At 40.0% G+C, this 270,711-nt stretch overlaps 5 protein-coding genes, 1 long non-coding RNA gene and 1 other non-coding gene across 17 annotated transcripts in view; 2 read left to right on the forward strand and 5 right to left on the reverse strand.

Moving 5' to 3' along the window:
• Positions 1-18,361: 18,361 nt before the first annotated feature.
• On the reverse strand, positions 18,362-32,875 carry LOC121958063 (uncharacterized). Its single transcript, XM_088090591.1, has 2 exons — positions 32,842-32,875; positions 18,362-32,409 (listed from the first exon to the last, which is right to left on the reverse strand). The coding sequence occupies exon 2, from the start codon at positions 32,403-32,405 to the stop codon at positions 30,615-30,617; it is 1,791 nt and encodes a 596-aa protein (XP_087946717.1). The 5' UTR covers positions 32,406-32,409; positions 32,842-32,875; the 3' UTR covers positions 18,362-30,614.
• A 1,086-nt stretch (positions 32,876-33,961) lies between these two features.
• Positions 33,962-174,168, forward strand: LOC148186667 (uncharacterized). 6 transcript variants are annotated; one of them, XR_015779509.1, is made up of 8 exons: positions 33,962-34,236; positions 35,763-35,885; positions 39,766-39,844; positions 47,633-47,782; positions 81,995-82,080; positions 119,135-119,205; positions 148,578-148,680; positions 168,653-174,168. It is a non-coding gene; the product is annotated as an uncharacterized LOC148186667 (long non-coding RNA). The 6 variants fall into 6 exon arrangements; XR_015779510.1 differs by lacking the exon at positions 81,995-82,080 and adding an exon at positions 36,851-36,960 and having other exon boundaries at positions 47,636-47,782; positions 168,653-174,167; XR_015779506.1 differs by lacking the exon at positions 81,995-82,080 and adding an exon at positions 36,851-36,960 and having other exon boundaries at positions 168,653-174,165.
• On the reverse strand, positions 45,869-45,974 carry LOC121958335 (U6 spliceosomal RNA). Its single transcript, XR_006106822.2, has one exon. It is a non-coding gene; the product is annotated as a U6 spliceosomal RNA (small nuclear RNA).
• On the reverse strand, positions 121,146-184,736 carry sdc2 (syndecan 2). Its single transcript, XM_042506687.2, has 5 exons — positions 184,301-184,736; positions 132,189-132,303; positions 131,238-131,410; positions 128,022-128,151; positions 121,146-123,547 (listed from the first exon to the last, which is right to left on the reverse strand). The coding sequence occupies exons 1-5, from the start codon at positions 184,358-184,360 to the stop codon at positions 123,384-123,386; spliced, it is 642 nt and encodes a 213-aa protein (XP_042362621.1). The 5' UTR covers positions 184,361-184,736; the 3' UTR covers positions 121,146-123,383.
• A 4,734-nt stretch (positions 184,737-189,470) lies between these two features.
• On the reverse strand, positions 189,471-200,166 carry ppp1r36 (protein phosphatase 1 regulatory subunit 36). Its single transcript, XM_088090746.1, is given in 11 exon segments — positions 189,471-190,152; positions 191,936-192,136; positions 194,148-194,401; positions 195,021-195,063; positions 196,024-196,164; positions 196,406-196,504; positions 196,607-196,676; positions 197,286-197,467; positions 198,254-198,337; positions 199,541-199,605; positions 199,858-200,166. Coding segments are annotated over 11 exon segments (1,446 nt in total). The 5' UTR covers positions 199,888-200,166; the 3' UTR covers positions 189,471-189,875.
• An 884-nt stretch (positions 200,167-201,050) lies between these two features.
• Positions 201,051-205,087, reverse strand: LOC121958039 (putative thiopurine S-methyltransferase). 4 transcript variants are annotated; one of them, XM_042506890.2, is made up of 9 exons: positions 204,960-205,087; positions 203,852-203,974; positions 203,530-203,622; positions 203,282-203,414; positions 202,791-202,843; positions 202,626-202,700; positions 202,374-202,459; positions 201,600-201,644; positions 201,051-201,417 (listed from the first exon to the last, which is right to left on the reverse strand). In XM_042506890.2, the coding sequence occupies exons 1-9, from the start codon at positions 205,046-205,048 to the stop codon at positions 201,299-201,301; spliced, it is 816 nt and encodes a 271-aa protein (XP_042362824.2). In that variant the 5' UTR covers positions 205,049-205,087; the 3' UTR covers positions 201,051-201,298. The 4 variants fall into 4 exon arrangements, with proteins under 4 accessions (XP_042362824.2, XP_042362825.2, XP_042362822.2 ...); XM_042506891.2 differs by having other exon boundaries at positions 203,852-203,977; positions 204,960-205,059; XM_042506888.2 differs by having other exon boundaries at positions 203,852-203,977; positions 204,871-204,988.
• Positions 203,921-270,711, forward strand: part of ext1c (exostoses (multiple) 1c) — a 109,580-nt gene continuing 42,789 nt past the window's right edge. Inside the window, exons 1-2 of one of the 3 annotated variants that reach the window (XM_088090565.1) lie at positions 203,921-204,060; positions 221,334-222,732. In XM_088090565.1, coding sequence (XP_087946691.1) covers positions 221,786-222,732 — 947 coding nt within the window. In that variant the 5' untranslated portion in view covers positions 203,921-204,060; positions 221,334-221,785. Of the gene's footprint in view, positions 204,061-207,636; positions 207,878-208,382; positions 208,990-221,333; positions 222,733-270,711 lie in introns of those variants that run through there. The other 2 variants (XM_088090563.1, XM_088090564.1) reach the window with 2 other exon arrangements.

The following is a 270,711-nucleotide window of genomic DNA, read 5'->3' on the forward strand; positions in this document are numbered from 1 at the left end:
TGTGTGTATGAAGAGAAAATAGGTCCTTTGTCTCAGTGTGCTGGGCATTATGGGGAGTCACGGCACTGTTGAAGGATTTATGCTTCAACATCCTTTCCATTCTAATGCCCAGATGCATGCATTTACACAAGCCTTACATCATATTTTAAGTGTTTGTATGTGTGTTTGAACTTGTATTTGTGTGTACGAATTATAATTGTAGACGTAGCATCTCCGCTGGGCAGGAAATATCTACCTACTGTTCACCACTTTATGTTGTTTATTAGAGGAAGTGGCTGCATTATTGAGGGATTTGCTGTCTCTTCACAAACATCCTACCTACTTACACTGCAGCCTGTGGGTATTAGGGTGGCTTGTTTTGGCTCTGTACCTCCAGCTCATTGGATATGAAAAGGGGAAAATGACTTTGAGGTTTAAATGCTGACTCTTTGCTCTAATTTTAGGTTGTTTACATCCATGTCTGATTAACTTTAAAGCTATTTTTATACATCTCTCCTAAGGACAAAATGTGCAATGAGTCCTACATGGTTCATCCAATATACACCTTCAAATGGTCTTCAATCTTAAACCTGTAGTCATAAAAATGTTAATTATAATTGCTGTAAGACAGCACTTCAATTTCAAAGTTCTTTTTATGTTTGAAATCCAGTGTGTTAAGAGCCAAAACAATAAAAACATATCTGTGTAAGACAACTCAGAAGTGCTCTGCCAAACCAACCAGCGTGAACAACAGGCTTTCACACTGTGTTAATATTGTGTTCTATGATAGATTTCCAATTTTAATCTTATTGTAAAATGAACTCTATTTACCTTTCTCTTAACAAATAAGCTATTGAAATTTTTAAAAATTAACTGATTTTCTGAGATGATTAAAAATGGTCTTTTTTTTTAAAAAAAATACGGTCTTTTTTAAATTACAGAACATGATGTTTCAAGGTTCAGATCACTCTGTTTTGAGCTGGTAATCCAAGGTCAACACTAAAAGACTATTAAATCCAGTGTCTGTGTGTATCTAAAGAGAGCGTGTTTGGCCGACGACAGAGTGGAGACTCAGGATTAGGCTGTGGCTGTTAAGTCCAATTATGATTTATTTTCTAGGTTATAGCAGTCCAAATGCACTCTCTCTCTCTCTCTCTCTCTCTCTCTCACACACACACACACACACACACACACACACACACACACACACACACACACACACACACACACACACACACACACACACACACACACACACACACACCAGTACCCATTTCCCCTCTACGTCCCAGCAGAATTGAAGGAAACTGCTTTTCACTTCACCCCTGAGACAGAGGTTGGTCTCTGGTTTGTTTACGTCCTGTAGTCATGTGAGGCTGCACCACAGAGAGGTGGAGGTGATGTTTGGGCTGCCTACGTTCTGTCTAACCTTGCATAAGAGGGGGCGCTAAGGTCGCACAAGGTCCCAAAATATCCCATGGTGGATTGTCGGACACAAACCAGATAGGTACATGTGAGGACAGAGGGTTTTTTGTGTCAGTATACATTTGTGTTAGGAGAGAAAAAGAGAATTTTTTGTCAATTCTAACTCTTAACCACTAGATGGCACTACAGTATACAATATAAAACATGACATATATCCTGAGCCATATACATATAACAACATATGAACATTTTTAGGACATATGAACTCAGATGTTTGCAACATATGTGAGGTCTGCTGTTTAATTGTGGTGTCACATAATAAATAATCTCTATCAGACGAATTTGCATTAACTTTTGGGAGGAGAACAAATATGCATGGCATTAAAATGCAGAATAATAGCAAAAAGCATCTGCATATGAAAAGCTTTTTGTGCGTTTGATGTTCCCAAGGGCGGTAGGTGAGTGGGTGAAAAGACTGTGGTGCTGCATGTGAGTTGCATTTTATTTACCTTTTTCTGTGGCACAACGGGTGAGAGGATAAATCTATACCCAGCCTCCAGCGATGTGACTGTGAATGAAAACAGGCTATTTTACTATTTTGGAGGAGAGGGAACACAATAGTCTAACGTTACACCCTTGTAACTCTGCTGTATAGAGGCCTCGGCCCCCTCTATTATGGGTTTTATAAATGCCAAACCTGAAACGTGATATCTGAATAGGTGAGTGAAAGTTGATGTGAACTTGCTTCGGTGTACACACACCCTTTGGGCCTAATATTTCAGGGTGAGACATAAAGCATTCGCAGCAGGCTTGTAAGGTGACAGTAGTGAATTTGATACATGTTTTCTGCACTGTTGCTTGAGCTTTGAGAAATGGCAGAGCAACTATTAAAAACAACACCATTTTATGTGTCTGTATAGTGAGTTCATCTACAAGACAGGAACAGACCGAGAGCGTAGATAAAGATTTAAGTCTATTGGTCTTAATCTTGAGTAGTTTTGGCAGAAAGCAGAAACTATAGAAGCAGCAAAGTAAAAAAAAGTTTTCAAACTGGCTGGCAAACTGCTGACATTATAGAACAGCTGTAATACCCTTATTTTACGCCTTGCGGGCTGATTATTTTACTTCAAAAAGTCATCGCCATAAAACCCACTACCTGCAGAAACTGCACCTTTGGATAATCATCAGGGAATACAAGAAAATCGAGTACAATCAAAAATGTACTCTTTAAGTTATGGCTTTTCTCAGCAGCTAGCTTGAGCTGTAGTTGTTTAACAGGCTGTTAATCTGTGTCAAAAGGAGCATTAGGCTAATGCTGCATGTGATGTTGGAGTTTCTCAGTTGGGAAGGCGTTCCTCCGACTTTGCTGTCTTCATGTGCTTTGAGGTCATTAAGTGGGAACAATGTGGAAGCTACAAAGAAGATGGCCTGCATTTTAATGCTAAGAGCAGAAGGTGATAGCTGTTTCCAGTTTTTTTATTTTAATATATTATTTTATTTTATATATTATATTTTTATATTTAATCTAGGTCACTCTACATAGACAGTGGTTAACATTGATATTATATGATATACTATATACAAGTAGGTACAAGTAGTATAGAAGTAGGTAAGTAGGTATACAAGTGTATACAATACATTTTACATGTCATCAAAAATTGCTATTTAATACTTGAATTATTAAAAAAGTTTCTAACCATTGACTTAACATTGACTTTTGCCCGTCAAGTTTATGCATTTATGACGTCAAGGCAGCAACTCGTGTTTTAAAATAACAATATCACAGTCTTAGTATACTCGCCTGACATGCTTTATAGTTAAAAGTTTGCTTGCTTGCTACAGATAATAGATGCATATACTAAAATGTGCAACTACTAAAAGTAAATGACAGCTACTAGGAACAAACTAACGAAATATGGAAATTTTATCCCGATTTCCCACTCGTAATTTCAACTTTGTAGGGCTGTCCATGTGTCTGTAACTCGTATATACAATATTTCTGAGGAGCAGTGAAGGCAGCATAAATGCAACAGTGCTTGTTTTGTAGCTCTGTTAATAAACTATATAGTAAGGTCTATTGCAATAATAGAAAAAAAGCTGTTTTTACAGATTGACCTGTCAGTCCAAAACTATGATATAACTTGAGTAGTGGGAGTAGATAAGTACAGACTCTTTCTCAACATTAAACTTTATCAAATCCGTCTGATAACTTTGGAATAGGGAGGAGAGAGACTGTGTGTAAACATGTGTTGAGCACATTCCCAACATTCAGACCCCCTCTCCACCCACTTCTCCACCCCTCTACTCTACCCCCAAATTTTTGTTTTGGACGTGGGATCCTGTGATGCTCTGCCAGTGGCACCCGGGCCGTCGAGCTCTGCTCAAATATTTGAGCTCAGACGCAGCCAAGTTGACTTAGCTTGGAGCACGGCGTTCCCAGAGCTTTGATAGGATGCCTGTGCCGAGCGTGGGGCTTTCGGGGCAGGCTGCACTGAGCGCCTCTTGTGCCTCGCTCCATCTTGTGTCTGGTGGGTTTCAAAACAGACAGGCTGGACTGAAGGGCAGACAGCCACATGAGAGAGGGCTGAGGTTTCCCCGCCATCAGAGACAGACGCTGGCACAGGATCGCTGCTGTCCTGAGCTGTTGACTGGCAGAGATCAAAGTCCTCTGATGGACAGGTTTAGTGGGGAGCAGAGAAAGTGGGTTTCTTCAAGGTAAATAAGGAATAATTTAGCCTTCATTTTCAAAAGCTGCGGTGCTAATTTATATCCCGACAGAGTGGTTTAGTCTTTTACAGCTTTTTCCCATCATATGTCGAGTACCTCTACAAGCAAAAGACACAAGGATGCTTCTTTACACTCTTTCTTTACCTCAAAGTTAACCTTATGCAGTCTGCCCTGTGGTGTGGTTTCAGCTTTGCTAAACTGAGTCAATACAAATGAGATAATCTCGAAGATCAGATGTAAATTCAGTGCTGCACATTTAGGGATGTAGTGCTATTTGTTTAAAGGTATGCCGTGCAGATTAGGCGAGTTTCCATTAACCTTCAAATTGCACACACTGAACTTTAATAGCACAAAATGTACACAAAGAGTTGCTACAAGAGGTGTCATTGCATCGCATAACTCTTAAAAAGTTGAGCGGATCAAGTTTTGAATTCACAATTGCACTGTGTAATTATGGACTATCACCTCCCAGAAATCCCCCATATGTGGCCACTCACTTCTGTATGAGTCAAAACATTGTTTCTTAGAAAAATGCTTCATAGAGTATCTTTAAGTACAGCAGTGCAGCTATAATGAGCATGCATGCATACAAGCACACGGCAAAGCTTATTTCAAAGAATATGTAACTTCTGTTTTTATGGTGTTTACATACATTAGTCAAATGTAACTATGAAATTAAAGGATGTTTTGCTGCCTTTTGTTCTTAACTAGATAAACACTGGATAGCTGTGACTGAGAAAAATGTGTGTAGGATTTAGGGGCATCTATTGACAGAAATTGAATGTGTTTTCAATTTCTTACAGTTAGGCATTTATATTTACATACAGAGCAGGTCCTCCTTCATGGAGTCTGGCACGTTCTACAGTAGCCCAGAATGGACCAATCAAACACTGGCTCTAGATTGGGCTATTTTGAGTCATCCCCTGTAGTTTTTTTACACGTACATGGGAAAAGTTTCGGTTCCACAACCTCACTGTGCTGCTCAAAGGCTACAGTCAATCAACAAACCTTAAATGACAATATAAAAGTGTAAATGAATTCCAACTACGTTATTTGAACTCTGAATAGAGTGTTGCAGCAAATTATAGGCCAACACGGACATTAACTTTGCTCTGGTTCCCTTGTCAAAAGATTTTTTCCATCTGATTTTGGATTATTGCGGAAAATACACAAAGTTTATGCTACTTACATGTTTAGTTTAGCAAAATAATCTTCACAAACTGTTCACTGTTTATGGTTTTGAAAAGCTAAAATTAGACAATAAATAAACAATGCTATGGTCGTATGATTTTGATGATTGTCTGTACATTTAGCTATGTTAGCAACTGTCTTTTTTAAGACACGCAAAGTCAAACAAAACCTGGAAGTCTCTTAGGCTTGTGTTAACCACAGACCTTATTCTAGGCATCTAACCAAAAACCCATCATAAAAAAAAACAAAAACATTGAAAATGAGACCAGGGAAGTGCAAAAATGCAAACTTATTTCCAAAAAAGTGATTGAGCATTGTTCCAGTGTGCTCTAGCAGCACTACACCCCTGTGCAAATTGTATAGTTTTTTGTGTCTTCCACATTTTTTGGCATTCTTCATGTTTTATGCAGAAACCGAGACAGATATGAAAGGGGAGAGAGGGGAGGACCTGCAGCAAAGGGCCAGTTGCAGGCCTCTGATTCAGGACTGGGCCTCATTGGTACGCGCTCTCAGCAACCACAGCGCCTCTCGTATGGTAGCTTAAACGACTCAGCGCATTTCTCTAAACAACTATTAGTTGATGAGTTCAAACCAGTTCAGCAGACTGACAATGCTCTTAAATTGAAGCTCAGCAGGGGATTTGAAGCAGTTTTTCAATATGTAACACTATACCTAGTAAAAGCTGTGCCTCGGGCAAGTCTGCTGCTTTTGGTTCCTTGTTGCAACCTTGTCAATTACTTTCCTTGTCAGAAGATTGTTGCGGCACATTTTTGAGTTTGTTCCGGTCCCTGAAAGTGGATTTTTTTGTTGTTTGCCTCTTATACAGTACATCAAAGGTTTCAGCTTCATTGTGGCATGTTATGATGCATGCTGAGGTGACAGGACCCCCTTCCTGCTTTAACACTTGGGTGAATAATTTCCATTTTAAGATGAGAGACAAATCAGGGTTTATTAAATGAATATTTGAGGGTGAATATTATCTCCCACTTGGCTTTTTAGATAGCAGCAAGATGAAAGGTGAAAATCAGACATTTGACAGAGTGACAGAGTGGATCTGAAAGCCTATAATGAAATGACAAAGAATAGCAATGATAATAGACTGAATACACGATGGCAAAATCTGTGGAACAATAACAAGACAGAGAGGCTAAGCAGGCATAGCGGAGAGAATGAAATTCCATGAATACCTATAAAAGGGTTTGATTTTCTCAGAAAACCAAATCCATCTTGCTCTGAGCGTAGGTTAAATAGGAGATGTTTGCAGTCCAAGGAAATTCCCATGGTAGACTAGAACCCTGTTGTTTCCATGAGAAAGAGGAAACCGGGCCTACGCAGATACAGCGGAGCGCTGCAGCCCACAGGCCTGTGTGACCTGGAGGTCGTCCAACCGGGACGAGTTCTGACAATAAGATCTGCTGAACGATCAGCACACATATGACTACCCATGGAGCAAAGGGAATGCTTCCCTTCTCTTCTTTCCTCTTTTATTTCAATTATCTCGGAGCAAAGTGTCTGAAAAAGGCAGTCACATGTGCCCTCGCTCATTTTCCTAACAGCATGGAGACACACAGACCTTTTCACCATTTTACTTTTTCCTTACATCACCTATTTTTCCAGTAACGGCTGTTTAACCTGTCATGTCCGATTTAAAACAAAGGTGGTGAAGTTTCCACTTGTCCATCTCCAAATCAATTTTGCCCTCAGGGTGAACTCCCATGTCCTCCTCCTGTAACATTTTCCTGTTTCATGCAGAAACCTTCATCCTAATCATGTCATCATGTGTGATACGTATCTCCATTTTTCCTCACACAACTCCTTTTATCTTTCTGTCTTTCCTAAAGGCAACATTAATCCAGAGTAATCAATGATAACTATTTCAATGCAGTGACGTCTCTCTCTTTGATGAGCATCCAAAAACCTTAATGTCCATTTGAATCATTATTTAAATAAGCAAGTGGAAAGACTGCATGATTTAAAGGGACAGTTCACATCAAAATCCAAAACACATATTTTCCCTCTTACCTGTGGAGCTATCTTTTAATCTAGATCATTTTGGTGTGAGTTGACGAGTGCTGGAGATATTGACCATAGAGATGTCTGCCTTCTTTCCAAAATAATGGAACTAGATGGCACTCGGCTTGTGGTACTCAAAGCGCCAAAAAAACAACAGCAAAGTCTCTTTCCAGTAGACCCCTGTTACTTAAGATAATCCACAGACCTTGTTGTGAACAGTTTCACGTAGGAACTAATTTCTTTTTACCAAACTACAACTGCCAACTGTATCACTGCGCAGAACAAAGCATGCATCTACTCATGATACTAATACCTCTGGCAATGCAAAATGTAAATAGCATTTAGGTTAAAACAAACAAAAAAATAGTATCATGGGTAAGAGGAAATGTATGTATTTTTAATTTGGGGTGAACTCTTCCTTTCATCTCCAGTTATCACTGTATTACTATGTATATTTCCTCTGTTTAGCCATATGTAAAATGTAATTTCACATCACATCTTCTATAATGATACTAAAGTTAACACAGACTTTCTGTCGCCTCAAATCTTCTATGTTATCATTCATTTTATTAATGTCAGTAGAGGCGAACACTCAGCACAGCTCTTGTCATTGACCTAGATCTATGTTGATTTTGTCAGATGGAGTCATGATCTTGATAAAATGATTTTGTTAGCCAGGCTTATCAAACGTTGGCTGTGATGTGCAGAGTTGTTGTTTGCCGATTGAAAAGAGGGCGAGAGGGTGAGGTGTAGCTTTTTTAATGTTGTTCAGGTGTTTAAGGTCTTTATAAAACCATCTGGAAACACTAGTGTGGACAGACTTTAACATTTACGTTACAAAATATGATGTAGTGTGAACGCAGTCTCAGTAATGCCTTAGCTCATTTATACTCCCTCCATGTACAAAAATAGATATGTGCGTTCCAAATGTAAAAGTCACTGCTCTCGTACTTCCCTGTGTATTTTATGTTTGGCATGGATACATCTAATAAGTGGCAATAGAGATGAGAGTCAAAAATTTCACACAACAATAAACATGGGGACTGTGAAGGAGATCATAATATTGTACTTTTAAACAGAGGCAGCATTATAGATGGCAGACGGCTGTTTGGCTATTATAAACGTGTTAATGGAGAATTATTTTCACTAGTTTTTACAAATTATTAAACATTACCAATGTGTTTTGTTCTGTCATTATTAAATTTTTTTGTCGTCTCCTATGATTGTATCTCCCTTGAACTAAGCAACTGCTCAGTTTTGTCCGTATCTGCAAGCTTTTCAGAAACATGCACAAATATGAACGTTTAGTATAAATTAGCCCCTATGTCGCAGTGACCAGTGAGGTGGCCATGGTCCCCTGATAAATAACACTATAAAGATAGGCTAAATTTTAGTAAAGGAACAACCGGCATGGCCTTTTTCAAAAGGAGTCCACTGATTTTTCACTTCAAGATATCTGAAAATGGTTTTTACGGGTACCAATGAGTTTCCCCTAAACTTGAGAAGGGTTGTTTCCTGTAAATATTTTATTTTTTTATAGCCCCTGTACTACCTCAAATTAAGTATTTGCCTTTTTAGGGACAACCAGTCTAAAAGTGGTCTCTATCTGCTTGTGTTACTGTGGGTGTGTCTGTTTGCATGTGTGTGTCTACTGCTCTTTCTCCATCTGTTTAGACCAAACTGACAAATACTTTGAAGCATTCAAGAAAGCATTGAAAATTCATAGTTGATCATTTATCATGATCAGATCATCTTTATTATATCTAATATATCCTTTATGTTGTTCATTAGAGACCATCAACATGTTTTTTTGCCAGGACGTAAAAAATTGCACGTAAAAAAATGACCAGATGCTGAAAATATTGCAACAGATTGCAGGCTAGCTACATCGCTCAGGGTTGTGGCGCCTCCAGTGTGAAATGCCAAGCTGCTTAACATGGGCGCCCACAGGATGCTGGAAGCACTTTGTGGCACTTCTGCAGCCATTGCTAACCGGCGTTACACATATAGATATATATAACACATATAAACAGAATTATTGTGGAAGTTAAAATGTTAACTGTATTGCAATAGTTTTCAACTAGCGAGTTCTGGCTTTTGGTTTTGGTGTGCTAAGTCAAGATTTTCAGAGGCCTCATTTGGCCACCCCTATGAAAAATGTCTAGGGGCATCACTGCTGCCCAATACTGATCTTCTATTGCTTCTAATAACATTAGCAGATATTTATGAGACAATCTAACAGCAAACATGAGTTATGGCATTTGTAAAAATCACCTCCAGTACGCATCTTCCTGTTACAGGTCACACTTTAGGGCATTTTGACCGACTTATTACATCCGTTTAGGCAATTTCCCTCCAGCCATATTACAGTGGATGGACTGCTTCCACAGAATGTAAGCACTCGATATGTTAAAGCCAGCTGCCGACAGGCTCAGCGCAGGGATTAATTCCTCGCTTTAAAGTTTGACTGACATTAACAAACTTTCATTAATTGTCCTTTATTGCAATTAAATTTTCATAAAACCTCACAACTTAACGTTTGATTTCTCACCTTCCTATAACACAGCCCACATGCACACCCACACACGCACAGACACACGTTCCGCTGCACGCACACACACACACACACACACACACACACACACACACACACACACTTTGTCCAGTTCCATGTCAGTTAATGTGTAATTAGAGGGAGCTTAATTTGCATTTTTAATTAAGCAGTGCATAATGGGGATACAAGGCCCAGATATTGGTGTGGTATTTAATGGTGTGGAGGCAATCAGACTGATGACTGTTAATTACAGATACACAGTCTGATTGCTTTCTGCTATCTAATGAATTTTCGGCCAGGATAAATGGCTTTGATCTAATGGACGTGCCCCAATGATCCCACCGGACCACCAGCTCTAATAGAAGCTGAAAGTCAAGTTTACTCTGCTCTATTAGCTAAAATCATTTGTAGATATTTAACAGATACACCGTTTGTTTGCATGCTTATAAAATAACACCATTTATTATGCCAGGGTTAAAGTTTACTCAAGCTGTTGATTACGTCTGTGTATATTTTATGAAGCACCCACAGGGGGTCATATATAGAGACTAAATATTTAATATGAATTGCAAAACTGAGTGCACAGATTGAAAAAAATGTGCATGGATTTCTAAACCATGCCTTCAGCTTATTTTTGTAAAAATATTTTTTTATTTATTTGGAGGAACATTCCTTCAAAGTGGGTTCACTGAAACAATAAAAGCCTCAACAAAGTTGGTTGTATAGCACGTCACCGGACCATGTTTAAAGGCAACTGCAATGATATCTGTTCTGGATGTCCTCAGTCACAGGGAAGTGAGAAGCCAAAAGGATGAGTAAAGTGGGTGTGATTCAGGCCAGGTGCCAGAATGAAGTGACTGAGGGGGCTGTGAAAAATTGTCAGGCTGCATTTCTTTTTTTTCACAAAAAAACCCCAACAAAAATAGCGTCAGAGATGCTAAATATCAACAACAAACGGCTACTTTTTCAAAATCATAGACTACATTTATCAATCAGAGCACTCTGTTAGGAATGCAAAGCAGAGAGCTCAATACTTTTTAAACATATGAATCGTAAATGTCAAAATCAGAGGCAAGCCTGTAGAAACAGCTTGCAGCTTTCTCTCTCGCGCTGACTGTTCCTTCATGTCCTTGTAGTTTCCCTTCTGTCTGTGGATTGTTGCAAACGGGGAAAATGGAATTAGGGTTGAAAGTTGAAAAAGCAAGCAGGCTAAGAAACTGAAACTATGTGACATGTCATGAATCTCCTCAGCTTCATTTCAGGACTATGGACAGAGCTGTGCACCTACAGCTAAGTAATAGTGACATATATCTTGGTCAATAATTTAGTAGTTTTGCTATTTTTCTGTTTCTGACAGTGTTCAATGCCTCCTCATACAATGTTTCGTATAATTTCTTTACAAAAGGTTATGCACACGGTTTGTGCAATATCATAATAATTAGTGCCATGATATCTTTGGAATAAGCACACATTTGTGACGTAACATTATGAGGAAACTTAATAAGCCAATATTACGTTATAAATAATAATAAAAAATATTATGTAAAAATTCATGATTTGGGTTTAGGCAATTAAAGTTATGTAGGTTAGGTTTAGGAAAAGGGGGCAACATATCTTAAAGCAACTAAAAGTTTGCTTGGTTTCAGACAGGTCACAAACATTGGTCTTCTGGGTAGCAGTTCTGTTAACCCATTAACCACCACCCCCATCCTCCTTAGGAGGACTTTCACTCTTTATACTACTTCCTTCTTAACTCACATCAATGCATTGGTCACATAATCAAAGCCTTCCTGACTGCATGTATGAGTGGTGCATTACTTTTTTAGGTAATAGTAAATACAAACAGTGTGTGAGACCAGCCTGGTTTGTTTGACCCATCCACCTACCGGACCTCATTTCCTTCATGGACTTTGTTCCTCCTTGAGCTAAATGACCTGAACTTCTTTGCTCATGTCATATGACGGCATGGCTTATAACTCACAATTCTGTGTACTATGTAAGAATTACAGTGCATTACTTTTTCTAGGTATAAGAACAAAGAGTCGGTGAGAGCAGCTTGTATGCAACAAAGTGGTTTGTTTTGAAAGCACAAAACCAAAGTAATGGCTGCATCATTTCCTTTCAATCTAAAAATGTCTGTTGTATTTGGTGTGGACAGTGTTCTGACTAACGCCAAACTTCAAATTACCTACGTTCAGCTGCAGAAATCCCAACCGTCATCCTGAAATTTCTCATAACCACTGTGGACTGCTGCTCCCGAGAAACACTTCGTCTACTCCGAGCTTTTGTGGGTGAAGATGACACTGAAAGCAGAACAAGGGCATCATTTTTTTTAAAGGTACATCTGCAGGTCTGTTCTGAGTCAGGACAGATTTTCTCCACTAAAAGCTCAGCCTTTTCTCTCTTTTTCCAGGGAACCATGATGTGTCTATGACAATACAGGAGATGATGACATATGGCAAGATGACCTTAAAAGCACACACAGTAAACAAGTAGATGTTTTTGTACAGACAGTGATGAGGCCAGGATGATCTGACATGCAGCACACTGTGTGAATGTCACGTGTGGCCCATTTCATACACACACTTTCACTCGTATAGTGAGCTGCAAGGTAACATTACCATCCAAAGAGAAGTTTGAGTGAATCTAAAATAGTGCATTCAGCTGAGTCGATACCGCTCTTTGGCCCTTTTCATCAGTTTCTCCTTTACACACATACACACACACACAAATGCACATGAATACGCAGTACACACACACACACACACACACACACACACACACACACACACAAACACACACAAACACGCACACACGCACACACACACACACACACACACACACACACACACACACACACACACACACACACACACACACACACACACAGAGAAGTAGGACTTCCAACAAGCATATCCCTCTGCTCTTGTTAAAAATGCATGAGTGCTGGCATCCCATTTGGATAGTGGAAAGAGAGTGGCGATGCAGCGGAGGGTGGGATGGGGTAAAGTGACATCGTAGAAAAAATGTCGGTCTCCAACGTCTCCTTAAGTAGCTATGAGGGGGATAAAATGAAATTAGGATCAGGCAGCAAAGAAAGCCTTAGTGGCTTATTTAAAAGGGGAGGAAAGAAAAAGAGACGCAATTATCATTAACGAGGGCGACAGGTGGAGAACGCCCCCAATCAGCTATTGCATGGTGACTATGCGTCGTTAGGGAGTGCTAAAGAAAGACAGCCAATCAGGATGGAAAGGAGAATTCTGGGACAGAGGAGGATCAAGGAATTATAAATTAAAGCTGGTGGAGATTTCATGCTGAGCGGCTGTTATTCATATAAAAATGAACCCCAAAAGAAAATCTGTTTAATGTTCAGTGATGTGAGGATTTCACTGACTCTGCAGCCCTTTAGTTTACTCAGTTGTTGTGCGACAATAAAAGCATAGTGTCATTTAACCCCTTTGCTTTTGTGGAGGAATTGATCTTACTTCAATAACAGACTAAACTCTGTGAAAAACTTCTCAAGTGACTTATTTCAGAAGTACTGAACGCCAAAAAAGTTCCTGAAACTGGAGGCTGTTCTTATGAACTCTTTATAGGTATATATCAATCAGAATTCATATATAACCAAGGTAATCGGGAGTGCTACATTCACATGATCAATGCTCTGATGGGAGTAAAGAAGCAAGTGGTATAAAGAGCGAGACAGGCTGAGTTGGACGATGGAAACACAGGACTTTCCCCCTGAAGACTGGTGTTTGTGTCCAGGGTGAAACCAAATCAACTTTGTGTTATTTTATGCTACAACTTCACCAATTTTCTTTTCTTAAACCTAACCAATGTAGCTTTGCTTTCTTAAACCCAAAATTTGTAACTTCATGATAAGTAAGTAAAGTGACAACGCTTTTTGTGGGGCACTAATTCCCTTGATATCATACAAATAATTTTATCATCATTTTTGCAACTCTCAGCGCAAAAATGGCCACCTAGTTCAACTGTGCAAGGATCTTATTATGACTCAGACTCATGTTTATTGTAAGATAGCACCCTGTAGTAGCTGTAGTAGTTATTATAGGAGCAGAAATGGCATGACCTAAGATTAGGTAAAAATAATATTAGGCGACTAAATTTGCCTAATGTTGTACAAAAATCAAAGCACCTAAAGAGTGGTTGGGAGGTGTGGTGTATGGATCAAACAACACAGGACTGTCACTCAGGAGAACAGTGTTTGTGTCCTGAAGACATGAACTTTTAAAAAAAAAATTACAATACAGGCTAATATACAAGTATGTGTAGCATTCTACGCTAGTGACGTGTGTGATGTGTCTTGATATAGGCTATGTCTACATTACAAAATTACTTATTTAATGCCAAACCATAATGTTTTTCCAAAACCTAACCAGGTAGTTTTGCTACCTAAACCTTATCAAGTAGTTTTGTTACCTAAACCTAACTAGGTAGTTTTGAGCTGAACTGCAACAGTTTCATTGCATTAAAGATTTGTTCAGACTGTGACTGTAAGAAAGATAAAATATGTCTTTCTGGGGCCATTTTGGAAGTCAGTCAAGAGAGTGATGAAGGATACATTGTAACATCACATGACAATCTGACAAGACAGTTTTCATGCTGGATAAGGTTCAGTGGTGCTAAATATTGTATTTACAGAATAATACTGTTTAAATGTTACATTTTGCTACATATTATGGAGTCCTTATTTCCTTGAAACTCTAAAAGGTGGAGGTAGTGAGTGCACAGTTAGCATGACACATAGCTTCAGAATAGCCACTTTTATTGGAAATACACCAGGTTCAATTAACTCTGTATCTATTCTAATGTATCTATTAGCTAGTGCCTTCAGGTCCGTTTATGTGTTAAAGTATGTCCAATTCGATGTTTCCAGTAACTTGAGTGATGTATTTTGCTGTCATACAAGAAATAAATCCCTGATGTTTGATTCCTTTTTTTGCAAAAAAAAAAATAACTCTACTGCAGAAATGGATTGTGGGGGCTGTATCATCTGTCAATCAGAGTTACCACTGTCACTGCATGTCATGATGGGGAGCTCAAACAGACAGTCTGAAAAAATGTCTATTTCTGAAAACAGCTGTTGGAGAACTGGTGTGATGTTTTATATGTGGGCCACTGCACTATTATTACCTTGATATGTTTTTTACCATTATAATAAACATTTGCAGCTGAAAATAATCTCCAATAAATACACAATGTGTACCTGATAAATAATGACTTGAATAAAAGTACTAGATTAACTAAATATACTTTATTACTGACCACCACTGCTTGTTGCTCATTGCTACAAACAGAGTGTTTGAAACCACTGAGAGATGTATTTGTGTTCAGACTTGTATTTTTAGTTAACTTTTTCTTTAGAAGCTGCCTCTGACGGGAAGGTTATGCGTTGATATTGCCATCTTGATCTGTTCGCAGTTATTCTCTCTTATTCTATTCTGTCTTTGAATGAAAGTCAAATAACATCAGAGTTGTTAAAGTGCAGAGCCATGAGGGCGTTGGATTTGTCATAGTGTATGCGCCAGCTGGGTCCTCCTGAGATTTGATACTTCACATTAACTTTCTGTGTAGCTGCACCCACTGACAGTCTGTCTGCAGACCTGAGCAGCGGCAGGTCTCTGTTTGAAAGCCCTCACTTCACTGGAAAGAAGTATTGGCTGGGGCCCACGTCTCCTGACATGTGGCCGACTGGCTGGCTGGCTCAGGGATGGACCTACAGCTTGTAAAAGACATAACTCGGCCTACGCCTTAGTTTGCACAGCCTCCAAGCACGTTTCTTTCTTCTGGGTTGCCAAGGTAACCCCAGGGCTGGAGAAAAAACATCCCACTTACTGTCTACACAGCTGAGAGAAAAACTGACAGTGAGAGAAAAAGCAGGCCAGTCTGAGTTTTCTATGATTTAGGTACAGTAAGTGTGATTATCACGGTTGTATGTGGCACTATATGTTTCCAGTCCGGCCCTGCGATGGTTTTTATTGTCTCGTTTCCAGCGCTATTAAACATGTTCTCGTAAACTGACATAGTTTATACTCTTGACGGCGCACCTGTAGGGCAACGTGTGAATGTGTCCTTTATTAACATGAAAAGCCACACACGCTGAAAGAGGCTAACATGACGTACCGCAGAACAAACTGCAAGACCGTGGGATTTTGAGGAAGTTTGTCACTGAAATAACATCCTTTCTTGGCAGAGGGAGTCTTTCTATATGAAACAGACGAAAACAGACTCTTTGTAGAATTTAAAATGTTACACAGACTTTAATTCTGTTTCTGTTTTGTCTACGTTTTGTTTATCCATTTTATTTCTATGGTTCAGTCAGAGTGTTAACATGGTTCATTGGTCACAGGGGCACCGTCCTTAGCAGTGGTGGAGAAAGTATACACTTTTTTTAAGTAATAACACATTGTAAATATACTTATTGCAAGTCCTGCTTGGTAAATGTTCCTCAAGTATAAGTAAAATATGAATACAATTAAAGGTAAAGTAAAAGTAAAAATACTAGTACATGCATACATATGGCCCCAGTGAGTATTATACTATCATAAAAATAGATTATTTTTACTCATTCAATAATAACAATAATTTGTTTTATAAAAGTAATGAGCAAAGTCTGTCTCAATTACCCAGAGCCAAAAGTGACACCGTCACAATGCTTGCTTTGTCCAAACCTTAACATTATTTAAAAATATATTCAAATCATGGACACGAAAAGAAAAGAAGCTGGAACGATTATATATTTTAAGTTGTTACCTGAAAAATGAATGAAAATGGAAAACGATTATCAAAATAGTTGCCAGATATTTTTTTGTCAATTGACCAATTTATTGATCTGATATTTTCAGCTCTACAGATGTAACAAAGCATCAAATTCTATAATATCATCATATGTTTTTTTCAAAATCTAAATTGTTCATTCAAGTTGTGTAATTTAAGTCATTAAACGTGTCAAAAAATTGTGGTGGAGTTAATGGCAAATGTTTTCCTCTAAACTGTAGTGGAGAAGAAGTAGAAGAGAATATTTAAATAGAGTACAGCATTGTAGCGAAAAAAAAAAAAAAAATTCCCAAAAAAACATTTTCCCCCTAGACCACCAGTTATGAATCTTATGAATTTTTGATCCGTCGAAGTTTAGTATTTTCAACTTTCCTGGAGCTGATTAAAATATCTATGTCATCATCGCAACATAAAGACAAGCGAGGGCGAGGCAAACGGGAGAAACACTGGTGCGCATATTTAGTGGGCGGTATACCACGGAAGTAAACCGTGATTTATGGTTTTGGCAGATGCTCCAGCAGCGTGTGCATGTAATTGAAACTCAGGAAGGCTAAATTCTAGAGCAAGATCCTGGTTAACTGGTTAAGTGGAGAAATAGAAAGCATATTGACAGGAAACATCACCAACTGGTATGGTTCGGGCACGGCCCAGGACAGCGGATGATTAAAACTGCCTAGAACATCACTGGTTCCCATCTACAGAAAATCAGTAACACTGGTGAAGAAAGGGTGTCTGCACAGAGCCCAAAGGATGCTGAAAAACAGCGTCCACCCCAGCCAGTCTGTTCACCCTGCTGCCATCTGGGAAAAGATATCCGCTGCCGTACCACCACACTACGCAGCAGCTTCATCGCCAGGATGTCAGACTACTAAACTCCTCCTTCCACTTCAAAAGGTACAGTAGGATTTAAGGGCAAACTTTTTGTAAAAATCTACCTTCTACCTTGTCTCTGATCTGCGCTAGGCTCATATGATGATTACTACTGATAATGTCATGGTCATGTTCAAAAACATCACACCCAGCCTCTGGTCAACACTGTTAGCTGTCAGTACTATTTCTGTTGTTAGCGCTGTTTGTGCTGTTAGCACTATTAGCTGCTAGCCGCTGGCTTAGTCACCTCCATGTTGAGAGCCGTGTGAAGGGGATTGCAGCTCAGACTCTTAATCATAGATATGCTTTGAGTGTCACATACAGCTCCTTTAGATCTAATATTTATATATCGACATGCCAAAAAACCCAAGACGGATTAAGAGGGTGCTGACAATGTGAACGTTTTCTATGAATTCCGAATGAGAAAGTGGCTCACATGATCATTCGTCCCTCATATCTCACCACATAGATTTCCTGAAATTCATATTATCACCAGCATGTCACAGGAGGTGCAGAATCAATGGAAATTGGATTCCTTCTGGAAAGTTACAGTATTGTGAGCAGAGAGAAATCAGATAAGCTTTATTTCCAGGGAGAATGAAATGTGGATGAAGGGGCTGTCACCAGAAAAGGTGTCATTATGCCACCACAGCTCTGCTGCTGTTGTAACAGAACACAGTATGTATGCATTTCACACATATATTCCATCAACAAGATGTGCTGTGGTACTGCAGAAGGAAACAACATTTCAGTCTTAAACTTTGCTTTCCTATTCAACTGCAAATGAATCAAAATTACCTCACATTTGAATTCACAGGTTGCCGTTTATTTGACAGCTACAAGTGAACCATAAACACGTTTCTCACTTCAACAAAACGTTGCATTGTTTTGAAATAAAGCAATATTTTCAGACAAATTTAGTGATGCATTTCAGGATGACACAATAATCCAGATATCCTTTTGTTTCAGCTATCTTTTCAAGCCGTTAAACTGTGATGAGCCATTTATTGCAGAGGTGATTTAAGGTTTCATGGTGCATAAAATATATTTTTATTGTGACAGTGTTTACATTTGCCACATTATTTAAACTTAAACTGCTCTCTCCAAGTTGATTCTGTCTTATTTTCTCTCAATGTAACATCCAGTTATCTAAATAAAGAGAAAATGATTTTTATACTGGTTGGAGACCCATTGACTGTTTCGTCAGTTTTTGCTACACCGCTCAGACTGTCTATTCTAACACCGTTTACGATGACACTGGTGCTAAATTTCCCACTTGAAATTCTTGGGATACAAAGAAACCTTGTTTTCAGATAATTTGACAGACGCATCTTCTATTACTAACGGTCCACCATGTTTTTTTTTTTTCTGGCTATGAAAGTTGCTCAGTGACGCATTAATTAAAAAAAAGTTCCAATTGCTGCGTATACAATAACCCAGATGACAGGCTCTGTTTCACCACTGTGTGGCCCATAAAGCAGGCCAGGTAGACATTACGCTGGCCAAACTGGCTACTTTCGCTTTGGTGCTCCGCTAACTCAGAAGTGGATAAAATGATCCAATCATGCAGCTCTTCTAGACTTTTCAAATATCAGACTGAATGGATCAAATCCTGATAGTGAAACCAGTCATTTTGTGTGAGGGGGTTCTAATGCTAAATAAATTTCTCCACAGATGTACAGACATCTCTTTCACGTTGTAAATGTTAGGTTTAGGGACACAGTGGGACACAATATCGTTTACGATACAAAAGATATGTGGTAAAATGCATCACAGACCACCTCGGCAAGTGGTTTGAGTGATCAGACAGGTGATCTTGGTCGTCGTTTAGACTTGTATTTAGCGATGTCTACTTGTGACTGGATCATCTGAGACTTGTTAGTCCCAGGTATAAATAGACCCTTAGAGTTAATCCTCACAGTGGTATAAAACAGTGGACAATTTTTTTTCAATATTCAACCTGGTTACAAACACCACAGAGGCTGTTGCTGTGTCAGATATGAGTAGAGATTAAGTCGTCAATGATAACTCCAAGAATCACTGAGTTTATACAAAATGCGGTCCTTTTAGTAAAGAGTGATCACATAGATCAAGCTATTAAAAAAGATAAATCCTAAATGTCAGTTCCACTTATTATCATTTTGGAAGTACACACTTGTTCAGCCTTACCCATACTGAGTCATAACAATATTGGAACATGGCACCAGAAACACTCCACATCTCCAAGTTTGTCTACTCAGTTGCACATACTTATTAGACCTGCCTGCCTGGTTAGACAGACGAGTCATTTGGTGGGATTACTTTCTTCCAGATTGGACTCAGAGAAAAGAAAATATTGTGGAGACTCATGCAGATAACAGACTGAAAATGCCACAGACTCCAGTTTTGCCCAGAGACAATCAACTCAAGTCCTCATATTAACCCTCTGGACTCTTATCCTGTGTAATTTATACTGAATCCAAATTAAAACACTTTTGTTTTTCCCTCCAGTTTTCACAGGTTTAAGATCTAAGACTTTTTATGCACTCACTGTATATGTCTCTCAAATTTTGGTCATAGGTTTGCTAAAACCCATGTTAATGAGCACCTCTCCTTTTCTAAAATAATCCATCTACCTGACAGATGTGGCATATCAGGATGCTGATTAAACAGCAAAATTAAATTACTACTCAGGTGTACATTATCATGGTCACAATAAAAGGCCACTCTAAAATGTGCACTTTGATCACACAACACGTCGCCACAGACAAAACACATTTTGAAGAAGCGTGCCATTGTCATGCCAACTGCAGGAATGTCCACCAGAGATGTCGCCTGTGAATTGAATGTTAATTTCGAGACCCTAAGCCATCTCAAATGTCGTTTTCATTAATTTTGAAGTACATTCAACCAGCCTCACAACCACAGACCATGTGTAACCACAGCAGCCCAGGACCTCCACATCCAGTCTTAGCTTGCAAGATCATGTGAGAGCAGCCACCCGAGAGCTGATGCAACAATTGGTTTGCACAACCGAAGAATTTCTGCGCAGACCATCAGAAACCATCCCAGGCAAGCACATCTGCATGCCAGCATTTACACCAACCTTTTTGGGGTTTTCTCTTTATTAGACACTAAAACATTTAGAGTAAAAGGGGAAGAGAGGGGAGATAACACGCAGCACAGGGCTACATGTCTGATGCTAATGAAAGGCGTCTGAATACAGCACAGTTTCAAGGTGATTCTTGCAGGTTCTAAACTTATGGCCAAAAACATGTGTTATGAGCTCACAGTGACATTGACCTTTGACCACCAGATTCTATCAGTTAATTCTTGAGTCCAAGTGTATGCTTTTGCCAAAATCAAAGAAACTCCCTCAAGGTCATCTTTAGATATAGTGTTCACGAAAATGAGATGGATGCAAGGTCACAATGACCTTGACCTTTAAGTTCTGATCAGCTAATCACTGAGTCCAAGTGAATGTTTGTGTCAGCTTTGAATAAATTCCCTCAAGGTGTTGGACTATTGCTTTCACAAGAATGAGACAACTGTAAGGTCACTGTGACCTTGACCTTTGATCATCAAACCAATCAGTTCAGCCTTCAGTCCAAGTGGACGTTTGTGCTAAATTTACAGAAATCCCTCACGTTGTTCTTGAGTTGTTCACAAGAAGGAGACAGACAAGGTCACAGTGACCTTGAACTTTGACCTATGACCACCAAAATTTAGTTCATTCTTGAGTCCAAGTGGACGTTTGTGCTAAATTTGAAGAAATTCCCTCAAGGTGGGTCAATAATGGTCCGGACATACGGACATACAGACAACACAAAAACATAAACATAAACATCTTGGACCCATCCCCCTATCCCAAAAGGAAGTCGGCCATTTTGAATTTTGTGCCCATTTTTGGTGATTTCGGGCCTTGTACTTTTGCTATCTTGTCCTACAGGATTCCATTCGATCGATTTCAATTAAATCTTGAGTGACAATTATGATTGGATTTACATGATATTTACATGGTTTGGTCTACAAATGATGTACACCAAGGTGATGTGGAATTTATATCCCCTCCACTGCCACCTAGTGGCCACTGGAAGTACTACACCATGTGAAATATCTCACTCAAGGGTCCAAACTCTCTGCATGCATCATCTGACTTTCACAGAGATAAGCGACTGCGTCAGTCAGAGTCCCGCAAGGAACCAAGACATGCATTGGGGTGCGAGGGCCTTTTCATTGCTGTTTGCAGCTTTAATTAGCTTTGTTTTTACATCATTTTTCCTATGTAAACTACAAAGTAAAGCTAAAAGCTTTTGTACTTTCCTTGGCAATATATTTCGTACTATTTCCACCCATGATCAGCAATCTCAAGAAAATCACTTGCTCATCACTTTGTCTGAGCTTTATGATCCATCTGATGACTAGAGCCCCTGACCTCAATTACTGCTTTACATCAGCAGCGCGAAACAAAAGAGTTGGGAGAAAGTTTAACATTTTCTCTCTTTTCTTCTTAGACAAAAGATCAATAATAAGTAGTAAAACGTTCAGAATTGTAGAGTGGTGTTCTTCCTGCCGGAGGGCCTTAAAGTGACTGAGCCTTCATTCATATTTATCACACCCCTCGGTGTAGTGATTTAGGATCATGCACCAACTCCCCGAGCCCCTTTCAGTCATTACATTCCTAACCACAAAACTGAGGCTAAATCATAATGTCATACTCTGTCTTTCATAGGTTACAGGGACTGGCTGCACTGTGCTCACCCAACCTTCAGGGTCTAATGAGACTGAACCGTATAACACCCTGTCAGCAGAGGAGGGAGGGTACGTCAACATGTGGTTACACAACTGTAATAACACACTGTCCACCTTTTATAAACACTGTTGCACACCTGTGAGCCGCAGTCTGGCTGAGTCAGCTTTTTATTTGCTTGCATAGCCTCACTTTTTGTAGCCTTCATGTATTTTACGCTGTGCCCAACAGACAGCACATTCATTTGATAAAAAAAATGTATTGCAGCATTGCAGTGGTGATCCTTTACCCTTAAGATTATTTTCCATCTCTTCACAGACAGTATATTGTTATACAGTCAGACGCTGGCAAATGTCTAAATGCTGGAAAATAATGTAATTACCATAAAAAATACAGACATGCTGGACTCAATTTCCTTAACTTCAGTTGGGGTGCTTAATAATCTGAATAAAGCACTTCCATGTTATATCTCGCTGCAAGGAGTGCTGTGAAAGATGTGTCTTTGTTATTACAAAAAGATAAAACCCTGTGGATGATTTATGTGTGTATTCTTCCTTTGCACTGACTCACCGCAGCCATTATTGTAGAAAAAGGTAGAAAAATCAGTGGATTATGTCTAGTGGATCTCACAGGTAGCCTGTTATTACATACAAGGTGATAGTAACTAGGCACAGTCGGTCTGTCAAGCTTAGGATTTCTTGATATAACAAGGCAAGGATTTGGAGGGAGTTTTAGCCTTTACACAAGAAGTTGAGAAACTGACATTAGGTTTATCTTTTACTGTAATACGTTACAGAAATATTACTTTTTAGCAGTAACAAAGACATAGAATGCGTTAAGGTTTTTATGTCTTGTCATGTATAATAGGCTGCATTGTAGACGGGTACATCTGGATGATGCTCTACTGTGCATTAACACATTCAGTGTATCTTCATTCGTTTACCTACAACATCTGCAGGTTGCAGTAAAAGCCATCACAGCTAGAAAAAAGAATACTTTGCAAGACAGCTGTTACTTACAGTTTCAGGTCAATGTTTTCCACACATTCATATATTTCTGGCGACCACCAAGATCAAAACATCTGTCGCCACAAACTGATTTTATATTTCTAGAGACAGATCGTGAGGGTAAAATATCTGCAATAGGGGCATTGCCATCTTGCTTCAACTGCCTCTGCAACAGCTCCTCCTCTCATCCATCCATGTGATTAGCTCTAACCGGATCGACTAATGAGCCAATATATATAAACCCAATATATACTGTGTATGGCCAATCACATCTTGCACCGGCTCCCACCTACACACCCCATCCAACCGATCGTGAGCACACACAGCTGTCAATAATAACATCAAACCTCCTATTTATATCATCAAATAACTGACAACCAAGCTTATAAGAAAAATAAAAACTTGATCAGCATGAAAAAAATTCATAAAAATGACAGAAACCATCTTGTCACGTCATCCATCTTAACATACAGTCTATGATCTGCCCGTTAGCTCACTGTCAACACATCAGCACTCGACATTCCATCTCTAAATGATCAGAGGCTTGAGGGGTTAATGAAAAACATTTGAGAATTGGAGAATTTGAGAAAAAAAAGGGGGACTTCCCAAACATGTGAAACAGATGCTTCTCATTCTCTTTATCTCCTTTCTCCCATCTCTCTCTAAAACTTCCAATGAACTCCACCACGTCTCTACAACGGAGGCACGTAAAATCATTTTGACAAGACAGATGACGCTGTATACCACCTGGCACGGCTCGGGAAACTATATGTCAGCTTAAATGAACATTATATCCTCAAAAAGAAACAAATAAAGCATGTTCGTAATCTATTTTGATTTTTTTTCCCCCCTCTGTTTGGAACAGAGGAAAGAATCTGGCTCATTCAATTGGCCTCAATAATGAGCTGGAAGAAAATCAATACACCCTCACTTATTCAGTGCGTGTGTTTGGGCTATAATTAGCTTATAAAACGTACTAACTTCTGTAGTGGTTTATGTGGCTCAGAACACACAATCTGCGTCTTAGAAACAATAAAATACCCATATTAAAAAAACAGTTTAAAGCTGAAACAGATAAATATTTCTGCAGAATATTCATTATTTTGCCAAGCAGTTTATCTCTCTCTTTTCTTTGCCCACCAAAAGGGCCTCGGTGGTTGTAATTGTACATCTGGTAGCAGTTAAAGCTGCGTACTTGGCACCACCAAGCTTTCTGCCGCTTGAGGAGAGCAGCAACATGTTCCAAGAGCAGCTCAGGCCCAGCTCAGTTCTCTCACTTCATCTCCTGGATAGAAACAAAAGAGACGTTTGATTCAAAGGAGCCCGACCTTTGGTCTCTATGGGAGGGAGGCGAAATGCGGAAGTCACTGGCTTTTCCTCATATCTTTACTTTGATTTCTCTCCTGAATCGTCAGATGTTGTTGAGCGAGCGCAAGAGATTGAGAATGAGGATAAAAGGGCCACGGGAGAAGGCAGGGAGGTGGAGTGGAAGCATGAGATAGACAAGACAAGGAATGAAAACACCCCCGTAAATGACTGATGACAATAGCGAAGCAGATTCAAGGCCTGCCTTCAACGCAGATCTCTCCCACACCTTTAATGATGATGACGTGTCACATGGCCCTTTTCTCCCTCTTGGTTAAATTGGCATTTCCAATGTGACTATCACTTTCTCTCCAGGTGGAAATAAAAGAAATGAATGTTATTTTTGGTCTCCCCATGGTAGGAAAGCACAGAGAGTGTTACTGCCTCCCTCTGTCTTGAACAGGCTTTGTTTCATGTTCTCCACCAGTCTCTTACCATTTTTTACAACCTTTTCTGATAAGAACGCCTTGCTATTGCCCCAAAACAAAATGACTTTGGAAAGATGAAATAGATAGACCTCCTATGTAGTGCAAATAGTATCATCCCCAACAGAGCCATTACTATTTGGGTTATTTCATGCCATTTTTTATCCCAGATGAGTCCCCCGGCTTTCAGCTAAAGCCAATGTTTGCTGGAATAAAATGAGGTTGTGTGTGATGCCAGCTCCTACCAAGTGCTCTGTCCTCGTGAGGCAACAACACGCAAACCAAATCACACACCAGCTCATAGCAACAAACCAATTCCACACAACAACACATTTTTACTTCTCTCTTGACTCCAGATGTTGATGCAAGTGGTTGAAACAAATAAAAAAAGGTGATAAACCTACAGCTGACTCAGTTCTGGAAGAGGGTTTCACAAGCATGTTGTTTTTAAAATGATGTAATCATGAATATAATCATAATATAATAGAAATGTCAATAGAAATGTTTAAGTACCATAATTATTTTCTTCTGTCTGTTGCCTAACACCACACATGTCACGTAAATACAGTACATTTACTCAAGTACTTTAATACTAAATTATAGGTACTAGGTAGTCTGTTTTCATTTTGTGCTACTGTATGCATCTATTCCACTACATTTCAGAGGAAAAGATGATGTTAGTGGATAGTTTTCATAGCTTAACTCAATCTTTTTGGCTTGTGACCCCCTTGCAAATATCTACTTGGCCCTGTGTCATGGTTTAAACGTCTATGAGTTGTCAGTTCCACCAGAGAGGGGTTCGCCCTCTAAACTATCTTAAATTGCTTCTTTACATAAGTGCTTGAGACAGGTTAAAGCAGTGGCAGATCTTGCATAAGGAAAAAATGATTCAAAGATCCAATACTAGTGGGCGGCTTGTAGCAGAGGTACCACCTCTAGTCTTGGCTATACAGTTTACTTTAATGTATATATCATCACAGTTAGAACATACTAGAGCATTAAAGTCTATGTAAGTAAGTGGTAGGAAAAAAAGGGCAAAAGCCATCAGGAAAGCACTAACAAAACAAAAAATAAAGAAAAATAAGACAATGGAAGCTAAATAATGTACTGCTATAGAATGGGGCAGCAACAGAATGTAATTTAGCCACCAAAAAACATTAATGCTGGTTGAAGTACACACTATATTTAGAATATTTTCAGCACTTTACCTTGCTGTCAGACAGCCCTTTCTGACAGGAGACTGAACTGAAAGTGAAACTTTGATGTTTTCCTAAAAGCCAGACTCAATGGACAAAACAGTACTTTTACCTCATTGAACATTGAAATTGCTGGTCTACTCCTGCGCTGATCATTTAGTTTGTGTTATTGTGTGATTCTGGTGTTTTAAAGGGTTAGTTTGGATTCATCAAAGTCAAACAATGATAATGTAACCCACTAATACACTGACTATGTATAAGTACCTCTTACAACCCCACTTAAAAAAAAAAAAAAAGTAAAGTAAAAGATCTGAGTACTTCTTCTAGCCGACCTGATGTTTGCTGTACAAAGTTTATAGTGGCTGTTTCTCCAGGAAAAAAAAATGCTGTGATCAACTAATCATGATTCAGTTGGGTTGGAATGTAATTATAAAAGCATTATGAGGTGCTGAGAGCAGCAAGAACACGGCATGCAAGGGAGAACAGCGCAGGCTCTCCTTGCCACCAGGTTACTTTACATATCTGCAACCCAAGCAGCTCAACCCTCCCACCACCCCTGCGGCTCCTGACTGTGGTAATGGCCAGGAGCAGTCACAGTCTCCTTGGCACAGCCCATCTGTTGTTTTTGTTTTTCAGACGGGGGTGGGAGGGGAGAGGGTTTGATGGGTGGGCTGGTGTTGGCCTGGGTGAGGAATGAGAAAATGATGGGAGGCTCTAGCCACAAATTGTTGCCGGTCTGTTATTACAGTAGGCTGAAAGTTAGCAACGGTTACACGGCCAAACAGTCTGACACAATGGTCATCTCTAAATAAAGTCCCGGCCCTCTGACGCAGTTGGTCGGCCTCTTTGGACCCGATGAGGAGGATGAGGAGGAGGTGATTTGTAGCTTGGTTGTACCCACCACAGTACCGAAAGGGATCTACTACAAATTAAAATTTCTATCAAGGCCATTTTTTATGATTTCAGAATCAGAAACATTGTATTAGATACTATAACTGGGTGGTAGGGTGGCTCAGTGGGCAGCACTGGCTCCCCACAACAGGATGGTTCTGGTTTCAGATCTCCACCCTCGTTCTCTCTGTGAGGAGTTTGTGTGTCCCACATGTTTGTGTGGATTTCCTCTGGTTTCCTTAACTGCCAAAAGGTATGCATGTTGGGTAATACTCCTGCCACTGCCCTTGACTATGCTAACTGACATTTTGACTCATGAAGTCTTGAAGAATGGCTCTTCCTGAACAGTTAGGATAGATCGAATCATTTAGGAGTAGTTAACAGGTTAAAGGAATACTTCTAGCCAGGACCAGAGCTTGACTAACCCAGAGCACCACGAATGACGGTCTTTAGGGAAGGAGGGACTGTCTGTGGCACCTTTTTCTATACTCAACAAAAATGTCACATAGATTATGACGCAAGTGTACCCAGATACAGAACAACATAACTAATCTGAAAGCTGAGTAGCTGGGAATTGAAGAGGGAGTACAATCGTACTTGTGCAAAGTAAGAATTAATCGTACCCAATGTAAAAACGCCTTTTACAGGTTAGTTTGGATTCACCAAAGTCACACCATAACACAACAAACTACAGATGGAGGCAGCTGTAAACCAGCAGCTCCCATGTTAAGTGAGGTAAAATCACTGTTTTTTGTAAATGGGGTCTGGCGCTGAAGAGAGCAAAGATATGTTTCACTTTCAGTTCCGTTCCCTGTTGAAAAGTAATGATAAAAGCAGTTGAAAATGAGTCTTGCATGACATTGCATCAATTGTGTGAGTTTGACAACTGTTTTTTTTAAATATCTTTGTTGTTAAATGTAGACCCCTATGACTTCAAATAAGAACTTTCTCTGTTTTTAAAAAAAAAAAAATTCAATTCTCCCTTCACCATGGAAATATGCACAAAAAAAACCAATGTTTTCTTCACAAATTCAATGTAACACAGGGCGAATGACTGATGTACAAACAGTCATTTGGGGGTTGAAGTATTCCTTTAATTGCCCAAATCTGTCATACACTTTACAGGCTGCCCTATAAGCTTCATGGAGAGTGAAAGTGTGCAGAGTTGTTGACGGATTCTCATACTGTACTTTTCCTCTCAGTTTTATATTCAGGCCCTTCAGCTAGTGTAAAATATAACTTTCTCCTCTCCATGATCCTCAGACAAACTGGCTTTTGTTTGCAGTGTAAGCGACGCAGCAGTTGCTTGCTTTCTCTGTCTGATACACACAGTTGCTGCTAAAGCCAGCCATTGTTCCAGGCCAAGATAATAGTATCAGTCCTTGACGGGGGGAGTTACAGTCAGATTGGCACCAGCTGTTAAAGCAACCATACTTTGTGGACATGATTAGATTACAAAATTACACGCGATCTCCTCTGACAGTGATTATTGGACCATGATATGTAGCTAACCTAGCACTGTGCTTCACAACCCAGAACTACGAACAAATTGTATACTGTCGCTCTGCAGCTGAACAAAAGGGAGACTTTCACAAAATTGATTCTACGTCTTATAGTGATAAAACATTTGTTTAACCAAAACTAAGCCCTCTGTTTTCATTTCTTTTAGGGTCATTCTGACTGATAATCATAATAATTATGTAGTACTGTAATACCATGTGTCCGCAATACTGTTTGAGACAGTTATTGCACTGTGACAATTAAATAACATAGGGTAAACTATTCCTGACACAACTTTTCTTTGTGAACACATACACAGATGCAGCTTGAAAAATGGGTAGATGAGAAAGGAATCTGTGATCAGTCTTGTCAAACAGGAAATTTAATTTGTCAAAGATTTTGGTTTATATCTACATACGTCCTAAACTCGTGATAGTATTGTGCTTGGGGCTACTTAGAAAATGTTAACATAATAACTGCCACACAAGGTGTATTAATCCACAGCAGAAAATAATTCACAACAATTCACCTTCTACTGTTTGTGTACATTTTGCTAAAATCTACCAAGCAAAGCTGTTTTAAGAAATTACTTACAGTTTAAAAAAACAACAACTATATATTTGTGGCCTGTTTTTAAATATTTATGTCTTCAGCTGGAACTGAACAGAGTACCACAGGATAAGGAAAACAAAAAGTATTGAAGGACGGACACACATCGTTGATTTTCATCTTATATACTTTATATAAAACATCAGACTTGTCATTTAAAGGGTCTCTATGTGAAATTCAGAGCACATGAATTGACTGTCAAACTCAGAACCTTCAAATATGTCAATTACAAACTACTGCTGTGTTGTTTGGATTAATTAATACTGCGCAACATTGTTACAAACCAACAGAAACACCTCTTGAGCTGCCAACACTTGTCATGTATAATCTAGGTCTGCAACAAATGATGAAAAATGGATGAAATCACGACCTGAGTGAAAAAACACCACAACAGTAATTACATGCAATCTGCCTGGTATGACTAAATCACACAAAGGGCGACTTTAAAACCAACCAACGCACAGCCATCTGTCATGAACAGCACACATCATGAGAATGGCCCTCTCTTCATCTGCAAAAGGATATATACCATCACTCTAATTATTGCCCACACATCTGTTGTTGCTGCCTACGAAATCTCCATGTAGCGGAGACAATGGGCAGCAGGAGGGGGAAGAGAGGGAAGGAAAATGTACGTAGGTAGTGAGAGATTTACTGAGTTATGTAGTGGAGAACAACAGAGTGCCTGAGATTTACAGCGGGTCTGCTGCCTTTGAGGCGGAGACACCTTCAGAGCCGTCCTGGATCGTTCCTATTAAGATTAATAATGCTAGTATTTACAAGGCCCTGATCACCCCTCAGAACCCCAGAGGACGCCCTGGTGCCAAACCACCAGCAGACCACAGCACAGAGGCTGACGGAAAGAGCAGTGAATCAGTGTGTGTGAGAAAACACACTCAGTGATTTGCCACAGAAGTTCTTTGTACTGCTGTGGACTTAAACTTTCTTACAAGCTGAAACTATATTTTATGTATCATTTAATCTTTGATGAAAAGTGTCATGGTTGGAGTTTTTCCATTTTATTCACTTTTTTAACCTATTTAACTGCTCATATTTGGTTTTTATTACAATCCCAGGACTGATAAATGTGATTTTTTTTCCCTTAAAGGGAAACTGTGGTATTTTTTTTAACCTGGACTCTAATTTTTTGTGTCTACGTGACAAAAGGAGATGGCTTTTTTTAAAAAAAAAAAAAAAAAAAAAGGTCTTGAGAGAGACTGCTGCCGTATTTTGTTGACTTGTAAGGCTATTTTTGTTATATTTCCTTTACAAGAAATCAGAATCACAGTCTATGTGGTCTGCTCTACTTGGCCTCAAATATCTCATTTTGTGTTGCTATTGAGTCTCAGATTGAAATGACACTTTCTTCTCTTCCTCACTCTCCAGTGGAGCGTACTCACAATCACTCGGCTCTATGAGGTGGAGATTCGTCTGCACTGCCACCAGTTTTTGCGCCCTCTCAGTCGAGAGAGCACCTAGCACCTTTGTATCACAAAAGCGTGACCATATTTGATCGCAGGCACCTGTTGTCGGTGGTATTTGGAGTATAGCAGAGGCCACAGCGGACAGCGGCTCAGAGGAGCACAGCCCTTTCCACCAGGTGGATGCGGACACGTGCTGGCATGAGCTCCATATCCCGGCACCCTTCCATAATCCCTGCTTGGCTGAGAATCTTGCAAAGCTGCCAAGCACTTTACCCGCATCAAGATTTAGATGGTGCGACAGGTTGGAAATCACATAGTAAGCGCTGTTTATCTGCTCCCCGGAGAGTGTCTGCTGTCCGACATGCTTTGGATCCAGCATGTACGCCGCTGCATGGATGGGCTTGATGGAGAACTCCTGACATCTGTCTAATGACGCCATGATGGCTTTCTGTTCGCCACTGTGCAGCACAGACTCTGACAGCGATGCTCCGATGTGGTTTTTTAACTGACTGAACATGTCGACAACACCAGAGAGCACCGCATCTTTTCTTTTCATATAATCAATGTAATTCCCAATCAGGTGGAGGAGGTTGCGACTGCTGCTTAGATCTTTCCAAAATGCTTCATCCTGTATCATTTCCCTGATGGATGCTTCCATGTTAAGTGTGTGCGAAACGGCCATTTCTTGTAGCGAGTTCTGCCCCTCCAAGAGGCTGTTGAACATATTAACCACACAAGTCCAGTCAGAGTTAGAAGGCAGCGTCAGTGTTGTCCCATTATCTGTGTTGTTTATCATTGTCTTCTGCCTGCATCCAAAAGTCTCTGCTAATATTTTTTGCTCTCTGACAGACCTCGCCACCTGCTCAGCTCTCCTGCACACAGTTTTCATAGATGGCGTTGCAAGCGTGTCATTAAAAAGCTGCTGGACACCACACGACGTGCACCCGATAGCTGATATATGTGGGAAGGCTTTTTCTACTTGAGCCCAAGCTGCCATCATTTCCGGGGCGTCATCAGTGACAACAGCAAAGACCTTTTGTGGTCCCACTTTGCTTATAACATCTTTCAGCTCCTCAGCAATAAAAGTGCTTGTGTGTGTCTGCTGCTTTATCGTTGTACATTTGTAGAACAGTGGTACGGGAGTTGCGACAGAATAAATGATAGTGCCAGTTTCTTTTACGTTAGACCAGCCACTGCAGATGATGGTGACACATTCTGCTTTCCCTATGGCCTCATGAACCTGGCTTTGCACTCTGTCATACTCATAGTCCAAGAGATGAGAGGACAGAGCCTCTCTGGTGGGCGGACAGTAAGCGGGCCGGAGCACGCTGAAAAATTTTTTCCAATAAATATTGTCTGCGAGAGTCAAGGGTGACGAAGTGGCGTACACGGCTCTCGCTAGGCACTCGTCGGCAACTGCCTGGCTGCGCTGATCCACTGAATCAATGAGGAACTGTCCCCCTGGAGAGGCGGACGGTAAAAACGAGAAGGAGGGAACAGGAATGGAGGCAGAGGAGCTCCCATCAGGGCCCGGTGACTGCTGCGAAACTATGGAGTACTTTTTGCATTTGTCCAGATGCATCTGCATCTTGGTAGCATTCTTTGTGTACGACTTTGAACAGTAGTTGCACATGAATGTTTCCCTACCATCTTTAACAGCTGAGGTGTAGTGCTTCCAAACTCCGGACTGCAAGCGAGGCATTGTCCTGCATGGGTAAAATAAAGAAAAACAAAATTTTAGCCATGCATCAAATTGGTGTCTTAAAATGTCAGAGTAACCTGAACTTGCGGTGTTTTTAACCCCACTGATGCTAATATGGTCTGCTAAGTAGGTATTTATGACTATTTTCAGTGCAGATTTTGTTCTTGATTCATTGATTAGTTGTTCAGTCTTTAAAATGTCAGAAAAAAGTGACAAAATACAATCACTACTTTCAAGAGCCCAATGTAGTACAAATTTCTCCAAACCTTTACTGAAGAATCTATAAATATTCAGTTTACTTTCAAGTAAAAAAGGCATGAAAGAAAGCTGAAAATCTGCACAAAGGGAAGGTGGAAACAGAGGATGTTTTTGGCAAATGCTGCACTAAAAAATGACAAAATCTATTAAATTAAAACAACTGAGGCCACTGTCTCACCAGAGGTAGCAACTTGATACACCTGATAGCAATGGATTGACTGACAAACATCACTGGTGACAGGTCAAAAAGTTAGGATTCAATCCTGTAGCGACACACACAAAAAAAAATGTTTTGCTTGCATCTTTTAAAAATATCAAATTAAAATTAAAAAACAATTTGATATATTGGGGTGAACAAAACTTATGCCTGCTGGACTTTGACATTAGTAACAGGCATCACAACACTATTCTTTATCTTTGTGAGTCATGTTAAAACTATATGAGCTTTTCACTCTGCGATAACTATCTTTCTTTTAAATTCACAGATAAGCAAATGTGCATGGTATGATAATCATCAGTTCTCATACCATATAAACCAATTCATGGTATACCACAGCAACTTTAATTAAGAGTAATTTTTTTCCCATTTTATCTTTAAAATCACTTTATTTAGCAGGTCTAAACCTGCCCTATATGAAAACTGCCCCAAGTTCACCTTTATGATTCAATGCTATATAAATAAAATTGACTTGACTTAAATAATCTTAAAGACAGTGACTTTCAGAGTTTTAAATTATAACCTTTTGAATTATTAACCTTTTGATATATAATTATATCTGTGTGACTTCTTATCACAGGTTGCAACAGTTTACAGGTGGGGGCAAGTGCAAAGAGTTATTTTCCATCATTTGGTTTTATTTAAATGCATTTCAAATATTACAAAAAGTAAAACTGAATACAGAGAAAAAATAAATATAAGTTTTTACTAAAAAGAGGCAACAATGTACTCCCTTGCGACAATCAGAGTGAAAAGTAAACTATTTCTTTCTAAGTTTAATATTTCAGCGCAGATGTTTAATATTCAATTTCACATGCGTGTAATGACATTTTAAGGTGACTATTGAAAAATTTTATCAACTGTCACAGAAGATTACAGACATAGCAAATTAGCGACAAGCCATTAATTAATTTACCTCTTTGTTTGAATATAGGTTCACATGAAGAGTCCCCTCTGGCTCAGTCTTAATGTGACTGAAGTTACAGCAACATTAGCCGTTTCCGCTAACCCGATAACCGGCTACAAACGCTAGCAAAGCGGCTCAAAATTAACGAATAAAGTACGAACAATACCGTTTGTAAACTTAAACTGGACCGCCGACCGTCGGCACATTGAAAGTCTATCGTGTTACGGTCTTATTAACGGAACAGTTTTGGCAATTGTGTCATAAATTAGCGAGAAAACTGGGCTTTGCGCCGTTGTTTTGAGAGTTTCGTTAACGTTACTTCCCGGAAACTTGAAGTAAGGGAGCCCGCATGGATCAATACACACAGGTTCGACTGTGGAAGCGGCAAGGAAGGCGGGGAGAAAGAGGCAGGTGACTCCTCAGCTGGAGCAAACCACGGAAGATAACAGGTGAAAAATGAGTGAATATAGCATGAAAAGCATGATATGTTGATAGTAATAGATAAAATAAGATCTGCGGAGGTGAAAAATGGCCAAAAATTACTCATAGCTTTTGTGGAGAGTAACTTTAGGCTTTATTTCTTTGGCCTCCTTCTCCTTGTTTTCACCCTCACCATGGCACCATAACCCCGGATTTCTTGGCCCAGGTTTAGTATGTTTGTATCTTTGTCTTTAAATGTCTACAACTAAGACACGTTTTGAAAGAAAAGCCGTCAACGTAATTAATTCTTACGGATTGGCTGCATGGCTTTGTCATTAAATGCTAACATAGTTGGTCAAAATGGGCATTTTCACATAAGAAGTCTTAACATGTCAGACTATAAACCACAGGTGTAGTTTATTACGCTAATTGCAGCTTGTGTTTTATTTTCGGGTCCAGGGCCTTTTACATGTTAGCTAGTTAACATTAAGGCTATTAGTTAACCTGGCGTTTTCATGCTTAAACAATTTAAAATGTCTGCGGTGAAAATTTCAATACATTTTCAATAAATTCAATAAATTACAGCTTAATTAATAACTTAACAGCTTAATTAACTTAATTAATAAATTACAGCAATAAATTACAGTGTGTCAAAATTTAGGGCACCTGAAACTTAATAATCCTATAGTGCCCACAGCTAGCTATAGCTGCCAGCTAGCTCTACAAGCTAACAGCAGTTCAAAGTTAAATTGACCTTTTTAGCAGCAGACATTTTGACATGTAGGAAAGCACAGGTGAATTTATTAAAATTAAATATAATTGAATCCCATATTACTTACTAGTATTTTTTAAAAAAAATATTATTTGTTTTATTTTATTTTATTTGTATCTCATTTTAATTCCATCTATTAACTTTTTTAAAATTATTTCTAATCTAATTAATTGGTGTTTTTCAGTTGATTTGTAATCTGTTATTATTACTATCGTTATATTTACTATTGTTATTGTCAGTGTTCATTTTATTTTCTTTGTCTGTGGGAGTGTGTGACTGTATGAGGAAATATATATTCTAAATATATATTTGTATATCTATCTATCTATTAATTTCGCTTGAGCTTTTCCCACTATGCCAAGTCACAATGTCTGCCGTGGAAAAGGTCTATCAGGAGGTCACTCTGTAAACTGTGAGGGATATTTACAGTAAATAGTTTAGGTAACACTTTTACAAAGGCTGTGGGTAACAGATGTTTGTGTTGTTGATTAATATCCTAAATATTTTCTTGATTAATAGTTTTTGCCCATTAATGGGATAGTTCAGATCCTTTGAAGTCTTTTGAAGCTACTTAAAAAAAACAATGTAAGCTTAAGTGTGTACTATATAGTGAATATTTTCCCTGCTTTACCTTGACGCAGACAGCTTGTTTCATACTTTTATTTTTCTTGTAAATAGGTTTGACAGAAACAAAACCTAGAAGCCAAAACATGTGTTTTGCAGTCATGAAGTGTGTACTTTGTTGCACTTTTTTATCTGTTGTGTTGTCTTTCCATCCCTTAGGTACACCTTGAGGAGAGAGGATTGAGTTGGCTTTAGGAGGAGCTCTGAGCGAGAAAACATCGGTGTGTCTTACGCAGAAGTCTTCAATCAAGTGGCATGACTTAAAGCTTCCAGAGGTTCTTGGTGAGATTTTTCAAAAAAAATGTATGATGTATATTGCAGCAGCTCCATATGATTCTTTATTCACACAGTTTATTCTCACATTGCTTACTTTGTACACAATTACACGGTGAGATGCAACATAATGCGTCATCGCCTTGTGTGTGATAAATCTAACACTGTAGAATACATAGAATCATTTTAATTGCGCAACTTGTTGTGGAATCACAAAAAGCAAACATGTTTTTGTTTGTATTTTACAATACCATTGACATACATACATTTTACCCAGATATCACAGCTATGATGTATTATGATGCAGATAACAATGATGCAAACAGATGATCTATTCATGAATTAAAGAGATGTAAAAGGAATATCAAATGACGATTAAAATCATTAACAGTAACAATACAACTAAGAATTGGTTATGTTGAACACAAAAATAAATAAAGCCTCTTGTATATGTAAGGCTTTTATAGTCTTATAAAAGATGTTCCTGTCTATCTGTTTATGAAAGATACAGTAAAGTTTTTAGATTGTTCTTAAGTAAGGGGTTCTGTGGATATTCGTAGAGGGATATAATGGCAGTAAAGGCATATCTAATATTGAGCATATTTACTGTAAAATCACCTGAAAATAAGAATTGTTGTGTTTTCCTTACTGCAGAATGAGCTGTTAGTATCTACATAGGGAGCAGGTCCTCGTCTATGAAGATAACCATGTTACACCGCCTTATTTCTACTGAAGCCCAAAACAGACAAACTAAACACTGGCTTTAGGTAGAACCACTCCCGTTTTTGCATTAGCCAACATAGTTCATAACCTCTCTGGAATGAGAATGTTGAAACACAGATTTTTTAAATGTGAAACTGATTTATTCAATGTTATTTGAGGAAACAGATCATTCTGTTTCTACATGAATTAACGAACAGTCAAGTTAATCACACATTCACTCCCCCCGGTGCTCTGCTTCTCCATCTCCCCAGACAGAGTTCCCACAGTGCGCTCTGCTGCTCTGTGAGTGAGGTATTCTGCATTATCAAACAGCACATAACAGCACGCTGTATTTACGAGTGCTTCAGTTTTTGCACCCAGAGTGAGTATTTCCGAACGCAACCTAAGTTATCACAGAAAAAAAGCACACATTAGCAGGTGCTGCACTAGTGGCTCGTCTGTAATGTGCCAAACAGGACTGGAGGAACACTGATTTGTGTTGTCAAATTGCTTTATTTAGTTATTTTGCTGGTTTAAATCAGCGTGTCAGTTTGTTTTGGAGAGGAAGAGACCTTTGTGGATAATTCAGCACCTGGTAAAAACCACCACTGAAAAAATTCTAATCGGGAAAAGAGTCAGCTGGTTGAATTCTTCAATCCTCCCCTGTAGATGCCACTGAATCACCGGGATATTTGAGACTGACGCTATCCAAGAAAAGATTTTTAATTTGGCAGCTTCGGCCTCTCTGTCCTTGTGTCTCCTCCTCACGTCCTCTGCTTCCATTTGCCATGGGTAGGAAGCAAGTGAGGGAAGTGAGGAGACACGTTACACGGTGAAATACAGTCAGAGTCTAAATTCTTGTCCCTATATGTCATCATCCTATTCGCTTACCTCTGTTGTAGGTCTGTGCTGGTTTTGGTGTTAATAGCCCACACTGATTTGCTCTAACACTAAATGACAGTGATTATCTCTCTCTCGGGGTCACATTTCAGCGCCATGTGTCTGTCATTAAAGACATTTCTGGAGTTTATACAGTGTCCAGGTTTTCGTGGAGCGGCGATTGCAGCCAAAGCAAACTAAGTCTATCTAATTTTGGGGCAATCTGAGCTGGTAATGTCAGGTTGTATCATGGCACTCTTTAGAGGGAGAATATTCACGTTGACACGCTGCAAGGAGACGGAGACAGAAACAGGACCCGGCGCTGTTATTTTCTTGTCTCTCAGCGTCAGATTAAGTCGCCCGGCCCTTTTTGAGAGCATAAGTATTCGAGCCAGAGAATTAGGAATCCAGACCACAGGGACACCAGTAGAGAGGAAACAGGGTGATGTCATGACATGGCAGTGATGGAGGATGATGTTGGTTTTCTGGTTAGTTGGCGGGTTTGGCTGCTCTGGATCCTTTTCTGGTCTCATGGGAAATGTTTCGCAATTTATTCAAAGGTTATACTTTTTTCATACTTGATAGGAAATTCCATCAGGGACAGAAGGAACAACACAATTAAGATGTCTTGGGGTAACAGAATTTGATTTAAAGCACAGAAAAGCACATTTTAAAGTGTGATAAATGTTTTTTTTTTTCCCCTCATTTCGTTCCAGATTTAGTTGTCCCTCGAGCAAAAGCTTCCTCTCTAATCCCATTTAATGTGGAAGTGTAACAGGATGACATACCGAAAGCACTTCCATGCCGGCATCTTGATTTAACTGTCACTCTTGCACACAAGCAATTTTTGTGTGAGAATACAGTAATACAATCCGCCAAAGCTGTAATGATGACACATAAGCCTTGTCTATCTGTAGGTTGTTGTGGAAAATTTGGCTTGTAGATTAAAGTTATCGTTTAAGATCCAAAAGACGCTTTCATGTGTTCTCTGTGAAATGCCCTCTCTTTATGTTGTTCTGTCAGAGTCAGGCTTAATCTGTCAGCTCGAGCTTTGGACCCAAACACTTTGTGACATAAAAGCCTTTCAATTACCATGTAAAATGCACTTCTTTAAACATGAAACAGCGCCACACACTCTTGACTTAGGAAGGCATTAGGCCACTCAATATAGACAAATTAAATGGCATCATTTTATTCCACTTTAATGGCCGATCTCTGCTTCTTGGAGCTTAAAGCTAAAATTACATCATGGGGACTCTGTTAGCAATTACTTGATTTATATCAGAGCTCTGCTACTTTTAAACAGGCTGAAAATAGCTTTAGTGAAGTCTTTGAGAGCGTTTTATGGGAAAACATCACTTATTGTATGTGTAGGCTGTATGTTCTGCTCTCAGAGAATGTCATTTGTTGTCGTGAGAGTTTAGTTTTTAAAACCAGTTTCATTTGTTCTCTTTGTCTGTAGTTGACATTTATTAAAGTGAGAAGTGTTTCCATATTGTCTTAAAGCTTGCCTTCAAAGAGAGCCTTTTTTTAAATACAGACCTTATTTACATTTATGTGTGCTCTTATTGTTTGTTTTTATTTTCATGCACTTTTTGCAACTCAATCACCATAAAATATGTTGACATGTCTGCACAACACAAGTATTGCATTTGTGTGTTATTATGCAGCAATGCTGTGGTTAATATATTGTTAGGTTTAGGTTTAAAGAACACTTGGTTATGGTTTGGAAAGATCACGTTATGGCTTAAATAACCGGTTTTAGGAGCACAATGCCAGCTGGAAAAAAAAATACTATTCCCCAGAAAAAAAACCTCCTGCTTTTCTTGCCACTTTACCAGCAGAAAACACAGCGATGTCTCAGTAAAAAAACAGTTGTTTCTCATAGCACTACTGTCAGGAAAAGCAACAATGTCTTTGTAAAAAGTAACTGAGTCAGTCGCTTTTTGTGCCTCTTTCCTGGCAGGAAACAGTGATCTGTAGTGACCCTATACCTGCTGGAAACACAGTGTCAGAAAAAGCAGCAATGTCACAGTAAAGGACAACTGCTTTTTGTGCCACTATCCCAGCAGAAAACGCAGTAATTTCTCTGAAAAAAAACCCAACTGCTTTTGATGGCACTATCCCCAGGAAAAGCAGTGATGTCTAAGTAAGGACAACTGCTTAAACAACTGCTTTTGAGGCACAGTTGTTGCTGGAAAAACAGTGACATGTAGCTGCAAAACACCAATGTTTGGTCCCTTAAAGATGTTGAAATACAATAATGACTGGCTAAATTACAGCAGATTTTGTTGCTTGTCTCAAACAGAGGTCTGTGGCTTGGCAAACGTCTCATCTAGGTGACTCATCCATCAACCATCCCCTCCACCTTCTGATGACAAAATCAGGTAATATACTATTTTACTTTAGAAATGTGCAAATCTAATGTATTTGTGGTTTGCAGAAACGTACAATACCAACATTTTCTTCTGGTCACTGGGCTGGCTTTTTGTTAGGCCACACCGAGAGCTCTCCTCCTCCTTTTTTTGTTTGTTTGTTCTCTTAGCAGAAGAGAAATGTCTATATATTAATTTGATATTTCCTTATGAGTATGCTCGAGTCTTTCGTTAAAAAAGCATTTCAGGCATAATTTGATTAGCTGCATTCACAAGTGACTTTTGATTTAATCTCTCAAACACCACTAGATTCCAGTTCAATTAAGAAGCCAAACATTGCTGTCATCACTCTCCAGCAGCTGTGCAAAGGCAGGACAGATGCATCCCACAGCCTCTCCCAGTAAGCTGTTGGGATCCGTCCATGTCAATTATAATCCACCACAACAGTTGGCTGAGTGTGATTCATTATAGTTTAATACAGGATTAAGCTAATTAGCGATCATCAGCCCATTCTTGAGTAAATATCACGGTCGCTGCGTTCCTCCATTCTTCAATCATTGATCTCTACCCCAGCATGCTCTACCCTTACCCCCCAGCAGAGGCCACTGTGGTAAAGCACCTTCACGAGACCTTTGACATCAATAAACTTCTCCCTCTCTCAGACTCCCAATGACCTCAGCGTGATGGCAGTTGGCTTAAACATCGAGCACTCAAAATGGTAGAAATGCCTAATAATGCAACACCATGGCTCTATAGTTAGTGGTGATTTTGTTGGAGCTCATAGTTTTTTTAAAACTGTCAAATGTTGGTTCAAGTTCATGGTCACATTTTAGGCTGCAGTGCTGGTATGAAAATATGCCCTGGGGATATGTTTGATTAGCATATGTCATCATGATTTTTTAAACCTTTCTTTGCTCCCACATGAGACAGATTTGCATATGCGACTGTAGCGACTACTGAGAATCACAATTATACAGACAGTCAAATTTAGTATTTAGCTGCATTTGTTCTTCTGAACAGAGAATCACTTTTCTTAGAAGTGGATTTTAAAGGGAAGATAAATTGCTTTTACACCAGTGGGGGGAAAGTCTCAAAACTCATAACGACACATGCAAATAAAAGGAAGTAGCTCTTAAAGCAGGGTCTTCAGTAGGGGGTCTGCAACTCTGGAGGGGTCCACAGAGTTATTGCAGCAGGGCGGCTAAATTATGGTTTGATCATTTTTTAAAAGTTTTTGTTGTTGTTTTGAAATTAAAATATGTCTGAAAATTCTCATTAACATGGATCCAACAAATATTATCAAAGATAAATTGGCCTTTTTGTAAAAGAAAACCCAAAATAAAACATTACTTTTTTTGTCATCTTTTTAATCATTCTGTGTCCGCTCTCTAAAATCTAACGTTTTCACGGGTCCATGAATGCTGTGCAGCAGTCGGAGCTCCCCATGAGTTCTTTTTTCCTCTGCAGCAGTTTGTGACTTGCGGAGTGCATAATTGATCTGTCAATCAATCACAGCTGATCAGATCACATCAGTGGATGAGAGGGGCTGTTTGCAGAACTTTGTAAATGAAGGCAAACTTTTAAACCTATGAACGTGCCTGGTGTTCTGGTGAGCCAACTTTGCCCCAACCACAGTTTATATATTCCAGTAGCACTCCTAAAGAACAGTCCAGCTCCAGAAATCTGTTTGCAGAGTGGATGTTATCATTGTTGCAGCCAGCCACCAATAAATAAATGTGTGGGAAACCCTGTGTTGTGCTCTGTAAAATAAAAAGGTTTTTTGTATAGGTCAATTTATCTTATAATATGCTGGATTCATGTTAATGTGTATCTTCAGAGTCATTTTACTTTTTGAAAATGAAAAAATAAAATAACAATATTATAGGGGTCACGGACCCCCTGTTGAGGACTCAGGTAATGGGGGGTCTTTGCTACTTCCCTCTTTCCCTCCTTGGCCTGGAAAACAGTGAAGACTGCTGTCTTAAAGCATATTCGAGCACGGGTCACAAGGACGCCCTTCACTAAACTGATATGAGTGCAGGACAGTTATCAGTAATTTATTGCGTAATTTCATTTGCTTATTTTGAATATGAACTTTTGTTTTATAATCAGAATAACAGGGTCACTACTTGCTAAAGTCAAATTCATTGTGCTCATAACTGCAACACAAGTCCTTGTGTTGTGTGATAAAGCCGAACATCTTCTATCACTGCTGGTTAAATGTTGCAGACGGCAGCGTTTGCCTGCACTTACCATAATAATGTCTGTTGTCCTCCCTCTGTCCTCGCAGTATACTTCACTTCCCTGTGTGAAGACACTCCAGTGAGGAAAAACAATAATGACGGTCTGCCTGTAAACAGTAATTTGCACAGGTACAGTGCAGCTATAGACACAAGATGGATGTATTGACCAACAGCGGGTGAGAGGCAGTGTGTCTTATCTCCCCTCTGAACACAACTAATGTCCCGTAAGGAAGCAGGTGTGTGAGGAGAGGCGGATCAGGAGTGAAAAGGATAGGTAAAGCTTAATGGCTCAGAAATGGTGCCTGAGAAATCAATCTCCCTCCCAGCCTCTCTCCTCTTATTGTTTCCAATCCATATGTTTGTTTCCCGCATGGAAACGACAAGCTCGGGCGCCTCAGTGAGTCACAGCCATCGCTCCACTCAACCAATAAACACCCTGGAAAATATCACAACCATTTGTCTTTGAAATTATCCCGCATCCAAATGGAGTTTTACGCCTGTTTTGTTTTGTGGTTTTTATGTGAGGCGAGGAGAAAGCGCAACAGACTTGGAGGCTAAATCTCATAACAACCTGCAGATTCACTGAAATGGAGCGACATTAATGATTAAAGCAAGTTCACAGGCAGCCAGTCTTTGTAGATAAAACCATTGTTTACTGCAGCAGGCAGAGGCAAAACATTTTTCCGGGTCCAGGGCTGAAAAAGAAAAGAGCTTGGTCTCGAGTGTCTGAAGTTTGCTCGACCACTCTTAACCGCATTTTGTTTGTTGGTAATGGTCTTGAAGCTGCAGCCTGCTTTGTTACACACACTGAAGTCCGGCGGGACACAATTTGTCTAATGAAGAACAACATTTGAATAACAAAGGAGCTTTAACAACAAAAAATGTGAAATAATTTACAGGAAAAATTAATGAAATTGTACATAATGCTCTTTTAGTGTAGTTTAAATGTTTACAATCGCAATGTACAGCACGTATGAGATGTGAAGTGTCTGGATGCAGACTTAGTTTACACACAAACAAAATTGTTTCATCCTTGGATGCTTTAATCTTTCTGAGATGTTTTAATAATGTGTGTAATATGGAAGTTGTAAGCAAGGAGTATCTAATCAAAGTCTCTGTGTCAGAGAGGATTTTTAAAGGCACCATCATGATGATGAAATTGGTGTGAAATCAAAAAAAGCACTTTGCATTTCAGTAACAAATCCCCCGCAGACAGACGTATTTGTTCTGTCGATGTTTTTTTGTCAAAGATCCTTGTAAATCCTGTTTTCTCTCTGCTGCTTCTTCTTTCCCAGATAACATGACCCAAGCTCAACTCTCTAAGTATGAAGCATGGGGTTGGCTTTGGAGCCTGACAATTATGTGTAGTCAAAGAGACTTACAGTCTGACACAAACTTTGCTGATAACTCCCCTAAAAAGCATCATAACCACATCTACAATCTGGTCCACACAACACAGAGGTAATAAATAAACGACAAATGTTCACAGTCGCTCGTCGTCTTTGGCTGCAGGAATAAAGAAACAAAAACACTAAAGGAAAATCAATGACCGCAACAGACACATTCTTGAAGTGTCAGGGGTTAAAAGGAGCCCTTTGGGTTGAGTGCACATGCTTCCAATTAGGTCTCAAATAGGCAGGAGGAAACAGTTGATTTAGGAATATTACTGAAGAATGACTTTAATTAGCCGAGAGACTGAGGGGCCCTGAATGCGGGCACCACTGTCAGCGACAAACAAGGCCAGACAGCATTAATCAGCAGCACCAACTGGGGCTTACTGGGGCTGAACTCACTGGAAACAAGACGACTACGGATGACATTTGTTTATCATCGCCCCTCCTGATGAATCCTGTATCGGTTGACAACAAGTTGAAAGCAGGATGATAAAAGTGAAGCAGATGGAAGAGGCAGGATTGTATGAGAGGCACAAAGATTCAGCCCCGCTTGTTGCCTTTTTTACTCCGCAGCGGAAACCACGCCATTGTCATTTCCAACTGGCACAGCTGGATTGTGACTATTGTGACTTTCAAGCCATCAATGGGCTCATTTGAAAGGCAAATGCTGGTGAATTGGATGTCAATATATCGCTCTACGCAAAGCCTCCTCTTGTTAGATTGCGAAGGCTGTGACTCACTGGCTCTGAATATTTCAGCATGCAGTGTTATCGTGTTGATAACGTGGGGTAAATTAGGCTTGGCTTTTTGATTTTGTCATCCAAAACTGAAGTTATTGTCTTATTAGAATGAGACAGTTTGTTGTGTGTTTGAAAAGCAGAAGTACTTGAAAGTGTTTAGAGTTATGTAATATAAAATAGGGTTAGTAAATGTTATGATACTTATGTAATCTGTCTTAAGAGCCAATGTTTTAACTACACTCACTTTGAATAAACGACCATCAGTATTGGGAGGTAAGATGTTAAATAGTCACGTAATTAAATTGCGAAATAAATGTAATTGTTACATTTTCTGTAAAAAGTAAAAAAAAATCATTATTCCAATCATCATTTGAATAACAGACAATTGATTGGCAGCCAGTTGTTATTATGAATCATTTTTATTTATTTATTTATTTATTTTTTTTAGTACATTTACTTGGCAGTGTTTTAAGGTGAGGGCCATGTAATAAAAAATAAAGTCAATTAAATCTTATGAAACTTATGTTGTCTTCAGAACCAATATTTTAACTTAAATACTTTGAGTAACCATCAGTGTTTGGGTCAACTCATTAAATAGTTATGTAATGAAACTGCAAAATAAATGTAACTGCACTGTAAATAGTTTGAAAAAAAAAAATAAGTCCATTAATCAGTTAGTTAATTAACAGAAAGTTAGTTGGCAACCATTTTTGATAACTTATGAATCATTTTTATGAAGCAAAAATGCCAAAAAAAAAACCCTGAGAATTTGCCGCTTTTTCTGGTCTTATAATTCATATAATTATGCTTAGTTTTTAGCAGTGAACTATAGTTTGGACTAACATGACATTTAATGGTGCCACTTACAGCGCAACAGTGTGACTGGTACATTTTAAGTGTTGCTCACACAATCATTGTCGTCACAGGCTTGTGTCTGTCTGCTAAAAAGCACCTCGACTGAAAGTTTCACTGTTTTTTTGTATCCCTGCAATGCACATAAAGCCAGTATAATGTCAGCTAAATACGCTAAAAAACACAGCTCCAAAGCTGCAAACAAAAACAAATGATTGGTTGTCGCTTTACTGCTTCATAATTGTAGTTATTGTAGCCAGGTGAAGGCTTTGTCATGCCAGGCGTGCCTCTGCACCTCGTCAGCCAGGAACTGTAGCATGTGGTCTAAAAAATTCAGTTTTATTTTTCTCTCTGTTGTATTTTTTCTGCATACTGTTTTGTTTGCAAAAAGGCAAAATTTATACTTGGATAAATGCAGTCAGTTGCAAAAAAAGGCCAATAGCATGCAGCTGCAAAACTCTATAAAATATGTTTTGTGAATCACACCTTGAGAAGGGACAGATAGAGAGTGATGCACAAATCGAAGGTGCTATCAAAATCCACTCTTCATGAATTCTCCCATCAATGAATTAATCTGGGAAATAATCAGTAGTTTAAGCCATACTAAATGTAGTCAGAAATTGCAGTCCTACATATAATGAAATATTTTTTAAAATTGCTTCAACCCAACTACTTGTAATAGGGTCGTTTAACAGCTTGGTATTAGTACATTTACTTATTTAGGCCTACACTCATGTAAATGATCTTCTTTCAACATTTCTGCATTACACTCAGATCTCCTTGAGTCAAAATTCAAACCTGTCAGTCACATATAAAAAGCACTTCTCTGATCCCAGTCTCTTCCTCCTGCAGGTGTAATGCTAATCATCACTTTATCAATTCAGTTTTTTAATATGTATTGCGGCAGCAGCTCCCCGGAGAAGTGCTTTGCTTTCAAACAAGCCATCTGAAACTAACTTTCCATGCATTTATATTCAGGCGCTGACTTAACCAGGTAGAGATCTACCTGAGATGACTCTGAGTAATTATGTAGTAATTACCCAGCCAGTGGAAGAGGCAATGTATTAAAACCATTATGGGGCTTTGACAGATTCTCTTAATTGATTGATGCACAACAACTAGCTGGTGATTACCACGCTGTGTGCTCACATGAATCATTTCGCGTGAAAATAAAAAATGCTTTCAGCCACACATCACACTCAGAGAGAGCGGGGACTGTGTGGCATGAACATTCCCATGTATGGGAGGCTATTTATGAATCCATAAATGCTAAAATATTATCATTATGATTGTGTTTGTATGTGTGTGCATCTGGGTGTATGTATTCACACAGGTGTCTCTCTGTCAATATGCTGGTCCATTATGTATAATAATCACAAAGGTTCCTGTCAGAACATTTTGTCTCTTCACTTGACTTCACACTGTGACTATTTTATAAAACCCTGCAATTTACTTTGCATTCCTGAAATAGCTTTTGTCTCAGAAGAATGATTGAAGAACAAGTGAGCTAAGAGATGATTACAGAGACGCACCAAGCATAATTAGAAATGATAATTATGTATATAAAACAGGTACGAAGAAATGGATATGGGTTTAGAAAGTTCCCTCTTGCTGATGCTGAGTGTGTCATTTCATTTGTGGAGGAAGAAATTATGATACAAAACAAAACACTTTTTTTTTTTTCGAATGAAAGTCTGACAAAAGTTCATGAACCTGTTTTGAGCCTCTGATGGTGGTGTTGTCTTAGCTCAGTGGTCAGGAACCTTTACAGCTGATGATTAAAGTGTCAGGTCATACTGTGACGTGCTGTTGTTAAAGGACTAGTTCTACATTTTAGAAAACATATTTGTGTGCTTTTTGCCGAGAGTTAGATGGAAATATTTGTATCTTTATCTTTACTTCCCTGTCTGTTTGCTAAATATGAAGACATGCAAGAGAGCTTGGCATAAAGACTCAAAATGGATAGAAACAGCTAGCTTAGCTCTGTTTAAAAAGAAACAAAATCTAGCATCAGATCAACCTTTGTTTCATCCGTACAAAAACAGCATCTGCATTTAGCCCCTCTAAAACACAAAACCTTCCTACTTTTGTTTAATCCATATAAAAATGGCAAGTTAGGGTATGCAGCCAAACCTTTCCCTCATCAATATAGTCAAGCTACTGAATTCAGTGAGATAACTTGTTAGCTAATTCGTCTCTATGCTAATGTCCTGTGGCACAATATGCATACAGTCTGACTGATGATGACTATGATGTAAAAGTTCAAAATGTTTAATATGCTTGAGGCAAGTTCTTAACTTAAAAAAACCCCAAAACAAAACGTTTGAATTGACCTCTGGTTGACAGGCATATGCACACAGAGCTATGTGACAACCAGGTGTAAACGCCAACATAACAAATTCATTGTGATGTGTTTGTAGATAGCTATATGATAAAGCAAAAATCTAATAAATCATTTTAACCGAAATCTGGAAACCCATGAGGATACAGTTAGATACAGTGCCATACAGTAAGAAGCCATATCCTCTCCATTCATGTGCACTTTGTCCTACATATTTGTATATTTCTCAGAAGAAGCGGCTCCTTGGCGCTCAACTGCTTCCAGATGTGGAATGCCAGAGATAATCTGTCGTTTTGGATCTCAATGAGAGCGGGGTGTCTTGCAGAAGCTGGAGGTCCAGATCCGGCTCCCAGATTGTAGACATCCTACACGTACGCAAGGTCAGAAGCAGCAATGCACACACATACACACTCACGCAAGCACATGCACTGATGCCTCAAGCCCCCAAACCCAGGAAAAGAAGTCAAAACTATCAGCTAACTTTAACTCAATTATGGTTTACCAAAAGAAGAACTATGGAGCAATAAGAAAATTACATTATCAAGTGAAATACAAGAGCAGGGAGACATTATGTTGGCTTTAGAAGTGGTTCTTGTTATATATGGGTATGCAACATATCCCTGCTTATATCTATAGATATATTCTGTAGAAAACAAATGAGAGACAAGCCCCAATTTCTGACATAAAATGCGCTTTCCAATTCAATTCCGTAGTGGTTTCATGTTGTTGTCACATACTAACTCACACACACCAAATACAACTTGGCGTTTGTTCCTATCAAGACAAATTACTTCCTCATGTTTTTTTTTTATGGCGAAAAAGTCATACACTCTACAAACACTGTCAAGATGGTAAATAAGTATTCCTTTTTTTCCTCTGTGCTTTTTTATACTTTGATTACTATTTATTCATTCCAGTTTATAGCTTTTGAAGTGGTGTTTCGTTGATGGTTAACAGATGCTCAGGGAGAGACAGAACAGATAGGGAGCTCTGAAAGCTCTGAGAACTGGATGCCATTTAAAAAAAAAAAAAAAAGCGAGAACACTGACTGTTTAAATGTGCATCATCAACAACGCACACATTAGAAACATGTCTCTGTGAGCGATGTGTTTGCCAGCTCTGGTTGCCAACAAAGCAAACATCTACAATGCATTGCAGCGCAGAAGAAGGATTTCTAGATGTTTAATAAGTGCTATTGACGTTGGTTTTGTTTTGATTTTGAGGGGAAATATTCAGTATAGCGTTTCATTACAGCTCCAGGACCTCGAGCTGGCAGGCCTCCCATAGCCAACATAAACACATAGTCCTGCAAGCTGGGTGCCAGGGATCACAGCAACCCGAAATGTATGTGGCAACAGAACAGAGCAGAGACCGGGCACTCGGGCAACTCGTCATCCAATCAGAGTAAAGGTTTCCAGACTGGAAAAAGTGTCTGAAACAATTATCATAGTTTGGAGGGAAAAGCAATTTAGCGGCAAGAATTTAAGAAAAAAAAAAAGCTCCTTCACAAACATAAGCAAGCAGAGAATTAATGTCGTTACTGTACATGTGGGTATTTTTTTCTGGCCGCAAAAACAAAAGATTGGCTTTGTCTGAGAGCCGGTTCATGTTCAAATTTTCCCTGGCACCAGAGCAGTCATTACAATGTTTGGCAGCACCTCACTTTTATGGATGGATTGTAGAGCAAGATCCACATCTATAGAGGGAAATACCAGAATGAGCTGAGCTGGAAACATCCTAAAGTCTGTTAAAAAGACCAAGGCCTGAAAAATACATCTACGGCCTTGGCCAACCTTTTGCCATTTACGTGCGAGGCTGCACAGGACATTGAAGTATGTTTTTGAAAGGTTCTCTTCTGGTATAGGAGGCAACGTGTCAATAAGACACCAGATTGCAAATCATAAAGCATAACAAGCTCACATTTCTCAAAACAGTCTGCTCCTGCTTGAGGGAAAATGGAAGCGTTTTGAGACGGAGAGGGGGCAGAGGGGGGAGAAAAATATTCTGTTGGATGTTGGATTCCAGAGCTCGTGGCTCATTGTTGTCTCTGCAGAAAGCATAGCAAGATTTGGGGCCCCGTTGCAAAGTCACCTCAAAAAGTTGAAAAAAGCCAAATGCCAAATACTCAATAGGAAACTAAGCAGGACTATAGCAGATGTCGTGTGACTTACGGTAAAACTTGCTCCATGTACTTGGAGTACAGTTTACAGAGTAGTTTTTATGTGGCAAATAGCAATGGACTGTTTGCTAAATCATTTTAGTTACTGTTACTGCATCTGCAAAGCCTGCTGATCTCACATGACACATGCAGTTTTTAATAACAGTGGCAGATTTAATGTTAATTATTTAATCAGCTGGTCTGTGATTTTAGACAGAGGCAGGGCGGGCGGCTGTGGATCAGGAGGTAGATCAGATCGGTGGTTTAATCCTCGGCACCTCCAGTCATGTTAAAGTGTCCTTGGGCAAAATACTGAACTCCCATTTTGCTTGAATGAGTGTGAATAACTGAATAGCAGGTGGCGCCTTGTATGACAGCTTTGGCCATTAGTGTTTGAATGTGTGTGTGTATATGAATACATATGACATGTAGTGTAAAACCACTTTGAGTGGTTGGAAGACTAGAAAGGTGCTATACAAAATGTAAACCCATTTCCCAAAAGCAACTTCTCATTTCGAGACACTGTCATTGGCTGATTTTATCAGCTGTAAATGGCGAGCTATTTAAGCTAAAGTTTTGGGTTTTTTTTTAAAAAATTGCTATCTCTGGCTGACATTTTGAGGGCCTGTGTCCACACAGTGTTTTTCGTTGGCAGAGGAGCGGTGGCAGGGTGATGGGGAGTGCTTCATCCCAGCACTTTAAAGCACTACGTGTGGGTTTCATTAACATTGACAACAATGTCTTGATATTTACCTTAGCTAGGTAGCTACCGTAATGCAATTATAACAGAGGGTTGATTAGACAATAAATACAAAGCATACAAAGCGTATTTTGATAAAAGCACAACACTCAGTATCCAGCCGATCTGCTCGCACAAATTGGCTCTTCTGTTTGCGTTGCGATAGTTTGTGACTGACATATCAAACAGTCTGAGAACACAAAACACAAAAAAAAGCTGAAGTGTCCTGTGAAAAAACAGGTGTTTTTTTTTCTCTTGGTGGCCACATTCGCTTTCTCCTCATTGGAAAAGTTGAAAAAAGTCACTTGTGCTCAGCAAGAAATGCTATGTGTGCACCCACCCTATGTTTTAAGCTGTATCATTTTAAAAACCAGTACCCTGTGAAAGTTGTCTTCAAGGTATACAGTGCAGGATTTTCCTGAAAAATAGTTAAGCACAACTTAAGCTGGTGAGCAACAACAGAAACTGTCAATTCCTGCACTGTACACTTTTACACTCCATATACTTGTGCTAAAAGACTGAAGCGTGATGAGGAAAATGGAGAGAAAAAGAGATGTCTTTTTGTTCCTGATCTTCAGCTTTCCTGCCTCCTCCCCTAAAACAGCTATCTTCAGTCATCCCTGTACTCTCATTTTTCTCTTTCCTCGCTCTTGCCTTGCTTCTTTGTTGCTCCCTCAACATGTTTTTTATGCCTTCTTATCGTGTCTAGTCTGATCTCACCTGATCACTCGCCCTCTTCTCTCCTCCCTTGCCTCCTTCCCCTCCTTGCACAGAGATGTGAGGAGCGCTGCCCCGGGTTCTGGCCTTGGAACAAGCGGTTGCCTTGTGAGGCTCTGTTTGCTTTGCGAGGTGTTTTCTCACATAGCAGCGTTTCGCGGCGTTGCCTGGCAGATCACACCTCTGTGTGTGTTTGGGAATACTTGGTATGAAACACTGCAAGCTTGTGAATTCATCCATAGTTTGTGCACGTTCTTAAATGCGTAGACGTAAGCATGCATCTGTGCGTGTTTTGCTGCTCCATGTGCAGCATATGTGTGCGAGCATTTGTTTACAGTACTGAGTTGTGTATGTTTGGAATGAGAGTTACCCCCCGGCGGCGCGAGCCTTAAGCCTTGCTCACCGGGTAACTAATGAACCGAGGCATGCCTGCCTTCCTGTTTTCTTAATCAACAAACATTTAAGGGAAATCAGCAGGTCTTTACAAGGCTTTATTAGAAAGTCTGAGAGGAAAAACACCATCTACCTCAAGTGCTCTCAAATGAATACCGGGAGAAAGTGCTTGGGGAAAATGTGCTGCCAGAGTGATCATATCTCATGCTCTCAAAATTGGCTTTGTGCTAAATCAAGAAAGATTTAAAATTGTTCTTTGCAAGTCCAATGAGTTAAGCTGTAAATGATAAATATATATTTCAAAAAGAGCTACAGTGAATAGATAGGCTGATACTTTTGGAACTGATGGAATAGTTGATAAAGCTGTAAATTAAAATTTGAATACAGAAGTATTAGTGATTTTCCATTGCTTTCTCACTAGTCTCATGTAGCCAGACCCATCTCTGCAGTGCTGTGTCAGCGCTATAGAGACTCCTGGAAGCACACTTTATCATGCAGCTGTAGGGGGAAAAATGCTGTGGCTTGTTTGTAATTGTTGAAAGCAATCACAATCGTCATTACCCAGGATGCAGCAAGGCAGCCCTTGCAAGATAGTGTCAGCGGGGAACTTGTTTTGGTGGAACATTTGCATGTGTGTAGGCTAGCCCTATCATTAAAATGGCTTATTCTCTACCAAAGAAAATGCCCCCCAAAAAGGTAAAGGACAATTGTTGACTATGTAATTCAGTTTTTACTGATAGAGAAGACAAACATAATTTTAGAATTGGTGCCCTTGAGGTGAAGCCTGGCTATAACTTTAGCTCTGGTGGAGCTCACGGGACTGTTGAAACCACAGATGATTTGCTGGCTGTATGTGGTTCCAGAAGAACATTATTATGACGATATCACAGAAGTTAATGTGAAATGAAATGGATTGGTACATTGTAGAATTTGCAAGTTCATTGTAGATATTTACAATTCACCTAAATAACAAAGCTGCCACTTTCAGCATGTGTGTCGTTATCTCAGAGGTTATTGTTGTTTTCTGTAGCCATTGGCAAGCTCACAGCCATAGTCCACGGTCTACATCTGGTGAGTCAGACTACTTTCTTACAGTCATCACAGTAGGAATTACATCAATTCAGAAAGGTTTGGAGCTGCTGGTTATTATTCTGAGGTACAGTGTGACGCATACTGTTGATGTTGCTATGACCATTAATAGTGTGAAGTAGCAAAAATGTGAGGCTTCTGGTGTTAAAGCACATTTTTTTCAGTTATGTGCCTTTCATTGTGTATAATACACTCACATTAAGGACAAAGAGCTGCGGGTCGAAGACAGGCTTCGGTTTGTTACTGAGCAGCTTCACATAAGCAGCTGGAGGCTGAATGCCTTGCTCAGCAGCGTCTCAGAAGACATTACTAGGCTCAGGTATTTTTCTTATTTTTGTCATACATTCTGAGTTTTGTTTTGTACCTCTTGAAGCATTAGAAATCCACAAAAAGTGAGTCACTCCAAGATTGTGCAGGCTTTTGTAGGGATTGTTTTGGCCTAAAATGTAAAATTTCTGGGGCGCTTGCTGGCTCAGTGGATAGAGCGATGCCCCATATACAGAGGTTTTATCCTTTGGTTTGATTCCGGCCTTGGCCCTTTGCTGCATGTCGCCCCCTCTCGCTCCCCCTTTCACATTCAAGCTGTCCTGTCCATTAAAGGCAATAAAAAGCCCCCAAAAATAATCTTTAAAATGCCAAATTTCTAAGAAAAAATTGGATGCAACCCGCAACATTTTCAGGCATTGTCTTGTAACAAATTTGTGGGAGCATCTGAAAATTGCATAAATAGTTGTTTTTTTTCTTCATATAATTAAAAAAAAAAAAAAAAAAAGCTGGTTTAAGTGAGCATAAAACCTTACTGTTCAGAGTTTATACTGCACCAACGTTACCACTAACAATGCATATTTAATCCAGCTCACCTCGAGTCTTTCACCACTTGCAATAGATGTGATTGCAACAGCCTCTGTCATGGTGATTTGACAGCCTTCTTACAGGTGTTTTGTATGAGGAAAGTGTTTGTCAAGCAATGACTTTTGTTTGTATTCCACCAAAATGTTGCTCATCGTGCAAAACAGTTCGCCCTAACTTTTGTGCAGAGCATCAAGATCTTTAGCAGTCATTTTTGTTGGTAAATGTGAAATGTTCATGTCAAACATGTCTGCATCTTTACAACCACAAGTAAGTGAGTTAGTTGACATTGTGTAGGGGACTGCTATGACGCTACACTGTGAATCAAATTCGCCAAAAAAATGCTGTGATCGGACAGAATTTTCAATGTCATGCAGAATTCACCGGTATACGTTGAATTTGAAATAATCGTTGAGATCACAACATCCTGGAGGGGCATTACTGATTATATTATTACATGATGGACTCATTGGTTTGCTGCAGTGTGTTAGGATTAATAAACTCAAAACTTCAAATCAAAACTTTTTATTCTCAGTCAGTTCAGACACAGGTCATATTTCTTACAGCAAATTATATGACATATTTTGTCCCTGAGCATTTTTTCATTACATGTTTGCTCAGATCCAGCTGCAATATTGATTTTGCCCTTTGTGCCAACCACTGTCTGTGGTGAAGGTCATGCTGCTTATTGATTTTGCATCAAAATGTTGCCACGGGGTATCGGCCAGTGACTCAGATGAAGACATTTATAAACTCTGCTCATTTAAAATTCACTGTTGTGCTGTAAACCTCTAAAATCACCTTTGATGCGGAATCACACAAAGTTTTAATTTCAGGATCATACAAATGTGTGGAACTAGTGTGTTTGCATTCGTGTGTATGTGTGTGTCTGCACTGAGACAGCAGCCATATGAGGCTGTAAAGACACAGCAAAGTTTCGGCCCTCCACAGACATTTTTCATCAGTCTGGGCGAAACGTACCAGAGACCCTGAGTGAGACAGTCCTCGTCAACAAACATATATACTGTATATGTCTCAGCGAGGGAAAAGAATAACACATGACATCACTCCCAAGTCATGACACACAGCCAGGGAGGTCCATCGGACTAAATAGCATTCCTGTATTATGTGTGTGTATCACACCTGCCCTCGACAGCCTGGGCCTCTCCTGAGATGTCTGCCGTGATGCATTCAGATATTTTAGCATTCCCAGACTCAACTCGATCTCAGGACATTTAGCACAAATGACCTGAGGGATGGGATTTCCCCAAGATAATCTCTGAGGCGGTGGTGGAAGGCAGTGGATAAGCATTTGCTGATCTCCACTAACATCAGAAATACCTCAAGTGTCAAAACAATCCACGCTAACAAGGCTGAAATCTCACTTTCTGAAACAGGCACTGTGTCTTTAAATTTAATTATTTTTATGTTAATCTTTTATAATTTTTGCTTCTGAAGAGTTCAAATCACGGTCAATAACCCCTGCATCCAAACCAGTCAGACAATCCCCAAACAGCCGCTCTGATGTTATCACTGTAGCCAGAAAAAAGAAAAAAAGATGAGAACACAGACAAACTCTGATGCAACTTGAATGCAGTGTAGCACCACCATGACCTCTCTCTCCTCTTCCATACCAACAGAGAATGACTGGTTAGAACCAGACAAAGAGGAATTTCAACACTGCGGCCAAAAATCAGAGACCAGAGCAGAGATCACATTGCATGTAGATGTAGTTTTTGAGCTTACACTGATACCAGCCTCACGCTGACTGCAAGGTTTCACACGATTGGCTAACAAGTGCTTATGCAACAGGGAGGACAGAAAACATTGACTGCTCTTGGAAATTTAAGAGACTCCTGCTCAAAGTCTGAGTGCTCTGAGCGCTGTTATTTGTACTGCTTACAGGAAAAAAAGAAGTTTACATGATACTTTAACCTTGTGATTTGTTGAAATTGACTTAACTTTCTCAATCAGAAGTGGTACATTAAAAAAAATATGTCAACATCAATTCCATATACAGACATTATCTGTTGTATTTAAACTTGTTTTACAGCTTCTGATACAATGTTAATTAGTTCAAGTTTTCAAAGGTCGACTCCATCTGCTTTCTTTTCCAGATTTTTAAACGGAAACGCCCACTCAGCCATTAGCAAACAGCAGCGACACAGGTCAGAGGTCTGAAGATAATTATACTAATAATTGAAAGGTTAAGTTTACATTTTTGGAGTGGGGTGTTATGAGGTACTTACGCATTGTCAGTGTAATATTTTCACCACCTTACCTTGCCATCAGACAGCCCTTTCCAACAGGGTTATGACGCTATCGTATCGCCCTTATCAAAGCCACCAGAGTCCTTTGACAAAAACAGGAAACTTGCCTCGCAGAACATAGGATTTTCCTTGATTGTTTACTTTGCTAGTGTTATTGCAGCTTTCAGTTCTTAAATTACTTTGCGTCCACAGCAGTACTTTGCTTAGCTTAAGTGCTAGTTGAGGGTTAAGATCAGTAATACTCAATTTTAGGCAAGAGAGCCAAATCAAGGTCACAACAGGGTGCTGGGTGGCCCGCGGACCATCTGTAAATTACAATAGGATTTTTTTTAATGTTACTGTTAATGTAAATAAGGTGTCAGAGGGCACAAAAAGCATCAAAATGTATCAAAATAGAGCTTTAAAGAAAAAAGATGAATTCCATGGATCCGAGGGAGGTCCAGGCTAAGCCCTGAAAGTCCTCAAATCCTAGAAATTGACCCCTGACTTTGTGTCACTTTGCAAAAGTGGTCCTCACGCAAGGCAAATTCAATTTCACTGGGTTAGAGGGATATAGCTCATTTGGAAGATTGACAACGCATAATTCTCAAATAAAGGCTTTGCTCAGTCACAAAGGGGCATATTAGGTGGACTAGGGGTTTATATGTAGCAGCGTCATCATGCAGGTTAGGTCCTGTGGGATACGTTTTTACAAAGGGCTTGGGTAAACAAGCATGTTAACTAAAAAACCAAGAAATTAAGTCTGTACAATAATAAATTCATTCATAATCATGTTGTGGTGACAGCACTGCCTGGATTATGTTGAGAGATGTGTCTTTGAATGAATGAAACACTACGTTTCTGCACCGTGTGAGCCGATTCCTAGGAGGGTGGTTGGGATGGATGGTGGACATATTAAGTGCAGGACTGTGACACCAGAATCACAGTTTAAAACATCCAGACATGGTTAGGTTTTAGACAACAACAGCACTTTGGTCAAGGTTGGGGAAAAATCATTTCACTTAAATGTAAATAAAAACGTTAATAATAAAAAAAAATAATGCTGCAGTCACTACGAGTGGATCATGCAGTGCGAGATTATCTGTTTTTAGAGAAAACAACTGAAACACAGTGAACATTTTTCTTATTTTTTCAATTCAACATTTTTTTGAACTTTCAAAAACATAAATAGGCAATGTAATTGGCAGCACGTTTTCCTCATATGCTTATTTGCTGTTTCAAATGAGTTACATATGTAATTTCTAAGAGACATGGCACACTACTAGGAAGCTAAAAAGTGTTATAAAACCCTCAAAAAAAGAGAGAAAATAAAAATGACGGACATGCCCTTTAAGTTACAAGCGGAGAGGAGACATAGGCGTCTTGACAGCAACATCCCCGGCAGCCATCTAATTCTGGCTCTGCACCGATCAACACCTAGACGTGACAACCTACAGGTTCATAACAGCACAAGTTCCCATTTTAGAAACTCTTGCCCACTCATTTTCCTTTGCTCTTTTTCCCACACCCTGCACCTCTGTTTTCTGTCTCACACTCTTTCTGTCTGTCCGCTTTCCCCCTCAAGCCTCCCTCTCTCTTTCTTGAACACACATATATACACAGGACTTTTCCTGTACTCAACTCCCCTTCCCAGCAGAGTGATGCAGCTTTGCTTTTATGAGATACCAGAGTTGGGCTTGCGGCAGGATGACTGACTGGCTTGTAGAGAGGACAGAGGAACCATTTTGTGCCCCGCCGCCTCGCTGAATCCCTTTTAAAATATTCATTCATAAACTCCTGGAGCCTTTTACTCCACATCAAACACTAGACCCATAGGAAAAGCACTGAGCTGATGCATCCAGAGAGGAAAACAAAAATACAGGGTAAACAGGACCACGGGTGAAGACCAAAATTAATCTAAATATTTATGCGCTAAATATACTCTGATATATTCATTGTGTTTTTAGGGAAATGATTTGGACCAAAAGTGAGTCAACAGGATTTGAATTTGGGAAAATGTGCAAAAGCTGTGAAAAGTGCTTACTCATTTTGCAGAGCAGCTGTGTTTATCTCTGTGAACATGTCCAAAACAATTAGATGTTTTCTTTCTTTTTTTCACTTTTTAGATGAAATGGCAATAAACGTCTTTAGAGTATATCAAGGTATCAAGAACTAAAACATTACAAACTGTTTTCTTGAAGATAAAACTGATGAGACATCATCATATTCATCACCAAGATTGAGTTAGAAATCTATCACTTACTGTAGTTAATCTGAAGTTCTTAGAAACAACTGATTTCCAAAAATGAATTGCACCATTAAAAGTTAAGAAATGTTTTGAGGTATGAATAATATTAATATTTGAAATAACTTAATCTAAATGTCTAAAGACCAAGAAAGCAGGTGCTGTATAATCAAAAGCAAACTATATGAAGGAAGTCACAGTAGCGTCACAAACAGTAGCAAAACTGCTTATAAGTTTTTTAACTACTTATCCTTTGTAAATGGAATTACTACTTTTATTTCCATTCATATTTTGAGAAATGGGTGTTTGAGTTAGTAGTTTAATGAGTTGCTTGGCATTTAATCAAAGTAAAATGTCAGTCATGACCTTTTTTGCTTTTAACTCATTGGGTAAGGCATTTCCAAGCCAAGAAAAGTTTCCTTTAGCTGTTAGCTTTGAAGTTGGTAGTTACTAAGTTTAAATAGTGACATCTAAATTCTGTCATCGAAAGCAGTTTGTGCGGTGTGACACCTTGTGAGCTTAAGGACGCACTGAAAGCGATAATTGACGTGCGTTATTGGATGTGCGTCGATTGATGCTGCTGTGATGCACTGCAGGCATCAAATTCAAATGCCAACACTACAGAACAGCAGTGTTTTGGGAAAAGGTTTGTATTTATATAAAGACAGGCACCAGTTTGTAGGGGATCAGCCATCTCACTTTTATTGATTATCTTAACTTTATATCGTGTTAATTAACCCTCGAACACCATCAGTGTTCTGACATCAGTTTTCTTGTGCTGCATTTGGATGCCTTCCACTAGCAATTAAACCTCTGAAACCCAAGAAAACTGGTACGATTTGTTTTGGAAACACAGGCAAACGTAACTATTTTTTAGCATCTGACATGTAGCAACGCAACAGTTAAGACCTGTAGCAGCATAGGTTGTTAGTAGTGGTGGTTGTTTTCATACAGCATTGCAGAATTACTGCTGTGTTGTTCATAAAGCTTTGCATGCTTGCCTGTCTGTCTCTCCTCTCATCCTCACTAACTTTGGTTGCTGGGCCCTCATTCAACCTTCCAAAATCGAACCAAGGTCAGAAGAGAGGCGTCAAAGCAATGTGATGTGACTCACAACTCTTTTGGTACATGTTAGGTGTTTTAAAACAAATGGTCGGCCTTTAGAGATGCTCATAGACCGATTTTGTTACCTTTGGACAAAGTTAGGACACTGTCTTTATGCTAAGCTAATGTATGTGGCTACTGGCTCCAGCGACATAAAGACTAGAGTGGTAACAATCTTCTCACCTTACTTACAGGCAAGAAGAGCATTATTAAATTTAGAGAGCTGGTATAACTGGCTCCAGTTTTTTTTGCTTTAGTGGTTAGATGGCATGATGTGTAAATTCCCTCTCAAGCATTTACTTTTTGTTTTTTGCGAGCAGCCATTTAACTTCACTGTAGTAGACTAGAAGTTTAATTAGATGACAAAGTAAAAATATAAAACAAACACCCACTTTCTTTCAAACACAGAATTGCAGTGTTTAATCTTTTTTTCGCACCGTGTCTCCCCACAAATTACTCCTCTTTACAGAGGCTTCTGTGACATCTCGAAAGTCACCTAAACTAACTCTTCGGCTGTGCAAGTACAGAGTGCCTGGGCGGCTGTTGGATCCCTTTACAGAAAATATTCCGATTTCTGTACTGAATGTCACAACTAATAGACCCCTGCATGACGGATTTATGAGCATGGGAGCAGGCCAGGCGCAGAGAAAAGAAAGGAGGAAATGGGGAGGAAATCAGGAGTGATTGTGATTAAAGCTCGGCTCAAGATGAAAGGAAGTAATGCATGAGTGTAGGAGGGAGCTCAGTAGGGGGGCTGGAAACCAAAGTCAGTTTTAAGCAATTAAATGTATGTGTGCAAATAAGTTTTAAATAAGCTGTGCATATGATGGAGACTTGTTTAGAAGTAAATGTTACACTTTGATGTAGTATTTGAGAAGAGAAAAGGGTGGAGGCAGTAAAAACAATGTCGGAGTTTTGGTGGGTTTTTTTTTCATAGTTTTGTGTTCCTGAAAGCACCTTGGCCTATTTTTCATCCACGGCGTCAACACAGTTTGTCACGGCAGGGGCACCAAACATGCAGGCTGCCAAAACATCCCATTCTGGATGGGGTGTTAGATTCCCCCCCTCACCCCTTCTCTTTCCTCCTCCTCCCTCCTGCAGACACCATAAATCACCCTACGTCTCTCCGAGGTTGACCTGCTGATGAACCACTCGCTTTTAAAAAAGTCATTTAAATAGCTAAAGCCAGGGCCACACACACATACGTGCACGCACTTCTGTGAGGTCAGAAGTTTAATATTTAATACCACTGTACTTGTGCAGCTACTTAAATAGAGGCAAATAAAAGTTGAAATCTGGCAACAGCAATGATCTGATGGAAATAAAGTGCTTAGAGGCATGTAGTTCATATTTCAATCAGAAAGTCATTTTCCATGCTTGGTTATGGAGACGATGTCTCATCAAATGCTACTCTATATTCAGTTTTTATGTGATGCATTTGACTGTGAGTGAGTATTGTAGTCTGGTGGGCAGGAGAGATTTGGCAAGTTTAGGTGGGTCAGCATCGGGTCGTAGCGGAGAGAGGATCTGAGATGGAAAGGTAGAAACGACAGTGAGTAAAAGTCATAAAAATAGGCACAGCAAGAGAGAAACAAATATCCAGTGAGAAATAGAGAAGGAATAGAAAACCAGAGGAGTGAGAAAGCAGACAAAAGTGTCCTGGGGCGAGGCCTGCAGGAAATGAAGTCAACACTTTTGGAGAAATGAGAATGGGAAAAGCAGCTGCGGGGCCGCAGTCCTCTGCTCCCCCAGTCTGCAAGGCCTCTGAGGGCCAACTTGACACATACCGCATGCCTAATGAGAAAAACCAGAAAATAACACTGTAGCTGATGACAGACTGTAATTAAATGCTAATTAGAGTTTGATTCTAGCTTTCCTTGTGCCGCGAGTGTTATAAACTGTTGATATAAGCTACAGCAAATCAACAGTGCCAGTGTCAAGGACTGCAAGGTGCTCATTGTGATTGAACTTACTGTGGGAAAGATTTTAAAATAGAGGCTTACAAGAGTTGAAATTTAAAAAAAAAAAAAAAAGATATGCACGCATTGCTGGCCGGGATAATTGGATTATTAGACTTTGTAGCAGTAAATCCTGGCTTAAGAGTTTCCATTAATCACATTCTGAGGTAAACACTTATGCAAATGTCAAATGTTTTCATACTAGATTACAGTAAAGCAGGTTTGCATCCTGTCTCTAGTGTAAAGGATTTTTTGACAACATTTTCTGCCCTTGATTCAAAATGTCCACAATCCAAAGAGGATTAAAAACACTGTTTGTAGCATGAAACAAAAAGACCCGACAAAGAGCAGAAGAATAGAGGGACGGTTAGGGTCTTTTCAGTTGAGGATGAGCCCACACAGATGGTGCTGGGACAGAGGGAGGACTGATTAATGATTAATCTACCTTGGCCACAACAGAGAAGATGCAAACACGGCCCAGGAGGAGAGCCACTTCAAACTCTGTCAGAGAAAGGAGAAACACAGGCAAATATGCCATCATTCAGCGTGCTCACTGGACCTCGTGCACATTGTATCCTTAAGTGATGGACCAGTGAAAGAGAGAGCTATTTAAGGCCATACAGAGACCATGAGAGTGAGCGAGGGGGTGGTGTGTGTGTGTGTGTGTGTGTGTGTGTGTGTGTGTGTGTGTGTGTGTGTGTGTGTGTGTGTATATGTATGTGTATGTGTTTGTGTGTGAGGGACATTGAGAAAAAAATGAGGCTTATGGTAACACAAATAATACAGGAAGAACTACATGTTCTCTGTGTATTCACTTCATTCACTTTTAATTACATTGCATTTCAGTTCAGTCTTACTTTCAAGTGGAAAAATCCCACACAATTATTATTTACTGCTTTAGAGTTCTGTTATTAATGTTCATTTAGCATTGTATTAATCTACAGTAGATGTGTGTCATTTGAGTTGCCCATTCATACCCTCTCACCTCATGATAATTTATTTCCTAAGTGCAGCTATGGTATGGTTGTACAGTGGTGAGTGAAGCAAGTGCCAACCTGGTTATAGACTGTATGGAAATAATGGACATAGCCGCCAAGACTTCACTCATATGTTTGTGGACTCAGTTGTTTTGAAGCCTTGTGTTTGGAATTTTGTTGTCGCCATTTTTTTTGTACCAGGCTGTAAATGTGTTTATTTCTGCTGTAATTTGGGCATTTTAACATGGTTGTCCATGGGGATTGACTCTGTTTTGGAGCCAGCTTCAAGTGGACATTAGAGGAACTGCAGTTTTTGGCTTGAAAGTTGGCTTCACTTTCTAGCCCCACAGGTTGCTGCTTGAGTCTGATTCGTCACTTCATTGTCAGTAGCAGATCAGTTATCGGCCAGATGTGACAGTGACAAGCCACGTTAAATTAAAGCAAAAAACAGTTGACAGAAAATTGATGGGCAGCTATTTTTAAGTTATTTGTTTGTTTTTTTTGAGGGCCACTGAATAAGTGTTTGTATTTGACAAGTTGTGAGACTGTGTTGCAGATTTAATTCAATGTTAACAAAACTTGATAAAGGGGAATAACTGGTGGAAAAACGTGCAATTAGCACCAGTCAAAAGTAACAACACTATTTTAGGTATTGGACTCCATATTCATGCACTCTTACCTCCCTTGTGCTTTACAGTCCTGCAGTGGTTTTTGTAGTAAAGAAGATTTTTTCCATGAGAGATTGCAGTCCAGTAACATCAAGAATCGAGGGTTGTTACATTTGCAAATAATCGAAGAGAAACAATTCCCTATGTTCTTCAAGGAGTGAAAACCTAAGCCTAAAGCAATAAAGGTGAAAGGCTCCTTCTTCAGTTGTAGTATAATGAAGCCACAGTGGATTTTTTTCTTGTTACTGCTTCTGTATCATTCATCTGACAGCAGAGTTGCTACAGCAGAGCTGAGGTGATTACTTCTCGAGGAGATGGACAAATACTGAGAACAGATCATGATGTGGCCCTGCCAGGTGAAGACAGCAATATAATCTGGTGGGAGGGAGAGAAAGACTGAGGAAAGCATGCAGCAGTGGGGATATGAGGGTGTTTTGTGTGTGTTTGGATGTCGGGTGCTTGTGCATTTGTGTGTTTGTGTGGTGGTTATGGTGGTGGCGGAGGGGGGGTGTTCATATAACAGATTAAAATCAAAACAGAGAGACATTCAAAATGAAGCCGAAAGGATCAGACTCCAGCCGGCATTTGTGGTTTGATGGACTGTCAAAACAGTTTTGGTGAGATTACCCACCTGTCACAGGAATGCTGTCGTGGACGTTATACAACACTGATAACATAATAGGATTCCTGTTATGAATTTTAGCTGCGCCCTCAAAAAAAGGAGAGACACTTTTCACTATTATTTAGCTTGCTGTGTGTGTCTTAAGTGCACCTGCCAAACCAAGTTCAGCCCTCAGTGTGCAGCCCTGTCAGGACAAGATGCAGCAGAGCCTCTCACTGCTTACCTGCATGAATCCCAACAAATTGCGGTCTATTTTTGCTGATTTATTACACCTTTCCACCACTTATTAGATCATCACAACTCTCAAAATATTACTGCAGTCTTGTTTTTTTCCCCCCTCTCTCTGTCTCCTTCCCTCTCTCTTCTTCCTCTCCCTTTCCATCTGTTCTCACCGGTGGCTTTTGATCAAACGGAAGAAAAAGCTGCTAAAACCAACACACTCGGTCTGTCAGCCCAGCGTGGAAAATGCCAGACGCCGGCATCTCAACTCTCTATCATGTGAGCGTTGCAAGCGACTGTCAGTCATAATAAATTTACCTCAGAACGGTTAAAGAGACAGATGCAAAAAAAAAAACAGCTCATGTATAAATTGTGAAGTTTTATGGCACTTATAAAAGAGTAAACTGAACTTAGTGATCCATTACATGCCCTATTTAAATGATCTATGGCACATGGCATGTCCTACTCCACTTTTGTGTCTTAAACGGCGCAAAATCTGGCTGCACAAGGGGTAAAGGGGTTTGATTTAGTCCCTCAATTAATCATAGGTGTGTTTGGATGGTAACATGAATTCAAGCAGTCTTTCATGTAAGTACTAGCTTTTTCCATTTGTCAAGAATTTACATGTTCTACCTTTATCACTCCCAATACAACATCAGTATTACAACTCTCCTTTTCCTTAATTTAAAAACAGTATTAAGGTATGAGTGCGTGTGTGAGAGCGTTTGATATACTGTATACAAGTGTATTCAGTTTGAAACTAATGCGTATTGTCTCCCTAAATATATACATTTTTGTTTATACAACTGACCGGTTAGAGGCTATGCTTTATTTACAGCTGATCCATTGATGGAACCACTGAGAACTTAATTTAGGTACCATATGTAGCAACACATGATGTGATCTTGAATCAGCTTCTTTCACTTGCAGTATTTTGGAAGCCATGAAGCACATTGGTCTTCATACAGTCCTCTTCCTCGTCTGCGTCTTATCAGTGGGAGGGCAGGATATTAGTCGTGACACAAAGGTGTGTTTGAGTGGTTGCAGGTCATTTTATCGATGTCAGACATGGAGTGAATGAATAGGGAGGCTGACATAGGCCCTTTTGGATCCCTTGTTTGTGGTGTCGATTGGAGATAGAGGTGTACGGCAGATCTATACAGCAATACCAGGCTGTGTGTGTGTGTGTTTGTAGGAAGTTTCGTTAAACTCAAAAAGCCTCTGAGCTCCAGTGGGGTCTGAGAGATCAGACAAAGGAAACCTATGGGTACCCAGGGGACTCTACTAAAGCCACATTTCAAGCACAAGCACACACAAACACACAAAGTGACAGCTCAAACTCAGACTAGTTGCCCCAAATACACACACACCTGCACCTTGCTGTGCACTGGGTTGTGTAAGGGTGCTGGGAGCAGACATGTTGCGTCTGGAGTTCCTCTTTTTTGTGGCAGGTACACTGTAGCAGACACCCTTCTTTTCAGGGCAGTGAACTGTGACAGCACACACACACACACACACACACAGACAAAATACTGACTTGAACAATATCTTAATCCTCTATCTGAACGCTTAAAAATCCCCTTAATCTTTGCTGGCCAGGCCGACAGCCTATGCAAAGTGTGCCGCTTCACCTAACAAGATTGTGGTTACAAAGTCTGCAGCCAACAAGAACAGGATTTATGGTTTTAGAATCAAACATTCACCTGCAGGTTTTAGAGCAGCTATGATACGTGATTTTTTAATTTAAAAAAAGCCTGACATGAATATTGCACTGTTCAGATATTCGTTCGTTGAGTAGGTATTCGGTTTTTCAGTTTGGGGATTTGGATATTGTTTTTTGTTTTTGTTTGAATAGTTTATTGGATGGGTTAATTGTTTAAAGCAACTTCTTATTTTCATTAAACCAAAATAATATAGGATTTTTGTTCTGCATTGTTACACAGGCACAGAGGATATTTTACAACACTTGAATGTGCACTTAGTGCACAAGCTGAGACAGTCACAGAACTCGTTGTCAGCTTGCATAACTTATGAAACATGCTTATAACTTAAAGTGCCGTGTCTCTCTAATGCCTGAAATTGAACATTGTTGAAATGACCGCAGTGCCACACTCAGACTCGACACATACTCTCTGCAGACCTCATATTAGCGTAATAAAAACACAAAAGCCTATTGTAAGACTTGAGGACAATACCCTCCATGCGGTGAACTCATAAGCCACCCCCTCCCGCTGCAGTAAGCCTACATCCCACTGTGGCATGTGGTGGCAGCACACAGATCAAACTGGAGGTTCTCCGTGTTGAAATTCATAGAATCAGTGTCTCCTTCTCTCTCTGTGCTGCACTAATATAAATACACTTTAATCAAAATAAGACGCATTAAGCTTCCCATTGCGACACACAAAAAAAATCTGATCATAAAAAAGCTGCCTTGTAGTGAGGGGGTAAGTCGATGACTCGTGGGTCTGGGGGATTAGATGAGAGGTTCTCTGCTGCTTCAGAGGGGATTAGAGAGCATATATTACAGGTCAGTGATTAGAAACCGATGATCATGTATGAGACATCTGAGACAGACACTGGGGCCTTTACACTCTCCTTCATAACCCTTTGTGCTGTTCAAAGTTTCACCTTCCTGACAGCACTCACCCCTCTGTGATTTACCTCAGTCACCAAAAACGTACCTCACTGCAAAGTTCAGCTCGTGAAATCCAATCCTGCAAATCTCCCCTCTCCTCTGTTGCACGGGGATTATAGTATGCATGTTAGACACAAATGCAAACAGCCACACATGCACACATGTATGTACACAAGTGTTCACACACAAACACACCTCTTCCATTTCAATCCCCTGTCTCTTTCAGAATATAAGCAGCTTTTACTTATGCAAGATGAATGTTTGCGTCTGATATTCAGATTACCAGCGCTTCTAAATATGCTAACGCCGGTCTATAACGGCCTATTCTTGGTGCTGTTTTCAGCAACCAGCAGCCGACCAACGCCAGGCAGACAGCTCAGAGACAAAACAATCCACTGTTATTAATGAGGACACTTTTCACCTCACTTAAAGAGGTAAATATACCCTCTGAATGTTAAACCATATGGCCTGCTTCACAGAACTCAGATCAGAGAGGATTCAGTTATTCGGTTTGACATCAGGACGGCCCTGAAATAACAACGATCGGACAGATTATAACCACCCGCAAATTGTACTTGACTGTGTCTGGTTAACAAATATCCCGAAGGTATCTGCTAAACTATGTGATTGTTTTAAAAGGGACCATATGAGGATATTAAGCAGACAAACACCTAAATTGTGACTTTTAGGTCCTTTATGCATGGAGCAATTGGTTCTTAGACAAGTTACTGAGGTACATTTTAACATCATGAAGTACGGAGGATAATCATTTATATTTTAGCAATAAGCTACTAGAGGCCATAGTTTAAAGTGACTTTACTACATTAACAAACTGTTAACTAACCATATTTCGATATCAGCAATGAAGCACCCACGTTAATTTATTAGCACATCTATGCAACATAAATTAACATACTCATTATCTTACTGTTGAATTACTTGTCAATCTCGTGCATGTCGGCACAAGATGAAGTCCTTTAGATTCCACCCCATGCATTTGCAGTATAGATTCTGTATGTTTTTTAAATTTAAGCTACACACACACACACACACACACACCTACACACCTGAACCCACGCTACCTCACACACAAACCATCAGTTCTTACATGCACACAGTGTACTCTAACCTGTTGTTCTGTACTGAGCTGACTGTCTACTGTCTCAGGGGACAGTAGCAGCACGCCCCAACATTTGACATTGCGTGAGGCAGTGACTGCACACTTGACTGCATCTGATATTTCTGTTATACCCAGAGACCCCAGTGCCGAGGCTATACAGTTTCACATTCAGGTCTCTTTATTGCCTATCGGATTTCCATGAAACACACGTTCATCACAGAAATATGTCTCTCAATAAAATAGAAGCTATAGAGAGCACTGGCAAAATGACACCGTAGCTGAACTGAAACACAGTAAAAAAGAAAAAGATATTTTACCAGAAGTCAATCTTTACGAAACTGACTGTTGACAGAGGACTTAAAATGCTGACAGAACTCTTCAGAAAGGTGAAAGTTGCAGGGAGGACAAGGTGGTGAATGCATTTTATCCAGAACAAGTCACCTGATCTATTCTGAGGGTTTGCTTCACTGCACAAGTTAGCAGGAAAAAAAGCACAGATCGATTAAGAGTTGTCATACTTGTATTCTCTAAGGCGACTCCAAATGTCTCGCTGTTTGTCAAGGGCAGCGACACATTTAGTTAGCATGTACCCTACTTTTGCTCTGCTGAGTGCTTTGAAGGATAGCAAACTGCTCGGAGCACAATGCTCTCTGAGAATATGTCTTATGGAGAGAGCCATTATGACATGTTTCAGCAAAGATATGAAAGACAGTCTTTGATACATTTGCCAATAAATTGTATTCCACTTATTTTTTGATGATGCTATTAAATTTTATATGCAGACTGCAGCTGTTAGCAGGCAAAATAACAATAAATATAACTAAAAAATATGGTTTTGATTTACTCTTAGTGTTCCTACCTGCAGCTACATACTGAGGCAGAGAACCGACAGTGCAGCTCCAGCCCAGGGTGACATTTTCACAGACACATGTTCGAAGATTATATTAACAGCAGATCCATCTTTTCAGCAGCCCACCGTTCCCACTCGCCCAAGGCCACATGGCTTCTTAACAATGAGAGGCCTATTTCAGTGCAGGGATGGTAATAAAACCGTCATAGTTGTTAAATAGGGCTGGGGTGAGGAAGAATAAATGTTGAGAAAAAAGCTGGTAATGATGATGGTTTTCACTGTTTTTATTATGAGCTCCAATAAGTCCTTGTAAATTGAATCAATTGAATTTGACAGTTGTGGACAATTACGTCAATGAGTGTTCCAGTAAAAATGCTGATGGAAAGATCTGCAGAGAAATGCTATGAGGGCAGTTTGAGTCAGATCAGTGTGGTTCTAGGAGGAGATGATAACAGGTTTGTGTTACTGTGAAGTTGGAGTTTGAAAATGTAGATGGTGTGTGTGTGTGTGTGTGTGTGTGTGTGTGTGCACATATTTTACTGCTATGTGATAAAAAGAAAGGATAAGACCATGGTTTGTACACTTCCTCTTTTAGTTAAGGAATTTTTCTACTTGTTTTGAACTTGCAGTGACCTGCACCCATGTGTTAGATGTGCATTTACAGTGAGTCCTTATACTTAAAAAAATATATTTCTGTCTGTTTCACCTATTTGGTTAAAGCTGCATTAATCAATTTTTTATATCCGCAATAGGATGAATGATAACCTCTCAGCTTTAAGGAATGTTTTAGCTTCTTCCAGTTTATGGTTTTGGCTTTCCTGTTTTTGTTCACTGTTTCAACTCTTGTAATCTAACATGTTCACATGGTCACATGGTGCCACTATGTCGGTGACTTTCCGTGTCTACTTATAATGTTTGCGGTATTCTTCTGCATCAAATGTTTACGCTCCGGGAAGCCGTTACGGTGATGTCAACAAATGCACATGTGGTGGGATGAACCAGCACTGTCCTTCTGTTCACACAACAGCGAGGACTGTCACGATGGATTAGGCAACAAAGTGAAAGATGGTTAGATCTAGGCAAAAGAGTTACATGGTATGGTGTAGAAAAAACACACGCATCCATGCGGGAAGCAAACTCGGGACTCCCACACCAAGTTGTTTGTGGGACATCCCCTCACCTGCTCACCCACCCTGTAAGCACACTCATGCTCCTTATATTACATAGTTACATAGTTTACATAAAGAAGCAATGATAATAGAATTTGAATATAATGTTTAATATGTGCACAATAAACTAAAAAAGGAAAAAATAACAGAATATTAGATTATTAACTTTATTCACTAGGTGGTGTAGATAGAAATGAATCTTTTTTTGTTTGTTTGTTTTTCGCCAGAACCCTGCTGCCTTGAAAGTCTGCAAATATAGTACACAAGTTAAACTTAATTTATATAGCACCTTTCAAAACCTAGGTTACAAAGTGCTGTGCAAAAAGAAACAACAATACATCATAATCGGAGAAGCAATAAGCAGTATCAAAACTCAAAATAGAATACATGAATCACACATAAAAGCACTTAGAAAACAGATAACTCTGAAAGGCCTCATACTGTTTAAAATAATATGACGGGGCTGAATGATACATCACACAGCCACAGTCCACATAAATAGCACTTTTCTTGCTCTCTCAAGATCAAATAGAACCACAATCCTCTCATTGCAAGTGATTAGTAATAAATATTATTACCAACAGCTGGTACCAACACAGAGTCAAACATGATGTCATAGAGGTCAGAGTTCAAACTGGCTGGAGCCGAGGAGCCACCCGCAGCCTGGGTCATCATTAGTCACAGCACAGGAAGAACCAATTGACATTACTGAGTCATTATTAGTCTTTAAAGACGGGGTTATTTGAGGATAAATTGGTTAAAAGCACAATCGTCATCGCAGTGATTTGTTATGATGACAGATCAGTCAACCACACGATGATGTCATCCCTCTGGTGTTGGCTAAGAAAAATCCATGAAAAATGTGATGCTAAGGCTATTTTTAAGAGTGAAACATTTTTGCCTCATAAAAGTTTCAGGATGTTGCCACTAACAGCTTTTGTAGTCAGGCCCAACTTCCGTGTTGCAATGATTTGTAAGTTATTTTGGGGCATTATGGTTAAAAATACCTCCAAGTACAGACGCTCTCCTTCACTGTGTAAAGATGTGCCACAGCAAATCCAGCATCCTCTTTTTCCCAAGGCGCTAGCACGAGTTATGTTTAGATCTAAAGTTGAAGTCACACAGAGGTCACGACCTCGAGCAGACAGCGGGTCACAGCCTCGGTGACCTGTCTACATTTTCTCCGTATACATGTTATTATTCAGGTATGCAGGGGGGAGACGGGGATCAGGTTACAGTGAGCTACTCATTCATCAAGGCAGGCAGAGAGAGACAGTGTGGAAACAGAGACCACGGGATGATAAATATCAGCAGGAGCTATCTATGAACCACAATATTAAACACACAATGTGAGGGGAACAAAAAAAAAGATTTTGACAAAAAGTGCCAGGAAATGAGAGAGCGATGTGGTGAAAAAAGGACACGGATACCAGCAGAGAGCCTGTCGGACCTGAGACTTATTGGCACAAATCAGCGCCGTCAGCCCCCTGGCTTACCAACCACAAAACCTGCAAGCTAATTTATAGATCGGTTCAGGTTTTCCGTGACCGACTGGAACCTCTCGCTCTATTTTAAAACCATTTGGGAAAGGAGAAGTTGTGTCTGCATAGTTATTAGCCCATTCTTTTTTTGCCATCTGGGTTGTAACCCAACCCTTTTTACCGAGTATTCATATTGAAAAGCCTTTATGGTCTTTTATCCCACTTTGTATGCTTAAGAGAGAAAACCCATGAATGCATCTTTAACTAAGTGGCAGTTTATCTGTAATGATCTCATGAAAATGCATTCACTTGAAGCACTTCTGCAGCAATGCGTTGTTTATTCCAGAGCATCTCTAATGCTTCCTCTCCTCCATACATTCAGCGCCTCTGAAAAGCTCCCAAGCTGCAGATTTAGTTGCAGGTATATGAATATTCAAGATCCCAACAATTTAAGCACTTTATGAATAATGCTGGCTGTATACAAAGCCATTTCCTGACTCACTGCCATTTGTCATACCCCCCCAAACCCCTCTGCCGTGTTTATTTTTCTCTTTCAGTCGTTCTCCATCTGCCTGTAGGGCAGATCCAGAGGACGGCTTCTTCAGGAAGAGAATAGACAGATTTAAACACTGCTCACTGTCCTGGCCGAGCGCCCGAGCCTCAGGATGACTTCAGGGGCTGGAATTTAAATCCCAGGATAAGGACAGAGAGAAAAAGGAAGGGGAGGAGGAATTAATGTCAGGTGAGTTACGAGGTAACGACAAAGATGAGACGTAGCAAGACGGATGACCAAGAGAAGAAATTAGGTGGAAAAGGCTTAAAAGCACTCTTAATGATACTTCTACTGTGTCAGTAGTTTTAGGGATGGCCAGTGAAATAGATATCTATAATTTCACAACTCAGCAGTGTTACTGAACTTATTTTGTGGAGAAAGCTGAGTGAATGAGAGAGAAGTTGAGATAGCCAATACCTGTACTCACTCCTCTTCTTCCTCTCTACTCACTTACCTTCCTCTTTTTTGTCCACTTGCTTGGTAGTTCACACACTAAGCTTTCCAACCCTCCTCTACCTCTTCTCTCCACCCCTCAATGTCGTACCTCCACTACTACGGTGAATGCCCATCATAAACGACTAGAAATTCCTGCCTATTCATTGAGTATTAAAAGCGACTGATTTGCTGCACAAAGCATGCTGGGATACCTGCAATGCGGACCAAGCCGGTGGCGTGACACTATGCAAAGCTGAAAGAATTTTGATTCAGTCAAAATTACCTTTTACCAAAATCACCAGCAGCGTCTCTTTCAAGACCTTACTGTGTCACATTTTTTATGACATCCTAACTTCATACTGTATGTTCTATAATCGTTATTCTGTGCTGTTTTTGCAGTAACTATAAGAAATTAACCCACACATGGATGGATTACTGAATGGACCTACCAGGCAAAGGCCCATGGGCCTAAAGTTTTTTTGGGGAGTCACTCAAATTAACATGTACTCACCAGAAGAGAGACTCAAAATGACCATGACTGTGAACTTGTACCGCCTAGAAAGTGTACATGGGCCCATTTATACTACAGTTTGGGATCTGTGTCAGTTTGGCTTTCCATGCTTGTGCATTTCTTGATCCACACTCTTTCTTCTTCTTCTTCTTTCCTCTACATTTTTTTCTTTTTGTCCCTCCTTTTCCCTTCTCCTTATATGTCTTCTCAAACCAGCTACAAGTGCATACTCCACCAATTAGACTGGAGTGTGAAACAAGAGACTATATTTTTTAACTGGGGCATGCGCTGTTTGGCAAGCCTGTAATGCATACAGCCTGTGCGGTCAAAATTTCTGGGCTGCATGTGGACGTCCACATAGGGGTCTGTGCTGACCATGGTGGACGTGGGAATATGCAGGAGCTATAAATTGGGCTGCTGTCAATGTAGACACAGAGACTTTGTAGTTGTTTTTTTGTTTTTTGGGTTGTTCCTTTCGCTATCTCACCATTCACAATTAGTTAAAAAAAACATTTTAGTTGTGAGCATCTTCTCCATTACCTCTGAGCACTGCATGGTGGGGGATAAGTGTATATAAACAGCACAATGAGAAATTAACAATTTTTGAGTATATTTACTTTATAACTTAACCCAATGTGCTTGGCTTGTAATAAGTATGACACTCTTTTTCTCACTAGCTCTGATTGTCTCTGCAAAAAGTTTGTAGCTTCCAGTCAGTTCAGTCTGTAGTCATGAAGCAAGAGGAAGCATTGTAGTACTGTAGTAAGGTTGTATTACTTTACATAAACATAGTCTGTGTTATTCTAAATAATCCCGAAAACACATGATTATCATGGGAACTGATTCTTCAGTAGAAAATAGTTCCAAGTATTTTGGGTGAACCAACCCTTTAAATTGATCTCAGACATCATCATCTCCACTTTCCCATAATGTCCTAACAGATGTACAGACATGTGTGCATACATACACATATGATGTATTGTACTACAAATACATAAACACACACACACACACAAACTGATATACAAGTGGAACCAAAAAAGGCATATTTACTTATATTCTGCACAAAAAATGTTTACCACTGCACAAGACTGTTTCCCTTTAGAATAATACAAAGCACATGTGGTTGTTTTGCTTGCAAGTGCAGCTTTGTGTTCTTATTTAGATGGTTTAGCTCTGGGATGATAGTATTACATTGTGTATACCCACCTGCTCTATGAATTCTAAAGCAGAATACTTTGCAGTTCCTCTGTGCGCAACGTTTCTATAGTGATGTGCATGCAGCCCCAAGTAATTGTCCTCCGGAGGAATTATGTATACCCTTAATAAATGTGTGTGTGTGTGTGTGTGTGTGTGTGTGTGTGTGTGTGTGTGTGTGTGTGTGTGTGTGTGTGTGTGTGTGTGTGTGTGTGTGTGTGTGTGTGTGTGTGTGTGTGTGTGTGTGTCTGTGTGTGTGTGTGTGTGTGTGTGTGTGTGTGTGTGTGCTGTCTCTAGGTAGATTCTTTTTAGCTAGTGGTCCCTTGCAGTCTCATTAAATGCGCTCTCTGGCAGGGAGTGTAGCGCTGCACATTCTCAGGGTGTGGTGGTGCCGGCTTAAATTTCACATTTCTATGAGTGTGTGTGCGCAGCAGTGTGTGTATGTGTGAATGTGTGTAAATGCATGTGTTTGACTGCTTATTAGCTCTATAGATGCCATTCTGCTCTTGGTTTGATCCCATAACCATCCAGTCTTTGGCCTTCCACCAAACTCTGGTTTTAATATCCTCAACATACACAGCACAGTTTTTTGACCTGCATGTGCGTGAATGAGTGTGTGTCTTGTGATGTGTTTATGTGCAGCAGGCACAGGTCTTAAAGTAAAAATGTGCAGCACGTTAAAAGGGAGCCTGGACATCAGTGTAAAGCACAAAGAAATTGAAAAAGCAGCCGAGGTAATTTGAGTCTGGAAGCTTTGTGAAATGTTGGCAATGGGGGAATTATTTAATAAAATCCTCTTCCTGCTTGTGAACCTCTATCCCAACGCTTTTTTCCTTTGTTATTTTCCCGCTCGCGTCTGTTGAAAATCTTTCTCTCGTCTTTATCACGTTGTATCCTTCCCTCCTCTCTTTGTCTCTCCCTCTCTGTCTGGTTCACCTCAGTAGAAGTTTGTCTTTTTCAAGTGTCGGTGTGGAGACTGCCACTCTGGCGCTACTTGTTGGGAGCATCTGACAAAATAGAGCCACAGCCGTAGGTGTCAAAGGCCTGTGATGTCTGAAGCAGCAGAGTATAAAGCTCTCAGGGAGCAAGAAATACTTTGGCCCGTGACAGTGACACACTCACGCACTGTTTAGATAGGACAAAGTGACAATGCTCTGCATGCTAAAGCTGATATTCTCTGACAACGCTGGGTTATGAGAAAGTCAAAAAGTCACTCTTTTTCAGCTTTGAGTGTATCTGCAAAAAGTTCACAAAGTCAGTCACTATAGTCTGCAGTCATGAAACAAAAAGAAGGCTTATTATATAACAGGCAGCAGGGTTTTGTTGTGGTTTAGAAATAATAAACCTCCCTTCCTAAGTATCATTGAGCAACATGTCAAATCTCTGCCAGAGCTGTAACATCAAGCAAGTAAATGAGTAATTTATTTTTCTCCCAAACAACGAAGTATCATGTTACCAGCATTTTTATTTTCTTTTTGGAAGAGTTTAACATTATCAAATTAAAGTCAGTGTTCCATAGCATAACTCAGAACATATTACCTCTTTTAACAAGGAAAAATTTAACAAGAAGCGTCTTTTAAAAGGAGAATTATCTTGCCAAATACTCTTTTCATTATTTTAAATCTGAACATACAGTAATGCTTCAAGCAAATTAGAGATGCTCGTATATAATGGAACACTGTGTTTTTCAAAATACTTTTGCTTCCAAACTGTTTTGGCTTGTGAAACCATAAATTGAAGCAATGTCCCCCTTCGACCCATAGTCATCAGCTCTATATGTTTATAGGTTTATGACCAGTGTGTGACCATTTTTATAGGAAAAAAAAGATAGAAAGTATTAAAAATAATAACAATGGTAATATGGTAATAATAATAAAAATAACAATAATAACGTTGAGGAAAAGAACTTATTTTTTTCTGTTTTCTAATCTTCTCAATCAACATACAACTTCACATATCACCGCTTTGTCAGCAGACTTTTGCATCTATATATTACACACTAGGTATAACCCTGCATCTGCTGTTTATGTTTGGGATGACGCATACAATGTTGGGATTTCAACAAAAGCTTGTGGTCAGGTTTAGACAACAGAAGCACGTGGTTAGGTTTAGAGAGAAACATCATGGACTGGCTCTACTTTCATGCAGGAAGCGAACGCTGGCCTCCTAGGTGAAAGTCCAGGGTTAGCTGGACTCATCCACCACCTTTCCCGTCATCCTTATAGGGACCTACAAGCTCCTTATAAATTTCTGTTGTCATTCATTAAAATTTTTATTGTGTTCTTGACAAAATATTGGCATTTATTGAAAAACAGAAATATTTTCTTTCCATACACACGTGGACAAAATTGTTGGTACCCTTTGGTTAATGAAAGAAAAACTCACAATGATCACAGAAATAACTTGAATCTGACAAAAGTAATAATAAATAAAAATTCTATGAGATTTAACCAATGAAAGTCAGACATTGCTTTTCAACCATGCTTCAACAGAATTATTTAAAAAAATAAACTCATGAAACAGGCCTGGACAAAAATGATGGTACCCCTAGAAAAGACTGAAAATAATGTGGCCAAATGGACATGTTAATCCAAGGTGTGTCCACTAATTAGCATCACAGGTGTCTACAATCTTGTAATCAGTCAGTGGACCTATATATAGGGCTACAGGTAGTTACTGTGCTGTTTGGTGACATGGTGTGTACCACACTCAACATGGACCAGAGGAAGCAAAGGAAAGAGTTGTCTCAGGAGATTAGAAAGAAAATTATAGACAAGCATGTTAAAGGTAAAGGCTATAAGACCATCTCCAAGCAGCTTGATGTTCCTGTGACTACAGTTGCACATATTATTCAGAAATTTAAGATCCATGGGACTGTAGCCAACCTCCCTGGACGTGGCTGCAGGAGGAAAATTGATGACAAATCAAAGAGACGGATAATAAGAATGGTAACAAAAGAGCCCAGAAAAACTTCTAAAAAGATTAAAGGTGAACTTCAAGCTCAAGGAACATCAGTGTCAGATCGCACCATCCGTCGTTGTTTGAGCCAAAGTGGACCTAATGGGAGACGAACAAGGAGGACACCATTGTTGAAAACAAATCATAAAAAGCCAGACCGAATTTGCCAAACTACATGTTGACAAGCCACAAAGCTTCTGGGAGAATGTCCTATGGACAGATGAGACAAAATGGAACTTTTGCCAAGACACATCAGCTCTATGTTCACAGACGCAAAATGAAGCATATCAAGAAAAGAACACTGTGAAACATGGAGGAGGCTCTGTTATGTTCTGGGGCTGCTTTGCTGCATCTGGCAAAGGGTGTCTTGAATCTGTGCAGGGTACAATGAAATCTCAAAACTATCAAGGGATTCTAGAGAGAAATGTGCTGGCCAGTGTCAGAAAGCTTGGTCTCAGTCGCAGGTCATGGGTCTTGCAACAGGACAATGACCCAAAACACACAACACACAGCTAAAAACACCCAAGAATGGCTAAGAGGAAAACATTGGACTATTCTAAAGTGGCCTTCTATGAGCCCTCACCTAAATCCTATTGAACATCTTTGGAAGGAGCTGAAACATGTCGTCTGGAAAAGGCACCCTTCAAACCTGAGACAACTGGAGCAGTTTGCTCATGAGGAGTGGACCAAAATACCTGCTGAGAGGTGCAGAAGTCTCACTGACAGTTACAGGAATCGTTTGATTGCAGTGATTGCCTCAAAAGGTTGTGCAACAAAATATTAAGTTAAGGGTACCATCATTTTTGTCCAGGCCTGTTTCATGATTTTATTTTTTTAAATAATTTTGTTGAAGCATGGTTGAGAAGCAATGTCTGACTTTCATTGGTTAAATTTCATAGAATTTTTATTTATTATTACTTTTGCCAGATTCAAGTTATTTCTGTGACCATTGTGAGTTTTTCTTTCATTAACCAAAGGGTACCAACAATTTTGTCCACGTGTGTATATGCAGGTCTCTCTACAATTTATTACATTATAAGTCACTCTTAATGAATTCAGTGTGGGTGTTTGTGTGTTTGGTTCCCTTGAACTAATATACATATGTCTCATACATACACATGAGATATATCCACTTGTACTTTTGTTAAAGCAGAGAACGTTCTGTATTCAGCCATGTGTTAAATAAAAAACTGGCACTTTGAATAAAAGCCAATCAATAAAATACATTAGGACCTACAGATGAGCTGGATTTGGTTCTGAACAATGCAAGTTCTCTAAACTAAGTAAATCTAAGCACTTGCAAGCTCATTAGTTTGACAAGGTCATACGTGAGGACTCAAATATGTTTAGAAAAGATAAAGATAGATACTGAAGTGGACTGCATGAGCGCAAGAGTAGTTTCTGCCAGCATTTTTTTCAAGATGACGATCATTCTCTTACTACTTGTTTTTGACAGATTTCTGGGAGTATAATTGCAAAGGGATTCAAAGTTTAATGTAAGGATCACTATGTATAAAAGCATACTAAGTTGCAATTGTATTAGATACACTTAGCTAAGATTAATTAGTCTTATTATGGCTATGAAAATAATTCAAATATTATCAAAATTGCCAAGTGCAATATCCAAATTGCAACAGCTGCAATTTTTTAATAAAGGTAAAATAATTATTGTTATTGAAATTATTATAACTAAATTATTATTATTATTAATGAAGCATTGTGGTGCTGCAGAGATGCCCCAGCCTACAAGTCGTTTTCCAGACAAAATCACTGATTGACATTTCAGCTCAGTGCACAGCTCAATTGTATTTGTTTGTGGTATAGGTGTGAGGTATTTATTGTTAATGCACGGTGAACATCCATTATTCGATCAACATCGAGTGACGACCCACTTCGTATGTATATGTAAATTGTTTATTCTAAGGTAACAAAAAAAACAGTTCTTATTTTCAGGTGATTATATACGGAAGATAATATCCTTATTATATTTCATTTCTGCTAATATACATATATCTCCCTAAATCCTACACACTGGGCCTTTTAAATGTATTAAAATTGTTAAAAACACACATTTTAGATAGATTTCTAATAGATATAAAGCAAAAGTTAACTATGGTGTTATGAGATTAAGACATATACAGTGTCTGTGTGTGTCAGGAAGTGCAGTCTATGTGAGTTGAGGGGTGCAGGCAAGGTTGGTGTAAACAACCACTGAGCAGCTGTGGCAGAAAGCTAACATGACTAAGAAGGCGAAGCAGTGATGTGGCGAGGCAACAGCAACAGGGCGCAAATACACACACAATTTGACACTCTAACCTTCACAACCACACATACATAAGCACACTTGTACTCGGATGTGAGCACTCACACTCACATACCAGGTGTGCACTTGACACATGGTGATAATGGCGTGCAGGCATGACTAATACACCGAGCCCTCACTGGTGAGAATAGGGGTAAGCCTGGGCATATGGACATCATCACTCATACCTAGAGAGCGAGCGATAGCGGTAGGAGAAGATCTATGGTTTTCGATGAGGACCCGGGCTCTGACCTCTCAGAGCCAGACCACATTACAGGCAATCACTTACTCTAAATAAGCACACCGAGGGCTGATTAAAGGAGAGAGATTGAGCGAGAAAACTCAGATGGATGTCTGAGAGAGAGAGCGAGAGTTTAAACTACATGAATCATTGTGAAGGTTGGGAGGAAAGAAACATCACACCTTCGTTAGTGGTCGCTCACTCATCTGAACCAAGAATCGAAATAAAGCAGGTAGCGCCTGATGGGACCAGAAAGGTGGTGTCCCAATTTATTTGACAGCGCCCTGGGCTGAGTCACCGGCATTTTAAACTCGCCTTTTATCTTCGGATCCGTCCTTTCCACAAAAGGGCCCCATCGCTCAGCGACCTCCCTGAATAAGATAAGCAAAGAAGATCAGAGCGAGATGAGCAGGGGAGAGGGGAGGATGAAAGGATTAAAGGAGGGGAAGTGTTAGATCTATCTCTATAGGAAAGGTGCTGTCATTACACGACGACCCCTACTAGGAATATTCAGGGTGAAGCAGCTCTTGCACCGCGGGGGCGTACAGGTCTAGCTTTGATTTGAAGGTGTGAGATACAACATACTCTAATAAGCACTCTGTATTTGAGAGCATTTTTGTATGCTCACACACCAGTATCATACCCCAAGAGATATGCTCAGATATAAATATTTAGCTACGGGGAGAACATGCTTTGTGCGACACTTACTCCAGCCGTGGATGAACTTTTAATAGTCAGAATCTGCAGATACAGAGTGTGATTTCATATTGATTGTTAACCACAAAGAGCACAGTGCAGCTCTGTGGATGGCAGTGTCAGTCAGTCTGTTGATCAGTTCTCTGCTAGACTGAAGTATCTCAACAACTGTTTGATGGATTGGTATTAACTTTTTAGATTCATGCTCCCCAGAGGACAAACCCCAGAGGACAAAGTCCTTGGGTCCTTTGCAGAAACGTACGCTGTCATCGTACGTTTCTGCAAATAATTGATGTTACATTGATATGTTTCATTGAACAGAATGAAATGCCTTTATTGTCAATGAACAGCTGTACAATGACATTTAAGAGCAGCTTCGGACAGGGAATAAATACAAATGAATAAAACGATTAAAACAATTAAATGATCCACCCAACAACTCATACATAAAAACTAAACTTGCAACAGCAGTAAAAAAATATATATAGAGTCATAAATATCAAATTAATGTTTCTAAAGTGACATTGTTTTGGTTACATGTGTATGAGCTGACTTTGTTATCAGGAGGTGAAGAGGCTGTAGCACGAGACCTACATGTAGGTGAAGCAGCTGCCAAGCTGCAGACAACTGTGTGAGACCAACAACAACAAAACAAGTTGTTTGTTAAGTGAGACATTGCTGCATTTCCAAAACTGCAGTTCTGCCCCCAAAACTGAGTATTTCAAAGAAAACACTTTTCCTGCGATAATCAAATGGATTTTGTGCCTAAACATAACCACACATTAACCACAACCTAGCTGAAATGTAAAGAAGATCCAACATATTCTCTACATAATAACATACTAATGTTACATATCAGAAACATATAATGCTAACATTTATTTTGCTGATAGGGTTTGTTGATCTCCTGACTTTACCTCCTTCGTCACTATAAAGTTGACGTGTGTTTTTTTGTGAAATATTTTCCAATCTGTTTGATGAATTACCATGAAATCTGTATGACTTTGGTGATCCTCTGACTCTTCCTTTGGTGCCAACAGCAGGTCAGAGTTCAAGGGTCAAGGTTTCGAGGTTTGTTGTGCAGACTGGAGAATTCAGCAGTCCAAAACAAGACATTACAACAATACAGATTTAAGACATTAAAACAAATACATAAGAACAAGTATCGTCTCTCGTTGAAATAGTATCAAAGTTAAGAACAGTAAAAGAAGAATTTATAAGAATGTCATAACAAAATACCTTTATACACACACACACACACACACACACACACAGAAAACACACATGCACATACACACACACTTTCGTAAAAGCTTAAGTGCATCTTCTTGTGCACGTTTTGTTTAATAGTGCAATAGCAGCAGGTACAAAAGTATTCCTATACTGTTTAGTCCGGCACCCGGGGGCCACAAACTGATGGCCAGAAGAAAGAAGCTGAAATTCACTTTTTAAGGGATGGGAACAATACGATACAATACAAAGTTTTCACTTATTCGATGAAATTTGTCAACAACTACTTGATGAATGGGCAAATTTTTTTTTTTCGAACACTCATCGTTGATTTCCTGACGCCACCATGACATTGACAGTTGTGTTTAAGTGAAATGTCTTGACTATTTGTGGATGGATGTTGGAGGATTTCAGACATGCTTTTGCATCTCTGGATTAATTGGAATAACTTTTGTCATGTTGCATATGCCAGCATGCTAACATACCAAAATAAGGTCATGAATATGGTAAACATAATACCTGCTAAACATCTTAGTACATTTAATATGTATGTTAGTACAGTATGCTAAAGCTCAAGTACAGTCTCACGGAACAGCTAGAAAGAAGCCCACTCTTGTTCAGCACTGTGTTTGGCAGAAGAAGAGCACTGTTTGTACAAATTATGACTCGCATGACAGGTTGTGTTTTATATTTTGTATCATGTGCAGGATGACATCTGTGGAGAGGAATGTCACTGATCTGTTGTGGCAGAGAAGTTTGGAGAGAATTTAGACGGCCGTCTTCATCTCAAGCATAAAAAAAAATAGTTTCAGCCGACATCATGAGTTTTGAGTTATGTCAAATCTGCAAAACACCACAGAAAAAAAAGCATCCAAAGCCACTGCAAACAATGTGTGAGGGTGGGGTGTCCAGGGGCCCAATAACTCTCTGTAGATAGAATATTAACATTCAACTTGTTTTTAAATTGGATGTTACATTTCATGACATCTCTTGTCCTCAAACACAACTTTAGCATTACAGCATGACTTTAGCAGTCACGCTGTAATGAGGGTGATTCACTGTTTCCTCATTATCCATTTAGTTTTCTGCTGCTCAACCAATAAGCGCTGGCCTGTAAGTTTTTTTCCAGACAAAAACTAATGGCTTTAGTTTACTTATCTCTACTATTATTTCTTGTATATGACACACACTCTTGATTCATGCAGTAAACCAGATTTTAATTTGCAGGGTAAACCAGAGGTTGTCATGGGAGCAGTGTAATAGACGACAGCAGTCCTAATAGGAAACATCATTCTCCTTCCTCGTGTTCAAGGGTGAGTCTTTGTTAGCCAGTCGGGCCTAATAGAGTAATTTCATTACTCTGATTCTCCACAATGCAATTGTGTTGTTAGTAGTTATGATTAAATACTTTCTTTTTTTCTGTGAGATAAAAAAGGCTTGTGCATTAATAGCTACAAATTTTATTATTTGTTGTGACGCATTTGTGAGACGTCAGTTGAAGTTATCACGGTTAACTGAAATCAGCAGCTTGTTTGTGTGTTTCACTCAGCGTTGTGCCTAAAACAGAGTGTGAATGTGCTCCACTGATGCACTGTATCTGCACACTCTAATATGAGGATGCTGTAAATGGCATACTTCTGCTAATGATGTGCCGCCTGGTAATGAGGGTAAACAAAGTGTTTCGTTTTTCACAGTACACCCACCTCCATGCAGTAAATATACACAAAGAGGTGCGTGGTGAGAGGGGGGAAAATAAGCAAAAAATATTAGCTGCACAGCGGTTTTGTACCTGTTGTTTGCACTCACTTCACTTTATGTTTAAAGCCTGACTTACTTACCCATCTAATGTCACAGACTGTGCTACAATAGCAAACGAAAAGGGTTTTTTTGTTTTGTTTTGTTTAGTTTTACACATACTGTATAAAAGTTTCTGGCATTGTTGCCATGGAAGCTGCACATCTCTATGGCCTTATTATAAACTTCCTTTCATGAATCATTTGTAACAGTTAACAACAACAAAACAGGCATAAAACTATGTCAGTTGGAGTTTAACATAAATAATATACAGTAAATGAAATACATTTGATGAATGACCATCTTTTGTCTTTCGACTCTGAATCAATAATTTCACATGTAGAATTTCTTTTTTAAGAGCTATTGTATTTTGTTTTTACATGTAGTAATAGATTGACCTCTCATTTTCTATCTCACAATTCATTTTCCTACTTTACCATTTGCAGTTTTGGTTTTAAATAGATTGATTAATTAGTAATTAAGTTAAATGAGGTCCAGCGAACAGAGTCGATGTGTGTGGGGTCACTGCTAGCTCAGCCCCCTCTCACTCCCAGAGAGTTATAATACTCCACCTGGGCAGAGTCCCTGGCTTTTATCATCTGTGTGAGATGCACAGAGTTTTTCCAACGAAACCCATCTGCGTCATTGTTATACGCTAAGAGCAACAGACGTAGATTAAAGAGTGTGAAAGTCTCTTCAGGGTGGGTCGGAGGTAAAGTGGATGGAACCAGCAAACACAGAACTTTGACCAAAGAGAGACCGGTATGTGAGACCAGCAAACGCCGCTACCTCTCTGGCCACGTTTGTGGCACTGAAAGCAGGGTGTTTTTTTGCTGACATCCTCTGTGTTTTCCTAACCATAACCAAGTGGTTTTGTTGGCTAAATCTACTTGCTGATCCCTTCTGCACCAATGCAAAAGGCATAATTTTAGTAACACTGGGTTTCTGCCTAAGCAGCAATATATGACGAGTAGGTTTAGAGTTGTTGGTATTTAAAATTTGTTTTAAAATGAAATGTCCGATAAGATTTTAAAGTCAAAGATTCATCATTTACAGGATGTCAAGTTAAAAAAAAACTAGAGTAAAGAAATTGGCAAGGCATTCATATTTTTATTATCTATTTCAGTTTTAATTTTTTTTTCATTGATTGCATATTGTATTCATAAATATGTAAATCCTTGTTGACATACTTTGTACTTTTTAATGTAAGTACATCATTTTTGTGGTCGATATGGAAATATACAGTATAATTCAGTAAATTTATTAATTGAACAGAATTGGACTATGAACAAGTCCATAACTATTTAAGTGGCATGTTTGGACTCAAAATATCTGTACCTGCACTCTCCCAACTTCCATAACCTGCAGCCAAAATACTGAGTCACACCTCAGGATTAAGTGTCTGTTAACCTATGAGCAGGATTATCAACAGGATTATGTCTGTTGCATTGATTTAAATGTTAAAGAAGTGAAACCTGGAGAAAAGTGTTTCATAGGAGTTAGTGATGGAGACGAAACATCCCAATCTAATTCCAGTAGGTGGCGGGGGGGTCTGATAGTTATATCTGCTTCCACAGGTTTATCATTGCAGACAGAGAGAGGGAAGACAGGGTGGGGTGGCCGGGATTAATGTGCTCATTATGAGGAGGATTCGGCTTATTACAGTTTTGACGCTGATACATGTAATCCAGCATTCTGGTAATGAAGCTGCAGCCGACCTGATTGGCTGTTTTTAATTGCTCTAACAGAACAGAGCAAATACGACGGTCATGTCCTGAAGCTCGGTGCTGTGTGACAGTCCATATCCAGCATCTGTAAACAGTTAGCTGTGAATACAGTGTGTTTACTGCTGACAAAAAGACAATTAATGGGATTAGTTGCAGGGAATTTTGGGCAGTAATGGAATGAATGGGGTCGATTTATGGTCAGAGTTTTAGTTTGAGAAAAAAAGAAAGGAGAACAGTGTAAGGGCTGTTTGCTGAATGGGCTGCTATTCTGTCAGTCTAGACGAGTTGAGCACTATGACCCCTTTTCCCCCTTGTTTTAAAATGTGTCTCATATCCAGATTGTAGCTAGATATGATTTACCCTGATTACATTTACACCTGGTGTTAATGTGTGTCCAGTGTCCACATTGAAATCCAAACGCTCTGTAAAGCTCAAACAATCGAACGTCACTCCTCTCATTTGCAAAGACTCAAAAACAAAATAAAAAAAGAAAGACGGTAGCCATCTGTGAAACCAAGCTATTGTACGAGCTTTTGCTCGCTTTTTGAAGCAGGAGAAGGGAACCATCTTTGGCAGCTGAAATGCTGAACAGATGAGTTCTGCTGCGTTGTACTGCTGTTATTTCTGTTGTCGTCAGTGTCGCCACTTTCCAGAGGACGATATGGAAATTAGTCAAGACTTGTAGGAGAGGACAGTAATGGCGAGCTTTATGGATGAAGACTTGGTGTCACACCTTAATATATTCATAAGCTTTCTTGTTGGTAGCTTAGCTTGCCAACTGGCTAAAGGCTAGTTGTTGTATGTGGACTGAAAACCAGCGTGGTCTCACTCCCAGGGCGTCAAAATATGCTGCTTTGGCGTTTAGCATCTGTGGTGATGCACCAGGCTTTCCACCAACTCCAATGTACACCCGTTAGTGTACTGCTAGACACTCAGAGAAACTGACATAGATTAAACAGCTTGAAAGTCCACTCAGGATGGGTGGGAGGACAGGTGGATGGGTCCAAGAAATAATAGACTTTGACCCAGGAGACCGGTGTTCAATACCAAAAAACAGCAGGTCAATGCCAGGTGTTTTTTAGCAACAAACGCAATATTTTCCCATCATAACCAAGTAGTTTGTTGCCTTTACCCTAAGTGCCAACCTCTTCTTACTGCCACGTTTGTGCCATTCAAAGCCAGGTGATTTTTCTTAGCAAAATCCACAATCTTTGCCTAACCAATACCAAGTAGTTTTGTTGCCATAATCTGAAGCATCAACCTCCTCTCTGCAAAAAGATACAACCCAAAAGGCTGCACCCAGTATCATTTTAGTAACGCCCAGAGCTTCTGCCAAAGACGCAGAATATGACAAGTAGGGATTAGATCACGTTTTCAAAATGCAAATGCATTTACATTTGTGTTCTGTATGGTTGCAATACGGGCCTGACTACCCTTGGAGGGGGTTTATCGATCAGATTACAATCCGTCAACGTATTTTGGGTGCATTTTCATCTGTACTGTCATCTGGTCAAGCACTAACTGATTGCAATCCTATCACCCAAAACACACTTTAATGCAATGTAAAAAGGAGCTCTTTTTCTAAAACTAGGGATCCTACTATTGTTTATAATAAACAAAAGCATTATAGTGACTATACAGTAAAGACATGAAAGGATATCTGTAAGAACCAAAAGTTCTCTTTTTTTTTTAATTACAAAATACTTCATGGAATCTTATTGGCATCACTTTTTGATATTATTATTATTATATCATGTAAGAACATGACACATCGACAGTTACATTGGCCACACACACAAAAAATGAATGCAGTGTTGAAGAGAAAGTGCTGCTGCAGCATGTCACATCTGGTAATGCCCTCATGGTGCAGTTTAACAGCAGGGTGATAACAGGGGTGACTGTGGTGAAGGGGAGAGCAGGCAGTAGTTTATCAAATGTTGAGGGGGGAACAGCAGCAGCGATATGAAGGTGGTGCTGAGATTTGGAGGACAGTCGAAGCAGGAGGAGTAAATGTACTGTACAGGCGCATGAAGGCGGCGGAGGAGGAGGAGGAGGTGAGGGAGTGTGTTGAGATAACAGCGGTGATGGTGGGAGCAGGAGAAGAGTTTATCTGAGCTGCTGAATGTCCTCCATTGTTGAGGTCCCGGCTTGCTGGCCTTCACGCAGATGTGCTTCAGAGGACAGAGATGGGGATAGGGGAGGAATTTGACAATCTGCAACGCTATCTCTCAATCTTCACCCGCAGCTGCTACCGTCCCTCCGCCTCCTCCCTTTGCTCCGCTGGAGTCTGTGAAGCCATTTGAAGTGTCACTCAGTTGACATAGTAAGAACAAAGCACACACAAAAATGCAAAATAAGAACTAAAGATGTTCAAAATGGTTAGAGAGGTATTTCTATCTGTATTTTTGAGACAGATAAATATTTCTTATGAGTCATCCTTTTAAGTGTTTTATAAGTTGTAAATAAGTTCTTTACTAACGTAATAGGTTCGGTATACACCTTTGCAAGGTAACCTCTGTATTTTTCAACCTTGGACCCATGTTTTGGAGATAACGTTTTTAACTGACCCAGTATTGAGCAAGACTGCTTCACGTGGCAGGTTTTTTTTTGTTGTTGTTTTTTTTTTTGAGGATCCATTCAAATGAACTGTAATTTTGGCGTGTGTAGAGTCAACACATTTTTACATCGAAGTGTTTCTGTCAACTTTGAAGTGTTTTTCCATTAACTGTTTAAATAGAGTCCGGGCTATCTGTGCTTAAATATAAAGGATCTTACTCTTTTTAAAAAATGGTCAATCCTTTCCACAGTTGTGTCAGACACTTATAATAAACGAGCCTGTCAGTATTCAAAAGAAAAGCACTTTTAGAAGATGAAAAAAATTGCTCGCAAGAATCACTCGCTCTCGCTCAACATAGGACTAAATTTTAGAAATTGTTGTCCCCATTAGTGACTTAGACAAAAAAACATGAAAAAAACAGTTAGGACTAGCAGTACGCCAGAAATGACCCCATCATGTTTCAGAAACAAAACTTCATTTTTCAATATCTAGAAAATAATTTGTATTTAAGAAACAAAGCCTAGTCATTTCACTTCAGCTGTCTCAAGTCAAAGTCAAGTATTTTATCATCGGTCGACAAAAAAAAGTTTCATGTCCTTTAATTTGGGTGAGTTCCCCACCTCTGGAAAAAGGTCTGTATGACAGCGAACTGACATCGTATTTCTGATTTTCCGACTTGTTATCAGCACATAAGTCCGTAGATCTCCATTACCGCACAATCATACTGATAAATATTTAAATTTTATTCAAACATGTAATTGGCACTATGTGGTGTCTGTTCAAAATGAGAAATTTATTAGAAAAATGTTTTCTCTTTGGATTGAGCATCAGGAAACAAAACACTTCTGTAACAGAGCAAAAGAAAAGTTTAATTTCCTAAAACTGACAGCTTGAACCTCGGACTCACTGCACCTCATATGCTGTCAAACTGTTTGGAGGATATGACAAATCTCATTGAAAACCACCTGCCAGCTGAGCCCCTGTCCTATAATAAGTAACTTATTTTGTCCAGTTGCTATGGACACAGATGGCACGGAGCGGGGCAGCGGTAATAGACAGAGGAGGTTGGTGGGAAAGTGAATCCGTATGTGTGGATAAAGGTCTGTAACTGTGACACTGCAGTCACTGCTTTGGTAATAGGGTGGCTGGCTGGTAGGTAACAGACAGCAAATAAACATCAGTGTCAGTCATGGGGAAAATACATCAAAAATGGGAGGCAAAAAAAATATTTTCCCAGCACCAAATAAGAAATAACAGTTTAATACAACCTGGTTTTGCCTATAATGCATATGGGTTATTATGAGATTGTACTCACCAAGTTATTTAAACAAATTCTCTGTCTTATTTGAAGAGGAAAATGAAAGGAAAAATATATTATCCCAATAACCTGTTGTAGATTAAGTATAGACTTTGAAGGGTGGATGGTAACACTACCAATATTATATGTCCAAGTTTCCCTTAGTTTCTTCAAGCAGAATATTCTTGTTTTAACAGGAAGTAGAGACTTTTGCCAACTGCAGGGAAGTAATGCTGATGCCATGCAGTAAAGTGCTGAAAGACCGTTACACAAAGTCCTTGTTTGCTATACAAAACAATCTTCCTGTGCAGCGATGGATCTTTATCAATATATTGGCTGAATCCAGATGTCCAGAAACCATGGCAGAGCTGCTGATAGACAGGCCTCAAATCTGTCTTAATTGTTGCTGTGGAAGTGTTCATCATATTTGTCATATTTCTTACGCAGGTTGATGCTCTGCTCATCTGCACCTGCAGATAAAAAGCTACAAATCCTATGTGTAGGCTTGTTTTTGTGACTGAACATAATCTATTTCAATACAACCTATAGACTACATACATTCAAAAACAGAATTTTTTGCCAATTAGAATACAATGCCTCAATATTTGAGACCTTTTTTTGTTTTTCATTCAGCGTTCTTAGCCTGTATACTAACACTGCACAGCCTTTATAGGGTAGGCTGCAATAATAAAATGCCTTTGGCTTCCCTCTATAGCTAATAATTCGACATATGTGGTTAAAAATTATCTCTGGCCTACAGGATTCAAGTAGGGGTTCAATACAATAATTGTTTTAGACATTCATAGTAAGTTTTTGTTTTTTAAAAATCCTACAGAGTCACTGCCGTATTGCAATGAAATGCGGGCATTTAAATCAGTGAAATCTGGTGAAGTCTGCATCCCAAGCGGACTCCTTGAAAGTCTACAGAAAGTCTGCTTGAGGTCCCATGTGGACTGGATAAATAGTGGATTTGGACAGCTCTTTGCATTCGTGGTCTTCCTGAAATGCGGCAGCAAAGTTGCCTTTGAGTGCACTCAGTTATGGTGAGTGTTTTGTGCCTTGTAGGACTTTGTTGTTGTCGTGTTTGCAGATCTCAGCAGTTAGTTCTGTGAGTACAAGGTTATTATCAACAGTGCAAAATTACAATCATAATAGCCACAAACCGACCTTCAAAGAAATGAACAAATGCAAATGTAACAGTCAAGCATTTGATTGAATGCCTCCTGGACGACGCTCTGGTAAACAAAAAAGATGTATGAGGAATTCACAGGAAATTGTGAGCGCCCATCGGGAAATCATACTACCTTCTTTGATTTGTTTATTGAATGGTCATATAATACCCTCTTCTCTTTTGGTCCCTGTCACCTGCAGTATCTTTTATATTTTTTAATTATCACAGGCTAACTGTGGGTCGCCCCCTGAGAAATAATAAATTCACCGCTGATGCTTTGTACCTTAAGCAATTAATATAATGAACAAATAGCACTTGATGTTCTCATGCCAGGAGATTTTATTTTGTTTTATCAACTTTTGTTGATCTACTGATGTATTTCTGATGATTTGCATGTCATGTTTGTTTTATCATTGTTGTACAGTACGTCATCATTTTTGCTTATTATTTACTCTGTATTATACACACAAATACATATGTTGTTCTTTATTCTATATTGTAAACATGAATATATACTGTATCTTGTTCTCTCTTCTCTTCTCTTCTCTTCTCTTCTCTTCTCTTCTCTTCTCTTCTCTTCTCTTCTCTTCTCTTCTCTTCTCTTCTCTTCTCTTCTCTTCTCTTCTCTTCTCTTCTCTTCTCTTCTCTTCTCTACTGTTCTCTACTGTTCTATTCTATTCTGAGCTTTATGTTCATTCACCCTGCACAGGATACTGTGTGGTTACAGCAAAACAAATGACTTTTCAAGGGATTTCACAGTTGCAGACAATTTTACAGATGGGTATATTGTCCCGTATTTAAGAAAAAAAAAAAAATTTACTTGTGCTAGTTTGGGTGAAAAAAGGGTAGTGTATGACTAAAATCACGTAGCGTCTTTAGGTGTGAGACTGTGACTGTAGTCTTTTCAAAGCTGTTTTCAAAGTCCTCTAGTGTATGGTAGGCGGAAGGTGTAACAGAGGGTTATACTGCAGGGATAATAGCGTCTCTCCTTTCTATTATAGATATGAAGTGCTGCTGAGGGGATTGTGAAAAATGGGGAGAGAGTATTGTTAACTATCAACCAGTTTGAACAAAAAATGAATATACATGGAGAGATTCTGTTTTCTTCTTCTTATCCGTGCATTTATGAACATTTTACTGGTTCAACAATGGAGCCATTGTTCCTGATCTATCTGCTGTGATTTAAATGTAAACCAGGAAGCGCTGGTGTTTCGTGGTCCTGTGAGTCTGTCACATGGTGAGCACAGTTGTTCCATTTACACGCTGTGGCCTCAGCGGAGGATTAGCTGTACAATAACAGACCCTGTGTTACGCACACACACACACACACACAGACAGAGGCATATCCCATAATGAGAGGAAAGGACAGATGAAGTGTTACCACCTGTTAAAGATCATTTCCAGTCTCAGCCTCATTCTCCCATCAGCTCCTCTTCCTTTTTTCCTGGTCACACAGAAAAAAACAACTATTACCAAGTCACCTTGAGCGGCGACACTTTCAAAGACTGCCACGTCTTCTCCCACAATGTCAACTCTGACCTCCTGACAGCACGGCTGCTATTGAACTAACCACACAAGCAGGCATGCGGTGGCATACAAGACATACACTAACAATTGGATAACATCCCCAGCTGTCATGTCGCTTTCACCTTCACAGCTGCTCAGCCTTGGTGTGTACGTATTAGGCTAAGCCATGTGAAGCATTGTGCTTATGTCTGTGTGTGTATATGAATATATATATGCACAGCCACGTGTGCTTATTGTGCTAGTGGCACATGTTTTTTAGCCTTGTTGCCGCAGCTATCCAAAGCAGATTTAGCAGTTGCCTTTGCGGTCAGGAGAAGCATGTGCAGAGAGTTTATTTGCAGAACACAGAGACACGCTGACCACACACACTAACAGCTAAAAAGGGAAGAAAAAGGAAGATATGGAACAAAGAGAGGAGCAGATTGGGTGCTGGAGCAGAGAGGAGCGGGGCTCACTAAGCCACGCCGCTCGGCTCTTTAAGGGATGTGGAAATGAATATGAGTCTGCCACGTAATCAGCTTATCCTGGGACCTTGCTCGGCGCCTCCCTTACGCAACGCTCACACCATCTGAGAGCCTTTCATTTAGTTTTCATTTAGCGGGGCCGAGAGACTGATATACCACATCGACTGGCTCGCCACAGCTGTGCTCAGCCACATACATCCTGCTCTAATCACGCCTGCTGCTGTACGACTGTGTGTGTGTGGGTGGAATTGAGAAAGGCAAGGGGTTATGAGAGGTTGTGTGCGTGTGTGTGAATTTTTGCTCGAGTGTTTTTATTGTTCATCTGGAGATTGTGTGTGTGTGTGCGTATGTGCGTGCATGCATGTGTGTGTGCTGCATCAGCTGCATCCTGCTGCTACAGCGAGAACGTCTTTCCATCTTCTTGTAAGGACTGAAATACTACATGCTTTTTTGACTGCTTCAGTGCGTCACCAACTTACTGCTTTAATAAATAACGAATAGGTCACGTTTAAATGTTTCTGCCTTTGCATTAATGCATTTATTTAGTTCAAACAATGGCATCATCACCAGCCTTTAAATAAACATGAAGTGGATCATAAGCATGCAAAAAAAACCCCGAAACCTACTGTTAGTTTATTATAGACAGGAGCAGTCAGATTTCCCCAGTTCCCCCTGTATGCATGATGTATAACTGGAAGTCACAAGACATCACAAGTCTGCATTTAGTGTCTTGATTAGAAATGGTTAGTTCTGACTTCGTGACTGTCCACCCGTCACTTCTTTTTGGCAGCAGTGTGGGTAAAAAGCTACTCTCATGGGATCTGATTTATTCTTGGCTCCAGCTGCCTTTTTCACTTTATTTTTTAATGAATTTAACTTTGCAGATACACGGTTTGCTCCTTAACCCACTGAGCAACCATGATGCTTTGCTTCAGCTGCTTTTATGAAACTACTTAAAAACACATCTTTTCCAGAAGTCCAAATAAGCACTTTGTTCTCTCCATCTTTAACAGTTTGTTCAGCATAGTGTCGTCAACACCGTCTTTTCTATAGTGAACAACAGAGGTAAATTTAGGACAGTTGCAGCAGAAAATCGCACATCTTAGTAAGTGTCTCAACATTTGTTTTTTTTTCCTTTTTTTATTTTGATGGGAAGGGGTCAACTGTAGTCAATGTGCTGAATCTGAAAGGTTACAATAAAGCTTTTCACTTTTAGTTCTTAATTACCGTATATAGCAACACATTAAAGTGCAGGGAGTATATGTGCCAAGCCTCTAGATGTTTCTGCTGGGAACAGGCCGTTGAACAAGTCTTGAATGAGAGAGCATTTTATGTTGTAATTGCTGGAGTGGATAGGCAGCATGCTGACGGGGGGAAAGGACCGCTAACTTGTATTTATCCACTTAAAACATCTGAATACACTTTCTGTGCAGTGCTATGATTCATCATTTAAAACCAGCTGCCTCGTACAACCACTGTTTTGTCGACTGGCACAAGTCAAGGTTAGCGTTTTGTTTGGTCTCATTAAAGCGAGAATCTTATGAAAAAGGGAACTACACAATTTTTCTCATATGATGAAAAGTTGAATTAAAACTCTAAGCAATAAAATGTACCCTCGCTCACTGAATACTTTAACTTTTCTGCTGCTATTCTTGCTTGGTCTGGTATGACCAGTAGCTTGTGATGACTAATGGTAGAGAAGTTTTTTGGATAGATATTGCTGTGAAAGTGACTGTGAAACTTACAATCTCGTAACTTTCACTCTGTGGCTACTTTTAAGCTAAAATGTCAGTGTCTTGCTTTAAATGTTTGTGCCAAAGATGAATACTGTCTCACAACCCTGTCTCCAAGAGGTTCCATTCATACGAAATCATTTTCCTGATAATGACGAACCTAATCGCTGCAGTAAGGCTCCTTTGTGCGGTTAGAATAGTGTGTTTTTATGACGTACGATTGATGCAGACTTGCCTGGATCCAGACCTTTGAATCTGCCCAATCCACGAAGTTAGATATTAGATATCAGGACCTGAGGACCTAAATTTGACTATAAATGTGTGGTGGCAAATACTTATTGCAAGACCAGATATTTTGCCCAAAATAAAAAGAAAATCATCAACATTTTTCAGCTTGCCAGATATGTTAATTAAATCATTTGAATAGAAAACATAATTTGGCAGCATTACAATTCCTTCAAAATTTAAAAAATTGCAGCTGCAAATTAGCTGTCTATGAATGAAATGACTGGGAGACAGCGATGGCATCTGTATGCAGGAGTGAGATGAAACGAGTACATTTACTCTTTATTTAGCACAGCCTTTGATCATCTGTGGCTTCACACCTGTCAGCTGACAATACAGTACAAGCGCTGACTAATTAAATCACTTGTTATTTTCGTGTTCCTTATTCAGGGTCTGACTTTTTTTTTTTTTTAATTGCATATTTTATTCACAGCTGGATTAACCCACTATGACCCCCCTGGGCAAAAATGAGCTGTGGGCCTTTCTGCAATTTGTAATCCAGCCTTGTTATTTTGTTTTAAATTACAGGATAGATCTTTCTACCCACTTTCTCTAGACAGTGAGGACATTCAAGCCTGCATCCTTTTTGCAGTAATCGTGCTTTTCTAACAACTGTATTTGACCAAATAATACCATGTAATGTATGTTTGATTTGAAGTGCTTAGTGCATTCTAGGAGTTATTTGGGGATATTTGTGATGTTAAAGTTTCTTGGTGTTCCCACTTTCCCTTAACTCACCTCATCTACTTCTACTTAAAGTTACATTTAGCCACATTTCCTAAAATGTCTTGAGAGTCCCAAGAGACGGGGTGTAAACTCACTACATTCAGTGAAACACATAGCCAGCTTACTGTGCTCCTTTCTTAAAAATACAACACATATGTCATATAGCTGCACTGCATTATGGTTATTACATCTGCTGTCAGCAGAGATTTTGGCCTCCGCTGCTTTCACAGTTTGCTGTACTTATCCTGTGGGTAATTGTTTGCAACAGGTGCAAAGGTGTGAAGTGTTTTCTCTTTGATTCTGAGGAGCTGAAACAATCCTACAGTATTTTGGATCGTTGCACAGGACAATGCAACACTTTGTGTTGCATAGCAAGCTATAATGCAGCTGTTATTTTACAAATACACTGAAAAACACTTAAGGAGACACATTTATTTTCAGGTAGTAGCGCTGAAAGGACTCAAAGTGCCTCTCCCTAGACTTTTAACACAATTTTGGAAAATCATTTGACATCTTTGATGATAACTGATGGATAACAGTGAGCAGAGAGAAAGGGACTTTAAGGACATCTTATAATGTCCCTCATTCATTCATTATCTGTAACCTCTTATCTAGGTATAGGGTTGCTTGGGGGTCTGAAGCTGATCCCAGCTAACATTGGGAAGGGGCGAGTTACACTCTGGAGAGGTTGCCAGACAGGGCTGACACATAAGCCACCTTTACACAGCCTTTTCAAGGCGAGAATATAACACTGTTATGCCGCCTCGTCATTCTGCATATAACGTCTGATCGTGGAAAAGGGGCGACAGGGTTGTCTTGTTTCTGAGCTGGGACTAGACATAGTAATTGGCTTGAGGTCTGTGTAAAAAGTAAAGCCGCAAAGATGTGACCATGGGTGGGGGGGTGTGATGCTTTGATTATGTATTATGATGGCAACCAAACTGCGGGAGATTTCAAAAGCAACTTTTAGCAATTCACGGCTAAGAAGAACAGCAGTCGCAATTGGCCGCAAACTGGGAAAATGATAAGATTCGGTAGCTCCTTACCCTCCGAGCAGAGGACAAGATCAGCTGCCATATAACATAGAATGTATATGATTGTTATTGACGTGTTATGCTTTTGTTATTGTTTAGGCAGCGCTGCCGATGCATTTATCGCACCAGACGCTGACCCTGTTGTGTTAGATGTCACTCCTGTCATAGGTCTTTTTATTGCAGGATGCCACGATGCAGTGTATAATCACACACTGGAGTGAAATGATACCGCTGTCGTTTGGTTCTGTGTAAAAATGCAGCGGCGATACAAAGAGGGGACGTTGAAGTATCCTTATAGTGCGATGTCTGTGTAAAATTGGCTGTAGAGACAGAATGCCATTCACACAGTCATATTCACACCTACTGGCGATTTAGAGTCGCCAATTAACCTAACCTGCATGTTTTTGGACAGTGGGAGCAAGCTAGCGAACCGAGGGAAAACTCTTGCAGACACAGGGAGAACATGCAAACCCCACACAGAACTGCTGAGCCAGACAGTGGATTTGAACCGTTTGCTGTGAGACGACTAACCACTGCACCACTATTCAGCCAAAAATAATCACACAGATTAGATTCGCTGATGTCAGACTTCATTAGTCCTGTATATTTTCATTTGATCTGAAGTGCAATCACATCCTTCCTCATTAGAAAGCGTCTCTGTGTGACATAACACATGTCACAAATCTGCTGCCCGAGCCCTGCCTGTCACACAGCAGTGATTACAAAATGCTGAGAGTCCACACAGATCTTACTGCCTCCCTGTAAACTGCCATGTGTTTGTGTGTGTGTGTGTGTGTGCACACACTGTATGTTTATCTTGATTAATGAGTACGCCATCCTCGCATGAAGTCATGAATACCAGCGTTTCTCAATTACACACTTGAAGTCTTCCCTATTACCCGATGTGAAAACACAGCTGTACTTTATGTGAAAGTACACTGATAGATCACATAAACCATTGTTCAGTATGACGCCTCCTCTACCACAAACCACCATCACGCTTCTCTTCCAGTAAATGAAACTACAGCATTTACCATAGGAGATGTATTGCATGTGCATCATATAGCTGATGGCACTTTCCCTTAGATAATAATCTCGCTCTCTATACATGAAGCGCTGACGCAAAGACTCAGATGAAAGAGGATTAATTTGAGTGGAATCTCCCTTTTAAACTCGAAGCAGACACCCAGACTCATCCTCCATCCTCCGCTCCACCTAAGTGTGTCTGAAGCACACCCTTATGGTATGCTGATTGGATGTAATACAAAACCTGAGAGCTTTATTAGGGTTTGTTGGGTGTGCAGCCCAGACGAGGATTGTTTCAAGTGATGGCGCACCCACGTCTTGTCTAGAGGAGAAACAAAGACGCCTTTCTGCTCCCTGGGCAGTTTTCCTCACTCTGGTAACAATAGAGCCGTGCTCCCTGTCTCTGTGTGTGTATATTAGGCCTGTCTCTCAGCAGTGAGCCTCAAACAGATGGTTGAAATGCAGAATGTTGTCTAGTAAAGAGAAAATAGAGAGCAGGTATGCCTACCAAAGAAGCAACAACATAAAGTAGCTGAAGTCATATTATGAAGACTAATAAATATGCAGTCCCACTTTTTTGTTTGTTTTATGGTCCTGCTGATTTGTTTGTGCTTTAATAACAGAATGGAGGTTGAAGTGCATTGTTATTGGGGTTTTACACCAGGGGACTCGTTAAAAGCAAACAGGTTGAAGGTTGTGTTTGTTTGAGAGATCAAAGTACCTGTGACAGACTTTTACAAAAGCAGGAGTCAGGGGAAGAAATATGCAGATATCTTTATATCACCATATATATATATATTTGTTTTCACTGGAAACAGTTTGCAGGTATATTATTTATATGTAATTTTTGTAAAACTAAATAAATTAAAAGAAAATACATAAATAGAAATAGATAAGACTTTTAGAACAAAATAGATTAAAAAAAACTTGATGAGATAAAAATTTTTGTGGAGTTGAACAGTCGAGATAATAATAAACAAGAACTTGTATTTCTGGAGAAGTTTTCCATTTTTCAGGTGGACTCAGATATACACCTACACATTATTTGAGGGCCTGTGGGCACAGGTTGACAATATGTTATACAGACAAGATTGTCCTGGTGTGTATAAATTGGACCAGTCAAGGGTGGGCGTCAAGAGCAAAAGCAAGGCCACAGATTGAGATGAATATCAATTAATCAAAAACCATGGAGATGACCATAGAGAGAGGAGAGATGAAGGTGAAGAGGAATGAAAATAAAAAGATTTCAGTGCAAACACAGCTTTGCTCTGTGAACACCATTTACCTGCCTCTAAATGTCAGCTTAGATGCCAAAACTAAATGAGAGTATGGCCTCCCATTTCATAACACTGTGTAAAAGCCTAATTTGGTGCTAATAGGCCACTGTCTGTTTTTATAAGCACTTGCATGCAACCACTAGAACTTTACAAGGGAGTGGTTTTCTCTAAGTGCCTTTGCAAGAAATGCAATTTTCTCCAAGAAGGGTATAGTTAGATGGGTGTGAGGGCAGTGGGGTGAGGGTGAGGTGATTTGGTGCTATGGCTCAGAGTGGAGTCAGTGTCCAATTCTCGACTTAAACTGTAATCTGTAACTAGGCACAAGCATAACATTTTAGAACATAAACAGAAACGCGGAGCTTAGTCATGGTGTGAAGTTACTTTAGCACTACAGTTCCATCAGTTCAGGTACAACTCTGGAGAAGATTGTAGATGCAAGTTGTCCTGTGAGTTACTGCAGAGGTCTTTAAACTGTTGAAGCAAATTGTGGCATAAAAACTGTCCTGCCAATCTTGGAAGCCATGGGCTATCAGTTTGTTTCAGCCCACTCATGCAAATAAATGTTGGCATTGTATGTTTCTGCAAACCGCCTGACATTTGTACGTTTCATACGTATCATATTGTTCTGAGGTCATGTAGCATATGAGCTATTTTTGTCCTCAGGAGGTGGAGGGTGTGTTAGATGGTGTTTGACCTTAAACAAGACGCTTTCCTAGCTGTAAACCACTGTTCGAGAAAAAAAAAACTGGTTTGTTTTTAGTGACTCATTGCTGTGTTTCCAGCTGCTTTTTAGTCCTCAAACATGGATGGGTTTTTTGGGGGCTTTTTTTGATGTTTGTCTGCGTTGCAGCAGCCTCCAGTTCCAGTCCGACTGGCGACCCTTTGCTGCATGTCATTCCCACTCTCTCTCAGGCCCCTTTACTGTCATCTCTCTAGCTGTCCTTCAAATAAGCACAAAAAAAGCCCCCCCCAAAAACATTATAAAAAGAAAAGCTGAATTGTCGTCAGACCTATAGTCAGTAGTTTTCGGCAGCCTCTAGGCCTGACAAATGAATCTAACATAGAAGTGCCAAAAACTGCAGTTTCTCTATTGGCCACTTGAGGTTGGCTACAAAAGTGAGTCAGTGCACACAGACCTCCATCGTAAAATGCTCAATAATGCTCTGACGACAAATGAGACCAGAAAACTTCCAAAACCAAAATCTTGTCTCATTGCCTATCGATTCTGCGTTTATATGCAGATATCGCTTTATGGAGATCAACATAAACGTGCAATAATGGATTTTTTGGCATGTGGGGGCAGCAAGAGCAATCAAGTAACATGGACATTCAGTCACAGTGATGTTTGTGTCCACCTGGCAAACTTAAGCCCAATGTTTACTTTTCTTTTTGCTCTGATTTGTCTTTTTCTAACTCCTAAAGGACATATATTGCTTTTAAGGTGCTCAATGCTTCATTAATTCACCTGCTAGCTGCTAACTTGGACTGTCTGTTGGTGGTGTACAGTGGATTTGTAGAACTTTTTGTGCTGGAAACAGCTGGCCTCTGTTGTGGGACGTAAAACCAAATCAATGAGATGAATGATGCCCACACACTTCATAGAGCCAAGGCTTTAGCTGCATGTTCGTTTAGCGCCTTTTTACGCGGAAGTCATTCAATCTGTTGTCAAATTAAAATATTGCTAAATGTAGCTTTAAACAAAAAAAGATGAATTTGTGATGCTTTGTTTCTTGCCCTATGAGAGATATCATATTAATTCTGAACATTGCTGGTGAGGAAACAGTTCTAGTGCAATCACCAAATTATTAATCACACTGCTGTGATATCACACCGGTAGCTCCTCTTCCCCTGACAGTTCAGACTGCTGCTGGAAGGATTATGCTAAACCAGTCATTCTGCGTTCTGTATTTATAGTGAAATGTTTTATATATACGAGCACAAATAGATAATGCAACATTATTGCTTTCCTTATCCATCTACGGTGGCATACCTCAGACATTATGAGCAGATAAAAAATGAAATTCATGACAGCAATGCTGTGATTTGCTCGGAGAACAGTCTGGATTTGATTGTCTTATTTTGTGAACTCTGCTGCACAATCCACTGCCAATAAGAGGCTGACATCACAAGTGAGAGGTCTCTACAGTGCTGATCTTTTCTTTGAAGAACTTGGCATCCTAATATAAATGCATGTGATGTGTATTAGACTTGGTAATTCCGCCTTGATTTTACAACTAAAAGAGAGAAGAAGTGGAGGAAGGGAGGGGAAGAGACAAAGAGGAAGGCAGAGCATTAGAGGATTATCTGATGTTCTTGCGAAATGAGAGAAAGAAATATATTCATATTTTCAAGGAAGTAGAGGAATAAAAGATTATTCACATTCTAACACCCACTCTTTCCCACACTACAAATGTGATTTACAGTCAGTCGTTACCACTAGCTTCGGGTTATAAGAGAACTGGGGAACTCAGAAATGCATTATCATAAATAGAAAAGCGCTCTGCACCTGAAAACACAGAGAAGTGCCATTAAAGAACGTGTGAAGTCTCTGACATATCTGAATAACTAGCAATAGAGAAGCCAGCAGCACAATCAACTCTCATTCCTCTTCTTTATGAAATGTGTCATTGCGTACAACCACTGCTGCTCGTCTAAGTAATTGTTGGGAAAAAGGAGTAATATACTCCGACTAGAGGAGAAATGTGCAGAGCCCATCTTCAGCTCTCTGGATTATCAGCAGTCTCAGTCTTGCACAAGAGGTGGACGTATTTATTTTTCATGATGTTTTGGAGGTGAAAAGTGCATTGCAAAGCAATAAGTCAAAACAGGAAAACAGCAAAGCCTTTGAGTGTGTGTGTGTGTGTGCGTGTGTGTGTGTGTGTGTGTGTGTTTGTGTGTGTGTGTGTGTGCGCAGATGGCACCTTAGATGACGTTTCTTCCTTTACTTCAGTTTGTCAGTTTTTTTTTTCTCTTCCTTCATCTGTGAAATAAGCCGTGTTTCATGGACAATGTAAAGTTTAAAATGATCAAAAAAGTCCATCTGATGAACCTTATTAAGCTTACGAAGTGTTTCTAGCGATGATTGTAATGTAACAAATGACTTGTGTCCACTCACAGGAGGTTTAGGGCATTTCAAGAAGCTCCAGGACCTGCGAGACAAAATGTATATAATTTTGTAAAGTGACGTCTATAAACTGACTTTGTCTTCAGGAGGTGGAGAGGATGGTGGATGGATGACGCCTAAGTGAGATGCCTGCCAGGTGTTTTTTACAGAGACATCAGTGCGTTTCCATCTGAGATAGTGTCACAAAAAGCGGTGGTATTATACTGAAACACTGCTGCCTTTTCAGTAGGGATAGTGCCACGAAAAGCGCCTTTTTTTACTGAGACATTATTGTGTTTTCAGCCGGAATAGTGACATGAAAAGCGGCTGTTTTTTGCTCATTACTGCATTTTTAGCATGTAAAGTGCCACGAAAAGTAGAGGGTCATTCTTTTGGATCATTGCTACTTTTTTAGTTGGGCTAGTGCTAAGAGAAATGGCTATTTTTTACTGAGACATTGCTGCGTTTTCAGCTGGGATAGTGCAACCCAAACTGGGTATTTTAATCCAAAAAGTTATTCTTATGACTAAACGTCCCAAAGAGAACATCACCTGACACAGAGTTGGAGAACTTACATGGCCCGAGAGGGCACGAAACTCTCCTGGTTGAATCATCAGTGCAGAAGGTCAGCAAAGGTGTTACATCTGGTTCTTTGATAGAAAGTTGAAGATACAACCCAGAGTACAAAAAAACTTTGAGGAGAAAGTAAACTACACTGTGATGCTTTGTGAATCATCCATCACCAATCGTGATACTTTAAAAACTTTTGAAATTTTATTTCCAATCTACAGCCTACAATTTGTTTACAACTGCACCAAGGAAGCATTTTAAATTTGTTACAGTCCTGATTTGCACTTCTGCAGCTGATGCACGTGGATATTGTAGAATCTAGATCAGACAAACCTCACCAAACAAAACGTGATTTCTCAGAAACTTCTCAAAAAGTTTAAAAAGTGATATTATAACCCTTTAGGATTATTATATAACCTGGGAGAGTCCCAAACTCTTTTGTTTACCAGCTGTTGACCACAGCCTCTGTTTGGACAAGAGAAGTTCATTGACCTTCTCTCTTAACACTAATCGTCAGTCTCTCATTGCAACGTGAAGCCTCTGACATGCAGACTGCTCCCTGCTCATTTGTAAAATGTAACACCTGCATTTTTCAGAGTGAGGCTCTAAATAAGAAAACCCACCTTTTCATCTATATCATGAATCCTTATTTTCCCCTCACACAGACATCGTAAAACGTGCCTTTATGGCTTCACTTTGTCTTACAGGTCTACACATGTCGGGAGAGTGTGTGTATGTGTGTGTGTGAGGCAGGTAATTGTGTTGTTTGTGCTGAAAGTCCTCTCTTTGACGTCTAACTTCAGTGTGGTCCATAGTTCTGGTGACAGGTACATTAGTGCCCACATACTGGCTGCAGGGTGGGAAACTAAACAAGGAGCAGATCAATCATTTGGTCCTTTTGTGTGGAGCTTTAGAGAAATGGTGTTTCCCAAGTCCCCTTACCCTTTGTGGATTTACCTTTGTAAACCGTCCTTTTCTCTGATGTTTTCCTCAGAGAAACCCCCTGTCAAAATCACGTAAGGTCAAGGCTGCCAACACTGATGCAAGACTTTTTTTTTTTTTAAACAAGACAAAATAGTATTTGTTAAGTACCGTTAGTGTTTGTTTTTATGCCTTTACAACTCTCATCACCATCAGGGGGGTACTACTGTGCTGTTACCAGCATATAAAAGCATCCACGTGCTGCATGTTTTGATACATTGAGCGGTGAAAAGTAGTTGAACTATCTTGCTAAAGCTGCTGTCACATTGCCATGTAGCAACCACCCTGACATCCGCCTTCCTGTAAGAGCGTACTTCAAAAAGGAAAAGTGTTTTTAATGGTCCAGGGCTGTGACGACAGGTAGGCGCTTTGGTGTGCGTCTAACTCAGTGCTGTGTAAAAAATTCCCCAAGGAAATTGGCATACACAAGACATAAGTAGCTGCATACCAAAGCAAGACAACATAAATCAGTGAAATTTCCATGGATTTATTCATATTTGGACAATAACCAGTAATCTGATGTTTGGTAAAAATGTAATCTCAGGCTCAGTTTTTCTTCTGTTCATATTTATAAGTTTTTAGCCCCGTGTTGAACAACTCCAGGTATTCAGAATAATTTAAGGATAAATGGTTCGGTTTGATACAGTACAATTGTGTCACAGTTTGGTATGTATTGGGCAAAAAAGTAGAAATGTCAGAGATATTTCCTTGACTGAAATATTTTGAATTATTATTATCCGTATTAATGTTATTATAATCAATGTATTTATTTATTTTATTTTTGTTTATTCATAAAGTATGATCTTTTTTGACTTTGAACAATGATGGAGCTAACTTCTTAGCAGCATATAAAACAAAATACACTCCTCATAAAATATATAATGCAGTATTGTAGTTCTAAACAAATAAAAACAAAAGAAACAATTTTGTTTTTGAAATGCCAGATAAATGTTCTTGCTTTTCAAAAAGTCCAGTGGGGCCCTGACACTGTGGGCCCCTGGGCCTGTACCCGGTAGGCTTCTTCAATAATCCATTTATACCCCTTCTGTTGTGTTCGCTGTTGTGTGAGACACACAGAGCTTTCCCCCAACTCCAGTATAAATTCCATCCTCATCATTATTAGACGATGAACATAGTTTAAAGAGTGTGAAAGTCTACTCAGTGAAGTTATGAGGAGAGGTTTAAACTCCGAACTTTGACTCAGCAGACTGTTGTTTGAGACCAACAAACGACAACATCTGTTGCGGCATTTGTACCACTCAGAACATGTTTTTCTCGTGAGAAACTGCTCCTTTCAGGTCTCATTCGTGCCACTGAGAGCTAAGTTTTTTGTTTGTGGCATCTGCAATTCTTTCCACACCATATCCAAGTGGTTTAGTTGCCATAACCTGACTGCCAACCCCCTCTTACCGCCTACCCCTACATCAAGTTACAGCGCAAAGACTGCCCCGTCATCCTTTAGTCACGCCAGGGCCTCTGCCCAAGTGCCAAAATAAGTAGCAATGAGATCACATTGGGCAGATGGAATTGAGGTGACATTACAGACTAGTTCTGGTGCCTTTTCACAATTATATTTCACTAATAAAACAATTATACACTCAACTTTGGTCAATTTCACTCATCAACATCCAGCAAGGGACCAACATGCTGTATAACAGACAGTATCACTATTCAAATCTCTTGTGTTAAAGCCCCCTGACTTATAAAGGATTAGATATGCACAAAACCAAGGCAGTGAAAATAAATAGCTCACTTGATAAATACATCATTCAAAATGGCTCCAGCCTAAAAATATGATTCATTGAATCATTTATGGGTTAACAATCAAAGTTGTTCTGCAGGCATAAGGCAGCACGGCGGGACTCGAAACCTCAGACAGCCGCCTCAGTGAGCAGCTGAGAGAGAAGAGAGGGAATGTAAAAAGAAAGAAGCATTACAAAGATTGTTGTCTCCAGCCAGCCTGAAGATAGTCTTCTACTCCCTGTGCAGTGTTTTTGCAATTTAGGGTATTAGTGACCTGGTGTTTTATGATCCGAGACATTTGAGATATCGGTTACACAAACTATAGCCAGATAACACTGAAAATTGGTTCCATAACAGATTCTCGAGTAGAGAAAGAGCTGTGAGTTTGTGCTGTGTTTCTTTATAAAATGCAGATTTTTAATGCTTTGATTTGACTATTGGTTGCATAAGTTTGACTATGTATGCAAAATTCCATGTCAAATAGCAGGATTAGCTTCTTATTAAGTAGGCGAGACCCGGAGCGGTTGTGATTAAGACGTCCTTCAAAGATCTCCTTCACACTGAAAGACAAGTTCATACGAGGTTTCTGAACTGAAAGGGGTGATGATAGAGTAAGAGAGGGAAGAGAAGGGTGAGGACGGCACGCTCAAGCAGGCAGAAGCAGAGAGGTGAGCGTGAACCATAGCACTGCGCTAATGTTTCCTTTCAACCCATTAATCTCTCGCTGGCCACGCCGCACAAACAGGGCCGGGATGAGAAGGGGGCTGTAATCACACAGACTAAGCTTGCCAGTGGCTGACTGACCGTCCCTGGCCTTCTGTCCGCTCCACGAAATCCAGAGTTGAATTCACGCATGCCAGCGTCTGCCCCGACAAACACAGCAGCACATGACTGCAGGTTCTGTCAGAAAATAACTGAAGTCACATTTTAAACTAGTGAATGGCATGAGGCTGCACCGGAGGATATCTTTTCACGCGTGCAGGCTTACTTGAGTATTCCTATACTTACTTTTACTCATGATAGTTAAAGTATATTTTGCTTATAATAAAGTAACATCTGTTATAGCTCAGCCAAGGAGGACACTGGTAATGTTAACACGTTGTGCTGTCATGAGCGAGAGCCTCTCGTCCATGAGTTAGATGCTTGTTTCCTTCTGCACCGTGATACATTTGGAGGGTGTCGTTAGGTAGAAATACAAACGTTCTTGCATGAAACTGCTTACAGCAAAGACTGTGGATTATCATGATTTCTGGAAAGAAACACTGCTGTTGACTTTTTGAATTTGTTATCGTTATTACTTTTTTAAAATGTTTGTACTCTGGACACTACAGCAGAGTGACATTTGGTTCCATTGTATTTGAGAGAAGGCAGGCATCTCTATGGCTGATATCGCCAACATTTGGCAACACACAACAAAACAGTCTAGACTGATAAGTACTACAGCATGTAAGAGGGAAAATCTGCAGGGTTTGTGTGTATGTGTGTGTGTGTGTGTGTGTGTGTGTGTTTGTGTGTTTGGGGGACTCTAAAGTAACATTTTTAATGCAAGATTTGACAAATATGAATATTGAATATTTCACCACAGATTTTTTTTACACATATTTGAGCAATTGCAAAGGCATTTTCTTTATGTCTTGACATCTTTGTTTCCTAGCTAGCTGTCTTTTTGCAGGCGCATTGCTATGTTTTTCGGTATATTACTGCCACAAGCTGTGTGACACCACATACACTGAACAAAGATATAATTGTAACTCTTGCTGATGTCAATATTCAAATGTTAAGCTCCCTCAAAACTTGAGTGGCCTTTAATTGTGACCATCCCAAGGCACATCTGTGTGGTGAGGAGGCCGTGTAATCGGCATCTTGATACGTCCCGCCTGTCAGGTGGATGCATTGCCTGAGAAAAGGAGTGATGCTCACATGGATTCAAAAATTGTTTACATAGAAGAAGTCTCAGATCTTTTATTTCAACTTGTGAAAAACAGAAGCAAAAACAAAATGTTTTGCAAACTGAATTTCACTTCTCCTCAGTTCAAATGTGAACCACATGCAAACCAGTATATATTCCTTTTGATAACACAAGGCCTTAATAGATTGCTTCAGGCAGGAGTCATAGATTGTGTATGGCAGCAGCCCACCACAGAGGAGCGCAGATCAATTAGTTGGAGGAGGGGTAAATGGAGAGCCTCTGCAAAGGAGAAAGCTGAAGATGAAGATGACCTGCAGGGAAAAGAGAGGAGAGGAAGAGCGTAGGAGGGTTGGATTGATGGGTGGACAGCGGCGAGATCGCCCACGGAGCCACTTTGTTGAGATAACAGAGTAGTATCAGTGCTGGGGGACGATGGGAGGGGAGGGGGTCATATCTCTTCCTGAATGCTGGGGGCTCATGTGTTTCTGAATGTGTCTCTTTGATGCATATTCTGTCGATACATGTACCGTACCTCAGCAACCACGGCGAAACACATGCAAGAAACACGGCCACCACCCACACTCTTCTTTCCATACATCCCACCGTCCTGCAGTTGCGGGCTTCAAAGTCCTGAAGCTAACGGGATGGGACCACCACGGTTAGTTAAGTAGAGACATGATCCATGTCCTGATCACAGAGGAGGACAGGAGGTGCAGGGGGGTTGGTGGTAAAAGGAGGCAGCTTCAGGAGAGAGAGGAGGTGAGGGTCTCACATGGAATTGACAGAGACAAAAAAAAGGAAATCAAGGGAGAGATGGATGACAGAAAGGGAGAGGAAACGACGGCATGTCTTCGGAGAGATGTTGGTCCCTTTTGAAGAGGACACGGGTGCTGCTCAATCACAGTAAACTTCAAAGCTCTTCATTAAAGCCTTGCCTGGAGACGGGAGCCCTCCCTCCCGTCTCCTCTCCTCTCTCCCCTCCATCCTCATCCTCCTCATCCTTCTTTTCTTCACTGTCTGTCTAACTCACCCTCTCTTCCTCCCCCCCTGCCTCCACTCAGCCATTAAAAACAGCAGGTAGAGAAGCGAGAGAAAGAGAAGAAGAGCGAGGAAGAGACAAAGGAACACAAAGGCAGAAAGATCAGCCATGCAGGCAACAGAAAGCCACGTCTGTAGAGTCGAATGGGCAATGTCTTTTCTTAGAATCTATCCCTCTTTTGTTGTTGCTCAAGCTCAATCAGCGATGTTGTCTTGCTCTTCTTCTTTTACGGCTTGAATGGTTGAGTCGGAGACGGATGAAAAGGTGTGCAAAGGCTTGAGTGAAGAATCAGAATAGAAACAGAGGCAAATGCTTCACAGTGTTTGAAGGCCCGCCGTGGCAGGGTGATGTGTCACATAACTTATCAGCTGTCACATAAAAAGGTGGTGTTCCCAAAAAGTCAATCTCGGGACTTAAGAATTGAGAAATTGATGTGAAGCATAAAAACAATGCAAAACAATCCCAAAAAAAGAGCTGCGTGCAAAGTTAATACCCATGTTTGATACTCTGACTCTGCTTTCAATTAATAATCAGCTGTTTTTTTATTCGATTTTTCAAACATAACCAGCTTGAAGTGTTATTATATGTGTTCGGTGCGTTTGATCATGGCTGTCTTACATGCATTGAACACATCAGGTCCAATCAGTGTCATGATGAAATCTACTCCATGCCGAGAAAAGATTCAGGGAGCAGCACAGCTGATCATTAGGAGGAGGAAGACTGCACATAGAGTGCAATCCTCCTGAGAGCACACACTTCAGTCTGCAGATAGGGAATCCAAAAGAAAAGAAAGTGTCATTTTGCTCTGATTGGACATGCTCGCGTGGACATCTGTCAGGCGGAATAACAAAAAAACAAGCTTCCTTTGCAGGCAGAGACCCTGTCCGTCACAAGTGATGAAAATGCATCAGTAGCCATGATGGAGGTGCTGACAGAGAGATGTAAAAGAGCAGACAAAATCTAATGAGAGGATGATATAGCTGTATTGCCAGTAGCCAATATTTGCATCACAATGTGGATGTTTGCTCGGGCTCTGCTGTCACATCAGTATTGTTTTGGATATATAAGATTCAAGCTTTTGTTGTCAACGCCGCTCATCAGAAGTACAGAAAGACCAGCATCAAAGCTGTTGTCAGTATATATTATCAATGTAATGCATTACAGCTGCTTCAGGTAACAGTTTTTATTAAAATATATTCACTAGATCTACCTGTATTATCAGCCTATTGTTAAGAAAAGAGCTTTTCAGTAGTTCAGGCAGACACAGAAGTTGTTTTGTAGTCACATTGATCATTTAATCATGTATAACTTCGACCTGTCTCTTAACAGTAGGTAGTCCGTAGAAAAGTTATCATTCTGTCAGCATATTATGATGCTGAGCATTGCTGCTACATGCAGATTTAACTCCCTCCATTTGTATTAAGTCTAAAGATTTATGTGAAGGTATTGAACCTTTAAAGTTTTTTTTTTTTTCAAATTTGCACAAATGTTCACTTGGACTCAACGATGAACTGATTCAAATTTGGTGGTCAAGGTCACTGTGGCCTTGCATCTGTCTCATTCTATTGAAAACAATACTTTAAAAAAGGTCTTGAGGGATTTTCCTAAAATTTGCCACAATTGTTCACTTGAACTTGAGAATGAACTGTTTGGAATTTGGTGGTTGAAGGTCAGCACTGGGGGTCTGATCCTGGACTGCCCTGACTCCCCGTTTTATCAGCAAACTTTAGGATGCTGCCTATACACAGATTCACTGGTGAACCATCTCTGGAGCCACTCTCCTCCCAATGAACAATCAGTTCAGCATCAATCTCTATAAACAGATATCTGCATGCGTTATCAGACTGAAAACCGATGGCCTCCAAGATTGGCCTGGTTAGCCAATTTCTGAATCTCACTTCTCAATTCTAAACCTAACCAATCCAGCTACGGAAGACAACAGGAACTAGACAATCAGAATGAGTGTCAGGTGGGTCATGCCTTCGCCATCTTAGGGAAAGGAAAATTCGGCATCTGGTTAACACAGCAGCGTCTAACAGAAATGGACATATTTGGACAAGAGGGTGGAGCTGTCGAGGAGCGAGAGGAGACTGACTCAGACTGTAGCGATGCCTTGCAAACAGCCTGTCACTTAAGCAGCCCCACCCTTTAATATGTATAAATTTGGGCCTCACTAATATGTAAATGGGTGAGTAATAAAAAAAAAAATCACCCATGGTACACTTGTAATAAACTGAAAAATTGGCTATAGAGGCTAAAACAGTTTTTTGTACCAGGCTGTAAACATGTTTATTCCTGCTGTAAAGTTTGGCATTTTAACATGGGAGACGACGGGAATTAACTCTTTTTTGGAGCCAGCCTAGCCAGTGGCCATTCGAGGAACTACAGTTTTTGGCATTTCTGCAGTTTCGTCATTTTTCTGCCTCACAGGTTGCCGCTTAGTTCTAACAGAAAGGTCATTTTGATCTGATGGTTTGAATTGACAGATTTGTGCATTCTCAGATGTGTTTGGGGAGAAAGAGAGCGGGAGAGGCGTCTATGAAAGAGGCTCTATTGCCCAATGTCTTGTGGATGGTATTGACTGGTGAAGACGGGAGGTTGGCATCAAAGGAGTGAAGGCTGCGGGAAGTGGTGCGTTGGTCTTAGACTGTTTAAAATAAGGTGGTGGTGGAGCAGGTCAGTGAGGTAGGAGGCCGCCTGGTTATGGAGGGCTTTGTGATTATTGTTGTGAGTTTGTTTTTATAATCATTGGCATGTACCCGGGGTTACACTGCCAAATTTAAATGCTTCTTACTGTTTAAATGAAACGTTAAGAATCCCAACACTAGTTTCAAGACCGAAATGAAAAAAATGGTTGTATCACAGGAAAAGTTGGGGTCACCAACATTGGTGCGATTGTCTGTGGGCCATAGTTATCTGTACAAAGCTCTTGACAACATTAGGATATTTCAGTTTGGACCCACGTGGTGGATCTATATACAAATTTCCATCCCTGGAACAATGCTAGCTCGGCTTATAGAAATAACAGATCTGCAAATGTTTGCCTTGTGAGGTGCAAAAGCAAAAAGCCCCATTTTTGACTGGATCTTGACATGATATCAGCTATGGTAATTTGAATGCTCTAGATCAGGGATACTCAATTTGCTTTGCTTGGGGGCTACTTTGGGGAAATGAGAGAAGGCAGGGGAGCCATTATCAGCAGCCCCATACATGTTTACTCGGATTTTTGGACATTTCTAGCTTTAGGACGTTCCTGGTATTTTGCAGGTTTCTAGGATTTTAGGATGTCTCTAGGATTTCCGGACGTTTTCAGGATTTAAGGACATTAGGGGGCAGCTATGAGGGGATGTAGGGGATCCTCCACTGGAACTTATTTTGATAAACAAACTATTTTGACACTGTTTTATGCACCCTGGCACCGTATGTATACTTGAAGTACAAAAGCAATTCTCAGTGTGAATGACTTTATTTTTATTGTGAATTAGAAAATGGTTAGGGGGCCACCCGCCACCTTATGAGGTGCCACATTTGGCCCGTGACTTGTATGTTCAGTATCACTGTTATAAACACTAGACCTTTAGAAAGCACAGCATCTATGAGGCCCAGCAGCTCCGCATTTCCTCTGCAGCTTTTAACCACAGGGAGGACTGGAGAGATCATTAACAGTCAGGGGGGAGCCCCAGCTGTTAATGATCTGTCCAGTCTGTCCTCACCAAAAACATCCTCGCCTCACAGTAGTAGCTTGTGGTGTGGGACAAGCGTCAGTACATCCATCACCAGCAGATTAATGTGACAAAAAAATCCACGGGAGCCCAACTGCCACCAACTGCTGTAATCAGGACGGTGTCTTTACATCACTACAAATTAGTGATTAACATAGTAATTTCGTCATTAACAAATATTTAGTCTGGCTACCGCACAAGTGTACATCATCCCCTGCTGTTCTCCATCTAGATTTGACTTCAAAGACACATCCCCTTCCTTGCCCCCTGGTTTTAACATCCTGTAAAGATGATTTATTTGGAGATATGAGGCTTTCATCAAACAACTGTGCTGTGATTATGAGAACAAAGGCAGCAGTGCAAAGCCAGGTCTTCGAAAAGGTCTGCCGGAGTTCAGTGGCTGAAAAGTGTCTGCTTTCTGGGATGAATATAAAATCAAGCAATAAAAAAGACATAATAAGTGAGATTCGCATGTTATGACTTTCCTGAACCTTTTCATTGAAATGTATGTGTTTTATTATAAAGTTAATCATGCATCTTTCAACATCAAAACTCAACTTTCCTCTTCAGCTTTCATCTTTATGGTAACCATATGGATGCGTCTTAAATCATTTACTAGTCAGTGTGCTGTATATTTTTTGCCACACAGAATACTCAATGAAACGAGTGCAGATGCAGTCTGTGTAACGGAGCCTTAACACCACTAAAAACCATAATTCAAACCATCTACAAAAGTATTTCTGTCACAAAAAACGGAGCGTTCCCATGAGCTCCGAGCACAAATCCATATGACTTTTTGTCCCTGTAGCTTCAGATCTAATTAGTATATAATGGTTATAAACGTTCCCATCACGGGTACTCTAATCAAAAACAAAACCTCCATTTTCCCTCAATGGACCTCCAATGAGCCGGCTGCATTTAAATGAAATGACGGTAATATCATGTTGCAGGCTATAGCCGGGGAAGATGGAAAGTGTGTTGGTGTGTGTGTTGGTGTGTGTTCACACGAGGGTGCTCTGGGAATAGCTTGATTTCCAAATCCTATCAAGAGGAAGCAAGGTGGCACATTGGCATTCATTATCACTCGGCGTTTAATCAAGAAACTCTGTGATTAAGTGGCAAAGTGAGCAGCTTGTCGTTTCTCTAAATTGAGTTTGTCTTGTGTGTGGAAGGTTATATTAAACATTTCTGCTAGTCTGAGTTTTGAAACATACCCCATCAGCAATCATACAGTTTTATGGCAATCACTTTTTTGTTTCTGATAGTTTGTAGAGCACTTTTTTCCAGTGTTGGTCGGTTGGTTTGGTCCACTACTGAAATGTCTCAACAGCCATTAGATTGATTGCCATGACATTTTGTCCAGACCAGTTGCCAGGAGGAAGTTTTGGCATGTAGTTTTCTGTAAACCACAAATATGTTACATTCTTACGTTTTACACGTGTCGTGCCAATGTTTGTAAAATGACTTAATAAAGAGGCAAGATGCCTGCCAAGCTTCAGACCAATTTTCCAAACCAAGAAAAAACAGCTGTAATTAAGCGAAACATTACTTGGAATTTCTGGCTTTCTAGGCACCAACATTGGTGTTTTATAGCAACCTTTTGCTGTTTTTTCAGCGGCTTTTAGGCCCAAAATTGTTTTTTACCAAAACATTGCTGCTATTCCTCCAAGGATAGTGGCTTGAAAAGCATTTTTTTACATAGACATCACTGCTTTCCCACTCAGGACTGTGCCCACCAAATCTTTTTCTAAAACCCTAACCAAGTGATTTTATTGGCCTAAACCTAACCACACATTAGCCATAGCGCTATTGGAACATAAAGAGGCGATTGTATTGAATTTGGTCCCTGGTTCATGGTCCCTGGAGAATGAAAACTAGTGTAGAGATCCCTTTACTGTTCCTGTTGCACCACTATGAGGTTGACTTTTTTAAAATGCTTTTAAACACTCAACAACTGTTTTATGGTTTACGATGAAATTTGGGACAGACATTCATGGTCCCCTGAGTATAAATTCTACTGACAATGATGATCCCTTAACTTCTCATCAAGCACTTTCAGCACATCAACATTTTCACGTATACAGTGATATTTCTTATATCTGTTGATACAGAATTTGTACAGACCCAGTTTCAACATCTAGGACTGAAACATTCAGCCTATAACAAAGTGGCAAAAAGTGCAGTTCCTTAAATGGCCACTTGAAGCCGAGAGTTAACAACCAGTGAGAAGTCACAATGGCTATGTCCATTGTTTTCATACAGTCTGTGGTACACAGGTTTATGGTTCCCATGTATCTTAATGAACTGATGATGACCTGGCTTGACCTCTAGCTCAAACATGAGGCCTCTGAGGTATAGCAAACGTTAATGTACTAAAACACTGGATTAGTATTGTGATTACAATAAACATTGTTAATGTCTTATGTGTCTGCCAACATTAGATATTTGACATGATTTGAGGTTAAATATGTCCTCATTTGTTCGTTCTGAGAAGTTGTTAATAAATGGTACAAGAAGAGTATTTGTTTGGAACTTTTCCACATTCATCCACATAGCCTGTAGTTACACCTCTGACTCGTGCCAATAACTTCAAATCATGTCAGAAAAAGAGGGATAGCTGGATGTTTTGGAGCAGAGTGTTTAGATTTTATTGGCCCTCCATTTTGAGAGCATTGTTGAAATTAATACTTTGATAAACATGTTTTGTTAGAGCTAGGGAGTGGTCATCCTTTGGGATGAAACTATTATTTTACTCACAATATGCTTTGTTCACTCACAAGATGTAAAACTATAACATTTACCTTGATGAATGAATATTAATAATCTCATTATTCCTTATCTAAAGGCTAATTTAGTGTCTTGCGTCAACAAAATATGAGGTTATTAAAATGAATCAGTACTATCATGAAATTTAATTGAGTGTGACATGGGTGAAATTGGTTTCATAAGCACAAAAAAGTTAAATACGACATAAAAAGAGGGCATGAGGCCAATCTTGTGAGCTCACAAAACCATCTTGTTCCTTGTCCTTCATCTAGCCTTATAAATTACACTGACCTGCATGAAAGTGGACCAAAAATGAAACTGAATCAAGACGTAATTCTGCTCTTTGAAAAGTGTGCTTATCAAGCAGGATTAAGTTTTCTGTGTTCTGTTACAAAGAAAGGAAAAATCTATTGTTAGTCTGTCTTGTATAAATAAAACAAAAACAGAGAAAATGCCTTGATAGTTGTTTGTCATCACCTCATATACAGTGTGTTTTTAAGAATCATGTTTCAGAGAGATGGAGGAGTCTCAAACATGCTGTTTTATGGCTTTTGATTGTTTTCTGCATCATGTTTTTCTGGAACAGAGTGCTGGAAAATCTCTTTTCTCATTATCACAATGTTTTAGCAGCAGCCATTACATTCCTCTTCCATCGCAAATGTGCTGTTCTTTATGGAGCAGCGATGACTTAATTGCTTAATGTTTGAACCAACTCAACAACTAACTTACAATAGCAGCCAGGCGTTGCACTCCTAACCTGAACCGGCTCTGTTTATACTTTCAGCCAAGGAATTAAAATCGTTCAAATTCCCCAGTGGATCATCCAAACTAAGCAAAATTGTTGCATAATTAGTTTATGCTTCCCTGCCTAATGTAAAAAGCATCATTAAGCTTTAAAACCTCAAGACCCAAATTACCTATTTTATACATGACTCAGAGCTTTTAAAGAGTGGGGCGGTAATAAAGGAAATGGAGATTAAGCCCACACAAAATTGGTACAAATTCAACACATTGCAGCAGTTTCTTCACAACATTTAGACATGATTTACCTCAAAAGCATCTTTGAGCACTAAACCTCTGATCCTAAGAAGTGCTCAGCTGAGCTCACCTGCCTCACAGCTCTGAGACTGCTTTGCTTTTGGGAAGGCCAGGAAATACTGCTCATGCCGTTATCTCCACAACCTCCTTTTTGACCGGTCAAACCCTAAATCCAGTCCAACAGAAGGACAGATTAAATCAGACAGGCCAGAGACAGGGGCTGTGAATGCCAAGTGTCTCAACATGTCCTTATGCAAAGGTTCATATGATTTCTCAAGAAAAGTTTACCACATGGTTTGTATAACCGGAGTCAGTGTGACGTCACATGTTAGTTGGCATCTTCGTTTTGGGGAAAAGGGGATGTGGTCTCCACAGTGGAAAATCTTGAGTGAGCTTGTTTTTTTTTTTATTATTAATTAATTAATTGTTAATTTAACAGCCTTGATTTCCATTTTGATTGAAGAATATTTAGAGCAAAATGGGGTTTGATTATTTTGATGTCCTTTCTGGTGATTCAAAGCCAAGATATAATAGAAAATTCACCCTGATCACCTTGAATCATGCCATAGGTTGTCATTCTTGATACCACTACCTTTATGCTATCTTAAATGGGTAAAGTATGTGTACTTTCAATGAGCCAAGTCTGAGTGTTTTAGTTGACATTCATTTCTGTGTTTTAAGCCCTCTTGATGGACACCAGCCACTTTCTGTTTAATGTCCAGTTAAATGTACTTTACTGAGTGCAGTTACTGCATTTAAAGCTGTAGGGCCCCATACAGACAGCCGGATCTCACTCCAGGGCATCAAAAAACACTGATTGGTCAGTGGACATAGAAATCAGATATGGATGCATAATGCACACTTAAGCATCTGTATGAGATGCACTGGGCTTTCAACCAACTCCAATGTAAACCCGAATGCATCATTATTAGATGTTCAGAGCAGATGGGATATAAAAACTGAGAAAGTCTGCTTAGAGTGCTTGGGAGAGTCGACTCACGTGACTAACATCATCCACAATGTATTCATAATAGTGACCAAGTAGTTTTGTTGCCTAAAACCAACCGCTGACCCCTTCTGCAAATGAAATGATGAACAAATCACCAGGCTAGTAGATAATAATTATGCATTGTTTGCTTTGTTTTTTTTTTTTTTTTGCATAATGAAGTTTCAGAATTAAAATAAACGGTTCTATACGTTATTCCACTCTTGTTACTGTTAAAAATATATCCATTGTCCCCATGTGGGGACATCTTTGTTTTTTGTTTTTTTATTTAAAAAAACTACTTACTGTTCAAAGAAAATGCTTGCTTTTTTTTATACTTGTCAGGCCTTACTAGTCCCAAATTGCTAGGAAAAACTAAAAATGCATACCAAACAAAGGCTTGGGTCTCAGTGATGGAGGGGGCTCTTGCCCAAGCATCAAAATATGACAAGCTGGGATGAGATCATGCTAGTACAGAAGTGGCTGCAGCTGTTAGAGTTGAGACTGAGGCTTGTGGCAACGACAGCGATGACCAACGCCAGGCAGGAATAAAGACTTGAGGTCAGAGCTTGGACCAAGACTTTAACTTCATCACACTATAATTATCACAGTTGTGTTTGCCAGGCCTGGCCATGGTGCATTGGCCTGGTGCAGTGCAGTGTTGTGTCTGCTCGCTGTGCTGCTGTACTCTGTGTTTGGGTCAGTGAGGTGCAACGTGTCCACCCCAGCCGGCCCGGGCTTAGTCTCCAGCCATGAGATCTTATGAGGACTGACAGCCTGTTTACCTTGGACGCCATTTCCTTGACGTTTCTGCATGGTTTGGCACTGACTACCAGTTGATGGCCGACAGCTTTATTGAATTAGCTCAGCAGCTACAAAGGCAAGGAAAGAAAAAAAAGAGACAAAGGAAAAGATAGAAACTGAGCAAAGGCGTGAAAGAGAGACGAAAAGGTTACAAAGTAGTCTAAAAGCTGTCCACTTTTATCTTAGACTGAGTGTGTTCTCTCTTCTGACATAAACACATACCAACCCCCTAAACAAAACACAAACTGCATATAAATGCTGGTTGCACTTTGACTCAAACTGGAGACTAAAATGGCAAACACATCAGCTGCACAGAGTGGAACGGGCAGATTGGGAAATGTTGGTTACTGCATCAGCTTCAATATAAATGGCTGCTCCTATTGGTTCCCTGCTGCACCACCCCCATGAATGGCTCCTACCCTGGTGGGACGTCTTGTACAAACTGCCTCTGGGCAAATATCACATACCATATTAGAACATAGTGACCCGAATCCTTGGAAAGAGAGTAGAAAGAGGAGCATTCACTTAAAACAACATATCAAGAACCAGAGGTAGCTTTATCCCATCGCTGATGATCAGCCTCCCCTCAGGTTAGATGCACATGGACACAGTTTGACATGCTAACACACTCATGCAGACACTTTTCGGAATATGCACTGATGCATGTTCAGTCTCTCTCCTCCTTTCTCATCCCCAATGGGGTTTTTGCACACATGTAGGCCTTTTTTGAGTATGAACAACTCCATTGTGATGAAGCAGCCTGTAAAGTCACAAGTCAGTGTGGATGAAATATCAACAAAGAGAAGCTGATATTTTATGCATGTTACCTTTCCTAAAACAAGCAGCATTGCAACTCCTGAGGGGGATAAACACGTCAACTTCATCAACACGTTAGTGAACAAGCCGTGATGTGTTTTATGTGATAACTAACTCTCCCCGTTGAGAGTTTCTGAGAGCTTCATGTCGGCCTCACTGTTTTTTTTTATTTCACTCAAGTGTGAGATTAATCCCCATCGTTACTCTAATCTGTAACAGGGTGAGATTAGGGCACTAAAATGATACGGTGGAGCTCATAACCACATAAAGATTACTCATCTGCACATTGATAATCCCCTTAGACTTTAAGTAATGTTAAGAGACCGAATGTGCTGCAGACTATTAAAGGCAGCCCTACATTTTAAATGTCCTATACTCTATTTATAGACACAGAGATGCCCTTTTTTTGAGGGCAGCTTCGCTGTGGGGTGTTTTTGGCTTTAGGGTAACCATAGTAAAAAAAGGCTTACCTTTGAATAATTAACAAAATGAGGCACTTTGTTGAAGACGTTTTTAAAGTAGTTAATGAGCCGTGAAGCAAGGCGTCTGCTTTCAAGTTTTTAGACAAAAACACTCAGTAATACATCCCAGAAGAAATCTCTGCTCAAATGTATTTACAGTATAATAAAATAGAAAGCCACAAACTCCCTGTAATTACAACAGAATGGCATTAGTGACACACTAATTGTGTTTGAAAGGAATAGTTCGACATTTTATGAAATATCATTCTTGTCTCTGTCAGGAGGCGATGAGCTTAGTTTAACGTATAGACTGGAAGCAGGGGAAACAGCCAGCTGTGCAAAGTTTATAGAGTCTGTCTCCCGCCATCTCTAAAGCTTAATTAACATGTTTTTCTAACCTGTACACAAACAGAGACATAAAAATGAAGTTGTTAATGAACCATGAAGCAAGACGTCTGCTCTCGAGTTTATACAAAAAAAGAAGCTGCCACTAACAGGTCTCCTGGGTCTCTTCTCAAAGCTTTATATACAGGCTAAAACAGAAGATATTTTATACCAGTAACACATAATGATCTTAAATATAAAAGAAACCATAACTTATGCAGTGTTTGATAGTCATGCTAATATAAAAACGTTTTCTAGACATTTTGTGGAATATAGTTATTCACTTTCTTGCCAATAATATAACTCTGTTTGTTATGCAAAATGCTGAAAATAAGAGTCAAGCTGGCTTAGCTTGGGTACAGTTTATCATAAAGCCAAGAAATGGTGAATCAGGTAGGATGGCTCTGTCCAAAAATACAAAACCTAAATACTAGCAACAATTTTTAAGACAAAGCCAAGGAAGTTGTTTCCCCATGTTTCATATAAGGTGCCAAGATCCCCAAAAACCAAAATGGGTAAACAAAGTAGTTCACAAGAGTATGTTTGTGTTGGAAACATTTCCAATACTGAGAGGTAGCCCAAGTTTTTTGATATAATATACATTTCTATTCTGCCACCCATCTCCGGTTTGAAATTGAAAAATAAGCTCAGCCTTCACCTGCTTCTAACATTTCGAAGTTGTTTCCCCAGTCTTTGTTGTAGCTGCATTTCTTTTTCTTTGTGGTAGTGTCTGTCATATTCCACTTAAATGTGCATAGCTTGTGACTTTATGGTGAGTCACAATTTTCCCCGTTGGGTGTAGTATATATGATCTTGACAGCTTCAGCTGCACTTGACTAGTGTGCAGTTTGATTGACATCAAATGCAGACCCGTAATGACAGCCATTAGATAGGAGCCAGGGGTCAAATTCACAAATCTTCTCAGTACTAAGGGTTGCTCCTAGTGACAAAATTCTAAGAAAATTCTCAGAATTATATTTTCCAAGAGTTTCCCTTCAGAGTTAAGATCCTGAGAAAGATAAGCAATATACATTCATAAAGCTGCTAAGGTGAATAACTGTTAGGAGCAGGCAGGAGTATTTTAGAGGGGCTTATGAGTTTCTTTAGCAGAGCAGCAAATTACATAAAGACAAAAAGGTGAGTGAAAAATTCTCCAAACACTGAATGACCAAGAAAGATGCTATAGATTCATGCAGGGATAAAGTATGTGGTCTAGCTCATTAGAGATGCGGCCACATCTCCTAACCAATATTATTTAACTATAAAGAAATCGCAACGCTTAGACGTGTGACAACTGAAAAAATGCAACAGTGCAGTAATGATAACGTGGGTCTGTCTCGACCTTCCATCAGCAAACAAATACAGCACATTCACAGTCTCATATTTTGATGCACTTCTTTTAATTTTCACCGTTTCCACAACTTGCAGGTTCACAAAAGGACAACCAATCATATCTGCATCATACCAAGCAACTGGGTCAACTGCACCTCCTCACAAAGGTAAGTTTCTGTCCCTTCCTTGTTCAGAGTTTGTCTGAGGATTACCCTAAATCAATTCAAAGCAAAGACTGCTTTGTAAATTTTTTTGCCTGAATTAGGAGCGCTCTGAGAGTATTCGCAGAATGTTTGTGAAAACTGCCCCAGATTTTAGAAAAGCTGCAGTGGTTTGACTTTTGAAAACTAGAGCCAAAGAGGGACATATATACTCTTTTTTGCATCAATATTGGGATGTACGCAGGCTTTTTAAATATGGGAAAACCTGTAAAAAATGAGGGATGGACTGCTTTGTCACTGCCAGTGCACCAGGGCTGTGTACACGGCTCTGCAGTAGACGAGTACACTTTGTTTTTCTGGTGTTTTTTTTTTCTGGTGTGTTACATACAATATCACAAATGCACAGGGAAACAGGTTAATAAACAGTAGAAAGCAGCATAGAAGTCTGTTAAAATGTTACAGTGGATAGTTCTTTTTTATATCTGATACTTTTTCAAACTCAGTACAATCTCGTTTTTGAACATTGTTCGAGCACTGCATAGATGGAGATGGACTTTTTGTGAGTCGTTGTCCCTGGAGTGAATGACATTCGTAACCTTTCCGTTAAACAAAAGCCAGATGTTAGTGGGTGTTAGTGTTTTTTTGTCCAGTGCAAAAAGGCTGTAGTGTCACTGTGGGACATGGGACAAAATGCTGTGCAGTCCCACATAAAGCAGGATGCCTGGTAAACCTGGTTCCATATCTGTGTGCTAAGCTGAGCTAATTGCAGCTGCAGTTATACTTTATATTACTTTATACTTTCATCTCTCAGCAAGAAAGTGAATGAGTTGATTTCCAAAAATGTATGACTTATTTGTAATAACCATCCAGCCTGTCCAACCAAATGGGTGCAGTACTTCACCATTTACATGACTCTAAGCCTACAGTTTGTGTTGTCACTAGTTACACTAAAGATATATTTTGGTAAATAGCCAATGTTAGATGTTACTTAACAGCCTAAAAGAAACAATGCGAGTTCAGCATCAAACCGCATCTTTTTACTCTCCAAGAACTGTCTCCAGTGCTGGAAAGCAACATCAGTATTTACTCTAGTTTTGCTTCTTTTAAAATCGCTTCTTTTCTTTGCCGCGGAACATTGATTCTTTCCGAGAGCTTTTGATGGGAATAACGGTCGTTTTCCTGGAGCTTCTCCCATCACTGTGTTTCTTACACACTAACTAACTAATTCACTGAGACTGTAACTTTTACACTATATCCATTGATTTCAGTGTGGTTTTGAAGTGTGTTCCCCTGTCAATAGTGTTTCCTCCCTGTTAATGAGTAGCACCCCCCATGTGGTTATGGTTAGGGCTAAGGGTTTGGGTAGGGTTTAGGTGGAAGGGACGCACATACAGATAGCCGGCTTAACTTCTTCATAATCTCCTGCGGCACACTCGAGCCTACAGTGACCACTATCGCCTCTCAGGCCAGGATGTATTATTACAGAGGGGCCTCCCCGTCACCTGGCTGCTTAGTATTGGATTTCTGTACAATACAATACAAAGGCATCGCGTACATGAAGTCAAACATGTCACTTCCTCAAACTCTGTTGATAGGGTTAGTTCATTTTTTTTAATTATTTAAACTGAATGATATCCAGATCTTACAAAATGCACCTTTAACCAAACACACAAATGGGGTAAATTCACTCTGAATCACATTAAAGTGGCTGTTTTTTTTTCTAACCAGAATGATATTTTTTTAAATCAATTTAGTATTTCTTGTAATGTTGGAAAATAGCTGATGTCTTAAAATTGCTTATTTTTTGACCAACAGTCAGAAAACCTCATGTTTGAGAAGCTGATATGAATAAATGTTTTGCGTTTTTTCACACATACCCCCTCACTTTAAAAAATTACACAATCAGCAGAAAAAAATGTTATTTTAAAACAAGAAAACACACACAGTTGGGTATTAGGCCACAATGTTTATTCAGTAGTGTTGTTTCAACTTATAGGTACAATACTGTCAGCTTTTGTAAGACTAAAAAAAAGTTACCATTACAGTCATCCATGCTCACAGAATGCCAGTCAAGTCGTTTACACCCCTCCTGTGTATACACACCCGCCACATGCTCGCCTTGAGCAAGTACATTTCCAAATGGTAGGCACTTTGAAGGTTTAAAACATTTGTGAATATACATTTATATATATTTATATATCTTTTCATATACTAATAAGCAATTGGACTCAAAGGTCAGGTCTCTAATAGAGAGAGAAAGAGAAAGAAAACTAAAAGAGTGAAGAAAAAGAGGAAACAACATGATGTGGCCATGGTGGAGGGGGTCTGAGAGGATGATGGGAGTAGAAATACTGTGAGTCTTTGGGTTTTTCAGTATAGTTCAGTACCTTAGGTGCTATGACACGAGACGGGGAGAAGTCGATGGACAACAAAAGGGTCACAGACTGATTGAAAGAACATGAGGGATGGAGATGTAGTGGGGTGAACAGCTTTATGTGGGTGTGACAGCATCTACTTATCTACTTCACGTTACTGTACAGCTTAAAAAGGCAACTTCACAAACCTGGTCCACAAAACACGTGTGGCTCTTCAGAGCAAGTTCATGTAGACGTAACATAAAAAAAAAACTAACTTGTTTTTGTTGTGTTAACCTTTATTTGATGTAGCTACATGGCTATTTTGCGGCCTTATATTCTGTAAAACGCAGGTTTTAAACCTGGTAAATGACCTCATCTCTCAACTTTTTTAAATACCTGCACTGACCACTAAAAAACATGAGTAGCCCTCAATGTGAGTGTCTTGTCAAAGACAATTCAGGACTTACATTTTGCGTGCAGCTTTATTTATCAATTCCTCCCTCCCTATTGTTGCAGAGGTATGTGCCCTGCATGTGGTTATTTGGCCCTGGCCTAGCGTGTTTGTGTCCAATCAGTAGCAGGCCTTCAGTGAGCAGATTTGTGAGCCTAAAGCGTCAACACTGGGATGGGGACAATAACACCAAGCTACACGGGTGGCTCCATGTAGCTGAGAAAGAGAGTGAGTGGAGGAAGGGGAGGGTTGACAACTCAACTGGCCGTGCTCCAATCTGATTAAAAAGAAGGTGGGAGTGAGGGAGGTTAGGGTAAACAGTGCGAGGGGGAGGAGATGTTAGGGTGCTAGCAGAGTTTGGGTGCAGTCGCTAAACCGTAAGGGACACATCGAGGAGGGAGGCGGTGGCTACGGGCCAAAAACACCACAAGCCACAGAGAAGGAACTTCATCCCACGTACACTCAAAGCTGCAGGACAGCAACGGGAAGCAAAAGCAGTGAATGTGCAATGTGAAAGTGAATGTGTTTAAATAGAAAAAGAAGACAGAAATCAGATGCGAGATTTGTGATTTTTCCTTGAGCCCTGACACGCTTATTTTTATCTTTTAAAGACCTGTTCCTGGTATGTAAATAAAACGCTGTCGAAAAAGAAAAAAGGCTACACTGAGAAGAGAACAAACAAATAAACAAGACATAATGAAACGCTCACGTTTGACTAAAAAACTGATGTGAGAGCAAATAATAAACATTGTAACCTGAAGGGAGAACATTTACATTGACCGTTAACAGCGTTAATATGAAGACCAAAGAGCTTCATCAAAACTACAAAGGCATTTTTTTTTAACATCAGAGAAAAGATAAATTAATGTAATACACCTTTAGAGATCAACAACAGACATGCTAGGACAAAATAAAAAGAAAAAAATGAAAGTAGGATTGATACAGAATAATTATATTCAATTATTTCCACTTTTAAATTTTTTTCCTTTACAAATAACATACTGCTACACTTAAAAGTAGTCAGCGACTAGAAACAGCTCCTTTTGACAGAAGACAGATGCGAGTAGTTTCTTCGCCTTTACAGATCCTGTTTTTTATTTTTTTTCAGCCTTTTGAAATAATACACAAAATGTTTAAATACACTGAGATTTCCATAAAATGAGAAATGCTTGGTTTTCATTTTTTTTTAAAAAGAAGAAAGAAAAGGTCTTAATTACAATACTCTATGCAAAAGCTTTCCTTTATGCTATTTTTCCTTAATCAAGAACGTTTTGTTGTTTCTTGTTGGGGTTTGAACAGGTTTGCTGTCGTTGTGGACTGTTTTTTTTCTTTTTGACAGTCACTTGCGATTCTGCCGATCTGATGATGGGAGGGATTTATGCATAAAACTCCTTGGTTGGGGCCTTCTGATAGGCTGCGCCCGAGGGTTTCCTCTCTCCCAGATCATAGCTGCCCTCATCCTTCTTCCTCATGCGGTAGACCAGGAGGAGGATGAGGAAGATGGCAAACAGGAAGCCGATCACGCCGCCTGCAATGACAGCTGCGAGAGGCAGACAGAAAGAGAAGATAACCATCAATACTCAGGAAGTCAAATCAATGTCTTCTGCGTGTCCTCATAAAGAGTTCAACCCTATTACTAATATTACTGAAGTCGTAATAAACATCACAAATGCTTACAATTAAGTTGCAAAAACAGACCAGTATTTCTGCAGGTCATGTTCTGCCGTAATTAACGGTGATTGCTCTAAGTAGCCTCACTTGTATAAGTACAAGAACTGCGAGGAGAGGAAGGAGTGAAACTGTGCCTAGACATGAGTGAGAGTTGTAACCACGTGATTAAGGTTTATAAAAATGCAACACAGATATGATACATACATTTCAGGGTATGGGGGGCACTGGCGATTATCGCCAAACTGCTTTGATACAGTACTTTTTCACTGGGGTAAAAAAACCAAAAAGCTGACAAGCTGACGTCATCTTGTGACAGATTTCTTTTATCATCATCTGCTCCAGGCACTCAAATATTTGATGTCAACAATATCAATGCAAAGCCCCCAGAAAATTATCAAAATGTGGTAAAACCAAATGACAACTGTCCCATCTGAATGTTGAAATCGAAACAGTTACATGTCATCAGGAAAACCCTCGATTTGTCTTAAGATACCCAAAATCAATCATTTTCTGAGGTCCGTTTACCTTTTCCTAATGCTTGTCCTGTTGGTGAGTTGAAAAGTTAGTGTTACTTTCAGGGGATATTAAGACTCCAATCCTTGATTGGTACACAGAGCTGTTTTGGCCCCAATGGCGGCTGATTCGACACGGTCTGTATTCCAATCAGTGACTGCCGACTGGGGCTTAACAGGAAGAAGCTGATGGCATTGGTTCCATTGCTTAACAGTCGCGCAAATAAATCCAATGGGGACAAACAAACAACAACCAGTCCAGCAAGGCTTGAACTAAATCCTGTTTTCTGCTCATGAACTGGCTGATAAATGTCATTGCGAGACTAAAATATTGACTAACACCCGGCCAAAAGGTCTTTCGTTTTTGATGAGTTCTTCTGGTTGCATGACTGTAAAAATCCTTTTGAAAATGAATGATAGCATAGCATTTTATTTGTAGAGTTTGTGGCAAACAACAAAGTTGTCACGGTATTGTTATATGTAAGAGGTTCTATTCTCATTTGATAGATGTTTCATCACTGTAACAGGAAGAAGAAACAGCACATAGTACTTTCTAGTGGTGCCAAATATTTATAAGTTAGACTTATTGTATGGTTATTCAAATAATCCTGACTTTAACCCTTTGAAACCTGAGCAAATTGGCTTGATTACTCACAAAAACATGGAAAGAAAAGGTGATGAGTGACTGAAAAACAAGTGACCCAAAAAGCAGCAAAAAAAGTAAAAATCTACAAATAAATTACATGAAATTAGCACAAAAAACATAAAAGAATAAGAACAGAAAATGACGAGAAAAACATCATAAAGTAAAAAATAATACATACAAATAAATATTTTCTGCACCATAATGTAAATATATAATTATAGTGATTATAAATAGAATTTTCTTGATTTTTTTTCCCAAAGTTGTTTGAACATTTTCTAATGATTATCTCTCTTTTTTTAAGGTAATTTCAAGGTATGGCAAATTATTTTCTCTCACACAACTGCAACACATACGTGCTAGTTGGCAGTTGACTATAGTCTTTACATAGTGTTCAAGCACAACTTTTTGGCAGAGAGTCATACATCATGAGGCGACGCAACTGTTGGCCTCATCATTCTTTGATGTTGGTTTGACGTGTCTGAGCTCTAAAAGGGTTTAGATTCACCAAAGTCAAGAACACAAAAAAAAACTACAAAATGAGGCAGTGGTACATCAGCAGCTCCAGTGTTCAGCGAGGTGGAATTACTGTTTTTGTCAATGGAGTCTGACTTTGAAGAGAGCATAGAAAGGTTTCATATTTGGTTCAGTTTGAAATACTAAGGTCTTTGTGAACAGACGTGTTTGAAAAGCACTGAGCATATGACTGGGAAAATGAGACTTGGAATATACTGCATGAGTTGTGTGAGAGTTTGTAAACAGATGTTTAGATATAGTTATGCTGTTGTTAAACGTGAACCACATGACTTCAATTCATCAAGAATTTTCTGAGTTTTAGGATTTACTTGACAAATTCTACATAACTCGGGGTGAGTAATTGATTGTCAGTTACTCAGGGCGCCCCATTCCCCGCCAGCTTTGACCCTGACTCCCCACATGGGCTTCTTTCGTTCTCCATACCAATTATGTCTGTATGCTCTTCTTTATAGCTTCCTAATCTGTTTAAGGTCTCTCCTGGTGCTAAAATCTGCCCTTCTCTCCACTTTATGTGTGCACATGTTGACTGTCTCGGCCTCATGGGTAAAGATTCTGGCACACAACCAGAGTTCTGAGAAGCAAAAACGCAACGTAAAGTGAATAATGAAAATTAGATTATGGGCAATTATTTTTATAGAAGTCATATGGGAGATGAAGAGTGATGGTTATAATCTAGAAGAAGGGTGAAGAGAACAAGGTATAGAAAGCAGAGATGAGTGTTGACCCAGGTATAAAGAGTTTTGCAGGCAATACTCTTTCTATCACAATCCTAGAACAATATGCAAAAGATGAAATGAGACTATCAATAGGCGAGACATGTGAGCTGAGCTCCCATCTAACTGATGCTGTCCTGATTTGTCCTTGTTGATGCTGTTTCTGCATATTGCCAACACCAGATGGATATCACAACAAAGTAAAACTGAGGTGCCAATCAATGTTTGCCTCAGACATGCAGGGAAACAGAGACGGCATCAGAGAGCACAGTGATTTTGAGTCAGATAATTTCCTTTCCAACCTCTTTCATGTATTGAAAGCGAGACACACACACACACACACACACTTGAAACACCCACAATGCTGTGAACTCTACAAGGTCCCACAGAGGGAAGCAGATGGAGTTTATTAAAAATAATTATTTTTGAGAAGTGGATTAGGTGGGAGACATTAGGGAAAATATTTCCTGGATTTTTCAACAGTGAGATGTTTACCAGAGATATGCTAATATGTAACGTATAAGTAGAAAATTAAAAAAAGAAATAAATTACGAAACATTAGATGTCAAATAAAATAAATGCTCCCAAAATGCATCAAGTAATTAATTGACGGGGTGTCAAAATAAAATGCCACTTTAATTATGCTCTAAAATATTAAATAAATAGTTTTACATTTTGGGAAATATGCTTAGCTAAGCATAAAGACTGGAAACAGGAGGAAACAGCTTGCCTGGCTCTGTCAGAGAGTAACAAAGTTTGCCTGGCAGCACCTCCAAAGTTTCAACGTGTTCTCATCCTTACCTGTCAAATTTTCGTGCACGGGCAGAAGCCCCAGTGTCACTATAATGATACTGGGGGTAGCCTTTTGCATTATATCTTTAATTTAAATGGTCGGATGTAAGGTTTAGACAACATAACTTCTTTAGGTTTGAAAAAGACCATTTTTGATGCAAGTAACATCAGTTGAGTGACTAACTAATGACTAACGAATAACTTACATGACTTCAGACTGGCATGACAAAACAACTCAACATTTTAGATTCATGTGGGACACAGACACCGGTCTTCTGGGTCAAAGTCATGTGCTGTTTGCCCTCGTCCTACCCCTTCTAAGCAGACTTTCTTGCTCTTTATTCTGTATCTGTTGCTATGAACGTCTAATAATGAGGCAAATAGGTTTACATTGGAGTTTGTTAAAAGCACAGTGCGTCTTATACAGACACTGAAGGCTGCATTGTACATCTGTATCTGCAGCCACGGGCCACTGCCCAAGCAGCATTAATTGACGCCCTGGGAATGAGACCAGGCTGGAAGCTCAAAGCTACTTAACTGTTTCCAATCTTTTCAGCACATTTTCCAAATTGTAGAACTATTTCTTCAAGACAGCCTTCATTGTATCTGCACTCAGCGTCACAGAAAACTGATCTGAGCATTGATTGGAAACCTGCTACACCATCCAACTAATCTCCAAATATGAAAAAAGCACATTTAGAGCGCAAACCGGACTCTCTCTGTAACAAACAGACTCTGTGGTTTAAACTGTGTTTTTCTGATGTTCTGGTCACAGAGGGGCTCCTAACTACGGTGGCAGACACAATTGTGAATGGCCCCATCTAAAGCCAGAGTCTGTTCTAGGCTACTGACATTTCTTATTTTCAGGTGGGTTTACACTAAAGAAAACACACAGGCTTTTATTATATTTCATTTTGGCCAATACATTTCCCTAAATCCTACACACTGGACCTACTTTTTATATTTCCTCTACTCTTTGTTTGTGTATTTGCATGCTTGCGCCAGTGGTCTGGAAGAAATGGCATTTCAATCCCATCTATGTGTTGTATATATGGCAGAATTGAATATAAAGATTACTTTGACTATTTGACTTAACTCACTCTCCAATGTGGTTTGATGTCTGTCAAAGCATATTATGACACATACCTGCCAACACCTCTGTCCTCTGGAAGAGGTTTTCAGTGCGGACTTCAATGGCCTCCTGGGGTGAGCCGGGGGCACTAGTCGTACTAGTCATCTGGTTCCTCTGCATGTCCTCTGTAACTGGCACTGGTGCCTGAATGAAAGAAGAAAGAGTTATAAGAGATATTGAGGTGCCTTTATTGACAGCTGACTTTCACTTTCTGTTCTCCTGGTATTTCTTTTCCTCGTTCAGAGGACTTTGGTTCTTTCAGATGTTCTGGCATAATCCCTTAACTCCTTCCTGGTACGATCATGACTGTTAATATTTAAGAAACAGCTTGATATTTTTGGAAAAAATACTTAGTTGCTTTCTTGCTAAGAGTCGGATGAAAAGATTGATAACCACTCTCATATCTGAGAGTTTAATAGGAAAGCTGGTTAATTTAGCTCAGCATAAAGAGTGGAAACAGACTAAAAGCTAGCTTGCCTCTGTCAAAGGTAAATACATCTTCTTAACTACCAGCACCTCTGAAACTAATTTAGTAACATATTGTACCTCATTTGTTTGTACAAAACATCTATGCAAAATTTAGTTAAAAACTTAAAATTTGCACATAAACACAACAAAGTCATGAACACAACGGAAGAACGACTGCCCAACTCAGAAACTCCAACCTTTTGACGTCAAATGAACGCAGTATTAGCTATGCTGCATGAATCTGGCGTTTGTTTTTTTGTGGCTGATAAAGTAAATTCTCTGGGGTCTGGATGAGTTAGCTGATGGTTTCCACTCAGTACAGTATTTTGCTTTGTCAGCTAGCTAGTAATTTGTCCATTTGCTAGCTATTCTTTGTTAAAGAGCAAGACAATGTTAACTAGCATGAGCCAGGTAAAACCACAATGTTTGACATGCCAGTGTTTCCTCTGGGAATTGTCTCTAGCACTGGGACGCACAGACGTTATAAAATAGGGCATTATCATTTATTGTCATTATCATCATCATCATTATCATTTCAATGAATTCACTGTTTATCAGACCAGAAGTGAAACAAGAATCAGCTACAGCACCCCGCTGTGCTTCCACTTCACTCCCTGCTGCTTACAGATTACTTCGCCAGAAGGAAAAAGTGAAGTCCACTTAGTATAATGGTCTAGTGAAAGGAGGTGAAATAGGACCAAAATGGAACCTGGCCAGTGAAACCTATAGAGGCTGGCCAGAGAGAAAATAGGAACAAATCCAGATTGGCCAAAAACATTAGGCAATGAAAACAGCCAGTGGACCTGAGGGTTTTTTTTCTGTGAGTGTAGGAAAAGAAACAAAGTTTCTGAAATGGATCCGGGCCCATGTATCCCTTGCTTTTTCCAATAACACCAGAGAAGGGTGCAAAGGACCAAAATGGAACTGGGCCAGTGCATTTGGCTAAGGGAACAGTGACAGAGGAAAGAGGGGGAAAAAATGGAACTGAGCCAGGTAGGCTTGGCTTAGGGGGTTGAGACCTTGACGACTAATCCCAAACAGATGTAGTATCCAGTACAGTAGAGTAAGAGTGCATCCCACAGAAGTGAGATCTAGGATGGTTCCAGAATATGTGATTATGTCCGAGAGAGATGTAATCCTCCATAATTTGCAATGGAGCGAAAACACTGAGAATTGACGTGAGCACTTGATCTTTATCCTGAACGCAGCCTCACGGCTCCTGGTATTACAGGGGATTTTGTGACATACTGGGTCAGCTAAAGGGACACTGAGGTACTGTGTTGCTTTCTGTTGAGTCAGGACAGCTACGAACGAGCCGCTGTGATTATAAATGACTATACATTACAATTTGTCTTAATTTATGTAAATGGTTTAGAGCTTGGATTCTCTTCCTGAATCTGGCCCAACCCATCCTGCCGGGTTCAGGTCAGGTCAGACTGTATTGTAGAGGAATTGCTATTCAGTCTCTATTTACTATTTTTGACATATCACAGTTTTTAGGCTGTGCTGAACATTCATTAAGAAAAGGCGCATGTCAGAGATAATGACATAAAAGTCTGTTACCACACTGAATTAATTTGACTATCTTGTATATCTACATCATTGTATTTTAATAGAGAACTTGCAGGAGCCCGGCCGATAAAACTGCATATATTAGCTCAGTGCATGTATACCATACTGCTATATATTTAAAGCAATAGGTAAAGTGGGTGTCAACCTGAACATTCTGGTGTGCGCTGCAACTTTAATTTACTTGATTTGTGAGGCGCTGGCTGGCACCCAGGAGAGAGGATTGGCTGTGCACAGGTTGTGTGTTTTGGTTTTTTTTTTAATTAATTGTGAATGTCAGTTGTTGAGTTGATTAATTATGATAACTATCTGTGGGTTTCAGCAGTCCCATTTCCCATGGCTCCCATTTACAATTCCCATCACAATTTACTAAAAATCAAGTTGCATTTTTAGAATGCTTTAGTCCGATCAGAAGTCCAAAACCCAAATATATTTGTAATTTATAGGAATTTAAAACACATAAAAGCAGAAAATCCTCACATTAGAGAAGCTGGAACACAATTTTGGGGAATGTTTCTTGATAAATGACATCATTAATGAATTAATGATATCAAATGCTGCAAATTAGTTTTCTGTTAATGAAGAAGTGAATCATTTTAGAAATGACATGATTTGATACACTGTCACTGTCACTGTCCACCAGAGAAGAGAAGAGAATTATTTACTCATTTTTTTAATCTGTCCTGCCCAGTCCATTTTGTTCACAGCTGTTTAAAAAAGGAAATGTTATCAAATATGTTTATGTTTTGGGTTGTGTAAGGCCATTTCCTATGGTCCAATATATAATGACATTTTTAAACTTAATTAATTTTTTTCCACTGTACAAAGAGCCCACTAACATCTGGCTTTTTAATGCAATAAGAAAGTGTAGAGTCAACATTCACACCTGGGTCAAATGACTACAGTGGTCATGGGTATTTATCACCTCTGGCTCCCAACAGCATAGATGGAAACACAAACGTGAGTGAGCACGTTCATTTTATGTACATCATGTTCATTTTACGTTCATGCAGAAAGGCATACTCGTCTGATGCAGAGCCGTGTAAACAACTCTGCACTACTGGCAATGAGATCTGTAGCCTATTTTTTGCAGGTTTACCCGTGTTTAAAAAACCCCACGTGCACACGCTTATTTTGGTGGAAAAGGGGTATTAGACATAAAAATCCAGCATCAGCCGGATTGTACTTCTTACCTCTGTTCTGAATGGTTTCCTGGGTGTGCTGTCTCTGGCCTTTTCTCTGACTGTGGCTGTCTCCACCCTGGGGGTGAAATCTTTGGTGGAGTCCTGGGTGGGTTCTGCTGCATTAGGCTCGATATAAACCATACTGACAGTCACTGTTTCCTCCATCACTTCTTCACCTCCACCTGGGAGAGGGAGGATAACGGTAAAATCAATTTAACAGAGTGTAAAATGTCAAACATGTGTTCTTACTTAAATTTAGTATAACAATATATGTGCCGGGACAATACATCACTAAATGCATAAATGCTGTTAAAATGTAAACTGTTGGGCTTACATGTTATCAATATTTCATGCTCACAGTCACATAGTTTGTCTTACTTCACTTCATGCTCTGTGGATTTCATTTTAATGCATTATTTACAGTTTGAATCTCCTATAGAATACAGAGTGGCAGAGCCGAGTAATAGGGTTTACATACAGTATTGGAAAGGCTATTGATCACAGCCGTCTCCTTTTACCGAGCTCGACCTTCTCTCACTGCAGTTATACAGCCCTCCCTGAAAGAAGAGTTACTTTTGACCAATGAATGGGTGGTTGTAAAGGTGCTTAAAGCAAGTAGAGTGAGGAGCTAATAAAAAAAGACATGTAAAATTTGCACACTTGCCCACAGCAGTCTGGCTGACAAGGCAATCTCAATTCAAATCGAGTGAGAGAAAGAGAGAGGTGGCGAAGAAAATAATAGACAAAGAGAGAGGAGAGACATAAAGAGAGAGGAGGGAGGAACTTTAGTGTGCTGGTAAAAGACAGAGAAACTCTGGTCACAAAACTTACCTGCAGCAAACTTGAAAATTAATGTCATCATGCCTCTGGGTAATTGCCTGCTGAGCTTGCAAGTGTGTGTGCGTCACTTCACCCAATCCTGTGCAAGTGTGTGCGAGTGTGTGTGCAAATGTGTCTTACCCGAGCCAGACCCTGAGTTAAAGTCATCATCATCTTCAGGGTAGTAGCCTCCTGAGCCTGTGTCATCCAGGTACAAGTCATCAGCCTGAGAGGAAGTCTTGGCTGCGTCTGCTATCTGCAAAACAACAAGATAACGAGATTTTGAGGACTCGTATCGGTTTCATTACACTTCTATTTATAGAAGTCCACGTGAAAGATTCAATTTTGCACATCATATCAACAGACCTTGACTGTTTCTGCATTTGCTCTTTCTGTATTCAACCACCGACAGCTAAATATGAATCATAAAGTCTAGTGGCTACGTTTTTATTTTAGCCTTAAATCGTTTATCACAACCTCTCTGCTTTGAGACCAGCACTTCACTCTGTGATTATTCCTTTAATGGGCAAACATAAAATCCTCTTGGGTAGCAATGCAAAGCTTGTATTATTAGTACATTTCAGATAGCACAGATCTTCACTAAATTTGATATTCTGAAACCTCAGAGACTGAATCTGTCTGTTGTTTTTGATGTAAAGTAAGAATTAGGGCACAGTGCAGACACAAAAGTTCAGCCTAAAAGATGGCCATCATCAACACGTCAGTCTGGGTTTTACATCTGAGCTATAAGAGCTCCCTTTCAAACAAGACAAAGACTCAACAGCAATGAAGGCAGCTGTATGAAGCTGTACTTAGAGTTCCTACAGTGTTAACATCAAATTCAAGGGCTTTTCAAGGACCTTCTATACTCAGTTCCTTCAAATTCAAGGACCTGAGACAGCAGAGTTTGAGACATAGATCAAGATTAATTACTGTTACAACACAAAGATTTTTTAGAATGAGAAGTAGCCAGCAAAGCAGAGGCTCAAAGACAATTTAAAAAAGCAAGAGAGACTTTTCAGTTGTGCTGTGTAGGTGGCAGGTGAAACAATGACGGAACTGCAGGAGACATGTACAGACAGAAAATCAAAGTCTATTCACTAATGTTATGTTAAAAAAATCAAGAGAACTTCAAATTCTGTTCTTGCACAAAATATATAAATTAAAGCACTTGCAGTGACAAACACTTTTAAGGCCATGATTATTATTATTATTTTTCATTTCATTCACAACTGAATTGATTTCAAAGATTTCAAAGACCTGTGATGCCTGACTTAGGCACAGTGTTGCTTTGAGCTAAATTCTAACTTTAGCGTGTACACAGTGACAATTGTTGCATTCAAATGGATCTTCCAAACTTATGTTTAGGAGGTCAAGAAAATAGTCTTGTGAACTCAGAGCTCCGAGAAAATGTCGAGAAAATGTTAAAACCACAACAAGGGTATGTTCATAAGGACTATTCTCGTGAGCACAGTAAACACGACCCTATTTGAGCGCAGTATACGATACCATCAAAATGTTCAGCAGGTATGGTGTTTACCATGTTCACCATGCTAGTTTATTAGTATGATGATGATGACTGCTTATTAGCAATAAACCAACACACAAGTGAGGTTGATGGAATTCGTTTTACAGGTATTTGGTCATAAAAAACAGATCTATTTTTTATTTTTTTGGAAATGATAACATGTTACATGACACTGCAACACATCTTAAAAGGAGTAATGTGTATCTGTCAGCAGTTCGAAGTCATTGGGCTACATTGTGTGGGAAACTTGAATGTCTGTACATAATTATGTGTCAATCCGTTCTTTAGATGTTGAGATGATTCACTGGATTCACTGGCTGTAGCCTACACTGTTTTGAGCATTTATACTTGTTAGCTGGTGTCTCTTTATCACTCTGCACTGTAATTACAATGTCAAAACACTAGTTGGTCGTGGGTTTCATATGTTGAGTTTCTTCATGCACTTAAAACAATGGTGACTGAAACTAAAAATATCATCTTGGAGCTAATAAATGTGAAATAACAAGTACTTTACTGTAATTACTATTACTTGGGCATTTGTTCCCCGAATAGGTCTCCGCTCCTCATAGACTCAAACCTTTTTCAGAGGCAACATGTGTAGGAGGAAATGTGATGCTGTATAGCAGCAATTACAGTTGTAGTAGTCTGCATTGCCGCAGTTACATTTCCACGGAGGTATATTGCCCCATCAGCCAAAATGCTATTGGAATATACAGTATAAGATTGTATACTCACTTTTTCCTTAATACTTCCATAATCTACCAAGAAATACACCAACTTCTTCAACTACTACTACACCAAAAAGCGTACTTACTGAATACCTACAGTGAAGATACAACACAGAAGTATAAAATTGCCTTAATTGTGAACTTTGACTTGCTGTTGGAGCTGGAGAAAAAGTCAGGGCTTCCCCTGAAGTCATTAGGATTTATCCTTTGGGACCATGAATGACTTTATGACATTTAACGGCACTGAATCCAATATTTGTTGAGATATTTCAGTCGGGACCAAACCTGTGAGCAGGCCCACACATCAGCATTGCCACCCCCAGAGGGTGACTCAAAACAAAGTCATCACTATATGACTTAAATGATGTGTGGATAGCTGTCCAATCACAACGTGTCGCCCCTCCCACAGCATCATCGTCTTGACAACAAGCCTGAGTGGTGGGAATGTTTGTGTTCCGGCTTAATGGAGTGATTGGCTGAGAAGCCCACGGTTTAACAGAGCCTGTTTGTTTAAAAAGCGCCACCTCACATGGTGTGCAAATTAAGATTTTAACAAGAAATAAGATAAGGATTTTTTTTTTATTTTATTTTTGGGTTTTTTTTTGTCTCTTAAAGTGGATTGTGGAGTCTGACGCATGTTCGACATGTAAATATAAAACATGTAATATATAAAACAGCTGCCATACAACGTGTGTGTTTGGTACATGTAACTATTTATATGTTGTGTTGAGTGTGTGTGACTGGAATAGCTATAAACGCATCCATGGCAACATCTATTCAGCTCCTTTTCACCAATCTGTGGTCAGCTGTGCTGCCCCTTCTATACTGATAGTCCTGCTTTAGAGAAAGAGAGTACAAAAGAGAGACCCCACAATATATCATTCCTGTGTGTGTGTCTGTGTGTGTGTGTTGCACCTATTAAGCTGGTGGCTACAGTTCCAGGTCTGCTGTGAGGATGTTGTGCTGATAAACCCCGGGCTGAATGAAGTTGGATTGGAGAATATAACCAATTGGCATGACAGGAAATAAGTGTTTTTTGTCAACAGCAAAGGATAGACATGCTGTAAGAAAGGCAAAAAAAAAAAAAAAAAAATAGGGCTAAGAGAAATTGGCAGAAATTATGTTTGGGCAGTCTGTGTTTGGTCAGGAAAGAAGGACTGCAACTATCAGATATTTATAAAAAAGTCCAGAGAAATCCATAAACAAGATTTTTTGCCTTGAGATACAAATCTGATGACTTTAGACTCGACTTGGCAAATCAAAAAGGATTGTAACTCAACTTGAACCTAAACACCAATTACTCGTGACTTGGATATGAGCCTTGAATAGGTATGAAGTATAACTTGAATATACTTCACACCTTTCCTCAATCTCAAAGATTAAAAAGGATTTTTCTTTTTAAAATGTTACACAAATCAATTAATTTCCCTTCATTTTCTGAATCAACTAGCATTAAGACTTTTCATTCCCAGCAATTTGAGACTTCTAATTTCTTAGATCCACTTTATTTGAACCAAGGCAACAACCAGTCAAGTTGCAGGAGAGAACTTTGTAGAACAAAATCTGTTGCTGAATGTCAATTGGTAAAAAATTCAATCAGACTATGCGCTGTTTCTGGTTTAAAAGAGCCAGACTGTTCTGACTAACTGTTAATAAATTTTACAGAAAATAATGCTTCCTAATTTGTACATTTCCCACATTATCATGAGCCAGTAATTCGTGCATAACCCACATGACTTGGGACTTGAGTGTAAAGACTTGAGACTTAATTGACTTGCAAAACAACAACTTATTCCTACCTCTGCTATAAATTATGTAAACCGTCTTGGTTTTGCATTCCCATTTCACAAGGTTGCAGTTTCAAATTCCCATCCCAAACTTCCCAAGAGAATATCTTCAGATTGCTTGTTTTGTCTGACCAGCAGTCCAACATCCAGCTATATTAAGCTTTTAGAAATATTAACACATAAAAGTGGCAAATCTTCATAGTTGAAAAGCTGGAGCGAGCAAGTTTGTATGGCAATTTTGTTTGATTAATGACTCCAATAATGGATTGATTATACGAGTTGTTGCAGATTAGTTTTCTGTTCAATCACTTGATGAAGCAACAAATCATTTAAAACCTAGTGAAGAGAAAACAAAAAACGCCTTCTTTCAACTAACGTCCCTGCCGCATCCCAGCATTTCCAATTACACTCAGTATTCCACTGCAAGTGTGTTCAGCAATGCTTTTAAGTCATTGTATGTGCATATGTGTGTTTGTGCGGAGTAATGAAAGAGAGGCTTGGCACTCTCCATAACAAAGAGGCAGCGAGTACACACAGCTAACAACAGTGTGAAAGAGCGGAAAGAAAGACAGAGGCGAGATGAAACGGAACAATATCTCCGTCTCTCCTCTCTCAACTGGCTGTGACTTGTGGAAGAAAGGCCTTTCACCCCCAAGCCGCCTGATCAAAGAGAGAATTTGTTCAAAGCAACTTTATCTTAACCTTTCTAGCCTTCTTGTCCTCCAACCCCCCCCCCCCCCCTTTTTTACTGCATCAGCCTGGTGAGCCAATTCACCGGTCCATGCGCTCCACAGGTCTTTATGCATTAGTGATATTAGCACAATGGACCAAAAGGAGGCAGATCAAATGGTCACAAAGAGCATTAATGAGATAGAGGCCACACACACACACACACGCACATATGCATGACTGGACATGTTTTACAAATGTATGCATGCATTCACTGATTCATTGATTATACTTACATTACAGTGAGCAATTAAGCACATAACTCCACACCACACACAGGAAATGCATAAAGAGTATTAACAGTGGAACTGTACCTCCCCTAGGGCCTTTAAAGATAGATTTCAAAGACATTATAATTATAATTAAAACACTTTCACCTGATTTGTTAAATGAATAAATGGATGATATGCATAGCAATGCACAAGCAGGTAGCTAATTATATGTTTCTTTTTCTTTTTTTTAAACCAGAAATCCTCTAAAAGCTGCAAGTAAAGATAACTTTCATTATCAATTAATGTCGTGATTATTTTCTCGAGAGATCAGTTAATCATGTGGTGTTTGTATAGATTGCAGCCAATAGTGAAAAATGCATATCACAAGCTCCCAAAGGCCATGATAATGTCTTAAAGGGATATATCGGATTTTTTTTTAATGGGGTTGTATGGGGTTATTATTCATAGTCAGTGTATTACATATAGTCAATGTCGGTCGGCACACTCAGGAGTTTCGAGAAGTAGGCAGGATACCGCCATCGAAGTGAAGTAATTAACTGCTGTGGACATATTTTAGCCTCCTAAAATGTTCCACCTAAAAAATAGCAATTTAGTTCAAGTATATGCTATATTTAGAATATTTTCATGACTTTAGCTTGCTGTCAGACAGCTATATCCGACGAGGAACTAAAGGCATTACATCACTCTCTTTAAAACCAGACTCCATTGAGAGAAAAAGTAATTTAACGTCGCTGAACGTAGGAGCTGCTGGTCTAATGCTGCCTTGATCAGCTAGTTTTTTGTGTTTTTGTGTGACTTTGGCATTTAAAAGGTTTAGTTCAGTTTCACCAAAGTTACACAATAACATAAACAAACTATCTGATCAAGGCAGCAGGAGGCCAGCAGCTTCCATGTTTTGCAAGCTGAAATTAGTGATTTTTCGAATGGAGTCTGGTGGCTTTCATGAGAGCATAGATGGCAGCTGTTAATGGCTTCACCATCGAAAAGGGCCGTCTGATGGCAAAGTGATGAAAGTGATGTGATGAAAATATTCTCAATATAGAAAAAACTTTAACTGTTTTTTTTTTTTTTTTAAGTTTTTTCTCTCTATTAGATAGGACAAATAGATAGACACTAATAAAAATTTGAACTTTTCCTTTTAAATATCTTGTTTTGTTCAGTCTATATTTGAAAACCTGAAGATATCCAGTTTATGAACATAGACTACAAACAAGGCCAGAAAACTCTGTCGTGAAGGAAACAAGATCCACCTACCAGTCCTCTAAAGCCCACAAATAACACATATTTAGTTGGTTTAAACCTTAAGACCTACAAAAGAACAAGTTTGCTGATTTAATTTGAGAGATTTAGAGGTGCTGAATTTTGTAACCTCTGGAAAGAGTCAGGCTTGCTGTTTCCACCTGTTTTCAGTCGTTGTGCTAAGCTAAGCTAACCAGCTCCTTTTATTTACCATACGGACATGACAGTGGTATCAATATTATTTTCTAACTAAGTGAGTAAACCTATTTCCCTCAATGTCAGACTTATCCATTAATAATGACTATCAGGGCAAGTCCCACCTTTTGTGTAACCCTTCAGTTGAGCACTGAGGTACAGAGATGTCTCTGTTTATTTCAGACTTAAAGTCTGCTGACTCCTCTGTAATCTTCGTGTTTCAACACTTTGAACAAAGCGTTTGGATTAGAGAGGTTCTACTGTTTGACTTAAGCTGCAACACCAAATCAGCGCAGATCTGAGGCGAGGAAATGGTCTGTTTGACCTCAATAAACTTCACCGACTTTATCTGACACACAGGAACACACACAAAACTAGCAATACAAATTTCTTTCTGTCACTTATACATACCCACACACACACACACACACAGGCACACACTAACACAGCAGCCGATAAACGTTTCTCTCTTTATCAATCTGGTGACATTTACAGGTAGTCTCTGCTTTCAGCTCTTATCACAGACTCTGAGCTGAACCAGACATCAAGCAACTGACAAGAAAAGCAGAGTGGACCCAGAAACCAGTTCACTGACAGATGCACAAGTCCCAAGTTCGCTTCACTATGTCAGTTCTAGTCCTATAGGAGCAATTATTTGAAAAAAAAAATCCTGCAGGGTTACTTGTACAACAGATTCAGGGCAGGCAGCTTGTAAAATGGATTCAGTTGGAAATATCTAATTTAGCAACCTATCTTTTTATTTTTTGGTATGAATGTTAGATTTCCCATGATGGAGAACACTTTCTGAGTCCCATCAATTAAACAGCACAAGTCTATCGACTCTTCTCTCTAAAGGAACACAAACAGTGCTCCTTTCCTCACTGTCTATGTTCTTGCTCACTAAATCTTAAAGCTAATATGATGTTAAAGTTTTGTGAACCAGTGAAAAATAAAAACTTTAAGACCTGCAGTAACTTTATGTTTAATCTTAAGAAGTAAACAATTTTTATAGCAGCCAACGATCAATGTAGTATAATGACAGCAGTGAAGGGATCCTTGAAAAAGCCCTCTGAAGGCTGTCTTGATGGTAAATTTAGCTTTGTTAGCTGCATGTACAGCATGTTATGATTACATTAACATGTGCTCTAATTTTAGGTAAAATAACAAGTGTTTCTCCTCTGTATGCCTGCTTATGAACTAAACTTTATCAGTGAAAAATGCACACAGAAATCTAATAATTCACTGTTTTTTGCTAGTTTGCCTCCATTTTAAAATCATCTAAAACCAACAGGGTAGAGTAGAAGAGGCTAACAAATACTTCACTACAGCCTGTGTTCAATACAGAACGCTTTGCATCCTTGGACCTCAAGCAGTCCGCCTTGCAGTGGACTAAATAAAAAAAGAAGGACTGAACCTTCAGAGAGAAGAGGCCTTGGAGCAGTGTAGCAGATGAAGGAGGAGACAAACATCAATGTTCAATGCAGTGCAGTATACATACACTAAAGCGCTCATTCTATATTAGCTCTGGTAGTTTCCACCAATTTTGAGTGGAACCATTGAAATCATGGATGACTTTTGCACAACAGAAGTAAACAGTGGTAGCAAGATGGTAGACTGCATGGATTACCTGCATGCTTTTGTTCTGTTATTATACACGCCATACACCTCTCTCTGTCCTGTCAAATAAAGGCAAAAAAAAGACCAAAAATAATAATAATAGTATTTTTTTTTATAAAAACAACAACAAACAAGCATGGCGCAACTATTAGTGAGACCACTTGAGCTTCTTTTTTCTGACGATTTCTCATTTGACTTGTTCATTTTTGTCCTCTCCATTCCCCTCTTTACGATCATGTAGAATATGGTGTTGTCACATTTAGCCCTTCAGGTTGAGGAAAACTTGTGTTTTTGGTTTTAGCTGGAAACCAACTTTTCGAAGTCCAAACCAATTTTTTCTTGGTCAAAATGCTCAGAATGGTTCAAAATGAGGTGCATGAACCGATATCTACTCCTCTTTGTGTTATAGCAGTATAAAAAAAACAGTGATCTTCAGGTACCTAAATTAATAAGCGCGGGCAGGTACTGACCACATTCATAATGACAGTTAGCACTGTATGAAAAATCACAGCATACACATTCAGTTGAGTGATGCCTCTACCTGAACATTTTCCACCACGCAATGCACTACTTTGGCCATCCAAACTGGTAGATCACTATCTAATAATAATGCTATACTTTTACTGTTTACATGGCAATCAGACTTTCAGGATTGTATTTTTATTGTGTCACCAGTACCTACAGCAACACACATTCATTAACGTAGCTCCTTACACTTATATTAAACAGACACATCACCAATCTCTTGAACCCTAAAATAACACAATGTAACGTGGCCCTCTCATGTCAAAAATGCAAAATTTGCTGTCTGTCCCTCTCACCTGCCTTAAGACCCAGATTGATCGAGCGTTTGAGGCCGTAGCACCTTAAATTATGGAGTGCTCTGCCTGCATCCTTATGGTCTGCTGACTCTGGTTTCTTTTAAAAGCCAGCGACAGACACACCTGTTTAGACAGGCGCTGGTGTAACCTCTATGCACTAGGTCTGTATTTAATTCATAATTTTTGTATTTTTATGCGTATTGTGTTTTTTCGTCATGATTTGTTTTTCTTGTATATTGTACTGCCCTGCGATGGCACCACAAAGTCAACAAAGCAATGATACTGGATTGGATATTGGATGATTTTTTTTTTTTAAATGAGGAAAAAAAACAAGAAAAAAAAACTAACAAAAGACAATGAAAACAAATAAACAAACTGACCATTGATGACTTGGGTGTAGTTACATTTCTTTACTTTCTCTTACATTGTAAGAGCTTTTAAAGATGGGTTTGGTTTGGTGTTATTAATTCTTTCTGCTCATGCCTATGCACGTGTAATTATATAGAAAAAAATTGAATAACTTAAATTTGAAAGAATCTTCCTTTTACACATGAAGAGTAACTCATAAGAATGTAATTAAGAAGTTAAATCATATTTCATAGACCTAACCTTAGAGCTCCTGAATCTTAGACTTTATTTAACATTTTTATTCTAGTTTAAGTCGGCTTTGGCATGGCCTTGTTGGAGCTATCCGACTCTTTTCATCATTAGGGGGAATAACTGGTAAATCCTTCCCAAGCACAGTCACACTCAAGGACACATATGGATGGGTATTTTGCACACACACACACACACACACACACACACACACACACACACACACACACACAGACAGCCTCATCTTAACAAGCCGATCCTACACCGTCTGACTAAGCTCGGAGACGGTGAAAGGAGAGACACAGAGAGAGCAAGTGAATGCGAGCGAGAAGGAGGGCGAGCTGCCATAATGAGCTAGTAGCGAGCGATGTATGCCCTCTATTAGCTGTGAGAGGAGCTTCTGTTACTGGCATGTCTGCCTGCTAATGAACTAATACACCAGTGGGAAGGCAGCTTCCACACTGTCTGTCCGTCCGTCTGTGTCTCCCTGTCACTCTCTCCGTTTGACCCGTTGACCCGGAGAAGACATGAACACAACTAAGATTGGACAAAATGTAGATGACCGAGAGGAGGCAGTGAAGGACGGACTGAGGAGAGGAGAGTGTGAGATAAAAGAGAGAGTGGGGGTGGACAAAAAGTGTGAGGATGAGCAAAGAGAGAGGGGAGGAGGGGGGAGATATCCCACTGCTGCAGACAATCCTCTAGCCTGGAGGTTGCTCTGCTAAAAGCCTGTCAGAATCACCATGTCCATGCCTAGCAGGGCTTGAAAGGCGCTGGGGCTGCATGTGCTTACAGTGTGTGTGTGTGTGTGTGTGTGTGTGTGTGTGTGTGTGTGTGTGTGTGTGTGTGTGTGTGTGTGTGTGTGTGTGTGTGTGTGTGTGTGTGTGTGTGTCAGTGTAATATTTGCATCTCCCTCTCCGTTCTGTACGAGATGAACGGAGGTGATGAGGGGATACATATGGAGGAAAATGAACTAACCCAGGGCTCCTGACTTCCTACTGTTGACACTCCGCTCTCACTTCTAACACAACAAATATTAGCTCAACTCCAAGTCAGGCCAGGGGAAATAGTGTTCCTCAAAGGAATGCAGACACACACACACACACACACACACACACTTGAACATCTGCATGTCTATGAAAGCACCCACGGAACACACATATGTGCCAACACAGACACACACACACAAACCCTTATCCAACTCTCATATCTCAGAGGCGTGAGACGAATACACAGACACACATCATAACGCCGACTTCAGAGAGAAGAAAAAGGGGAAAATAAGTGCACGGGGGCTGGCAGACAGACAGGCACACAGACAGCGTCTCAGATCCTCCTTCGTTTCTGGTTCTTAACTATTTCCTTAAGTCTACCTCAGAACTGCAATGAGCTTAGGAAGAACCACAACAGAGAAACGCTCCTCTCTGTTTTCTAAGCACATTTACTTATAGTGAATATAAGGCGTTGTGCTTTACAACCAGGTCTGCAAATTCTTTATAATTAACAGGAAAATCTACTGCAAATCACTTGCAAACATGCCTCCTCTTTTCTTATATTTAATCAAACACGCTTACACTCCAATAATTGACGAGATTAATCGAGATGACAGCAGTTCAACGAGAAATTTCATTACTGATTTATCATTTGACTCAGTTATTGAGCCAATATTCAAAATATTCTCTGATTCCAGTTTCTTTGCTGCTTAAGCAATATGTCAGCGTTTTGGGAGATGTACTTATTTGACTTCCTGTCAAGTGTGTGAGGAGAAGATCAATACCACTCTCATATCTGTATGCTAAGCAATGGTGGAATGAAGCGTTGGGGCGTAATTAGTTACATCCACCTCCACTGAACATCAGCTTCAGTTTGCATTTAGTCATAAGAATATCTATACTTACCCTCAGTTTCTGAGCCCTTTTTAAGAAATATTTGATTACGTTTTTAGATCAGACAGAACTTACCGAACACATATGACAGCAATATCACATATATTATAAGGGCTGAAATAATAATAAATAAAATAAAAAACAAACAAACAATAAAAAACTGCATGGTATACATACATAATGCAAGACTACATAGGACCTTACATGTATATATTTCTCAGGGCTCTTAAATATTTCACATGTATCAGGGAATACATGCCCCATTTTAGCTGCACATTTTGCCGCCCCGTATATCCCTAACCAAAGCAAAAACAATCCATACTGATTGTTTGACGTTTCACCGCGTCATTGCAGCGAGCCAGGACGGCTTTATTTTGTTGAGCGTCACACCCGTCAGCAGCGGCAAGTGTCGGGCGTCAGTTCATGTCACCGGCTTCCATTTAAAACGTATTGTAGTCTGTTGCTTGTAAAACTTGTAGTATGAGTGCAGCATTAGATTCACTGAGGTAAAAGATCTAAATACGGCTTCCATCACTGATGCATTACTAAGTATGAAGCCACAGCCAGGAGATGGTTCACTTATCTCAGCACGAAGGCTGGGAGCAGGAGAAAATAGATAGCATATCCTATCAGCACTTGTAAAGCTCATTTATTTAATATTTAAATGACAAGTGGTGTTTTTTTACAGGATGTTGTGTGTGCAGAGTCTTACTGTTTATTTGCCTCTACTCCTGGTCTTAATGCTACACTAAGCCATCCATCTTTAGGCCATGACAGCCAATAGGCATATTTTCCAAAATGTCAGACTAAATGTGCTGCCGTCTCTGTTTTTTATCCAGCACTGGACCTAGCACATTTACGCCTTAGGCGAACTTCTCCTGGTAGTCAAAACAAGCTATTTGAAGATGTAACACTGACAAAATGATGAACTGATCATCAACACAAAAACTATGGTGAGGTGCAGCCCTTGGATCTACTTTACTACAGTCAGTTTTGGCGGCATGCAACCAGCTCTTTGCCTCTGTACTTGTTCAGTAGTAATATGAGAATTCGACATATGCAGTGCATGCTGTGGAAGCCTGACTCTGCGGAGAAATCAGTTCTCATTATCACATCCAGGCAAACAAATATCTGCATCTATGAGAGAACTCAATAATATGTGAAGGGGAGGGTGTGTGTGTCTGAGAGAGATGGAGAGAGCCTGTTAATCCCTAATTAACAAAGTAAAGGTGGCAGATTTGCCTGCTGTCTTTCACTTTATCTGTTCCACTTGGCCTGCCCGCAGATCCATACACAAGGTCAATACAGCAACACAGTCTAGCAGGCAGCGACTGTGCTCTGCCCTGTTTCACTCTGCCGTCCACAAACCAAACTTCCTCCACAAACCCACTACTCTCTTCCTCCAACTGCCTCTATCATGACCTGGACTTTATCACTGCGCAACAGACGGGACAAAACAGTAGAAAGGCAGAGAGGTCATGGACTGAAAGGGACATAAAGGATGTCCTCCTACTACAGCTGGAAGGATAAGGAGTAGAAAAGGGGGCAGAGAGAAGCATACGCTGTGTCCATAATTGCATATTATCCATTATACTTACCCGATATGTGCACCATTCAACATCATTTTGTGTACATGGGTAGTAGTAGCCTATCGCTGCTGTGCAGCGCAAACCTCCTATCTCCAAAATTGTTTTTTTTTTTTTAAAAAAAACACTGTTTTTAAAAGGATCCAATGGAGATAGGAGGTTTAGTCATAAGCTTTTTAAATACATTTCTTTAGTTGAGAAATGGTAACATCCACAGATAGACGTAGAGGGCAACCGAAAGAATTAATTTATAAGAAAAAAAAGAAAGAAATAGTGGAATATGGAGATACGAGGTTTGCACCCAACTTAACGTTACGTATTTTTTCAGACACTCTTAGCTGTAATTACCATGTAACTTCCTGAGAGCCTCTGAGATACGTGACTGTGGTACCCCTTACCAACCTCAGCTCTACCGGCAATTTAAAAAGAATTTATAAAAAATGCATTACTTGTAGGAAAGTGATATCTTCTACTTACACTCGAATTAAAGAGTTATCGAAGTTACAGATCTGTCTTGGTCTGTTATGAATGTTGTGGTCCACTGCAAGTCATTGCATAGAGTCCAATGTTTGCATACTGTATTATACCACTGAAAATTGTATATAATTAAGGTACTGTTGTCTCCATACTTAAGTTTCATACATGTTAAAAAATCTCACATACTTCATTTCAAAGTCAAGTCAAAGTCAGCTTTATTTCTTATATATATATATATATATATATATATATATAGTGTAGCAAAGGGGAGATGTAAAGTTGCAAAGTGGGCCAAGCTGCAGTTTCTGAAAATACTTGCTGTCACTCTTCATTTTCATTAAATGTTTTCTTTTAATGATGTCACGTTGCTTAACATAGAAACACGAGAGTCTCCAAGATAAGTGATCCTATAGTTTTGTGTTACTGCCACCAGTTTAAATAATTTCAATTTAAGCCGGGCTGTGATTTTAACTATCAGTTTTCATATATGTCAACAGTTGTCTCCCAGCTAAAGTCTCAAAGACTAGAACGTTTACTGTTGGTTTGCTTAAGTGCTAATCATCATCGTAATCATTCAAATTTTAAATCTTAAACACTGAATGTGTCTGAAATTATTGGGGTGGCCCCTGGATCTGAGAACCTCTCACATTACCAGATAATCAACAGATATCTCTTCTGATTGTTGGGAGGGGTGAATCAGGGTGAGACTGACCCAGGACTCTGGTAGTCTGAGCCCGTCTTTAATTTCTGAAATATGCTGTTTTCCTATCAGTGTTTTATGGCAGCAATACAACCATATCCATAAGCCTACGGCGCGGTTGCTGTGCAGAAGAAGCCATCGCAGCTGCGTTAATCCAAAATTAAGCCAGAACACTAAATGATCATTGATAATACATTTAGCAATTTAGCAATCTTAATTGATGTTTGATTAATGTAGCAATGCTGTATCAAATGTCCTCTGGCTGGATTTTTCACCATAGCTATACACCGGTGGAGGTTTATTAGTATGACCTTTAGAGCAATCGTACCAAACTGACAAAAGACACACTTTCTCAGAAACAAAGTTGAAGTCATTAAAATTGATTGGCATAACATCAAGTTGTCCTGGAGACTGAGTTTTTCTGTTGAGAAACACTGAACATATCATGTGGACAAAACCTTCAAATGGAAATTGTTTAAAAAAACAAAAAAAGTTCTGCCTCTTTGCAATTCTATTGTGTCTCCCTGATGTTTGGAGAAGTGGACAGTAGGAGAGGAGTTACTGGAGAAGAGTTTGGTGGCTATATAGGGTGACAAATTGGCTCCCTGAATTCATGCAGCATCAGCCATCAACAGAGCAGACAGCTGCTGCCTTCACGGAAGAAGTATTATTAACAGCTGGAAACTCGATGGTGTTGTTATTAGAGTCAAAAAACAGGACAGGAGGGGCTGCCGACATCCAAACATTAAATTTTTTCCCATAGCACCTGCTGATGACTGTAAAAATTGGCTGGCAAGACAGACAGAAAAAAGGTCTCTGTGAGTCATGTATGTGGGCAGTGAGCATTGTTTGGAGAATGTAAATAAGAGCGGAGCAGGCACTAACAGCCACCTACAGGAGAGGATGTCCAAACTGTAACTCTGACAGGCCCGAAAAAAGTTAGTGTGTGTGTCTGCCTTTGTGCTCTTTGAACCCACTCTAACTTTTATTGCCCTCCCAGGGATCATAATAAGGAACTAATTGATAGTCTTTGAGCCGCGGGCAGAGGAGAGGGGGAGTTCCTGCAGGAAGTCAACACAAATCAAACTCTCTCTGAGCCCTTAAGGTCTGGAGCTACTCCAGCTGAGTTGTGGTGGGTAACAGTCGCTGTGTGCACGAGTGTGTGTGTGTGTGTGTGTGTGTGTGTGGGCGGGAGACAGAGACAGACAGAGAGCAAGAGAGAGGAAGTGCGAACGAGAGCGCGACTGAGATAAAGAGAGAGCCATAGTCTGGGGCTGACATTTACGGTTTACACACCTACTTCTCTGGATGTCGCCTCCTCACTTAACCACATGAGTTATGCTTTTGAACTAATAACTCAAGACAGTTCAAACAGTGAGTTTCAGCTCAATGCAACATGCCAATATCCTGCCTATCTTACATGTTGACTTATAAATAGCTGGCGGTTATTGCTCTAAAATGACACATTTAATTTAGAGGCTCAGCACTGTACAATATCTTGTGGAAATTTCATCCTACCTCCCTCCTGAGTCTTTTCATTTTCTCTCATCCCCTGAAGGATTATATCACATTGTCTCTGTAGGTGAAAGCCCCCCCCCCATCTCAACAACCTGAGCACAAACTGGGCATGTGGGTGCATTCGGCTCAGATTCATATCGTCTCCTATTCCAAAACAAACGGCCGTCTGACATAGAAAGGCATACGCCACATTCCACAGGGCTCAAGCCCCTCCATAAGGGGGTTGGCAGGAGCCGGAGGGGTTTCCAACTCAAGCTTCCAGGGGTGTCTGCAACATACTGGACTGTGTGCAACTTACAGCCTTCCTAAGTCCTCATCCACACTAATACTCTCTCATTTTATAGCAGCGTTTTTAAATGAACATGATCTTGGTACACGCAAGCGTTTCAGCGCCATTTTAGTATTAAACTTTGTCTCTACTAATACACCTGAAAATGCAGATCACATGACCATTCATGTACACCGTGTATGTTTGCACCAGTGTATACAAGAAGAGGATCGTCTACTTTGTGATTGGTTGCTTAGTTTCAGAAAAATACTATGGAAATGGTTAAAAGTCAGACCAGAGGCCAGATGCATAAATGATGTGTATGCATAAAAAACATGTATACGCCTCTTCCACACATATACTGATCTTTATGCATTTTGGGGAGGGCTGACATGCAGCAAAGGGCCGAGGTTGGAATCGAATCCTGTTGCCCCATTAACTGGTATTTACGGAGGAAGAATATGCAGTGAGAATGTGCACCTCACCGCACCAGGCACACAAGCGGTTTTCGATGAAATAGCTACGGCTGAAATGATAAGGATGGGATGAAATATAAATTGAGAAATGGATAAACTAGTTTTTTGTTTGCTAGTTTCACTGATTCTGTTATTATTTTTGCAGGCTAAACTGCGCTCTGCTAACTGTCAAAGCGCTGTCCATCACCTGGAGGACGCCATGGCAAAAAGAAAGGAGAACCCACACAAGGAGGATGAAGTCACAAAAGGTATGCAGACATACCTATATTAGTTTGGCTTAACATGCTGTGGCTGATGAGACCCAGTCTAAAAAACTAAAGAAGGTGTCCGTGCTATTGTTTCCAAAATTCTCCGTTTTCACCTGCTCGGATTAAACACAGCCCCGGAGTTCTCAAACTGAAACTGGGCTAGCCACGTTCTCAAAGGTCTCTGTTTTAGGGGAGCCAAAATGCTGGAGTAGTGTGGACTTTAGGCATAAATGAAGCAATAATTGTGCGTTTTACAACAAAAACATATTAACGTGGATGTAGCCTAAAACTGAAGGTGGACCACAGTTAAAAAACAAATCTAGTGACAGTGTAGTCAATATTTTCAGTATGTTATTGTCACTGAATCCCATGAAAAGACCAAAACTAATAATACATTTATATGAACACAAAGTGCCTGCGTAGCTAAAGCCTGATATAGCTTATTGGTCTCTACCACAGCACCTCATTGTTGGCCAAAAGCTATTACAAACACATCAATGAACCACACATTACAATAAACATGGGTTCTGTAGTTTATTTTGAGTCCTCCCCACATACGCCATCCTGCTGCTGTAAATACTCACAAGCACACCAAATGTGTATTTATCCACAGCTGAAAATAGTCACTGACAAAAACTCTGTTTACTCCTGAAATGTTTGCTAAAAACTACAGTACCAGCTGTTAAAGAAAAGCCTGGTTAAAAATAAAAAAAATATTGTTGACCAGTGAACCACAGACACGTAGAAGTCAAAAAGTCTTGAGTCTTGATTTTGGTCGAAAGAAGTCACTTGTAGTAATAGATCAACTTATTATCTTCTTCCTAAATTCAATCCTAAATACTTCCTCAGTGTCACTCAGACATCCATCAGAAACAGAGCAGCGTGGGCTTTGCGTATAAATCCTCTTTTATTTCCCGTCAAATGGAAGTCCAACAGTAACTAAGCTACTGAGTTTCTTGGGCTCCTGACTGTTTTGCACTGAGCAGGTGGCACACAGTCAGCTTTCATGCTGGGAGGTGTAGTTTTATATTGCAGGGCAGTTCTTGTGATTGCAAAAAACCTTAAATACTATCAGTTATTTCTCATTAACTACATAAAATGGAAATTCTCGCTAAAACATTTCTCTTTTTTTAATTTCCCAAATATCATTCAGAGAACTTTTTATTTGGGCGAAAGGTGAAAAGATGAGTTACTCTTTTGTTCCTCGTACTCTGCCCTCCGCACTATTATCGAAATGGTGGGAGCAGCCTCTTACGGGTGCATTAAAACAACTTTATGTCCCCATAAAGATTAAGTAAGCGGTCTGAGACTGCAGGACAATCAAACGCAGCAGACCTTCATTCTGCTGCTCAGCGGACTCAACGTGTCGGCTGACTGACTCAGCCTGTCACTGCTGAGCTAATCCATCGACTCTGAAATATGACAGATCAGCTACCAATCCTCACTGTGCCGACATTTTCTGCCCACAGAGAGAGCATCAAAAGTAAAACTGGTGGCTGTGGATTTTTGGCTGACAGACAGAGCAGATGATGAAGGCACTAAAATGATGAACCATCATCCACATATTTTTTAGCCATGCTTGCGTCTTGGCTCCGGGGATGACAATGTGAGGTGGTCGGTTCATCATTTTGCTCCAGACTGAAATATCTCAACAACTTTTGGATGGATGACCATTAAATTTTGTGCAGACATTACTGTTACCATGAAGAGGAATCCCACAGGTTTTGGTGCTCCCGTGGCTTTTCTCTAGATTGACGGTGAGGTTGCCATTTGTGGTTTTATGGACTATCATAAAATTTGGCACAGACTCTCATCTACCCCTCTGGAGTAATTGCAATAACATCCGTGATTGGTATAATACAATAATCAGCTCAAAAATATCCAATACTTAAGTTTATGACCAGATTCCTGCTAATTAGCAAACACTAGCATGATAATCCCATATATCACACCAAATAAACACAAGCATATTATATGAGCTCCTCAACCTGATACCATATTACAGATTACATATGAGCAAAAAATTAACATGCAATATGGGAATTTCTAAGAAATTTCTTATGATCAGCCAAACATTTACTTTAGTCCACCATTATTCTGCATATATGATTTCAACTTGGCAACTCCTGTATGAACATTTTTGTTGACTTTTTGAGTTGTTGTTGCAACATGAGGGGGGTGTTTACATGAATTTTCTCTGCTGTAAATGTATTTTTCTGATTATTCCAACACCACATGATTATCATTGTCATTGAGAGCATGCAACGTGCCAAACTAGAGCCTCACAAATCCACTGGTGAGTCTGTTGACTCTTTACCTGTAGTAAAAATTGTGTGCTTTTCTCTTTTATTAGTTTATTGTTGCATTGAGAATGCATAAAATCAGGACATACTACTTCATCATGACACTACGCCTTGAACTTTGACCCTCAACCTTAACTTAGACACACTAAAACCATTTGACAAGCTCATCAGAGAGGGAGGTCACCCTGGAGAGCTCTGCTATTGTTACTTTTACATGTATGTGGTTTTAACTTACATACAAAATAGCTTCTAGCATATTCATAAAAGTATACATGCATTTCTAGGTCATTGTTTTTTCATAGCTGTCCATTTGTTGTTTGTTACCTCTCTGATTATTTGGTTTACTTCAAGAGTTCCTATTGCTATTAGCCTATATCTATATCTGGTCATCAGTCACTTGAATGCGCTGTCATCTGTCACTGTGGTTTCTGACAGCTGTTAATGAACTGTGTCTGTGGCTCAGTCCATGTGACAGATCTGCCACTATGCAGAGGATTGTGGGTCAGTATAACCAGAAAACCATGCTGGCCTGTGTACTGCAAAATGTGAGCAGATGCAGTAGAACATCCTGGTGTTTTCGGCACACTGCATTTGAAAAACTATGTATCAGAACTTATTTTTTCTGGCATACTAAAGTGCATGGTAGTATGAGTATTGGAATGCACAATTAGTTTAGTTTCGTCTGTTTTCCAAAGAAAAGCAGCATGTCAAAGTCCAGTTTAAAAACTAAATCCATACATGAGGTGAACACTAGGAGCGGACTGGGGATTTAATTGTTACTTCACAGCTAAGAAACGAGTAAACACAAATACCATGTAAACAGTACAAGCGGGTAGAACCATAACCCTGCCGACCGTAGTGTGCTGCTTGTGAAACAGCACCACATGCTCCTCTGTTTTTTCCATCCCACAGACCAGTAAGACACAACATGGAGCTGCTATGATTTCCTCCCTTGCTGTATTGCTTCCCAACAGGAAGAAAGTCAATTTCATGGTTTCCAAGAAAAACAGACACATGCTGACAGACCACTGACCGGCAGAGAGGGAACAATGGTGCCTGCCTCTCTCACCCCTACCTGTCCACTTCTGATTAAGCTAATGTGCCTAACAATAAAACATGCACCCACCACTGAAAATAAGTTAAACAAAAAAGTGCAACAGTCTTATCTCAAAGCAGCTTTTTATATGTTGTGAGTGTGTCAATGTAAATATCTGCAGTTTCTCATGTGCTGCAAAACTTTACATCTGATTTACTTCATCGCAGACCACTAAATACTTCACCACTCTAATTAAAGGCTGTCCGATTCTGTCAAGTGGCTCTCCGGAGGCCCCGATCAGATTTAACGTAAAGTTAATGTAAACCTTCTTCCTATGAAACGTCTCCCTGCGCGTTGCCAGAACTCATAAAGACGGGAACAATGTGGAGCTCATGTGGCTTCAACATGGCCCTATTTAGAGAATACCTCAGCGCTGCGGTATCCAGCTTCATGGACCATAACTGGCTTTCTTTCTGCCTCCTGCACAAGAAGGAGCTCTACAGATTCCCAGGCCTATGGCTCGGACCGATCCCTCCCTCTTCTCCTCCCTCCTGTACGTCTCCCTGCTTGCCGTCTACCGGTTGGGAATTGGGGAAATTCCTCAGCTCCGTTAAACGGTCTCTGATACGCACGGGAAAGCCTAGATTCTTTGTCAGCTGTGAAACTCTAGACACTGGGAAATTGGCTTCACCTTCCAGTCATCTGTGATGCTGAGGAGGGGGAAACAGACAGATTTGCAGGAGCACGGCAGCTTTCTTCCCTCCAGACAGGAGAGAAATACGAAGCTTAAGAGAAAAGCTTGAGCTGAGCGGTGTAGAGGAAGCGCAAACGCGGTAAGAGAGAGAGAGATTTAAGTGCGTTATATAAAACAGGTCTCATATTCGGTATCTCAAAGACTCCAGTAACCCAGAAGCACTAAGGCACAGTGTGGAAACAATCTGAAGTTTCTCCATATGGCTGGAAGTGATAGCATGGCCCATATCACGAATACCACATATCAGAGGCTCAAACCACTCGCAGGGACTCAAAATGGAGTCGAGTCATGTGCACACATGTGAGCAGCTGTTTGAATGAGAAACAAGAGCTGTTAAATGGAAGGAAGTTTTACAAACAGCTCAACTCCCAGCTGGAAGTAGAGATCCCAAACTGACCAATCACTAGTTGAATCTCAAAACAAGTGTCTTATTATTTGGAAAATAATTCTCCAAGTCACTAATTTAAAGGTTGCTGCAGTTTAAGGCAGCTTAGATTCAAGACTTTTTTAAATGTTGCTCAAGATTAAATTTAAGTCCAATTTTACAATAAACAAAGATGAAGAAAAAATACAGCATGAACAAACATGAATTAGCCAAATTTAATTACTTAAAAGGATGAGGACAGAACATAACTGGAATGTACCTCCCGCTTAATGACGAGATTTCTCTGCGACTTCGTGTTTCTGACTCTGCTTGTGTAATTTTACTGCCTTGATACCCATCATGCTACAAGAAGTAGTTTTTGCATAAAATACACCGAGCCTTGTATGCATTGCCTTGTACCAGTTGCAGATATGCCAGGAAATCCTGATAAATAGTCAAATTATTTATTTATTTTTTTAAAATAGATGTTACCAATTTTTTTTTTCTTAGCATTTTTAGGACTGTTGAAAGACTGATTTAAGACATCCAAATTTAATTAAGGTCTTAAGCATGCTTTTGAGCTGTTGCCCTCGTTTATGCAGAGTGTCCCACACTGCTGGCACTATTTAGCCATTGTCAACTGTTTACTGGCTGATTCAGCATGTTGAATTGGTGGTGAAGCTCGTGGGTGAGAGATATCACTGATTGGCAGTTCAGCTGAGTGCACAAGAGGTAGAGAAGTGAGGAAAGCAAACAAACTTGTACTATTCAGTAATTTTTTAAAAATATATTATATTTATTTAGATTTATTTTTTTGGCTATTGAGCTCAGAAACAGTTGGTAATTGTTTGTGTTAGTGTTCACTGGCACACAGTATATATAATTTCTTAATAACGAATACAGATGATCGCCACTTTCTGGTATGGAGTGCTATTTTCTTCCAGGCAGGTGCAGAACATGCGTCCTGGTTGACCGTTGGTCTTTGCAGTGTGTTCAAATGCAACTTTTTGGCTGAGACACAGGCGATGGCTGGTGACAGAACTGTCAGCCTTCTTCACCACCATTTCTTTGATGTGGGTTTGGTGTGTTTGGGTTTTATGACTTTCAAAAGATCCCCGGGAACCCTGTTTTTAGATATTCAAACCATGCCTACTCCAGATTCTGGTTTATGAGTAGTGTGTAGATGATCTTCCCACAAGATTTTATTCTGACATTTTTTTTTTGTTTTTTTAGGAAAAAGCAATCACCGTGATATCCCGCCTCTCAATTACACTTGTAGCCCTTTGCACTTGAAAATACTTATTATTTTTGCATGCAAAATGACTGAAACAATTGTCAAATTAGTTGCTGGTTAGTTTTCTCTTGATCAATAACTATTAATCATTTCAACTCTAATTCAGTGTTTCTTCAAATAAGACAAAAGCTTTCACTATGTTTTCATGAAAAAATACTTCATTTACCAACAAAAATACTGGCCAATTATTTTTGTGGGGAACCGTTTTAGCTCTAACATTAACTTTATTTCATGGCCATCCATTTAAGTTTACGAGGATGTTGAGGGCCCAGGGGAACCTGTGTTTGTATGTCATTCTTCAAAGCAGCTCACAGACTGAGCGATGGAGACAATCATGCTAACAATAAAAAGAGCCAACATTTGAGAGCCCCAGGTAAAGGCAATTACAGCTGACACAAACAGAAACACACAAACACACTCTGTGACCAAATTCTCATCAGTTTCCTCCTTTAATTAATCGCCACCTCCGGGTGTCATGGAAACCTTTAGCCGGACTAAAGAGGTCCTCTGTTTCTCTCTCGCTCATATCCCAACGAATCATGTCTGGAAATGACAAACCCTGCAGTGCCCACTTAACCTGGGGAGACCATTAGCATCGTGACAAAAGCATGTTCTGTCACAAAGGTCTCGTCGACCCTCCTCCATTCAAATTCACTCTGAATATAACGTGAAACTAAGCGGGCGTCTGGCCCTCTATCGGCGCAGTATTCTCATTTCTCTCTTGGCCCCAGATTGAGCAGATTTCTGCCCTTCACCTGCATCTCATTAATACTCACTTAGCTTCGCTTTTGGCCCACAGGTGCACCGTATAGCTTTTCGTCTATGCAGAAGCAGGAAATTAATAGTTATGCTGCTAACTGAGCAGGTATTCTCCCAGGAGCTGCAGTGTATATTAGAGAAAGCAGAATAAAAGAGGCTGTATAACATCCCCCCATCGCTGCCTGTACAGAAGCTCTCATCTTTCAGGCCTGCTATGTAATACTCGCCTCAGTGGGCAGGAATGTGTACATATGCATCCACCTCTATTTAAATGCATGTGTGGCTGTTATCTACCTCTCTGCCGCGCCAACAGGCTGCTCGCTCCCTCGGTGCAAGCGTGCGGGAGTTTGGTTGAGTAGCATGTGGCCCAGAACTGAAGCTCTGCTGTGCTCAGCGGCTGTCAGCAGCCGACACACAGACTCTCCTGGTTTAAAAGCCGGGAAGGAGGAATACTTAGAAAGGGTGCCAAGACCATCTGTAAGGGAGTGCGAGAGAGAAAACAGGTCTCTCTTTATCTCGTGTCCTTGGAACGGCCTGCTAAGAGGACAGGGGGCGGATGGATGGAAAATCTTTCAACAATTATTTGTGGAGGCTTAACCTCAAGCTTATAGTACAGTATATCTCACAGAATGAGTCGACAGATAATTAATTGCCAACCATTTTAATAACTGAGTAATCTTTAAGACATTTTTCACACATTTTCTGGATCTGTCTTTACAAATGTGACAATTTGCTGCGTTTTTGCTGTTTTATAACTTTATAAGTTGAATACTTTTTTGGTTTTGGAGTGTTGGTTGCACAAAACTAGTAATTTAAAGGCATCACACTGGGCTCCAGGAAGTTTTGATGGATATTTATCACAATTTTTGGACATTTTGGAGTCCTTCATCAGATGCATTCATTTTCAGGAACTGAACTGGACATCCACCATTAGGACAAAGCATGGATGTATAAAGAGAACTGGACATAAAGTTTCATAAAGTTTCTCAGTGGTGCATCAAGCCAGGACAAGTTAGACTTCTGAGCATAAAATTTCTGGATCTTCCTTCTATGGGCCTATAGAGCGAGCGCACTCCCAGCTGCTTGGTTTTGGCCTCACTCAATGAATGACAGTAGAAAAAAAAACTCTGGATTCACCTTTTAGTGAATTTTACAACTTTTAGCAGATACTGATTTAATTAACCACTATCTAAGTGTTCACACAGGGAGGGTTTTGTGAAAAAAATATGCACTAAATTACACTGTAAAAAGAAGAAGTTAAACCAATTAGTGGTTTAACTTTACTAGTGTATAGGCAGCCTTAAATTTTTAAGTTGATTGAATTGGAGAAGGTGTGTTGAGGTAATTTTGTAGTGATTCAACTTGTCTTCTCAAATTCAGTCAACTTAAAAAATTAAGGCAGCCTGGAAACTACAAATAGCTGTGTTTACAGTGTACAGCCGTCTCTTTCAATGCAAAAACACAAGTCTTGAAACAGACCTGGAAGCTGTAATTACACCGTTTGGCCAGTATGTCAAATTGGCTTTAAAGCCAAGCTCCAGTCCTGAGGGCTTGGGGAAAAAGGCCCAGCGGAGGATGTACTTCCTGCACCAGCTCGGGTAGTTCAGCCCGCCTCAGGAGCTGCTGATACAATAATACACTGCAATATTGCAGTCTGTTCTCTGCACGGCCATCACTTTGTGGTTTGCATCAGCTACCAAATGGGGCTGGAACAACGGACAGTCAGGACTGTAGGAAGGATAATTGATTCCAGCCTGCTCTTGATTCAGGACTTATACTCCTTCAGAGTCAGGAGACAGGCAGGAAACTTCAGCGCAGACTCTTCACACCCTGAACACAACATGTTCAAAGTTATCGCTCTGGGACCCACTACAGAACACTGTGCATCAAAAAAGCTTGACACGAGAGCAATTTCTTTGACAGGCCGTTAATGTGATGAAGAGTCAAATCAATCATACACTCTTAATACCATGCAATACCAAAACTGCCCCCTTTATAGACTAATGTAGACCAGAATTTGTCTTCACATATCCTCTATCACTGTCAATATAGTCCTGCAAACTGAATATACCGTATATAGACATTCACATATTATATTTGTACACAGACATTTTTATTTTATTATCATAGTTGGTCCTCAGTGCTTTATATTCCATTTTCACCACATACTTGTGTTTTTTTCGGTATAGTACATTGAGAGATATTTAAAAATAAAAAAAGTCTTAGCTGTGTGCACATGGCCATTAAAGTTGATTCTGATTTATATGATTGATCAAAAAATAATTTGCCAGATTATTCAGTCATAAAATGATAATTAGCTGCAGCCCTTGCGCATATTAGTGCATAACATTTGCAAATGTTCAGAAAATTCTTTAAATAACTTAACTAATTTTTGCTTTAGCTTTGGTTACAGTATTTGCTTTATACACCCTTTGGTTAATGTTAGGATGCAGAAAACAAGGGGTGTTTTTTATATGCATTTGTGTTTGCACAAAAAAACAGTTGTGCACCTGCAAAGTTTGGGATGTATCTTAACAAAGTTGACATGCAGATGTGCATAACTCTACAATAACGTGGATGCATGTATACAAACCCCTCACTGTGGGAGGACTTGAATAAATAAAATCATATGTCACGTGTCAGAGCTTTTCCCAAACAAATACCTAGATCTAAACAGAGAGTTTTTTGTCAGACGTGCCACATGAGGTTTATAAACAGCCAGTGAAATGTGTGTAAAAGAAGTAAAGCAGGGATTCTGAGCTCTGTGTCTCTGCGGATGAGGAAGCCTCCAATTATAGACGGCAGACGTTCGTGTCCTCTGACCCTAAACGGCGACACCGATGCTTCACTGGTGAACATGTCTGCACTTGCTGGCATTTGACTTTGATATCTGACCACTTCCTCTTCATTTCTGGGAATGTCCAGCTCTACAAGCTGGCAGCATTAACTACTGTTGCAGTAAAATGTTGCCAAAATTATCCTTTAACAGCAGAACTATGAACACGTCAGCCTGCCTCCATCTTATTTCAGCCTCTGTGCAGGTCCTTTCCTTGAATTTGAGGTCAGACCTTTTGTCATTTTGCAACCAAGACTTTTTTGCCAACAAACAACTAAATGACTGGGTGATTTAAATCGATAAAAAATATGAAAATTGTGTGTTTTATTACCGATTTTTACATACAAGTCACAGGTAAAAAGGTTGGAATCCTGGCTGCTGTATATGAACATTTCAAGTTTAGTGTTATTAATGCGTGTTTTGGATGCTTTTACGTTCAGGATATCACATGGATTGACTGTTTAGGTAAATAATATTTCACTTGCAGTAGAGAACACATTCCTATATAAATATAGCCACCATTATTCAACAGAAAAATACTACAAAAGCTTCACAGGGCTCCCGCCTGAGATCAATCACGCTGTGTGTTATGTAAACCTCTGCTGTGCATACATACACCTGTGCCACAGGAAAACTGCCTTTTTCAGTAGTGTGCCTTGGATACACACACACAGACACACATCAGATAAACATGTACACAATCACACATGCGCTCCCACATGTTCATGAGCACACAAACATACAGACCAGGGAGCTTTGACCTGTGCATTGACCTGTCTTCATACAGTGTGCACATACATGGCCCTCTCGCCTTCTCACATACACATACTCACACACACACACACACACACACACACACACACACACACACAGTTCCATCAGGTTGTCAGTGTGTCAGTCAGTGCTCTGGAAAGGGATGAATGCAGTCTTTCAAGCCGCAGCAGGCCTGCAATATCAACCATTCCTGCACTAACACAGGTGCTGCTGCTGCTGGACGAGTCAACTGAAATGAATATTTGTGTGCACATGCAAATATAAAAGGTCTGTGTGTGTGTGTGTTTGTGTGTGTGTGCATCTGTGTGTCTGTGTGAGCTAGAGATAGGCAGCATTGGTTCCTTGGAAATGTGTCGAACCTTTTTGATAGTTTTGATATCTTTGCAAAATACAGTGTCAGTCTCTCTGTTTTCTCGCATGCACATTCGACAGCTCGCCCGCCTCACAAATCTTGTGTCTTAAATGCATTCATCATTTATCATATATATGTTTATATGGATAAAGATAAAATAGTGAGTCCAATGTAATTGGTCCTAACTCACTCATTCTGTGCCGTTATTGCACAACGTTACAATCCGTAACGATTCGACAGGCTGATCTCGTACATACTGAGCACTAAAAAGAGTCACTCAAAAAAATTTGTGTGGTAATTTTGGCCCATCACTTGAGAGAGTGTGTGTGTGTGTGTGTGTGTGTGTGTGTGTGTGTGTGTGTGTGTGTGTGTGTGTGTGTGTGTGTGTTTTACCTCTGGAGCTGCAACAATTAGTCAATAGATCAGTTGGTCAATTGAAGAAAACAGCAAGCGTATTGAAGTTGTCAGTTTGATATTTTAAGACAAAAATGATTAATCAATTAATCTTGGAAACAATCTGCAGATTAGTTAATGCTGAAAATAATTGTTAATTGCAGGCAAAGTCATCTCCATGTGCTTCACAATTAATACCCACAAACATACAAGTACAGTATCATAATCACGTGAGAGGCACATGGGGTCAGTCAGAGCCCCATGTTCTGCACTGCTGACTGCTCTTTGTCAACAAAGTGCACATGCAAACACACACACACACACACACAGACACACACTACAGGAATGTGTTTTGTTTGAACCCTATCACTATAATTAGGTTGTGTGTATGTGTGCACATTTGTTCCATGATGCCTGTGGATGCTTTGTACTTGCACTCTTTGTTCTTGAACTGAACAGTTGTTGCAAGTATTGCCAAATGCCGCTCATGTAAATTACATGCTGAGGACTGCATGTCGACCAAACGTCTCGAGTTCAACTTAATGGGGAAAAAAGGTACAGCGTGGTACTTCAGACGTTCTGTCCTCAAGTCTCCCATTAGCTGCTCTACCTCTGGCATGCACATAATGTCTAGCGTAAAGGGGGGACAGCTAAGTGTTTTAAACTCAGTGCCCTTAATCTTGGAAACAATGGCATGCACATAAGGCTCAAGAGGGGGTCAAAATCATTAATCACTGATCATGTGCTCCAGACTTACAGCTAAGCTAATCAACTTGTCTTATGATAATCAAGGTGCAGGGTCAATTCACTTTTAGCCTAGTTGGGTAAATGAAAAACAGTTTGTTCCCTATAAGAGGCCAATTAATCAATCACTTGTCAGGAATATTCAGAACTTTTTTTTTTCCTTCCAAGATAACCTGCTATGAATTTTTTTTCTCAGTGGTTTCTGTTTTTCAGGGACTTCTAGTGTTCGGTGTCACAAAACGAGTCTCCCACACCTCACAGAGTCTGGTTTTCTCTATCACTTTCTCAATGGACAGGCATGGTTTCCATCAACTCTGCCTTTTAAAAGCGACACTGGTGTTATAAAAATCCCTGGGGCGAGGTGTGTGTGATTGTGTGTTTAGCATCATGTGTCTGCATTTGTGCTCACATACTGTGTTACATGAAAGCGCGTGTGCATGTGTTTGTTTGATGGATGAACTCCATAACCACTTTTGAAATGATACAGAGAAGCTTTTTTTCACATTTTAACGTCTCCTGGTCTGTTGTTGTGTGTCTCTCACCAATCTGTTGCCCCCCAAAAAACCCTGAACTCTTCATTGCCAGATCATTAACACCACAACATAAAAGCTCTCTGGAGGACTGAAGGGGTCAAAGTTTGCCACATGTCTTCCTCACCACATAAAATACAACATATATAGAGGATGGATTGGAGAAGGAGGGGAAGGCAGTTTGGCTATGAAAGCTCAACTGCTTGTATGTAAACTGCAAGATAATATGTTAGGAACGTTATATTTTTTGTGATGTAGAAGACAATGCTTTAGCAATGTCAATAAAACAAATAAAAGATACAAGCGCATTTCATGAGACATAATAAATATCTGAAAAGGGACACCCTGATAAGCTATCCAATGGCCAGACACAAAGCAAATAGTATTTAAAGTATGTTTTCTCGGTTTAAGAACAAGAGAAAATCTTATCTACCCAAATAATAACAACAAAATGGTCCCAAAATATTCATTCTATCAGTCTAAAATTGGTTGTATTGAGTCTTATGGCAAGTGAAAGTAACAGTGCAGTGTAAATGGATTTTGAGGAAGAAGATCTCATACCCATATTTTTACTCGTTTTGGAATAAACTGAGTCTGCTTGCCGTTTCACCCCTCTATATTTGCATTTTATGGTGCCGTGTCTGCGTTTTTTTGTGCTGCTGCTACCTGGTTACTAACTTTTTATAAAGTCCTGACCTCATCCGCATGCTGCTTTTTGCTAGGTACTACAATTGTCCCAACCATAGCAAAATAATAAGAAAATTCAGGCAGAGGGCAGAGTCTCTGTAGATAAATGCACCGCCACAAACATCTGGTGAGTCATATGTGATATTTGAAAGAGATTACTCTTGTATGAGCCTGTATTGTTTTTTAGGAAAATTCTGCATAGTATAGAAGACATGCAAACAGACAAAACACGAGCAAGTAAGGACACCTTCACCAGTTTGACAGCACAAACACACATGCAGCATTTAACAGAAAAAAAAGGAAATAAATGACAACAAATACAGGAACAGAAACTTGTAGCAGTTCTGTTTATGGATGTGTTTTCTCACATTTAAGCATTTCTATTCTAAATGCTGGGCATGTGTTGTCCAAATGATAATGTCTTCTTCAGTTATGCTCTTTTTTATGTTACAGTAAACATTGAGCTCTCAGGGCCATAATGTAAGAGACAAACTGGGAGTTTTAAGTCAGATAAATTTGTTCCAGTTAATTTTTGATAAGAAGGTTTGGTTATTTGACATTCAGAGCATTAATAGAGCAACAAACCACCATTTGCTATGTAAAGATATGGTGGAGTGATGGCGTCCAGAGCAGAGAATGAAGTCATGCTCCCTGTGTGTGTTGTAAGCCGAGCTTCTCTGTGGTTTGTTGACAGTCCAGCAACGTGTACATGTTAGTGCATGTGAGTCCTGTGTGTGTGTCTGACTGGCTAGCTCACATGGCAGCATCGTCCAATTGCATGATACCCAACATAGCTGCTATGTTGGGTGCAGAAAACAGCCACAACTCTGTTCTGTACATAACATCCGATCACAGAAAGGGGAGGCAGAGTGGTCTTGCCTCTGAGCCGAGACAGGTAACAGCCCTGAAACTGGGCCTGTGTAAAACGAAAAGATGTGACCATGGGTGGCACGAGTGTGACGTTTTATCAACGTGTTTATTGCGTGCAACAGGATTTAAAAAGCAGGTGTTAGCATAGCAGCTAAGTCAAAGAAGAAGATTAGTGGCTGTAAATGTCCGCAAACTGGTAAAACAATGAGGTTCAGGAGCTCCTTACCCTCGGAGCAGAGGACGAGATCAGCCACCATATAACAGAGACAGTAAATGATTGTTATTGACATGTTAGGCCTTTGCTATTGTTTAGAAAGTGCTGTTGACACATATGTTTCATTTCATGCTAGAGGCGGACGCTTGTGTGTCACGCCCGTCATACCTCCCTTGATTGTGCAGTGTATAATCACACACTGGAGTGCAATGATGCTGCCGTCGGTTGGTTCTGTGTAAAAGTGCAGGGGCAGTATAAATAGAGACTTTGTTGCAGCCATATAGCGCCATCTCTGTGTAAAAGCAGCTAAAGATAGTCACATACAGCTCCTTCAACCAAAAACGTGTACTAGTTTGCCTGTTTCCAGTTACAATCTGATCTTATCAATTCCCATCATGTATTTCAGATGACATGAATAGATGGTTGGATTATAAATGTATGGAAATCCAGATAACCAAGCCATATTTCCATGCATGTTAATACATGTGTCAATTTATGCAGTTATCAGCATGCAGAAAAAAAAAAGATGATGTGCCACATTCCTCCATCCAGGACGCCAATCTCTCACTGCCAGCTCTGACAAATAGGCCTTTATCACCTGAGATGAAAGCCAGAGGGGAGAGAGAGAGAGAGAGAGAGAGAGAGAAGCAGATGGGGCAGAGGCATGTGAGGAGGAGGGAGGGGGGGTGAGAGGGAGGAGAGCGATTTTGCCGCTTTGTTGGCTGATCTGGTTCAATCCTTGTGGTGCAGCGATTGAATTCCCTTCCAAGCCTTTTCCTTAAGAGGATTTGGACTCAAGGGAGTAGGCAGGCCATAGGACTACAGTGTGAGGGGAGGAACCCGTGAGGGGATGATGGGCATGATGTGGGAGACAGGCATGGGTGCAGGGAGAAAGAGAGAAGATTGGGAAACTGCAGAAAAATAAATAAGAATCAGGATAAAAAATAGTCAAGGATAAATCCTGCTCTGAGTTGAGGCAAACGTGTTATCACTTCTAGCAGGGATAATGTGTTAGCTATTTAAAGACGGGATGGAGGCAGAGATGTTGAGAAAGGTTAATGAAAGAAGTCACACACATTATAACTGTCAGGAAGAGGGGGAGCGTGAAAGAGAAAGGGGACAGTGATGATTTAAGGAGCAGATAAACAGAAGGAATAGAGGAGCAGAGGAAGGATGAGATGACGGGAGAGGAGCGGCAGGTGGTGATCTCTGATCCCATTATCCAGGGCTAATCCTGAACAGCAGTGAGCGTGTTTGCATGTGTGGTGGTGAACAAGTGTGTGTGCGTTGTTTTTGTTGTTGGCATGACACTCACTGACACATCAGGTCTGTCAGTCAAACTGAAGCCAGAAAAATTAGGAGCGAGATCTGTTCAAATGGGGCAAAGGTTCATTAAAAAAATGCGAAAAAGAGTGTGCAGAAAGTATCGCAATTGTCACTAATAGGCATCTATTCAGGGACACAAATTAGCAATTTAGCTCTACCAGTACTGTGAATCTTAACAGAAGTTTGGCAGTAGTTTTCGTACAACATACACTTTTATTATGTTTTAACAAGCTATTTGTCTTCTCTTGCTGCTTTTTTTCCTCTCGTGTCTGTCTGCTCTCCATCTCACCCTCACTCACAAAGCAACAGACTTCTGACAGCTCGCTGCTCGTCAGATGAAGCGGAGAACGTCTCGGCTTTCGTCCACAAAATAATAAAACTTGGATGCAAACTTTTCAGAGTTTGAGAGACTGCAGATGCGGCCTGATTGGGCGAGCTGAGAGTGAGTGAGAGTTTGGAAGCCCTCGGTGCGAGTCCAAAGTGCCGTCACCTTCAGCACAGTGTGCACAGGGTATATTAATAGTCAGCTCGCCAGTATGTCTGCGGCACAATGTGTTTGTGTAACAAAATGTGCAGACTGATTCATAAACACACTGGTGAAATCTGAGTTTTTGCGTGGTTATGTTTATGTGAATAATAACCACAGAATTACAGTCTAAATAATTCAATTCTGGATTCAATTTTGATCTTTCCTGTTATGTTATGTTCACAGTAAAACAAACACTGTTATATAAAGAGCCCAAGTGAAATCGGAGCCTCCTGGTTCTGTTACAGAGATAAAAACACCTAAACACTATTTGTAATAATGTAAATAACTAAAAGTCCAGACTTAGAATAGCTTTACTCATGTGGTTCACTCAATATGTTGAGATAAAGAGGGAAGTTTGTATAGATGCAATATATTATCTTTGTTTTACAGAGGCCCATTTCTAATTTGTATCTGCTTTTGAAGGGTTGCTCATCCCAAAATCAGAAATACACATTTTTCCTTTTACCTGCAGTACTATTCAGAAGTCTATATAGTTTTGGTGTGAGTTGCAGAGTGTTATATCAGCCATAGAGATGTCAACCTTCTCTCCAATATAATGGAACTAGATAGCACTTGCATGGTGGTGCTCAGAGCCTTAAATAAAAAACTCAATAGCAATGCCTCTTTCCAAAAATCATGACCCAGTTACTTAAGAAAATCCACAGACTTTGTTGTGCGCAGTTTTGTGTATTTTCTTATAAAGAACCTACAACATCAGCCGTATCACTCTGCAGAGGGAAGTGTGCATCTACTGTCAGCTCACCTAGCAGCAGTGAGCTAGCTAACATGCTCAGCCAAGGAGGATGCCATTAATGTTTACATGTCACGCTGTCATGAGCCTCTCTTCCATTAGTAGATCCACAATTCCTTCTGTGCTATGATTTTGGGTCGAACTTTCCCTTTATTGTTCACTATTTCCCAAAAGAGGCACATCCATGGATGAGTTCAGTATTTTAGACAGCAGAGATTATAACTAAGTAGTTAGGAAATGCCTTTAGAGGGGAGTGTTGGTGGATACTATGATTATGGACATGAGTTACGCTGCCAAGCTAGTATAATGTCACCTGGGGTATAGTTTTTGTATACAAACAATGTATATGTATATGAAGTACCAGGTGGCCCACCACGGATTCACAATGAAAATATATTGATTTACACTGGGGATTATCCTGTACTTGAACAATGTAAGGGGTCAGAGTGCATAAAGAGTAGAGGTCCTCAGATCATCAGCCGGCTGATTACTGGGACCAATATTTGGCATTTAGCAGATTATCTGTATTCTTTTTTGTTGTAATTATTGACCACAAAATTAATAAAGTAAAAAAAAGTGTCAGCATGGGAGGAACTTTTACTTTGTAAAACCTTGCGGAGCTATTTGTATTTATTTATTTTTTAATTTAAATTTTCACTTGACATTATGAAAGATGCGTTGCTGGGAACTTACTGCGAATGATGATTAACAATATGATGATCAATTTGCATTTAACATTTTCTTAAGGCATTTGAACAAAGTTTTGTGTTGGAGTTTGCTATATTCTGTGAGACTCCTAAAATCCTCCTTCGACTCAAAAAGATGTAGCAGGATTTAAGGACAAATCATTAGTCATTCAGTATCCGTATCGGCCATGAAAAACCAATATCGTCGACCCCTGATAAAAATCATGAAAGCAACACTTGTTTGTCAAACATAATTAAGACAGAAAGATCCTCAGACCGCAGAAAGACTAAGCCCCAAATGTTCCTGCGTACACTAGACTTGACTGGATTTGTCTCTTGGTAAAAATGACGGAGGAAAGCAAATGTCAAAAGGTTGAGAATAGGCAATGGATTTATTATACTGATAAACAGTATTAATAATTGTGAATTAACTGACACCCTGGCCTTCTGTCATTTTGCAAAAATGCCCAGCAGGCAAAGCAAGTTGAGTATCCCTGAGTTAGAGGATATCCCAGACGTGTTGTCAGGATTTCTGGCACAAAATGACAAAAAACAGAAGGCCATAAATCAACTCACGTACATACTGGTTCACGACCTAAGCAGTGTGTATCACTGCATTAATGATCAAATGAGGACTCCTGCCATCAGTGCATTGTCATGTTTGAAGAGGGTTTATCATCTGGCTCTAATCCAGTCTGGGCCACTGGTGTCACATGATAATGTCAGATGACTGCTGTTGCAGATGTAGACGTGCAGGTCATTATTAGTGTCATGCTTATATGTTAAGCCTCAGGGGAAATAAAAGAAAGCGAATCCCCCTTTATTCAAACCAAAAATGTGATAGTGTAATTAGTGACACATTATCACAAAAGTTTAAAAACTTAAACTGTAAAGTGCTTTTTCTTAAAGGTCAGGAGCTAACTTAATTTTCAAGTCAACACGGCAGACAGCAGATTATTCTTCATTTATTCTTTGTCGAAACTGCTGGTGCAGAGGTGTTAAAAACAGACTGAGTGCTCCTCTGGGGCGATGCTCTGAATACAAGCAGTGCTGTAAAGACGTGACACATGCTTGAGGTGTTAAATGGTGTTATGGCCCGAAAATAGTTTGGATATCCACAATGATCCTGAAACAACAGGCATGCAGACTTCACGACTCAAGTGATGTTTAACTTATTTCAGTAGCTCCCTAACTATTGCAGCCTGCAGAAATGTAGCAATGTGGGCAAGTTGAAAAGCATGACAAAAAAGGGCAGCTCTCAGTGGGCTCGAATTCAAACAGTGACTAGATACAACGTGGGCTAAGCATGACTCATGTAATTGCACATTAATGATGTCTAATTATGGGTGCATGAGCCTGAGCTGTGTGCCGAACTCAGTGTAGGGTCCAGAACCACACAGGTTTTTTAATCTCTGGTCTCCATCAATGAAAACTTGAACCTAAAATATCTTCAAAAAAACACAGACATAAGAACTCCTTTCAATGTAAGGCTTTCTTGGCAGTTTCATTGGAGTGTCGGTTTGATTCCCACAAAGAGTTTTAAGTACTAAACAGCCCACCAACATAGAACCAAGAGCCAAAACTAAAGTCGATTATAGCAGGCAATAATTTGCCCTGATTTGAACCTTGTAAAACCATGATTATCTTAAACAATGCAGCCACTGAACTTCATTTATAACTTAAGCACTCATGGTATAGTCACACTTATGTACCTATATGTACAACCTAAACTCCCGCTTTGGACAAAAACTTCACATTTCAGGCAGCGTGAAGCCACTGACCGCTTTCCACCGTAACACGGTCACCTATGTGGATTAACGGTGCTGTCGAGTCACCTGAGGTCCAGCTGACAGATGCTGAAGATTAGCCTGCTGTTGGCTGAGGAGCACCTCAGACCTCTTAGCTGTGTTGTCCAAACTTAATGGAACTTGGCATGCAAACACTCACTGCTGCGACATAAGGTCTGTTCATTTAATGGTGTCAATACCAGTTTAACTTGCTTTTGTGTTACAGTATGAGCAGGCACGGCTTGCAGGTAGAGCTAAAACAATTAGCTGATTAATCTATTAGTCGTACTACAGAAAAATAACACTTAACGGAATACTTCACCCCAGAAATGATCGTCTGCATATCACCTACTTACCAAATGTAATGTCGAATAAGTCAACAAATCTATTTTATTCCTCCACCATGAACAAAGATCAAAAACAAGGGACAGTTCCTGATGAATTTTAATAAAAGAGGGCAATGTTTAACCACAGCAAAAGTATATCAAAACAGTTTGTAAACTGATGTTTTGATGTAGTTTTTCTGCTGTTAGATTTGGACACTTTTCTCTTGAGTTCATCAGAAATTCGCACCATTTTTGGATTGTGTTATCATTTATCATGTAACCACGCAAGAAAAACAACGTTATCTTCAGAAATTCAAGGTTAGACCCTAATGTGCAGGATTTAGATTGAAATATTGGCAGAATTGGAATGTAATATCATTAAAAATGAGAATCTTTATACTTTCGTTACCTTAAAATGAGCTGTTTATATCTACATAGGGAGCAGGTCCTTGTCCATGCAGTCTGCCATGTTTCTACCGTAGCCCAGATAGGACAAACCACACACTGGCTGTAGACAGGGCCATTTCCATTTTCCCATAGGCTTCTATTGTTAGCGTCTACTCCAAAAGAGCGGCGGAAAAACATGGATTTGTAATGTGTAACTGCTTTATTCAGTGTTTTTCCAGGTTTAAATCACTGAATGTGTTCGTTTTGCAGAGGAAGAGACGTCTGTGGATAATTCAGCTCCCGGTGAAAACCTCCTGGACAAAGAACACTGATGAAATCCCAACTGGGAGTTCCCGCTTTCCACACGGGATAAGTTTCAGCTGAATGCAATTTGAAACCCTCACCGCTAAATGCCACGAAATCCTACACACTGCTCCTTTGAGACAGGGTAAGTAATTTATATACAAATGTTTATTTTTGGGGTAAGTAATTCCTGTAATCAACAGCAGATGAATTTTTAAAAAATGCTGTTTTCACCCCCCTTTTTCAAAATAAGTCATAACCATATACTAGACATAGTAAAACTCCTATGTTGACCAGTGATATATTATCTCGTAGACTGTTGTGAACATTAAGTTTGACTGCACATGCCGCAGAAATCTAGGCAAAACTATTGAACTTCCCTCAGCTCATACACCCGCCATTTCACCCATGCAAAGCAAATGTGATTTTGTTTGAAGAATGCAGCCCGCCTTTAGGGATCAAACACCAATCACACAAAGAGGACGCCATTATAATGTACATCTGTGTGTGTGTGTGTGTGTTTGTGTGTGTATGTATACGAGTGATGTTTGACAGGAACACCACAGCTCCGTCTGCTCAGTTTCTGTGTTGTTGAAACAAACAACAAAAACGCTTCCATGTTTTACATATGCAGACCAGCTGCTTGATGCTAAATGCATTCTTCTCTTATCAACAGAACAACAGAGAGCCCACAAGTAAGCTCCAAAATATGAGTAAACAGCTCACATCACTGTGGACGATATCCCCCAGGGTGCATTACACGTTGCAGCTCAGCTTTGATTAGCTTCTATTGGAAAGACTCTTCTGAGGAAGGCCTGCTTTTTATATTCCGTTAAATTAAAATAAGTTCGCACTTTTAAGAATGAGGTGTGCATCCCTAATGTCGAAGCCAAGACCATCTTGTCTTGGTTTCTTGGGGATATTTTGTGTGACTTTTTTTTTTTTTTTTTTCAAAGAAGTCTTCTAGCCTCTGGCTCGTACTTGGAAATGATGGGGCAAAATTCTTATTCATGTTCCATCCAATGTAAATAATTGAATTCTGGCAACCAAAATAGGCCCAGTGCTCCAACCACAGCTCGGCTGCATTTTCAATCTTTAATGACTTTGTGGAAGAATAAGCTGAGACTTTAAAAGAGTGCCAATTTATCAAGACAGAAAACACACTTTCAACCAAGAGAACACACAATTAGCAAGAGCCCAGTGAGCGATTTTTTTGTGCCCCCTCCTTTAGATGCAGAAAAGATATCACTAACATAACTCCTGCAGCTAAAAATGGCTTTTAATGTGTTCGCCAAACCTCTGCTCCCTTGCTCACTACATAGCCTTTCCCAATTCTTTCCCTGTGCTGTAATTCTGCAAAAATGTGTGGTTTCTGAAGACTGAAGTCTGGCTTTCCTGAAAGGTCCTGAAACAACACAAGATACTGGCCGACTGGCGCTCCACCCTGTGCTGCAGGTTTTACTTTACTGTTGGGCTGAGCACGCTGGGGTCTCAAGAGAGCCATCATGAGTGGTTGTGAGAAGAGAAATCAAAAGACATGATCATAGACAGCATTTTTTAAAAACAATAAGAGACGGTGATCTCTGCTCCATGGTATGTGCATAAAACTTTGAAGACCGATCTCTCAAGTAAAAACAGACCGAGAAGTGCTGTGAAAGCTGGAGGGCCAGAGGTTGCGGTGGTACATCCCACACTAAAGAGGAGCCACTATCAAAAACCCGCCAGGCAACAGATGTTTCCAGCAGCTCTTGCACTGCAGGTCTAACAAAACGTGTCATGAAGCCGCCTGCGGTCAGCGAGTCGCACATAGCACAGTGCAGCCACACTAAACAAGAGTGAAGGCTGCAACAGAAAGCAATCATCTTCAAAAAGGCATCTTCAATAGACTCTTCAGAGCCATGTGTTGATGCAGTGAATGTGTAGGCAGCTCTGTCTGCTGAACGCAGATGTGGTGAGGTCAGTGGGGTTCATTAGATGCATGCTGTGAAAGCGGGATGCCACAATGTCACGAAAAAAGGAGCATGTGAAGCAGGAGAGAGCTGACATAACCACAGTTATAGGTTGCTGTGTTGCTGTTGTGCATTGCTTCCATCATATGATAAAAGCAGTCATTGTTTACGGCTTATTAAGCTTTGGCTGTAGACTGTGAGAGAGACCTTTTCATCAGAACATTCAGACCTTTGGTTAAAAGAGAATTCAGCAATTGATACGACTCATAAGACAAAGATTAAAAGAAAATTAACAGTCAAGCCAAGGCAGCTGAGGCCAAAATATTCTGGCTTTTCTTCTTAAAATGCAACTCAACAGCATTGTTTTCTCAGACTTTTCCTAGACTCTAACATTCATGCCCCTTGTTTCAAACACTTCCAAGCCCAAGATATTTTCCCAGACTTGGCAAAACTCCTTCAGAGCTGCTTTCTACAACTGTTTTCCTTGTTGTGCTTGTTTGTGATTTATGACACCTAACTGGGACCTTCTCATAAAAACAATCAACATAAGGCCTCATGTGTGAATGTGTTCTTGTTTTTCTTTTATATTTGTTTTTGCACAAAGCAAAAAGAGGAAAACAAGAACGCCCTACATGGGATTCATGAAACGTTTGCTTAAAAGCCACCTGAGTATATTGATGACATGCTTGATCTTAAATTTGGTGTATGACAGGGAATGTGCAATTAGCACAGAGAAATATCCCAATAAAACCATATAAGGGCTGCAGATTTTAGGGCTGTGTGCAAACCAGAAACCAAAAAGTCACATTTGACAGCTGACATTAAAACCAGACAAAAGAAGAGAAGAAGTCAGCATCTGGTTATCAGCCACATCCTGCTGGGTCTGTGGGTTAAAAAGCAGCAGCGTGTCGGATTTAGTGGCATCTAGCGGTGAGGATTGCAGATTACAACCAGCTGAAACTTCTCCCATGTGCCAAGCGTGAACTTCCCTGTTCATTGTTCAGGAGGCTTTCACCAGGAGCCCAATTACCCGCAGACTTCTCTTCCTCTCCAAAGCAAATAGCCCAGGTGATTAAACCCAGTCAAAATATGGATAAAACAGTTTCCCTTTATAAATCACTGTGTCTTTGATGATGTTAGGCATGTTGGAGATGGGCTGCTAGCCCAGCACCTGCTAATGTGTCTGGCTGTCTCCTCCGCGCTCCAGCTGAACTGAATTGGCTGAATACTTATGATAAAGTACATTTGCGAGTAACAAGTGATCTGAGGTAAAATCTAATGTGTGAGAGACATCATTATACACTCGATATAATGATTTCTTTACATTTAATTTATTGAATATGACTTCAGTTCATCACCATAACATCTTCGTCGCCAATTTCCCCTGTCTCCACACTGCTGGTGTGCATGAGTCAGAGTTTTATTTTTTTTTTGTTTTTATAGATTTCAACTTTTGCATAGAAGGATGCCTCTTTCAGGCCTCATTTTGTGTGTACACAATAGTTATAAATGAGATGCTAGGTGATTAAAACAGTAAAAGCAGTGAATAAAGCAGTTTCACATTTAAAAAATCAGTGTGTTTCTGATGCTCTGGTTGCGGAGCGGCTGGTAACAACAGTGGCAGACACAAAAATGCTATCTAGAGCCAGTGTTTGGTTTGTCCGTTCTATAAAAACATTGCAACATGGCAATCTCTGTTTGTTTTATGTAGATACAAACTGCTCATTCTTAGGTAACGAAAAACAAAGACATTCTTATTTTCAGGTGATTTTACCCCAAAGAAAACATTACATTATATTCCGTTTTCTACCAATATATCCCCCTGAATCCTCCACACTGGACCTTTAAAATCAGGTCTGTAAGCATGCAGGATTCATGCATAAAGCCAAATGTCTCCATACTAACTGTCAGAAACTCCAGTGAGTCTGAGTTTGGCTTCAACTTCAACTATGACACTTAGAAAATGAAGAAAGCGTTTGTTTAAAAACTGTTTTAATGGTAAATTGAGCAGTACTACAGGATGAATGAGACGATCACTGAAGGAAACCAAAATGTTATGAGGCTATAATGCTTAAAGCTGCTTAAAGCTCCTCAAGATCCCTCGTTCTCTCTACATCCACTATTTAATTCTTTGTGATGAATCTGAAAAGCCCCACAGAGACTGAGCAGGGAAAGCCAGGAGCCTCCCGGACAGAGAGGATATCCTGCTGAGTCTGGAGGAGAGCGGTCACGCAGCCATTCCACTCACCCACCCAATCACTTGATTAAACAAATTATCATCATCAAAGTAATCAAGCTCAGCACCCTGCCTGCCTGCCTCCATTACACCATGAAAACGGGTTTAAGCGTAGCATGGAAACGATACGGATTAGAAGTGAAGCTATGACCTTGGATGGTGTCACTGTCGAGAGGGCTTATGTCTTTTCGGTGGGGTGGAAGTAAGAAAGAGAGGAAGGGTAAAAGCAAGAGACAGCCCAAGATGTAAAAAAAACTAAAAAGAGAGAAGCAGAGGAAAGCATAAAAAACTATTTTCTATTTGACACTAAATGTCTTTAATTGTTTTGAGAATATTCAGTGTCAAATTTCCAAACCCCAAGAATAATAAAGCCTGCAAACTAAACACAGTCAACCATGCAAAAATAGATTTCCAGTAAACAGGTCAAGGGGTCAGCCGTGTACCTGGCTGCAGACATGACACCCTCTGACTGGCAGCCTCTGTTTGTTTAAAGACCTCTCCCTGAAATTTTCCACCCATCAAGAGGGCTGTGTGGTCTCGCCCGTGAGGAGAGCGCCGGCAATGAGCGTGTCAGCGGTATTTGCATTTAAAATCAAAATGGATTCCATCTGACACGGTTTCTCTGGTCTAAAGCCTCTCTGGGCTGAATAATAAACCCAATCCCTTGGCGTAATGGAGGACTGACTGCTGGGGCGCTGAATGCAGCATCATGCTCTGCTGAAAGGGTTTACAGTCGCAGTTGAGATCACAGATGGCTGTTAACAGAATGCATTAGTAAAGATTAACTCGCCTGGTAGAATCGCCACATTAGTGCCTCTGATCATGTTAACAGCCACGGCACAGAGACACTGGGTGGTATGATAAGGCATGCAATTTGTCCCGGGGCTGCACACTTAATTGTGTGTGTCAAATTAACTGCCAGACATGATTTTTTTGGGAATATTGGCAATATTACAATGTCATGGAACATCCAATTAAGTTGCACATTGCAGATGTTGAAAAGATGCCAACTAAAGCAAGTAATGTAATTCTTAGAATATACTTTATTTTTCAGTCAAGACCCTGTTTTTCATGTTTTTGTGTCTAAGTGACCACGGGTGAAAAAAATTTTAAGTTGGTCCATTATGGAGCCAGAGTGCTGCAGATAGAAGTAGCAAAGCGGTTGCAATGTAACCACTCTGGGCATGTTCCCGAGGTCAGTTTATGTCCATTAAAAGTTTTTGTTTTTGCCACTGACTGGCTCAGATTATTATTATTATTAGTGACTGACAACATCATGAAAATAATGCCTCCAGAGAACTTATCGTTAAAAAATGAAATCCTTTTCATTTAACCAGAAACAACCCCGAGATTGATGTCACCAAAATCCATTTAAATTATCAGTAATTTAAGCGTGTATGGAGCCAGCATATATTGTCACATCTAACTGAGTGAATAAAAGGTTTATTTCAACCAAACCAAATTTGGTTTTTGTTGGAAAAAGGAAAGATGAACCAAGGCAGTTTTCAGAAGTTTTATTTTTTTCTGTCAGCTTTAAATGAACTGTGTTTTACAATGATAAAATTACAATTTATTTAAATGGAGTCTGGTGGTTTTGGTGAGTTTTCAGGTAAAACGAAAAGGATTTTAATCTTTAAAAAAAGTAATGTTGCCAGAAACCTATAATAATTATCTTAGCCTGTCAGTGGCAAATACAAGCACTTTTAGTGGACCTACATTTATGGTGGCTTTGCAGCCTGTTTTACCAGTTTTAAAAACAGTTGTCTCCATTAGTCACTTATACACAAAAACATGGTAAAACAGGGTTCAAGTTGACAAAATATTGAAATATTAGCCCATTGAATCATGCATGTTATCTCTAGTTTCCATTTCTGTAAGACAGCTAGTGAGCTGGAACAATAAAATATTTAACAGATCAACAGAAAATTAATCAGCAACTGCTATTTTGTCATTTTTGCTGAAAAACTGAAGACAAATATTTGATGTTTTCAGCTGCTGCAACATGAATATTTTCTTTTAGTAAACTGAGTATTTTTGGCTTTTGGTCAGGCAAGCAAGACATTTAAAAGATGGTTCAGGAGGGCATTTTTCCCTAAGCGAAAAATCGTGAAAATAATTGGCAGATCAATCAAGATCCTAATGGTGCATTTAAAATTCTTGCTAGACAATGACAAAAAAAGAGAGTAGCATAAAAGAATAAAGGAATAGAAACAACATTAGTAGTTTACGGCTCCATTCACAGAGCACTGGAGAAGCAAAGTTCACAAGTTTGACTTTTTTCCACTGCAAATCATTTGGGGAAAAAAATATTAATATATGCAGAAACTGCACCTGTTTTTACAGATTACAGACTATAAATTAGTTTCAGACTTGGTGTTAAAAGGGTTCTCAGTCTGATCCTCAGTAGCAAATGAAACTCCACTCCAAGTGTTTTCTTTAATTTAGAGCCCAGCAACGTGCTTTTATATATTTGCCCTCCTTTTGACCACCACTCTGTCTAACAGTGTGAGTCACTGTCTGGACTGTTTTGATGATGTGGTCACAGTTTAGACTTTCAAACATCGGATGTCTGCCACAACAGTACACAGGAACATCTGGACACAGATCTAGGTCTTTACATCATGGTTCCTCCAAATCAAAATAAGGAAATGAAGCAAACCTCAGCATAGTCAGTGCTCGCCATCGCCTTTGAAATTAAACTAGGATTAAAAACGAGGATATGAAAGCTCTGCTGAAGATGTTTGTTTTTGCCAGGAATATGGAGCGTTGGAGACAGATGCACATTTTCCTGAGCGTGTAATAAACCATCTTATTATTAAATTACAGGTTATGTGCTCATAAGGAAGTTATTAAAAGCTGGGAGTGTTCAGGAGTCTACTGAGACTCCCCACGTGGAGACAGGGATGGAAACACATCCACTTCCTGTTTTTTTGTAATCCATTACAATGGCAAACACATCTCAATGCTGAATATTCATGAGCGCTCAATTGCAGCCTTTAAAGCCACTGCTTTTAACTAAAACGAGATGAGTTTGCATGCATTTAGAGGAAGAAGCACCGTCCTGTGAGGGGAGTTCACTAATGAATTCCCCTCTCCAGCTCATCAGCTTCCCCAAATACCCTCCGGAGTCTCCCAGTTTTCTCATGAAAACAGCTCTAAATTAAGTGACTGCATGGAGTATAATTTGCGGTCGGTGATACACCCTGCATAGAAAGCATGATTTACACGCTTAAGCTCTTTCTGCGCTGTTTTGATTCGAGCTGAGGGGAAATAATGGAAACACCAGACATTAGAAGTACATTTTTTCTGCTCGGAGGAACGCCAGTGCAGATATCAATTTGGCGCCTTTTAGAGACGATAAAGCGTGCTCGTAAATATGTGTGAGCACAGATGTGTTAAATGTGCCGTGCCGTTTTCCACAGCAATCTTGGGAGTAAGATGGAAAAAAACCTAGTTGACGTCATGGCTTCAAATGTCTGCCATTTTTTTGGGTTAGTGTACAGATGGAACACATTTGGCCTTATGATCGTTGTCTCTTCAGCAGAACAAAGTCGAGCGAGAAAGTTTCACAAGCCGCGTTTGATTTCACTTCATCCTCTAACGAGACGGCCAACAAAACCTGAACTGACCACAAGTCACGCTAATGATATTTAATACAGGAATTGTTTTTTTTTCTTAGTTAAAGTAACTTCAGCTTTACAATAAATTGCAGTGACAATTCTTCTGAAGATTTTTATGTGCTTTTACATCTCTTAACAGTATAAAATCCACCAAAAAGAGCAACAGTAAGATTTAAAATTCAACACAGTAGAGCTGAAACTCTTGTCTACCAAAGAGGAAAAACACTGACAAACTCAATATTGTTGATCTCTCATGGCGTACCTTCTCTTTACCTTGCTCATCTTTGAGAAATAATCCCTCTGAATAGCAAGAAGTGGAATATTTACAACTATTTGATCAAATCACTAGGTAACCTAACAAAGGCTGGTCTCACCCCCAGGGCCTCAAAATACACTCTTTGAGCAATGCCCCCAGCATCATTATAGTGATGCCTGAGGCGCCATTTAGCATCTGTGTGAGGCTTTCAACCAACTCCAACATCATCCCACCCATGTCATTATTAGGCGCTCAGAGCAACAGACATAGTTCTACAAACACAAAAGTTTGCTAATGGTGGGAGAATCTGTGTCACTCAAAACCAGGTTTTCCTCTCCACACACCACTGGCATATAGGGACATATTGGCATGAATGAAATACAATATAATAAGTGTTGTTTTCTTTAGTGTATAATAACCAAAAAATAAGAACCGTTTTGTTCTCCTTAACTTAGAATGAGCCATTTTTATCTGCATAGGGAGCGGCTCCCAAGATTATGGAGCTCGACATGTTGTTTCTACAGTAGCCCAGAACGGTCAAACCAAACACTGGCTCCAGATATAGTCATTCACATTTTTGCGTTTTTGCATCGCCCATCGTAGTAAGAAGCCCAACTGCAATGAGCAGCATCAGAGTTACGCCGTTATTTTGGATAGCAAGTGATCTTTGGAGAAAAACTCCTGAAAGTTTGGATCTAAAGTTATCAGAGAAAAAAAGATGACTTCAGATTAGCACGTGTTGGACTAGCCGCCCGCAGCGGCATGCCAAAGTGCATTGGAAATGCAAGGATTTTTAAGCTGCAACTGCTTTATTTGATTTTTGATCAGTTTAAATCACCAGGTGTGTTTGTTTTGGAAAGGAAGAGACCTTTATAGATAATTTGGTTCACTGTTTAAAACTTCCTGAACATCTGGGTCAGACAAAAGTTAGCATTTATTAACTTATAAGAGAAAAGTGGTGAGCCTGTTGTGGACTAGCAGCCCATCACCGAGATGCCAAACCGCATTGGGATTCACTGATATTAACATAAAACAGCTTTATTCTGTGTTTATAGCTCTTTTAAGCGCCTGTTTATCGACCTCTGTGGATAATTCACCTCCCGATAAAAACCTCCTGAATGATGAGAGCTGAAGGAATGCTAGCCAGGAGAAGTTTTCGCTGGCTGCAATCTACAATTCATCACTAGACAACCCTATACCCCCCTAAACACACTTCACCTTTAAAAAAGTGTGAGCACTAAGTATTTATCACACTAACTATAGAGTGGAAAGTATGGGCACATTCCTCCAACTTTCACAAACTGTTCCCAAAGCAGTACAGTACTCACATACCAAACACCACTAGCAGCGCTCTGTTTACCACATGGCCTCGTCCCTTTCATTTCACCCCCTGCCAAGTTAGACACTTTTCACACCTCACACAGCAGAGCTCCAGACAGGTCCTGCCCGTCTTGGGAAAACCTGAACACCAAAAGGGAGGCAGGGTTCACACTCTTCCCCCACTACTTTTTCCTTCATTGCCCTTTTCTTTTTCCTCCTACCAACTAAAACTGGAGGCAGTAAAAAAAGAGAAGAAGAAAACAGACGTACTGACACAGGGTTTTCCCCATTTCTCTTTGTCACAACCACAATCCCCTCCGCAGCACTCCTGCCAAGGAAGTTTCCATTTGCTAAGCTAATTAAATAGAAGAAAAAGGGGGAAGAAAGAGGGTGGGAATAGAGAAAGAGTAATGTTCCAGGTCTACTATGTCTAAATATTTTCATCTAAATTGCCACAAGCACATGCACAGGCTTTTATTGTCCACTGTTGCAGCCTCTGACAGTCTGTTCTAGCTATGGTGGCTGTGGCCCAACATAAACCAGTGCTGCTGTCGCCATTTTTTTTTGCTGCAGCCACATCTCCCTAATGTGTTTTCCCTATGCCATGGTGGCTGAGATGACAGCGTATTTTATACACGTGGCTATAAACTCGCGCATACCCAGAGGGACATAAAAAGGCACGGATGCACAAACTAACGCATGCACAGTCAACAGAGTTTGACTGTTTGTGAGTCTTTACTAGTGTGCACAAGTTCCTGCCAAAGTGAGAGCCTCTTCCAACTCGTCGACAAGAGAAGAAGAGGAGGAGGAGGGGAGAGGAAAGCAGCTCCTTTTTAAACACACATACGACCTGCAGATGTTGGCAAATTCAATGCAAGCACTCACATCTTAAGGGAAGGGAAAAAATGGGGAGTATCTTGTGTGAAAAAAAAGAGAAATCTACTCTTTTCCCTTCATTCCTTCCAGATGCCTTGGAGGGAAATATAATGCCACTGTTCTCAGTATTGACAGGTAGCATCTTGACCAGAGAGATGTGGCAAGGGGGGTGCAATGTAGAGAGGGACAGAGAAAAAAACAACACGGGGGAGGCATGTGTGTGTTTATGTGTGTGCCTGCATGGTGACAAAACAGGAGTTCATGCGTGGACACAGATGGATTCAGGGAAAGAAGAGGAGGGGTGGTTTCTGTTGTGCTTTCAGTGGTCCAGCAGCCCCTGCCTGCTGCCTTCTGTAGAGTCCATTAGCGATTGCATAATGCTTGGCAGACAGGGACCGAGTGAATGCAACCCCCTGAAGGGTCGGACACCAGCGAGGAGGTAGGTCGCTCTGCAGAGCAAGAAAACTCGCTGTTCCCATGTGTGTCAGCGGCAGTATTTATTACGAAAATAAAAAAGAAAGCTGTGGCTTTTTCACAGTTGGACAAAACGCAAGCATGCAGGGGAGCTCCTTGTGTGTCTTCAGTTTGAGGAATTCTAGGTTAATGCAAAATAAAAGAGCATCATTAAATATACAGCAGGGGAAGCTGCAGTCGCAGCGCAGCATCTGGCCTCTGCTTCTGTGTGGCACTACATCTTTTCATGCCTCTGCTCCGTCATTACCCTCTTATACCTCTGCTTTTATTAAACTCTTTATTTGGCCATTTGTATCCTTGCATATGATTCTTCACTTCTCTTATCCTTCTCTTTAATACAGAATGACAGAGAAGAGGGTAAATATTTTGTCCACTCACTGAAAACAGGCTTTTTATTTATCCAACATGAAGTATGCTGGAAATGAAGTGCTTTAAATGAAGCGTATTGCTTTTATCAGCAGAGAATGAGGAGAAAATTTCTGACGTACGCGCCTTATTCAGGCAGCAGAAGCTTTGTGTTGTGAAACAAACAGTGATGGGTTGCGTTGCCTTGGAGAGGGTGTCAGGAGGATTAAAAAAACATTAGGAGGAGAGTAACATGCTTTTAGGATCCATATAGCTCAGAGATCAGTCTACAGAAACAGAAATAATAGTGTGGGTTATTCATTGAATCTGTGAGTGAATGATGTGTATGGATTTTCGGGTTTTGGAGTATTTGTCTGGAAAAATGCACGAGGCGGCCTTCAGTTGAGAGGAAGGTCAGCGTTTGCGCCCGTGCCTTTCATTTCATTCCCACCAAATCAGCAGATAGAACGCCAGAAAATAAAACTGGAATATTGCTGTCGGATGGAGATAATACATCACTTACAATGCGCAGCCCTGCACCTTTACCCCTCCCTCGAAAAGCCATCAAAGGCTTCAAGTTGAAGTCTTGTATTTGCTGCCGTGGCCTTTTCACCCTTGAAATACTATAAAGGATTTTCAAAGGCTTAGCAGGTCTTCTTTTTGACCATTTCGGGGTAGTTTATCATAGCAATATGACCTCACTTGCCCTTATGAGAGAAGACTAAGACAGCTTTCACCCTGCATCATCTTCATGGATGGGATGAGCCCATAACAAATGTCCTAGACAAAAAAAACATGTGAAATCTTCTTTCTCCAGAATCAGTCCAACTTGAGACATTACGTGTGATTTTGAGTCCTATTTCTCTCTGCCTCTCTCTCCTCTGCACGTCCTCAGAGGCAGCGCTCACCCAGCTCAAACCCTGCCCTCCTCTGAAGTGATTCTTTTGAGTCCAGCATCAGAGTGTGAGACAGCACTCAGAACCCCCTTGTAAATCACAGATGTAAAGGGAGGTGAACAACACCCACGCTTCCCACCAAAACATGACACAAATTACAGACCACAGCATCTGGTGAGTGGCGCGCACTAAAAACACGGCGGAGTGGGCTGAGCTATAAGCTCGGCCAAACTCGTTCACAAAAGTTCTTGGAAGCAGAGGAGTAGAAAACGTGACAAAAACGAAGAGGAGTTTTAGAGAAGAGCAGAACTTTACAGTTCCACATGTTGACCTCATCTAATGAGAGCCATGATAACAGCACACCAGCGTGGCTCCACGGAGCTTTGCATCCTGCAAAACAATATTTTCCTTTAACTAGAGGCTTCAGCATGTGCAGAGACCTCACATGTTGCATTACTGTCAAAGCATTACTTTTAAGCAGGTGAGCAAACTGATGGGAAAAAGCGAAAACGAGGAACATAAATGGTTTCTAAACAACCGCTCCACTGTTTATATGACAATATAGCACAGGTGTGGTAAAGTCATTGTATTACAAGTCACAGTTCAGTCTCAAGTGTTTGCAATCAAGTCCCAAATCAAAATGGGCACGTCTCAAGTCAAATCCCAACTCAAGACCGTTAAGTCCCGATTCAAGTCCCAAGACCTAAACATTGAGTTCAGGTCCTGAACACATTAGAATGGGCTGTTCACCAAATGTATTGCCTTTTAACAACACAGTAATAGTATATAAAATACACAAAAATTTTGAATTCCCTTTAAAATTTGTAGGGTGGTACCAAACTCCAAATTTTGCAAGTCAAATCAGATTTGGCTGTTCAATACGAATATTCGACAATTCTGTTTTTTGGGGGGTTCATATAAAGTTTGCAAGTTTGAATGAGGTTCAGCTGGACACTCAGTGTGACAGCGTATTCATGTAATAGAGTAAACAAGCTAGCAGCACGAATGATGGGTAATAAGTGCACAACAATTTTTTGCCAACACTAGATATTAACCAAAAGCCAGAGACTGTCTTTCTGAGTTGCTGTGAGATGTAAGTTCACCATTTCTGAGAAGAAGAGAGAAGATAATGTTATCTCAGAGCATTACAGTGCAGGGAGTCTCTTCCTCAGTATCATAAAAGTAAAGAGCGTTTTCTCTGCAGCAAAATCTGGGGACCAAAATTTCCCCAGAAGTACACACAGCACACTGACTAGCATAAATAACCTGTAATGAAACATTAGTTTTTCGTGGTTCTCTCCTGAATATTTGATTGGATGCTGTGGGTTTTGTTCAAACCAAGTCAACCTTTTTAAATAAGTGTTGACTTGCTATTACTTAATAGCATTTATTGTTAGTTGATTCAGGTAATGGGGGAAAATGAATTGATTATTGGGACACTTTTTAATAACATACTATTTCATCTCGAAGTACTATCAAGTCAGAAGGCTCAAGTCCAAGTTAAGTCATTGGTGTTGTGTTGCAAGTCCTTTTGATTTTGTCAAGTTTTGGCTAAAGTCTTCATAATTGTGACTTGAGTCTGATTCGAGTCCAAGTCACATGACTCCAGTCCACACCTCTGCCATATAGGATTGTGGGTGACAGAAAAACAGTTACTTTATTGTGAAACAGTTAATTTTTTCACTGCCAAGAGCAGTGAATTTTATCTCATAATAATAATAATCATGCATGTTATGTGTATAGCCCTACAAAGATAGTTAAAGGCTCTTTACATGCTAATAATGAGGTCAGAAAAGCATTAACAGTATGAAAACAACTACAACAATGAAAATGGATGGGTGGGACTAATGGATCACAGATTACAGGCAGATTTGGGTGGGTTTTAAGTGCAGGTTGTGAAAGAAGGAAGTCTGAATGTTGTCAAAAGCAGAGTGTTACACAGTATCCCAGTGATGCGATGTGATAATTAAAACACACAGCTGTGCCTAAAGCAGGTTATCAACCACTTATCAACCCCAGTGCCAATAGTGAGAATCAATGGCACGTGTCAGGTTCTACTGAGGCCTTCAGGGTACGCAGATAAAGGGGAGGTAGATATCGATCCGGTTCAAGCGTGTGTGTGTGTGTGTGTGTCTGTGTTTGTTTTTGGAAAGTCATGGTCAAGCATCCCATGTTCATGTAATGGATTATCCTGTTTTTGGCCAAAATAAGGAGGATTTGGGGATATTATACTTGATGTGACCAGAACATTATCACCCTGTACTGTAATTCAATGCAGTATTGTAGTAACCGCTGAGTCCGTAAAACTTTTAATAGTGGACACTTACATAAAGATGTTTTATTTAATTGTTAAAGGCTGTGATTTTCTGGCATTATACTCCTGTAAATCCAGTTTCATGTATGCTCTATGGATATTGGGCCATATATAATTAGTCAGATAAACAGCCCATTTGTAGTGTACAGAAACACAGCTCTGGTGTGAAAAAATATCCTAGAAAACATGTAAAAAATGTACCCTGAGGGTGACCTCGTACAAAACAATGAGTCATTAAAACAACAGTGTCTGAATCAGCTAATCAGCGGCTTCAACAGAGGAGGAGGCACTGCGCCAAGCGACAAGTCACAACCCACAGAGAAACAACAGGAGGGGACAATAATGACAGGGGCTGCACATGAAAGTGCCAAAATCTGTCATTCCAACAGCTCGGCCAATTTGCAGGGTGATGCACACTCAGCGAGGAGGCACGACACTGATTTGAACCTGAAAGTAGATCAAGGAAGCAACAGCAACAGGAGACTTTTTCTAAGGCAATAGCCTTAGAAAAAGGCTGTTACTGATTATAAAAAGGGAGAGATTTTGCATTAAAGTTAGAATATAGCTTAAATGCACCCTATTATTTAAAATGTCAAAACTTTTCAATGCTTGCTACCAAAAAGAAAACTAAAGAGTGATACAATAATGATACAATTTATGCAATAATGCATCTATTCCAGTAGCTTGGCTTGTTCATAGCTGTCATAGGAATCAGATCACTGCACTGCTGCAGCTATAATGCTCATGTAGAGACGTTTTGTTCCCTAATGGTCAGTGTGGTGATTCTCTCCTTCATTTCAGATTTGATGTTTTAAAAGCGTCCCTCCAAATATGTCTTGCAATTATTTTGAAGCTTTAAAAGAAATGTTTGGGCAGCAAAACAAGCTCTTTGGATAAACTTTGTCCATAAAGGTCCCTTTAAAGTCTTGCTCCATGTTGCAAAAAAAAAAAAAAAAGGAACACCTACAGGCAGAGAAAGAAGCATATTTACCTCCATAGGCTCCATTTATGTCATATGATTTAAAGAAAACTGTTTTAGGCTCAAGTCTCGTGCAAAGTGTCAGCAATAGGCCTGTCTTGCTTAGTTGTCAAACGCAGAGATTCAGACAGACATGACGACAAACTACAAATTAAACCGCTCTCGTCGTTTATTTCATCTTATTTTGGCAACGTTTTTGCACAACGTGGAAAAACACACATAGAAAGCAGCGAATGCGAGTGTTTTCGCAAACAAACAGCCAAAAAAAAGCAGCGAGTGGTCCATACGTGGACCCGAGTTTCTCCCCCACAGCTATTACCCCGTTTTAAGTTTGCTCTCCAACAACTTACCCTTTCCCCGGAGAGGAAGACGGTCAGCCCGAGGGTCAAAATTATCCAAACGTTCCTCATTATTCCTCTTTATTAATTAAAAACCGCCTTCTTGCGCGCTAAACGACAAGTCTTTCCCCCTCTTCTTCTTCTTCCCTCTCGCTTTCCTTGCACCCTTCGCTCCAACTCCTGCCGCTTCTCTCTCTCAGGAGTGGGATCCCACCGGATACGTGTTGCGTTTTGGTTATTCCTCCCCCCTCCTCTCTCTCCAGGCACTTCTTTTTTTCTTTTTTTTTTTTCTAGTGTAAATCGGACAAAATATATACAAATAAAAGCACGGCTTAATTTGCAAAGTCCCCCTCGCGCGCGCCTTATGCCAGTAAAAAACAATTCCGCACGAGACACCTAGCTCGCTCTCCTCTCTCCCTCAGCGCTCACTTGAAATAACGAGGACAAAGCGTTAAAGCAGCGCGAGCACGACTGACGCTCTGGGTGAGTGCGTGCGCTCTTTTCGGCCATGTCACCGCGAGACGGAGAGAGAACTTGCGACAAAAGTAGCCCCCTCAAAAAAAGGAAGCCGGTAATTACAGAGCAATCATAACAAAGCAATTATGTTGTGTATTGACGTGTTGTAAGTCCTTCTACAGATTAATATCAATTATTGTATTTTTTTTCTGCCGGGGAGGTCGGATAACAGACTAATTGAGCCATTTATCTCCACGTCTAGATAACGATCATTAATTGCGCCCTAATGAGGATTTCACAATTCCGCTCAGTCACTGCACTACATTACAATCAAGTCTCCTGTTTATTATGCAGCTATGGTATTATGAACACATCTGATTAGATGTGTTGTAGCTATCAAGACATCATGAAAGCAGTGCACCAGTCTCTATATATGAATTAAAAAGGCATAAAACATCATGTTAGAAATAAACTACACAAGAGAGTTAAACACTAAAAGAGTTACATCAGTTTTATGACCAGGAAGCTCCCCAGTCCCACTGAGTTTAGCCATTTATGGGCAAAGTCTCCCCCTGCTGGTATAAATGACTAACTCCCCCAATAATTTTACACCATTCCAAAAGGTGTGCTGAAATAGAGTTGAGTAACATATAGTAGTTATTTAATATATGTTTTATTTTTTCTCAGTTTCAATTTGTATTTGCAAACTAGCTGCAAGCTTTATATTATTAGGATTTAGGATTAGTTTTATCCTGATTTGCGAGTTTGTGCCTTTAGATAAATGTGTATCCTCTGTTCACCTTTTACAGTGGTGCATCCAAGGGGGGTGGCAGAGGGGTCAAGTGCCCTCCTGAAACAATTGCTGTCAAAAATTTGCAGATATGACCCAGAAGTCAGCAAGAAATCTCTGAAAAGAACAAGAAAATGACCTGAAAATTTGCCCCCCCAAAAATCCAACCAAAACAAAACAAAAACAACAAAAAATGAGAGTGAAACAAAACAAAAAACATACAAACAAAAATACAAAGTAAGAAATGACCTGAAATAAATGCTTAAAAATGATCATCATAATTCTGTAAAATAATTTTAGATATATAATTATGATAAGTATGAGTGCAGTTCACTGGACATTTTTCCTTAGTTTAAAAAAAACGTTTCTACAGCTACCAGCTATCTCTCTTTGTTGCTTCTCTCTTGTTCAGCGTGCCAATAATACCGTCTTCTTTGGTGCTCATGTTTTCAGTAAAATTAACTGAATGATGGAATTGTAGAGGATCTTACCAAGCTAACAATGTGAGAATTATGTCCATCTTGACAAAAATTTAAACATATATACATATTAGTATGCACAATCCAAACAGCTAACTAACATTAACTCCAGCAGGTAGCCAACTACTCGTTTATACAACCAAGGAACTTGGATTGTAACCGGGCCTCTAATTGAGACAAGCCTTTATTTAGCAAAATGTGTTTTCACACCGGGCTAGTAAAAGGAACTGGACGTTTAATTGGGACTAGTCTTTTATTTGAAGTTTTACGGTACATATAGTAACACAGTAGAACAGGACTGTACTGGTATCAGCTTATGCTCATCAGATAACTGGTAATATTAACTGTAAATTAAGAAACCAAAGCATACGAGTAAGCAATTCCTTAAACCTCATTTTGACATAGTTTTCAACTTCCATATATATGTGTGTGTGTGTGTGTGTGTGTGTGTGTATGTATGTATGTATGTATGTATATTCCCTATATAGTATAGTAACAGCGTTTAGTTTTAAAGTGCCACCACAAGAATCCAGTGGCCCCATCTGGCCACCTCTACAAAAAAATTCTGGGGGCCTCACTGCACCTTTAATAATGCTTAAGTGTTTCTAGGTAAAAGATGAGGTCATTTTAATTGCTTTTTTTTTTAACCCATTACTCAAAGCTAGCTGTCTCACTGTTACTGGTTGTAGCAGCTCCAGAGAAACCTATTCGTCAGAGGTTGAGTATTCTTCCCTCTCTCTTAAGAATCCACCATTTTCTTAATAAAACTCTGAGCACGTGATCTATAAAATGTCTGTAAGCGTGCACTCACATACCCCATTACGCTCCACAGTTAAGCTTTAAAACATGTGCAACCAATGCACGTTTTAGTGGCAATTTTGTAATTATCCAATTAATTAAAAAAAGGTGTGATTTTTTTTCCACATAGCAGCCTTCAAATGGTCCACTGACGACAAGCTCTGCCAGCACAATCTCCCACCTCGCAGTGAAATTTCCAGATCACTAAAATCCATTCAGAACAGTGGAAAACAGCATTTTCCCAGAACCTTTTGAAAACCACTAATCCTGCCCGATAACAGTCTGCCCTTTGTGCACAGTAAACCCTACAACTCCCCTAATCACAAGTACAGCCAAACTACATTCCTCAGGCACCATGTTAGCCACACATAGTGCAAGCCAGTTGTGCATTGGTGGTGCTCTCCCAAAATCTTAAATGTACCCATAATAATTTGGCTGAAATGTGAATACTCTACTTGTATTGTGCTGTGGACTCAGGTATGTGCAGACACTAACTTCATGCTCAACTCAACTGCTGAGTTCAACCTCATATCACACCTCTGACATGGTTCAACTCATTAACCTTTAACACTCAGATGGAAAGAGATGTGAGTCGCAGCCAAATTAGAAAGCTCTGCTAATTAGTGTCAACGCTGGATTTCTCATTTTTAAAAAGATAAACTTTTAAGGATTTAAAAAAAAAAAGAAGCAATTTGAACCATTCTGACTGATTATCAAGAATATAAAGTATGCAGTGAGTTATCATTGTGCAGTTTTTATGTGGAAAATCAACTGTTATTCACCGTTTGCAGAACTTCAGTTTCTAAGCAGATATTTTTAAATGGCACTTTAAATAACTTCAGTTTGATTTGTCCTTTGTTGGATTGTGTTTTTCACAGCAGAGTGTGATTGCAATCACTGTATAATGACCCTCACTGATGTTGTTCCTTTCCTGTCATGTTCTGAAACTGAGCTTTTGTAAGTTTCAGGGACAAAATGAGGTGGCACCATCATGTACGAGAACAGTCTATTGAGTATTTACTGAGAATTAAATGATGCTGTATTTAAAGAGAGGAGTGGTGCATTTTTTTAGAAAGATAACACTTTACACCACTGATCATTGGAGACAATCCAACTTGAAGTCACCCCATTTTGGGAAACTTATTTGCTTTCTTGCTGAGAGTTAGATGAGAAGATAGGTACCACTCTCACATTTGTTCGGTACATATAAGTGGGTTTCCATTATTTTTCGAAATGTCAATAAAACCCAGTAATGAAATGACTGCCTTATCCAGTGAGTGATGTTATGCGACTTCTCCTCTGATAACTCTTAAGAAGCATGGCGATGGATGTTCAAAACGTGAGCAGGTTTATTTCTATTGCAGCCACCACACTGGCCGTCATTATTTCCAGTCGAAGGCGATGTAGGCGTGTTATGCGAGTGATGCGTGGGAGCGGAAACATATAAGGGATTTCTGAGAAGTGATAATCCACGTTTTTACAGAGGAATTGTGGATTCAAAACTTCAGGATGATTTGCTCAACTTTTGAAGAGTTATGCGATGCGGTAACACCTCTTGTGGTGCCTGCTGCGCAATTGAGGGTTAATGAAAACCTGCCTTATGCTGGCTTATGCAGTGGTTAGTTAAGTTTAGTGTAAAAACTGATAATAGAAGAACAGCTAGCCTGGCGCTGTCTAAAGATAAAACACCCGACTACTGTCAGCACTTCTGAACTTGCATCTTATTTTTTATGTCTTATTTGTTAAATTCATACTAAAGTGTAAAAGCAATTCAGCATTATATGAGGTATTATGTGCAAGGCTTTTCTTTAGCCTTGACAAGTAATTTTCTGGAGTTACTACTGGTTGCCTGGTAAGTGGTTTTTGCCAACAAGTTGTCTGGCATAAAGGTCCCCATATATTTTGAAGCAGCTCATAAGAGTTTTGCAAATCTAGGGTTACCATCTAGCCATGACCCTATTTCCTGATAAGGAAAAAACTCAGCATACGTCCCAGAACATTCAACTATTTCTTTAAATTGAGATTACGTCCAGCTTTTTGCTGTAATTTATATTGATTACAGATGTAGTCTGTGCTCCACAGACTCTAAACCCCTTTGATTATTCAGTCAGGCCAGCGAAAATGATCTGCTAACTAATACCCACGGCAAAGTGAAAGTAGCCACCAGGGGATGAAGACAAGATAAAAGAAGAGGAGGAGGGAAAGTAACAAGTCCCATTTGATTTTAATAATTTTCTTTGTCCTAATCAAAGTGTTCATCCTCTGTGACCACAACATAAACAAACAGAAGAAAAACTAAGCAAAAAAGACAAAAAAGAGGAGTAATTATGTAGTTATTTAGAATATATTTTGGAAACCATCCCCCACCCTAATACATAAGACTCTCAGGCCTGTTCCCTCTCCACCTCAGAGGGCTTAACTCCACTCCTGGTGTCCCAGATTAAGCAGCCAATTAGGGCGAGGCAAAGCCCCTTCTGCTAGCAAGCCTGGTCTGAGAGTGGTGTGTAAGTGTGTGTGTGTGTCATGTTACTGTCAGCCTGTTGCAGCACAAGGACTCACAATGACTCAGTGGTCTAAGGGACGCCTTCAGTGATCTACAGTAACCACAAAAAAGGTGAACACTGATCGGGACGACAAATAAAGTAAAGACTGTATTTCCCAAATACATATCATCCGACATGAATAATGCATGCAATGTGCTGGACTTCCTTCATTTTCATATGTGAAGTGAATATATTTCAGACTGTACTGAAAGTGCAGACCTTCAAAGTTGTTATGGATTTCATTATATTTTATTCAACAGCACCACCAGCTGGCAAATAAGAAACTGATTTAAATTCAGAGGCCAATCCCGACGTGTGTGTGTGTGTGTGTGTGTGTGTGTGTGTGTGTGTGGCACACAGGCAGGCAGGAAGGTGCTTCTGTAAATGAGCCACACATGAGCTACCTGAGTCTTTCTCTCTGTTTTTGACCCTGTGCTGAGGAAAGCATTTGGAGGACACACGCAGTGTCTGTGTTATTATCACGCACACAACAAACAATCTGCTACTCTCACACATCCACATCATTCAGTATCGGAGGTCACTGCTTCAATGGTAGCTGCGGAGCTTTTAGCGTTTGCGTGAGTGGTGCTGCTATGTCTGGTAAGGCCTGTTAACTTGTTACCCATTAAAGATGACCTGCTACCTCGAATGTAGATGCCACGATGATCCTCACTATTGTTATTAACATCACTCTGTGGCTCATGGTCGTCATCCTCATTTCAGTTGTTTTTCTGTTCTTCGTAAGGTGTCAAGGTACTGTGATTGAACTGGCTCGATGGCTTGCCAAGAATCCCAAAGCTGATTCAAGAAAGAAAGAAAGAAAGAAAGAGAGAAAAAGAATGTAAGTAAGTCAGACAACCGAGTCATTTCTCTATGGAAACTTGGCACAAAAACATACATGAAATTAACACCATATCTCTACATATGAACAAAGAATTAGTCTAGGACTTGATCTGCTCTTTTAGTTAATTAAAGATCTGGTTACATGGCAATATAGAATCCTGTTTCATACAAAATCCAAGATTATTTAGTTAAAACCAGACAGCGTCCTTTCACACAATATGACTCCTTGGAGACAGTGTTAATGGAGTCACGGAGAGTGAGTATCACTGCACATAATCACTCAAGTGTTCAGTTTTTCAAACAACTTACACATTTCTAAGAAGTTGGGAAAAAAGGTAGGAGAAAACAGAAATGTTTCGTATGAAAGCAAAGAAATACTGCATCATTACAGGTAAATGTCAATACAAGTAGCTATTAGAAACACTCAAATATATCTTTAAAGCTCCACTATTCCTTACATTAATGCAGAATCAAATCACTGTAGTACCTGACCCACAAGTTGCTGAAAAGCATGCAGTTCAATAAAAACCTTGATATTATTCTTTTACAACATCAATAGGATCCTCATGGGAGTCTTTGTCTGCTGAATAACTTAGTGGAGAGCTTTTTGTTAACAAGTTAGCGTGTAGCACTGGGTCCTGACCTTTGAATCCATCCACTTCACTGAATTTGAGTTGACTGATTCTTCTGACATTGTGACATAAAACAGCAGTTGCTTGGTTAAAATAAAAATGACCAATAAGCACTGCAGGGGTACTCGATTAACCAATCAGTGCCACATGCATGACTAACACTGTCGTCAAGTGTTATCAAGGGGTGTGCCAGAGTAATGAGGAGTCATACCAAAAATGGAAAGCATCACAGAAAAAGAAGCAGATGCTGCTATCCAGGCTTTTCTAAAATAATATGTATTCACTCACCCGACATCATAGTTTGTTTATACTTTACTCTGCTCTGCTCTTAAAATCCCGGCAAAACAGGTACAGTACAATGGCATGGCTATGCATTAATGTGGACTCCTAAATACAATGTAAACTTTAAATTATGAATGTCTGTATGACAATATTATATGTATTTCCTAGTGAGAGCAGTATTTACAGATAGTTGCAAGAAAGTTGCATTTATACGTAGCAGTTTTGATAGCAAACACAGCACGGTGTTGCACATGCTTAGTGAGTCAGCACTGATGAAGAAACACTGTTGGAGGGTTTTGTAACATTTACACTCCCTGACAATCTGTTTGGAATGGCACTTAATGTCATGGACCCTCCACATGAACACGTAAATGGATGTGGGTAGGGCATGGTTCGAGAAAGGCCCGATGTCTCTGACATCATTAAGATAAGATAAGATAAGAAAGGATAAGATAAGATAAGATAAGAGATAAGATAATCATTTATTAGTCCCGCAATGGGGAAATCTGCATTGTTACAGCAGCAAGGTGTGTACAGGATAAGTAAGAAAAAAGAACAACATAAATGGTAAAAAATAAGGTGCCAAACTCAACAGCCAATTGCACATAGAAAATAACTGCACTTGTGAAAAATTGCACTTTAGTATAAGTCCAGTTGGTGTGTGTTGTCTATTGAGAGCAGTGCATGTTGTACATTAATACATGTAGCAGTAAATGTTGTTTTGGGTACGGTATTCATGGAACAGATACATCATATCCTTGTTAAAATTAAATCACATCCTTCTGAGTGTCATATGTGACATACTGTGTGATGTTTTACATCACCTGACACTGGCCAGCTGCTGGTCGAGCTCCTCCGTCAGGGCCTTGGTGTCGCAGCACTCAGCCTGCAGTGGGCTCTGTCTCCTGACCCGGCTGCCGAGGAACAGATGGGGTGAGCGTTCTTGGGGCGAGGGCAGCAGAGATACCATCAGTGGGGATCGCTGATTAACTAAACTGCTGAGGGCCGGACGACTCTGTGACATTCTGGGGGAAGAGTCAGATCAAAGAGCAGGGCACAAAAAAGTCACAAATTTATGAACACCATAGGGAAACATGCAAATAAAAAAAAGTATTTGTATTATACAGATATTTGTATGTATGTACTTTTTGCAATGTATACAGATGGCAAAAAGTGTCTTAGTGCATGAGGGTGTACAAATTTTTACAGAATTTACTTACTTTTGAACCTTAACTGCACATTTTTACATTAAATATTACAATTCTAAAGTACAGTAGTTTATTCATGCACTGCAGCTGTATAAGCATTTTGACTCATCCCCATAGTGCCATACATAACTATATTATTCATAGTGAAAGCTTAAACAAGTACCCACAACTAATTTATAAGTAAAGCTGCTATGGTAACCAAATTCTCAGTATACATGTGCAAATACAAAAAAATATTCAATGTAATGGATTTCTTTTATTATCTTTTCCACATCTACAAGACTGCTGCAAGCAGTGATGACAGTACCCCAAATCATGTTGTGTACACCCTCCCTCGGGAGGAGAGTAAGCTCTGAGTCCAGCTTTTGATCGCTGGGTCTGAACCTGACAGCAGGAAAAGAGCACTGGGCCTCTGACAGCTTACACAACTGCCAATCTCATGTCAGACACAGCAAAGCAACATAAAACAGGCTGTCAGAGAGCGTCCCTCCTATCGGACAAAGCTATGAATCTGTCGACATCAATCATCATATTCCAGCTGGAGGTTTGACATGACATCCGTCAAACAGACAACTCTACTGCCGCAGCCACTGAGTTATTTACTCTGTAAAATGACGAATCAGGGTCAGACTGGTTGAACATATTGATAGAACATATTGAACATATTGAACATATTGAACAATAGAAAATATTTGTTAAGCTGGCTTCAATCAATATTTTTAAATTAACAATGAATCACATGACTTTTACTTTATGAAAGTGGTCACTGCTGGCAGTGTTGAACCAACAGAGAACTGATCCAAAGTGACACTGGTCCAGTTCAGCAGGGGACTGCAGTGCGCATTACATAGTTTCTGGGTGTCAGGCAATATAACTTAAAGCAGCCAACAGCAAAGACTACAGTGTGAGGTGGAAGAATATATTTACAATGGGATGCTTAATTTATTAAGTAGTAGTCTTCGTGCCCTGACACACCAAGCTGACAGTCATCCATTGGTCAATGTTGGACTATTTTTGAGCATCTGTCACCATAGTTTTTGTGGTGTGTAGCGCACTAGTCGGCCCTTGACTCCTAAATTATGACTCCTAATGAATTAAATCACACTGATTGGCAGTTCAGTTCAGTGAACAAGAAAAACAGAAGTGATCAAAGCAAACATACTTGCTAGTTTGCTGTTTGCTGCAGCAACTTTTTGGCTGAGACACTGTCCCCAATAGTTCTCTGATATAAGTTTGGTGTGTGTGTGGGCCTTTGGAGAGATAATATAAACAAAGGAAAGTTAGCCTTGATCTTTTCTAATTAATTATAATTCATGTCATCTCAAAAACATGTCAGCAACCAACCTATCTGTTCTTCTCCACATCTTTTTAACATTACCTCAGAAATAATGAGGACAGAAGCTTGCTGATGTTGAAGATTGGACGTTTGGCTAACTCCTCATGATGTAGCTATAGCTATGTTAGTTAGCGTCTTGCTAACATTAGCTAACTTTCAATGTGACTATATACAGCATAATGTGTCCATGAAAATTGTGACAACAATGTAATATGTTTCTTTTCAACTTAAACAAGCCTAGCCTGTAGCATATGTAGCTAAGTTTAAAGTAGAAGGGGAAGGTTGACTGAGCATTTTGGAGCACGGAGCAAAAAGTAGCGGACTTATGAGGGTCAAGTTTTGAGTGACTGTAGTTACCTAAAGCTCGATAGTTTTGTTTAGGTCGTTGTCTTGGTTTTTAAGTCTGCAAGTTTACTGTTTTCGTTCACCACTCTCATCAGAAATGTATTCACCAGCAGCACTTTTCAGCAAAAAAAGCTCTAAAAAAACCACCTGCCCGACCTTTGCTGCGCCTTAACGTGCCTGAGTGTGCTATTACGTCCCGTCTCCTTGGGGTCACCCTCTCCCGTCTTCACTGAACCATTAACATCAGCGAAGGTCACTTCTGAGTCCTCATCAGTTCTTCTCCTCACTGCCGTGTTGAAGGTGTCGGAGTACAAAAGACGCCCCACCTCCTCTTGTATGTCCCTCAAGTCCTTCCTGCCAAACGTCACCCAGGCCACAAAACAGAAAAAGCTGTACAAGCACTAGAAGGGGAAGAAAGGACAAGAAGTGTCACTTGGGGTTCTCTATACTCATAGTTAGACATCCGTCCATTTTGTTTAAGGAGTCATTCAATAATTATTTGACATGTTTTCTTTTTTACAGCCACTTATTCTTCTGTGTTTTCACAAGGTCACAACAGTTATTTCTATCCTAAAAAAGGTCACATACAGAGCAGGCAGTCAGCTGCTGCTGTTGGTGTGATATTTCTCTCCCCGTCCACCCACCTGGCTAAATACTGGGGGGAGCCTGTCAAAGCAAAGCACCTGTGTTGAGTCAACATCTCCTCCCACTAACTAATTCATTAAGGCCACCAGGCATAACCTGCACTCAATGTCGTTCTGTTCTGCTCACTGCCGTCTGTATTCGCAGATGGTGAACTGGCCTTCACTCTGGCCAGTTGAAGGCTTCATTTTTTACCGTGCAGATGAGGCAATGCAGTTTCGGTTGTTAAAACATGCTGGTTTTGCAAGGGAAGACTTTTCAGGTCAGTTACAATGCAATTTATCAAGTTTCTAAAAAAATGAGAGGATTAATTGGGCCAGTCCATTTGCAGTAAAGGCGATGATTTGTAGCTTGTTGTAGGAGTCTTATGGCACCTACCGCATGCAGCAGCCATTCTGTCCTGTTTGACAGCGTCCGGCCCCTGGGAAAACACACAAGAGACTATTATGTTGTGGCAAACTGTAATTGGATTTTATTGGTGGATGACATGACAATTTTAGATCTAACATTTTGGATCAGAATCTATGCTTTTGAGCAGAGAGCTATATTTCAACAGTTTTCAAAACTTTTTCAAGGGAGACCTGAGAGCAAAGCACAGAGCCAAGATACAACTGCAGAACCTATGTAGAAGACAGCAGGCCCGACCAAATATGATTCAGAAAATCAAGAAGCTAAAGAAATGATAAGAATACTTGTAAAGGACATAAAAAACATCCAGTTATAGGGTCCAAAGCCAATGAAAGAATATAACCAGAGACCATGTTTGCAGTTTTTTCAAAAGGTGCATAATATCCAAATCCAGTTCTAGATAGCGAGTACATCTTGGTATCTGGGATTAAGGTCCCTCAGATGCATCAAGACAAGAAGACACTTTCTGGGGAAGCACAAATTTGATACTAAAAAACCTGTGACTTTGGAAGATAACTATTTTCTTTAACTCAGACTGCTGATGCAACGTACTGTACTTATCATGTGAAAATCAGATGTTTATCAACCCATGTTAATGAGATTGTCCTTACATCTGCAAAACACAGAGCAATGGAGCAATGATGCATTATGGATATTTGTTCAATTTGTTTAAAAAAAAAAAAATTAAAATGAAAATTAAATTTGCGGTAGAAAATGTATTAGTATTAGATGGTTCTTCACAGATCTTTCTTTGTGCTAAAACTGACAGCTGAGTGTTGGTGACAGCTTTTGTACCTTGCCTCACCTTGCAAATATGTAATAAATATTAATTCCAAAAATCAACCCAATGGAATTAATATAAATCCTCCCTTATTGGTGATTTCCAGCATAAAGGTAGCTTTAAAGTGAAAATATCACAGAAGGACCAGTACTCGCTGTGTACCACGTGTTCTGAGCCTGAACAAATACTTGCTTGTGATATGACGTGTGTTCATGCTGTTCCATCCTCAGGTCCATGATTAGGCTGAAGTTGCAAACAGCCAGCTTCTTTTGAGCCATCGCTTTTTTGGCAGAGGCCCCTGTCATCAGCTTGTACTCTGTGGTGATGTCTACACTGGATGGTTGGTTAGAAAGGGAGTGAGGATGTAGAAATACAGAACACAGGATGGAGAAAAGTGGATTGGGAGGAAAAATATAAAGAAACAGAGGTCACAGACAACAACAGCTTCTAATCGTGATTTTAAAAAAAGTAATACCATGACATTACAATGTAAGCAGTTATCACCAGCCTATACAACATATGATTGCAATATATAGTATAATAAGCAACACTCTTTAATTCTTAGCGTACTTACGCCATTAAAGACTTTGGTGTGTTCTCCAGAGATTTGTGTTCAAAGAAACAACTCAGATAAAGCAGAAGAGCAGTCAGGACTTCATCGAGCTCTTTACTCCTGGACACAGAAAAGCAGTTAGTATCAGTGCATGACTCATCGTACAATGCACAACACTGGGAACATTATGTATGTTTAAAATCATGTCTTTGTGTCGCTTACTTCAATACAGCCAAGAAGCAGAAGGGAATGGGAAGCGAATAATTCTCCTGTAGCAAACTGACGGCGACCTCTACAACACAGAGAGCTTTGTCAGAACAGGGTCAAAGGTCATCTACAAGCGGCACTCACTGGGTATAGATAAATGTCATTCTTTAAAAAAGTCTGCCAACATTACCGAAGTTTAGTTTTATTTTTATTCCATAATTTGGAATGATGATTGGTCACTTTACTCGTTATATACTTTGCATATTGTTTTGCATATGTTTTATTCTGTTTAATTTTCTCATTATGCATATAGATTCATAATATTCATCATAACATTTAGTTTATGCATTCGCAGTTACTGTCCACCACACATATTTTATCTCTATATTTTAATTCCACTATTTTATGTCTTAGCTTCTCTCTCTTGCTCTCTCTTTTTTTGTTTGTTTTGTTTTTTTGCATGATGTTTTTTGTGAATGTTCGATAAGCATTGTTGGAGTGAGCTTGAGATGCAAGATTTTCCATGCCAAATGTTTTTTCACACCTGGTTTCAATTTTTAGTTTCTTTTTAGATTAATATGATAACCTTAATCTTTTCAGCAATTACCGCTGCTCTGACAGGAGACAGGGAGGAGTACCTGACTTAGGTCATGCAGCATTTTCGTCATGAGTTCAACAACATAGTGACACTTGCGTTTAACATCGTCAATGGTGATGTGGTCCCTTTGCCTCTTCATCACTGAGGCCCTGTAAGCACTCAGATGAGCAGGACTCAGATGAGCAGGACTCGGATGAGCAGGACTCGGATGAGCATGACTCAGGCACTTTGTGATGCTTTGGCGCCCTCTACGGTTGACTGTGCAGATCTCAGCTAACCTGAGGAAAACGGCAGTGATGAACATGTGTAGGTCCATCTGTCAGTGTGAGCAGCAAAACATCACGTGCAAGTTAAAAAAAAAAAAAAAGACTGGTGATTATAGGGATACGTTTCTCCTGCCTTTTGAGTGATCACAAACACAGATGAATAATGTAAGCATATATTTATATTTAACCCTTAGGGACTGTTTGGTGTGTTTTATGTGCTTCTCATTCTTCATTTTTCTACTATAAATCTAAAACAAAATTACTACATTCATACTGTTAAGTGTAAAAAAAATTGCCATATAAACCCATTCAAACTTCAATTTTTGATCCCACAGCCGTCAAAGCATAAAAACATCATTTGTATTATTTCTGGATGTCATTCTGGGCTTTTGCCTTGGAATTTTAAGTTTTTGCTATTTTCCACCTGATGATGTCATCTTTACCATATTTGGCATATGGAGAAAAAACATGCTATTTCCACTTGGCACACTGACACAATCAATGTCTCTGCAAAGCTTTGACATATCACAGGCTGTGATAATTTAAATGATTTAATTTGCATGCAGTACATTAAAAATTTTCATCTTAAAACATTGTGGCACCACGAAAACAAAATTGGCATTTAAAGGGTTAAAATTCTAAAACAAAATTAATGAATTTTTGATATTTATGATTAGGACTGATGTTGGTTAAATTAACTCAATGACTGTAGAAAATGATATTAAGGGATAATAATTTTATGCTTTATTTTGAAAAGCGCGTTTTGTCTGCAGCGCATGTATGCAGACCCAGCCCTACCACTCTGATCGCTGTTGAAGATCGTTGAAATTGACATTAGTGTTCCTCCTTTTCCTCAAAACACCCTCCTCTGCTGGACCAGAACTGGAAAAAAAAGTTTTAAAAAAATTAACTGAAAACAGTTTCAAACTTGGCATTGTATGATTCCCTTTGTATTTTCTGTTAAAATGTTTGTAGCTGACACAAGGACACTACTGACCTGTAATGGTTAACAAGGACTAGTGCACTAAATTAAACATTTCTAAAGGGCTCTGGCTCTGACAAGGACCACAGTTGTTGCCCTAGCAACAGTGGCATAGGGAATTTAGAAAGGGCCCCAGTGCATGTAATTATGATGGGCCCTTGTGCGTGCTTGTTTGTAGTTATGCACAAAGTGGCTATAATCTTATTGTCCCAGCACAGGATCAAATAGAGACATGACCATGGATAACATCAACAAACATAGTGCCCAGAAATCATCATTGCATACATGTATATAACAGAAATAGCTAAGAAAATGCAAGTGTATTTGTTTGAATTATTAGTTTTTGTAGCTTACTTATAGTTTATGTAGAATGAGCATCTGTTTAAAAACATATTTTGCGATAGGTTGCTATTGACTTTTTTTAAGGTAAATGGCAATCTTTGACAATTTGAAACCTGAATAGATTGGCTTTAAAACATGGAAAGAAGGCAGTGAGCAACTTAACAGGAAATCACCCAAAAAACTAGCACTTAAAATGGTAAAAAGTTACAAGAAAATAACCTGAAAATTTAGAAGAACAAACAAGGAAAATACAAGAATGAAAAATGAAAAAAGTGCTTAAAATTGAACAGTACAGACATATATATATTTATTCTGTGACATAATCTAAGTATATGATTATAATAATTGTAAATATATATATTTTTGGACATTTCTCCTTTAAAAAATCCTAACTAATTTCTGAAGTCATTCAGTTTTTTTGCTCATTGTCTTTTCTTTCAGGTTTTTAAAGAAGCCAAACGTATTAGCTCAGGTTAAAAAGTTTTAAATGGTTATGAAAGGCACCTGAATGCAGCACAAGAAAACTTACGTCATCCAGGTTTCAAAGGGTTAAATTTATTGTGAACACAGGTATACTTTTGAGGTGATAAACTGAATGAGTGCTGTACTGCCAGTAGTTTCTGCCCAAAATATTGTTGAAGGACCCACTCTCTATGGGCCCCAGTGGCCTGCGGCCTATAATTACTGCCTAGCAACATAACGTCTCGTGGTTGTTTGCAGGTGCAGCACGCGAGCTCGTAATTAGTTCCAGCCGCACTCACCTGAGAAACTCCACGGACCGAGTTTCATCACTCCACACCCAGCGAGCAGGAGGGGGTACACTCACCTGAAAGGTATGCCAACCAGAGCTTTGTTTGAGTAACTTTGAGATTTAAAATGTATATTTCTCACTGATAAACTACTACGACAGTTAACGTCAATGGATTTAAAATGGCAGCACAAACACAGGTAGTAGGTTAGCTAGCAGCTAGTTTGTCACCAAAAACAAAACTAAACTAAACGATATTGAACATTTTCTTTTTGTTACACAATGTTTTCAAAGGTTTTGAAGGTGGTCCGTATTAATGGGTTAACTCACGTTTCTCTGTTCCTCCGGATATTTCGGCATTTTTGAAGTTAGCTCGTGCAGCTTCCTCCTGCCGTTGCTAATGTTGTACTGTATCCAGGCAACAGCAGATGGAGAGGGAAGCAGCTGCCTTCCTGATACTTCAAGACGTCCCCTAAATTTATGAGAGTTGCTCACAGCATAATCATTTTCCTCCACAAAAACGGTGATACATTACTGCTGTTTGGGTGTCAGAAATCTCAGCAGTAACACATGGTTGAATACAGTGGATTTTATATGCTTTATATAAGTACTTCTGACTGTATGCAGATCCCAAGTGACTGTATTAGGATTAATGTTACTACAAGTACTGCAGTTAGGTATAAACTGGTGTACTTTTCTGGCCTTCTTGTAGAAGGTATACAACTTTGGTTAATCTGTTTTGGGACTGCACTCACAAAGAAATTTGAGATCGATAACTTTATTCAAATAAGTATATCTGACATCTGGGTATTGTTTTCACAATGCTAGAATTTCTAACTTCAATACGAAGCCTAAAAAAATATCGGTTTTAAATAGCACATCTGATTATAATTGGGAAAAAAAACAGCATTGAGGCCATACAAGTTAAAATTTAAAAGAGCAAGGCTATTGAAACCATTTCATATATTCAGAATTGAAACGTTTTGATAAATTGTTGTTTTTTTTTTTCTTTTTTGACAATACTACTTTTGAGATAAACTTGTCAGCTGTTTGGAGTAAGGAAGGCTGATTTCAAAGATTGTGATGTGTTCTGCATTATAAACCTGTTTCTGATTTTTACATGCAAATCAATACCCATACCAGTTTATTCTGAAACGGACAAAAGAAACATTGGATTCAATTAATGTCTCTTTTAATGTCGATCTTAAAAACCCTAACACTTAAAATTGGAAGGCCATAAGAACTGTATGTGTGCTATATCAATCTATCTATTACATCCATATCTGCCTAACTCTTATGACTTCAACTCTTGAGCAACATAACACTTTTCCTCCCCTTGCTTTGATTTTTTAATTTTTCAGCTTCTATCTTTTTTTGGTATCTCTGATGTAAATTCAGTTGGATCAATTAAGATTTATTTCTAAACATAAACAAAATTTTAGTATGTATGAAGTGCATATTATCAACTGCTAATATTGTCAGTAATACACGTCTACTGGTTTCAAAAAGGCCATGAACAGACATCTTGTTACAAAATAGATTTTATTTGGTCACGCATTTAAAACTTCATATGTTACAGTTCTTAGAGGCTTTATGAAAAATCATTAGTTTAAAATGGTTTATTTTATTTCAACAGACCTTAATTTACCCCCAAAATGCAACTTTATCAAAAAAGATGTCTAAGCATTAAAAAATTGCCTCAGACATGATGTGTTTGCAGTAAATGTCGAGGATCTGCTTCTCTAAGCTCTCTAAACTTGCAAGTTAGTTTTTAAATGCTCTTTGGAGTGATGAGGTGTACATTTTCAGTCAGGTAGTCCAGCCCCCAGGCTCGCTGCCTGTCTGTCAGGGCGTCCTTCGACTGCAGCAGCTCTATATCAAAGCTTTTGCCTGAGGAGAAGCAATGCACCATTAAACATTGCAAATTAATCTCAGCCTTCATAGTCTAACATGTTTTCAAGTATCACTTTCTAGGGTACCATATGCTGTCCGTATTTTGTGGTTAAGTTATAGTTTTATGACAGTACAGAAACACACACTCAGCCTCAGCCATAATTGTTTACAACACTCACCAAACAGGCTCTTGACTTGCTCATCAGGCACAAAAAAGGGAGGACCTGAAAGACAAATGTAGTCTTAAATGTATTTTTTTCCCATCAAACTCATACAAACACACTGACTGACACAGTTATTTTAACATGCAAAATTGACAATTATTTTAGTTTGTTTTAAAACCATGGATATATATATATATATGTATATATATGTCTCTCTATAAATAGGGTTTAAGAACCTTAAAAAGTCTTAAAAGGAACTGAATTCATTAATATAAAAATACAGCCTGAATTGGTATTGAATTGACTTAAATTACTCTTTTCCTAAAATTGTCAGACATGGAAAATGGGATTTTATTGATCTTTTTTTCTGATGTTGCATTATAAAATCTCAAAATAATTGGTAACCTCTTTTTCATAAATCCCTTTTCTGCAGATTGATAAACACAAAATCAACCAGAAGACAGGCCAGATATTTCCCACTTATGCTAGTAAATTAAAAAGATACTTTTATTATAATATTGTATGTTCATTATCTTCTATGTGTTATTTTTCCAAATATTGATGTAGATAATCTAACTTTTTAACTGGGGAAAAAAGTCATGTTTTAGTTACAATGAACATCTGGGCAAAATAAAATTGTCCTTGTTTTGTTTTGGTTGTTACAAATTGGTCTTAAAATTAATTCTGAGTGGCATTAAAAAAGTCCTTAAAAGTCCTAAATCTAACTTGCCTTAAGCTGTAGGAACCCTCATAAAATATCTGATGTTTTAACACAATATGGACAGTTACCTTTGTATAAGTCAGGATTGTACAACAACGTGTCCAAAAGGTATTTGCAGTCTTTAGCCATCAGAGAAGTGATGAGAGCAGCATACCTGTGGTATCATGAGAGAGAAGGTCTTTAATTATTCATTGAAATAGATAATTCAAGAGGTTATAATTTCATTTTAGGGTGATAAGGTGTCACATTTTTCCAAATGATGAATATTATGTTTGAGTCTTCAAAAATTAATTTAAATGGAGGGTTCAGTCTCATCTTACTTTTCTCTGTCTCTTGGGTTAATGGCCACAAGAGATCCTCTGTCCCAAATTGCCCCAAACTGATCCTCAATGGCACTGAAAAATGGAAAAACCGAGTGTGTTAAACATTAACTTGTGCACTTTGACATTGTTAAAAAGGGATATAAACATGCACAGTTAGCGAACCTGGAGAAGTTGAACAGGTCACATTGATATAGGGAGATATTTCTCTCTGAGCTCTGTGGATCAAAAAAACATGGATTAACAATTTTGCCCATAAATATGTAAACACAACATGTTTTCCAGCTATTGTTCCAACATGTGAGTCCCAATAACTGGACATAATACATGAGATACTTATACTGCCATTTGAAAGTTATAACTCTGTCATGCGGTTATGCAGTGCAGGTATTTGTCAACCAAGCTGCTCCTCAGGATCAAATGTAGGTATCATTTAAATAGAGAAGTTTTGATACTACTTGGTGCTGGTTTATGTCAGTAGATACCTTAAAGGTACTGATACCCAGCCTTAGTATTCGGTCTGGATAGGCAAGGGAGTAGGAGGCTCATCTTTGCAGACCTGTAATGAACTCCACTTCTCCCTTACAATGTTTCCCAGTAAATCTGTGTTTCTTAGAAACTTTGATCCAGATTGATCAGTTTGATGTGGCTCCTACCTTGTAAACCTTTGCTCCAGGTAGTGCAGGGACAGGCTCCTCGCTGTAGGTCATGTTGTTCTCCTCAAAGAACTGTTTGATAGCCTTCTCGCTTATCTCCACCCCAACCACTGAATGGCCCATGTCTGCTAGCCTGTGATTCACACGGCAGAAGGAATTTAGGAGCACGCTGAGCAAATGTTTCATTACAGTATGTGTGTACATTTTTAATAGGAATTGCCATTGATATAGTATGTGTGTTTTCATACCACTTCATGTCTACAGCTTTTCCACAGAGAGGGAAAAAGAAACGAACTCCTGCACGTCCAGCAAGAACTTTATCAATGTTGTTCTCAAGCATCCTGTCAGAAAAAGAAAAACACACCCGTCATACCATGTAGTTTTAATAGTTAGTGTTACATCATTCCTCAATTTTCAACTCTTTAAAAAACACAAACACAGCTACTCTGACATTTTTGAGTGGTAATGTGCCTTTGCAGTTAACATAGTCTTGATTAAACAGTCATACATTTGGATTTTTTTTGTTTTCCTTTATCCCACTGGGGAGGTTAATAGAAGTAGGGCCTTTACTTGTGTACATGAAGCTGATGGAAACCAATTCTTTCCTCCTGCCAGCGTTCCTCCCATTCTCCGAGATCCATGACACGATCTGCCTGCGGTGCCAGCATGCTGGTTAAGTTTGCCTGACCCCAACTACTGGAGGATAACACGGGGCAGAGAGACAGAGAGAAAGCAGAAAATGGAGAGAACAACGTTGATATATGTAGCTGGAGACAGAGGTGAGAACACGTTTCTGCACACATTCACGTATGAAACAGCTGCACAATTAATGCATGTGTGAAAACAATAACAGGCAAAAACACAAGGCTTTAGGGCACTGGTCCCTAACCTGAGGGTCCCAGCCCCCACTAGGGGTTGCCAAAGCTTCATGGGAAGGTTGCAAGGCCACTTTGATTTGTTGTTACAATATTACACAATTAGTATTTTTATCAGATATAATTAGCCTTAAGGGAATAAAAACAGAAGCTTTTGGTTGGACAAAGATTTTATTATAATTGAAACTGGAGACTTTTTTTTTAAAAATGGAAGTATGAGTAAAAAGGTAGTTGAGGGGGAAAGGAGATGCGCAAAATGATTCCCCATCTAATTACCTTTTTTGAAGAAAAAAACACAAGTTAATGTACATCATACAATAACTGGTCATTTACGTAGAACCAGATGTAGCCAGAGCAGACGGGACTGAGGATAAAGGTCGCGTGTGTGTAAACGTCATCTGTGTCCCCTAATGTGGAAACACAATGCAAAACTGTAAAGTTAACTTTAAGTCTACATAATTAAGTCGGGAAGAACTGGTCCAACTTCAAAATATAAAAGCATTTGTATTAGTCAAGTGAGAAATCAAACTATGACGTCAAGGGGAAATTATCAAATAGATTACATAACAAGAAATAACTATTTTAAAAATGTGAATACATGTGATTGCTGATATGCTGTTGAGATTTAAATCAATCAAATGAGTTACATTGTGCCCACAAGTGATAATATTTGTGACACATGAATGTGTCACGCTCGCGCTCGTTCACGCTTACCTCGCGGGAGTCTGGCACAAAACCAACCACAGTACCTTTAAAAGAAACCCTGAACCCCGCATGTTTGTCAAACACAGCCAGAAGCGTACCTTTCCTGAATGAAGACAGCTAATATTTGATCAGCAACACTCCAGCGGCAGCGTCGATCATGCAACTGTTTTAGTCGATACACGATCATGGAAATGTGTATTTTTTGTCCTGAGCAGAGTCTGTCAGGCAGAACGTTTGCGTTACTGGTAGGCTGATGGGAGAAGTTTGCCTTCATTTTTGTTTTTTTACATAAAACCCTTTCTTGGTTAGATATAGGGCAAAGATCGTGGGTTGGGGTAAAATGACAAGATTTGCAGAAAGCTCTGACGGCTAATGTTTCCAGTAGGTTGATGAAAGTGGCAGAACAGTTTAGACGGCGTTGCCTGATAGGCGAAACTCGGGGAAAAAAGTACCACGTTACCCGGTTTTACTTCTGGTTTGGGAGGAGCCTGATGCTGCGTTCAGGTACATCAAGTTTATGGTAGATAATAACAATCGATATTACAACATCACCTGACTGAGACGCTTTCCTTGGGTTTAACGGTTATTTATATGAGCACACTGATAGCTTCAACCAGGAAAGTAAAAGCACGCCGCTGCTCTATGAATGTTGCCTTTTATTGGCAAGTTTTTTCTAAGGGGGGACTAATTGTCTGTGAAGGGGGCCCTTTCCATGCAAAGTTATTAGGCTAATTTGATTTCAGACTTTATTTTACACGCAAAGTAATAGCAGTCAATCAATGAATCAGTCAGTTTTATTTGTATAGCACTTTTCGTACAAACAGACTGAGACACAAAGTGACATGAATAAAAACAAGACTTTGTGATTAAGTAAGACTCATACTTTTTATATTTTATATTTTATATTTGTATCTTCTATTTTATCTGTTTTCTTTTTCTATATTTATGTTGCACCAACCCACCAGAACAAATTCCTCATATTGTGTTAACTATACCTGGCAATAAATCTTTTTCTGATTCTGATTCTGATTCTGATTCTGAAGTAAAGCCCTAAAAAATAGGAATAGTCATTAAAGCCAGGAAATGAGGAAATGCAGAGTCACCAGTGGCAGAAACCTAGAAATAGAAAGAAAAAAAAAAGTAAATATAAAATGATAATAGTAATAATAAAAGATAGATACGTAAAATGCTGTATATAAGAAGTAAATAAAGGGATAACAGTGACAAATAAAATAATAAATAGATATGTTAAAAATAATAAAATAATATATGAAGTAGTAAATCTGTGAAACAAACTAAAATGTATAAATAAATAGTCAACAGATAAATTAATAAAGTTCAATTAAAAGCCAAACCAAAGAGGTAGGTCATCACCTTACAATGCCACCTACTTGGTTGATTATAACTAACTACCAGGCTTTATTTTGGCTCATTGTTCTTTCTATAACATAATTCCTAATAAAATGCTGTTAATGATCTGCCTACGTGTTTGGATACATTACCACACACCTTTTGGGCTTTATCTATGTAGGCCTAGCCTATATTGTACCTACATATTCTATTTATATATCTTACATACCCCTGTTTAATATCTTTGCCCAGAAACCGGATTCTGATTCTGATTAATCTATAATTTGCAATAGGAGTTAGCAAATCACTGTAGAATCACCTCAGTTATCCTCGTATGACCTTGTCCAAATTTAACTGCTCTAAAAACAAATTCTGGAGCATGGTAATCTTGTTAAAGCTTGAGAGATCACTCTCAATTGGTAACTAGTTTTATTAAAGAAGAAAATTCAAATTTATGGTCCATTGATCTTTTTAATTGAATTACTTTTTAGCAGTTATTCCATTTTGATACTTGATGCAATCTTGCTTTCTTTCCCTTTTCTTTAAGTATGTTGAAACCACAGTCAGCCTGTGACAGCTGTCGCTAATCCCCAGAGAGGCGCCGGGGCTCAGTGATTAGTCTCGCGTGCACAGTCTCTGCTTGTCTTCACACCCGATTCGGTTCAGCTGAGCTGAAGCCAGGAGACGGATCCAGAGATAAGATATTCTTCCGTGGAGAGACAATGTGAAATCAGAGGGCAGGACAGGGAAGAAGTTGACTTAATCCGTCCACAAAACGGCGCAAGAGTCTCAGATATGCCGGCAGCATCACTGTGGCAGTAAGGCGCTCTGACACTGAGCTCTGTTTCCCATCATATCATCATGTTGTACCCCATTAAACGTGCATAGGCATGGTAACTGGGGACTCACATAGCATGTGGAAGACACTCTCGACATTAACACGATATGTAATAAGAAAAAACTGCTGCCCAACATCGACTCTTTTCCTCGATTTATCTCTATGTGGCCTCCCCGTGCAGATCCCTAATGTGTGGAGCGCGTGTGCGTTTGCTAAAATAATGAAGGCTATTACTACATTGTACTTTATTTTATTTTATCCTGCGTTACATGGGTTATTACCATCTCTGCTGGCATACAGCTGATAAGTCTTGTATAGAATTCAGCTGCTAAAGATAAAATATCCTCCTACATTGGAGTCCCTCATACAAAACTATCAACATAATGGTGGCCCATTATTTACACTGATATATCTGAAGTCATATTTTCCGCAGAGGTGACAAGATTGCTATCTTCAGCCACGATGAACAGCAGACTGTATTTAAAGGGGCCTTGAGAAATGTGACGCCCCTCCATGTCTGTTCAATTCCTGTGCGTAATTCGGTGTTTCCAAAGCGCTCCAGTTGCGCGGGGTCGCATCCAGATGTGTGTGTTTTTCTTTACGGTGCGACGAAGACGTCGAGGAGCCTCTGAACCAATCGCCGCCGCCTGGGGGCGGGTCGTGTGTGGACTGTTGTGGATATGGAAAATGGACAATTTAACACGCACATTCATCATTCATAACCCGACGGGGAGACTTTCTCTTGCACGCTGAATTGATTCGCAAATGCCCGGTCGTGGTGTGAAAAGGAAAATTACCAGAGAGGGGAAGAGCCTGGTTCGCCACCCGGTAAGGGCGAGCTCTCTGTCGGGGAGAAGTCAGAGCGCAGCGGGGATCGTACTGGGTGATTTCTGCTGTCTGTGTTCAGAGGCTATGTGTTCATTGTAGATGCATCTGAGTGAAAACGGATGGACCGATGTGTCTGTTGAGGTTATAGCTTACATTCATTGTAGTTGGAGTTAGATTACACCTCATTTGGCTCTTATGGCTCTTATCATTTGGTCTAAAGGCATCAGTCACAACTGCAAGCTCATGTTCATAAAATAGGCTACAACGAGGCGCTTAACTATCCCCTGACATATGGTAACGGCACAGGTTGCGACGGTAATATTAGGAATGTGCTTTTGTAAAGTGCGTTTCCCCCCTTAAGGCAGCTACCAGCTCCTGGTGTATTGTTTGCATACGCTCAGCTGCGCACCTTTGTCACTCAGGCTGCTCAGATGTTGGACCGTAAGTGTTGGAGGCAGTCCTCGTTATCATACAAAGAAGCAAAACTAGGAGACCTTTTGTTGTACTGTAGCGACTGTGTAGAGATGAAATATCGCTATAAAGTCTCTATAACCTCAACTCACTGGAAGTGCAACAGGGACACTTTAATTCACCACTGGATTATCATGAGACTACCAGCCTTTAGCCTATTTGACAGGCGCAGCCTGTTTCAGTAAATCCAGGTGGCTGTTGGAGCAGCAGGGACAGATGATGTGCGGTTCATGGTGCTCTGAGTGAGAGAGGTGCATGCTGGATAATAAAGGAGAGCCCGGCATATCGGCGAATGAGAGACCTGGGAAATTTGGAGGACAGGCACGAGGGGGCGGCGGGACACTCCGCCTCATTATTTTTATAGACGGTGCGCATGTTTGCGCTGTGTCAGCCGTGTAACTTAATCATATTATAAATCGAGAGCGGGGTCTTCCCGCGAGGAGGAGAAGTTGGTGTTTTGAGCCTCTTGTGTCACTGGCGGACTGAGCTGTCAGCGCCGCCGGAGCAGGACGCTCAACAGTTCAGTGCGCAACTGTAGTGTTTGTGCTTGAAGGGGGACTGGAGGGTCTGAACCTCCCAGCTCAGAACCGGATGAACCTGCTGCACCACCTGCAACGGAACTCTATGTGATTCAGTTACAGGTAGGCTGAATAGGCGGCATGTTTTGAGGGTGAGACTGCGATATGTTAGACTAAGTAGCGTTCAAATACTGTAGCTGTGTCAGTGTGTGAAGGATGCGTTTGTGGACCTAAATAATTAACTTCAATTCTTATTCAGTTGTAGATAATTACGCATGATCTGAGTCATTTCTGTGCCTTACGTCAGCTCTCTGAGATTTGGGAAAATGTTGAGCACACGTTGAGATCTTTTGGCAGATGATATTTATCCCACTGCTCAGATGGGCTGTGGGCTGCACATTACTGTGCCACATCCAAGATTATTAAATAATTTTGTCTCTTGTTCAGCTGTCATACTGTGTCTGAGTGCAAGATAGTGTGAAGTAACATCACTTTAATTTTAAAGTACACTGTAAAGTATTAATATGCTTCACAGACATACAGATTGTACTGATGAAGATGAAGTGAACAAATCACAGACACGGTGACAGTACAAGGCATCTTCTCTTCAAGTCCTCAACCAGGCAGCACAACAAAATCAATTCTGAAAATATAAATTAAGTCTTTCTTAAGAGCTGTAGGGAATTTTCCATTTACATGAAAGCTTTTTTGAAACACCTGACTAACGCCTTACATTAAACAGAAATACACCACAAGGCCGTGTCTTCTCAGTGTGGTCCAAATAAAGAATGCTTTGTTCTGGCTTCTGTTTGCCTTGGATACCTCTCTTGCATTCAAGCTATATTAGCTACCAGCTCAGGAAATAGCAGAACATTACCTGCTTTCACATCCTCCTAAGTGCTCCATGTATTAATGAATCCCAAAGAAACAAACAAGGCAGCAAGAGTTCATTGCAGCAATTAATTACAACTCTCTAGCTATTTAGTTTTTATGAAAAAAGACAGCGACTTCAGTGATCCCAAATAAAGTGCTGTCATTATCATGGATGCCCAGAAAAGGCTCTCTGGGGAGGCTGGATCCTGATGGCAAGCTGTACATGAATTTCATCTGATTTATGAAATGACTTTATTATAATGGCAACCCCCTTGTCTTAATGGGATTTTGCATTCACAATGGTTCAGTAATACCCTCCCTGCAGATTAAGAGGAGCACAAATCTTGTCTTGTCGAAGCATTGGCCAATACTGACAATATTCATATTCCAGATGTGGGCATATCCATAACCGCAGCATTCATTAGGAGGGCTGGGAGGATCAGCGTGTGACCTCTGACAGCTATTAACCCTGATAGGTCACTATGCATAGTAATCATGTATTCATATGCACTTTTTTTTTTACTGTGCCTGTGTAAAAATATGTAAAGTTGGAGAGTAAAAGAAGAGCATTAAGGATGAAAGTGATTAGTGTTTATTAGGGCTGTCGGCATTAACGCATTAATTGCAATGAGATTAAGATCTGTATAATGCGTTATTCTTTTATAATCACGTTAATCACCACTGACATTCTTGTTTTAAGAGGCTGTACCTGGCTGAGTTTTAAAGCTACAGTGATGATATTGGTATCATGTGAAACTAGAAGACCTACGTCACTGTACCAGCCATGTCATGCTAGCCTCTCGGGAAGGGGGCTAAACAACGCTCCAGAGTTAGGCTAAATTTTGACAATGGGAAAACAGCATGGCCATTCCATAGGGGTCGCTTGACCTCTGACCATGATATCTGGATGAAAATGGGTCCTATGGGTACCCATGAGTCTCTCATTTACAGACTTGCCCACTTTATGCTAGTTACATGCAGTTTTTTGTTGTCATCTGATTATTAATCAAGAAAATCTGGTTAGAATTGCTTTAACCAGTCAATATGTTCTTCATAACTGTTTTGAAATGCAAAATAATGGAATCAAAAACGTCATCAAAAAATTCAATTTATTCAGATCACCTAATGAAATTCTGTAATAAATCTTAATTTTAAAAATTAATCATTTGACAGCCCTGGTGTTTATACAACTAGTGTTATACATAATGTGATTATAGAGAGGAAAAGCTTTGAAATCAATTTATTTTCCTCCTTAATCTTTTAAAGCTAAATACTGCAAAAACTCCTGCTTTGATCTCAGATGTCAGAGACGCTCTACTAATTGAAGCCCCGTCTGGAATGTGCCCCCTCTTCCTTATCCCAGGGTCAGATCGTATATCATCCCGTGTTGTCAAGGTCAGATTGTTTATAGGCCGATCTGATCTGAGTCCTGCGATAGGAATGCCTTCAGGCCGACGCCGCAGAGATAAGATGAGTTGCGGGTACACGATGCACTGCGAGCAGGACCAGTTAATAAGGCAGATGGATTTCACTACACGCTGTGTGTGTTGTCAGGTGCACAGCCGGGCACACTGAACACAGTGCAGTGCACTTGCTGTATCAGTGTCTTTTCCACTATATGCTTGGAGCTGCGTGCCAGTGTTAGCTATGATCTTCGTCCGTGTGATACAGCCCGGTCCACATGTCTTGTGTCGCGGTGTCTTGGACTGTACACAGCTTTGCCAAATCCAGAGCGCGAGAACCTCCTAATAACTGCTCCTACCCATCTTGTTCATTCTGTTAATTAGCCCTTGTGGCGTTGGAGTGCAGCATATTGTTGAGACATAATTAATCAACCCGGCTTGTAATTATGCTGGGTTTGGAATGTGTGCGCGGTTGGGAGCCTGGTTGCGTCGCAGGGCGTTCAGCTTGAGGTAAACATCTTATTAACCGTGTCAGAGTCCCTCAGCCCACGCAGAGCAAGTATTTTATTGTGTTTTATTAAGGTGGAGGAGAATGTGCTGGTATCCACATTATGAAAATGGCCCTGTAAAAGAACCAAGTTTATGGTCATTACGATTCCAAGGTGGTCGATCTAATGGAAAAATACCTCAGTTGCTGCTTGTGGACAGAGAGATTCTTTTTTTTTATCCAGTAAAAAGCTATTTTCTCAGCACAGACCAATATGCGTGTGTGTGTGTGTGTGTGTGTGTGTGTGTGTGTGTGTGAGAGTTAATGTGTCTGCTTATATATGCATATGGTGTGTGGGAGTGTAAAGAGCATCTCAATTTCAAAGGGCAACTAGTAGGTGAGGACAGAAAATAGAACATGGATCACATCCCTGTTGTAAGCTTTTAATGCAGGTTTGTCAGCAGAGACAGACCCTTTTTTTTTTTTCTTTTACCGCAGCAGGGTTTTCTTTGGTTTCGCCACAGAATGACTGATATGACTACAGACAGGCAGGCAAACTTTATATACCCAGTGACTCCTGCTCAGGTTGTCAGAAAGAAATAGAAATGCAACCCCGCTATTATGCAGCCATTTACATTCATGCCAATAAAAACACACAGGGCAAATACACAAGTTCCTGGCTAGAATCGCCATCTGGCCACCAAAGTAAGGTTCTCAACCGGAGGGTGGGGACACCCCAAGAAGTCAAGAGATGACAAAAGGGGAAGGAAAATGTAAAACAAGCTATGTCTCCTACAAAAGCTATTTTTTCTAATATTAGCCTTTTGCTTGCGAAGTATATAATTCCGTATCTTTAAGTCCTTTAAGTTATTATCTGTAAGATTTTCATGAAATCATACCCTATTTTTGATACAGTTTTTGTATATACTAGATTTTGTTGGATGTGGCGGAGTTCGCCATTAGTTAGATTAGAATCAAAGCACTATTAAAGGGCAACTTTTTCAGCTTGGACCTTATTTACAGATGTTTTTGTGTCTAAGTAACAGATGGAGACATTTTCTCTTTTTAAACTGGTCCAGTATTCAGCAAGGGGCAAAATTGGCCACAGTATATTGTCAACTGCACTGTCAGTTTCTGTCCACTAAAAGTGCTCATTTTTGCCACTGACAGGCTCAGATTAGTATTAGAAGTGTCTGGCATTATGGCATATGACACCGACCCCACAGAGATAGGCCTTGTTGTTAAAGAGTAAGATTATTGTCTTTTTAACCAGAAATAGCCTTGAAATTGTTGTTGCCAAACCCACCAGACTCTGTTTAAATAAAAACTAATTTTATCATAAAAAACCCACTTCATTCGAAGTCAACAGAAACTAGATAAAATACAAAACTGTCTTGGTTTGTCTTTCCACTGCTCCAACAATCACCATCTCAGGTTCAGTCAAAATAAAACCTTTATGCAGCTAGATGGATGAGAAGTAAAGCTGGCTCTTTTTACCCCGAAATTACTGTTTATTTAAATGGAGTCTGGTGAGTTTAGCAATGGCAATTTCAGGACAATTTCTTGTTAATAAAGAATGAACTTGCTCTTTAACAAAAAGATCTATCTTTGTAGCAACACTTTTCATGATGTTGTCAGACACTAAGATAAAGGTAGAAGGCAGAATAATAATAACCTGAGCCTGTCAAAAATAGTGGCACTTTTACTGGATGCACATTGGCCAGTACACAAATGCCCCAACTGGATATATTGCAGCCTGTTTTGCTGCTAACGGCTGCAGTACTCTCGCTCAACACAGGACCAAATTAAACAATTGTTGTCTCCATTAGTTACCTGTACATAAAAACACAGGGGGAAAGGATCCCGGTTTAAAATAACCAAAGTTAACCTTTAATTTACCATTGATGCAAATCCAAAATTTCTTACTGCTGGTACTTCACATTAAAAGCATTCAGCTGGTGAAATGAGGGTTGAGTTGATTAAAACAAAATAAATTTGTTTGGCTGCACTGTAAACAGATGCACAGTGATGCTTCTGTTGTATTTTACAATGAGCATTTCCTGTTTCCATAAATCTGGGACTTGTAGTATTAATATGCGCCTGACTCTTTAATCACACTAGCCACAATTCAGTGATATATTCAACCTGTATTGAGCAGTCCCAGCCAGAATGAGCCTCATTTCAAGGGGTCAGAGAGCAAAAAAAGATTTCTGCAATAACACAACGCAGTGCGGCTATCTTCTGGTCCACAGTCACACTGTCACATCTCTCAGGCCTGTAATGACAGACTCCAGGGTTTAATTTTAGCTCGACCGAGCCTTTCACCTCACCACAAGATTTGTGTTTTCTTCAGAACACTTCATTTTACTGAACTAATATGTCGCCAGCTTTAGGCCTGCAAAAACACACAAGCCAGATGTGTGTATAAGTATAGTTCAGACACACTCAGGCACACACAGCCACAAATAGTCACTGAAAGGACTGCCACCACTGAACACTAGTATTTGTACAGTGCAATCACTGAGGATTTGTGTCAGTGTATGGAAGTCTTCCATCATTCAGGTGTACTGTCATTATAAGCTAACTATACCATTTTGGAAATAATGGAAATATCATTTTAGAAGGTATTTGGCCCATCCAGCGTCAATTTACAACCTGCTCTATGTCAGTAGCCAAATCATTTCAGATATAATAATGCTGCTGCTGCTGCTGCTTCTCTTACAGTGGCAATGTCTACTAGCCGGAGAATGACTGTAATGATAGTGGATTTCATTTTGAGCGTTTACAATGTCAGTTGTGCTCAGCGCTGGTGCAGTGGCCAGAGAACAGCAAATTGAACAAATAAGGGAAAAGCCAATCTGTCCCTGAAAGGCAGACATCTCTTTATGAGAAATCTCCCATTTGGTGGAAGAAAAACACACACTGACAAACACTGAATTTCCTGCAGAAGGCCATCATTGGTGACATCCATTTCAGAGCACGTCAGTTTTCATTTTCTGTCAAAGCCTGCATAACCTCAGTTGAATAAGCTGTTGTGTAAACACAATTTAAGGGAGACAGATGGGATGACAAATTTCAATTCCATCTCCCTGAATGACTTAATAGTGCGCTTCTGTGGAAACCTCGCAGCAGGTAGAAACAGTTGAGGGAAGCCCGCTGGGCCCTCAGAGAGGAAGAGATCGAGGACAGGAAGTGAAGGGATTGGGTCCAGCTGTCATCCATGAAAAATATCGATCATTATGTCTCCCTCTTGTCATTCTCTTCACCCATGCTACTTTATTGTCCTTCATCTTCGCCTTTTATTCCCCTTCACTTGTTCCTTTCCGGTCCTTTAAAGCACTGACCTTCCCATGTCCTTCAGATGGGACTATATTCAACAGGAAGTCCAACTTGAGAGTAAAATTACATTCAGTAAAGAGGCTGAGCCCGTTAAAGCTGTAACGTAACATGTCAGTCCTGTTTGATTTGGCAGCACCCGAGGGTTCTTGTTGTATCAGCAAGGTCCGCCCATAAGAGGGGAAACGAGGGAAAGCTTTCAGGGGCCCAGCAGCTAAAGGGCCCCATGGAGACCAGCAAAAATCATGTTCATCCTAAATATAAGCAATAATTAAAACATTATATTTCTGGACAAAATATTAACCTTTACCTTTAGAAAAATAAACATATTTATTATTACTTTATAGAGCTGCAACAGTAAGACTTTCACAGTATGATGATGTCGAAAAATATCAGGGTACCATGGTATTACAGAATTCTTATTATTATCAGTTACAATGACCCTTAAATTACTGAAAACAGAAGTTTTTTTAATTAATGTTTTATTGCTATAATTGAAACTTAAAACCATTTTTTAAAAATAAAGTGTGTAAAAGGTCTCCCTTTTGAAAATAACTGAAGTAAGGGTGAGATTCTCTGTCCAGTTACACAGTTACTCCACCTACACAGTATGATGTTTGTTTGCATACCACAGTATACCATGGAACTGGTATATCGCTGCAACCGTGTTATTTAAGCTTGATAGTAAATAATATGGTAATCACATATTAAAATAGTAGGAATAAAATGCCTGTTTCATAATGAAATCCCCCTTTCCTGAAAATGATGTCTTTTTTTGTATGGAACCTTTGTGGTAAAATACCCAAACAAACTGATCTAAACCAGGAGAGATCGGGCATGCACATGCATTGATATGAGTACAGCAGACATGGGTAGGACCATTTCTGTGGTCGGACCTGATATCAGCAAATGTGATAAGGCCGTGTCTCACCAAGCCGACATCAGAGAACTAGCGGCAACGAAAGCCCCCTAATGCATCGCCCTCATGTCGGCGTGTCTCAGCCAAAAAGTGGCACAAGAACACACCAAACTGACAGCCAACCAGCACGTATGTTCTGCGCCTGCCTTAGAGGAAATACACTTCCATACCAGCAGATGGCGGTCATCTGTAATAGTCATTCAAATAGGGAAACGGGAAGACTGCCATTTCGCAAGTTAGCCAGTTAGCACATTAACAACACAACCCAACATTGAAAGAACAAAGCATATTTACTGTGCACCAGTGAACAACAACATAACAATTAGGAAATGTTTCTGTTAAGACCTAAATAGTAAAAGAAAAATAATCTTACGTTTCTCCTCTCATGCACTGAGCTTAATGGCCAGAGTGATTTCACTGGCTCCACAGCTAATGCTGATTCAACATGCCGATTCGCAGAGAAAAAAAAGCAGACGAGTTGACAGACAACGGGGGCCAATGGCGCGGGACACACTGCAGCGACGAGGGTCATAGACGCTCGCTGTCGGCCCAATGTGGGCAGGCGGACAGCCGACCATGGGCTTTGCGTGTCACAGTTTTTAAGGCTTTATAGAAAACACTCATTGAGCAGCTACTCTTTTTTTAAATAAGTACAACTAAAGAGCAACTTGAGTATCTGTTTACAGCACCGCCAAATAAACTCAGCATATTTTAATAAAGTCAGTCAATGATAATTGTAACAGTGATCTGATTTCATGCTGCACACAGCATGAGGAGTTCTCCATACAACAGCAGGGCAGGGAGAAGTTGGTTAGGTTGCTGAGAGATGTGCAGCCTGGCTATCACTGGAGTCTAATTCCATGGAAATCCAGAGGATTATGATTATGATTATGAGTCTGTTCAGCAGGAGAGTACCTAAAACTGTACTGTTGTTAAGGAGATGAGGTGAGGTGAGAGAGTTTAGTTAGTCCTGCTCTGAAGGTACGTGATCCACCTGCCACTTCCTATTAGCTGATTTTAATACAGTGTGCATTGTTACTTTTTTTCTCTTTGCAGTGTTGACACAATTTCTTTGCTTGCTCAGTAGACTCTAAATGAACCTACCTGGAAGTTTCTTTGCACTCAAGGCGAGAGTAGGATCAAAGAATTGTTGGCCTTGCTCATGTCTGTTATTAAGTGTTTTGTGCCCACCTCCTCCAGCCTATTTTTTTGAGGATGAAGCAGGAATAATTGAAAAGAGAAAAACAGTGCAAAAAAAGGTATTGTTTGTATGTGAATACCTCCGGTCGGCTTAGGTAGGTGAGGAAAAGGAGGAGGAGAAAGTAGAAGGGAGGAATGATGGAGTGCAGGACGAGTAGGCATTGAGGGTACAGATAGGTAACAAATGAAGGGAGGTGGAGCTGTAGAGCTCTGAATCTTGCTCTCACCTTTCCTTGAACCTTGTCCTTGCACCTCCAGGCCCCTCTATTCAATGAGCCTTGTGGCTTTTTTCCAGTGGTAGTCACCCAACCATGATGATCCATCATTGATCTGTGACAGAGGGACCTCTCTCATCACTTAAAGCCACTTATGTGTGTATGTGTGCATCCATACGTGTGTGTCTCCTTGCTGATTTGCAGCTCTAAGGATGTTGTCAGGCCCGGTCAGGTCCAAGCATGCCCTGGAGTTTCACTGGCTTGCATTCATCATTATTGCGCCTTGTCAGTGGCCACACACTGCCATTGTACGGTTTGTCCTTGCACACAAAAGTCAGATGGCAGGGACGAACACAGGCTTTCATGCACCTGGATCTGCCGGGCAATAAGATGATTTCTTTAAAAAGTATTTTTAAAAATGAGTAGTTTCATGCTCCAATATTCTGTAATATTATCTTCAATGATTATGTTTAATTCTCATCTTCCTCTAAACCTATTACTCTTCATTGCCTCAGAAATGTCCCCTTGTCTTGTAATTTTAAAATCAATTCAAGTTTGAGCTGCTATTATCTGATCAGTTAAATCATGTAAAGGCTGTCAAGTGAAGGTTTAAAATAAATAAATGATGATAATCGTGTCTTATTGTAAAATAGCAGTTAAAGCATGGAAGTAGACACTCCTATTTTCTATCCAGCGGTAATTGAGAGATCTCACTGCACTTAAATCAGTGTAAATATCCTCGGTAGACTGCTATTTTTACAAGACAACTGCAGGAAGATGAACAAAAGCAACTGCGTTCAATGGCATTAGATTATATAAGGCAACGGAATAAATTCTTCACGCCCATCATCATTACCATCATCATAATGATACCCTCCATCACTTTTCTATTACACCTTCTTGCCATCACCATCAATTATCCCCACAACCACAAATCATCGAGACACAGCTCAAGCAGATTTCTCACCGGAGTGTATCCTGAAGAAGATTGAGGTCTAATTGTGTGCGTTGGTGGCAGGGGATATAAAGCACAGGGAAAAAAAATAAAGAAAGGAAAATCAATGCCTTAACTAAAGGAGCAAGTGAATTATTGATGAGAAGTATGTAATGGGATCCCAAGTGTCTATTTCTCCCCAACTTGGACTGTTTGCTGCTTAGGCTGCTACAGCAGTAGAAACATGGAAGGTGCCAAAAACCACCCACGAACATCTAAACAGGCAGATTAGCTAACCTGAATTATCTGGTGCAGTTTGGCTGACACTACCAACCGTGGTGGAGTTTGAATGAACTGGAAATTATATGAGAATATCAGAATAAATCCCACGCAGCTAAACTCCGCAAATGTTGCTCCATTCATTGGTTGTTTCTGCCTCTTGTGAGTGACAGGCTACTGTTAGCAGTGAGGCAGCTGCATTTTAAGTCCACAAACAATTCTACCTTTAATCAAAATTTTTCATCCGAGGTGTCACATCCAACAAGCTTCACCGCATTAATTCTCAAATGGTTTGGTGTCATAACTATCTGTTCAGCACAGCTCGCAAGTCTTCTCTGTGTCCTGATAGCAAAGAGAACAACAACCCATCAGTGTTGGAGAACAAGGCACAGCTTGTTGTACACTGAGAATTTTTTCCACTTTCACAGGTTCGTCTTTTTAAGGTGACAGCCCTGCAAAGTGCATGGATGTAGGGCTGCAGGCTTTTCTTTACTAATCAAATATGAATTAGGTTTTTGATTCATCTGGATTGTTTTCGATTTATCTAAAACTTTTGAAAATGGCGTGATGGTAAATGTGACTTTTTAGATTTCTTGAATTGTCCAACAAGTGAAAACGAAAATAAAAGATATTATGCAGGATTTCCCCACAAATAATCCCTCTCAGTCATCACTTATGACCCACTAAAAGTGTGTGGTAGTGTATTTTTCTGCAGAGACTCTGCTCTCTGCCTGTACTTTCTTATTTTCTTCTTATTTTCTGTGTTTGGGATATTTATGGGAAGTGAGGTCAGGGCTTTATAAAAAGATAGCAACCAGGTGCCAGACTGTTAGCAACAGGCAGCCGAGAGGAACATCACTAAAAAAATGCAAATATATTGACACTAAACGCCAAATACAAGTCTCTGACTCTGTGACTTTTACTTTCACTTTTGATGGTGAGCATGTTTTCATATGGTAATTGGCAATCCTACATAGGCTCGTACACCTTTAAGTTTGCAGCTATTTAAAAGACAAAAAGTCCTTACATTCGAGCACCAAGAATCTGCAAATGTTTGTCATATTTGATCTGTAAAGGACCTGTTTATCGATTTATTTTCTGTCGATTTTTTCTGTGCAACAACAGCACACACACTTAAGGTTTTTCCATACAGAGATGGCACACAAATTTAATGCTGTTGTCATAACTCTACATTTTAACTATAGTTGTAGGATTTTTTTGTAGGATTAGTTGTAGCTAATTTTCATAGTAGCCAAACAGTGAAATTACAAGTTCTTAGTTTGTCACTTGATTCCTTTAGGCCCAAAAAATCTTTTTTTTCCACAGACTTGTATTGTGAAAAAGACATCTATAAATGGTGGCTACATTAATTTTTGCATCACAAACCATTCAAAATTACTTGTTTCACTATCAGGATTTGATGGATTCAGTTCGATTACATTTGGAAAGTCTAGAAGAGCCGCAGTATTAAATCATTTTGTGTTCACTCAACTTAGCCGAGCACTAAACCGGAAGTAGTGCGCTTGCTCTATGGGCCCAATGATGCGGAAGCAGTGCCCATTACCTAGGTAATTTTATATGTGGCAGTTGAGTGTTTTTGGCTCTATGCGCCACTGAGCAACTTTCATGGGAATGAACGGAAACCAGCTATAGCAGATAAACAGCGGTCAAGCTAAAAACAACACTCACTACGCATCATACAGAACATAGCTACAGTATACAGTCGAGTAAAAGCAGTTCAATTCACACATAAACCCTTATTTCCTCCAGTCCTTTGAGGTGGGGAAATCAGATGATGCATTGTTTACCCACAGCACCAGTGAGCTGTTTGTTTTTTGCAAGCAGAGAAGGCAGGCATCACTTCTGCCTGACTGGAGAGGAGGCAGACACGGGGAATGTGAATGAGAGGTAGAGGGAGAGAGAGCGGCCAGGTGAGACCTGAAAGCTGCCTTTGTGTGGCAGCTGGCAGTACGAACACTGCCCTTCACTGTGAGCCATTCTCCACACACACACACACACACACACACAGCAGTATACTGTACATGTTGGGGAGTTATGGGGGGATGTTTGGCTCAAAAAATACGAGGCTAAAAAACCGTTGCGAGTTTGCAGATGTAACAAAAAAAGCCTTCACTCATTCCCTCCAAGGTGAACGGACGTTTCAGAGCCATAGAGTTGCTCTGTTTTCCTTCTACGTTTCCAAATCTCCATTTCAGATGCTAAACACTCTCTTATTTTCTCCTTCACTTCACCTCAACTGTATCTGGCGCAGTTCAACTGGAGCTTGAAGAGCATGATAATATCTGGTCCTGCCTTAGACTATTCCAGAAGTCAGAGCACATCTCATATGAGCCTGTAGATATCCAGCTTTTTCACAGGAATGTGGAGGCCGGAGAGGGACAGAGATAGAGAAGAGGTGGACTTAATGAAGAGAGGGTTTTGATGTGTAGCTAATCAGGGATGGATGCCTTTTTGACAGTGCACCGAGTTGTACTTTTTCCTCACTTATCTCCTTATGAGCGTGAGCTGCAGAGAAAATTTGACAGTTTAAAATCCTTTACTGCCTGTAAAACATTACCCTGCAGTGCAACTTTATTGCCATTTGATTATATGTGTATTAAATGTTATTAGGGTTGCAGATTACACGTGGTTGTCCAGAATGAAAAGCAAATAAAAGCTTATACCCTTTGGACAATCAGAGGTGTTAGTTATAGCATCTCTTGAGAGAACAGTTCCACAGCTAATCCTCTTGCATGTCTCTGTGTTGCGGCAACTCTGTCTGTGTACTGATCTGTATTCTTGTTTGTTTACTTCTCCCCAGGAGGGGCCCTGCAGACGGCAGTCGCGCCAGGCACCATGAGGCAGCAAGCTTGGCCTGAGAGAGCGGAGAAATCACCCTTCATCACTCTCAACCGGGCTGGGCAGCGGAGGAAATGCACACAGAAGCAGCAGCAGCACATGCCACAGCAGACACAGGCTAACACACACATCTGAGAGTACAGCAGAGAGCAAATGGGGAAGGCAGAAAGAGACTGAGAGAGAAGGGTGTCAGTAACTCAGATTGCGTCATTCTAAATGGCAAAGTGGACCGGGCCACCCTCAGAGGCAGTGATGTCCTTGTTAACGCATTGTCCTTCGTTAGAACCTCCTTGTTAGAAATCACAAGTCAGTCCCCCGCCCCTGTGAGGCTACAGAGCTGAGGGGCAGAGGAGAGCAAAACCAGAGGACGAAAGAGAGAGACAGAGCGGAAAAAAGAGACTGTGACAGGCCCCCATGCAGGCCCGTAAGAAGTATGTTCTGCTGGGCTTGTGTGCGTGCTGCTGGCTGGTCCTCTTTTACTGGGGTGGAGGAGTCCAGCTACGTCTGCTCCGCCTGCTGACACGCCACCGGGGTGAAGTGGTGCGCCCCTGGCCCAACTGGACCGACAGGGCCTTCCTGCCCCGCTATGCCCACCTGGATGAGCTTCAGACGGACCCCGGGACGGCTGAGTCGCCCCGCCAGCGCAGACAGGCGTGGTCCGCCATTTATAAGGACAGTCGCTGCCGCATGGAGACCTGTTTTGACTTCTCGCGGTGTCGCCGCAGAGGAAGGGAAGGGTTCAGGGTGTATATATATCCATCAGAGAAAAATGACCGCGTGTCGGAAAGCTACAGGAAGATCCTGACGTCCATAGGCGAGTCCCGGTACTACACATCAGACCCCCGTGAGGCATGCCTGTTCGTGCTCGGGATAGACACCTTAGATCGGGACCAGCTGTCAGGACAGTTTGTGCCCAATGTGGACGAACGTATCCGTGGTTACCCGCTGTGGAATGACGGGCGTAACCACCTGATCTTCAACCTGTACTCAGGCACGTGGCCTAACTACACAGAGGACCTGGGCTTCAACATCGGCCAGGCCATCTTAGCCAAAGCCAGCCTCAACACGGAACATTTCAGGCCAGGCTTTGACGTCTCCATCCCGCTGTTCTCAAAGGATCACCCGCAGAAGGGTGGAGAGCGGGGCTGGCTGGTGAGGAACACCATACCGCCGCGAAGGAAGTACCTGCTGATGTTCAAGGGGAAGCGTTATCTGACGGGCATCGGCTCAGACACCAGAAACGCTCTTCATCACATCCACAACGGGAAGGACATTGTGTCTTTGACCACGTGCCGCCACGGGAAGGACTGGGAGAAGCACAAGGATGCCCGCTGTGACCACGACAACCTGGAATATGAGAGGTAAGACGGGGGTTACATGGCCGGTGGGAAGGGCAGTAATGAGGTGATGTTAAACTGAGAAGCGAGGTGTGAGGGAGTGTGGCGCTATGCAGGGAGTTATAGGAAACAGCGTGTCAAGTGTTACGTTTTCATGGGAAATACACAGTGGTGTTGTTCCGTTTGACTTTGTATTTGAACTTTACATGCTGTTTTATTGGTCCTTTAGATGTCACTGATTTTCTACAAGCAGTGTAGCTTTTGGGTCCCGATGGCTATTTTTGTCTCTTTTTTTTTTAACAGCTGCACAAGTTTTGCACTGTTTGGGTTTATGATGGTTGGCAGTTGCTTGTGAGATCAAAGATTTGAGAAGTCTCTGGAAATTTAGATTCAGGTCACTATTTACAGCAATTCTTGTGTTAGTGCTGTTAAAAGTACAGCTGAACAGTGGTTGCAATGTGCTCCACTTGTAATAGCTGACCTTGAGCTCCTCTGTTATTCAGAGTGTAAATAAATCATACAGTTTGTTAGACAAATAAGAGCATTGTGAAGAAAATGCAGTCATTTACATTGTGTATTTGGGTGTGTTTTCTGGTACAAGACCGAGGAATAAACAGCTGCAGCTAATTAATTACAACTGAAACTACACTGCATAAAGAGCTGAAGCAAAGGTCACCACAGAGAATGGCTTTGTGAAATCTCTGATTACCTCAGAGAATAAACCACTGATGGGTGTGTGAGGAGTGAATGATTATTCTTTTTTTTTTAATCAGACCAAGGTTTCTTGCTGTTGTTGTTGCATAGGGGATGAGCTTAACATTTGCACTTTGGTTTTAAATTAGTTTACTGATTAGATGGGGGATGGAGTGGATCAAATACATGGGGGGTGAGAGTCCAGCTACTTTTGCAACACTTGGGAGCAATGATTAATTATTAAACTTAACTAATCTGAGGAGAGCTAGATGAGGAGGAGTTACTCCTCCTCTCCAAAATAAACAGGCCTAGTGATACAAACCAGTAAAAACACTGAATAAAGCAGTTTCATGTTATAAATCAGCGTTTCTCAGACACTGTTTTGCATGTTGGAGACGGGCCGATAGCCTAGCACCTGATGTGTGCTCACCCTTTTTCTCTGATAACTTAAGATTCAGACGTTCAGGAATTTTTACCATGAGCCAAATGATCCGCAGAGGTCTTCTTCTCTTTAAAACTGACAGACAGTTTTTACTGGTGTGATATAAACCAGTAAAAGCACTGAATGAAGTCGTTTCATGTTAAAAATTCAGTGTTTTTCCGCAGCTCTCATTGCAAAGGAGCTTCCAATTACAGTGGCCTGTATGGAAATTGCGAGCATTTTAGGCTGTTGTAGAAACATTGCAGTGCAACATGACAATCTCTGCAGATGAGGACTTGCTCCATATATAGATATAGAGGGTACGCGTTGACATCACTTCCCCCCGGAACATGCGCCCCTCAGTCGCACTGAGAAACATCCGTCAACCTTGCAAAGTTTAGCGATGGAAACAGCAAAACCGGGCGTAAAACATACCAGAATTGCAGCAATCCAATCGCTTCTCTTTTCTTCTCTTTTGAGCAGTCTGTAAAAAGATAGCTCTGACTGCTTGTTGGATCTATTTGTACAGTCAGTTGCACAACAGCTCCTTCCCCATTTTAGATGTGTTTTTTGTGTTTTCGTGGCATTCCAGCTAACACTGCCACTCGTCCTTCACTCAGTGGGCGTACCTGCAGTGATTTTCGCATGCTGTGACGTCACGTGCATACCCTTTATAACCGACTAATTCTAAGGTAACGAAAACACAACAATTCTTATTTTCAGACGATATTTCACAAAATAAAATATTCTTATTATATTATATTATATTACCAATATATCCCCTCTAAATCCTACACACTGCTCCTTTAAGCATATGACCTTTTGCCAGGGTTTCAAACAGATTGTACAAAAGTATATACTGTACTGTACAATGTTTATTCCCACTTGAGCCCTGTGTTCTATACAGGCCTTTTCAAAGAGTGGTTTTCAAGTATAGGAGCACCATTGTTGAGTTAATAATGAAAAGCTTTAGGAAACACACCCATCTGCCTAATACATGTTGCAGAAGCAGCTTGGTAAACATGTCTCATCTTCCGAGTGCTTTCCTCCTACGGGCTTATTGGAGCTCAGACAGTGATTTAAAAACAGATGGAAAATAGATGCATGCACACAATAGGAACTTTTCTAGAGTAAAAATTGTCATTTACATTCTCTGGAAATTAATTGTAGAGGTAAATACAGAGGAGGAGGATAAAGAAAAGGGATTAGTTTAGTTTTATGCAAAGTCATCGTCTTCTATTATTCTATGCTGTGGTCTTTACATAGTTGATATACAGTAGAGGAGCTATACCGGCCTGTAACACAGCCCCTCTGTTTCACTCCTACTTACTTAACTTACACTTTGCAATGAAAGTCTCTGAAGCTGAAGTGCTGACAGAGCTCCTCATTATAAAGTCTGTGCCTGTCCGTTCGTACACAGATACCAAGGATAGTCTGATGGTGCAGAACACTCGGAGACAGGAGAAGATGGATTTCAGTGAAAGGGAGACTGAGAAAAAGGAGTTAGAGCCACACCGAAATGTCTATTAAAGTTTGAGTCGACTCCTCTGCAGTTTTACTGCAAAGCAAGAGCGATCAACATAGTCATTATTCTGTTATAAGACTATGAATAGAAAAGGGTAATTTAAGTGTTCAGAAGTTTGGGAGGGGATTAATTTATTGTCTAGTTCATAGTCTGAAAAACAGAATAAAGGGAAGTGAAAAGCAGCAGAGAATCGAGACAGATTTGGCTGATTAAAATTCTTCTATCTTTTCAGTCGTTTTTCTAACAGGGATACTTTTCCCTTGAAAGTTGTCTGAACATCTATAGCTTTCTCTCACCACCATATTCCACAAAACCCCAACTAAGTTTGCCCATGTGTCCTTGCAAATACGGTGGTGGGGAAAGTTTGGTGATGTGGTGATTTTTCACAGGTCTAGTCAGTGAACTTCTCAAACCCCTGACATGCCAGCTAGCTGAGAACATGCTTGCACTGGTCAGTCACAAAGCTCTTAGAGCTATCTAGTTAGTGACAGTTATTTAGTTGGCTTGTTAGCTTTGTTACTAACGGACCAATAATTGTACACATATTTGTACCGTCAGGTATTTGTACCACAACTGTCCAACCTCTTGGAACTTTTTTTGTGGAAAATTTCTTTCTCAAGTTTGCTACTGCAAGCTAATTGATACGTAAGGGCCCGTGAAAATGCTGCATGTCTATTGTAAATTCATTGTTGTTCATTGTTGTTGTCAGTGTAGTCACATGGGAGGTGTGCTCAAAAGCGAGAGCGATGCTGTCACAACGTATGAGGTTTCCCAAGTGCCGGTTTTTCAGGGCGTGATGGCTGCTCCCTGAGAAAAACAAAGTTCAACCTTAAGGACACACACCTTATGTCATGTGATGAGGAACAACCCTTCACAGCTAGTAGATATCTTTACCTTCTTTCATAAACAGCAGTCTTTGATAAGTATGGAAGAGAAGTTGATTATTTCAGTGCAAGAGTTTTACATCTGACCCACGGACAACCTTTAGGTCTGATACACACTTAAAAAAACAACGGCTGAAAGTAGCTCCAAACTCTGGATTTCCGGTAGGTAGGCTGATACAGTGCTAGTTATGATGTCTTAGCAACATGAGATGCAACCTTCCTCTGTGCCCTTAAAAGTTGGCAGCGAGTCGGCAAGAGTAGCATCCAGCGTCCAACCTCGGGGTTTTCCAGGCGGTCAAAGACGCAGCATGTGACCCAGCCCAAAGTGTCCTAATTTGATCACTCGGGTGAACACTCAGCAGGAGGGCTGCAGCTCAGAATTATTTCATTATCAACTAATTTGCTGATCTTGACTAAAAGTTCATTACAGAATGAAAATAATGAAAAAATCAGAGCTTTTGGTGATAACAGCTTTCATCCCTTTTTCTGTCCCAAACTCCATCAAATGTCTTGCACATTTGCTTGAAAAGTGGCCGAAATGATTAATGGATTGTCAAAATAATTGACGATTAATGTTCTGTCAATTGACAGATTGATTATTTGATGAATAGCTCCTCTAAGTGCTGTACATTCATTTAAGTCATAACTTCAACACAGGACCTCAAGTAAAGGCAATTCACATGTACAGTATATGCTTATATGCTAGAAAGTTTATGTTAAATTTGCTTAAATGTAATTAAACATTAATGATAAACGATCAGTCCTTTTTTAAATCAAGTCCTGTACAATCTTTTATTATTTTTTTAACCGCATCTTCATCACTGAAAGGCTTCTCCTTTGTTAAACAGACCAAATTTTTTTTGGCATTACTGCTAAACCCCAGTTTAAATCAAAGCCCCTGGGAGGTGGAAGTTGTTTTCTTGTGCTATCAAATGAATGCTCAAAGCAATAGGACTTTTCAAATATCGTTTACCCCGGGAACAGCGGTTCTGTGATGGTTCGGATCCGAGCACACTCTTTGCTCTTGTGGCCTGTAACTAGCTACCTTAGGCTTGTTTACATTGGGCTGGGCAGCAAAGGGATAGAGCTGCTCAACACTGTATGAATGAGCTCATTTATTCCACACAGCCCGCTACTCAGACACCCGGGTGGGCAGGGGGTGTACGGGGTGGGGAGGATAGTGGGGGAGGTCCCATGTGGCACTTTGCGGTAGATTTGGACTTGGCTCTGAGGGTGTAAGGGTGTGAATGGGGGAGGCAGTGAGAGGGACAGCTGCCGTTTGTAAGAAAAACACAAAAAACGGGGATGATTTTTTTCCCTTCTCTCCTCTTTTGTATGAAGTCTCTTTTCTGTGGAAACAGGAGGCTTTAAGCCCCAGAGAGAGAGGTGTGAAGGAGGAATATGGGGTGGGAAAGAGACGGAAGGTGAGGGATCCATCTCTCTTTGAATCTCCCTTTGGGAAGAGAAGAAGTTGGTTTGGAGACTGTTGAAACCAAATGCACAAAAAGAAAGGAGGACAATAAACAAACTGTATGAGCAAGGTGTCTGTTTGAAAACCATATGAGACACACCCTCGCCTCTCCATCTGTCTGCTGACATATTCTCCCTCTCTCTTATGTCTTCCCTTCAGTCCTTCTATTCTTTTCTTTCATGCTTCTCTCTTCTTTTGCCAAAAATCCTGCACCTGAAAAAGCGGTATGCTAATAATAACAGTCCATGTCACAGAGCGGAGCGCGTGTGTTTTTGTGTGTGCGTGGCCATCACTGCTATAAATGCATGAGATTGTGTCTGTGTGTGAGAGACTGTCACGATCAATGAGGCTCTTAGAAGGTGGCACCAGGTTAATGAGCGCATGCATCTGGTACACCAGCAGATTAGCCCCGAGGGACCTGGACAACACAGCAACCAACGGACAAAGGGCACAAGAGGGGGGAGGAGGAGGAGGTAGGAGGGAGGGACTCTTGGTCAGACAGATCAATAGACCGTCGTGACATAATTTGAACATCCCACCCCCACTTCTTGCAACAAAATTAACAAGAGTTGTAAATTAAATTCTAGTAAAAACACAAACTGTTTTTACTAGACTTTTAAACAGTGAACTTATTTTCACAAAAATGATAGACTGACTAAAATTTCATCATAATATGACTATAAGAATAATAATAATAGTTTATTTTTATTAAGTTTGAGGTTTGGGTCACTGCAAATATGTTCTTCCCTTTGGAAGACAGTGTAACACCAGCATTGTGTGGGGAAAAAAAACAGCTACCTCAGTCATTTTCAGTCTGCAACTAATGATTGTTTTCAATATCAATTAATATGTTGATAATTTCGCCAGTTATTCATTTAATTGTAAAGTCAGAAAACCCCAATATATTAAGTTTACTATAATACCAGCAGAGGAAAGCAGCAGATTCTCACGTCAGAGAAGCAGTTTAACTGATGAGATAAACAAGAAAAATGGAGGGTCGTCCAACAAAAAAGTTGAGCTTGGCTCATCTTTTGCTGCAACATCATCCAGCCTCCTTTGGGTAATCAAATGTGAGCAAGTGCACATTCTTGGTTGATTAGATATACTAAGAGCAGCTTATTTCTGCTGTTCTGCTGATTGTCACAATGGAGATTAACATGACTACCTTTTTTAGAGTTGTAAAATTATATTTCCATTATTATACAACTCATTAAATAATTATTAAATGGTGCTGGGTGATACTAAGACCATTAAATGTCTTTTTTTGACTAAATACCTCAATATCAATATCATGCCTATATTGTAGGTATAACCAGTGGTACCTCCACAAAATATTTACACAAAGTCATTTTTGATGTATAATCATCCCTGATGTGGATTTGATGACTAGGTAAGTTCAGAAAGCTGCATCACTTCACATAAATGCAGCCTTAAAAACCAGTAAAAGACAACACTTATGATATTACGATATCTAAAACTAAGAAGATATCTAGTCTCATATAAAGATATCTATATATCAATGATGCCATGCACAGTGTTTCTCAGCCTGAGAAGCCTTCAATCTCATGGAGTTTTACTCAAAATGGTCTTACTGGACTGTAATTTCGTAGTCTGTCGACAGTAAAACACTGGTCTGCTGACCACACACACCTTTAACCATCATATGAACGAGACTGCTGTCATACTGTAGTTTAATATCTAGTTGTCACCATTCACAGACTTTAATTTGCCATTGTAGTTCCTTACATATCACTGCTGAACAATAAGGCTGAAACTAACAATCATTTTCATTGTCGCCCCAACTGTTGATTTTTTTTTCTCCATGTATTCATAAAAGTTTGGGCAATAAGTGTTTCCTAAAGTCCAGGGTGAAGTCCTCAAATTTCAAATATATTCAGTTTATTGTAACAGAGGAGTGTTCATTAATAAAAAAAAAATACTTAATTGATTATCAAATTAGTTGCATATTGATTTAATAGTTAACTAATAGGTTATTTGATTAATATTTACCCCCATTAACAAACAATTAAAGAGTTGGTTTACTCAAATCATGAAAAAAACCCACATTGTCTTACTTACCTTTCTAGCCATGTGTTTACAAATAGCTGGATTAATGTGCCCAGGTTTTGTGGTATTTTATAATTCATATTTCTGCCTTTACTCAAATACAGTGGAGAAGAATGGGATGTCTTTGTGGCCCTCACTGAAAACTCAGGAGCACATTTCTTTCTAGAAACAGCATCCCAGTCCCTCTCTGATCCGCAGACCATCCTATCACTAGGTTTCACAATTCATTGTTTGAAAAAAGCTTATATGAAATGTGTTCACAGTGGGGGTCTGCGGATTATCTTGAATTATCCTCAACAAAGACGCCTGTTCACCAAAACAAAGTAGTCTGCAACCCATGTTCAACCCATGCTGAGAAGACACACATTTACACATTCAGACTGACTGTTGGTGCAGGTTTAAACGGTGCCCGTCACCAACAAAAGACAGCACTGAAAAGCTGCCCTTCTATGTTTTTTTGCTGGACTGCTGAATTGTTGCATAATGCCCACTTTTGGCCTTATGAAACAATGATAATATCTCCATGGCTTTCAGCAGAATAGTTTTAAAAAACGGATTAAGTTTAAATACCTTTGTCCCTGCCATTTCTATTAACACAATTTTGCTCTTTTTAAAGCACGAAATGATTGGTAAATGGCACCCAAAAATCCCATTAAAATGTGCCATAGGGGAAAAAGAAATCTGAATAGGAACAGAAGGTGCCTGGAAATACTTTTCGGGGTCTATTGAATTTGGTGTGTAAGTCTGAGCGTGCGCGTGTGCATGGATTATGGATGATAGGAGAGAAAACAGAAACGAAGTCGCAAAGAGACAAGTTGGAGGTAGGACACAGTGGTACCCAAGGCAATAAGAGCAGCAAGACAGAAGGGGAGAAAAGGAGAATGTCATGTGATAAAGATTACAAAAAAAGAGGGGGGGAAGAGCGATGGATACCGCAGGCAACTTAAGGAAAAAAGCGAGAATGAAACGGGGCAGGAGGGAGGGTGACAAAGTGGGAGAGAAAGACAGAAAAAGAGGGGATACTTGAAGCGAGGGAGAAGCTGTGCTGCAGCCTAATGGCCTAGTTTCCCTCACTTTAGAGAATTCTCTAAGAAAGGGAGGAGAAACGTGCATTGTACAGTGAATGTAAATGAGCAAGAGTGTGAAAAACAGAGAGGGGAGGAAGAAAGAGAGGGATACTTAGGAGATACAAAAGGTACCACAGAAAACGCAAAGTTCTCAGGTTCCTTTTGGACCAACTGAGAACCAAGTGTGTGTGTGTTTTGGGGGTTGAACAGAGATGGACAGGAAGGGAGAGATTATAGTGACAGCGAGGACGTGTAATGGCAAAACGCTGTACCTCTCTGTTTGTCTAAACGGCCTTGGTGTTGGAAACTGATGGGTCATTATTCATGACCCTCCTTGAAGGAACTCAAGGTTGCTGAAAGAGAAAGTGTGAGCAATCAGACTTTAAAACCTGGGTAACAGTTCAGGATGAATGCAGAATGCTAATCAGACAGACTGCATGAGAGACCGATTTAATAATATATCGGCTAAAAGTTTGAGGGAAATGCTTGAGAAATGCTCTCATGCATGTGAAATTTGAACAGGAAATTTGCAGACTTCTCTGCTGTCATGTGCACGTAAAAGCAGGATAACAATTCTGATTTTAATACGGTGCTTGAAAACTGAATCAGAATTGGAAAGGAAAACAGCGTCATTGTTATCTGCTGGAAGACATAAAAAAGCCCTCCATTGCTGTGTAGTTAGTTCTTCCACACATGCACATTTTGAATTAATATGTGGGTGTGTGCATGCACAGTTGTGTGTGTCTTGGTCTGTGAACGCTATACGAAAGTGTGTGCAATTTGAGATTTTGGCCAACCAAATAAAAAAAACGCTGCAGCCCACTGTAATTAGGGCCTGTGAAATTGTACCTCTGAAGATGCTGTGGTCTTAGTGTGTGTGTGTGTGTGTGTGTGTGTGTGTGTGTGTGTGTGTGTGTGTGTGTGTGTGTATATGTGTGTGTGCGTGTGGTTTGTGCGGCCCGTCTCTGCTGTCTCTGTTTAGAATACTTGGAAATGAGAGGCAGCCTTGTGATTCTCTGGCACTTGTACACTCCTTCCTCCGCTCTTTTTCCTCCTCTCCAGCTCGTATCTCTCTAATCCCTCACATCAGTCTTCCCTGCTTCCACTGTGCTTTTGTGAAGTCTGGTCAAATATATTTATAAAGTCACAGAGTGCTCCAACAGTGCAGCAAAGGTTGTCCAGGGGGCATGAAATTAACCTGCTTTCTTGCTGGCCAATGAAGCTGATTGATTTTGGTTTCCTTTAAAGCTGCCATGATCAGCAGTGTCCAACATAATATTTTTCCCTCCATTGGCCCCCCCGGGCCACTAGATTAGAGTTATACTGGCCCCTTGTATATTTTCACAGGCCCGGCAGCCAAAAAATGGAAGAAAAAAGAACATTCTTTTCCACAGAAATGCTAGAGGGCTTTTCATTTGAAACAGAGACAGGAAGTGTTTCTGTTTCAAAGTGAAAAATAAATATCTTTTCACATCTGTGACATGTTCTACAAATGTAGACATTGAAACTGTTGTGAAAGGTGAAATGTTTCTGCTATGATATCTATATGATGATCAACAGATTATATACATTGTCTTGTTTTGGCTGAGAACCGCACGTGTTACATCATAAAAATGGGGGACATGCCCAGTCTCCAGAGGAGTCAAAGATGAGTCACGCTGCTAACGAAGGCTGTGTGGCTGCTCTAACATGTTAACATGCCTGGCAAAATGAGAAGCAAGAAGTGCTGCGTCACACATGCGCTGCACAGGTAGGCAGTGTGACCCTTTTGGTGATGTTTCTTTGAGTTTTTAGGATGTTAATAAGACATCCATGACACGGCTACGCCTTGACAGACAAAGCCGATGGTCTGCTTTGGTCAGTCTCAGGCCGTTGATGAGCATCTGTTGCCCTATTTTTTTCGCTGTGCTCTGCATTGTTTGCACTAGTTGACCATTGTCGGCAATTTTTTTCTTCAGCTGGTTCCGCGTGTTGAATTGGCGGAGCCCGTTTGAGGGAAATCATTCTGATGGACAGTTCAGCTCACTGCACAAGAGCAGAAACAAAAGCAAGGAAGTAAGCAAATGACTTCAATAAAGAGGTGAGATTATTATTTTTTTAAGAAGAAAGAAAAAACAATTTCTAATTGTTTGCGTTATTGTTCATTCATTGTTCATGCTGGTATGAAGAGTTTTTTCCTCACACACAGATACAAAGCGATCTGGTTACAATATCCTGTTTGGTCTCTTGTAGTCTCTGTGGTGTGTTCAAATGCAACTTTTTGGTGGAGACACAGGTGATGTGTGTCCGCCTATTGTGCCACTAGGTCTTTGATGTCAGTTTAGTATGTCTTGGCCTTAAGAGACACATCCCATAATGCATTTTTTCCCCACGTGTATATCAGAAGTTTACTATACATTTCATCAAGTGTCTTGAAAATGCTGAATCTTGAATGAATAAAAGAATGAATGCACATGTGCTTACGTGACAGTGACTGGGCAGTCATCCTGCTAGGCATTAACTTTTACCGGCCCCAGACCATCAGTTACTTAGGACTCTAATCAATATTAACAATGGATCAAATGACATATCATGTTGGAAGGGTTGCTCATAGATATGAAACCTCAGAGAATTATCATGTGACACTGCAGTTTCCCTGAACTCTGTGTAACATTTTAGCATATTTCAGATTTTGAGCGTTTTGGTTTTACTGCCTGAAATCAAAAAATATTTGATGTTCATCACAGTGGGTGCAAGATCTTAAAGGGTTAAATATGGTCACAGGAGTCAAGGCAATATAACTGAATTCATTTTAAGACCTGCATCAATGCGGATTAGGTTGATTACAGAGTAAATTTGTATCTGTTTAGTACGTCCAGACTACAGTTTTATGTAGGCCATTTTATTTTATTTCTGCAAGGGATCTTATCGTACACTGTTATCGGTTTTCCATAAATTTTGTAAGGTGGACAGATAAAACTTAAGCCAAGGAATAATTTGTTAGGTTTGGGGTTGACCTAATCTGAAATTCCAGCATTTTCATTATCATTTTAGCCACAGCTATGGGAGAGACTTGATCTCAGATCCAAAAGGCATGTTTGCAAGGTCACTGAATCAATTTAACTCTCAGCTGATGGGAATGATTTCTTTGGCTGAAACGTTATCTTGGAGGAGTGCTCAGTATTGGCCGAGGTCTGCGCTCTCTGAGAGTCTTCCTCTGCAAGCTCCGCAGACTGCCACAGCTTTCATTTCTTAGTCTTGTGAAATGTTGTATTCTTGGTCACACGCAAGCCAGTCACAACCTGCCTGTCATTTCTCATTACATGTTTGTAAATCTTCATCCCCTCATTGTTCTCTCAACCACTGCTCACTCTTAGGAAACTTGAGTCATATTTCTAACCTCCGACTTCCAAAATGCTGCTATTTCTTTTGGAGTTTCTCGTCAGGCTCACGCCTTCCTTTTTTTTTTTTTTTTAATTATAGTTTGTCCGTCTATTCAAAGGGCATTCAATGTGTCAAAGGCTTGTTGTTTACAAGTCGCACTGGCAGAATCAGTGACATTGGAGTCATACCACCTCATGAGCTAATCAGTGACTTTGTTTTGTACAAGCTCTGGATAAAACACTGTTTGTTAGATCAGAAAATATATGACAAAATGCCTTGTGGACATATTTGCCACACCTAGGCTTTACCAACATTTGGGAAGCCTTAATTTTTATCCCTGCATTAAAAGTAACTGCAAATCTAATTGCTGTAATGGACTCAGTGTGGCATTGTTGCACATTTATATGCACATGTAAGGGTTTTGGAGCATATGATAATTATAACTATATATACTATATACTATAACTAAGTCACACCTTCTTAGCATGTATCTCCTGCACATCCTCAACTCCCAACATCTTGTCCTCCTACTCTCACTTTTTTTGTCAAACTGTACTTTACCAAGTCCTCCTACAGTTGAGTGCAAGCCTCATACTATATTTCTGAGCTCCAGTATGTATAATTCATCAGCAGAGCCCTGCTTCTCTGTGAAGGCGAACTTTTTTGAAAGCACAGCTTTGTTTGTAGTGTTACACACAATTGTCTCGCACGCCATTGTGTTGCACATGGATGCACATATGCATGGTCACAGACAGTCCCCTTTTTTGCTCTGCCTTGCTAATGTATGCATTCCTGCTCCGACATCATATTCCCCATCCCCCCGACGCTCACCCTTCATGCATGTTTTGATGAGTCGGACAGCATGTGGAGGGTTAGGAGAGGAGAGATCTCACAGTAGATGAGACTCAAAGTGTCAAACAAGGTTTCATCTAATCCGCTCCATAAGAAGTGACATTCAGGAGCCTTGACCACCGAATCTGCGTAAGCATGTTGGCCTTTACAAACACCTGCACTTGTGATTCAGTCTCTGAACCGTGTAGTGATCGATTGAATTCATAACCATAAAAATGTAACAATTTCCAGTAAGGCACCTTAGTTAACATTACATAAATCATTTTGTAAAGCATTATATATAAGGTATTAATAGGAACATTTTTTATGTTTCCATTTGGTGAAAAAATCCCTTTGACTACTTGGACCATTCAACCACTTTCTCTGGGGAAAGGGTTGCAAGAGCTCTGGACAAAAATATGTTTAACAGTAATTTCCTTTTTTTAATGGTCCAACATTTTTAACTGCATTATTATAAAGTAGAACAGAAAAACACCATCCAAAGAGTTTTTGTTTGGGAATATTGGACTTAGCCCCTGTGTCCAACTAATTGTTTTCCCCGTGCTGAAAATGCCAGGCGCTCATTAGGAAACGCCCAGCTCAGAGCACATGAGAGCGTTTTGGAGGTGCACGGTTTTTTCAGCTGAGACGCTTTGTTTGTGTCTGGTTGTTAAGATAAGGAATATCCACGGAAGTTAAAATGTCTGCACATGGTAGAGTACTTACTAAAGGGAAGGCTGAAGCAAGTATGAGGAGAGGGCGAACCAACCGGTCAAGGGTTCATGAGAGGAAACATATGTTAATATGTAAAGTATGTTGACATATTTCTCCTCTATTGATGTTGTTCAGCACTTGTACGTTTAAGATGTGATGGTTTGTCTTGGTGGTATTGTGGTGGGTGACCCACCTTTTTTTAAAAATTGCTTATAACTGACCTACAAATGATTTATTTATCATTAACAAAGACATTGCACCAATTTTCTACAACTAATGCTTACATACCAATAAATATGACATACAGTTGTTAAGCTGCATAATAGTTAACATCTGATTTGTCAGTAGAGGCTGGCCTTCATTTTTGAAGTCTTTCCGTCCTGAAAATCATAAAGTCTAGTCATATAGTGCAGCTAACACAGTCCAGCTGCTTCAAAGGAGATCACCTTACCTGTAATATCCTCTGTCTGTCGGTTGACCTCGCTGTGTTCACTTATTATAGACATATGTGAAAACAGTGATGATTTAAAAATGCATCTCTTTGCGACTGATCTTCTCAAAGAATTTGGAAGCAATAGCAGCTCACAGGTCACAGAGGTATAAACCATGACTAGTGGAAAATCCTGGCAGGCATAAAATCCATTTATTTCAAATGATTTAAAGATCCGTTTAATCTAGGTAGACTACTGTGCAGTTACAGTCAGGGCTTTGAGTCTCACTGATAATGTGAGAGATTTGGCTCAAAGTTATGACTGTAGTTATGGCAGTATGTGTGAGTATTTGCATTTTTCACCAGAAACAGGGCACCATAAGGCTAACCGGAGCCAAATGTAATAACATGCAGTAACGCAGTGATGAGATTAAAACATTTTTGTACAATGCATCATTTTGGGGATCAAATCAGATTTAAAAAAAATGTTTTGACATCCTGAAGTATAACATTTGTGTTCTGAGTTTTTGCAAAAAAAGAGAATTTGCAAAGGTTCAAATCTGGTTTGTGAGGCTGTGAGGGTAAACGTTCTGAAAGGACGTCTGCACCCAATGGTCTTGACATATTTGGGTTGGTTTTGGGCAGCTGTGACTCAGGAGGTAGAGTGGGTTATCCACTATTCAAAAGATTGCTGGTTCGAGCCCTGACTCCTCCAGTCCGCATGTCAAAGTTTGCATGGGCAAAATAAACACACGTAACCACATTTGTTAGTTGTGTGTGAATGAGTGTTGAATTGAGTAGCAGGTGGCACCTTGTATCATAGCCTCGGCCACCAGCGTGTAAATGTGTGTGTGAATGGTTGGATGTGGCATGTGAATGGGTGAATATAGAGTGTAGTGTAAAAGCACTCTGAATGGTGTAAGGACTAGAAAAGCGCCATACAAATGTGAGTCCATCCATTTACCATTTTCATGTGCATACTGGGGGTTTATGGAGAACCAGTCTCTGAACCTATCATTTATCTTCTGACAACAATAAAGCCTCTGGGGACAGCGGCCAATATTTCGGGAGATCCAGCATAGCCAGTGAATATCTGGGCCAACACTTCCTCTTCCGTGTGCTGCTCATTTCAGATAATCTCTATAAATAAATCTGCATATGATTGCAGATACATTAGGGGAAAAAAGCTAATTAAATGCTAAATCTTCCAAGATTGTAGATCTGCCTCTTTTGCTCTCCACACGAACTGTTTACCTGCAGTCAAATGTGTGTGGTCAATACTATGGCTGCCCCTTGAAAGTCAGAGACCCACAGTTGAATGAGATTTTTCCTGTGGATCCCAATTTTTGGGATGTTTTGGTCCCCACATATTGCTGCGGAGTGAGTCTTCTTGACTTCTACCCTACTCTTTGCAGATGCAGACATACAGGCTGCGGCACAGAGGGAGAGAGAGACCACACCGTAAGGTGAAGAAGTGCTGAATTTACAGCTCACAGTCTCTGGCTTTTGTTTGATGTCTAGTGTTGGCAAAAAAGGTTGTTACACATTTGTGATCCATTGTTAGCGCTGTTAGCTTGTTTAGTATCTTCCATGAATGCCGCTGTCACACTGAACATCCCAAGGAGCCTTTAAAGGAGACTGGCATAATTCTGAATCAGGGACAACACTGGTCAATACTACTCGAACTACAAATGTAAATCATAACACTTCTGATACCGAAATCTTGCACCGTTATCTACAGTTTCTGTGCACATATGCAGATATCCGCTCTCTTGTTTTCCACCACGATTCCAGTCACTGCAGTAAAGGCTTGTGCTGTTGGTAGGCCATGCTCACATGGGATACTGAGGACATAAAATGCTGAAATAAGACAGTAGTCTACTATATCTACAAAAACTTAGCAATAATTTATAAGTATCCAGGAGCCGCTGTTAATGGTTTCTAATGCCAGAAAAACAAGATTATCAGAAAAAAAAAATAATGCAAAGGCGCGAGCAAGCAACAGAGCACCTGCTCTGTAAGAAAGCAGGGAGCATAAGAACAAAGTACATACGAATGGAAACGACTTTAGGAAACATTTAATAGTTTCCAGTTGATGAGGGTCTGGTCGTTCTGTTCCTTCCAGGTATATCTGGTTTGTGAAGATTTGCAGAACATTTTATAAATTTGCTTTTTGTCATTGTGTTCTTGTCACACAGTGTAGAATCATGGGTTGATTTTGATGGTTAATTGTTATGATTGCGTCCACTTGTATAAAAAACATTGGCATCATGCTTCATACTAGCTGTTGGCTGAAAAGTTTTGTTCGCTATGATGACTCACGCTGGGCCAGTCTCAAGGCACCACCTTCTAATGTTGAAATTAAGGGGCTTAGTCGGAAAATTTATGACTGACAACTCGACATTTGCTTAATGCCACGTGCAGACGATATAAAATTCTCATTAAGACATTTTTTTCCTTTACTTATACCCAGGCTAAAATTTCTGAACCACACAGTAATTTTCAAGTAATGTAATATATTACTAAAGTCATCATTTTACAGACCTCACACGGGGAACCATTGTTCAGTCATTCTGCCTGTTTGGGAGTCTGAGGTTTGGATAAGGTTGTGCTGTACTATTTGCTGACTGCACTGCTTATAAGTAACACGAGTTTCATGTGTTTTTCACCACCAGCTCCTCATTTTTCAGTCACCTCAGCTCATGCTTTGTTTTTTCTTTTAAATGGCGGTATATATCGAGTGGGCGGCTCCGATCTGTCAGGTGCCGATCAGGTTTCTTAAGGAAGGCCGTTTGGCCCCGGGGCTCCCTCACTAGTGTGGATGTCTTCTTAATGGGTGCCCATTCAGCGCCCTAATGGGCCCTTTATCAACCCCGACTAACACCACAGCGATCATAGCAGGAAAAGCCTCTGGCGACCTTGCTCGCTTTTGTCCGGGCCAACTGGAGCGTAAAAGCTTTGACAATGACAATGCAGTTTGGAAAAAGAAAGAGAGAAGGGAGACATTTCTCGTTCCTTATGCAGTTAAGGAGCTGAACCTCTGCTCAGTGGCCTGGATTTCAGTTGTTTACTTCTTTTTGATAGCATCTATTTGACCTTTGACCTCACCACATGCTGTAAGAGTCTGTGGTTTAGAGATTATGGAGGCAAGAAAGATGAGAGATGACTGATATCTCTGTCTATTTTGGTTTGTCAATGTTTGAGACATTCTGTGATATCTAGAAATGATAATAAATACAGAGGAAAAGTGGAACGCACATTTGTTTATAGATAATTACGTTTTTGAATAATGTTTTAAAAAACCTTACCAGTGTTAAAGATATTCAGAAACTCTCTGGGGTTATAGAAGTTCAAACCATAAATGTGGAGAAGAAGCCAGCAGCCAAATCATTACTTACAGACACACAGCACTCAGACCAGATTTTGCCTCAATTAGGCTGTCCCAAACACACTCTGAAGATTTTTTTCAAGCACTTCCTCACAGGACCCCTAAATTGCCTGAGATATATGGTGAAAAATTAGGTCAGAAAATATTGTGTAGTAAGTTTGCAATGAGATGAAAAGGCTTTTTAATAACAGCTTCTTTTTTTCACACTCTTTGATGTTGAACTAAGCGCTCTGATTGGCCAGTCTCGAGATGAATGACTGATACATATTGATAATCCAGACCACTGGAGGGTTCAAAGGACTCTCTAATATATGCTGCAGCATCAGTGTTAAAATGATCTATGTACCCTGGTTTTTAATAACACACTGGGGTATTGGGGTTAAACCAGGATTTGGGTGAGTGCGTCTAAGCAACATCTAGTACTTTTAATTCAAACTATTTCTTAACCCTCCATGTCTCGAATGGAGTATTTGTAGCACTGTTTATTTAACCTCTTAACACCACCTCTCTCCCCATTTTTGTCTTTTTTAGGGGGGGGCAGGGGATCTTTATGGGGAGAAAGCAGGTCAACAGTATATGTTAAATGGAAGTGCTGTACATAAGCTGAATTCTGGGAACATGAAGATTAATTTAAGATGCAGTTCACTGTGTGTTTTTCTTGTCATAAATATGTAACAGCCATTGTGTTTTGGTAAGGCGCCTGTTTAAACTTTGTCAGTTTAGAGAGTAGCGGTTTGGAATATTATGATGAAAGTATATGATGACCATTCCCAAGCTTAATTAGCTCTCATTAAAGGTTAGAGCCATTTTTGTGTTGATATCATTTGTTAGTTGTTGTTTTTTTTAAATGGTCAACTAGTGCCCATCTTGCAATAGGATCACTCCAGCTGCCATACACACCTGTAAAGTTTCGTGACGGCATTGCATGGTTGTGACATTTTTGAGTTAACAAAATCTGTCTGCAGACAGACGAACAGATGTATAAACACATGGCAAAATACTATAAATAGCTTTCATGGTAGTTCCCGCTACCATTGGTGTCACCAGGACCACATTTTGCCATGATGACAAAAACACACACACACACACACACACACACACACACACACACACACACACTCACGAAGTGAAAACAATACCAGACATTGTCATGGTTGGCAAAACATCTCTGCAAAATACCACATAAAGACAAAAAGACTTTGAGGAACATAATAGAAAAAACATGCTGTGATTATGGTATCAAAAACTTTTGAGATTTGGAGATTTTTGTTCGAACTGCATTTTTCAGCATTTTGATGGTAAGCATTTCTACTCTGGAAACAGATCAGAAAACCCTTATTGTCAATATACCTATGAAAGCCACACATCATCTGAATACCTGATGTTTATTAGTTTGCGGTTGTAAAGTTTCATGAGGTCATTTTATACAGGGATATCTGTTTAAACAAATTGGTCTCACTACAATGAAATGACTATGAGGGCAAACATTGTCACACATAAATATAATTGAGCTCAGCTCGAGTCTCAGCTTTCCAGTCATACCAAATTTAAGCAATTCCAAAATCTGTTTAGGGACTCAAGGATGCAGAAGTATTCAAATACAATTGGTAAAAATAACACAGATGTACTGCATGCAAGAAAAATGAATGACAATAGCATACAGTGAGCCTGTCAAGGGGGGCTTCTTCAGTACCCATATTCTTTCACATATCTTGAGATGAAAATAGCCAGTCCATTTTTCCCTCCCCAGATTTAGGTTTCGTTTACATGGCAGTTCTTGCATAAAATGTTAAACTTTTGCTGCGGTTCGGCCTTTGGTTCATGCGACAACATCGTTTTGGGGGCAAATCTTTTGAAAACACAACCCCTTCTGTCGCCTTGTAAAATGGCAATGCGCAGATCCTGAGAACAGTGATGTTACGGCTCTACTTAGCATATGCGTGTGCTGTTATTCTGTGGTGTGTCAAGTTACACTGCCAGCTGCTGGCCTGGCATGCATACTACAGCATTTTTGGATGTTTTTGCAGATCCATGTACACAAGGCTCATTCTCACAATGTCAGATTTTTTTTTTTTTTTAAAGCAAAGGAAATACATTTCTGTTTTTAGTAGGGCCAGTCTTGTCTAAACCTAGCCTAAGCCTGACCTTGGAGCATTAATCAAAGCCCCCTCTCAACAGGCTAGCATGGCATGGTTGGTACCAACAGATTCCTTACATCTTCTAGTTTCATGTGATGCTACTCAGTCCGCTACAGGCTCTGAAGGACATTCAGCCTCTGAAAGACTCCAGCGTCCTCGAGGAGCAGAAGAGGTTAATGAATGTGTGTTTCTCCTGATTTGTGAGGCATGTATCTGTATTTGTATTAGTAACACAAGCATGTGTTTCTGTCTGAGTTCATTGTGTGCTTCTTCAGAATCTATTTGGGCTGACAGTACAGGCTGTCTTCTGCTTTCTCACCCACACTTGAGTAAATAGTTCAGTTCTACTTCATTGTCACTTTGAGTGAAATTGCGTTAGTATTGGATAACAGGCTTTTTGGAACCTGACCCGTCTTTCATGCCACTATCTGAGGAGTACTTATCGTACTTCTTGTGCTAGTATTAAAGGAGTACATTGGGTGCATTTTTTAATTAATAAGTGAACGTCTTGAAAAAGGGCACCTGTTGTAGCAGCCTGTGCATAAGTGGAGCACACAGTTTCTCTGAACCTCTTGACTTGTGCAATGTCAGGGAGGTTTTGAAATCAGACTTAAGGTACTGCTCCTGTTGTGCTGTTTAGCCAACACCTCTTTGTCCAACACTGCTGCTCAGAGAGAGGGTGGAAACCACTAAACTGTACAAAGTGGGCCTTACAGATGATAAAATCCTTATCATATTTCTTCTTTTCACTTCTACTTTTACTAAATTGCATGACAGAGAAAGAATAATATTTTTTCAGGAGCCTCACCTGCTTTCTTGCTCCCTTTTGTAATGTAGTAAGTTCATCACAAGTTGGAAAAGTGCGTGCATGAGTGTGCATGTGTGCGTCACTGTTGCCAAGCCTAACAGCAGACAATACGGTATGTGTGCCCCAGATAAGGGCTTTTATTCTGCTACCTAGCAAATGAAGAATGTGTAGAAGATCATGAATTACTCATGAGTTCTGGTGTTGAACTCTTATTTAATGATAGCCGTGCTGGGACCGCTCTGTACCTCTCGCCTGTCTCCCTCCTCATCACCTTTGATGAATGAGAAACAAGTCGAGAGGGAAGGAGTCAAAACTTCCCCTTAGTTGCTCTCAAAATGTCTTTTGCGCTGTAGTCTCTCTGAAACTGCACCATAGACACAAACCCTACAAGCCACTGTCGCACCTCAGAGTGTATGATGTATGGCCTGCTGTACCTCAGATGGCCTACTACACTGAACACTCACCTACAGCACACTACAAAACAGTCTTCCTGCAAATGGCACCGCGCCGAATATACACACACTTTGTCAGGTCCGCGTGTCGTGTGAAAAATGGGCTTTATGTTGCCTCCGCCTGCTCAACCTAAAAGTCTCTTCTCCAGATTAAAACCTCGGCACACTGAGCTCCTTCACACTACAGCGGGCCCTGACTCATTCCAATCCACCGCTCATTTCAGTCCTCATTTCCTTTACATTATACACGCCATTAAGCATATTAAGTTCAATGCCTGCCATTGCACTGTTCTATGCTCCTAATGATACAGACATCTGTGTGCATCTCCATTCTTCAGGATGCAGGTGCCTCAAGGCAGGTTAGGGGGAAAAGGAGACTGTCCTCCTTTAAAATATAACCATACTGTTAATATGTACAAGCAGCTTATTACGACCCATATTTACGTTTATTGGTAGGTGGTGACCTCTATGACAGGAGCAGAGGCAGAAGTCAGAGGACGTAGAATAAAGAGCAAGACCCCAGGAAGTGAAGTGAAGGAAATTTTCATAGTGGCCAAAAGTGGAATTACACCATCCGGGTTTGTCACGAGGTGCCCACAGGCCCAGAAAGACTTTTTCCAAATGTAATTACATTGGGAAAGGGACATCTGTAAATCAGTAAATGATTTTTTGTGAACGTCAAACCCGTGTGAAACGACTCACTTCACTATCTAGATTTAAGCCATCCTGCTGGATAACATTTCAGAAAGTTAAAAGCTGCATGATTACATTTTTTTCGACCTTTACATGAGCCATCCTGTCATCCAGACTACAGGCTGCAGTCATGCTAGCAGCTCTGTGTGGTTCAGCTGTGTTTTGAGCTAAATACATGCTCATTGCTCAAAATGGCAATGCTAAAACACTGATGTTTAGCAGGAATAATGATTGCTATGTTTGCATCTTGTCATGCTGACAACTGCTAATTAGCACAAAACACAAAGTACAGTGGAGGATGATGGAGTCGTTGGTTTTGCAGATTTAAAAAAAATTAAAATGCAACCTGATGGTCCAGCAAAATGAAAAGTTAAGGTTTGACTTGGGGTGAGGATCTTTTGTTGCACGTCATTCCTGCTCTCTCTTTTCTCTCTGTATCTCTTCTGTTACTATTGAATCAAGGTGAAATGCTCAGTTATTAGGACAGATGATCTTGGAACCATGAATTTTGGTATTAAAGTTTGAGCAAATAGATGTTGGCTAGTGAAGCAAGATAACAAATTCAGGGGAGCAGCAAAGTCACTGGGAATCATCCTCTGGGGACATGGAGTGTCTATATACAATTTCATGGCAATGTACAAAGCTGAGAGATATTTCAGTCTGGACCAAAGTGGCAGACAGACAGACCAAAACTGCTATTCTTAGAGCTACGTTGCTAAAAAATGAAACTGAATAAAAATGATATATTATGTATTGCTGCACCTCACACTCCACCACTTTTTTTTGGACTCGTTCATCTTAAGCCTGGTGTATTTATTGACCACTGTGACATGTTTATACCATAACAACTATTAGCTTGCTGCTGGCATCTACTATGACGACCTCAAACAGTCTGGTAGTGGCATTCAGTGTCACTCCCAACCTTTCACCCAGTGCCAAGCACCAGATTACACACATACACACCCCTCAGATGCCCCTACACTCTCTATTTCCTGTCTTTGCCGCCGCTCTTTCTTTCTCTCAACACAAGATGCATGTAGTCACACACGCCCCTGCTCATGTTTCTCGCTGTGTGCCCAGCCGGCAGTGCCCTGCGCGTCGAGCCCTGCCTCTATGTTTCCAGCTGTCCCCTGGTTATCACTCTCTCTGTCTCTGTGTCCACTGGCAGCCAGTAACCAGAGCACTCTGTCTCTGTCTCCATGTACTGACCTTCCCTCTCTTCACTGTAAGATGAGTCTCCACATGCTTCCCTTTTTTCCTTCGCTATGTTCTCTCGCCTTCCACTGTTTAATATCCTTTAGGAAAAGAGATTTTCTGCATCTTTTATTTTTATTGCTCAAATTTATTCTGTTGCTCCACTGTTGACTTTCATGCTGCTGCTCCCCCATCCCCCTTGACTTTCTGCCCATGAGGATGTAATGTGATCAGGTGCAGTGTGTGTGCGTGAACCATCTTGACTATTATTCACTTAAACAAGCAGAATATGTCTGTGTCCTCTCCCTTTTCTTCCTCTTTTCCTCATGTGATTTCCTCTTCATTCCTTAATCGCTCAATTGTGGGCCAGGTGATAAAAGCAGTATTTGAATCCTTTACTTAAGTAGAAGTATCACTACTACAAAATTAAAGTACATCATTAAATATCAAGAATTAGTAAGCATTGTTGTGAAAAATGTCTGTCGTAAGTGATAATTGTGTTTTTAATTCTTACATTGTTATTATTACAGATACATTAATACATAAGTTGCATTTTATTGTTGCAGCTGGTTAATTTGGAGCATATACTGAAGTAGTTAAGTTGAGTGGTTCCCAGTCTAGGGCAGGGTTGGAAATTAGCACCAGCCAAATGCTGGTAAATTATACAATTGCCTGCTAGATTTGCTGCGCTCACCAGCCAACAATGCCAATCTACTGAGTGGCTGCTAGATTTCTGAATTTGCAGGCCACAGTGGCGAGTGGACAAAAAAGTTCATTTCCAACCCCGATCTAGGGGTTAGGCCCCCTCCAGAGATAAATGTAAGGCCGTGTCTACATGTATACAGATATTTTTTAAATGGATATTTTCACCTCTGTTTTTCAAAAGCAGTCTGTCTACAAGACCTTCATTTCACAGAATATCTCCATCCACACTAAAATGCAAAAATAACTCTAAACAGAGCACCCTATAGCTCACCTGGTAGAACAGGTGCCCCATGTACAAAGGCTGTGTCCTTTAGGTTCAATTCCACCCCGCCCCTTTGCTGCATGGGATCTCCTCTCTCCCCCTTTAACTCTAGTGCTATCCTATTAATCAAATAAAGGTGAAAAAGCCACACAAAAAATCTTTAAAAGAAATTCAACAAGAAACACTCCCCAGCGTTACCTGTCTTCAGCAGTCTCCGCTCATCACAAAGGTAGTTCAGGGTGCAGTCTGACGTTACATTTCTCAAAACATAGACAGGAAGTCTCCTTACCGTGGATTCCCGTTTGGTACAAAAATGACTCAAAGATATGAGTGATGCTCTGGATGCGCGGAGGTTTCCCGTCTACTCCTCATCGACAACAATCAATGGTGGACTTTAAACTGCAGACGCTGAGGTTGACTAAATACCATTGGGCACAGCAGAGGGCTCCGTTCTTTGGTGAAGAGGTGCAGCAAAACTGAGTTTAAGTTTTAAGTAGCTGTTAGTTAAAGCAGTTCTAACATAACACAGTTAGCTATTTGTTGTTATTTGCTCTTGTACATGATCGTTATACAAAGCAACAATGGACACATATTGAGGGAATGACATTTGACATCTATTTTACATATCCACATGGCTACTAAGTAACCAGAGTTCTCAAAAAATCTGTACCTTAGAAGATGTTTTGATAAATCTGTTTGAGTGACCTAAAAGTCAGTCATGAGATGATGAATGGGTGAGGAAAGAAGAAAGAAACAAAGTTCTGATACACATTTTTTTGACTTATTCTTTTTTCTTTTACTTTTGTTTACCTCTGTCTAATCTTTACTTTTTGTAAAATATTGAGTGCTTTTACTTCTTTTTGCCTTGAAAGCTACATAAATTATACCACTAAACAGCCATGCGGCCGTGTAATTCACTAACACATAGTTTAAAAATCGAAGTACTATCCCCTTTTCTCTCTTTATGATGCAAAGGGGGTGAATTTAGGTAAAATACAACATTGATTTCTCAATAACAATAAGGAGCAGAGAGAAAATGTGGATGGCATAAAGAAGCACATTGCACAAATGCGGTTGCAGCGGGAAAGATGTTTCTAATATTTTGTATGTCCAGTGCATAATGTTTCCTTTACCCGCACCCCCCCAGCCTCTGCTCGCTTACTATGCACATGCAAGCACTTACACACACTCTGTCACACTCCATCATGGCCTCTAATAGGGTAAAGGCTGATGGAGCAGCCAGGCCTGCTCAGCAGACAGTGGTGGAGTGAATCTATATTCAGTCTCTGCACTCTTCTCTCCTCCTCTGGAGCCTGATGAACTCAAGGGAATCCATGGAGCCAATAAACGTACCGTGATCTATTGAGGCACCCTCCCTTGAATGCAATCCATACTCCACAGGGCATGGACTGTTTTCTGTGTAGGCTCAGTGTCCAGTGGTGAACAAGGTCCAGCAGTTTTGTGGAGGTTTAGTGCATGTGTGCATGCATTAGTAGTTGTGTGTGTAACGGAGAGCCACTAAGTGAAAGCGACAGAGTCAGAGAGAGAAAAGAGAGAATAGATTAGAGTCTCTGTTTTCTCCATGTTGCAGCTATCGGTTTACCACAGAGCGACTGCAGCAGATGAGCAAGACAGAGTAACGACGTTAGTGTCCCATAAAATGCAACTTCCCATGAGAGTGCCCTCACTGCCACATCGCCTCTTAGGTTAATGCAATGATGATTAAACATGCGGCGCTTTATTGATCCCCGTAGAAACATTCTCTTCATTCAGAGGTCAGTAAGAGTTACAGGACAGGTGTCAGAGCTGGCAGGATCTTCTCTCAGCACGGTGACAGCAGTGATTGCTACACCGCCGTGGACATTTCTACTTGATAGAAAAAGTCCTATTTTTGACAGGTTGTAAGGTTGTACAGTAACCCCTTTTTGAGGTATATTTCCGAGTTTCATGGATTTTCATTCCCCCTGTGGCTGTGAGGTGACTGACAGTGAGTAGTGAGTGTCATTTGCACATTGATGAAAACTCTCATCCCAGGTGCAATGGAATAACAATGAGAATGGAAACTATAAAAACTAAATTAAAATCGTGTGTAGTGGATTATCTAGCTTTGGCAGTTTTAATGCGTGTGGAAGTCAGTGAAGGGCTTCTTATTCGGATGTGATGAGAAGAAAAACTGGAAATGAGATGAGCATGCTAGGCACGAACAAGCACCAACCCTCAGGACTGAAAAATGAAGTCAACAGGAAAATGCCAAGAACTGTAGTTCCTGTAATGACCACGTGAGGCTGGCTCAGAGAGCGAGTGCATCCCAGATCCCCATATTAAACCTCACAGCAGAAATAAGCATGTTTACAGCCTGGTACAAAAAACAGTTGTGGTCTCGGTTTCTAATTTCCTGTATATGGGGGTGAATTTTTACATAACTCACCCGTTTAAATTAAGACTTAAAGTTGTGCATAATTTTAAGTGCCAGGTCAGGACCATCTGTTTACAAGCACAGCAACAATGTTGGTGAGGTCAGCGATTCCTAATCATGGGTCTGGGGACCCTCAGGAGTCCTTGAGGGAGTTCTAAGGGGTCCCCAGATTAATGGGGGAAAGCCTAGTTTATAGTCGCCGTTTAATTCACTGTAGAAATGAACCCAGTGTGAGTAAGAGTCACAACAATGACTATTCTGATTACTTCCTTCACAGTTGTCTCCGCAACTGTCGCTGACAACTATATAATTCTGTTCTTAATCACATCTAACTACCAGACTCTCTCGAACGGGAGTCTGATATTTATTGTGCATTAATTTAGGGCTTCTTGACACAAAAAAGAACAACTGGGTTATGTAATGAAAGCATTGCACAACCCCGATTCACACAGTGTAGGCGCAGCCACAGCTGTCGCTATTTCAGTGTATTTTCAGTTCATGATAGTTAATTGTAAAGTTTTGGTTGCCTAAAAGCACTTTGTTCAGCCTTTGGTTGTACAAAAAGATTCTAAGGAGTTGGATATTCAGTTATTTTTTTCCAGTAAGTACATTTTTGTTTTAGTTTGTTGTTTTGTTTTTTCTGCTAGGGTATCAATGGGTAATGTCACGGATGCTACGTGCATCATTTCATATAATCTGTTGGCTCAAACCTAAAGATACATTTTCTCTTGTGATGTCCAAACCATTGTGGCCACAGAATTGTGCAATTGAAGATGTTATACTCGCACTTAATTAAACTGCGGACCAGTTCAGCGGTTTGAGCTCAGTGTGAGCTCAGCCAAAAGACAGCAAAAAAAGCCTGAGAGGGTTTCGGTTGCAGTTTTGACACAAAATGTCCGGATTTCACTGGAAATCAGGCTACGATTGTGCAGAATGACATTTGATTTTGTGTGTGTGTGTGTGTGTGTGTGTGTGTGTGTGTGTGTGTGTGTGTGTGTGTGTGTGTGTGTGTGTGTGTGTGTGTGTATGTGGGCTACTTGGCAGTGGGTGAATAAATACTGCTATTAGCCATGGAGTACCCTCTTCATTCATTAAGCATATCATCAGACCTTCGTTTGTAGTGAAATGGTTTTGTTCAGTGATTATTGGCTGGAAACCTGCCATCGTGGTGCTGTGATTTTTCTTTTTGATTGGAGGTATCACTGGTGGGATTTGAAATTGAAAGAGAGAACCACAGAGAGAAGAAGCGTGCTCGAGGCAGAGACAAATTATTAGTTTGTTACTGTCTTTCTCTCTGTCTGTTCCCTCCCTCTGCTCCACCATTCCTCTCTCTTTCCATCTCCCCTTCTGTCTTACGGTAATGCTCCATTGATCTATGCTGGGAAAAGATATTGCTAATTCACTGAACCCTGCTCAGCCTCTGCTCTGCCTTGGGCTGATTGCTCTAGTTCATCCCTAATGTTCCCTTTCTCTCTGCTGAGCTTCTCTCTGCTCTAAACCGGCGTCCCAACCGGACACGTTTAACCCCTCAGCCTTGGAGTGCTGCGGGGTGGCTGCCGGCTAATGGCGAGGCGGACTCGTCTCTGCAGCAAGTGGCGCTAATGATGACAGCGCCAGAGAACAAGTGCCAAGTGAACTGAGTTGGTAAAAGTGATGATTTGATGAGCAGTGCTCTCAGCAGTGTGTGTGCATTGTGAAAGTTGTAGAGAGAAAACTTCTGCAGCAGTTTAACTTTCAGAAATGATTAACTACAGACAAATTAAATTTAACGATGACTCCAAACTTTGCTGCTTTTTTCAAAGTTTTTTATTCTCCGCCTCATTCTTTGGTGCTTTCATCCAGGGAACCATATAAGTGTATAAATATCAAATGAGGTCTGGGTTCAATCATGAAGCTGCTCATTAAGTCACAGGTAGCTCTTGATTAGAATCTGTCAGCTGCAACAAAGCTGTGATTGATGCGGCAAATCGTAAAAAATGCACAGAAGTGGAGAATGGAGGTTATTATTGCTGTGTTAATTTGAAACCAGCGACTCACGGGGAAATGGAAAAACAGCCAACTAGACAATAAGTACAGGTAAGAGAAGCAGTAACAACAAAAAATAATATGTTTCATAGATAAAAGAAAGAATATAATGAATGTCCAGGGGGGAAAAAAGTTTATTTTGTAGGCAAACATTAATTTTTTTGGTTTGTATGTGTCTGTACTTTTCTGCATTGAGGTCTCTTTATCTCTCACACACAAACGTGCACACACCAGCTTTAGGTTGTGATGCTCCCTCACCCTCTCAGATGTCTCCTGTCCCTTGCTCCCTCACTGCAACATAAGGATGCTCATTTCTACCCTCATTCATCATCTGAATGCCAGGTGGGGCATCCTCTGAAGCACAGTGGATACAATTAAACTAAACCCATTAGAATTGAGCCTGTGGTAACTTTGCCAAGGGCAGAGAATTAAAAAAGCATCTTACTTCGGAAAGCTGGTTTTCAGGTTTTTGCAGATCAAAAAAATAAAGGACATTTTTCTGTAGACCTTAAAGCCTTGGGTACCATCTGTTTGGGTTGTATTGATATTTGCTTTAAAGAAAAATGAAAATCTGTACACAAAGTACTGAGGGTACAAAAAAAAAATGAATAAATTGGGCTATATTGTTTCTGCCAGAATTATTCATTGCAATGTACAAGGCTTATTGTGTTTGCATCAGTGTAGTACATCATGGCCTGATTTTCATCATATTCTCTCCAGCTGCCCTCGTGCCATGTAAAACATTATGTTCAGGGCTTCCACGGACATGAAAACCAGGAAAAGTCACGGATTTCCCACTCTTATTTTCCAGGCCGGGAAAAGTCAGAGTTAAAATCATTGAAAGATTCTGAAAAAGTCATGGAAGTGTGTTGTGTGCAATTAAAGTGACACAGTGATCTTCCATGCATAGCTTTTCACGTAATGTAACAAATGTGTTTGTGCATATTTTCTGAAATACGCTCATGTACCTTACCGCAAAGAGTGAGATGAAAAGATCGATACCTCTCTCACGGCTGTCTGCTAAATATGAAGCTGTAGTGCATCACCAAGACAGGAAACAGAGGCAAACAGCTAAAAGTAACAAAATCCACTTACATATTTTGGATATTTCTCCAAATGTCCAACTATTACTAAAATTGAGTGAAAATTAAATGTCAGAATATTTAATGTTTTTTGGTGTACAGTATAAGTGGACCAAGAAGAACAAAATGGAAAATAATTTCATTGTCATGAGCTTAGTCAGAGCAAACCTTCAGTTGCCGGCGCTTTTGATGCGATTTCCATGACCCATTTGATGCTATTGAAGAGTTATTTAAATGTCTTTCAAAAGCAGGAAGTTGTCTTTGATGGAGCTATCAAAGGGGAAAGCTGTAGTGTTTATGTGAAGTGGTCGGTGTGTGGTTGGACTTTGCCCCCCCCCCTCCCCAGAGAAATACTGAGATTCTTCTGTGCGTGTGTTTGGCGAGGTCAGAGAATGGTGTTTATGGTCCTACGGAGGCGTGACATTTTAAAAATGCTCCATGCAAATCTCTTTTCCTCTCTGTCTGTCATTCCTCTCCTCTTTCATTCAGTCCTCTCAAGTCTCACACACTGTATCTTCCTCCCCTCTTCTCCTCTCATCGTCTTTTTTGCTTCCTTCTGCACCTGAAAATGTAAATTTACATGGCTTTAAATATGCACATAGCGAGCGAGGTGTCAATCACCATTTTGTTTTCATTACATGTTCCTTATCTAGCCTCTCCAGATGTGCGAGGAGGATGACAAACTGGGGAGTCAGGAAGTATTCGTGCTGCTTTTGGCTACACTCTAGTTTCTTCCAGTGAGCTCTCCCCAGAGGCTGCGGTAGTTCTGCTCTTGTTTTCCGACCAAACGAAAACTGTGATTGGCTCGAGGGCTGTTCCCCGCATGCCAGTCAACTCGTCTGACTTAATTAACCACTAATCTCTCAGCTGTCAGATTCTGAGGCGGGAGCTGGAGTGACTTCAATCTCCCGCTCCTCTCTGTACCTTTTCCCAAGAGCTTAAGGGTCCCTGTGGAGAGCACCCCAACCCAGCCTGCCCCGCTCAATCCCAGACAACACCGACATCAAATACCCGCCGTCAGCCCGCTTCGACAGCCAGCAGACGTCAGCCACCCACAGGAAATTGAAAGCTGGGTTGGAGAGTAAAAAGGCACTGTAATTTTTTTCGCTAACATGAAAAAAAATAATGCAAGACAAGTCACCCGTGCCAGGAGGGAGTGGTTGATGGACAGCTGGAGAGCAATGTAATGAATTTCTCTCGGATGCAATGATGGGGGAGGGGTATTGATGTCAGCAATTGTTGCAGGGGTAGGATAGTTAGTCTAAACGTCATCCGAAATCTGAATCCATGACTTTTCCATTTTTCTGTTGCTTTCAGCAAATTTTGCACAAAATAAGTGTAACTGATGTTTTTTTTTTTACTCCTCAAAGATTTCTGTTAACTCAAATTTTCCACTAGCTGAAAGATGAATGATGTTTTGCTGGTTAAATTAGGGCGCAGCACTGTGTTTACATGTTGCTCTCGGGCCAAAACAACTTCGGTTTGGACAAATTGTGCTGCTGTGTTTGACTTCAGAATAACAGCACAATGGATGCACTAACATTCTTTGGTCTCCACTTCACCTTCAAATTTAACTTTATTGTCCCTCAGGGGAAAGTTGTCTTGCAGCCAGGTGAAACATAGACCAAAACGTTACATAATTCATACTAAAATATATTTGAAAAAACATGGTAGAATTGTGTAAAACTCGTGTGAAAACCTACTTCTCAAGCTGACACAAAACAATGTATATCAAGTGACAGCAAACTTGTCATCCAGCCATCATCATCTAACTCTATCATCAGTGGTTAATTGGGCAATAAGCCATGAGAGGCTGTGGTTTACTGTGAATTTAGAACAGCTCAGGGGATTTAGATACTGTGCCACATGGCTCATTGTTTTTAAAAAAGAGTAAATACATGCAGTACAAATGTTTCATTTTAAAAAACACGACAAAATATTGAGTACTTCATTGATAAATCATTTTTTTCCACAATAAGCAATGTAGTTCAACAATATTTAGCAGAATGGTTGCCAACCAAAGCACATATGCAGTGGAAAGTGCCGCCAGCTCTACAAATCTGTTGCAACATGGAGCCTAAGAAGTTCACCCTCCAGGGCTCGAGTATACCTAATGACAGAAGAAAGAAAAATAAGTTCTCATCAGATTGCAGTTGCATCATAACCACACTTGTATTTATTATTGGCAACTATTGTGCTCACTTTGCCTGAGCTGTTGTCACTTGCCTGTGATAACATATTTGTTGCAGTGTAGCCCGAGTTACTAAGTTGCTAAGTAACAAAGCTGCACTGTGGCAAAAATAGAGTGACTGAATGTGTCCTAAAACACTGAAATGAGTTGGCATTTTAGCACTTCTGCTTCCTTCGTCCTGAAATCTATGGGTTTTTTGAATGTTTTTTTTTTATTTGATGTCTGAAGTAGTGTCTGTGGTTAACACAGGCCTAAGAGAAAGAGTAAGTAAATACCTCCCTGAAGCTTTTATGATGCTAAAAAGTGGCTTAATGAGACTAGAGAACATAATCACGCCGACCACGGCATACAGCCTTCTTGTAGGTGGCTACGATAAGTTGTGCGACCAAAGTATAGTTAGTTCATATCCTAACATTGAGTTTTTACTTGTAGCATTTGAATTTCAAGAGGCTCGAGTCCATGTAAAGTCAAGAGTCATTGGTGTTAAAGTCCAAGTCAAGTTGCAAATCTTTTTTTGATTTAGTCAAGTCGAGTCTAAATTAATTGAATTAGTGACTCATGTGACTTGAGTCCACACCTCTGGTCACAGCTTTTAAACACAGCTCAGATAATAATAATGAAAGACTGGAACTATCTGTTTCATAAAAAAAGACTTTAACATCACCTGCTACTATGCCTGCTACAGTTACAACAGTATGTAAACTAATTATTCGCTCACATGGTCTGTTTCAAACTGGCGACAGTCAGACAGGAGGATGCCTTTCAGATCATGCCACAGACTGACGGTCATCAGCACCGATTTCAGGAGGTCACACTGAGACCAAAACATTCCCACAAGTTTTATTGACTGTACACAGCACTGAGTGCTGCCTCGCTTTTTCTCCAGTACAAACTTTATCTGTATAAGTTCATTTCATGCAACTGCCTCCTTTTTAAAATTCCTTGCTCGACTTTTTTTGTCCATTTCGTCGCTGACTTTGATCTTAGCATTCGCATCAGTCCTCTAGCTTCAGGCGATTCACTAGCAATGCACTAAAACATATTTGCATATTTGTTGGATATGCCCTTTTATGTGTGCTTGTACATAACTTCTACACCTTATGAGCCCACTAGGCAAGTTCAGTGAGAATGTTCGCTCCAATATGTTGCTCTAATTAGATGCAATGTGTCATTTTGAGTGCTCTCCGTGGGGAGTAGTATAAGGACTTTTGTAGTGTAGGCCACACATGCTGCACAAGTCTAGTTGTTTGTTTACTGGGTATCACTTCCCTTGAGGTCCCACTGCTGTTCCTTTAATTCCTCACACTTTCAGCGCCTCTTCCTCAGTCCCATCCTTGATATTCTCTCCCACACCCTCGTTTGCTTCCTCCTTCTTTACTTCCTCTGCCTGTTATTTCAAACCCCACAACTGCTCGTCATTTCTCCTCCACAGCTATTCCCTGTCTCCTTCCCTCCCCTCATGCTCGTCTCCTCCTTCCTTCTGGATAGACTGTTATCTGAGATGGCCGCTAGCTCATCTGTGGCCCAATTAGGCATAAACAAACATTTGGACATCTCCCTCCTGAGCCCCTCCCCTGTTGCTCTATTCTTTTCCTTCCATTTTTGTACTCGTACAAGGACAACACAAGCGTTTCTTTTCTCCATTATAATCAGTGTTCTCGGTGACCCTGACCATCTGAGTGTTCGACAAAGTGAGCGGTATAGAAATAAAATTAGACAGTTAAAAGAGACTGAAATAAAGAGGTGGAACAAGGGAAAACGTGCAGTTTTACATAAGAAAGTTTTGGCAGAGGAGGAATAAAGTAGAAGACAATAAGGAGGGATTGAAGAGGAGAGAGATTTATCAGCAGAAACAGTGTCTCAGGAGCAGATGGCAATTGCAGTCTCATAAGTTTGCTTTTTTTCTTTATTTTTCCCATTTGTCTGGTGAATTTTACATACTGCAGTTACATAAACAACTTCATTTTTTCATTGAGACTTCAGGAAGCTCTGTGTGTTTGTGCTTAGTTATGATAGATGTGCGTGCCTTTTAAAGTATACACACATACAATATCTACTTTTTTAAAATTATTTGCCTAAACAGGGGGGCTCTGGAGTTTTAAGCAAACATTATTCGTACAGAAGCAAAGTTTGGGAACTGTTTTCACCTAATACATATTTGCCGCTCTACAACAATAGTGCAGTATAGCTGGGAGTTTATTTGTAACATACAGAAGTAATATGTAATGTGAAACACAAAGAGGCGTGAGGGCTGTCTGCAACCAGAGCACAAATTAAAACGCTAACGACGTGAGCATCCACACTATAGCATTCTGTAAACAGAGTCACTAAGCACACATTACAGCTTTGGATAATTCATGGAACTCACTGTTAACTGTCTTAATTTAAGGTTAACTTTGAGGGACTTTTAAGGGACCATTTCTTCTGTTCTTTTGCTGAAAACATATTACAGTGATGACTGTGGGTTATCCTGAGCATTAGAACGTTGTTTCTAATGCTCAATGTTTTGTGTAACACAAATGAAAGTCCATTCACTTCAGATGTATTGGGGTGGAGGCAGAAATCACACACACACATACACACACAAAGAGGGTAGTGGGATATGTGGACGTAAGGAAGCTGCTCTGAATTCAAAGACTGGCCGAGCTGAGGCTGCACTCAGCTGGGAAGAGCAGGGTAAACAAAGGAAGATCACTAGACAGCACTTCTGAGGAATTGTGTGTGCGTGCATGCTCAAATTCAACCAGGACGTTGTTGGACAATCCTGCTGTGGTCTCACTTCACCTTGATTCACAGAAAGACAAAACGGGTGGGAGAGAAGGAGGTAGAGAAAGTCAGGGGAGTTAGTCAGTGGGATTTCTTCTCTGCAATGTTTATGTATCATCTGAGAGCAGTTTATGAAGTCTGAATGCTGTGATCTAGGTAGTTTCCCAGCAGTGGACTGAGACACTAAATCACTGTGTTTTTCTTTGAAAGTGAGCGTGTTTATCTGTCTGAGTGTGTACTGATTTATATTTATGTTTCTGTGTACATTTAGATGTGCATTTAGATGTATATAAGCTTGTGTGTGGGTGTATTTGTGTGTATATTAAGGCACAAACACACAAACATACACTGCGCCCCTCTCTCCCCCAGAGGTGCTGCGAAGATGATTGTGTCACAGCAGGAAGAGGCTCTCTCTCAGCTCCATGTCTAATTAACTTTACGCCTCATTTTGTGTGTGTTTGTGTTGCGCGCTTGTGTGGGCTAGATCGGCTGCGCATTGTGGCGTTTGCCAGTGCTAAAAATGAGAGCGAATTATTTAAAATGAATGTGAAATATTTAAAAGGAGACTGTAATATTGGCCTGGTATTGCTGCAGAAGATGGTAGGCGGAGGATTCAGCAGAAAAAGGAGCGATGGAGCTGTGACGAGTGTCTGAACCTCTGGGTTCAGAGAGGGAGAGAGTGAATTGGGGTGGTGTTATTTTTGTGGGGTGTTGATGTGCATCTCAAAGTGAACTTGCAGAGAATCACTGATGAAAGCTGTTGTTACTGTGTGTGTGTGTGTGTGTGTGTGTGTGTGTGTGTGTGTGTGTGTGTCAGTTTTTCAGTATACCAGATGTGTGTGCTTTGCTTTTAAATAATAAATCAGGTTTATTACAATCTTTACCCTTAAATTAGTAGTGTTGGTCATCATGCCTGTCTATACCAGTAACATTTTATTTAGAAAGTTGAACACAAAGTTCACATTTCAGGGTCAAATATATATAGTCCAAAACAGAAGTAGACATGCATGCAGTTCTGCTCCTATATTGGTTGGTTCACATATGTTTTTTGGCCCAATTAATATTTTCCATATATGCATGTTGAGAAGTTCCCCGTGAGGTAATTTTGTCGCCTGCCCATTTCCACAAAGGGCTGTGTGGTCACAAGTTTTGGGCCGTAGGAAAGTTTAAATGTGACTTTTGCTTATTTTTGTTGGCCTGTGAACAATGTTGTGAATACATCGTTGTATACACACCCAGTTTATTATAGTAGCCTATAAATTGGACTTTTCCTTGGATGTTTCTGGTGGATTCGACTGTAAACTGGGAGTTTCTGTAGCAAATGGAACTTTCTCAGGGATCAGCTCAAAAGTTTATGACAACAGACCCATACAAAGCCACCTGCATGGCCAAAATCCTGCATTTCAGTCACATGCAAGGGGTTATATCCAGGTCTGGAAGTGAAGCCAATGCGAAAGTGCCTCAGAGCTGCTATATTTGTATTGGTTGATCAGGGGTGTCTCTACTGGTTACAAAAACAAGACAGATTGTATTCAATTCTACTTAAAAAAAAACAACATTAAAAAAACATTACTTCTCACTTGATGTATTACCTCAGTAAACATTACCCTAATGAGTTTGTCTCAATCACTAGTTTTCCTCAATACAGCTAAACATGAGAAAATAACAGCACTTTAATAGTCACATGACAATAACACAAAAACAAACAAATGACCAGAGCAGGTACAGTGGCCACAATCCTTACCAGCGCCATCGGATGTTCATTTTATACATTTTGGTCCCATTTAAAGAAAAATCTAAAAACGCAGGGTATGCTTTAGGGTGTGGCTACCTTGTGATTGAAAAGTCACTGTCACACCAGTGACCTCAGGTTCTCAGTCAGGTCCACCCCTCACCTCTCCACAGTGCCACCCTCCAGTTCAAATATGCTCAATTCTGACTCCAAATAACCAAAATGATGACAGACAAAATGCCAATTCAAAACAGTCGTCCACAAATCAGTGGGTGACGTCAGTGGCTACATCCGCTTCTTATAAACAGTGTATGGTCACCTGACAAGAACTGTTCCATTTGCTGAGGACAGCCTTGGGAAACTGTCAAACCTGAACCAAATAAAGTCTGTGTGGTCATGTTTGCTACTCTATTACACAACTGTAGTTTTGGTTCAAAGCCGTTTGCAAAGCAACGCATTACATAAAATGAGCACAACAGAAACTTCAGATAAGTCAGACCATGATGTTTAAGTCTATACCTTTATATATTACAAGAACAACAAAGTTAGCTGATTTTTATAGATCTCCCATATTCAAAACAGTAGCCAGTTTTCTACCAGGGAGTGACTTTTGTTGTTAGCGCAACATCACAGTGATTTGGTTTATACTCGACTGTATATAATTCACACCTTCACTAAAAAGGGTCTTGGGGTTGCAGCTAAGCTGTCAGGCACCATATAGGGACAGATGTTTTAAAAAACGATGATAACCAGAAGGGAGCGTTAATGTGTTCATAATGGTGAACGCATGTGTCTGTGAGTGTGTGTGCATTTGTGGTAAGGCAAGTGGGAGGTCTGTCGATAGAGGGCTCACGCTGAGTGGGATTATATCCTCAGTGTTACTTACTGAGACACACACACAAACACACACACACACACACATACACAGGCTTTACAATAACAACAGCAAACTCAGTAGGGTTCAATCATTCTGTAGGGCCTCCTGTTGTCACCGGTATATTTACTCATTAATCACATGTCCATTATGAATTCACAGTGCACCTCAAACCCCGAGTCTGTAACACAACACCAGCGTGGGTAACACGCACACAGCTTGCTCATTCTGATGAGACACACACACACACACACACACACACACACACACACACACACACACACACACACACTTTCTCTGGGACACACAAAAGTAAAAACGGACAGAAATGCAAACACACACTTCCAAACACAAATAAACACACATTAGACTACAAATACACAACTTCACATCTACATTCATCTAGGAAAGAGAGACAGACACACTTTCATGCATTTTTATACACACAGCACATACACACATACATATGTGCATTTATACAGCACATACATACTAATGCACAGAAGCTTTACAGGAAGCTGAGAAACATACTGTATATATTAATAATTAATAATATTATTAAAAAAAAACACTAACAGGTATAAACCCACATTGACAAAGGCATAATAATAACACTAATGAATGTGCATACTCACAAACTCACTTAGAAGGCTGGGCATTCACATGCACCGCACTCCTCTCGCTCAGGGGCTGCTGAATCAATAAAAGTAAGATTCAATCGCTCTTAACTTTCTGTCAGTGTTAAATCGTTCTGTTTTCTGCAGCAGAAGTCGAGTCGAGTAATGCTGCTGCGGCTGCTGTGCAGCAGCATTACAACTCGACATGCCGGCTCTACACTGATGTTATTCAGCCACATCTCGGGAGAATAACACATTAGGTCACAGTCAGTTTTCGCTGCGTGTGTTCCTGTCCACCCACACTGTACAGTTTAGTGTTCACCAGCACTTTATTATCATTATTAATGATGTTTTCAGTGCATATGTTACAAATATCACTTAGAAATTAGAAATGATGATAATTTCCTGTAGTATTTGAATGTGTAATTTGATCAATGCCATTGATTGTCTGTGTACGGTCGGTTCTGTGCATTGTCATGGATACGTTGTACAAAAACCAACTCATCAACCGTTTGCAAGGCTGTGGGGTAGAGATGGATGCAAAAGTAAATCCTACATTTCTGGTCAGAAGGAGAAACAAACTTTGTTTTAAACTTTGAGATTTGGATATCAACAGGTTTTTGGATACGTGTAAAAATCGCAGCACCATGCGTTCAAAGAGGGTGAAGGAAGGAAGGAGGGAGTCCAACAAGTCCACCACCGCTCGTAAACTTGGAAAAAAAAATCCTATTTTGATGCAAAGAGGCAAATGACAAGCAGCTCCAGCTGTTCTACTATGTACAATCTACAATGTAATATCTTTGTTTATTTAATATTGATGTTTTTAGCAGCATTTAACAAACACAATTTCCCATGAGCCCTAGACCGTAAGTATTGTGCAGATTAAATAAACAAGATATAACATAATAATTGCTTTAGAGGTACTGGCGAGGTGCAGGTGGCTCAGGGGTTAGAGCGGGTCAGACATCCACTAATCAGATGATTAGTGGTTTGATCTTCGGCTCCTCCAGTCCTCATGTCAAAGTATCCCTGGGCAACATACTGAACCTCAAATTGCTCTTGATGGCTGTGCTATTCATGTGAGTGTATTTAAGCTCAGTAGCAGGTGGCACCTTGTGAGGTAGCCTCTGCCACTGAATGTGTGTGTGAATGGCTCTATCAGACATGCAGTGTTTAAGCATTTACATGGTCAGAAGACTAGAAAGGTGCTATTTGAGTCAGTCTGTAGGCTATTTTTAAGTAACCAGCTGCTAGCTGTAGCTTCAAATTTAACGTACAGAAATCGGTGGTACAGTCTTTTATGTAAGTCTCTGCAAGACAGCAAAGCAAACTTGTTGCCCAATATGTCTAAATATTGTTTAAATTAAAATGTGGTGCATAAGTCTTAACAACCACCTGTAAACCCTTTTACCCGTAGAATAACTTTGTCACCCTCCCTTGCTGATCTTCAATTTCACATTGCCTATACAGTAACCCCATGTGCTCCCAGTATATCTACACTCCACATAAAATAGATTTTTCTGTAGTGGAAAATCAAAGTGTTACTTACATGCTTTTTAGCAAAGTGCACAGCGATTTAGCCACATTATTTTTCCAGGTTGAAATGACTGTCGGCACTCTCCACCCACTCTGTGCTGTTTCAGCATGTAGTGACATGATTGATGTGTGTGGACTAGCAGCGGTTGGCATGGAGCTCCATTCAGTCAGATGCTGTCAATCGCGCAGAGGTCAGCTAAACCAGAAGTGAATGGGCAAGTCTTTGTCTCTAAGGGTCGTCTGGTTTCCTGATTAGTTTAATCTGTTGAGATTTTGCAAAAATCCGCTGACTGTAGAACAATAACAGGCTGTTACTTACACCACGCCAGTTATTTTTTTGAAGGGTATTAATTGCTTGCTGTGCTCATTAGGTCTTTTTAAGTGAACCTGCATTTGTCACAAAAGCTGTCACTGCTGTCACTACTGCAGGCTGCTGTGAACCCTGCTAACTCTGAGCTCCCTACAAAACAACTCCTCATTTAACTCCTGCTGCTATACCATCAAGTTATCAAACAGACTCGCAAGAATTGCTTGCATTTAAAAACACAAACTTAATATTAAAGAAGAAGCTGACTGGGAAGATGCTGTCTGGTCGACAGCTGGCGCTTTTGGAAAACACTGATAATTTATTCTGTTAGTGGCCGCGTTTAACAGCCTTTCTGACAGGAATTCAGCTGTACGACATGCTCTGCATTTCCAAGTATTGTGTCGCTAGAGTGAAAATCCACCACATAGTGGAGGTTTAACATTAAAACAAGCATTACATTCATTACAATGCTTATGGTAGGGAACCATAAAATGAACACTTATCCCTGTAAAATTACCCCAAATACTGTAATAGAATCAGCCGAGCTGCTCTCCACTGATAGCATAATCGAGCCTTTGAAAGCAGGCCTTTTTTTTCCGTATTTACAAATTGAGGCAGAATTGTCCGAGATCACAGGAATAATATGAGATGGGTTAATCCCCTTTCAGAGTGGATTTTTTTTCCTCTCTGTAGGAATTATGTAGAGCCGGTGTTGTTGTTTGTTGTTTAGCTTGTTTACCAGCAACCATCCTGTCTGCCAACCAGCGGTCTCTCAATGGAATGTTCTGGAGAGTTACTGGAGCGGGGCCAGTCTCTCCACACTGCACCCACTGTCTCCTCGTCTCACTGCACCGAGAGCTGCACAGGCTGAGGATGGCACGGCCAATAAGGAAGCCTGAGAGGGTGTGGGACTCCTGAAGTGTCTGTGCTTGTTTGAATGTTGCTCTCTCAAAACCACTCGTCAAAACATTGTGCTTGCTTTGTCTATTGTGTTCAGTGGAGGAGAAGAAGTCACGCATTAGAGTTGTCACTTGACTGAAAGTACATATTTATTACTAGAATGTACCTAAAGCGGCTTTAATGAACCAGAATTTAAATGGAAATGTTGAAGTTCAGGGTCAGTGCTTGAAAACCTGAGCTCACTCAGATGGCCGTTTTTAATAACCCTTTGAAACCTCTGCAAATTGGCTTGATTTCTTTAAAAAATAAAAAGTAAAAAAAAAAAAAACATGGAAAGAGGGCAATTGGCAACTAAAGAAGAAATGACCCAAAAGTTAGCAAGAAAAGTAACTTTGCCCATTGTATGCTACTTTTAATGTGTTTTTTTAAATTCCCCAGTATTAATATATGATCACTGTGTTGTTTGCTTTTTTTTGTTTTATTGCTGCCTTGTTCTTAAATGTTGCTTTTCTGAAAACCTTTCTGTAAAGTTGTTAAGAAAAGTGCTATATAAATAAAGTTTATTTATTTATTTTTATTATGAAAGAAAAACTATTACAACTAAAAAATTTTTAAAAAGAACATAAATGACCTTGATTATGTAATTATGAAAATTATAAATGTATAGTATATATAGTTTTTCCCAGGCTTTTTAAAAATCATTATCTAAATCTACTAATTTCTTGCAGTTTGTGAAACATTTCTTGCCAAGTTGCTTGTTGCCTTTTTCCCACATTTTTGAAAGAAAATCGCTCCATTTGCTGGGAGTTCAAAGGTTTAAATACTTGTGAAAAGCGTCTGGAAGCAATGGAAAGTAATGTCACTCCAGGTTTCAAATGGTTAATACTTTCACCTCTTCATATCAACTTCAAATGAAACAATCTGAGAAGGAAAAATCACTCTTTGATTGAACTGCTTATAACGTGTGTCCACACCAAAGCCATCATCTGTGGCAGGAGGCCATATGTACTGTAGACTCTCAAACAGGGGTCCCAGGGGGTCCCCAGAAAAAATGCTACTAATTTATTTTCACTATATTCTTCACTGTAGATATGAGCCCAATGTAAGTACCCAAGTAAGAGTCAAACGCATATGATTTTAGGAGGCATGCAGGAGACACACCCTCTCAGTATTTATAATGTGCATTTGTACCCCCAAGTAAATACATTAAAGTAGTTGTTGTTCTTTTATTTTGACAAAGTGCTAGAACATGACTCATGGATGCAACAATTTCTCCAGTAAAGTGGATGGTACCATGACATTTCCACCATAAACTGATGCTGAAAAGGCACAAATTGTTGCACGAAATTTAACCAGAATGCATAAAATGAAGTGCTTGTCTCCCATCATTTCTTTGGAGATAAACTGATCTTTGGTGTAATATGTCCCACCAAGTGTTAAAACAAGAGTGTCTATTCTGATCACTTCCTCTGTGGTTATTTCCACAACTGTAGTTTGCAACAATAGAATTCAGTTCTTAATCAAATCAGAATCCAAAATCTTTTTAGATGGAGGTCCCTGAAGCAAAATCTTATCAAACTGGGTTCTGTGACCAAATGTGTATCACTTAAGAGGTCCTTGACACAAAGATCGAAAACCACTGCAGTTGACTGCACTATGTTGAGGGCAAGTGCCTTCAAAAGTAGCTGAAGTGAAGTGTTAGACTTTTTCTGAATCCATAGAAGAAAAATAGTTTGCTAGAGGTAACTAGATGAGTAGAGAGTGAGAAAAATGTGGATTTCTGAGTATTTGGTGAGGACTGGCTGACACTAAGTGCTTCTAAAAGTAGAGAAAGGATCCTTAAATGGCTGCATCTCAAGAATGCTTCATCGAATCCCACAGCAATATTCATCAGATGTGTAGGATTGTTCAAACTTTACCAAGGATAGATTCCTTCATTTTGAGAATCTTCAAGGATGCCTGTGGGTATCCTCAGCGCTCCTAACGGCGCAATGCATTGGTCCCGTCCACTGACTTGGAACAAGAAAAAAATGCTGGTAAACTTTCAGTTATTTCACATGAGCAGTTCACCAAAATCTGTTTCTGAAAAGGAATTTGAATCTGAATATAGACATCCGGTTGCTGAATCTTCACTTGTATTGGATTGGACTTTCTTAAAGCAAGGGCACTGATGCATTGCTTGTTCTTGGTCGTGCTTGTCTTTTGAAAATTGTGCAGAACAAGAGAGAAACAGTCATGTTGTTGAAGGAACAATATAATTTAAATGTAAGTATCTTCAGTGTACTCCATAAAACTAAAGCAAAATGAGCTAATGTCAGTATAAATTGCTGTTCATCGCATAGGAAAGTTGAAGTTTTCATTGCATGGGCTAAGTTTGTTAGCTTGCCTGCTGTTCTGTTACGTGTCCTCGTAATGCTCGTAAAGAGTTTTGCTGAGCCTGTTAGAAGGACCCGACTTGGAGGCAGCCATCCTTCAGAAGAAGGATCCTTGACTTTGAGAAGCACCTCCTGTCTGAGCCTGATGTGGCAGAGTGCTGGTGTTTTGTATGAAGAGAGACTTTGAGTGCAGTGGAAACAATAGTCTGCAGTTAGGGAGCACAAACACTGTGACATGATGTTTTTTTTCTCCCTACACCACTTTTTTATGACTGCTGGTGTAAAATAGAATTTATTTTATAGATATCTGAGTTTCAAACACCCTCAGCAAGATGATACAGAAATACATACAAACCTAGAAGACATGAAAGGGTTTATTTCCAAAATGCTGTGCAGAAAATTGATTTTCATACAAAAAATGTCTGATCAGATCAGTATCTCTAAAGAAAAGTGAATCCAGATTCTAAATTTGCAAGTGAGTCTTAAAAACATTAATATTCATTTAATTTTTTTCCTGTCAATCTTTTTCTTTGACATCCTGTCTGTTTTTTAGTATTAACTTGTATTTTGAAAAAAAAAATAAATTCATCCAACATTCTTTCTTTAAAATAAGTAGTACTATAATATGTTTGTGTGTGACTCAGTGTTTGAAAAAATCCTTTCAGGAGGTAATAAGTGCAATGTTGCTGCTATTCTCGGAGGTCCTGAGGAGGAAGCGGGAGCATATGGTTGTGTTAGCACCAGGCTCAGTGTACGTCCAGGGAACTGACCTTTTGCTGTCCTCCAGGAGACAACATGCTCGTACAAAACCTCAAAGGCAGAGTGATCGCGTCGCACCAGAGAGCTGGTTAACCTTCGTTGTCTCTCATGAGCCACTGATGCTGACAGAGTTTCTTAAGGAGAAAGTCCACCATGAATCTGAATTTACTCTACCTCTGTGATCACAGATGGTTCATCAGAGCTCAATTTAAGAGAGATTTTGCTCTCTATGACGGGACGGACACTCAGAGAGATTGGTGCTGGACTGGGGAGCGAAGGTTCAGTCAGCTGGCAGGAGGTGACCCTAACATGAAAGTGACGTGACAGAAAATAGCAGACTTATGAAACGACTGTGCAGTAGTCTGTGTGGGCAGATGAGGGACTGTATGCAAATTATTGTTGGTAGAAAGCAGAGAGGCTACTCTTTCAAGGTATATTATTAAGGCATTGTTGCTTACCATTTGTAGTCAGTAGAAGTAAAATAGAATCCCAGATTCACTGTTGTCTTGGGATGAGCTTTGTGCAAAAGTCATTTGCTTTGTTTGCATTTCTTTGGTGCCGTGTCCATGAATTTCATAGCTTCCTTTGGCATGTGTGCTGCCTACAGTCAGTTTCTACCTTCTTATAAAGTCCCATCTTCATGTGCACGCTGTAAATGTTGAGGACACAGAAAATCAGAGGAAAACAGAAAAACACAAGCAGAAGGTAGAGTCTCTGTACATAGATACATTTCCACATACTATCAGAGAATCATAAGTGATAACTGAAAGGGATAATGTTGGTAGTTTAAACATTGTTTCTTAGGAAAATTCTGCGTAATATAGGCAGCAGTTCCCAACGTTTTTGGCTTTTGAACCATTCAAATCAAAACAAATTTTGCTTGAGACCAATGCATGTCAGCCCAAAAGTGATTATCAGGGTAGTTTTAGAAACCTAAACCAAGCATAACTGAGTTGCAAATGTGTCATCCTCAACTGGTACATACCCAGTAAAAACTGAAACTTGTTCCTTTTAACCTTTGACAGAGAATAGTCAACTGTTTCCCCACCTTACACTCTTTATGCAAAGCTAAATAACCTTCTCCTGGCTTCAGCTTTTAATTTGTCACACAGACACGAGTGGTGTGGTATCGATCTCCTCATCTAACCCTGGGAAGGCAAAAAGCACATTTCCAAGAGTGTCACACCACTACTTTAAAATATCTCAGGCTCCTCAAACAATTTACACACATTGTTACCGAAAAAAAACCAACGTATAAACAACCTTAAACAGATTACACAAACACAATCAAACACACAGGAAGACAATACATCGGAGACATTCTCAGAGATTTGATGAGAAATTCCACGGAAATGCCGTCTGCAGGCAAATTCTCGACATTCCACAAATACCTCCCATAAAAACCTGTGTGTGTGTGTGTGTGTGTGCGTGTGTGTGTGTGTGTGTGTGTGTGTGTGTGTGAGTGTGTGTGTGTGTGTGGAGGCTGGTGATGTATGGTTGGGTCATTGCAAAACAAGTGAGGTCACAGAGCTGGACTGTGTGTCCAGCTCAATCGAGGTCATATGCTTCTTAGTTTACTTCATAACATGTCTGCGTGTGTGTGTGTGTGTGTCTGTGTGTCTGTGTGTGTGTGTATTGTTTGGTCAAGCTGTTTTGAGCTTCTGCGTGTGTGTGTTTTGTTGTGATCTAGATAAGCTGGCGACTCCGTAAGAGTCAGTAGTCGATAGTGTTTGTGCCTGGAAGCTGTAAAACTGTCTGAGTGAGCATGAATGCCATTAGACACATGCACATACCTATCACTGTTGCCCTCCAGCACACACACACACACACACACACACACGCACACACACTGACGCACACTCACAAATACAACTGGCTCCACTGACATGAGCTCTTGTGTCTGCTATTTTTCTGAGCAACCTGTGTTTACGCAGGTGTCACATACACAGTCACACAGACTCCACATGTCCATGCTTACATATGCATGTACACGCACACACAAACACACACAAACACACACACACACACACACACACACACACACAGATTTCAGCGCTCTTCGTCCGATCCCCAAGAATGCCTAAATTTTATTGAGACAAACATGAAGATGAACTGCAGTCTTTTCAGAGTGCATCACTGGATTTACTGCATTTTCTGACAATCATCTACTTCAGTGGTTCCCAACCAGGGGTCGGGACTCCCACAAGGGGTCACAAGATAAATCAGAGGGGTCTCAAAACACATTCCAGGATAGGAGAGTAGAAAAAAATGTTATACCAACAACACAAAGGGAAAATAAGTCTTCATTTGGCAAAGACTGAACAATAAGCATCATTGGTTCGCTTCTACACTGTCTGAACCACTCACACATAAGCCCAAATCCACACATTTCCTGTAGTAATCAGAGTAATTGAAAAGCCTAGCAATCGGCACGCTCTCCTCACCTCACGCTGAGCCATTTCTTAAAGGTCTTGGCCTCCTTCAACCCCTGACTACCACAGGTAATCACCTCCTTAACCTGCTGTCTGAGCCTGAAAACACACGTATGGGCTCATGTTCATGCACACATACTCTCTTTGAGTATTTCTCTGCTGCTGTCACGATTATACTTCATGGCAGAAACTTAGGCAGAGTAGTTTGAAATAAAGTTTTTTCTGGAACTTGTGGTCAATGAACAGGCTTACAGTCAACAACTTGGTGGCTGTCAGAATTAGGGGAATTATTCCAAAGGGGGGAAAGCAGGAAGGCAGGTGTGGAGAATACAGGTTTCAAGATTTAGGCGGCGGGATTAAGGATTCAGGATGGATTGTGATGGCTACAAAGCAGCACATGAACATGAGTAATTTTTCTAACATCGATCTAATTTGACGTGAAGGTGGTGTAAGACATGTCTTCCACCGGGAAAAATTGCTAAGCTAAAGTAGGCTGCTGTCATTCAGTGTTCTTACTTACACCTACGAAAAGTAATGCATTAAAAATCTTTTCTAATCCATGCAATTGTTAGCCAGAAGGCTCTGTTACATGACAGGAGCAAAGGAGGAAGTCATGTCATGTAGTGTAAAGAGAGACAAAGTCTGTGTAGAGCCCAAAATCTGGGTTATGGACAGGTCAAACAAACACAGGACTTTGACCTATTAGACCAGGGTTCATTTGCTGTTTGAAACCAAAAGATGTTATTTTAAGTTGCATAAGTGCATCACATCATCATGTCCCATCGTCATGATACATTGAAAATATACCTAATCATCATGGTATTACTAACTTAACCAGTAGGGGCGCTATTTTTTAAGATATCATACGAATCATGTGCATAACTTTCCCTAAAATATTATTTGAACTGTTGTATGAGGATGTGTTGAATCAAATATACCCAGAAGTAGGACATTTTCATAACGCTGTGAGATGTACCATCTTCTTTTGTCAAATATGACAAAAAAACAGCCAAAAATGACAATAAAAAGACAAAAAAGACAAAATGCTAACAACAAAAAACAAAACAATAAATATCAAGTAACAGGACCCACAACGTCAAGAGATCATATTCCAAACAGAGATGGAAATGTGTCATTCAAGATTGTAGGAAATTGTTAGTGTCAGTGACAGTATTAAGAAATTATGTTATGACACATAATTAGACAAAATTATTGAAGTTTTATTCAGGAAAATAGGAAAACTTTATGTGCACTATTGTCTGAAAGTGCATTACACAAAAGAAATGGGGATGTCACTCAAAGCTAAAAAAAGTAAGATAAGCACTAATCTTTTTTAAAAACATTTAGCTTTTTAAATAACAAATGTGGCTCCAACATCACAGTTTGACTGACGTAAGTTTTCACGTTTTTTTTGTGCCCGCTAGTACAAAATGGTGGAGTGCAGAGATATTTCTGTAGAATAACTGCAAAAGCAGAAAACTATGACTAATAATATTAAGTACTTACTGTACATTATAAGTAGTTAGTATGGAATTAGGACACAGCAATTATCTGGAATAATAAATACTGTGCTCAGGGGGAAGACAGACTCTGAGAATAAGCAGGGAGAAAGTGTCGTTACAACACCGGCACTTTGAACGGAGGCTTTCATATAGGTTGAATTGTCTGTGTTAGTTTCTGTGGATTAAGAGCACATGTAGCAGCTTACAGGAGTTGGCCATTTATAGATCTATATTTTATGATGTTTCTGCTTCGTTCTGCTTGTTGGAGAGTTTCTGGACCAGTAGGAGAGTGAAACACTGATTTGTAGCTTTTACTCTTGTAACCAAAACATGCTTTTGCATTCTGATTACAAGACAAGTACAGTAGAAAATGTGAAAAAGATTATTTTCTGCCAACAGGAGTTATCACCGCTGCTGGTACAAAGAATTAAAAGTGGCCACATTTGATCTTAAGACACATACACAATGGTAAGGCATTTTCTTCTGAGCTGTAACTCTGCAGTTTTGCAGCCCCACCACTTGTATTTGTGGCCTAAATAAACACCCTTGGGAGTTTCTTTGGGAAATATTGCTGCTGTCCTTAGAGCATGAAGAATTAGTGTTTGAAATACAAACCGCTAGGAGCTGCAAGGCCTGCACCACAAAGAAAAATATAATCCGCCACACTAGAGAATAAAAAAAAATAAAAAAATCCTGGGTTGCCTCACACTGAGGTTCTTATGTAGATTACTTGAGTATTTTAAGGATTTAATCAGGGGACGACAATGCTGCCATGTCTTGTTTTTTAGCGTCTAGCTTGCTAATCTGTAAGATCTCAACAGCGCATCACTCTCTACACAGCAACATACAGGTAGAGACAAACAAGTGTGAGCTCGCACACACACGCACGCACACAGATATGCAGATGCACCGATATCCTCGCCCACACATTTGCCTGTTCATGTGCGACTCCCCAAGGTGGTGTCAGGGCCCTGACTGATGAAAACATAGCAGCGGTGGCGGTGTCAACGCCATAAAACAAAGGCTGCAGTGTAGATGAGCTGCCAGCCGTACCTCCAGTGATGGATTTTACCGCGAGCACATTTGCTGCTGAAAACAGACCATTTAGTCTCCCTACCACTCTTTCTTCTTCCCTCCCTGCTCTCTTAATTCTCCCACTTCTGCCTTGTTTTCTCACTTCCTCCATCACGGAGCCTTTTATTTGTCTTTTGCATTCGCCGGCCTCCTGTTGCCGCACCGTGTTTTCCCCCCCTTTTCCTCCTCTCTTCACACTTTTCTTTACAATTGCCTGTGCCCTTCAGCCATCTCCAGAGTTGAATGACTTGTGTTTATGACCCTTACAAAGGAACACATCTGTTCTCCGCCCATCCCACGCTGTCTGTT

Source organism: Plectropomus leopardus, chromosome 17, assembly GCF_026936395.1.
Source record: "Plectropomus leopardus strain MGB_pleo_1.0 chromosome 17, ASM2693639v1, whole genome shotgun sequence".
In the NCBI taxonomy this organism is placed as follows: Eukaryota; Metazoa; Chordata; class Actinopteri; order Perciformes; family Serranidae; genus Plectropomus; species Plectropomus leopardus.

What these genes read in the sequence shown, in the direction of transcription:
- LOC121958063 (XM_088090591.1), bottom strand. Translation starts at nt 32,405, where the DNA reads ATGCCTCGCTTGCAGTCCGGAGTTTGGAAGCACTACACCTCAGCTGTT.
- sdc2 (XM_042506687.2), bottom strand. Translation starts at nt 184,360, where the DNA reads ATGAGGAACGTTTGGATAATTTTGACCCTCGGGCTGACCGTCTTCCTC. An exon ending in GGAAACCATTCAGAACAGAG is followed by an intron (nt 128,152 to 131,237) that starts GTAAGAAGTACA and finishes TCTTTCATTCAG; the next exon opens with GCACCAGTGCCAGTTACAGA. An exon ending in GAGGACAGAGGTGTTGGCAG is followed by an intron (nt 123,548 to 128,021) that starts GTATGTGTCATA and finishes TGCCTCTCGCAG; the next exon opens with CTGTCATTGCAGGCGGCGTG.
- LOC121958039 (XM_042506891.2), bottom strand. Translation starts at nt 205,048, where the DNA reads ATGATCGTGTATCGACTAAAACAGTTGCATGATCGACGCTGCCGCTGG. An exon ending in AAAGCTGTAGACATGAAGTG is followed by an intron (nt 203,415 to 203,529) that starts GTATGAAAACAC and finishes TGTGAATCACAG; the next exon opens with GCTAGCAGACATGGGCCATT. An exon ending in GACCTGTTCAACTTCTCCAG is followed by an intron (nt 202,701 to 202,790) that starts GTTCGCTAACTG and finishes TCCATTTTTCAG; the next exon opens with TGCCATTGAGGATCAGTTTG.